General features: G+C 58.9%; 94 protein-coding genes and 1 non-coding gene across 95 annotated transcripts; 49 read left to right on the top strand and 46 right to left on the bottom strand.

Annotated features, from left to right (window-relative positions):
• Nucleotides 1-1,558: 1,558 nt before the first annotated feature.
• Nucleotides 1,559-1,641, top strand: BXZ73DRAFT_t155. The gene has a single exon. It is a non-coding gene; the product is annotated as a tRNA-Lys (tRNA).
• A 422-nt stretch (nt 1,642-2,063) lies between these two features.
• BXZ73DRAFT_104276 (uncharacterized protein) lies at nt 2,064-3,769 on the top strand (the record flags this gene model as incomplete). Its single annotated transcript, XM_048015828.1, has 8 exons — nt 2,064-2,416; nt 2,475-2,800; nt 2,848-3,039; nt 3,095-3,142; nt 3,191-3,472; nt 3,528-3,555; nt 3,621-3,678; nt 3,734-3,769. The coding sequence occupies 8 exons, from the start codon at nt 2,064-2,066 to the stop codon at nt 3,767-3,769; spliced, it is 1,323 nt and encodes a 440-aa protein (XP_047874982.1).
• Nucleotides 3,770-4,175: 406 nt separating this feature from the next.
• BXZ73DRAFT_51493 (natural resistance-associated macrophage protein) lies at nt 4,176-6,536 on the bottom strand (the record flags this gene model as incomplete). Its single annotated transcript, XM_048020636.1, has 9 exons — nt 4,176-4,757; nt 4,829-4,941; nt 5,022-5,134; nt 5,196-5,520; nt 5,575-5,701; nt 5,754-6,046; nt 6,105-6,141; nt 6,193-6,292; nt 6,370-6,536. 9 exons carry the CDS (start codon nt 6,534-6,536, stop codon nt 4,176-4,178), a joined length of 1,857 nt encoding a protein of 618 aa, XP_047874981.1.
• Nucleotides 6,537-6,869: 333 nt separating this feature from the next.
• BXZ73DRAFT_20396 (MED6-domain-containing protein) lies at nt 6,870-8,030 on the top strand (the record flags this gene model as incomplete). Its single annotated transcript, XM_048017600.1, has 5 exons — nt 6,870-6,917; nt 6,970-7,112; nt 7,161-7,252; nt 7,309-7,391; nt 7,452-8,030. Coding segments are annotated over 5 exons (945 nt in total), but the record flags the coding sequence as incomplete, so codon positions are not given.
• Nucleotides 8,031-8,556: 526 nt separating this feature from the next.
• On the bottom strand, nt 8,557-9,600 carry BXZ73DRAFT_91705 (Adaptor protein complex sigma subunit; the record flags this gene model as incomplete). Its single annotated transcript, XM_048026079.1, has 5 exons — nt 8,557-8,708; nt 8,885-8,960; nt 9,048-9,119; nt 9,235-9,518; nt 9,579-9,600. 5 exons carry the CDS (start codon nt 9,598-9,600, stop codon nt 8,557-8,559), a joined length of 606 nt encoding a protein of 201 aa, XP_047874979.1.
• Nucleotides 9,601-12,865: 3,265 nt separating this feature from the next.
• BXZ73DRAFT_104272 (uncharacterized protein) lies at nt 12,866-14,593 on the bottom strand (the record flags this gene model as incomplete). Its single annotated transcript, XM_048015827.1, has 8 exons — nt 12,866-12,901; nt 12,957-13,014; nt 13,080-13,107; nt 13,179-13,460; nt 13,509-13,556; nt 13,612-13,803; nt 13,857-14,179; nt 14,241-14,593. 8 exons carry the CDS (start codon nt 14,591-14,593, stop codon nt 12,866-12,868), a joined length of 1,320 nt encoding a protein of 439 aa, XP_047874978.1.
• A 965-nt stretch (nt 14,594-15,558) lies between these two features.
• BXZ73DRAFT_79807 (uncharacterized protein) lies at nt 15,559-16,453 on the top strand (the record flags this gene model as incomplete). The annotated part of the gene is made up of 3 exons (XM_048023161.1): nt 15,559-15,687; nt 15,747-15,854; nt 15,908-16,453. The coding sequence occupies 3 exons, from the start codon at nt 15,559-15,561 to the stop codon at nt 16,451-16,453; spliced, it is 783 nt and encodes a 260-aa protein (XP_047874977.1).
• A 5,827-nt stretch (nt 16,454-22,280) lies between these two features.
• On the bottom strand, nt 22,281-25,074 carry BXZ73DRAFT_51580 (class III chitinase; the record flags this gene model as incomplete). The annotated part of the gene is made up of 17 exons (XM_048020659.1): nt 22,281-22,423; nt 22,491-22,540; nt 22,775-22,916; nt 23,017-23,074; nt 23,141-23,153; nt 23,224-23,362; nt 23,425-23,457; nt 23,528-23,679; nt 23,746-23,765; nt 23,829-23,869; nt 23,940-24,037; nt 24,096-24,185; nt 24,252-24,496; nt 24,553-24,636; nt 24,711-24,789; nt 24,892-24,899; nt 24,964-25,074. 17 exons carry the CDS (start codon nt 25,072-25,074, stop codon nt 22,281-22,283), a joined length of 1,506 nt encoding a protein of 501 aa, XP_047874976.1.
• A 502-nt stretch (nt 25,075-25,576) lies between these two features.
• Nucleotides 25,577-26,994, bottom strand: BXZ73DRAFT_91702 (Pkinase-domain-containing protein; the record flags this gene model as incomplete). Its single annotated transcript, XM_048026078.1, has 8 exons — nt 25,577-25,626; nt 25,683-25,831; nt 25,888-26,036; nt 26,092-26,256; nt 26,309-26,392; nt 26,451-26,720; nt 26,800-26,852; nt 26,913-26,994. 8 exons carry the CDS (start codon nt 26,992-26,994, stop codon nt 25,577-25,579), a joined length of 1,002 nt encoding a protein of 333 aa, XP_047874975.1.
• A 2,461-nt stretch (nt 26,995-29,455) lies between these two features.
• Nucleotides 29,456-31,268, top strand: BXZ73DRAFT_51495 (uncharacterized protein; the record flags this gene model as incomplete). Its single annotated transcript, XM_048020637.1, has 6 exons — nt 29,456-29,638; nt 29,668-29,778; nt 29,828-29,908; nt 29,967-30,543; nt 30,609-30,948; nt 31,010-31,268. The coding sequence occupies 6 exons, from the start codon at nt 29,456-29,458 to the stop codon at nt 31,266-31,268; spliced, it is 1,551 nt and encodes a 516-aa protein (XP_047874974.1).
• Nucleotides 31,269-33,004: 1,736 nt separating this feature from the next.
• On the top strand, nt 33,005-35,857 carry BXZ73DRAFT_104268 (major facilitator superfamily domain-containing protein; the record flags this gene model as incomplete). The annotated part of the gene is made up of 16 exons (XM_048015826.1): nt 33,005-33,294; nt 33,393-33,429; nt 33,484-33,630; nt 33,689-33,751; nt 33,811-33,997; nt 34,054-34,086; nt 34,140-34,269; nt 34,335-34,399; nt 34,458-34,586; nt 34,641-34,717; nt 34,768-34,849; nt 34,912-35,010; nt 35,080-35,273; nt 35,332-35,481; nt 35,543-35,587; nt 35,645-35,857. The coding sequence occupies 16 exons, from the start codon at nt 33,005-33,007 to the stop codon at nt 35,855-35,857; spliced, it is 1,941 nt and encodes a 646-aa protein (XP_047874973.1).
• Nucleotides 35,858-39,793: 3,936 nt separating this feature from the next.
• Nucleotides 39,794-41,475, top strand: BXZ73DRAFT_104267 (kinase-like protein; the record flags this gene model as incomplete). The annotated part of the gene is made up of 4 exons (XM_048015825.1): nt 39,794-40,032; nt 40,103-40,121; nt 40,189-40,920; nt 41,050-41,475. 4 exons carry the CDS (start codon nt 39,794-39,796, stop codon nt 41,473-41,475), a joined length of 1,416 nt encoding a protein of 471 aa, XP_047874972.1.
• A 2,418-nt stretch (nt 41,476-43,893) lies between these two features.
• Nucleotides 43,894-46,550, bottom strand: BXZ73DRAFT_91698 (uncharacterized protein; the record flags this gene model as incomplete). The annotated part of the gene is made up of 7 exons (XM_048026077.1): nt 43,894-44,007; nt 44,057-44,251; nt 44,356-44,868; nt 44,928-44,948; nt 45,021-46,274; nt 46,308-46,429; nt 46,496-46,550. 7 exons carry the CDS (start codon nt 46,548-46,550, stop codon nt 43,894-43,896), a joined length of 2,274 nt encoding a protein of 757 aa, XP_047874971.1.
• Nucleotides 46,551-51,337: 4,787 nt separating this feature from the next.
• BXZ73DRAFT_91697 (ARM repeat-containing protein) lies at nt 51,338-58,940 on the bottom strand (the record flags this gene model as incomplete). Its single annotated transcript, XM_048026076.1, has 36 exons — nt 51,338-51,433; nt 51,570-51,643; nt 51,693-51,855; nt 51,909-52,118; nt 52,176-52,329; nt 52,377-52,449; nt 52,512-52,630; nt 52,682-52,803; nt 52,863-52,981; nt 53,029-53,125; nt 53,177-53,298; nt 53,347-53,466; nt 53,515-53,771; nt 53,822-53,992; nt 54,045-54,181; nt 54,448-54,549; nt 54,604-54,661; nt 54,716-54,852; nt 54,903-54,979; nt 55,015-55,118; nt 55,172-55,545; nt 55,599-55,756; nt 55,783-55,854; nt 55,908-56,082; nt 56,132-56,175; nt 56,224-56,523; nt 56,562-56,671; nt 56,700-56,860; nt 56,911-57,243; nt 57,297-57,380; nt 57,431-57,624; nt 57,681-57,762; nt 57,871-58,167; nt 58,223-58,334; nt 58,387-58,641; nt 58,702-58,940. The coding sequence occupies 36 exons, from the start codon at nt 58,938-58,940 to the stop codon at nt 51,338-51,340; spliced, it is 5,502 nt and encodes a 1,833-aa protein (XP_047874970.1).
• A 378-nt stretch (nt 58,941-59,318) lies between these two features.
• On the top strand, nt 59,319-60,369 carry BXZ73DRAFT_91696 (chalcone-flavanone isomerase-domain-containing protein; the record flags this gene model as incomplete). Its single annotated transcript, XM_048026075.1, has 5 exons — nt 59,319-59,556; nt 59,610-59,779; nt 59,831-59,903; nt 59,956-60,275; nt 60,328-60,369. 5 exons carry the CDS (start codon nt 59,319-59,321, stop codon nt 60,367-60,369), a joined length of 843 nt encoding a protein of 280 aa, XP_047874969.1.
• An 822-nt stretch (nt 60,370-61,191) lies between these two features.
• On the top strand, nt 61,192-62,551 carry BXZ73DRAFT_51533 (TIM21-domain-containing protein; the record flags this gene model as incomplete). The annotated part of the gene is made up of 5 exons (XM_048020646.1): nt 61,192-61,501; nt 61,563-61,723; nt 61,777-62,307; nt 62,361-62,409; nt 62,463-62,551. 5 exons carry the CDS (start codon nt 61,192-61,194, stop codon nt 62,549-62,551), a joined length of 1,140 nt encoding a protein of 379 aa, XP_047874968.1.
• A 184-nt stretch (nt 62,552-62,735) lies between these two features.
• Nucleotides 62,736-63,313, bottom strand: BXZ73DRAFT_51437 (putative VMA7-H+-ATPase V1 domain 14 kDa subunit, vacuolar; the record flags this gene model as incomplete). Its single annotated transcript, XM_048020629.1, has 5 exons — nt 62,736-62,788; nt 62,845-62,932; nt 62,993-63,075; nt 63,142-63,223; nt 63,269-63,313. The coding sequence occupies 5 exons, from the start codon at nt 63,311-63,313 to the stop codon at nt 62,736-62,738; spliced, it is 351 nt and encodes a 116-aa protein (XP_047874967.1).
• Nucleotides 63,314-63,548: 235 nt separating this feature from the next.
• On the top strand, nt 63,549-66,586 carry BXZ73DRAFT_91693 (SGT1 protein-domain-containing protein; the record flags this gene model as incomplete). Its single annotated transcript, XM_048026074.1, has 10 exons — nt 63,549-63,874; nt 63,926-64,013; nt 64,078-64,301; nt 64,364-64,505; nt 64,556-64,693; nt 64,716-64,733; nt 64,788-65,086; nt 65,142-65,409; nt 65,535-66,087; nt 66,165-66,586. 10 exons carry the CDS (start codon nt 63,549-63,551, stop codon nt 66,584-66,586), a joined length of 2,478 nt encoding a protein of 825 aa, XP_047874966.1.
• Nucleotides 66,587-66,829: 243 nt separating this feature from the next.
• BXZ73DRAFT_79799 (uncharacterized protein) lies at nt 66,830-68,332 on the bottom strand (the record flags this gene model as incomplete). The annotated part of the gene is made up of 6 exons (XM_048023160.1): nt 66,830-66,835; nt 66,885-67,045; nt 67,099-67,222; nt 67,267-67,415; nt 67,468-67,679; nt 67,761-68,332. 6 exons carry the CDS (start codon nt 68,330-68,332, stop codon nt 66,830-66,832), a joined length of 1,224 nt encoding a protein of 407 aa, XP_047874965.1.
• Nucleotides 68,333-69,249: 917 nt separating this feature from the next.
• BXZ73DRAFT_104259 (uncharacterized protein) lies at nt 69,250-70,614 on the top strand (the record flags this gene model as incomplete). The annotated part of the gene is made up of 5 exons (XM_048015824.1): nt 69,250-69,635; nt 69,694-69,753; nt 70,108-70,187; nt 70,237-70,435; nt 70,494-70,614. The coding sequence occupies 5 exons, from the start codon at nt 69,250-69,252 to the stop codon at nt 70,612-70,614; spliced, it is 846 nt and encodes a 281-aa protein (XP_047874964.1).
• Nucleotides 70,615-71,043: 429 nt separating this feature from the next.
• BXZ73DRAFT_79797 (uncharacterized protein) lies at nt 71,044-73,238 on the bottom strand (the record flags this gene model as incomplete). The annotated part of the gene is made up of 4 exons (XM_048023159.1): nt 71,044-71,357; nt 71,409-72,472; nt 72,527-72,729; nt 72,765-73,238. The coding sequence occupies 4 exons, from the start codon at nt 73,236-73,238 to the stop codon at nt 71,044-71,046; spliced, it is 2,055 nt and encodes a 684-aa protein (XP_047874963.1).
• A 400-nt stretch (nt 73,239-73,638) lies between these two features.
• On the bottom strand, nt 73,639-74,702 carry BXZ73DRAFT_51513 (Translin; the record flags this gene model as incomplete). Its single annotated transcript, XM_048020642.1, has 5 exons — nt 73,639-73,814; nt 73,864-73,947; nt 74,006-74,153; nt 74,216-74,542; nt 74,595-74,702. 5 exons carry the CDS (start codon nt 74,700-74,702, stop codon nt 73,639-73,641), a joined length of 843 nt encoding a protein of 280 aa, XP_047874962.1.
• A 390-nt stretch (nt 74,703-75,092) lies between these two features.
• On the top strand, nt 75,093-76,093 carry BXZ73DRAFT_51527 (uncharacterized protein; the record flags this gene model as incomplete). The annotated part of the gene is made up of 4 exons (XM_048020645.1): nt 75,093-75,277; nt 75,334-75,361; nt 75,446-75,780; nt 75,838-76,093. 4 exons carry the CDS (start codon nt 75,093-75,095, stop codon nt 76,091-76,093), a joined length of 804 nt encoding a protein of 267 aa, XP_047874961.1.
• A 198-nt stretch (nt 76,094-76,291) lies between these two features.
• On the bottom strand, nt 76,292-84,751 carry BXZ73DRAFT_91690 (uncharacterized protein; the record flags this gene model as incomplete). The annotated part of the gene is made up of 48 exons (XM_048026073.1): nt 76,292-76,311; nt 76,338-76,476; nt 76,527-76,721; nt 76,774-76,828; nt 76,886-76,941; nt 76,999-77,057; nt 77,112-77,151; nt 77,207-77,334; nt 77,392-77,416; nt 77,472-77,559; nt 77,609-77,802; nt 77,857-78,126; nt 78,181-78,422; nt 78,472-78,716; nt 78,768-78,970; nt 79,026-79,031; nt 79,083-79,244; nt 79,292-79,476; nt 79,533-79,572; nt 79,624-79,682; nt 79,808-79,922; nt 79,972-80,005; nt 80,111-80,227; nt 80,278-80,379; nt 80,412-80,415; nt 80,525-80,718; nt 80,768-80,872; nt 80,920-80,959; nt 81,007-81,112; nt 81,166-81,224; nt 81,279-81,402; nt 81,429-81,452; nt 81,506-81,518; nt 81,580-81,610; nt 81,660-81,965; nt 82,017-82,169; nt 82,190-82,340; nt 82,393-82,410; nt 82,472-82,603; nt 82,656-82,856; nt 82,909-82,949; nt 83,006-83,048; nt 83,104-83,393; nt 83,447-83,548; nt 83,610-83,961; nt 84,011-84,128; nt 84,187-84,429; nt 84,483-84,751. 48 exons carry the CDS (start codon nt 84,749-84,751, stop codon nt 76,292-76,294), a joined length of 5,898 nt encoding a protein of 1,965 aa, XP_047874960.1.
• Nucleotides 84,752-85,120: 369 nt separating this feature from the next.
• Nucleotides 85,121-86,222, bottom strand: BXZ73DRAFT_51535 (uncharacterized protein; the record flags this gene model as incomplete). Its single annotated transcript, XM_048020648.1, has 3 exons — nt 85,121-85,804; nt 85,853-86,036; nt 86,089-86,222. 3 exons carry the CDS (start codon nt 86,220-86,222, stop codon nt 85,121-85,123), a joined length of 1,002 nt encoding a protein of 333 aa, XP_047874959.1.
• A 383-nt stretch (nt 86,223-86,605) lies between these two features.
• On the top strand, nt 86,606-91,603 carry BXZ73DRAFT_91688 (uncharacterized protein; the record flags this gene model as incomplete). Its single annotated transcript, XM_048026072.1, has 13 exons — nt 86,606-86,984; nt 87,033-87,404; nt 87,460-87,590; nt 87,641-88,822; nt 88,871-89,952; nt 89,977-90,034; nt 90,059-90,174; nt 90,228-90,292; nt 90,363-90,496; nt 90,557-90,862; nt 90,890-91,033; nt 91,061-91,333; nt 91,361-91,603. The coding sequence occupies 13 exons, from the start codon at nt 86,606-86,608 to the stop codon at nt 91,601-91,603; spliced, it is 4,485 nt and encodes a 1,494-aa protein (XP_047874958.1).
• Nucleotides 91,604-91,886: 283 nt separating this feature from the next.
• BXZ73DRAFT_104252 (succinate-CoA ligase) lies at nt 91,887-93,579 on the bottom strand (the record flags this gene model as incomplete). Its single annotated transcript, XM_048015823.1, has 9 exons — nt 91,887-91,971; nt 92,025-92,228; nt 92,281-92,520; nt 92,576-92,925; nt 92,982-93,072; nt 93,134-93,233; nt 93,284-93,356; nt 93,423-93,491; nt 93,541-93,579. 9 exons carry the CDS (start codon nt 93,577-93,579, stop codon nt 91,887-91,889), a joined length of 1,251 nt encoding a protein of 416 aa, XP_047874957.1.
• Nucleotides 93,580-94,098: 519 nt separating this feature from the next.
• BXZ73DRAFT_51534 (uncharacterized protein) lies at nt 94,099-94,923 on the top strand (the record flags this gene model as incomplete). The annotated part of the gene is made up of 5 exons (XM_048020647.1): nt 94,099-94,300; nt 94,354-94,613; nt 94,669-94,710; nt 94,772-94,795; nt 94,849-94,923. The coding sequence occupies 5 exons, from the start codon at nt 94,099-94,101 to the stop codon at nt 94,921-94,923; spliced, it is 603 nt and encodes a 200-aa protein (XP_047874956.1).
• Nucleotides 94,924-95,191: 268 nt separating this feature from the next.
• BXZ73DRAFT_91685 (histone deacetylase) lies at nt 95,192-97,487 on the top strand (the record flags this gene model as incomplete). Its single annotated transcript, XM_048026071.1, has 13 exons — nt 95,192-95,242; nt 95,304-95,356; nt 95,410-95,485; nt 95,548-95,665; nt 95,727-95,801; nt 95,856-95,963; nt 96,015-96,045; nt 96,103-96,244; nt 96,296-96,388; nt 96,442-96,550; nt 96,603-96,743; nt 96,802-96,969; nt 97,036-97,487. The coding sequence occupies 13 exons, from the start codon at nt 95,192-95,194 to the stop codon at nt 97,485-97,487; spliced, it is 1,617 nt and encodes a 538-aa protein (XP_047874955.1).
• Nucleotides 97,488-97,787: 300 nt separating this feature from the next.
• BXZ73DRAFT_51577 (thioesterase-like superfamily-domain-containing protein) lies at nt 97,788-100,686 on the top strand (the record flags this gene model as incomplete). Its single annotated transcript, XM_048020658.1, has 13 exons — nt 97,788-97,905; nt 97,960-98,256; nt 98,306-98,485; nt 98,534-98,877; nt 99,272-99,437; nt 99,550-99,854; nt 99,909-100,037; nt 100,089-100,120; nt 100,174-100,246; nt 100,303-100,334; nt 100,390-100,426; nt 100,479-100,526; nt 100,582-100,686. The coding sequence occupies 13 exons, from the start codon at nt 97,788-97,790 to the stop codon at nt 100,684-100,686; spliced, it is 1,866 nt and encodes a 621-aa protein (XP_047874954.1).
• Nucleotides 100,687-100,993: 307 nt separating this feature from the next.
• BXZ73DRAFT_17437 (40S ribosomal protein S27) lies at nt 100,994-101,367 on the bottom strand (the record flags this gene model as incomplete). The annotated part of the gene is made up of 3 exons (XM_048017549.1): nt 100,994-101,015; nt 101,073-101,187; nt 101,247-101,367. Coding segments are annotated over 3 exons (258 nt in total), but the record flags the coding sequence as incomplete, so codon positions are not given.
• Nucleotides 101,368-104,118: 2,751 nt separating this feature from the next.
• Nucleotides 104,119-105,164, top strand: BXZ73DRAFT_91683 (uncharacterized protein; the record flags this gene model as incomplete). The annotated part of the gene is made up of 2 exons (XM_048026070.1): nt 104,119-104,736; nt 104,772-105,164. 2 exons carry the CDS (start codon nt 104,119-104,121, stop codon nt 105,162-105,164), a joined length of 1,011 nt encoding a protein of 336 aa, XP_047874952.1.
• A 1,246-nt stretch (nt 105,165-106,410) lies between these two features.
• Nucleotides 106,411-106,720, top strand: BXZ73DRAFT_104246 (uncharacterized protein; the record flags this gene model as incomplete). Its single annotated transcript, XM_048015822.1, has 2 exons — nt 106,411-106,622; nt 106,702-106,720. The coding sequence occupies 2 exons, from the start codon at nt 106,411-106,413 to the stop codon at nt 106,718-106,720; spliced, it is 231 nt and encodes a 76-aa protein (XP_047874951.1).
• Nucleotides 106,721-107,766: 1,046 nt separating this feature from the next.
• BXZ73DRAFT_91682 (biotin synthase) lies at nt 107,767-109,364 on the top strand (the record flags this gene model as incomplete). The annotated part of the gene is made up of 9 exons (XM_048026069.1): nt 107,767-108,001; nt 108,079-108,099; nt 108,162-108,232; nt 108,259-108,431; nt 108,520-108,574; nt 108,636-108,778; nt 108,831-108,906; nt 108,963-109,136; nt 109,158-109,364. The coding sequence occupies 9 exons, from the start codon at nt 107,767-107,769 to the stop codon at nt 109,362-109,364; spliced, it is 1,155 nt and encodes a 384-aa protein (XP_047874950.1).
• Nucleotides 109,365-111,047: 1,683 nt separating this feature from the next.
• Nucleotides 111,048-111,799, top strand: BXZ73DRAFT_21737 (uncharacterized protein; the record flags this gene model as incomplete). The annotated part of the gene is made up of 5 exons (XM_048017630.1): nt 111,048-111,106; nt 111,170-111,231; nt 111,294-111,382; nt 111,450-111,608; nt 111,674-111,799. Coding segments are annotated over 5 exons (495 nt in total), but the record flags the coding sequence as incomplete, so codon positions are not given.
• Nucleotides 111,800-112,133: 334 nt separating this feature from the next.
• BXZ73DRAFT_91681 (breast carcinoma amplified sequence 2) lies at nt 112,134-113,016 on the bottom strand (the record flags this gene model as incomplete). Its single annotated transcript, XM_048026068.1, has 4 exons — nt 112,134-112,312; nt 112,342-112,499; nt 112,589-112,758; nt 112,828-113,016. 4 exons carry the CDS (start codon nt 113,014-113,016, stop codon nt 112,134-112,136), a joined length of 696 nt encoding a protein of 231 aa, XP_047874948.1.
• Nucleotides 113,017-113,204: 188 nt separating this feature from the next.
• Nucleotides 113,205-114,283, top strand: BXZ73DRAFT_91680 (F420H2 dehydrogenase; the record flags this gene model as incomplete). The annotated part of the gene is made up of 6 exons (XM_048026067.1): nt 113,205-113,322; nt 113,442-113,578; nt 113,632-113,867; nt 113,919-113,941; nt 113,992-114,109; nt 114,169-114,283. 6 exons carry the CDS (start codon nt 113,205-113,207, stop codon nt 114,281-114,283), a joined length of 747 nt encoding a protein of 248 aa, XP_047874947.1.
• A 153-nt stretch (nt 114,284-114,436) lies between these two features.
• BXZ73DRAFT_91679 (maintenance of telomere capping protein 1) lies at nt 114,437-116,048 on the bottom strand (the record flags this gene model as incomplete). The annotated part of the gene is made up of 5 exons (XM_048026066.1): nt 114,437-114,868; nt 114,920-115,048; nt 115,102-115,259; nt 115,315-115,885; nt 115,956-116,048. 5 exons carry the CDS (start codon nt 116,046-116,048, stop codon nt 114,437-114,439), a joined length of 1,383 nt encoding a protein of 460 aa, XP_047874946.1.
• Nucleotides 116,049-116,351: 303 nt separating this feature from the next.
• BXZ73DRAFT_104240 (uncharacterized protein) lies at nt 116,352-120,134 on the top strand (the record flags this gene model as incomplete). The annotated part of the gene is made up of 18 exons (XM_048015821.1): nt 116,352-116,415; nt 116,480-116,517; nt 116,568-116,582; nt 116,643-116,671; nt 116,716-116,843; nt 116,893-117,083; nt 117,140-117,205; nt 117,262-117,327; nt 117,377-118,089; nt 118,142-118,159; nt 118,207-118,284; nt 118,335-118,641; nt 118,697-118,732; nt 119,130-119,316; nt 119,390-119,439; nt 119,535-119,563; nt 119,622-119,979; nt 120,051-120,134. The coding sequence occupies 18 exons, from the start codon at nt 116,352-116,354 to the stop codon at nt 120,132-120,134; spliced, it is 2,457 nt and encodes an 818-aa protein (XP_047874945.1).
• Nucleotides 120,135-120,481: 347 nt separating this feature from the next.
• On the top strand, nt 120,482-121,238 carry BXZ73DRAFT_51449 (peroxisomal membrane protein 4; the record flags this gene model as incomplete). Its single annotated transcript, XM_048020631.1, has 3 exons — nt 120,482-120,627; nt 120,678-120,879; nt 120,966-121,238. 3 exons carry the CDS (start codon nt 120,482-120,484, stop codon nt 121,236-121,238), a joined length of 621 nt encoding a protein of 206 aa, XP_047874944.1.
• A 1,810-nt stretch (nt 121,239-123,048) lies between these two features.
• BXZ73DRAFT_51584 (ras protein) lies at nt 123,049-123,915 on the bottom strand (the record flags this gene model as incomplete). Its single annotated transcript, XM_048020660.1, has 5 exons — nt 123,049-123,412; nt 123,466-123,499; nt 123,555-123,665; nt 123,777-123,798; nt 123,850-123,915. The coding sequence occupies 5 exons, from the start codon at nt 123,913-123,915 to the stop codon at nt 123,049-123,051; spliced, it is 597 nt and encodes a 198-aa protein (XP_047874943.1).
• Nucleotides 123,916-131,109: 7,194 nt separating this feature from the next.
• BXZ73DRAFT_51501 (uncharacterized protein) lies at nt 131,110-131,382 on the bottom strand (the record flags this gene model as incomplete). Its single annotated transcript, XM_048020641.1, has 1 exon — nt 131,110-131,382. The coding sequence occupies one exon, from the start codon at nt 131,380-131,382 to the stop codon at nt 131,110-131,112; it is 273 nt and encodes a 90-aa protein (XP_047874942.1).
• A 2,268-nt stretch (nt 131,383-133,650) lies between these two features.
• Nucleotides 133,651-134,271, bottom strand: BXZ73DRAFT_79784 (yippee-like protein; the record flags this gene model as incomplete). Its single annotated transcript, XM_048023158.1, has 3 exons — nt 133,651-133,731; nt 133,793-133,901; nt 134,051-134,271. The coding sequence occupies 3 exons, from the start codon at nt 134,269-134,271 to the stop codon at nt 133,651-133,653; spliced, it is 411 nt and encodes a 136-aa protein (XP_047874941.1).
• Nucleotides 134,272-136,978: 2,707 nt separating this feature from the next.
• BXZ73DRAFT_104235 (kinase-like domain-containing protein) lies at nt 136,979-138,369 on the top strand (the record flags this gene model as incomplete). Its single annotated transcript, XM_048015820.1, has 5 exons — nt 136,979-137,273; nt 137,396-137,554; nt 137,605-137,646; nt 137,715-138,216; nt 138,267-138,369. 5 exons carry the CDS (start codon nt 136,979-136,981, stop codon nt 138,367-138,369), a joined length of 1,101 nt encoding a protein of 366 aa, XP_047874940.1.
• Nucleotides 138,370-139,784: 1,415 nt separating this feature from the next.
• BXZ73DRAFT_51546 (cysteine proteinase) lies at nt 139,785-141,310 on the top strand (the record flags this gene model as incomplete). The annotated part of the gene is made up of 9 exons (XM_048020651.1): nt 139,785-139,830; nt 139,887-139,916; nt 139,969-140,025; nt 140,078-140,148; nt 140,202-140,260; nt 140,315-140,747; nt 140,808-140,948; nt 141,001-141,087; nt 141,140-141,310. The coding sequence occupies 9 exons, from the start codon at nt 139,785-139,787 to the stop codon at nt 141,308-141,310; spliced, it is 1,095 nt and encodes a 364-aa protein (XP_047874939.1).
• Nucleotides 141,311-141,487: 177 nt separating this feature from the next.
• Nucleotides 141,488-142,133, bottom strand: BXZ73DRAFT_91674 (uncharacterized protein; the record flags this gene model as incomplete). The annotated part of the gene is made up of 4 exons (XM_048026065.1): nt 141,488-141,643; nt 141,707-141,763; nt 141,828-142,041; nt 142,123-142,133. The coding sequence occupies 4 exons, from the start codon at nt 142,131-142,133 to the stop codon at nt 141,488-141,490; spliced, it is 438 nt and encodes a 145-aa protein (XP_047874938.1).
• Nucleotides 142,134-142,661: 528 nt separating this feature from the next.
• BXZ73DRAFT_104232 (uncharacterized protein) lies at nt 142,662-143,240 on the top strand (the record flags this gene model as incomplete). Its single annotated transcript, XM_048015819.1, has 2 exons — nt 142,662-142,667; nt 142,737-143,240. The coding sequence occupies 2 exons, from the start codon at nt 142,662-142,664 to the stop codon at nt 143,238-143,240; spliced, it is 510 nt and encodes a 169-aa protein (XP_047874937.1).
• A 62-nt stretch (nt 143,241-143,302) lies between these two features.
• On the top strand, nt 143,303-147,739 carry BXZ73DRAFT_104231 (Six-hairpin glycosidase-like protein; the record flags this gene model as incomplete). Its single annotated transcript, XM_048015818.1, has 9 exons — nt 143,303-143,376; nt 143,427-143,440; nt 143,496-143,761; nt 143,815-144,576; nt 144,629-144,791; nt 145,506-146,073; nt 146,126-146,139; nt 146,195-147,285; nt 147,413-147,739. The coding sequence occupies 9 exons, from the start codon at nt 143,303-143,305 to the stop codon at nt 147,737-147,739; spliced, it is 3,279 nt and encodes a 1,092-aa protein (XP_047874936.1).
• Nucleotides 147,740-149,492: 1,753 nt separating this feature from the next.
• BXZ73DRAFT_51602 (uncharacterized protein) lies at nt 149,493-151,129 on the bottom strand (the record flags this gene model as incomplete). The annotated part of the gene is made up of 7 exons (XM_048020663.1): nt 149,493-149,593; nt 149,651-149,737; nt 149,791-149,860; nt 149,924-150,407; nt 150,460-150,528; nt 150,580-150,758; nt 150,815-151,129. The coding sequence occupies 7 exons, from the start codon at nt 151,127-151,129 to the stop codon at nt 149,493-149,495; spliced, it is 1,305 nt and encodes a 434-aa protein (XP_047874935.1).
• Nucleotides 151,130-151,763: 634 nt separating this feature from the next.
• BXZ73DRAFT_51499 (uncharacterized protein) lies at nt 151,764-153,465 on the bottom strand (the record flags this gene model as incomplete). Its single annotated transcript, XM_048020640.1, has 10 exons — nt 151,764-151,813; nt 151,876-152,170; nt 152,224-152,285; nt 152,334-152,388; nt 152,444-152,472; nt 152,523-152,644; nt 152,704-152,795; nt 152,858-153,000; nt 153,190-153,334; nt 153,427-153,465. 10 exons carry the CDS (start codon nt 153,463-153,465, stop codon nt 151,764-151,766), a joined length of 1,032 nt encoding a protein of 343 aa, XP_047874934.1.
• A 451-nt stretch (nt 153,466-153,916) lies between these two features.
• BXZ73DRAFT_91671 (CBS-domain-containing protein) lies at nt 153,917-156,551 on the bottom strand (the record flags this gene model as incomplete). Its single annotated transcript, XM_048026064.1, has 6 exons — nt 153,917-154,849; nt 154,909-155,003; nt 155,058-155,586; nt 155,646-155,780; nt 155,836-156,117; nt 156,339-156,551. The coding sequence occupies 6 exons, from the start codon at nt 156,549-156,551 to the stop codon at nt 153,917-153,919; spliced, it is 2,187 nt and encodes a 728-aa protein (XP_047874933.1).
• A 298-nt stretch (nt 156,552-156,849) lies between these two features.
• Nucleotides 156,850-157,208, bottom strand: BXZ73DRAFT_104227 (uncharacterized protein; the record flags this gene model as incomplete). Its single annotated transcript, XM_048015817.1, has 2 exons — nt 156,850-156,950; nt 157,004-157,208. The coding sequence occupies 2 exons, from the start codon at nt 157,206-157,208 to the stop codon at nt 156,850-156,852; spliced, it is 306 nt and encodes a 101-aa protein (XP_047874932.1).
• Nucleotides 157,209-157,462: 254 nt separating this feature from the next.
• Nucleotides 157,463-158,612, bottom strand: BXZ73DRAFT_91669 (uncharacterized protein; the record flags this gene model as incomplete). The annotated part of the gene is made up of 8 exons (XM_048026063.1): nt 157,463-157,788; nt 157,843-158,001; nt 158,054-158,108; nt 158,158-158,205; nt 158,259-158,271; nt 158,328-158,370; nt 158,430-158,532; nt 158,598-158,612. 8 exons carry the CDS (start codon nt 158,610-158,612, stop codon nt 157,463-157,465), a joined length of 762 nt encoding a protein of 253 aa, XP_047874931.1.
• Nucleotides 158,613-159,032: 420 nt separating this feature from the next.
• On the bottom strand, nt 159,033-160,983 carry BXZ73DRAFT_51497 (DEAD-domain-containing protein; the record flags this gene model as incomplete). The annotated part of the gene is made up of 6 exons (XM_048020638.1): nt 159,033-159,485; nt 159,542-159,862; nt 159,917-160,218; nt 160,271-160,388; nt 160,444-160,643; nt 160,704-160,983. The coding sequence occupies 6 exons, from the start codon at nt 160,981-160,983 to the stop codon at nt 159,033-159,035; spliced, it is 1,674 nt and encodes a 557-aa protein (XP_047874930.1).
• A 185-nt stretch (nt 160,984-161,168) lies between these two features.
• BXZ73DRAFT_91667 (peptidyl-tRNA hydrolase PTH2-domain-containing protein) lies at nt 161,169-162,160 on the top strand (the record flags this gene model as incomplete). Its single annotated transcript, XM_048026062.1, has 8 exons — nt 161,169-161,199; nt 161,371-161,459; nt 161,513-161,565; nt 161,680-161,728; nt 161,777-161,802; nt 161,852-161,953; nt 162,002-162,054; nt 162,111-162,160. The coding sequence occupies 8 exons, from the start codon at nt 161,169-161,171 to the stop codon at nt 162,158-162,160; spliced, it is 453 nt and encodes a 150-aa protein (XP_047874929.1).
• Nucleotides 162,161-162,488: 328 nt separating this feature from the next.
• Nucleotides 162,489-163,470, top strand: BXZ73DRAFT_51573 (uncharacterized protein; the record flags this gene model as incomplete). The annotated part of the gene is made up of 7 exons (XM_048020655.1): nt 162,489-162,617; nt 162,668-162,758; nt 162,817-162,943; nt 162,998-163,010; nt 163,068-163,193; nt 163,250-163,347; nt 163,401-163,470. 7 exons carry the CDS (start codon nt 162,489-162,491, stop codon nt 163,468-163,470), a joined length of 654 nt encoding a protein of 217 aa, XP_047874928.1.
• A 222-nt stretch (nt 163,471-163,692) lies between these two features.
• BXZ73DRAFT_91665 (WD40 repeat-like protein) lies at nt 163,693-166,630 on the bottom strand (the record flags this gene model as incomplete). The annotated part of the gene is made up of 5 exons (XM_048026061.1): nt 163,693-164,811; nt 164,861-165,665; nt 165,719-166,104; nt 166,164-166,331; nt 166,382-166,630. The coding sequence occupies 5 exons, from the start codon at nt 166,628-166,630 to the stop codon at nt 163,693-163,695; spliced, it is 2,727 nt and encodes a 908-aa protein (XP_047874927.1).
• Nucleotides 166,631-166,917: 287 nt separating this feature from the next.
• Nucleotides 166,918-167,324, top strand: BXZ73DRAFT_51454 (Tim10/DDP family zinc finger-domain-containing protein; the record flags this gene model as incomplete). Its single annotated transcript, XM_048020632.1, has 3 exons — nt 166,918-166,997; nt 167,049-167,087; nt 167,144-167,324. 3 exons carry the CDS (start codon nt 166,918-166,920, stop codon nt 167,322-167,324), a joined length of 300 nt encoding a protein of 99 aa, XP_047874926.1.
• A 197-nt stretch (nt 167,325-167,521) lies between these two features.
• BXZ73DRAFT_91663 (At2g23090 like protein) lies at nt 167,522-167,913 on the bottom strand (the record flags this gene model as incomplete). Its single annotated transcript, XM_048026060.1, has 4 exons — nt 167,522-167,591; nt 167,645-167,667; nt 167,723-167,845; nt 167,905-167,913. 4 exons carry the CDS (start codon nt 167,911-167,913, stop codon nt 167,522-167,524), a joined length of 225 nt encoding a protein of 74 aa, XP_047874925.1.
• Nucleotides 167,914-168,313: 400 nt separating this feature from the next.
• Nucleotides 168,314-169,883, top strand: BXZ73DRAFT_51618 (pyridoxal phosphate-dependent transferase; the record flags this gene model as incomplete). The annotated part of the gene is made up of 7 exons (XM_048020666.1): nt 168,314-168,382; nt 168,436-168,482; nt 168,597-168,830; nt 168,884-168,948; nt 169,003-169,281; nt 169,334-169,566; nt 169,620-169,883. The coding sequence occupies 7 exons, from the start codon at nt 168,314-168,316 to the stop codon at nt 169,881-169,883; spliced, it is 1,191 nt and encodes a 396-aa protein (XP_047874924.1).
• Nucleotides 169,884-170,020: 137 nt separating this feature from the next.
• On the bottom strand, nt 170,021-175,149 carry BXZ73DRAFT_51629 (Urb2/Npa2 family-domain-containing protein; the record flags this gene model as incomplete). Its single annotated transcript, XM_048020668.1, has 15 exons — nt 170,021-170,716; nt 170,773-170,903; nt 170,956-171,132; nt 171,188-171,394; nt 171,445-171,611; nt 171,665-171,817; nt 171,874-171,980; nt 172,034-172,368; nt 172,417-172,574; nt 172,626-172,825; nt 172,878-173,636; nt 173,693-173,805; nt 173,869-174,409; nt 174,470-174,892; nt 174,949-175,149. The coding sequence occupies 15 exons, from the start codon at nt 175,147-175,149 to the stop codon at nt 170,021-170,023; spliced, it is 4,368 nt and encodes a 1,455-aa protein (XP_047874923.1).
• Nucleotides 175,150-175,729: 580 nt separating this feature from the next.
• Nucleotides 175,730-176,284, top strand: BXZ73DRAFT_51483 (uncharacterized protein; the record flags this gene model as incomplete). Its single annotated transcript, XM_048020635.1, has 3 exons — nt 175,730-175,846; nt 175,913-176,179; nt 176,243-176,284. The coding sequence occupies 3 exons, from the start codon at nt 175,730-175,732 to the stop codon at nt 176,282-176,284; spliced, it is 426 nt and encodes a 141-aa protein (XP_047874922.1).
• Nucleotides 176,285-177,282: 998 nt separating this feature from the next.
• Nucleotides 177,283-179,004, top strand: BXZ73DRAFT_51599 (uncharacterized protein; the record flags this gene model as incomplete). Its single annotated transcript, XM_048020662.1, has 6 exons — nt 177,283-177,387; nt 177,450-177,871; nt 177,925-178,274; nt 178,330-178,474; nt 178,527-178,770; nt 178,831-179,004. 6 exons carry the CDS (start codon nt 177,283-177,285, stop codon nt 179,002-179,004), a joined length of 1,440 nt encoding a protein of 479 aa, XP_047874921.1.
• Nucleotides 179,005-179,439: 435 nt separating this feature from the next.
• Nucleotides 179,440-182,992, top strand: BXZ73DRAFT_91658 (uncharacterized protein; the record flags this gene model as incomplete). The annotated part of the gene is made up of 11 exons (XM_048026059.1): nt 179,440-179,715; nt 179,736-179,780; nt 179,868-180,164; nt 180,238-180,519; nt 180,572-180,781; nt 180,835-181,059; nt 181,115-181,573; nt 181,627-181,827; nt 181,881-182,265; nt 182,316-182,515; nt 182,567-182,992. The coding sequence occupies 11 exons, from the start codon at nt 179,440-179,442 to the stop codon at nt 182,990-182,992; spliced, it is 3,006 nt and encodes a 1,001-aa protein (XP_047874920.1).
• A 947-nt stretch (nt 182,993-183,939) lies between these two features.
• Nucleotides 183,940-185,590, bottom strand: BXZ73DRAFT_51592 (ATPase V1 complex subunit C; the record flags this gene model as incomplete). The annotated part of the gene is made up of 9 exons (XM_048020661.1): nt 183,940-184,137; nt 184,203-184,340; nt 184,391-184,484; nt 184,532-184,624; nt 184,678-184,746; nt 184,815-184,913; nt 184,973-185,064; nt 185,127-185,378; nt 185,441-185,590. 9 exons carry the CDS (start codon nt 185,588-185,590, stop codon nt 183,940-183,942), a joined length of 1,185 nt encoding a protein of 394 aa, XP_047874919.1.
• Nucleotides 185,591-186,027: 437 nt separating this feature from the next.
• BXZ73DRAFT_51613 (Rhodanese-like protein) lies at nt 186,028-187,294 on the top strand (the record flags this gene model as incomplete). Its single annotated transcript, XM_048020665.1, has 6 exons — nt 186,028-186,292; nt 186,350-186,386; nt 186,445-186,641; nt 186,694-186,781; nt 186,836-187,172; nt 187,235-187,294. 6 exons carry the CDS (start codon nt 186,028-186,030, stop codon nt 187,292-187,294), a joined length of 984 nt encoding a protein of 327 aa, XP_047874918.1.
• Nucleotides 187,295-188,096: 802 nt separating this feature from the next.
• On the bottom strand, nt 188,097-189,152 carry BXZ73DRAFT_91655 (thioredoxin-like protein; the record flags this gene model as incomplete). The annotated part of the gene is made up of 4 exons (XM_048026058.1): nt 188,097-188,573; nt 188,628-188,753; nt 188,811-188,840; nt 189,150-189,152. The coding sequence occupies 4 exons, from the start codon at nt 189,150-189,152 to the stop codon at nt 188,097-188,099; spliced, it is 636 nt and encodes a 211-aa protein (XP_047874917.1).
• Nucleotides 189,153-190,022: 870 nt separating this feature from the next.
• BXZ73DRAFT_51623 (uncharacterized protein) lies at nt 190,023-191,015 on the bottom strand (the record flags this gene model as incomplete). Its single annotated transcript, XM_048020667.1, has 3 exons — nt 190,023-190,370; nt 190,428-190,666; nt 190,736-191,015. Coding segments are annotated over 3 exons (867 nt in total), but the record flags the coding sequence as incomplete, so codon positions are not given.
• Nucleotides 191,016-193,853: 2,838 nt separating this feature from the next.
• BXZ73DRAFT_104214 (uncharacterized protein) lies at nt 193,854-194,890 on the top strand (the record flags this gene model as incomplete). The annotated part of the gene is made up of 5 exons (XM_048015816.1): nt 193,854-193,859; nt 193,912-193,981; nt 194,032-194,399; nt 194,456-194,551; nt 194,612-194,890. The coding sequence occupies 5 exons, from the start codon at nt 193,854-193,856 to the stop codon at nt 194,888-194,890; spliced, it is 819 nt and encodes a 272-aa protein (XP_047874915.1).
• Nucleotides 194,891-195,399: 509 nt separating this feature from the next.
• BXZ73DRAFT_51520 (uncharacterized protein) lies at nt 195,400-196,017 on the bottom strand (the record flags this gene model as incomplete). The annotated part of the gene is made up of 3 exons (XM_048020643.1): nt 195,400-195,544; nt 195,605-195,761; nt 195,924-196,017. 3 exons carry the CDS (start codon nt 196,015-196,017, stop codon nt 195,400-195,402), a joined length of 396 nt encoding a protein of 131 aa, XP_047874914.1.
• A 1,588-nt stretch (nt 196,018-197,605) lies between these two features.
• BXZ73DRAFT_79770 (uncharacterized protein) lies at nt 197,606-198,459 on the bottom strand (the record flags this gene model as incomplete). The annotated part of the gene is made up of 4 exons (XM_048023157.1): nt 197,606-197,845; nt 197,924-198,144; nt 198,195-198,287; nt 198,339-198,459. 4 exons carry the CDS (start codon nt 198,457-198,459, stop codon nt 197,606-197,608), a joined length of 675 nt encoding a protein of 224 aa, XP_047874913.1.
• A 353-nt stretch (nt 198,460-198,812) lies between these two features.
• BXZ73DRAFT_91652 (Ctr copper transporter) lies at nt 198,813-199,362 on the bottom strand (the record flags this gene model as incomplete). Its single annotated transcript, XM_048026057.1, has 3 exons — nt 198,813-198,909; nt 198,965-199,141; nt 199,193-199,362. 3 exons carry the CDS (start codon nt 199,360-199,362, stop codon nt 198,813-198,815), a joined length of 444 nt encoding a protein of 147 aa, XP_047874912.1.
• Nucleotides 199,363-199,748: 386 nt separating this feature from the next.
• BXZ73DRAFT_91651 (endoplasmic reticulum protein) lies at nt 199,749-200,845 on the top strand (the record flags this gene model as incomplete). The annotated part of the gene is made up of 4 exons (XM_048026056.1): nt 199,749-199,871; nt 200,370-200,441; nt 200,497-200,732; nt 200,782-200,845. The coding sequence occupies 4 exons, from the start codon at nt 199,749-199,751 to the stop codon at nt 200,843-200,845; spliced, it is 495 nt and encodes a 164-aa protein (XP_047874911.1).
• Nucleotides 200,846-201,351: 506 nt separating this feature from the next.
• Nucleotides 201,352-201,789, top strand: BXZ73DRAFT_104209 (uncharacterized protein; the record flags this gene model as incomplete). The annotated part of the gene is made up of 3 exons (XM_048015815.1): nt 201,352-201,426; nt 201,491-201,585; nt 201,633-201,789. The coding sequence occupies 3 exons, from the start codon at nt 201,352-201,354 to the stop codon at nt 201,787-201,789; spliced, it is 327 nt and encodes a 108-aa protein (XP_047874910.1).
• Nucleotides 201,790-202,083: 294 nt separating this feature from the next.
• Nucleotides 202,084-202,636, bottom strand: BXZ73DRAFT_104208 (uncharacterized protein; the record flags this gene model as incomplete). Its single annotated transcript, XM_048015814.1, has 2 exons — nt 202,084-202,144; nt 202,203-202,636. The coding sequence occupies 2 exons, from the start codon at nt 202,634-202,636 to the stop codon at nt 202,084-202,086; spliced, it is 495 nt and encodes a 164-aa protein (XP_047874909.1).
• Nucleotides 202,637-203,033: 397 nt separating this feature from the next.
• BXZ73DRAFT_91649 (uncharacterized protein) lies at nt 203,034-208,655 on the top strand (the record flags this gene model as incomplete). The annotated part of the gene is made up of 16 exons (XM_048026055.1): nt 203,034-203,253; nt 203,300-203,592; nt 203,660-203,754; nt 203,807-203,857; nt 203,906-203,992; nt 204,044-204,168; nt 204,225-204,389; nt 204,439-204,680; nt 204,732-205,085; nt 205,501-205,561; nt 205,859-206,749; nt 206,787-207,166; nt 207,217-207,547; nt 207,598-207,903; nt 207,954-208,291; nt 208,341-208,655. 16 exons carry the CDS (start codon nt 203,034-203,036, stop codon nt 208,653-208,655), a joined length of 4,254 nt encoding a protein of 1,417 aa, XP_047874908.1.
• A 745-nt stretch (nt 208,656-209,400) lies between these two features.
• Nucleotides 209,401-210,555, bottom strand: BXZ73DRAFT_22923 (uncharacterized protein; the record flags this gene model as incomplete). Its single annotated transcript, XM_048017663.1, has 5 exons — nt 209,401-209,841; nt 209,906-209,988; nt 210,038-210,115; nt 210,167-210,407; nt 210,478-210,555. Coding segments are annotated over 5 exons (921 nt in total), but the record flags the coding sequence as incomplete, so codon positions are not given.
• Nucleotides 210,556-210,823: 268 nt separating this feature from the next.
• On the top strand, nt 210,824-215,509 carry BXZ73DRAFT_91647 (P-loop containing nucleoside triphosphate hydrolase protein; the record flags this gene model as incomplete). Its single annotated transcript, XM_048026054.1, has 15 exons — nt 210,824-210,924; nt 211,030-211,212; nt 211,236-211,527; nt 211,649-211,829; nt 211,878-212,035; nt 212,252-212,533; nt 212,591-212,770; nt 212,821-213,222; nt 213,277-213,405; nt 213,454-213,944; nt 213,983-214,316; nt 214,394-214,580; nt 214,652-214,908; nt 215,027-215,139; nt 215,179-215,509. The coding sequence occupies 15 exons, from the start codon at nt 210,824-210,826 to the stop codon at nt 215,507-215,509; spliced, it is 3,621 nt and encodes a 1,206-aa protein (XP_047874906.1).
• A 1,609-nt stretch (nt 215,510-217,118) lies between these two features.
• On the top strand, nt 217,119-217,863 carry BXZ73DRAFT_91646 (uncharacterized protein; the record flags this gene model as incomplete). Its single annotated transcript, XM_048026053.1, has 4 exons — nt 217,119-217,193; nt 217,241-217,339; nt 217,409-217,697; nt 217,811-217,863. 4 exons carry the CDS (start codon nt 217,119-217,121, stop codon nt 217,861-217,863), a joined length of 516 nt encoding a protein of 171 aa, XP_047874905.1.
• An 825-nt stretch (nt 217,864-218,688) lies between these two features.
• On the bottom strand, nt 218,689-219,766 carry BXZ73DRAFT_51558 (P-loop containing nucleoside triphosphate hydrolase protein; the record flags this gene model as incomplete). The annotated part of the gene is made up of 3 exons (XM_048020653.1): nt 218,689-218,976; nt 219,051-219,547; nt 219,619-219,766. 3 exons carry the CDS (start codon nt 219,764-219,766, stop codon nt 218,689-218,691), a joined length of 933 nt encoding a protein of 310 aa, XP_047874904.1.
• Nucleotides 219,767-220,495: 729 nt separating this feature from the next.
• On the top strand, nt 220,496-221,139 carry BXZ73DRAFT_24354 (uncharacterized protein; the record flags this gene model as incomplete). Its single annotated transcript, XM_048017690.1, has 3 exons — nt 220,496-220,590; nt 220,651-220,879; nt 220,939-221,139. Coding segments are annotated over 3 exons (525 nt in total), but the record flags the coding sequence as incomplete, so codon positions are not given.
• Nucleotides 221,140-221,650: 511 nt separating this feature from the next.
• BXZ73DRAFT_91643 (uncharacterized protein) lies at nt 221,651-222,504 on the bottom strand (the record flags this gene model as incomplete). Its single annotated transcript, XM_048026052.1, has 2 exons — nt 221,651-222,260; nt 222,311-222,504. The coding sequence occupies 2 exons, from the start codon at nt 222,502-222,504 to the stop codon at nt 221,651-221,653; spliced, it is 804 nt and encodes a 267-aa protein (XP_047874902.1).
• Nucleotides 222,505-224,764: 2,260 nt separating this feature from the next.
• BXZ73DRAFT_51524 (uncharacterized protein) lies at nt 224,765-225,574 on the bottom strand (the record flags this gene model as incomplete). Its single annotated transcript, XM_048020644.1, has 2 exons — nt 224,765-225,151; nt 225,251-225,574. Coding segments are annotated over 2 exons (711 nt in total), but the record flags the coding sequence as incomplete, so codon positions are not given.
• A 1,888-nt stretch (nt 225,575-227,462) lies between these two features.
• Nucleotides 227,463-229,342, top strand: BXZ73DRAFT_51498 (glycoside hydrolase; the record flags this gene model as incomplete). Its single annotated transcript, XM_048020639.1, has 11 exons — nt 227,463-227,652; nt 227,717-227,734; nt 227,790-227,902; nt 227,956-227,981; nt 228,032-228,272; nt 228,327-228,368; nt 228,421-228,487; nt 228,548-228,670; nt 228,730-228,797; nt 228,851-228,990; nt 229,057-229,342. The coding sequence occupies 11 exons, from the start codon at nt 227,463-227,465 to the stop codon at nt 229,340-229,342; spliced, it is 1,314 nt and encodes a 437-aa protein (XP_047874900.1).
• Nucleotides 229,343-229,910: 568 nt separating this feature from the next.
• Nucleotides 229,911-230,894, bottom strand: BXZ73DRAFT_104197 (histidinol-phosphatase; the record flags this gene model as incomplete). The annotated part of the gene is made up of 3 exons (XM_048015813.1): nt 229,911-230,075; nt 230,131-230,688; nt 230,736-230,894. The coding sequence occupies 3 exons, from the start codon at nt 230,892-230,894 to the stop codon at nt 229,911-229,913; spliced, it is 882 nt and encodes a 293-aa protein (XP_047874899.1).
• Nucleotides 230,895-231,390: 496 nt separating this feature from the next.
• BXZ73DRAFT_51574 (ubiquitin-conjugating enzyme/RWD-like protein) lies at nt 231,391-231,953 on the top strand (the record flags this gene model as incomplete). The annotated part of the gene is made up of 2 exons (XM_048020656.1): nt 231,391-231,520; nt 231,580-231,953. Coding segments are annotated over 2 exons (504 nt in total), but the record flags the coding sequence as incomplete, so codon positions are not given.
• An 818-nt stretch (nt 231,954-232,771) lies between these two features.
• On the top strand, nt 232,772-233,969 carry BXZ73DRAFT_51542 (uncharacterized protein; the record flags this gene model as incomplete). Its single annotated transcript, XM_048020650.1, has 5 exons — nt 232,772-232,973; nt 233,030-233,202; nt 233,258-233,349; nt 233,403-233,806; nt 233,869-233,969. The coding sequence occupies 5 exons, from the start codon at nt 232,772-232,774 to the stop codon at nt 233,967-233,969; spliced, it is 972 nt and encodes a 323-aa protein (XP_047874897.1).
• Nucleotides 233,970-234,668: 699 nt separating this feature from the next.
• On the top strand, nt 234,669-236,551 carry BXZ73DRAFT_51576 (glycoside hydrolase; the record flags this gene model as incomplete). The annotated part of the gene is made up of 11 exons (XM_048020657.1): nt 234,669-234,858; nt 234,927-234,944; nt 234,998-235,110; nt 235,165-235,190; nt 235,254-235,494; nt 235,562-235,603; nt 235,664-235,730; nt 235,782-235,904; nt 235,964-236,031; nt 236,082-236,227; nt 236,284-236,551. 11 exons carry the CDS (start codon nt 234,669-234,671, stop codon nt 236,549-236,551), a joined length of 1,302 nt encoding a protein of 433 aa, XP_047874896.1.
• Nucleotides 236,552-240,291: 3,740 nt separating this feature from the next.
• Nucleotides 240,292-241,227, bottom strand: BXZ73DRAFT_51466 (uncharacterized protein; the record flags this gene model as incomplete). The annotated part of the gene is made up of 1 exon (XM_048020634.1): nt 240,292-241,227. One exon carries the CDS (start codon nt 241,225-241,227, stop codon nt 240,292-240,294), a length of 936 nt encoding a protein of 311 aa, XP_047874895.1.
• Nucleotides 241,228-241,555: 328 nt separating this feature from the next.
• Nucleotides 241,556-244,371, top strand: BXZ73DRAFT_51554 (uncharacterized protein; the record flags this gene model as incomplete). The annotated part of the gene is made up of 6 exons (XM_048020652.1): nt 241,556-241,620; nt 241,674-241,801; nt 241,849-242,319; nt 242,375-243,666; nt 243,733-243,960; nt 244,024-244,371. The coding sequence occupies 6 exons, from the start codon at nt 241,556-241,558 to the stop codon at nt 244,369-244,371; spliced, it is 2,532 nt and encodes an 843-aa protein (XP_047874894.1).
• Nucleotides 244,372-246,853: 2,482 nt separating this feature from the next.
• On the bottom strand, nt 246,854-247,171 carry BXZ73DRAFT_104190 (uncharacterized protein; the record flags this gene model as incomplete). The annotated part of the gene is made up of 3 exons (XM_048015812.1): nt 246,854-247,018; nt 247,075-247,113; nt 247,163-247,171. 3 exons carry the CDS (start codon nt 247,169-247,171, stop codon nt 246,854-246,856), a joined length of 213 nt encoding a protein of 70 aa, XP_047874893.1.
• A 1,386-nt stretch (nt 247,172-248,557) lies between these two features.
• BXZ73DRAFT_21439 (uncharacterized protein) lies at nt 248,558-250,079 on the bottom strand (the record flags this gene model as incomplete). The annotated part of the gene is made up of 3 exons (XM_048017624.1): nt 248,558-248,637; nt 248,791-248,979; nt 249,101-250,079. Coding segments are annotated over 3 exons (1,248 nt in total), but the record flags the coding sequence as incomplete, so codon positions are not given.
• Nucleotides 250,080-250,509: 430 nt separating this feature from the next.
• On the top strand, nt 250,510-252,631 carry BXZ73DRAFT_51444 (PXA domain-containing protein; the record flags this gene model as incomplete). The annotated part of the gene is made up of 4 exons (XM_048020630.1): nt 250,510-251,269; nt 251,609-251,786; nt 251,853-252,406; nt 252,462-252,631. 4 exons carry the CDS (start codon nt 250,510-250,512, stop codon nt 252,629-252,631), a joined length of 1,662 nt encoding a protein of 553 aa, XP_047874891.1.
• Nucleotides 252,632-253,679: 1,048 nt separating this feature from the next.
• On the bottom strand, nt 253,680-254,570 carry BXZ73DRAFT_51603 (6-phosphogluconolactonase; the record flags this gene model as incomplete). The annotated part of the gene is made up of 2 exons (XM_048020664.1): nt 253,680-254,256; nt 254,365-254,570. The coding sequence occupies 2 exons, from the start codon at nt 254,568-254,570 to the stop codon at nt 253,680-253,682; spliced, it is 783 nt and encodes a 260-aa protein (XP_047874890.1).
• A 253-nt stretch (nt 254,571-254,823) lies between these two features.
• On the top strand, nt 254,824-255,568 carry BXZ73DRAFT_91636 (diadenosine hydrolase; the record flags this gene model as incomplete). The annotated part of the gene is made up of 4 exons (XM_048026051.1): nt 254,824-254,926; nt 255,025-255,134; nt 255,294-255,386; nt 255,452-255,568. The coding sequence occupies 4 exons, from the start codon at nt 254,824-254,826 to the stop codon at nt 255,566-255,568; spliced, it is 423 nt and encodes a 140-aa protein (XP_047874889.1).
• Between the last annotated feature and the right edge of the window lie 1,545 nt (nt 255,569-257,113).

Here is a 257,113-nt window from a genome sequence, read left to right as displayed (position 1 = left end):
CAATCGGTTCGTGCGTAGCTTAGGCTGAAAGTCCGTCTTTAAGTCAAGTCACCCCGGTGGCTACTCACTCACCACGCATTCACCATCACCCATCACGCTGGCCCGCTAGCTCCCCGTCTCCCATAGCCATCTCTCGCCCAAGGACACCCTCTGTAAGGTTGTGTGCTGGCCACGCATCAGGTGAGCACTCTTTCTTTCTGCGCATTTTCTCCTCCCTTCCGTCCACTCTCACGCACCCGCCTTGCCTGCGTCGCTCGTCTGTGTTGCCCACATCTCACATCTGGCCCCCAGGTCCCCACAGCGCCCTCGCCTCGCGCTCATGTCGCCCACGACGCCCCTGCATCATGCCCACGTCAACATTGGTGCCGCTCGTTGTGCCCCTGCGTCGCCCGCCTCCCCCACGTCCGCCACTTCGCCCGCTTTACTTGTGTCAACCCCGCTTTGCCTGTGTCGTGTCCACGTCGCATCCGCATCTTGTTCCCGTGTCATCATGTCGCTGTTGTCACTCCCCCCGCGTCGCCCGCTTTGCCACCTCACCTGCATCGCATACGTGTCAAAGTCAGCGTTGCCCTCGCGTTGCCCATGTCTCGCCCCCACGTTCGTCTCGCCCCCGCGTCGTGCGTGCGTTGCCCACATCTCCCAACTCTCACCTGCGTCACGCCCGCATCTCCCGTATGGCCCCCGCGTCGCCTACGTCCCGGCCGCATCGTCCGCGTCCTGGCCGCGTCGTTCACGTCCCGGCCGAGCCGTCCATCTCGCCCACTGTATTCCTCTCACCCGCGTTCCCCGTGTTGTACCTGCGTCTTGTCGCTACATCGCCGTGGTCTCCTCACCGTGTTGCCACCTTGCCCGCGTCTCGCTGACACGACGCATCCGACTCACCCACCTCGCCCGCGTCAGCGTCGCCCACCCCGTCCGTGTCGCCTACGTCCCCGACACCTGTTCCTTTTGCATCGTCCACCTTGCTTGCCTCACCCACATCTCCCACATTGCTATACCTTTGTTCTCAATGTACTTAGATCACATTAGATGCAAATATATTTCATTTTCCTGCTGTTCTATTCTGCTGTGAATGATCGATAAAATAGTCATCTTAGTGCTAATAAGCTTTTCACCCACAGTGAGAGGGCTAAAAGTGATCTAATGAGAGACAATTTAGAACAAAGAAGAGCCATTTTCCATGAGAGCACTCATTTGCATGAAATTAGACCTACCAGAGAGTGAATTAGGCTGGTTAGATCTAATTAGCAAGTGAGGGTTTTCCAGATGTTGCTGATGCAATATGGCCAAGCTGAGAGGCTTAAAAGTGCCAGCCAGTATCGCGAGTCAACGCTGAGAGCTCCCAATGTTGAAGACGTCGAACTTGGATTAGCCATAAAACAGGCTTAAAACACGTTACGGGACAATTGAGTGGTGATGTTTCAAAAACAGAGAGAGAGAGAGCGGTTCGGCGTCTCTCTTTAGGGGGAGATAAGTACCCTGGGGAAAGACAAGCCGGGGTCGGAAGTGTCTCAGTCACGGCTTGATCAAGTTTGTATCATTTAAATCTCTTCATAACGCCCGCCTAGCTCAATCGGATAGAGCGTCAGACTCTTAAGGCGGGTGATCTGAAGGCTGCGAGTTCGACCCTCGCGGTGGGCTAGTATCTTTTGCTCCGCATCATTGTAAATTCTATATGTGGAAGTTACGACGCAAACGGCCAGATGGTCGAGCCCAGTTGCAACGTACATACGCACACCGGAACTTTCCTCGAGCTTCCGCCCACGACATGCGCCCGTGCCGCAGCGTCCTCAAGTCGCACCACACGGTCCGCTCGTCTGAATCTGATCTGCGCGCTGCGACGTGGATGGATTTGCTCCCTCTGCGGGCAGAGCACCGCGCAGTCCCGCAACTCGAGCTCGACAGCGAGTCCCGACCAGCAGCAGCACCCTCGCAGCCCGGGATCAGTGTGCGATCGCGAGTCACGTGCCAGCATCATGCGCAGGAACTTGGGCGCCCATCTCGAGAAGCATCGTCGCTCCCTCCGACCCAGCTCGATGCGAACCACTTACTGGACATCCAACATGGCTGCCAACTTCTCCAACCTTCCTGAAGACGTGCTTCACGATATCCTCCTCTGTATGTGTGACTTCCACGACCTCGGCGCCACAATCCGCGTCTCCAAGAACGTGTACGACGTCTTCAACTCCCGCAAACATCTCGTCGTCCGCGCTGTTTTGCAGAACGTAGCAGGCCCGGCCTGGGTCCAGGCGGCTCGCTTCGCCCACATCAGGCTTTATGGACCTTTCACAGACGACCCACCACTCCCCGAAGAGAGTTACTTTGAAGACTTGGACTGGGCGCCGTCGCGCGATATCTTGGATCGCATGGAATATGCTCAAGAAGTGCGCCGCCTGCAAGCTTTTTATAGCCAACGGTACGTCCATTCGGGACTACACACAGGCTCCGTCCGCTGACTGTCGGCTCGCGCCCAGGAACAAGGATCGCAAGTCCCTGCAGAGCGTGCTAGATCTCACGGAAGCAATGAAGTTTGACAGAGCTCTGTATCGCCTGTGGCTCTATGTCGATCTCTATGAAGATTTTGTCGACCTATGCGACGACGAATCCGAATCCGAATCCGATGATGATGATGACGACGACGGCTACGACGGCCGCACGCATAAACGGGCCCGTCTCCGAGTCACACAACTCCTCCAGAAGCTGTCCACCGAAGAGCTGCTGGAAGCCATCCACATCAGCTCATTTCTTCAAGAAACGAAGCGCTGGCTCGGCGTCATGCACGCAAACTACAAATACCGTGGTAAGATGGTCCCGCACGTTACGTCTCTCCTGCTGACGAGTTTGCAGCAACCCTCCCAGAGGACGTGCTTGCAGGCGTCCAGACAGCGTTGGAGGTCAGCATCGACATAGGCTTCCCTGCTTTCACCAGTCTCGCGAGCCCCTTGCTTGCCTCCCGGAAGGTCAAGAAGGAGACCATAGACGAGTGTGAAACTTCGCCGACGATCATCCTGGCCACCGTCCCAGGTAGCAAGGATACTTGTGCGTGCATGGCCTCAATCCTTTGAACGTGTTTTTTGACTGACTTTTGGTGCAGGCACCCGTTGTGGGGCCTCAGGCGGTACCAGGCTCATAGGCTCTCCAAGTGCGTGTGCCGGCGTCTCAGCCCCGTCTCCTCTGACACGTTTTCCAGACGCCTGGATTTTCGCGGGAGAGTGCAGGCTGCAAGATCGCAAGCTCCTCCCGGGGCTTCTGATGAGGAACCCTTGGGAGTGCGACGCGATGTATGGCCACCTGTGGCATGGGAACGGAGGCAAGGTCGTCGACGAGGCCGCGCTCTTTCATGAGATGGTCAACCTCGACATGGGCCCGGACGCGGAGTCGTGGTCGAAGGACGGGTGGTACTGCCTCGATTGCATGCGCGAGCTCCATCGACAGCGCTTCATGCAATGGTGGAAGGTCACCAAGGCGAAGAGTACGTGATGCATTTGACTCTGCTGACCGAATGCTGACTTAGTGCCTTCGTTCAGATGGTGCCCCTGTGCTAGATGACTGTTGGTGCGTCGTTTTTGTTCGGGCGATGACTGCGCCGGATGGTCACTCAACATCTCCCGGTGACACAGGTACGGCTACAATTGCCGCACGATGATTCACCAGCAAGCACATGCGACGAAGCTAAACGTACGCATATCTCCTCATCGTTCACAAGGGCAAATCTGACGACGATCCTTCGCAGCACTTGTGCACTCCCACGCGGGGAAATGGTGCATAATAAGGTGACAGCTGTGCTCGCAAGGCCTTTGACTCGGGGTCTCTGGAGTCTGGAGTCTGTCAGGGAACACTGTCTCTGTTAAGCGTCCTGTTTTCTTGGCTGTTGAGTGGCATTGTCGGTGATAGATCCTTGCAACATGTGGCTCTGAATCACTCCGGCACGACGACGACTGGACCGACGATGCTCAATCCTGACGTCGGCGCAGCACGTTGGGACTTGGAGATTAGTGGACTTTCACTTCATTGATCGTGCTCAAACCTGTTTGAATGTTTGAATAGCAATCCATGATGATGTGCATCCTTCTCGCGGAATGGACATTATCCCGAACTATGTGCTCTCTGTCAGAAGTCCGAAGCTAGAAGTACAGTGTATCGTTAAATATACAGTCCTATCCCCACCAACCCCGTCACGAGGTTCGGCCCATCGCCAACATCACGATCGCGTACATGTTCGCCGCGAGGATGACGAGGAAGATGAGGTACGCTAGCGATGTAACTATCCCGCCATTCGCGAAGGAGACGTACTGCTCCTCGTCGAACGAAGACGCCTCGGAATCCGAGTCCTGCAGCCTGCGCTCCTGCTTTTCCACGACTACAGCCACCATCCGCCCTCCGTGCTTCTCATCGTCGCCCAGCGGACCGGGTGTCAGCTGCACCTCGTCGACGCTGAGTGGCAGTGACGGCGGCGGCGCGGGGCTCGGCAGTGCGCTGTCGGGCTCGGACGCAGCGGACGCGGACACGTCGTCCGCCTGCGACGTCACGGCGGAAGCACTCGGGGTCGCCGGGTCCGCGGCCGGCTTGCGGACGGACATCACGGACTTGGACGACGTGAGCCAGATGAGCGGCGCCGCGACAAAGGGAAGCACGATCGCGAGCGCGACCTGCGACGCGACGAGCAGGGTGTCGATGCCCGGCCGACCCACGGCGATGGCGACGACGACGGACGGGATCAGGCCGATGAGCCGCGTGATTATGCGGCGGAGGAACGGCTGGCGACGACGAACCGTCGGAGGGGTGAGCGTTGCGGTTCATTGCATCCTGAGATGCAGATGGTACGTACGGATATTCTCCACTCGATGAACCCTTCCGACACGAGCTGGCCCGCGAGGGTCGCCGTGATGCTCGCCGTTTGGCCGGCGCAGAGGAGCGCCAGAGCGAAAATGAAGGCGGCGACTGGGTAGAGGGTTGATAGCATCAGTTCAACTCGCTCTCCGCCTTACGTGAGTCGAACCGTTTGGATCAAACCAACGCACCCTTGCCAATGTTCGCACTGATCAAATCATGGGCGTCGAACAGTCCGGCCGGGACGGCTTTCTGGGACGAATCATCGTCCTTGAAGAAGACGGTGGCTGCAATAACGAGGATGCTGGAACGGAGAAGCTTCAGGAACCGAACCTTCGCCGGTGGGCTCGGAGGGTTTCGCTCACGCTGAATTTATTGGCACGGCAACAGCCAACAGACTGACGATCACATCCACAAGGCCATGAGTGAGGTGGGCCTGGATGAAACTGAGGTCGTTGTTCTCTCGGCCATACTTGTCCCGGTAATCCATAGCTGCCGCTCGGCGCTCGGCACGCGTGATCGTGAACAATGACTTGAACCATGCAGATAGTTTGCCGCGGATGCCCGGGGCCTCCGGCGTCGACTGAGGGTTGGGGAGCACTAGCTCTGGCCCAATTCTGTCCTGGGTGGCGAGGTATGACCCCAAAAAAAGGGCGTGTGGCATGACGGTTGCTCCGAGAATGCCGACGGCTGAAGCAGCAACGGATGAGTCTCACCCTCAGGAATAGATACGCAGTCCGTTACCTGTGTAGAGTGCATCTGGGTGGGTCTCGAACAGAGCCTTGGATGGAATGTAGCCCATGAACGCCTGGGACCACACCGGATCCACTCGGACGAGTAGGACGAGGAAACAGACGAAAACCGCAGCGACCTGTGAATGACCGTGAATAACATATAGGTGGGAGAATGTAGCCTACACTCACAAGGGTCATGACGGCATATTCAAAAGTTTTGACGGGCCGGCCACTGCCTCGCGAAGGATCTCCAATGAGAAGGAAGACGAGCACGTCGGAAGCCGTAATAAGCACCGAGACCCAAAGGGGAATTGACGGAAATATGAGGCTGATGCCGATGGCAGACCCAATAAGTTCCGCTATGTCTGTGCTCACGATGGCAATTTCAGAGAGAACGTAGAGCGGGTATAGGACGCCATATCGGATAAGGTACTTGTGCCGTGGCCGGTCATAGAGGAGCACCCGGCAGTGGGATGCGAGGTCTGACGCGGACATCAGCGTCACGACACAGCCGGACCGCTTGAGTCTAGCTGCGCATACCTAGGCCTGTGACGCAGCCCAGTTTATATGCAAGAGACTGAGACAAATACGTCAGTGCGCAGCCAAGGAGGACGGGATGGAGGCTCACTTGAAGCACCATCGCACCGAGGCCGGCCATGAGGACGATGAAGAGCATCGGCCTGTAGCCAAATAGAGACCCCGCCTGGAGGTCTACGCTCCAGTTTCCTCTGGAAACACAATCTTAGCATGGCGTCACGCGGGCGGACACGGGCGTCGGGTATGAGGCGAACTCTAAGAGACTCACGGATCGAAGTAGGCGACAGAGCAGATTATGCCAACTCCGACATGCTTGGTGAGATGGTGGACGACAAGGCGCGCTGTGTAGGCTGCCCGCGCCGACCAGGAGGGCGCACTCCTAAGGGACGCAGTGCGGTAGACGGCGTCGCGCTCTGGGTGGTCGAGGAGGGACATCGAGGAGGAAGGAGGCGGGAGGGAGGAGCTCCGGCATGGCGAGAGCAGTACTTGTCGGCACCAGGACAGTGGTAGGAACAGGAGAGCGGTAGCGGGCGTATTATAGCTCGGTTCTCACTGCACTCGCCCGGGCCTCGTCACTGGGAAAGTCGCCGTTCGGTGTGGGACGAATGAGCCCGTGCGCCGTTGCCGCCCTTCCCGAGCCCGCGGCCCGCCCTGCGCCCGCGAGCCACTCGCCTGGCCCCATCCTCCGCTTTCTCCAACCATCACCTCTCCCTCTCGCCGCCGCGCAACGCTGCGATACCGCGCGCACGCAATGGACGTGGACTCCACCCGGACGACGGCAGCCAGCTCTACTTCATCTGGCACGAATGGATCCAGGTATCTTTCGCTGCACATCCGCCTTGGCGCATGATTCACACCCGCTGTCCAGGCACATGGCCCTCTCACCGCCGAGTCTGCGTTCGAGTACTTCACCAACTCCCAGTTCTACGACAAGCAGAGCAACAACCAGGTCCTGCGCATGCAGACCATGCACACCGGGCAGCTGTTGGAGAACGAGGCTGAGGAGCTCAGGTGCGCCGCTACGCCCGCGATCCCATGACGCGTCTTACACCTTCCCAGGCGATTCACGGGCATTGAGTTTGCGCTCACCCATGCGGAGCCACCCTCGCTGTTTATAATCCACAAGCGCGAACGTCTCTCACCCGACGAAGGTGAGTGAGCAGGTGAGTCTTCTCGCCCTCCCCGTCTGAGCTCCCCGATCGGGCAGTCCGGCCATTGGCCGTGTATTTCATCCTGAACAACCGCATATATCAAGCCCCAGACGTGTACTCCCTCGTCTCAATCAGGCTGGTGAGCCCACGCCAATCCTGCTCGGCCTGCGCACCCCCGCCCATTACGTGACCCGCCCAGCTCGCCTCCCTGCATGCCCTTCAAAGTTCTCTGGACGTCCTCCGCGCGCACCGCCCCGCATACACGCCCCGGACAGGATTTGTCTGGCCGATCGTCGAACCCTCGTCCGGGGACGGTGCAGGGAAGAAGCGGGCCCAAGACGGCGAAGCGGCTCTTGAAACACCAGAGCACGAGAGCGTGCCCGGCGCGCGAGGGCTTGCTTCTTCTGCTTCTGCTTCTGCTTCTGCGTCTGGTGGAGCCAAACGGCAACAGAACAGCATGTTGCTCTTGCACGCAATAACCACGACGAACACCCATGCCCAACAATCGTTCCAGCTCCCGGCAGTCCCATCCGAAGACACCGTCCCAGAAACGCCTGCGCCGGCTCCCAGAGCACGATCGTCCGTCACTCCGGCACCTGCTGCCGGACTCGCTGCCGCAGGGGCTCCGTCCGTGGCCCCCACACCACAAGAGCCAACAAAAGGTCCGCCCGGAGGAGGCAAGAAGAAGAAGAAACGTGAGTTGCGCCACCGCGTGCCCGCTCATTCCCATTTCAACGCACCCTCCTCGCGGCGCAGGGACGGCGACGCTTCCACCACCACCAGCCTAAGGGGTCGCCGTACACGATCAGGTTCGCACGTACGACTGTATGCTCGTCAAAAGCAGCGCGCCACACATCCCACCCCGTCGTGCAGGTACGCAAGTACAACCAATGGTCGCCCTGTCATCGTAGAACTAGTGTACCGTCTATGGAAGTGCCCGCGCACATCGTCCTTCATTGTGCACATCTTCACACGCTCGAAAGACAATCTCGTGCGCAGCGCCCAGCGGCGCACACGCAGCCCCTGCCCTGGGAACCGACACTCTGCCGCCAAGTGCACTCCCCGCGCACGCCGACGCCGACGCCGCGGTTGGATAGCCGGAGGCTCCAAATCGGGCGCGCGTTGCGTCGTCGAAACCGTCCGTCACGACGCGAACCCTCGGTCTCGGGGCCCCGCACAGCGCCGCGCGTGCGCGACGCTCCCCCCGCCGCGGGGGCCGGGCGCGTGGGGCCACTGCTACCGGGACCGAGCGGGACAAGTGGCAACAGGATCGGGTAGCGGACGATGGGCGGCGCTCGCACCCTTTACCGCGCGCCGACGCCAGTGAGCCTGCCGGCGAGCCAGTTGAGCGGGGTCTGGAGGCCGGCGCTGCGCGAGCCGACCGCGCCGCCGCCGCCGAGGGAGAGCGGGTTCGCGGAGGCGAAGGACTCCTTGCGGGCCTTTGCGGCGTCTTGGACTGCGTTTTGCGGTTTCGGGAAGGACGGGGCGCAGGGGAGCGGTTGCGGTGTGGTGCGAGGGGGCGTCAGGTCAGCTCGGCGGGTTCAGGGGCATGCACGGAGGAAGCGGGGATGCAGGGAAGCAACGGGTGGAGGCTGGAAGCGAGGGAAGAAGGCGACAGGGGACCGGACGTACCGGCGCGGTCTATCTCGTTCACGTTCGTTTCGAGCACGAGCCCGCCTTGGATGACCTCGGCGAGGATGTGGTGTGCCTACGGGGAGGTGGGATGTGTGAGCGTGCGGGCGTGCGGGCGGGAAAGAGGGCAGCCGCGCGGGATCAGGGAAGGCGAAACACGGACCTCGTCAAAGTGGAAGACCAGATCGAGCTCACAGACGTTCTCGAACGCGCCGTCGAGGGACTCCACGAACACCTGGGCGGACACGGCAGTTTGCGGCGATGTTGCCGGCCGACGGGTGACGGCACCAGCAGGAATGGGACAAGGTTGGCAACTTGGCACGAGGAGAGTGGGAAAGGACGTGACGCACCTGGATGAGGTCGAGGATGCCGAGCTCGCTCTCTGCGCCATCGACGACGAAGACGAAGTAGAGAGTCGCGTAGCTGCGGTAGACGACGCGAAGCTTCTGCGCTGCGGCGTTCGTCTTCGGGTCCTTGGGCTTGAGGAAGGTGTCGAGTTCCGGAGCATCGAGGAAGTTGCAGAGCCCGGCCGGTCGTTGCGAGACCAGAGAGTAGATCTTCTCGACAAGTGCTTGCGGGGCCTGATGTATCGGGGTGTAGAACTTGGTCAAACGCGGCACGCCTGACGTGTTGACTGGGGCCAAGCCAGGTGAGCCAGCAATCAATGGAGAATAGAGGATGAGGAGGTCCTCACAGATCAACACCGCATGTATCATTACTCTTGCTATCCACGCACACACTAAAAAGCCTGGGTAGCGGAATGACAGAAACAAGAAAGTCTTGGGCAGTCAGAGTGTGCAGATGAAGGGGATCTGAGAGCAGCTTGGCCGTTCAACGTGCGTCGATGCAGCGGGAACGGCGGCCCGGAACCTGACATCATACTAAGACACTTTCCGAGAGTGAAGGAATATAGTACCGACAGTATAGATGGTTCTACTTTCATTGTCAATTAATGAGCTGACTAGGAATTCTGCTGCATAATTCAAGAAAGGCATCGATATTTGCTACACGAAACGCGCCCTTCTCCCAAAAAAAACCGAAATCAGCGGAACTCAATATCCTATTGGCACTCATTCTGCTTTCCGACGGGATTTGAGCGATAAATATTTTGGGCGGTCCGTAGGCACATCCTATCCTACGCTTTCGTTTTCCTCTCGGGCGGGTCGACAAAAATGTTGCGGATATACAATCGAGTTGGTGCAACAAGATGATGATGATGATGATGATGATGAGTTCATGGCAGAGCCTCTAAGTACCTTCGTAATTTGGTGCAACAAGAGGAGGACTCGCGTTGACTCGCGTGCATGCATCTTTCCCAAGCCGATCGTGAGACGGTAACAGTCATACCCATATCGGAACAAGCGAGCCAGACTGAGAAGAAACCGGGTACTCGAGGGTGTATGCATCGACGGTCTCCCTCGTTATAATATACAGAAGTGTGCTTTGTGAAATATTTTTCTCGGACGAAGGGTTGTACCACCCACCCTCTTCTTGCTTCCATGACCAACAGTCCACAACGCGCGCTCTTCGTAGAGCGCACGAAGGCAGTCGAGACAGTACCAACCTTGCTGAGGTCTCCCAATAAAAGTCAATGTCACTTTGAAAGATGGTAGCCGAGTCCGCGTCCTCGCGTTTGCCATCGAGCACAGGGCTTTTGACAGCCTTCTATGCATCTGGGAAGTCTTCCGAGAAGGGGGTCACAGCGATCCCTCAGGATAGTCTCTGCGCGTGGTCCTCACTGTAGAATGAGTCGTCGGTTGAGTGGCCAACGGTATCTAGGTTCGCGACTGAGCCGAATCTCTAGACGTTGAAAGGGGAACGCATGATCATTCCTTCCTATTTTCGTATACATCGCAGTTGTCCTCATAGTGGCCCTCGCGGTCGCTTTCATCTAAAGACACCGCAAACGCGTTAGGGTATTTACACATAGATCTTCGTACGACTCACCTCTGTCCCGCTCTAACGACCACCAGATCATGAACCGCTCCTCGTAGAGCTTTAGTAGACATTTGACGCAGTACCACCCATTCTTCGCCCATGTCGACTGGTATCGAGCCATGTCGCAGAACATGTTGACTTCAACGTTTTGCACGTTGTCATTAAGCGCATGGTCGATGATCGTTGTGCATCCGCGACTATAATCTGGCAGAAGACAGGGGAGAAGGTCGAAGTGCTTCCCCACCCGTGAGCATCTATATATCTGTGACGAGGCTAAAGCGTGTTTGTGAGGGCGAGTCGACGAAGGTGTCGACGAAGGAGACTGGCACACAGCTCACTCGGGACCATCCCCTTGGAGAAGGTGCCTACCCGTAATACTGGTCAGCACGGCGTAAGGATGAGTGAGGCCACGAACTCACAGAGCTTTCGCATATTCGACGCCGTGCTCAGGATCGCACTAATAGAAAGGCTCGGATCACAGAGGTCTTTGATGATCCTCTTCTTGGCAACACCGGCGATGAGAGCTCCGTCTACGAGGCCCCACGCCATGCATAACCTGGAAGACCTTCGACACGACCCAGGGCTACCTTCTTCTTCATGGCCACGATCTTCGGGTTCGTCAAGAACAGCGGCGGGAAGGTGTCTCCTGCATACTCGCATGGCTGTTGGTCAGTTCAAGGGCAAAAAAAACACGGGTTGCAGTCCCACTCACTCGCAATGGGCACAGCTTTCGGACGCCAGAGGAACGCTAGGGTAAGGATTCGTCTCCATCATCTCCTGGACCGACAGCGCGCTCAGAAGGCGTGCTCTCATACTAGCACTGGTTTCCTGCTATTCCTGCTCTTCGAGGGGTTTGTTCGCCGCCTTGTCCTCGTCCTGTTCGCCCTCCCTCGTCCTCGTCCTCAAAGTCCTTCTCAGCATCGCGCATATACGCCGAACGGACCCGTCTCGAGCATCTCCGCACAAAGCCAGATGCGGTAGAACACCCGGTGAAACCGAAGCGTCTCCACGGGATCGAGCCGGCCGTCCTCGTACCTGGGTAGGAGCGGACGCGGGGTGAGCACGGGAAAAGCCCTCAAACGAGATCAGGAGGGGTGGCGACGCACCTCACCTCCCGCGCATCCGCCGCGTGGACGACAGCCAATACGTCCCACAGCTTGCGTTCGGGGACCCAATCTCAGCTCGATCGGCGAAGCGTCGCGCCTCGGAGTCGGGGAGCGCCACGCGCGGACGTCGCCGTGCCGTCCTAGCCGAACAGTGAGGTGGTGGTGGACGAGGCGGACGGCGGGCGCGAACGCGGGGTGGACGGGCGGCATGCAGCGCCGCGCGCACGTTAGTCCGCTTGTGGACCGTAAAGACCTGGGGTGTCCGTTTACAGACACGGATGACGGTGGCAACGGGGGAAAATCCGGGGGCGTGTGTGAGGATCTTGTGGATGAGGCTCCAGAATCGGAGGGTGGAGTAATTTGCAGGCATCATTGTCGTGGTCCGTGCAGTGGGAAAGGGGAACCGCGAGGTGAGTAGCCCGTCTACGGGACCGCTGTGGCGGATCGCCGGCGTGGGCCCGCGCCGGCGAAGCCTTCGGACTGGCCTCGGTACCAACGAGATGATGGTGGTCTTGTGGAAGGCGCTATGGTCGAAGACACACTCGTATCATGCACGTGATCGTGTCGGGATCGAATTCATTGAAGTGCTCAAGCGTGAACTTTGGCACAGAGTCGTCGAATTATCGTCAATAGATTAGACGACCCAGTTCACTTATATTGGGGCAAGCACTCCAGCACGGTACACACTAAGCTAAAAACAGTGCAATGCAAAAGCCCACCTAGCTCCGAGCCTGGATGTGCTGTGTCAACGTATTAGGGATCGAGCCTCGCCCGTTTGTCATATTTAAAAGTGTCAGTCAAAAATACATTTGCAAGGATCTGTGACTAATAGTGCCCATCAACAGTAAGAAAACAGAGCGCGTGACAGAGACATGGTTGTTCAACAGACTCCAGACTCCAGAGACCACTAGTCGAAGTCCTTGCGATTACAGCCCTCTTATGCACCATTTCCCCGCGTGGGAGTGCACAAGTGCTGTGAAGGATCGTCGTCAGATTCGCCCTTGTGAACGATGAGGAGATATGCGTACGTTTAGCTTCGTCGCATGCGCTTCTCTGTGGGTCATCGTGCGGCAATTGTAGCCGTACCTATATCGCCAAAAGATGTTGAGCGACTATCCAGCGCAATCATCGCCCGAACGAAAATAACGCACCAGCAATCATCAAGCACAGGGGCACCATCTGAACGAAGGTACAAAGTCAGCATTCGGCGGTGGTGAGCGGCGGTCAGCGGAGTCGGATCCATCACGCACTCTTCTCCTTGGTGACCTTCCACCATTGCATGAAGCGCTGCCGATAGAGCTCGCAAAAGCACTCGCGGCAGTACCACCCGTCCTTCGACCACGACTCCGCGTCCGGGCCCATGTCGAGGTCGACCATCTCATGAAAGAGCGCGGCCTCGTCGACGGCCTTGCCTCCGTTCTCATGCCACAGGTGGCCATACATCGCGTCGCACTCCCACTGGTTGCTCATCAGAAGCCCCGGGAGGAGCTTGCGATCTTGCAGCCTGCACTCTCCCGCGATAATCCAGGCGTCTGGAAAACGTGTCAGAGGAGACGGGGCTGAGACGCCGGCACACGTACTTGGAGAGCCTATGAGCCTGGTACCCTCTAGGGCCTCACAACGGGTACCTGCACCAAAATTCAGTCGAAAACGCGTTCAAAGACTTGGGGGCCATGCACGCACAAGTATCCTTGCGGCCAGCGACGGTGGACAGGATGGTTGTTGGCGAAGTTTCATACTCGTCTATCGTCTCCTTCTTGACCTTCCGGGAGGAGAGCAAGGGTCTCACAAGACTGGTGAAATCAGGGACGTCCGAGTGACTGCTGACCCGCACCGCTGCCTGGATGCCGGCAAGCACGCCCTCAGGGAGGGTTCCTGTAAACTCGTCAGCAGGAGAGACGTAACGTGCGGCGGACCGTCCATCTTACGACGGTATTTGTAGTTTGCGTGTACGACGCCGAGCCAGCCCACCGTCTCTTGGAGATATGAGCCGATATGGATGGCTTCCAGTAATTCTTCGGTGGGCAAACTCTGGAAAAGTTGTGTGACTTGGGCATGCGCCTGTTTGTGCTTACGGTTGTCGTAGCCGTCGTCGTCGTCGTCGTCATCATCCTCATCGAACCCGCCGCGGTATAGGTCGATGAAATCTTCATAGAGAGCGGCCCAGAGCCACAAGCGATACAGAGCTCTGTCAAACCTCATTGCTTCCACGGAATCTAACATGCTCTGCAGGGACTTGCGATCCTTGTTTCTGGGGGGGCCGACAGTCAGCTCGACGGACGGTGCCTCTATGCAGTCCCGAATGGACGTACCGTTGGCTATAGAACGCTTGCAGGTAGCGCACTTCTTGAGTATATTTCATGCGACGCAAAATATCGCGCGATGGCGCCCAGTCCAAGTCTTCAAAGTAACTCTCTTCGGGGAGTGGTGGGTCGTCTGTGAAAGGTCCATAAAGCCTGATGTGGGCGAAGCGGGCTGCCTGGACCCATGCCGGGCCTGCTACGTTCTGCAAAACAGCGCGGACGACGAGACGTTTGCGGGAGTTGAAGACGTCGTACACGTTCTTGGAGACGCGGATTGTGGCGCCGAGGTCGTGGAAGTCACACATACAGAGGAGGGTGTCGTGAAGCACGTCGTCAGGAAGGTTGGAGAAGTTCGCAGCCATGTTGGATGACCAGTAGGTGGCTGGGTCTCGGTGGTGGGTATGAGCGAGAGGGAGGCCGTTATATGGCACGAAGTGAGGGAGTCACGATGACGCCCCTAATGTCGCTCCCTGAGCGGATACAGCCACGGGCGCCAGAGGCGGTCCTGCGCCGCGAGATGATACGAGGCACGTGACTTGATACCTGCGTGGACAGATCTGGACAGATCGGGGACCGGCCCGCAAGGATGCTGCGCTCGCTGCCAAGCTCGGGAAAGCAGGTCGGAGCGGGGAGATCAGAATGAGACAGGCGGGCCGTGTGGTGGGCCTCGAGGAGGGAGCGGCAGGGGCGGAGGTGGTCGAGGAAAGGCCGGGTGGAGAGTGGGCAGCAGCGACTTGGCTTGTGCTTGGCAGTAACGGAGCTATATCTGGGCGGGCTGGTTGAATGATGTGTTCTATTGCGGGCGGAGAAAGCTGGGCGAAGGACGGCGGGCGGGTCCGGGAGGCGCGCTCCGGACAGCAGACGACGCAGCGGGCGCGGCGGTGGCGAAGAGGGGCTGGAGGAGCAAGGCCTGCAAAAATAGGCGGACGACAAGCCTCCGTCTGCCAAATCCGGCGTGCCAAGCCAACCCCCCAGGAATAGCCACACCGCCCATGCTTATTTCGGGGACCCGCCACGGTCCACTCCTCCTCCTCCTCCTCCTCCTACCTCCTCCTAGCACTTTGCTCTCCTGCCCACGCCCACCGTGCACCGCCCGTCTGCGCGCCCTCGCGAACGGCATGGGTCGCTCGCGGGCAGGGCGAGGAGTGCACGAGACGCGGGACAGGCAGGGTGGGACGGGTTCCGAGCAAAGCTTGGCACGCTAATTTTACTTACTCTCCAGACGGAGGGCAAAGATAGTGCTCAGACTTGGCTTCGCTCAAATACGCTCCCTGCGCCCAGTCTCGTCACCAAGCCCGACCCCTCCTCAGCCTGCCCCACTCGACCCATGGCCACCCTCCCGTCCCCGCCACCACACGCCCTCTCGCCCGAGCCCGCCTACTCCCGCCTCCCGCACCCGCACCCAGACCTCACCATGAAGGCTCTCCTGGCCTCCTCCCTCCGAGTCCTCGACCAGGTACGCGCCGGCCCGCCCGCGCCTGCACCGCTCTCCCGCTCACGCACCTGGACCCACAGCCGCCCCCGCCCACCCTCCGCGAGATCCTCGAGGCATACAAAGCCCGCGGCGACGGTGACCGCGACATGCTCCTCGCCATGCTCAACGCAAAGAGTGCAGAGGACCAGGTGAGCTGCCCCCAACCTCTACGCTCCCCTGCACGTGCTCACCCTCCTCCCAGCGACTCGCGTCTCACGCCACCCTCCACCGCACCCTGCTCGACTTCTACCACGCCCCGCCTCTCCACCCCGTCCCGCCTATGCTTGCCATGCAGCTCTCGGACGGCCCCCACTCCGCCGCGTCCTCCGCGTACCCGCACCCGCACCACTTCCCGTCCCCTCCGGCGTCCTACCACCACTCCCCGCCCGCGCTGCACGACGACCCCGCGCACGTGCGCCGCCACCACTCGCGCTCGCCCTCCGCCGCGCTCGACCCCCGCCCCTCGTCCTCTTCCATCGGCCAGGCCCCACGAAAACGCCGCCGCACGTCCCAGTCGCCCCCGCCCCGCACGCGCGCTTCGCCTCCGCCCTACGCGCGTCACCACCACTCACACGACACGCTCCCTCCACTGCCATACTCACCGACATCGTCCGGGGGCTCGCCACGGTCGCGCGAGTCGATGGCGATCAACTCCCTCCTGCTCACGTCGCATTCGCGCGATGAGGACGGGCCAGTGCGGCACACGAGCTCCGAACGGAGCACGTCGATGGGTTCGCGAGATCGATGATCGTCGGCCGCTCGAGTTTGTGTCCTTTCGGGTCTTCTGTCGTCGCTGCACGATGGCCAGTTGTACGATACCGTATCTTAGCACCCCTCTAGTCGCTCTCGCCCGCCCTGTTCTCGGGCTGTATTTGCCCGCCGTCGTCTCCGTCTGTCGGTCGGTCGTGTGTTGTCTGTCAAGGTCTCTGTCCATCTCCTGTATCACCCCGCGCGCAGCGCTCTCTGTATCATACGCAGTGCCCGTCGAGGCCCCGCGGCCTCGACCGAGTAACCTAATCCTCCGCGTCCCTTTGGGCACGCCCGCGAATTTACGTGTGCCCAGCTGTGGATCAGCGCAGCGTCCGCGTGCCGTCGTACGTGTCGCCGTGGACGTCGCGCGCCGCCAAGTTGCAAACGTCGTGCCCATCGATGGGCCGCGGCGGTCGGCAGGGCTATAATTATCGGCCTCCAAGAGCTCTCGCGCGCCCGACAACCGTGGGCGAGGCCGCCGCGCCGTCTCTTGGCGTGATTCCCACCGCGGCCGGCACCTTGGCGGCGCGGACCCCCGGCCGAGGCCTTGGCGCGCGACGCGCAGAGCTTGCGGGGGTTGGCTTGGGAGTCGGGAACGCTCTGATCTTCGACGGGCCTGATAGGCTAAAAGCGAAAGGCTCTGCGTGTGCGGCGGCGGGCCAAAGAAAGACGAGGTGGCAGCTGTGTCTGACAGACTCCGACGGCGTCGAAACGTGGGGGGACGCGTCGGGCCTTCGAAGCTTCGAGCTTCAGGCCCATCAGGCCCGGAGGCGGCGCCGGTGCGCAGCGCGGCTGGAAGGACGAGGACGAGGACGAGGATGAGCGCGGACCACACACGCCTCGGGCTTGTCTGGTCGGGCCCTGGCTGCTCCTTGGTGTCTGGAGTCCGACTCTGGATGGCGGCCGCTGGCTGGACGGAGGAGATGGGCGCACGAAGACGCGCGTTCGGTCCCGGGACGCAGCGGGGCGGGGCGTGCTGTTCCGATGTGCGCGGAATGAAAACAACGACGAACGCTTGTGAACACGGTCCGACGAGCAGACACTCAGACGAGCGTGGTGCCGGAGACGCCCGGGATCCGGGCCGGTGTGGCCGGGGCAAGCGCAGTCACCGCCGCAGTCGTTGGACGACCTTGGTTCTCGACATCCTCCAACGCATCTTGACACAACGTGGCTGGGCACAACGAGATCCACCGCAGCAGCGTATTCCGTGTTCACATGCTCTCGAGCTTCTTGAACCGTGATTTCCAGAGACTGTTGGCTGCGGACAGCTGCGTCGAAGCTGCGTCGGCGATTGTACTGCAGGAATCAACGCAGACCTTGCGAAGCATATGGAGAAGAGACACAAGTACCTCTGCGCCGCAGCCGAAGACCACACCCAGATACGATGCATACAGTGAGTTCGTGCTGCGGCATCGGGTCCGCTACTACTGTGCCAATGGTGTATTTTGACTGTCGCTGACTCGCCCACGCACGCAGTTCTGCGCCGTCGCACATTTTGAAACGTCTGTCATGGTGAGCGCATGCCTGTGGCGAGCGAATGACGGCCGGTGTCTTACCTTCTCCCGCGCCAGAGACGTTGGTCAGCGCGAACGCCCTGCGTGCCAGAGTCGAACTCGGTGAGTCGAGCCGAACCATATACATCGCTGCCTGCTCACCCCAAGGCGTTCCGGAGCGAACAGACCCGTTTCGTGGCAATGACATGTCCATCCACGCTGGTTCAAACCACACCCGTGGACGGACGGATAACTTCCGCACGGTATGCTTCGACGACAGCAGTCTCGGGTCTCCACTCCGCTCTCGGCCGCCTCATGTCTTCGGACCGCCTGACAGTCACCGGTGGTTCTCAAGCCGCAACAAATCCTCAGAGCCTCCGTCTCACCGTTCCCTTCACAATGGAGCGAGAACCCTTGAAGACCCTTCGCCGTCTTGTGGCGTTGCCGTGAGGCACATACACGTGAACCTTGCTGCTTGGGGCGCGGCGCGCGTGCATCGAATGCATTTTGCGTTGGATGCATTCAACACCCTGGATCCAGGTTTTCTCCAGACCGTTCCCGTCCCCCCTGTTCCCTGGGGTCGGCACGAGTTCTATCCCATCCCACGGTGTAGTGGGTTCATTCCCGTCCACCCTCCGCCGCCCGAGCTCACACGTCCCGCCTCGTTTTCACGGTAGCCCGACGGCGAATACACTCCTCCAGACGCCACGCGCGGGCGCACCAAGCGACCATCTCCGCCTCCCCGATAATCACCATCTATGAAGGCGCGATCCAGACACCGGCCTTCCTGGATAGAACGGACATGAGCCCCCGATGCCGCTCCCCCGTCGCGCGGAAGGCAGCCCAGCCGCATTCCTAGTACCACTCGCCACAGGGTCGCCAAACCTTCGCCAGCCGTCCGGACACGCGACGCGCGGATCCTCGAACGCGATCCCCCAATCGCCGGCACGAGCGGGACGCCCATCTTTTTTACCCCCTCCCTAATTCCCGAAAGAAGAGATCGCGGCCCGCCGCGCTACGCTCGTCCGTGTGTGTGCGCGCGCGATCCGTGCACCGTGCGCGGCGCGTGCGCCAGGGTCTGTCTGTCCGTCCGTCTGTGGACGCAGACCTCGTCCAGTACTGATCCCGACGAGGACCCTGCCGCGTGCCTCCCCGAGAGCCCGCAGACTGCGCATTCCCTCCGACGCGACGCCTTCCATCGAACGGCGCTGTGTGGGCGCGGGCGCGATGCACGCCCGCGGGCTCGCGCGGGACGCCCTTTCATCCCCGTACCTCCCTGGTGACGGGGCGCATCGAATCACCACGTCTCCGAGGACCGCTCGCAGGTCGGCGTCGTGATTGAGGGGCACGAAGCCCGCCGGGGCGTCATGGTTCTATGGATGGTAAGCAGACCTTGCACGTACATGTGCGCAACGCTTTGTAGTTTTGCGGCGTTATCATGTTCTAATTTGTAGGTGGAGTGATCCGTGGATCCGATTGATCAATTGACAGGCTTAGCTCGATTTTCGACGGCGATAGCATCGCAAGCGGCGTGCCATACTCAAGAGTCGCCAGCACATTCTCATCGAGACCTGTTGAGATGGACCGGGTAGACTTCGATCCGTCAAGACGAGCTCATCCGGAACAACTCGATGACGACCACGCGCAGCGGGGCGTAGATTCCAGAGACGGTTGTCGCTCCATTCCCACAGGAGTCCGTAACTCTGAACGCGAGGAGCTGGAAACCACAGCCGTCACGTGGGAACGACTCACCCACTACATATCCCTGTTTTCGAATCTGGACCCGAGGCACTTTCGGCGCAGAAAACGCGCCCCCAAGTGATCTCAGGACCCGCGGCTAAGTTGTCGAACGTAGGCTCAGGTTCAGCGGGGACCACGCGGTCTTCTCGGGGTAGCATCTAAGTACATGTAAACGCATCAGCAGGGGGTACCCATAGTCTTGATGTAGACGGACTTGGGACGTCATGGAAAACACAGTCATGTATAGGAAAGTGGTAGGACGCTTGGTCGAAAATATGGTGTTCATCAAAGACCGCATGCGCCTCGCTCCACTGTGCGTTGGCAATGAATACCATCGTCGAGATTCCCAGATGTTCTAAGCAATGTTAAGCATCCATGTTCAAGGATATGTTCAGCGTGCTCGCGCGTCGTGTGGGCTCGTCGGTTACAGCAGCAAAGGGTATTTGGCAGACGGCTCGCGAGGCGTCGGATATTGGATATCGGCATTGGGTCGTCCACGGTTAATGGTCTTTGCCGTAGATGAATCGAAATTGGAGGGACTATCCGGATTTTGAACATAGGTAGGATATATGAAGGACTGAGAGAATACAATGTGAGCGGAATAACAATTTACGAGTAGCGAGTGGACAGAATGGTGCAAGCACCGTGACCACGCTTCATCTTGCTGAGTGGACGGGCGTACTTGCATAGCGGTGCAATCTTCCATGTGTGATGATTGAAATGAAAAATAGGGCGCCATAGCGAGGAGGAGAACAAGGACTCGTGGAGGCAGCGGTTCAAGTTACAAAGCCAAGGCGCGTTTAGCCTCGCTCCCCCTCGAGGGGATGACCGTACACAAGCGCGGCGCACAACAATGCGGCCACCGCCGTGGCTCCGGAAGTTATAGCGTCCACAAAGTGCGGGCTTACCGACGTTTTGGGCCGTCACCTCCAGGTGCTCGACATCATAGAGAGGATAGATTAGCTAGGGAGAGCAATTTTCAGTAATTGCTTTCATCGGCAAATGTCTAACGCACTCGCGCCTCGCAAACCTCGACTCGACGCAAGGTTCTTCGCCTGTAACAATATGACCGCATCTGCTGACGAAAGCGAATTGCAAAGCATGATCGCGGAAGTCGGATATGTATTGCGGAAGGACGTTCACGTTCGCGGACGCCCCACAATGAGACAAGCCAATAGGAGCAGCAAAACCGAGACAAACCCACCAGGTTACGCGATGACGTGTCTTGAAGAGCCCCTAGATGTCGCAACCAGCACAATACCTGTGTGACACCATGCACCGCACCTGCACTCAGTGCGCGGGATACAAAAGCTCAGTGACCCAAAAAAACTTCATGCTTGAGTCGACCTAGATGGGAAACACAAAGAGCTTTGACTGTTTGGAGTCGGACATGCCGTGGGCTGCAGCACCGCGAGGGTTGGGATTAGGAGAGTGCTGAGGATGTTGAGACGATGTGCAGGTACCGCGGGTTGGCACTCGCCTCTGGCACTGATCGTTCGGGACGGCTGCGGATGACGTCAACACTGTCTCGCCGCCCACCATCCAGCATGCGGCATTCCAGGAGCGGTTTGCGCATCGATGTGTAGGAAACCATCAATTGCGGGCCTAATATTAAGGGCCTTGCAAGTGTCTGGACCTGGCCAAGTTCGGGCTACGCGGCGCGCGCGGCCTCTTTCCTCGTGGCACTTTTCAATGCGTTTTGCTTTACGTTCTTGTCTTGATCAATTGCACGGACAGCGGTACGACCCGATGCGCGCGGGATGTTTGTAGTCTCCCCCGAATCATAACTCCTCCGAAGCGTTCATGTTCGAGCGCGCTCCGCGTGTCGCTCGTCCAGGATTTATGGTTGTATGAACCATCTACTAGTATTGATCCCGACTGAATCTCAAATGCCCTCCAGGGACTATATGTGCGGCGCCCGCCGCCTTCGCCCCGACCCAGTTCCATCGAAAGGCGTACGCGTGTCAGGGCGACCGGGGCACACGCGGGACGCCCTTCATTCCCGTATCTCCTCTCACTGAAAGCCGCTCCTTCCATCGGGTCGGCGTCGGCAGATATCAGACTCGACTGGAAGCCCGCGGCACTTTGTGCCATGTAAGTACACACCGGCGCCGGGTACAAGCTCGAGACCACCCGCGACGACACTTAAGGGTTCACGTGCCGTCTTCCGTCCTTCCGATTTCTGCGCTGTATGTAGGGTATCATTGACATTGCAAGATTCCGGACGCTCTATCACCTCCACCGTTCCGCCCGTGCGCATCATCGTACACCCGCGCCCGACGATACTCCTCCTACATACATACATGCGGTCGTGAGGGTCGTAATCGTAGAATACATGATACATGACATGATAAATCATCGGAGAGCCTCGACCTATAGATAGACGACGGATAGATAGGACTCCCCTGCCACGCGCCGCTCAGATACGCATATGTGGACGCGTGCGCGCGCGGCCGCCCAGAGCGAGAGCGTGGAATGCTGGGCGTCGATAATAAACATGCGGCTCTACCGCGTGCCGGTGGCGTCGGGGAGACGGGGAAGGCGACGATAGGACCTTGCGTCACCGATCCCCGTGTTCTTGCGCCAGGACGCTCAGAGGCGGAAGAAGCGAGACGACTTGAGCGGCCGTGCGGTCGCGGAGTCGGTCTTGCTGGTGGCCTCGGCGCTGGCGCTAGCGCTCTGCTCCTTGCCCGAGGTCTTGCACGCGCCGGAGTCGGTCCAGACGTCGCTCGTGCCTGCGGAGAATGACGGACACCCGGGAGGTGAGCAGGGGAGTGTCGGCAAATAGGGAGGGGAGCTTACTGCTCGGCGTCTCGTCCTGCGTCCACCACTTCGCCGTCCACAGGTGGCCGCTGTGAGAGAACACAACAGGGGACGGTAGCAAAAGGGGCAACGAGAACAGACGCGGGAAAATTCCGAACGAGGCAGCAGGAGCGAAATGACCGAGAACCAAAGTGTACGAAAGGGCGCGAAGGCGAAGGCGAAGGCGAAGGCGAAGGCGAAGGTGAAGGTGAAAGGCGAAGGCGGGGTCGGGGGCGCGTCAACAGGCTTGCCGGCGAGTCGAGCCGCGGGGGACGATGACGCACTTGTAGGTCACCTGCTGGCCGCCGTTGTACGCGATCGAGGAGTCCCAGGCGGCGACACCCGCGCAGTTGCCGGTGCCCGACGTCGGCGCGCTCCCCGCGCTGGTGGTTGTGCTCGAGGGCGCGTTTCCTGCGCAGGCGCTGACTGTCCGAGTCGCGGACCGGGCGGAAATGAAACAAGAATTAAAACAACAGACATTGCGATCAGAACGGGGAAGTCGGTGGGAGAGGAAATGAAGACGCACTAGGCTGCCAGTCGCCGTTCATGTCCGCCTTGGGCGCACCGGAGGCATACCACTTCGCCTGGGAATCCATGGCGGCAAATCAGCGAGTGAACCCCCGGGGGGTATGCGAACGCGGGAGGCTTACCTGCCATATGTAACTGTGCACAGGAACATCGACCAAAATGAGCTCGTCTGCAGGACCAGCAAGAATTTTTCTTGTTCACGCACCCGTTGTAAGAGACCTGGCTCCCACCAGGGTAGGTGCCGCTAGCCGACCAGGCCACCGCAGAGCATGCAGGGAACTCGAAGCCAGTGCCCCCGGCGGCGACTAGCGCACTCTTGGCTGCCGCGTCGTACCGGTTGTTCGCTGACAAAGCCAGCTCTTCAGCCCCCGACGCTAACTCGTTTCGTGTACCGGGCGGTGCTCACCATACGCCTGCGAGGCATCCCACATCATAACCCCTGAAGAAAAAAGAAAGTTGAGCCACACGAGCGTCCAACGACGGGCTTCAGGGCCGTGCGGGCTACTGACCTCCGAAAGAGGGGAACCGGTCCCGGGTCTTCGCGAGGATCGTGGCCAGGGTCGACGGATCCACGTATCCGGAGCCCGCGGCGGTTGATGACGCGGGCGCGCCGACGTAGACCTTGACGTTCGGGTTTGGACTGCTCCTCGCCCAGATGTCCCTGGGGCGATGCGCGCACAGCCTGAGACAAATCCGCCGGGCCAAGTGAAAGAGAGCAACTCCTCACCAGAGACCAAAATTAAAGCCCTAGTACGGACGGCGATTGAGCGGACATGTGACGGATGTTTCAGAAGGCTGGGAAGCACTTACGTTCGAGCTGTTGTAAACGTTCAGTCCGCAGGGGTTGTTGTCTGGGCGAGCGTGCGAAGCCAAGCTGTGAGGATCGCCCGCAGATTGGTAAAGGCTCCGGGAGAGACGTACAGAACTGGACGTAAACGGCGTCGAAGGCGACGGAGTTTAGGGTGCTGCCGAGAGATGCGTCGGGGTATACGCATTGGGGAGCACCGGTGATGTAGTATCTGTCGCACGACATATCAGAGGCCGGATTACACACGATGATGGACCCAAGAAACGTACTTCTTGCTAGCAGAGCTGAAGTAAGAGCGGAGACGGTTCACAAACGCGACGTAACCCGTGGTGCCGCCTCCCTCGATGTCGAGGTCGACGCTGGAAAACAAAATGGAAACATACGTCAGCGAACCCATGCTTTGATCGCCGGGTGAACCCACGCACCCGTCGAGAACGGCGTCGGCAAACGGACGGGTGGAGCTCGAGCCACCGAGGAAGTCGTTCCAGATGGTGTCGGCGAAGCTCTCGGCCTGACTGTCGGACTGAAAGCCGACGGAGGCGCCCCCGCCACCGAGGGAGAGGGTGACGGCCTTGCCCTTGCTCTGGCACGTCTTGACGTCGGAAGCGACCGAGGCGCAGTTCACGAGCCCAGTGCCGGCGAACGTCGCGTTGTCCTTCGGGTTGCAGATCTACGCGGGAGTGAGCGAAACGTTCTCATCGAGCATGGAACATAGAAACGACCGACGTTGGCAAGGTCGAGCACCGGGGCACCGCCTGTCCCGAAGAAGGTGCTGATGAACGCAACGGGGATGACGTCTATCGAGTCATCCTGCAGGTACGAGAGTGCGAAAAAAGCGTGAGCGGGCTGGCACGCGAGGAAGGCGGGACGGAGCCCCGACGGACCTGGCAGTAGAACGAGAGCGTCTTCTGGTAGTTCGCGACGTCCGAGTGTGTGGCCCCGTACGAGTTCTGACCCCAATATCTGGAGGCGACGCAGCGGAAGACGTGAGCGAGTGAATGCGACCCTCACCCCCGGGCCGGCACGTGCCCGGGAGTGGGGACAAGGAAGAGTTCCATGACTGACATCGCCACCTGGTACAAAGTCCGGCGATCAGTACTCCACGGAGCCAGGCACAGCAAGGGCGGGCACACGCACATTGTCGAATCGGCTGCCGTCGAAGGCGGAGGCGAGCCGCGCACTCGCGAGCCCGAATGCAAGTGCGGCGGCGGCACAAAGGGGGCGTGGCGGGAAGCTGAAGGCGGCCATGGCGCGTGGGTGTGCGATATCTGAGAGGATCAGCAAGAGCTCTGCAGAGGTCCAGCAATGCATGCTCGCAGCCTGCGAGGCTTATAATCCTGTTGCAGGCCGAGAGCACGCCGACGGAAGCCATCTGGGTCGGACAAGGTTCATCACGGGTCCGTCGAGCAGGCTGGAAAGCATGCGGCCGCCTCGACGAACAGCGTGCGTGCGCGGCGAGGAAGGGCGAGTACTAGAGCGCGGTCCGCGATAGAACGGCGGGCGACGCATGGCCCGTCTGATCCCGCGTACACCATGCGTGATACACACTTAAGGCTCCCTCGGACCCGCCTTCCCTCCTCCACGTGCTCCCGCCGCCTCTCCATCGGATAAGACTGGCGGGCTATGAATGGAGCTCGCACCCACCTTGCATCCCCGACACCCCCAGGACGCCGCCGAATCGCAGCCAGAGTCCGCAGATTTGGATACAGCAAGCGCAACATCGGTCGCTAGCAACGAAGACAGGACAGAGCTACGACGCACTTCCTCCGTTCTCCTGCACCGTCGCGTTCCGCACCGGATCTGGCGCGCAAGAAGTCAGTCATATGAACGCGTCCTCGTGCCAGTGAACGCCCTACCGAAGTACGGGTGGCCTTGCGCCTCGCGCGCAGTCAGACGTTCCTGGTGGTCGTAGCGCAGGAGCCGATCCAGCAGGTCAATCGCCTCGTTCGAGATATACCGTTGGTTCTCTGACGTCGTGAACCGCGCCCACGCCTTCTTCGGGTAGCTGAAATCCGCGTCAGCATACATCCATGCACAATATATGCGTTGTACGGCACTTACTTGCCAAGGAGGTCGTCGTATTGCGGGTCAAGCGCGATGTCGTACTTGTCTATGTACTGATACAATCCCTCGGTGCCCAGCACCTTGGTGATCTTGACGAGTTGATCATAGTTGTCGTGGCCGTGGAAGAATGGCTCCTTCCTGAAAATCTGTAGTACAGGACTGAATGCTGCGTATTATGACGACTTCCACCCGAAAACGCACCATAGACGCGAACATACAGCCATAGCTCCACATGTCCAAGCTGTAATCGTACTCCTGGAAGTCCACCAACAATTCTGGACCCTTGAAGTAACGCGACGCCACTCGGACATTGTACGCCGTCTTTGGGTGGTAAAACTCGGCCAGACCCCAGTCGATCAGGCGCAACTTCGCCAAGTATGAGTATCGCGAGGCAGCCACGCGTGAAGGGAGCACCCACCTTCCGCCTTTCATGGTCTATCATTACATTGTGCGGCTTCACATCACGGTGCATTATGCCCTTGGAGTGGCAGTAGTCCAGGGCCTGGCCGAAACCGAGTGAGGAAGGGGGCTAGGTGGGGGAAAACACGACTGTGGCGCACCTTGAGCAGTTCATACATGTAGAAACGAACATCGTAATCGGTGAAACGGGGGTATAGGAGCTTGAAGTCGACATTATGGACGTATTCTGTGATGAGAGAGGGGATTTTGGACGAAGGGTCTCGGACGACGTCCAGGAGGGCGACGATATTGGGGCCACCAGCGAGGTTTTGGAGGATCTTGATCTCACGCTTTATCTTCTTCTTCTTCACGGGCTTGAGCACCTTGATGATACACTTTTCCTCGCTCAAGATGTTGATGCCCTCGAACACCTAGGCACGCTCGAAATTGACGGCGCTGATCGTTTGAGACTTGGAATGTGACTCACCTCGGAATACTTTCCCCGCCCACCTTCCTCACAATCTCGTAGTGGTCCTGGGAACCCCATTGCACTTGAAGGTTATCTTTATGCAGAGTCACACATGAGACCGAATCCGCAAACAGACAAGGGGAAAGGCACGGACCGTACTCGTACCATGACGGCCCAAGCCGGCTGTTGACGTCGGGATAAATCCGCGCGACGGATTTAGTTGTAGGCCGTCCCATGTGTGGGGGTGCGCAGAGAGGTACACAAAACAACAGAAGCTGGAAGACGAGATGAGGACGGCGCGGGGCCGGTGGATGTGCGAGATCAGTCCTTGCGCACGGCGCATGGGCAGCGAAGCTTTCTTTCGCACGGCGCTTCCGAGTCTGCCCAGACTCCAGTCCGCCAAGTGACCTAAGCGCTCTTGGGTGCGACGCTGCGCTCTGCACCCGCCTCCTCGTCTTCCGCCTTCCGCATGCCCCATAGCGACCCCCGCCGTCCGCGCGCTGGCCAGGAGGCCTCGAGTACCTCGCCGCGCCGCGGTACCACCGCTCCGTCCCGCCCGAGCTCCGTGGGCTGCTCGCGCCCCGTCCCACGTCGAACCCGCCCGGGCACGCTGCTCCCTAGAAGCCGGCGGCGGTCGTAATTCAAGTGATCACCGCGCCCTCGCACCCCGCCCGAGGACAGCGTGGCCTTTTTGCGGCGAAGAAGATCCCGCCGCGGACGCTCGTGGTCGATTACATTGGCGAGGTGCACTGCGACGACCGCCCAGGGTCAGACTACGACCTTTCGTTATACCGAACGCCAGATCGGGTCAGCGTGGGCGTTGACGCGCAGTTCGCGGGGAACGAGGCGCGGTTCGTCAACGACTACCGCGGGGTGACGCAGAAGCCGAACGCGGTTTTCCAGGAGCGCAGGACCGAAGCCGGCGAACTACGGATGAGCGTATGGAGCGGAAGCGAGCCCATCAAGAAGGGAGACGAGATTCTCGTCTCTTATGGCAAGTCGTGGTGGCGAGAGAGGCTGAGAGAGCACGGCGGTGGGGACAACGCTGAGCCGGCTGTGGGATGTGATTGAGTGACGCGACAATCTACATATCCGTGAGTGCTGCCATCCGACTTCCGCGTTGCTCAGACCCGCTTACTGAGTGCACACGGTGTATCACGTAGGTGCTCTTGTGCGGACTGTGTGCGTTCGCAAAAACGTTCTCGTTACAGCATGCCGGGAAGTCTGCGAACGATGCTCTCCAGCTACAAATTTTCCTGTTCGGCTTTGGTCATAATCAGGAACTCAGCGCTGATATCTTCGCGAAAACAGTCATTACGCGGAGGTTGATCTCGATGTGCTCCTATCGAGCCCCTGCCTCAGCATCATCTCACAGGTCAATGCGTACCACGCTTCAATTGACCAAGGGGTACGTAGCTGAAGATTGTGATTTCCTGGGTACGGCAAGCTGACCCGGTTCTCGAAACACAGAGCCTCCGAGTCCGGGAGACGGTTACGTACGGCCTCGGGATCAGATGTCGACACGAAAGTTGTATTCTCTCCCACCAACGATCGAAGGGGCGCCTCGTGCTCAGTCGAGCCACCCTTCTGTCGATAGTCTGCCGGGCCAGAGTCTTGGTGGAGGACAACGTGGTCGGTTGCTGGATCGCTTCTGTCTAGGTTCGCTCTCAGCGGCATGGGAAGAACGAGTGCGCTTCTACCGCGGCCCTCTTCGAAAGGACCTCCCGCGTGAGTGTGTTACACGAACGTTACCTCATCGCTCCGCTCCTATCTCCATGATTCGAGGAGAAGGGGTTCCGCCGCCGTACCTGCGCCCGGTTGTTTTGGAACAAACACACGTTTTGACATCGCGTGAGGATGATCTGACCTTCTCTCGGACAAATAGGCCACGGCGACCGAGGAATATGCGGCTGGGAGCCGTCTGTGTTTACGCTTTGGGTTAGCGTTGGCTGCTGGTCTCGACCACCGCACCCTTTACTCGCTAATAGCGGCGGCGCAGCTGCGGACGAGCGATGGAGACCGGGGGTGCACCGTGCTTGCGACATATGCATTGACGCTGCACCACAGGACTGGAGCCTAGTGTCAGGGATTGGGGTGAGGATGTGTGAAACATTATCTCGATGCGACTAGCCAGTTGGCAGCGCCGGAGGCCCACCTCCGACCGCCGTGGTGTCCAGAACGGTGATGGAGGCCTTCGCGCACGGGCAGCAAGTGCGAGCGAAGGGCCATCAGAACGCCGAGCGATGAGCGGGCTAGGCGAATGGATGTCGCTCGCCCAGTTTGGGCTCATGTGCTCGTGCGGGCGAGGTACGACGCGGATCGAGGGGGCAAACGTATCGTAGTGGCGGCCTAGCATGGTACCTTCCCCAGGCCCGGGCACAGATGCCTCTGGACCTCCCGTGGTCACTGCCAATCAATCATGAACGCGGGGGACCGTCGGCGCCGTGTGCAAAGTCGAACTGGGGACCCGCTTCCTGGCTGAGCATAGTCTATCCTGGTCAGTCCTTGTCCAAGGTCGAACATGCTCGCCTGCCTAATCCGCGTCCCTCGGCGCCCTTCACGAATCCTCCAGAAATTCCGAGGCGCCTGTGCCGCTCACGTGATCCCAAAAATCGGTCCGCTGCACGTCAGAGCCGCTGGCGGCCAGGCCGGCGTCGTCGCGCTGGGCCAGCTCTATTCTATCCTCCACCATCCTTAATGCCTCCACGACTCTCTACTCACAACCTTCTCTCTCTTTACTCCATCAATGGCGCCCGTGCATCTCAGGTAGCACGCGCCCGCTCTTTCTCCACCCGCGTCCAGTCGCCTCCGTCGTGTCTTGGGAAACGGAAGACGTGTTCGTTCAGCAGGGGGGGTCCTTCGGTATGTTTGATTCGTGTGGTCCCAGTCACTTCTTCTTATGTGTGCAGAGGACATTCCACGCATCTTCGGTGCGGGCAGCTACTCCTAAAGACCCGTACCAGGTGCTGGGTGTGAACAAGGGCGCGAGCGCGGCAGAAATTAAGAAGACCTACTTTGCGGTCCGTTCACCTCTTTGACAATTCCATACTACTACTGACCCTCTCGCAGCTCGCTCGCAAGTACCACCCCGACACGAACCCAAGCAAGGACGCGCAAGATAAGTTCGTGGAGATCCAGTCTGCTTATGACGTGAGTCCTCCGTCCGAACCCTGTCCCGCGTGTCCATCAGCCCACTCTGCCTACTCAGATCCTTAAAGACGACAAGAAACGAGCCGAGTACGACAAGTACGGCGCCACGTCCCAGCAGCCCGGCTTCGACGCGAATGCCTACGAGAACGCACGTTCGTTCGGCGGCGGCTTTGGTTTCGGCGGTGGCTTCCAGGACTTCTCGGGGGCGTTCGGCGGGCGGGCGGGCAGACGCTCCGGCAACGACCTCTTCGACTCGCTCTTTGGTGCGTTTGCCAACGCGCAGGGCGGCGGCGGTCAGGGCTTCGTCCGTGGCAGCGACATCGAGACCACTGTCGGAGTCAGCTTCATGGAGGCTTGCAAGGGCACGACGCGCACGCTCAACGTCACCCCCATCGTCAACTGCGAGCCCTGCCAAGGCTCTGGGCTCAAGCCGGGCGCGTCGCGCTCGAAGTGCGGAGACTGCCACGGCTCCGGCGTGCGCGAGTTCGTGGTCAGCAGCGGCTTCCGGATGCAGAGCGCATGTCCGTCGTGCCAGGGCACAGGCGCTGTGGTCCCTCCGGGGAGCAGCTGCAGCAGCTGCGGGAGCGTAGGTCAGGTCCGGGTTAAGAAAACGGTGGAAGTGGACGTCCCTGCGGGTGCGTGTATCAACATGTTGCTCCTCTTGCTCGTTGCTCACTCGCGATGTCGGCCCTCACAACAGGTGTGGAAGACGGTATGTCCGTCAAAGTCCCTGGCGGCGGCGACGCACCGTTGGGCGGCGTTGGCCGTTCAGGCGATCTCATCGTCCGTATCAACGTCGCATCGTCGAAGACCTTCAGACGCCAAGGAGCCAATCTGTACCATGACGTGAAGATCCCTGTGCACACCGCGTTCCTGGGAGGCCGGGTCCGCGTGCCGACACTCGACGGGGAGGTAGACGTTCGCATCCCCGCGGGAACGCAACCTGGCGAACAGATGGTGCTCAAAGGTCACGGTATCGCATCGGTCGTGCGGAAGAGCAAGGGCGATATGTTCGTGACGTTTGCGGTTCAGATCCCAAGGTCCGTCGGTCAACCACCCCTCCGGCGCGCGACACATTACGCTGATCATGTTTCTGCACAGAACACTCACGGCGCGGCAGCGTGAGATCCTTGAGCAATACGCCGATGACGTGGAGGGTCGGGTACCGTCTAAACCTTCACGTCAAGAACCACGTCAAGAGCCCCTGCGAAGTACGTCTACCGATGGAGCGAAACCAGACCACCGGGCCTCGACCGACTCGGAGACTCCTGCAAACGGTACGGATACTTCTTCCTCTACACACCCCGGCGGCTGGCTATCTCGTGCATTGGATGGACTGAGAAGGCTCATCGGCTCTTGATTTCCATGCGACGCTCGAACTATACATGTCGGCGGATGCTCCGACCACGCACCACTCTACGCCCGCTATCAGACCTGGACGAGGACGAGACCGACCGTCATAAGAAGCGGGACCAGGAGAAGAAAATGAAGGCGACGGCGTAGAAGCCCTGAGCCCTGTTTTTGGCTCTGGTCCCGAGAGGGGGGAGCCGCGAGAGGATATCTGTATATCGCATAGACTACGTTTCCACGGAGCTAATTACGAGCACATACACCACTGATCAGGTCATCCAGCTCATTGGCGCGGAGAGCCATGTGCAAGCTCGAGGGCACGCGGGGGGTGTCGGATTATTATGTTCATAACCGACGGGCGGTATGAACTCTGGCCGTTCTGGGGTGCGGGCGGGGTGCGCGGATCGCGGGCTGACTCGTATGCTCTGGACTTGGAGGAGGAAAGTTCTACGCGGGAGAGGAAGGAAGGCGCTCCGTGCGAGTGGTAGACGGTGTGGGGTGTTCTGATTTCCAAGGCGGGTTTGGAGGCCTGGCGCAGGCATCGTGCCCTGCTTCCTCTCGCCATGCCCAAGCGATCACCAATATGCCTCCCCCTGGGGAACCGATAGGCTCCTCGCGCGCGAGTCCGCCGATAATGCAGGCCAGGTTCCTCCGCCGCCGCCCGCGCGCCGCCAGGCCCTGGACAGTGAACCCCCCCTGGAATCCAGCCTGCCTCTCGTCCTCTGCACCCAGACGTGCGAAGACGCGGCCCTGGCCTTCGTTACGCGCGACCAGCCTCACGAGCCCACCGGGGACGTCGCAGCACCCGCCCGACCGCGATGGCCATGGCCAGGCACACGTACGGGAGCGCGTGCCGCTCGAACCGGGGTGGGTGCCCGTGACAGGCAGCCGCGAGCCCGCCCGATCTCTCTCTCTCTCTCTCTCGCACGCGTGGAGAGCTGGGAGGAAGAGCCTCCGCGCGCGCGGAGGCGGCGGGGCGGAGGCCCAGGGCCGCGGCGGGGCGTCGGTTCTGATTTGCCGCGAGCGAGCGCGAACGCGAGGGCGCCTGAGGGCGCGCGAGATCGCATCTGCGCACGCTGCTAGCGAGATCTCGCGAGGATCACGTAAAGGCTGCAGGGCCCACGGAGGCTCGGGGAACCCAGGACGAGGGGCGAGCTCGCGGGCAGCAGCCAATTGCTTTGTGGCCGCGCGTCCCACCCGCGCGCGCTGTCGCGGACGGCTTGGAAGCCGGGCAGAGTCGATCCTGGAGCGCGCGCAGCTGCACCCCCCCGCGCGCGCCCCAGGCCTTTGGCATCGTTGCCCCCTTCGCGCCGTGCGTTCCTGGGGCCCAGATCCAGTTCGACGGACGGCTTGTCGAAGCCTACCAGGATCTGCCTTCCTCGCCCTACCTTACCGCATCGCCGGGGTACAGAGCGTCGGAAACGATCTAGCGCGTCCTGGTCGCCTCCGACTGCCGTTCACACAAGTATTTTTCCGTCTCGCGCACACCCCATCCGGGGACGGTTCGCGCGTCGCGCGGGGCGCGGTGCGAGGGGCGTCCGTCTGTGGGTGTGTGCCCCGTCCGTGCGCATTACATAGTGCACACGTCAACGACGAGCGGCGCGGCCGTGCGTATAAGAGTCGCGCGCGCGGGCTCGCAAGGACAGTCGTCCAGAGCAGCAGTCAGCAGTCAGCCTCCGCCGCGACGCATCCCCGCGCACCCCCCTGCACCCGACCGCGCCCGCCTCTCTCTCTCTCACCCACACCATGGCGCACACACCCGGCTCGTACCTGCCCCGGCACTCGGACGACAAGGACAGCGTGCTGTCCGGAGAGTCTCCGACACCGTCGGTGTCGGACGGCTCTTCCCCGCACGCGTCCAAAGCCAACCTCTCCTACGTCTTGTCGCGCTCGAGCAACGCGACCTGCCACCCGCTCGCGGCGCACGCCGCCGCGGGCGCACGTCCGTGCGGGTCGAGCACGACGCTCGTCGCGTACGACGCGCGCAAGGCCGCCCCACAGCTGTCGACGACGCGGCTGGTGCTCACGCACGTCGGGTGCGTAGCGTTTCGCGCATTCAGTCGCGCGCCGCGGATCCCGCGCCCGCGCGCGACGGGCAGCCCGATGCGGACGCTGACGGGACCGGGGCTTGCAGGGCGGCGCTAACGCTCTTCCTGGCGACGACGGACACGGTGCGTGCGAGCTCCGGGCGACGGCCAGCGGGGCGCGGCTGACCGGGCCGACAGACGATCGTGTCGACGGCACTGCCGACGATCACGAACGAGTTCAACGCGACCCAGGCGGAGTACACCTGGGTCTCGGTCACGTACATGCTCACCCAGACAGCGTTCCAACCCCTCTACGGGAAACTTTCCGACCTCATTGGGCGCACGGTGAGCACGGACAACTGGTTGACGCGCGCGCACCGTCTCACAGTCCCGGGTCGTCTAGACTGTGCTGTACGGCAGCATTTTCATCTTCGCGCTCGGCTCTGCGCTGTGCGGGCTCGCTCAGGTGCGCACGGTGCCCGTGGCTGCCCTCTGCGCTCGCTGACGGGGACGATCGTGGAGCAGAACATGGAATGGTTAATTCTCGCGCGCGCGCTCGCTGGTGTCGGCGGCGGAGGCATCGTCTCCCTGGTCTGGACCATTACGTCAGAGATCGTCGACGTCCGGAAGCAGGCCAAGTGGTCGCAGGCGCTGAGCGTGACTTGGGCGTGCTCCGCCGTCGCTGGGCCCCTCCTCGGCGGTCTCTTCAGCAGTGCGCCCGCCCTCCTCCCCGCCCGTGTGCTCTGAGCTCACCCGCACCCCGCGCAGACGACCACGGCACGCTCAACTGGCGATGGGCCTGTGAGTCCGCCCGTGCACGCGCCCATGTCCGCCGCTGATTGCCTTCGCCGCAGTCTACATGAACCTCCCGATCTGCCTCGCCGCGGCGATCCTGCTCTGGCTTTGCCTCCGCAACGTCTACGTCGGGCGGTCGGCGGAGCTCTCCTGGAGCCATTTCCTCCGCACGTTCGACTTCCTCGGCCTGTACGTCCCTCTCCGCTCCATCGCCCGCCCACAGCTGACCCGACCCTGCACCGCGCCCGCTCCAGCGTGCTCTTCATGGGCGGCAGCACCTGCATCGTGATCGGCTTCAATTTCGCAACCCAGAACGGCTGTCAGTGCTTCCCGCCTGTGATCGCCTCCCCGCGGGCTGACCGGACCTTCCTCCGCAGGGGCTAGCGCCGGCACGCTCTCCCTCGTCGTCCTCGGTCTCGTCGTCCTTCTCCTGGGAGTCCTCCACGAAGTCCGCACCGGCCGCGATGCGCTCTTCCCCCCGATCGCGTTCAAGTGTCGTACGATCGGTCCGTCTCCCCGCTCCCCGCTCGAAGCTCCGGCCCTCGCTCACGTCGTTACAGTGATCACGCTCGCCGTCACCTTCCTCCACAACCTCGCCTTCACCGCCGGCACCTTCTACCTCGCCGTCTACTTCCAGGTGCGTCCCTCGGTCCCGCACCGCGCATCTTCAGCTGATCCGACTCTCAGGCCGTGCACGGGCTGCGTCCCTTCGACGCCGGGCTCGCGATGCTGCCCTACACCCTCGGCTCGTCTCTTGCGTCGATGCCGAGTGAGTCGGCCTCAATCCAGCTCACACGTTCTTACTCAATCATGACGCGCCTTCCCTCGCAGCGGCATGGCTCATCGGCTTCTGGCAGCGACGACGGAGCGACACCGTCTGCCAGCAGTACGTGATCGCGGCAGGGCTCGCGCTCGGCGCTCTGGGCTTCGGTGAGCATCCAAGTCCCCGCCCCTCCGCGCCCCCCTGCGTTTCTCACCGCGCCCTTCATGATCCGCCAGGGCTGATGACCCTCATGTCTGAGACGAGCTCGCCGGTCGTAAACGCGGCCTTCCCACTGATTGCCGGCATTGGCATCGGCATGCTCTTCCACGCACCCTACCAGGTCTTCACCCGCGCCATCAGCCGCCAGGACGTCGCCTCGGGGACGAGCGCGTTCTTCCTCGTCCGCTTCACCGGGGCCACCGTCGGCCTGGTGGGTGCCTCGCTCCCGCTGTTCGTGTACGGGGCTCACCCCACTTTTCTCTTCGCAGGCCATCGCGGGCACGGTGTTCAACGGCCGCCTCGCGCTCACGCTCCCCGCCGGCGTCGAGTCGACGACCATTCTGGAGAACATCGACATCCTTCGCCCGGACCCGGCTCTGTGGCCGCAGGTCGTCGTTGCGCTCGCCGGTGCGATCAAGGTACGCTCCTGCCCCCCTCCCCGCTTCCTGAAGCTGACTTGATCTGTGTGCGCAACAACAGGCGATCTGGATTGTCTGCGGCCCATGTCTCGGCGGCGCGCTCCTCGTACGTACTGCGTCCCTCCCGGCGACGGCGTGCTGACCCCCCGCGGCCCTGCCCCAGATCTCGTTGTTCTCACGTAAGGTCGTCGTCGACGAGCCCTGCCGTCCGTCGGCTGCGCCAGCCTCGCCGTGCGCATCACAGTCCGGCGACGCGGACGTCGAAAAGCAGACGCAGGTGCGCGTGGCGGACGCGGTGGCCCCGGCAGCAGCGGCGCTCGCTCTTCCCGCGTGCGCGCTCACGAGGAACACGGGAGCGCAGAGCGCAGCCGTCTGACGGTCTCGCGCCCTCGCTGCTTCGCTCTCCCCGTCTTCCCCTTCCCTCCCTCCTTCTCTTCGAACTCGCGCACAAGCCCCCCTCCCAGGTCGCGTCCCTGCGCAGTGGGGGGCGAGTGTGAAAAGAGCGCGGCCGGAAGGGGCTAGCGCGCCTCGAGGCGGGCGGCCCCTTAGCGCGGCCGTCTTCTGCGCGACCCCGGACGCGCACGCCCTCTCCCGCGCCGACCTGGACCGACGCTCGAGCGAAAGTGCGCCGGCGCCCGGACCCCCCCCTTTCGCATCTCTTCTCTCGTCTTCCCCCGTCGCTGTCGCTTTGCTCTCGCTCTCGCACCCCGTCCTCTATCTCCCCGCACGGCTCCCACATGAACGCAGATCAGCCCTGGCTGGACCGGACCCTTGTCGCTTCTCCTTCTCTCTCCCCTCCCGGACCCTCTCGCGAAGACATCCATGCCCGTCCTATACCATGCCCTCAGGACCCAGGACTTGCGTTCCCCACCTATCTTTATTGATTCCGAACCCGCTGGGTGCGAGCCCCACCCCGCGCCCCGCGCGCCGAAAATTAGAGTTCTCGTCCGCGCCTGTAGCCTGTATACGTAGCACGCATCCGTCGTCACATCCGTAGCTAGCCGTGTCTCGAGCCCGGTACGAGTAGTCAGTAGCCAACAACAAGTAGCTAGTAGCCAAAAGCCCCCCAGCGTATCCCATCCGTATACCCAGCTCAACCCCCGTTTGTGTGTGTGCGGCGCTCGAACAAGGTCCGAGATAGAGTTAGAAGTGAGGGTTTCGCAGACTCGGGCCAGACTCCGGCAGACCCGATTTGTGACTTTCACAAATGAACGAGCGAAACTCACTCACTCACCCACTCACTCGTGCACAATCTGCCGACCGACCGACGGGAAGCAACGAGGGACTGCTTCGCTCGGGCATGCGCACGGCCCGATCGCACACCGTCGACTCGCCCGACGCGAAAATCCCCGAACCGACAATCCCGAGAACCGCCGCCGGGGAAGGGGCGCGGGCGCTTATAGCATCCCGCGGCGGACGGAAGCAACGCGCGTATATGTACGGTTCGCGGGATTTCCTCGTCGATTTGCGTTGGCGACGGAGTGACGAGTCGCCGCGCTGGTCGCAGATCCTGTCAGTTTGCAGCGGTGCGGCGCGGGGGACCACGACGTGTCGTGTGGACGGGGACGCGGCGACCAGGTTTAGCATGTGAACGGCGCGCGACGCGACGGTGTGGGGGCGCGCGCCCCTCGATCGTATAGCGCGTACGCGAAACATACGTCTTGATCGCGCAGGGCGTGGGTGCGCAACACCAGGCAACACCGTCAGGCCAGTTCCTGGGAGACGATGCGCGGTGGTGCGACTAGCGACTCTAGTGAGCGGCACGCGTTCGAATGGCAGATGCGGATGGGCGAGCACCTGCGATCATCTTTTTTTTAATTCTCGGATCGTCGTGCGAGTTCATTTCGAGGACGCGGGAGTGCCTCGCGGACGCCGATCTGATGGGGCGGGGGGCGGGAGCTGTGGGACTAGTACTGGGTGATCGATCCGCGCTGCCGCTGCGATCGGGCGCGTGAGATTGGGGTGGAAGGGGCGCGCGATTCAGGCGGTGATGGCGCGCGAGTCCACGACGGGTACGCGGGGCGGCGGCGGATCATCCTCTGCGTTATGCGCAAGTTATGCGCCCTTTCGTCTTTTTCGTTCCTGTCTACCGGGCGCGCGGGAGACGTCGACACGGCAGGGGCGCGGGGCCCGTACGACCAGGTGGTGATTGCGCGTGAGGGGGGGGGCGGTCCCGCATGCACGCCTTCCGCCACGTACGACCGCAGCGCGTCCGAGCAGAAGCCTCCGCCAGCCTTCTTGCGCGGGTGCGCGGGGTGCGTCAGGGGGCTCGTCATTTCGACCGTGTTCGCATCCGGGTCGTGGGTTCAATCGGGGCGCCGGTCGCAGAGAGTCGGACGGCACATGACGGGGACGGCGGTGGCGGGACGAAGAGGAGCCCGCCGCGGGTCGCGGATAGGAAGAAGGGAAGGTGGTGCGGTGTGGTGTCGCGAAGAGCTTCCTGCGTCCTGGACGGGGCCATGCGCCCCGGAGTGCGCGCCCGGTGAGGTCGAGGCCTTGCACCTGGGGCGGGAGCGGGCCGTCCTTGGGGGTCGAGAGGAGGAGATGGTGTCCGTGAGGGCCGCGTGATGGTGAATTAGGCCAGTTGGGATGCGGAAGACATCGCGTCCCCTCGTCCGGCACGCAGGGCCGCGGAAGATGCTGGTAGGTGCAGCGCGCGTTAAGCCCAACCCGGCCTTGGACCCTGCTAGCGTCGGGGACGAACTAGGGGGGCGTGCTGCCGCGAGCGAGTGCGTGCGCCACGCCGTCGCTTCGCAGGCACAGGCGGGGGCGGTGGGGAGTAGACCGGGAGGCACGGTCTGCACGGCGATGATGGGCGGAGGAGGGGCCGTGGGCCGCCGGGCCTGGGTCGCGGGCAGGCGGGAGGAGGAGCGGGGTGGAAGAACCGATTCGATTCGCCGAGATTGAGAGTGCATCGAGATTGGCATGGGCCGATAAGGTTCGAACAAGGATGGGCTGCGCCTGCCTTCTCCGCCTCGCTCCTCCTCTGCCCCTTCGGCGCGCGCAGCCCACACCGCCGTCGGCTGCTCGTCCCACCGTCCCGCGCCACCCTCGTTCGGGCCCTTTGCGAACCCGCCGCGGGAACGCGCTCGCGCCCACGTCCTCCGTCGCCCCTCCACGCGCCCCCTCGGCGCTCGTCGGGGCTGTCGGTCGAAGCCCAGCGCCGTAAGCCGTGACCTAGGCGATATCCCATGCGCCCCCGATGCGCCATGTGGGCGAGATGACGTGGGTGCGAGCATCCCAGCCCCCCCCCTTCCGAGAGGGCCACAGCCAGGTCCAGACGGTGAGGCACCGGCCGTAGCAGCCATGCGTTGGGCCCGACGACAGGCCGAGTGCTCGCGAGCAGAGCTAGCGGTCGCCGAGAGGGTTCTGGGCTCGGGCAAAGCTTGGACAAAAGTCGTATGAACGTACAGGGGTCGCTTCCGTTTACGACATTGGGCATGCTAGCGCGAACGCCGTTCACGACTTGACGTGGGAAGCGAGGGAGTGTCCTCCACGGGGAGAGCGGGTCAGCCATTGTGCGGACGTCTTCCCAGCGAGCTTCCAAGGTTACACAAGTGTAAACTTTGTCTGCGCAGAATCAGATGCGGCTCGGCCAGGAGGGGTCTCGGAGACAGTAAGGTGGATTATTGCCTACAGGGGCCGGAAGCGCGGAGCTCAAGCCTCAAGATGGACTACAGGCTGGACAGATGGAGGTCGGCGCAGAAGAGCAAGGGCTGAGCGACCAAAATGAATTCTGGCGACTTCCAGACGGAGCAGGGGTTGATGAAAGAAGACACGCCAGCCTCGAGGCCAGGAGAACGAAGCGGTTGATGACGGAGCAGTGGGGATACCAAGGGCATTGGAGGGGGAAAGGCCCAGGTGACCGTGGCGTGGAGAGTCATGCTGGCATGCGGTTGGGGGCCAGCGTCGAAGTGCTGTCAATTTCCACAGGACTTGGCGGGCGGGTGAGAGCTCACGAGCGTACTTGGGCTGGGTGAATGCCCTTGGAGGCCGCGGTAATCGCCCAACAGGCTCGTGGCCGCACCGGTGGCCGATGGCGATAGGCGCCTATGGCATTCCCACGAGTCATAGGTGGGGGGCCCTGCCTTTGTCGCCCCACCCTTCCTCGCTCGTGTGACCTCTTTCTCGTCCTCTGCCATCATCCTCGCGCCCCGTATTCCGCCCCTGCCGTGGCCCAAGCTCCTGGTATACCACCAACGTCCCATTATTTACGCATGTTTCCCTCTAAAGCCCGTTCAAGGACCTCCTTCTTCGCAAAGCTTCTCAACACACTTCGCGAAGCAACTTTCCCCGCCCCGCTCAATCTCTCATGCCTCCCACACTCGGCCCAGAGCTCGCCGAGTCCCCGCTCTCTCGGCCGTATTCCACCCAAGGCGTCTCTCTAAGCCGGTCCTCGACCAGCTCCTCCCGAACCTTCCCCGATAACGCCTCGATCGGCAGTTCTCCTGCCTACTCGTCCTCTTCGCTCTCCATCCCCTTCGAAGACGGCGAGGTAGATGTTGTCAGAGTAGAGGGTCTGCGCCACGCCACATACAAGCTAGAGGCCCGGTGAGTCTCGTTTGCCCTGCTAGTCATGGCCCCGTCAGGGCCCGCTGGCGAACTGATCATGCGCGGACAGAATGGACTTATCTGCCCCGGTCTGCCCCCATGCCCCCGACAATCGTCCATGTATGCTGACCAGTGCGCTTTCATCTCATCTTTCAGGCGATACAAGACCCCTTCCTTCGCGAGGACCTGCTGAAAGTCCTCCGCACCCTCCGCGCGTCCTCATGGTCCGAGCCGAACGTCACCCCGGAGCAGGTTAGCATCCAGAAGGTCTCAGGCTCCCTCACCAATGCCGTTTTCTTTGTCTCCTGCCCCTCGCAACCGAGATTGCGCACCATGCTGCTCCGCATATACGGACCCTCCTCCGGTACGCTCATCAACCGCTCGCGCGAACTGCACATCCTCCACGTGTTGTCCTCTAAGTACCACATCGGCCCTCGTGTTTATGGCACATTCGAAAACGGCCGCGTGGAGGAATATTTCGATGCCGTGGCACTGACGGCGGCCGACCTGCGCGACCCTGAAGTGAGCTCGTGCATCAGCGCCCGCATGGCGGAGCTGCACGGCGTGGACGTTGACGCGGTCGAGTTCGACGCGCAATCATCAGATGGCGCCGAAGACCGTGGAGTGCAGCTCGGGGTGAATAAGAACGTCCCAGCGTGGCTGGCGTTTGCACGCGAGGTTCTCTCGTTACCCTCTGCCCCAGCCGAGATTCGCGAGGGGCTCGACCTGGACAGGTTCGAGCGCGAGTGGGAGCTGTACACGCGCTGGCTGGATCAGAAGGAAATGACAGACGGCCTCAGCAGGCGAGTGTTCTCCCACAATGACACCCAGTACGGCAACCTGTTGCGCATGCGGACGCTCAAGGAAGGCCAGCCGGCCCATCGTCAGGTAAGCCCGCGTTTTTGCGTCGTGTGGGGGACGAACCATGCTGATTGTCTTCCTTTCCATTGACGCGGCGCCCTCGACGCTCGCGAAATCAATTTTTGCCGAACAACCCATGTGGCTCGCGCTGTCCAGATCATCGTCGTGGACTTCGAATACGCCTCTCCGAACCCAGCGGCGTTTGATATTGCCAATCACTTCCACGAGTGGACGACGAACTACCACGGACCAAACCCACACTTGCTCGACCCTGCGCGCTATCCCTCTCTCGATGAACGCCGGAACTTCTACCGCGCGTACCTCACCCACTCGGCCCCGCAGTCGGATGCGCGGTCCCCGGCGGTGGAGGAGGTGGACCATCAGGCGGTGCAGAAGCTGGAAGACCAGGTCCGGGTATGGAGCCCGGCGTCTCATGCAATGTGGACAGTTTGGGGCGTTGTGCAGGCGCGCGAGTTTATCGAAGGCCAGGACGGCGAGCCCGAGTTCAACTACCTCGGATATGCGGTCTGCCGCATGGAGGGCTTCCGTCGAGAGCTCCGCGCACTCAGCGTCGTGTCGTAACGCTGTCTCTCACAACCCCGCGGCCCTTCTTTCCCTTCCCCCATCCGCCGAATGAGCCGCGCCTTATCCTCCTTTACCACCTGCTCCCGGCGCTGGTCGCGCGATACACGCGCTGTGTTGCGTGACCTCCGTTGTCACCACCCCTCCCACCTTTTTTCCTTCACAATTCCGCCCCAAGGCCTCGCTGCCGCGACGCTCGCTCGGTGGCGCCCCGATCACCGCTAGCGCCCGCAACGCGTCATCGCTGTTATCCCACTACACAACCACCCACGCCCACCATTCACCAACTACCTCTACACCCGCCCTACCCGGTATCGCTTCTGCCTTCAATATGGCTGGCGTTGTCAATCTTTCTCCCGCACCCACGATGCTCGGCACGCTCGCACCCTTCGTGTTCGCCGAGGGCCCCACGGCCCCGATGTGGCCCTGGCTGCAGATCGGCGCTCGACCGAGTGCGTCCTGCCCGTGGCCCACCCGATCCCACACCAAGGCACTGAACACCTGTGTGGGCGCGAGGGCGCTGGCGCTAGCGGCTCTCGTCAGCCTTCCCTCGCGGCGTCGGAGCCTCGAACGCGAACCCGCGAACCGCGCACCTTGGTTCGCCCGGTCGCTTCTCCTGGTGTGCGCGATACGGCTGATGGAGCAGAAGACTGGCACCGAGGCCAGGAGGCATCATTGCGCGGATCCACACCGTCGGTCGCCTGCCGTCTGGGAGGTCACCAGCCCGCGACGGCCGGCCTCGTTCTGGCGTTCGTCGCGGCGGAAATCTTTTTGCGCGCGTTCTGTCGTTCCATCGGCCTGTCTTTTCGTGTTCTCTGATGGACGACAGCACGATGTGGACGCGCTGCGCACGAAACACCGAGGGGGCTGTAGTCCGTCTTCCAGGCTTCGAAGCTTCAACTCTCGACACCCAGGGCCCAACACAGCGCGTCCGATGCTTCGCCGCTCGCCGCCCCACCTTCCTAGGTTGCGCGGGCCTTCAGGCGGCCGCCCCGGCGTCCTTCGCTCCGTCCGGAAATCCGCTTTCCCCCTCGACTCCCCCTCTCCCTCGTGTTTGTCGTCGTATCATCGCCCCACGGTATTTTTTCGCTCTTCGCGCTCCCTCTGTCTATAGAGGGCCCACGGCTCCCTGAATCCGGCGCCGCGGCTCCTCCATTCGTGTCACCATCCACCCTTCCGTTCATGTTCTGTCCCTGTCTCCCACCCCTGTTACCTCGTGTCGTGCCCCGCGCTAGCATAGTAGTCACCACACTAGTTCCACTCCGGCACCCCCGGCACCCAGACAGCGCCCCGTCGCCCCTCGGCTGTTGTCTACCGTACCTCACCGTATAACCGTATCGGCTGCCCCACAAAGCCTGGTATATAGACGCTGCTCCATGATTTCCGGGCCAACTCGTCCCGTGTGACGCTGAAATATACCCATTCGACGCTTTGAGTTCAACCTCACGTCCTCGCATGATGGCTCTGCAGCCGCACACCGGGGCGACCATCTTTCTAGTGCCACATTGAAGCCGAGAGAAAGGCAATTAAGGTTTTCTCTTGCCCATAGAAACCCACAGAAATGCCTTTTCTGACTGCACGTGGATTTTAAACCTTATAAACGGCTCCCAGAAAAATGGTGGCCCCGCCGCGCTGCATGGGCGGCACACGACACACAGCAACCGCCCGGAAAATAGCAATAACGCACACGACGTGTACGCTTCAGCGCCGTGCTGGTCGTCAACGGTGCATGAGATCAATAGGGCCTCGGACCCAATCGCTTCACACGGGCACGCGGCGCAAGCACGGTCGAGTATGGAACGCACGCACGAAGAGGGCGTGGGACGAGGGGGAGGCATAAGCGTGATGTATTAATGTCATAAGATATTGTGCAGACCACAACGATGGGATGGTTGGATGGACGGACGACGAGCAAACTGGGAGGGCGTGGGAGGAGGGTGACGGGAAGTATGAGGCGAGGGGGGAGGGGGAAGGGGATGCGGAGAATGGGGTGAGGGAGACGTGAGTGAGCTATCCGGGTGTCAAGAGAGAGAATAAGTCAAACTTGCGTCGACGAGATGAGCGGAGGACGAGGCTGAGCAACGGACGAGACAGGGGGTGTTTGGACAGAGGAGAGGGAGAGGGGAGAAAACAAAGAAGACTGTACAGAACATAAGCAAGGATAAGAAACGAGTAACGAGTTACAGGGACGCGCATGTCGTGAATGTTATTTCGTTGCTTTGGGGTACTTGTTGGATTGTGATGGCCGGATCGCAAACGTGAAGGGGTGGACAAACGTACAGGGGGAAAGAGATATGAGAGACGATAGAGACGAGAGGAGAGCAGGACGGATAGCGGCATGTCATGTCCTAGACCACATCTAGAGGCAGCTTGCTGGAAGCCGGAGAGGCTGAAACACATCGAGACGTGGGCCACGCTCTACGCCCAGTTTTTCTCCGCGAGCCGCGCCTGGTTGACGTTGTAGTCCGCCCAGGGCGAGTTGTCTTCAGCTCCCCGCCGGGAATGGACGACAACGGGTACGCGGTCAAATGACTCGCCGCGCGGGTCGCGCTCCCCAGTTGCCCGCAGAGCCGGAGCGCACGTGGCCGTTGATCCGGGACACCCGCTGAGGCTCTGGCGACGCGTTCTGCGAGTGCGTCGGCGGCTGGCTCTGCACCGGCGTCGCCGAGTTGGCTGTCGTCGGCGTGTTCGCAAGCGACGAGAGGTCCAGACCCATCTCGCTGCCGTTGAACGAATGGCGCACATTCGGGTTCACGGCCGTCTTCGGGCCACCACGCTGAAAACAAAGTTCAATCAGCGCTTGTTCCACTTCCCACACATGTCGCGCGCGCAATTTCGCATGGCGGCGCGACACGGCACGGCATGAAAGCGAAGACATACCTGGGAGCCGACAATGTCCAGCCTCGAGCTGGCGTGACGCCCAAAGTCAGGGCCAGCGGTCACAGGACCAGGTGAACGGGCGATGGGCTCGTCGTTGGCGGACATGAGGATGCCGTTGTGCACGTTCGCGAACGTGGGGTATGCCGACTTGTTCTGCTTCGCAAGCGGTACGTCGGACACGTTGGTGTTCACGCGCAGAGCCTCTGGCCTGCCGCCGCCGCCACCAGAATTGACGGGCATACCCTGGAATCCGGCTGAAGGCGGAGTCGTGCTCGTGCTGCCAGAGTTGGAGTGCATGGTGGTTTCCTGCGAGCGCTTCGCTGTGATGCGGGCGAGGAGCGAAGTCGACACCTCGTTCGGGTCACTGTTCGTTGACGAAGAGCGTTCACGCCCGCTGAGGTTGCCTGGTGGGATAGCGCCATCGGCACCCGGAGGTCCGCCGTTCGCGGGCAGCTCGGTGTGGATGAAGCAGCACCGCTTGCCGTACGGGCACGAGCCAGAAACCCAGAACGTCTACGCAGTGTGTCCAACATTAGTTTAGATCTGTGCGCTGGACTCGTAAGAACACTGACCCTGCAGATCTCCGTCTTGTACTAGAAAAATAGGAGCGTGAGCACATGCCACAAGGGTGGTGAGACGCCGGGCGCCAAAATGAAGTTACGGACTTTAGGGTGTCGCTGTACCTTGCGCAGCTCGTCTTCACCGTGCGCAAACTGGCACTTTTGGCCGTACCGACAAGAGCCCTTCTCCTCCCAGCTCCTGCAGAGCTCCGTCTTGTACAGCCCGAGTTTGCGGTTGTTCGCGCTAGGACCGTTGCCCGTCGCTGTTCCCGAGTGAGAACCGCCCGTGTGGTGGATCGCTATGCCCTGCGGACCCATTGGGACGCCATACGGGCCCGTGTACTGCGCCTGGAGCTGAGCCATCATCTGGGCAGCCATCTCTGGCGAGGGGTAGGGCTCGGCGCCGGGGCCGCCGTAGAACTGGTTCTGGAACATATTCAGTGCGGGGGGCGCCATTGTGGGCGGGTACATCTGTCCGGCAGCGAACACATTGTTCAGCAGCGCGATGGTGGCAGGGTCACGAAGGGAAGCAGGGTCCGAAGCAGAATGCTGGTGAGTACGCTGGAAGACGCCAGACTGCTGCTGAAGACGTGCCATGGTAGGGTTGTCGAGAGGGGGCGTGGGCAGCATCATGCTGTACAGATCCTGCTGCGGGTTCGCCAAGGGCATCCCTCCGGGATGCACGGGGGCCGGGTAGCCCCCAAAGTTGGTCGGGCTGGGAACGACCGGAGCGATCGCGGGGTTAAAGCCAGCACGAGGAGGCGGCTGGCGGTAAGGGACGTTGGTGGCGACATTGGGCGGCCTGCCATGAACGAACGCTGGCGGAGCACCATTGGGCGGCATGGGAGCGCCATGAGGTCCGTTGAACAGGCGCTGCTGCCCTTGGGCGTCTCCCGAGAGGTCTTCCTGCGAACGCGTGAGAGAATTGGCCTCTGGCAGGCGCGGTACGGAGCCGTTGTGAGACGCCAGAAGGGAAGGATACGTGGGCTGCTCCTGCTGGGCTTGCCTCTCGGGGGTGCCATGGGGGGAGGACCATGCATCGGTGTTTCCGGGACTTCCACCCGCCTGTTGCAGGCGAACGAGATCAGTACTTGACAGACCGCCGCTGTACGAGTGTGGGCGGTTCCGGGATTCGCCAACGGCGCCTACTTTGAGTGGGGTGACAGGAGGGGCGCGTAGGTTTTGGCTTCCCGACGACATCGCGGAGCCTTGGGAACCAGTGGTGTCGGCAGAGGACTCGCGAGAGTGCGAGACGAGGCCTATGGAGTTCTGGGCTGATGTGTGAGCTCGGTGGGACGAGGACGGGCTTGCGGGTCCAAGCCCGGGGGGGAAATATCCCCAGAGACGGAAGCGCAGACGCTGAGTTGCGCAGTCAACAAAAAAGAGACTGACCTGGGCCTCGGCACCATCGCCACCAATCTGGAGCTTGCTGAGATCGTCTGCGAGCTCCCAGTCGCCACTGTCGACGATGGCGCCGTTGGAGTCGAGGCGCCAGTGGCCGGGGCCGTTTGTGTCTGGATGGGAGACGGGCTTGAGCTGGGAGCAAAGGGGAGAAAAGTAAACGAAGGATGGATACGGACCCTTGGTGATAGTGGGGTTGGGGGTGCGACGAGCAGTCATTGTAGACGGCAGCATGTATGGGGGGCGAGGCCGAGGGACTGGTTTTTTGATGATTGGGACGCCAAAGTGGAGAGGAGAAAAGTGCGGTGGGACGATGTATGTGGTCGTGACTGTTTCGTACATGATGGGCGCCAGGACGAGAGTCAGGAGGGGAGGGAGGAAAGGAGGGTGAGGAGATTATAAGAAGGCGGAAGGGGCGTGTGCTTACGAATTAAGAATAACCTGGGAGACGGGGGGAGGTTAGATGTTGGTGGGTAAACAGGGTCGTCGGGGCTTGATTTGCGTGAGCGATTGAAGACGTGGATCGTGCGCCGCGGGGGTGTAGTCAAGGGCTGCAGCCTTGGGTCGGACCGCGGGAGAGCGGAAAGACAGCAAGGTGGCAGGATAGGAAGAGGGGAAAGGTATAAACAAGTGGAAAAGCGGCGTCGGGGGTCGTGATGGATTGGGGAGATGGTGGATAGATAGAGTGAAAGGGATGCGGATGGCGGGGAGATGCTGGGATCGCCGAGACGAGAGAGGAGAATGGGCGGGTGGTGGGAGGAGCGGAAGGGGAGGCGAGGCGGGAGGGCCTTGCGCCAGCCTTACGGAAGAAGCTCAGGGTCTGATTGCAACGCAATTGCAACGTGCCCGACCCTCCGCCTCTGCGTCCGCCTGCCGCTCTCCCCTCCGCCGCCTCGCCTGGCTGCATAAATGCGCTGCACACGCACTGAGCTCGTGTTCTCCCATCGATTGCCCGCCGCCCCGCCCCCAGCTGCAGAGGCCGTCTGCAGATCGCGCCCCCCACCGGCCACGTGGGGCAGTGTCGCGCGTCCCGCCACCGCCGGCCTGTGCAGCGAGTGAGCGAGCGAGGGCGGCGTCCGCACCGCGCGTCATCCCCTCAGCTCTCCTCTCGCGCGCCTCGCCTCCTCCTGGTGATAACAATGATTGCCTTTTCCGCGCATCGCCCCACCCACCGCGGTCCGTGCTCTGACCTCCGCCACCGCCAGCACCGCGAAACCAGACGGCGCCTGGTCACGCGTCCTTCCTCCACCTTACGTCCGCCCACGTGCCGGTTCTATCGACCACAGCTCCGTCGAGCGCCGTGCGAGCGCCGTCGTCATCCTGCCTCGCTTCCGTCGTGCGCTGATGCGAGTCTGTCCTTCACGTCGCCCCCGCATTCTCCCCCTGCCCATTCGTCCCCGCTCGCCGCGCGGGGTGGCCATCACCCCCTCTGTTTATCCGCTTGCCGCACCCCGAATATGCCTCCGCGAGCCTTTACTCCCCCCCCTCACGCGCATGCTCCGGTCCAGCCCTGTGTTCTAAGGGGCTCCATCTTTCGTGCTCTCTTCACAAGTTGTGCATGCATCTCCGCAGCACCAGCTGCCCCGCAGTTTGCCTCTGCGCCAGACTTGAACAGGGCCACTCCGCCACCGCCAGATTTGCGCGGCGCGGTCGGACGTCGCCGCCGCCTCGAGTCCGCCTCGTGCACGTCTATCTTCCCACCCGCCGAGGCTTCTCGAGACCTTATCGATCCATCGCGAGCGATGAGTGGAGCGGAGTCGTGTCAAAGCCCCGACGCTAGCTGGCCACCCCTTCGCGGAGTTGTGATTCCATGTCCGATTGGGGCTTGCTCAGACTCATACAGCAAGACGCTTACCCCGGTGAGCCCCCTTCCAGATCGCCCAAACTCCATGCCCAGTCTGTCGGCATGCTATTCAGATTTACAGCTGTTTTCGTAACGATAGGCCTTCGGCTAGCCGTCTACCAGTTTCGCACGCAGCATCTCCGATCAAAACTTTGTCGCGTACGCGCTGTCGGAGACTGGAACAGACGTTGCCGAGATTTGCCGAGTCGCATCTGCAGGCGCACGCGAAGCTCCGCTGGAACAGGCTGATTTATGCGAGGGCCATCGCTATGACAGAAAACAGCTGTACACAGAGTCCGACCTCGCACATGGGGGAATTCAGCTCTCAAAATCGACTAGCAAACCCGACCCTTCCCAACGGTTTCGAGTTTCATCCTCAATTGCCGGGCCCAGACCCCGGCATTTAGATCCGCCTCGAGCTCGACTCGCAAACGGCGAGCACGCCGTTCGATAAAATTTACACAAACACGGCTCGTTGCAGGACGTACGTGAACCCGTTCTTCTTCACCGCCCGCGACCCTGCACCCGCAGGTCGATGGTACGAGCTCCGGCCCGCTCCTTCGCCATCTGTGGATCCCGCGGCGCTCAGTTCGCGGCTGGCGCGGAAACCACTCTTCTCCTCCGCGACCAGCGGAAGCACCCACCAGCGTCGAGGGCCCTGCGGTAAGACATGTACATCCATGTTCCATTCGGCCAATCTGACTCCTCGGCTGCGAAGGCAGCCCGGCGCATCAAGACTGTCAGAGCAGCCTGATCAAGGACCGTCCGATTCACCGCGCACGGGATGTTTTACGAGACGGGTGCTGGCCATTGCGAGGACCACGTGCGCACGGAGCGGCGGATGATCCGAGCGCACATGTATACGTAGCGGTCGGATCTGCTCGTGCGTGAACCACGTCTCTCGCTGACTCGAATCGACTGAAGGCGTGTGACGGCTGGAGTCGTCTCCGCGGCACCAAGACATAGCACCCAGCGAACACGATTTTCAGTTGCGTCGCTCATATCACGCGCCTGCAGATCCCGGGTAGATCCCGGCTCTCAGGCTCACCTTGTGTGTGTGCCCCTTAGAGCCTTCGCGGTGCTGTACAGCACATGGTTCTGCCACCCGCGGGGCGCCGGAGCACGGGACAATGAGGCCTTTCGTAGACTTGTTCACCTTCTCGGGCGGCGGTTCGACTCGCTAGAGCAGCGGCGGAGTGCTGCAGACGTCCTCCGAGCGGCGCTCCCCCGCAGACCGCGAAGCGGCGGGTAGGACGTACGGGCACGGCGGTAAAGGTGCCCTCAAACTCTGCTTGCACCGTTCACCCGCAACGCGGAGGCCCGACGGTGCTGCAGAGTACACACCTGCATCCCCGTGAGCCGAGCAGGGCGCACCCCCGCGCCCCGATCCACGTCATAACGCGCGCGCTGCACACTCACGCATCCTCGACGCCCCAACGCCCACACGTCCCGCGGCCGTCTCGCTGACGTCGGTGCGCTCGATTGGACACACCGGGGAACCGGCGCCGCGCGCCCGCGGGGTGCTGTCAGATAGCGGACCAAGGTTGGCTCAAGCTCGGACGACGTACGTGGACGCCCTGCGCGCGCGCGCGCGACCCTGGCGCGGGTTGCGTAACGGCCCCGCTGAAAGGCAAGCTTCGAGACGGGGAGGGCGCGCTTTATTCTAATTTCTGGCAGTCCAGCGCGCGACGACGGGCCTGGGCACTTGTTATTGTCCCTCGGAACCCCGTCGTCGGCGAGCTTCGCAAGACCGCCGTGCGCGCGCACGCATCGGTGGACGCACGTCGTTGACACGCGCGGGCTCGGGTTCGGGTTCCGGAAGTCCAGCGCGCACACGCGCGCTCGCTCACCAGGCCTCCTCCTCCCGCGACGGCTGCTCGTGCTAGGCGCTCAGCGCCCAGCCGCTACCCCGCCCGCGCGCCTGCTCGCTCAAGGAATAAACGACGGACCAAAAACGACCGCACGCATCGCGCAAGTCCGGGACTCCAGCCCCGTCAGCGCGCGCGCGTCATCGGGCCCGACTTGTGGGCCGCGTCGACGCGGAATCCGCGTCTCGACGCCCGCACTGGCCGCGCGCCCCCCGCCCCTGGTACTTCTAGCTTGGGCTCCTGCGCGAGTGCGTGCCACAGCGGCGGGCATCAGGGCGGCGGCAGAGGGTTTTGAGCTGGACGCGGCCTGAGATGGATCCAGGAGCGCGATCGGGTCGCGATTCTAATGGACCTCGGCGGTTGCGGACGGACGCAGTCCGCGGTCCGGTATGCGCGGCGACCCTGAGAGACACGACACGACCTGGCGCGGGCCCACGCCGGTTTGAGTCTTTCGCGACAGTACGGTACGAGTGCACTCGTGCGCCTGGACTCCGCGCGCGCGCGCGGAGGGGGACACGATGGGTGGCACTGGCACGGCCACGCGGGCGAGGCGGGATCAGCTGTTCCTCAACGTCCGCCGCTTCACGGTCGTTTCTCGTGAAACGGCGCACGTCAGCAACGCTTGCGAATCTCACTCCCTTCCGCGCCCGCTCACAGATCTCACGTGTATGAGATGAGCGGGAGTGGGGACAGGGGGCGTCCCCGCGGAGTTGAGTCGCGCACTAGTACTAAGGGACAGGGTTCAATATCCCTCGCGCAGTTTAGGTTGGGCTCGCATCGATAAGTCTGAATCAGTGAGAACAAGATGCACGTTTTGCGCGCCCCGCGGTGGGGCAGGACACGAGAACGAGCATAATGCGCTCGTGAGGACACGGGCACGCCGCAGCGCAGATCTTGTGCCGTCATTCCGGTCAGGGGCCGCGGAGCACGAAAATCCACGAACGGGCGTCGAGACTCGAAGATTGAAGAGGACCGGATGATAAGGCGGGGCTTTGGTGAAGCCATGCCACTGCAGCGAGGACTTCCCGATGCTCCATACACACATCACACGGGCTCGGCATCCGAGAGCCTGCAGAGCGGCGTGCGATGACGGCACAGCAAAACCCTACTGCCGGGAAGCAGTGACGACCGCTTCGTGAGAGTTGAATTCGTGGATGAAATATGATACATAGCGTGCGCGTGAGTACTGCGGAGAGTTGGTACATGGGAGGCTGGACAGCGCTGGTACAGAGCGGACGATAGCATCGGGTTACGCGTCTGTCGGATCGAGATGTTAGGCTCGGAAGCATTAAGTTCCGGCTAGAAGCCCGTCAAGAGAACGCACAGTATGATGTTCCGACAAGCATGGTGGATAGACTCTGCAACTGGTCCTCGTTGAACGCGAGCTGATCCTTGTGCCATGTGTCCTACACAAGGTCGGTCAGAAGCTGCCAGGAACCGGTACGAGTTCTCCGGAGGCCATACCTGATGCGTCTACAAAGAACACGGGACGGAACAAAAATGAGATACTCGTGCTGTTGTAAGAGTTACGTAGAGGCTTACCTTCTTAAACTCTGATGCACACTTTCGGATGGTTGTGGAGATCGGCACCGGGTCCGTCGCATGATTTGCCAGGACTTTAGAACCAGATTAGCTGTAAGCATTTGGGTGACAGCACGATCCTACCTTCAGTTAAAGGAGGCAACCAAGGTTCGACCGAATAGGGAAAGCTCTCGATCAAAGCGCACACACCCAAAATGGCCGAGTGAAGTGATCGGAGAGCATCGGCGTAGGCTGGGTCTCGTCTGTTGGGCAGCTTCGTCCGCCGCAAGGTGTTGATGAATCGATCCTAATCGGTGAAAGGTTAGTTGATAATCATTACAGCACAATTGCCTCTTTCACCTTCAACGGAACTATGCTCTGCCGTTGTGAGCACCTCACAACCCCTGAAAGCATCTTGGACGCCATCTCTCGGACCTCGATGTTTTCATCCGACAGACAGTCCAGAAGAACGCCCATAAGCCGCGACACAAGCCCACTCGACATGCTCAGCAAATTGCGGTAGAAGAACACAATGAGAGTAGGGAGCGCGTTGACTCGGATGCGCCAAGACTGAGATGCGATTGGTCAGATTCTGACAGAGTCAACGGGTCATAGAAAGTCACTGACTATCGAAGACTTGATCGCATTGATGAAGTTGTCCGCGATCACACCCACGTACTCGGGAGGAGGGGTTACCGCGGAGAGGACATAGAGGACCGCAGAGCTGTATGTTTGCAGCTCGGAGCTGTCGTTGAGCTCCGACATCCGAATGATCTCGGGGCTACATATGACTTAGTTTTGCGGTCACTTTCAATGGTCATGACTTACAGCATGGCAATGATGTAACGGAAAATCAAGGGTGCTTGGGGACCATGTGCAAAGTCCCATACCCATTGGAGCACTGGTGTGTCCGGCGCGTAGTCATCAGAAAGGCTCAGAAGATATGCTCGCACAAATACGCACAAGTCAGGCCAACCTTGTCGTACTGAGACTGGCTCACGCGAGGCGGTGGCAATCTCTCCTCTTTCCATGTCGGGAGCTGCGATACGATCTGAGAGACGCGATCGAGGTAGCGCGCATCCCTATGGTCGGAGTCAGCGCCATGAAAGGGCGAATCGGGGGAGATAGCTTACCGGACGAATAAGGGATCGGGTTGGCTAGCACATGCTGCGATGAAGTCGGATGCTGAAGGGTAATTTGGTCGCCATTGGATGTTAATGATAGCATAGATGTTCTGAGCAATTTGAGATCGAATCTGGTAGAGTCGTTTTCACACACGGCAGTCTTCAGGTGGTGGTGAGAGTCTGGACTGACCTCCGCATATCCGGTGTTTGCATTATCCAAGAACAGATTAACATACTGATCGGCCAGGGGAAGGAACCGTAGATCAAGACAATCGACGAGGATGTTGAAGATGGACAACGACTTGCTCACTACCTAACTGTGAGATCTCATTATGCAGAAACAAAAAACTACTTACTGGCGAAGGCGGAGTCGCCGTGAAAATCCAGGGGAAGCGACAGTATCCACTTGACAAGAGGCTCTGTTCGCCGAGGGTCTCTGTCTACCAGTTGCTCCTACAATAAGTCAGATTAAAGGGGAACTCCCCGAAATGTGAGACTTCATACACTGAACAAGTTCTCCCAAAACGAAACAGTGTCTGGCTTCATCTGCGCATAGATCTTGTTCAGCCTGGATGCGATCCATGTCCAGAATGCGTCGGTGTGCTGCTTTGGCCAATGCTTGGACCCTGCCCGGAATCAGCATGACGTCACAGGGAAAGACACCAGTACAGTACCTCTCGACAGCCCAGCTAACAGCTCCGCACCCGAACGTTGCTTGTAGCGGTCTGTGTCGGCGAGAAGGGGGTCGACTGTGTCGAGTATCGTTTGCAGCTTCTCGTGCTCGAACATCTTGGCTGCATCGTGGTCAACACACGCGCCCCCGGACAAGGCGTAGAACGTACCGATGGACTTCATGAAAGTGACGTTCTCCGCTCTGAGTTCTGGGGTGGTGCCGTTCTTCATTGACTCCTGGCCCCAAAGAAGGGCTAGCACGGTGAAGAAGTTGTCCTGGTCCATCACCTCGCTCATAGCACGGAGGATGGGTCTGGAGGCTTCCTCCCACACGAAGGCAGAAGGACCCTCAGGGACCGCTTGGTAGGCTTTCACGGTCGGAGTCCACACAATGAAGCCCGTGCCAAATTTGTCCACGAGGACATCGCTGTTTAGAGATGGTCAGACGCCGCCGAAACTGTTAAAACAAAAACCTACCCGGCTTGCCCGGCCGGATATCCGGGCTGTCCGTGACGCCGCAAGAACTCGACAGGGTCCCCAACAGGTATGTCCCGGCGCAACGGGTTCCGCCACTCATCCAACCACAGCTGCTCGCTCGACTCAGAGAACGTACGGATCTTGATATGGGCGCAAAGCTTCACGACGGCCCTGGTGAGACAACTGGTCAGTGGTGCGTAACAAAGAAACGCATGTCACCTACTTTTGGGCGGTGACTCGGATGGTGGAATGAGGGCTAATACACTGCTTGAGGAAGAAGGCAGCCAGTGCGGGAGGTGGCGTGGCATCTCTCCGCAACAGGCCGTACAAGAAGCGGATCGCAAATTGGACGTATCGCCACTGCGATTGTTGAGTATCAGAAAAAATGAAGGTGACGATGGAGCTCACATGTGTTGTCGGTCGCTCAGCAACGCCAAGGATTATGTTGACCTGATACAGAGGTGAGCGGCAAGACCAAATTCTTGATGAACGTACGGACCGTTTCTTCATAGCGCTGGTTCTTGATGTCGACTCGTGCCTTGCATTTCCCCAGAGCGGCTGCAAGGATCGCTTGATTGACAATAGGTCAGAGAACTCTCGCTTGACGTCCTCCAAAGCTGCAGCACGCCGGGAATGTCCTCGGTGAAAGCATCTGTATGGCATGACTCCTCGTTGAGGTAGGCAAGCGCGTCCTGAGCAACGCTTCCGACAAGCTTCTGAACCGATGGCTGCACAAGTTAAGGCTTTAGTCTGGTTCATGATACATGACTTGTCGAAACTACCTTCTCTTGGTGCTGGCATTCCAGCAACGACACCAGGTACTGTCCATGGAGTGGATATCTGGCCGACGAGAAATCAGCCCGTGAACTAAGAGCGTGCAAATGGGTATCGGACTCACCCGCAAGAGCATACGCAGCCGTCCCCTTGTTCCACATCACGTATAGCGCACCCTTCATGCGATCCGGGTCGGCTTTCTTCTCGAGCGCACGGAAGAGGTATGGGAGGGTGAACCTCGTTGATCGCACGAAGTACTAGATGGACGGTCAGTATGTAATATTCCCCATAAACGCGGCATACGCACACCACATGCGTTGTGAAGGATGGCCTGAGCGTGCCGGCGCACACGGGTGTACGGAGACAGCGACAGCTCATCAAGTCCTGGAGAAGCTCGTCATCCAGCGCATCCCTGCGACGGTACAACGCGTGCATGTAGAGCCGGCCGGCATTGTACACCTGCGCCCGTTTCAAGAAGACGACGCGACCATTGTCCTTCTGCTTGGGCCATGCACGTATTGCGCTGAGGAAAGCGTCAGTGCCTAGTGAATATAATTCATGACGCGATAAACTCACTCGCGCGCCTGCCGATAGGACTTGGTCAGACTCTCGAAATTGCTCCTGGTCATCGCGTATTCGAGCAAGTAGACGTCGATGGCGCGTGACACTCCAATGACGGCGTCAATGTGATCTTCACCCTGGGTCTGATTCCTGAGCAAGTTCGATGCACGGTGAATCAGCTTCCCGTAGTGTGTGCGGTGTGCCATCGCGCGCTTGTACTGCGGGTCGCTAGAGTCGGAGAGGGTGAAGCCCGCCTTGACCTCAAGAGGGGCGACGAGGAGCTCGGGAATCTCGATCTCATCGTTCAGACAAGGATTCACGACGTCCTTCTCGCCCATCAGGAGGAAGGTTGGCAAACTGCCCCAAAGGGAGCGTGCAGCGTGAGGTATCTGGAGCAGAAGGCACATGAGCTCAGTGTATGCGACCGGGGTGCGATCGCGACGGACCGGCAGAAGTCGTTGCGAGCAACACTGTCCCACTTGCTGACGGTCTCAAGAAGACCCTCCACCTTGTCAAGAGCCGGAGCCGCGACCTTGTCCATGACCTCGAGGACGAACTCAATTTCCTCCTTGTTGGAACTGCAACCAGGTAAGCAACATTCTAAGCCGAAGAAACATAACATCTACCATGCCAGGTTACGTCGACCTCCTCGGTTTCATACGTCTTGCCCCACTGAGTAGTGAGATTCTGGTTGAACTCTACGGGACGAACATGAGTGACCGGGTCAGTCCCACTATACTGTGAAACATACCTGGCGAATCCCACTCGTCGGGGTTGGCGAACCGGGAGTTTTGGGTGTAAATAATGCCAGCAGAGTGCACGACGCGGTTGATCAGACGACCCGTTCCGGTGTACCCGCGCTCACTCTTTGTCTTCTCGACGAGTAGATTGATGAGACTGAGCATCTGGTCCTTGTACTTGAGAATCTATGGGGCTGTCAGCCTCAAGCCTGTGCACCAAGTGAAATGCGCTCACAGTGCTCCCGCCATAACCAAAGCAACCCCGAAGGATGGATAGATCTATGGCTTGTCAGAAGAAGGGGTTTTGGAGGACACCAGGCAACTTACTCCAGTGCAAGGTCGTATCCGACGGGACCGCCTCGTGCGTAGACGTGGTGCGAATGCTCGACGCGCCGTGCTTCAGCTCCTCCTGGATCTGCATCGCGCAGAACGGCAGAAACTTGTCGGCCGTCTTCTCCGGGCGAGCGCGGGCGAGACACGACACGAGCTGTCCGAACGCCCGGACCGCGTTCGACTTCGCGTTGGTGCTGGCGTAGTCAAAGACGAGCTTCAAGACGAGGTCGAAGAGCGCGTCCGAGAGGTGCATGCAGACAGTGTCCAGGGCGCCCTTAATGGCCTTGAGGACGCCTCTTCCATCTTGCCTCCGGTCGTGCCCTTCTTGCCACCTTCTTCGGGCAAGTTCTCGAACAGGGCTAGGACCCGGCGGAAGAGCGAGGTGACCCAGTCGGCGAACCCGGAGGTGCTCTCGCGAGTGAGCGCGCGCTCTTCCTCTCGGCTCAGGGTGGGGATCAAAGGGAGTCGACACCTTCAGGGAACTGGGCGAATCGAGGTCCATCATATCTTCTGCTGGGGCATCGCTGGAGAGGTCAACGCCGACTTGGTGCATCGAGACGTCGGCGATCTTAATATGCTGTACCACTGAAGAGATGAACATCGTGGCGCATATCGTCTTGACAGGATCGTTCTGGGGAAGAATATAAATAGAGTGTTCCAGCCGGATCAAAGGAAGCTTACCAGGTCGATTCCAGGGATGCACAACTCCAACAGGGGCACAACATGCTTTTGGCCGCCTAGATAGAGGCGTTCAGTTACCAACGGTAGGGATACCGCAGATAGCATAGTCATCACAGCTGTGGTACGATGAGTTTCATTGATGACTTCAAGGCCACTGTAAGCTCTCTCCAAGAGCTCAGGCATGATGAGATTGGGCTCCAAGAGAGCCATCGAGCGCATTGCAGCCTGGGAGTAGCTAATGGTGAATGGGTCTTTCGAGAACATGGAGAGCAGCACCGGAGTGCGCAGTGTGAGAATGAAATTGCGCCGAATTTCGGGAGTAAGACGCCTGGTCTGCAGAAGACTGAGTTAGGTCTATTATGGCTGTTTTGGAGCGATAAACGTACAACAGGCGTCTTGCAGTTGGGTAGCTGTTCGTCTTTCCACCTCTTCGAGAACTCAGCCATGAGACGTTGAACGAAATGGGTGAGCTAGACTATTGTTCAATGACAGCAAATAGAAATGTAACGATCTGACGAACGTTCAAGCTCCAGATCCCATAGTTGGACGGGTGGAAGAAGGACTCGACACTCGTGACAAGCTTGTCGAGCGAGTCCAGCGCCCGTGAGCCCGCCATATAACCTTCGGAAGAAGACGATCCAGGAGTGCTGGCTGTGTCGGACCGAATAGGGCCGTCAAGAGATAACGAGTAGACGATTAGCTTCGCAAGTGCACCTGTCAATGCGCCACCAATACGTCAGGGACCTCTGATAGATTCAGGCGTGGCTTACTGCTTCTATTAATCAGTTTCTTGATCCGCAGAGACTGCTTGTCGGCCATTGTGTCCGCGTGTCCGGCAGTCGTGCTCGCCCCCTGGTCGGCAGCATAAATTTCGACACGTACAGCGGCATTTCTACTTTCCGACTCACTCGTGTGGCACCCACAGGAACGTCTGGAATAATTGGGCGCGTCAGAACGTACTGAGACGCCTTGAATAAATGACGCACTCATAGAGCCCAAAGCTTTCGCTGTAAGGAATATCCACTCAGCCTCGGACCACATTCCTACCGTTTTCCACTCGGCGGCTGCTTCTGGTCCCATGTCTCCGCACTCGCCGACGATATGCTCCTCGGCAAGGTCTCCGCAGAGCTCGATGAACCTGTCGTCTATCACAGATGAGTTGAAGGCCTCCCAAAGCTTGAATACTAGTGGAAGGTAAAGGTGGGGGTGCGTTGGTGGTAGGAATGACGTCACTACCGGCACCATAGTCAAGATGTTCTGCATAGGCATTGTGAGTTGACGGGTATTGCGAGTGGCGGGAGAAACAACGCACGTCTTTGGTGAGCATGGGCAAGAAGGTAGCAATCATGTCAGGGATCTCGTTAGCAAGGTAGTACCGCTTGCATTGCTCCGCGACGAACAGCAGGATGTTCACCACATTTCGTCTACGGTACATGTGAGGGGACGAATTGGTCATGACGATGATATGCCACATACGAGGAGTCGTGCATCCTCTTCTTCGGCCATAGTTCCTTCTGCAGCACCCTCCAGATCGGCCGCCAGGGCAGTTGGAGGTCGTTTGCGTCGAGTTTGCGACGGCTGTCTGGCTTGTTGCAGATGAGGCGTGAAAGCATATCCGCCCAGCTGCGCATGACGCGCGGCTCAATACCAGGAACGAGGCAGAGTTCATAGTATAGCCGAGTGAGCTTTGCGCGAGTGGACTTGGGCATCGGGTAGCGCATGAGAAGCCAGCTGCGAGCATGGACGCACTCAATCACGCGACACGGAATCCTGTGTGAACGAGAGGCGTACCATTGAAGCATTCCGTCCCAGGTCGTCAGCACGAGCCAGTTCTTCGTCTCCGCGCAAACGCAGATGCGGCCAACGATGACCTCGAGCTTAGCCTGCATCTCCTCCGGCCCTTCGCACTCGTACGGCAGTGCATCGAGGTAGGTTTGAAGAGAGGCGCGCTGCTTCTCGAGAGCATCTGGGGTGGTAGTGCCGAACTCCGAAGCGGGCGAGTCCGGGACAGAGATGTCGTCTTCGTCCATCCCGAGGAGGCTGGCGAAGTGAGAGGTGGAGATGGCACCAAGGTTTGGGGCCTGGGATGAGGGAGTCAGGGAAGGAAGCATATTTCGAGCGAGGTCAAAAGGCGCGAAGGGGGATGTGAGTGCGTACCTACCAAAGGGATTATATGTCTTTGGGAGAGGCTTACGAGGCTCTGGGTGACGCGTACAGGCCCCTGCACAGTCAGGACGGGGACGGTGGCTGAGCGCTGAGAGCGCGCGGAAGGGCGACGCGTCCTCTCAGGCGCACTTAGACGCCCGATATGTCCGTGTTTGCTATCACGTGTATCCCGGGGCGCTTGGAGCGCGTCGAGTGGCCACACCCAGCCCTTGCTCTCACTCTCAACTCAACAGACTCTCCCTATGAGCTGGCTTCACCCAACCCTTCTGCGTAGCGCACAGCGCGGCTGTCGCTCCTTTGCTGCCTCTGCTCCGTCTCGTCTGTCCCACCAGCCCAACTCCGCTTTCAGGACTTTGGTTCAACGTCGATCCCATACAACTGCTTTGTTCTGGGGAACTGCTATTGCGGCGGCAGCTGCTTTGACGTTATCGTCTACTATCTATCTTGATGCGCCCCCTGGACCTGGAGAGGACACTCGTGGTCTGTAAGGACACCATGCAGAGTACGTTCACGTCGGCTCACTTGCTCTGCAGTTGATCCCGCGAGTAAGATCGCGTTCCCCACGAAGCTCGTGGTCCAGTCGAAGACACCCCTGCTGCAGTTCTCTCTGATAGGTGTAGGCGTTCGGACCGTGTCTTTCCTGGGGATCCAGGTCTACTCCATTGGCTTTTACACGGACCTGGCGAATCCTAAGCTCAAGGAGGCAAGACAAATCATATACCGTCAGAGAATACCCCTTTGAATGTCTTTACAGATGCCTCATGACGCGTCGCCGGAAGAGAAAATTCGATTCATTGTGGACAATGGCGCATGTCTCTTGCGAATCAGTATGTTTCCCACAGAACTCGGTGAAGTCTAGCATGCTGAACACGTCGACAGTACCCACCCGCTCTACTTCGTACGGGCATCTCCGCGATGGGTTTATGCGGGCAATGGTAGCACGACAGAACCTCCTCAAAGGACGGGAGGAGCTGTCCAAGGACGAGGAATTTGCCATCCAGACCCCACTCCGGCGACTAAAGTCGATGTTCCCGAACACCCCTCTTGCCAAGCACTCTCCTTTGGACATTCTTATCACCTCCCCGTCGTCAAAAGAACAACGCACGCTGGTGGTGCGTGACATGGGTGACGTCCAGAGCGACTGGCTGGCGCGTAACTTCGTCTTAGCATACTTCGAAGGAGATGGCATCAGCCCACCAGTAAGTTATGACATTTCCTGTAGGTTCTTTTATGGGCTGAACTCCTTTGCAGCTCAAGAAGTCTGTGATCGAGTATGTACAGATCCACTTCTAAGGTCCCTGTGTTGGGTCTTTTTGGGGAGTTGTAGACTGCTATGTTTTTCTTCATCAAAGCTGGTTCCAAAATTGATGACGCGCGGACATCGACAGAGTCGCATCTTCCGACGTATCTTCAGGCTTCCAGTGGCGGACGCCACCCTGGCCTCCGCCATCCTCAATTCGCGCGCGCATGCCCCTCTGCCTTGTTTGCTCTTGCCCGGGATTGCTATGCTCGCTATTCTTCAGCACTTTCTTACGGCTCTAAGCCGAGGTTTGCGCCTTCCTCCACCACAGCTATAATAATGCACACCGGACGCCAACAAACACTCCCTTTCGACTCGTGCCCGACCTCAGATGCTCCCAGATCCGCACACTTGGTACGGCAGCGAAACCTGGTGTAGATGTACTATATACTGTGTCACGAATGACGGTGATACAAGGCTAAAGCCGATACTCGCGATCAATCTCTAGTATCTACAAGGATATAGGAGCTGTTTTAGCACTTCCCCCCAGACGCGGCGCACTCGAGGAATTCCCGCGCGATACACTTTTGCAACGAGCTGTAATATAGAATTTATCTGTACTCTGATTGAGATCGAGACTACGTGACCACAGTCCTCATTCTCAACGTCAACGCGGTGAGCCCGGTGCTGACGCGACGCGACGCGTCGCGTTTGCCGCCTGCAAATTACACGCGCGTTGACGCACGTGGCGCTTCCCCGCGTCCGAATCCGAATCGGCGTCCGTGAGGAAGCCCGTTGCAAATCCCTTCCTCCTCCTTCTCGCACCCTTTCTCTCCCACATCTACTCGCCTCTCCACTCGCCGTATGCGCTCATGATGAGAATCTCTACCTGGAGTGTAATCCACCAGGCCCGGCGGGCGTGCTCGGTCAACCCCTCCTCTCGCGTCTGCACCGTCATCCTCGGAACGCACACACGCACGTATGCGACCCACGCGAACCTCAACCCAGGTGCGAGCAGCAACAAGCCCACGGCGTCGTCACTCCTCGCAAACGCGCTCGATCAGACTCAGCGCTCGTCGCGCCGGGAAGACTCAGCCGGGCCGTTCTCGCTGGGGATCACCCCTCCTCGACCTGGAGAACTGAAGCCGGAGAAGAAGTGGTCGGAGCTGAATGCGGCGGGCAAAGGTGCGTTCGATGTCTTGCTTGTGGGGATAGCCTATTTTTAATGAGCTTGTGATGCGTACAGTCGTTCGGACGACTGCGCGAACGACGAACATGCTCGTCATCCTTGCTGGGGCCGGGTTCACGCTCGTGCTCGGCTACGCGCTCACCTCCGAAATGTTCTCCTCCAACTCGCCCACGGTGCTTTACAACAGAGCGTGCAAGCTCATAAACGCGTCTCCGCAGGTAACCGTTCATATGCCTACAATTTCGTCGCGTGTATCTAATGCCGTGTGCAGGTGCATCACCACCTTGGAGAGTCCCTCGTCTTCCACAACCATCCGCCCTCTGTCGCCCGTCCCCGTCACCGCAACCATTACGTCTCATCCCAGATCTTCGTCGACTCCACTAGCCGTGAGCATATGCTCCTGAACTTCTACGTCCAAGGGCACGCATCAGGCTCGTCGGCCGCAGCTTACGGTGACGAAGGCTTCTTCTCGCGCATATCACACAAGGCGCAGGATGCGGTCATCACGCTGCGCGAGATGTCGACGGAGGACATGGTGTCCACCGCTTCAGCGAAATCGCAGCAGGTCGTGGACTTGGGAAGGAGCATGTTCAGGTTCTTGACCGGTTCAGAAGACGCACAGCCCTCGCCGCAAGCCGTGCCCACCGCTGAGCACAGTAAACTGAAGGAGGAAGGCGGATGGATGTCGTCGATGGCTGGGATGTTCTCTGGTATCAAGGGTTCGACGAGGGCAGCAGGGTCGTCGAGAGATCGCGGCAGCCCTGCGTACACCGAAGGTGAAGTGCATGCTGACCTTGTCATGGTGCGTGCTCATCAGGGCTAGTCCTCGGTTTATATCACTAACGGTCTCCGTAGAACGATCGGGGATATTACGAGTTCAGGTACCTGCTCATCGACATGCCCAGTGAGTTTCGATCACGTATACAACCGACCACACGCTCATTGACAAATCCATAGATTCAAACACCAGGAACCCTCAGCGAGTGTTTATCGAACGAGGAGAGGGCGTACGGGAGACAGAGTCGATAGTACGCTGGCATCGGTAGGCGCGTCGTCGTCTGTAGGGACCTGTTGCTGGGACTTCTCCTGCCATGGTAGTCTCTCAGCATGTCATTCACATCCCACTGCAGTGCGCATAGGGGTATCATCGTTGTACATGTACCGGACGCTAATTACTATACATATGCAAAATGTCCGAGAGCGACAGCTGGGAGCGAAGACGTATACCGCTCATTCGCCAAACAACTTCTGCACGCGCTTGAGGACCGAGTCTTTGCTGGGATCTGAAGCATGATATTCGTTGGGAGGTGGTACGCGTGAAGCCCAAAGGTAAACGCACCATATGGGTGATCCTTGGAGGGGATTTCGAGCAGGGCGGGGAACGCGGCCTGGTACTTGTCGACCATGGGACGAATCTTCTCCGCCACCTAAAGCAGAGACGGCAGGAGTGTGCACTTGCACGGCATATATTTCACTGTAGTACGTACGTGTTGGTTTATCAACAGAATGGCAATGTCTTTCCTCGACGTGAAGTCCTCGAAAGCGGCCTCGATGACCGGGATTTGGGTCTCTGCGCATGAACCGCGCAGCGCTGGTCTCAACAATCCTTCGGTGAGATATGAAGTACGAGACGCACTTGAATCCACAATCAGGAAGTTCTTCTTCTGGTCCCGACCGACATTGCCTATGCCGGCTAGAAGGAGACCAGTCACGGAGTCCTACAGAACTCAGCAGACATACAAATGGCAGAAGCGAGCACGTACCTCATCACCGATTACCGCCAGATACGTCCGCTCTGCCTGGGCCATGGTCGAACGCAACGGAGGTGGGAGGAGGGGTTGTGTCGTCGAGGTCGACCCCGTCGGCAGTCTCGGTGCGCCCACCCGTCCAGTAAAGGCAGGTCCGTCTCACCACGTGACCGATCTATGACGCGTTTGGGGATCTCGATGAGATTCCCCGCTTGTTTCTCTCTGGCCGTGATCCAGACACAGATATCGCGCCTTTCCCAGCTTTGCATCTGGCTTGCTGTCTGCTCGAACACTCATGCTCTCAGTAAACGACATCTTCAACCGGCCGCCTTCCATCTCTGAGGACGCCCTTCAGTACACACTCTACCTTCCTCCAGACCAGACCGATCGAGTTTCCGCCACCGCCCTTGCAGCGCTGCTCACAGAACATGCCGAAATTCTGCTTCCTAGTCACATCTGGCACAGAGACGCGTTCGAGCTCAAGGTTGCGGCCGACCCCGAGGGAAACCAGGACGTATGGGTTCTCGAGGGCCGGATGAGAGTGGGGGACTGCATCGACGACGAATGGTGCACGGTATGGCTCCTGAGGGAGCTCAGCAAACAGTGGGATCTTGTTGTCAGGTGAGTCTCCGATCAACTTCCTGCATGGCCGGTGTCTGAGACGTATCGCAGCATCTTTGACTCGGACGGCGAATTTCTGCTCATTGAGGCGGCGGAAGAGCTACCGTCGTGGGTGACCCCGACGAATGCTGAGAACAGGGTGAGTATGCCCCCTGCGACTCCCCAGCTCGCGCTGAGAGAACTATTTAGGTCTGGATCCATAGCTCCGCCTTCATCTTGTGCCTCTTTCACACGTCTCCCCACCGTCTGGCAAAACGCGCCGTAAAAAGTACGACTCTCGCGAGGACAGCGACGAAGAGAACGGTGTGGATGGAAAGGAGTCAGATTCTATCACTGCGGCCGATGCGATACGACTCGTCCGCGACCCGCTGGTGGATACATTCGCGCCGGAGAATGTACAAGCAGCCGTCTGGAAGCGCATCGCGGGGTGAGTACTGCTCACAAGTCCATGAAAAGCAAGTATAACAATTGATTTATGGCTCATTCCAGGTACCCTGCAGCCTCGCGCCAACACATGCACGTCGCCAAGGCGTGCCTCCCCGTGGATGTAGCAAAAGCCCTCACAGTTAACCCGTTACTGGTGCAAAAGGCGGTCGAAGCGTTCTACACTCGTGATGGACTCCAACTCAGGGTATGCGTTCCATGTGCCGATACTTCTCATCCATACCTAATTCCTCTCAGGCGGCGCAGAAGATGTCGCGATTTTCTCCAGAGCCAGCTGTCCTCGCGTCCGTCAAGATGTCGCGTACGGCTTATGCCCAGCTCCAAGGACAGAAGTTTCATCCCCCGAAGGTCTTTGGCCGGTGGCAGAGCGAGAGGGTCTCAAGAATGGCGATGGAAGGACGTTGGTATGAAAATAGTAAGGGCCTCCCCTTCCTAGATGTCCCTGCATTTCGACTGAACATGCCTCCAGGCTTGCGGCTTCGAGATGCTATTCCAGGAGAGCAAGAGCCGAAAGGAGGCGATGTCCACGAACCTTGACGGTACCTCCTCATCGGTACGTCACAGCCAGCGAGACCCGACAGAGCAGTATCCTGACGATCCCGCAGGCGGACGCACTCAAAGACAACCTGCGCCGAAACCCGGAATACACCCAGTACATCCAACGCCTGCAGTCGCCGGCTACTTCAAGGACGAAGCGGAAGGCTCTCAGCTCTGGACCACTCTGGAAACCCAGGCCGCTGCAGCCTTCGTGGCCGCGCGCCGTGACGAGTAGATTGTTCATCTTACGTGCTTTGGAGATACAGCTCACGCCTCGATCCACTAGCGATGCGACGCGCCCCTCCTTCGCGACTACCGTCCAATCAGCACTCAACGACCACACCGACGACCGCGGCTTCACGTCCGAGGCAGAAGACCCCGACGACTGGCTCAATGTCGACGCCTCCGACTTCGACACGATGCTCGAGAAGACCATGGGCGTCGACAAGGGCAAAGGCAGGGCGAGGGCCGACGGCATGGATGTTGACGGCGCGGACGCCGAGGACCGCGTCGCGAAAGCCCAAGCTGAACGCCTCCGGGACCTGGCCAAAAAGGTGGAGGATTTCGTCGAACGCAAGGGCGACCTCGACGGCGCCCGCTTCGCAGAGTGAGTTGCGCCCCCTGAACCCGCTCTGGCCCACGCGTCTCTCATCACCCAACTAGCGAAGCGTCGTCAGAGGACGGAGACAGTGACGACGACGACGAAGGTTTCCTCGGCGGTGACGACGGTGACGGCGACGGCGACGGCGACGAGTCCGACATGGACGAAGACGAGCCCTCCGCGCGTATGGCTGCTCGGACTCTCACAGACGAACAGCGTGCCGCACGCCAAGCCGCGATGGACAAACTGGTTCCCGCGCTCGACCCTTCAGAATATGGTGCAATGCCCGCTTCATTCCACAGCAACTCTCAACGCGTCGCACCAGTCACCCTCAAAACCGAAGTGCACGATGCACTTGATACGAATGCCTCGCCCATCACACAAAACCGCCCAGTCAGGCCTCCCATTCTCCCACGCGACCACTTTGATGGCGTCGACTCCGACGACGAAACGGATGAGGAAGTGCCGGCAGATGAGGAGGAAGACGAGGAAGGACGGCCTCAGATCGTCGGTGAAATCGAAATAGACATGACGGAAGAGACGGACGAATTCATTGAGTTCGCTCGTCAGGCTCTTGGTGTCTCGGATGATCAGTGGGACTCCATATTGAAGGAGAGAGATGAACGAGGCGGTGAGCGTCATTCTCCATTGCATTATGGTGTACACTGACACCTTGTAGCGTTTGTGCCCAATCGGGTCACTGTCGAGGGCAGGAGCGAAACATTCCAAAGGAGTTACGCTCCGCCGCCCCACACACCGAGGTGCCGCAGTCCGACGCTGCTAATCCTCTGGACTCATTCGAAGCGGTAATGAAGGCTGTGGATGCCGAATTGGCCCGATCGCAGGGACGACCACGCGCTGAGCAGAATGCCTGCCGATCCTCCGGATCCCGAGGCAAAAGCAAAGTGACAGAGTCAAACGAGGATGACATCGACATCGAAGCGGCGATGCAAGCCGAGGTTGACGAGCTGTTAGAACCCGCGGATGACGACGAGAGCGCCGGGGCCGACTACACGCTGATCAAAAACTTCCTCGAAAGCTTCAAGAGTCAAGGTGGCCTCTCGGGTCCTGTGGGCGCATTGGCCGGCAGACTGCAGCGAGGTTGGACTTTTCCGAGAGATGAGAGCTAGTGGGAAGAGTTTGGGTCGCTGCGCAAACTGTGTATGTCATGCCCGAGATGCATGGATTAACGAATGTGGGTATATAGGCTGTAGAATATGCTGATCCCAATGGTACCGATCACGATACACCATGTCATCCTCTGCGACAAACCCTCTACTTCCTGTCCTGGTAGTACTTGTAGCCAGCAGGGCCACCGACGGCGTCACCGGTGACGCTGTAGCCACCGTCACCCGCCAGGTCTGTAATAGAGGTCAGCGCTGCATATTTGGAGGAAGGACAGTGCGTACTAGAGCCAGCGCCTCCTACGGCGGCGGGGTTGTTCGTGATCATCCCTGCTTCGTTGTAGACAGTACCGCCGGCGGCATTGCCGGAGTAACCGGTGTAGGCATTACCGCCAGGGCCGTACCCGTACCCCTTACCGCCGTAGGCGTCACCAGAGTAAGTACCACCTGCGGCACCACCGGTGTCTGCCGACCGTGCGTCAGCTTCACATCGCGCACTACAGGTGGGCGGTACGTACTGGCGCCGGTGTTGGTGAGGGTGTCCTCCGAGCTGACCTTGTTGGCAATGTAACCGCCGTTGACATCGTCGGTCGAACCAGAGTAGGCGGAACCACCCGCGGCGTACTTGTCCTCCGCACGCTTCTTGAGGCCGTAAGGGCCGTTCACTGATCGTGGCCATCGTTGACGTAGGGCCTGTCCTCCTCGCTGTAGCGGTCGCCGTAGCCGTCGTTGTGGCGGTTGTTGTAGTAGTAGTTGCCGCTGTCGTACTCCTTGTAGTCGGCATCACCGCCAACAGCGGTACCGCTCTCGGAGAAGCCACCGGTGCCACCAATATCTAGGTGACGGAGTGAGATGGAGACATCAAAACGCGCAGCCGAGGGACTCACTGCTGCCCGCGGCGTTGGTGTTGGCAACTGCCACGCCGTCGCCGACCTGCTGGTTGTACTTGTTGTGGTTGTAGCGGTCGTAGCGGTCGTCATAGCCGAAGTCGCCGTCGTTCGTGTTCACAATCGAACCACCCTCGGCGGTGCCGGAGTTACCGGTGTAGGCGTCGCCACCGGGTCCCTTGCCGTAGCCGTTACCACCGAAGGCGAAACCGCTGTAAGACCGGTCCGCGTCACCGCCAACGTCTGAAATAGTCGTTAGTGTCTGTCCCAATTGTAGCGAGCCATGCACTTACTGGACGCTGCGGCGTTGGTGAAGGCGGTCGTAGCTATCGACGTTGTTGATGGCGCTACCACCGTCGACCTTGCCCGAAGAACCAGAGTACGCGTCACCACCGGCCTTGTAGCTGTCGTACTGGTACTGAGAGTCGTAGTCGGCACGCCTCGCGCGCTGCCTATCCGTGGGAGCCGCCTTCGCCACAGGCCGCTGCTGGTTCTGTGCCGGGTTGGTGCCCTTGCCAGCACCCTGACCCTGACCCTGAGCCGAAGGGACACCGGGTACGCCTTTGTTCTGACGGAATGCCTGGGTGCGCGCGAGGGGCTCGTCGATGTCGGTGTGGGCCGCCTTGCTTGGCTGGGCGGCGGGGGCGCCGGGAGCGGCGGGAGCGGCGCCACCAGCGAGACCGGTGACCGTGTCAGCGACGGTGCCGATGGGCTCGGGGAGGCCGCGGATCTGGTGGGTCTTCGCGGCGGCCTCGGTCTGGCGGAGGGCCTGGTCGAGCTGGGGCGACGTGGGCGCACCAGAGACGAGGGAAGGGCTGACCGCGGCGGCGGCGATGAGAGAAAAGGCGATGACCGGGCTGCGCATCTTGGTGCTGGTGGTAGGGGTGGTAGGACGCTTGAGGAACGATTAGACGAACCAAGACTAGACGAGAAAAGAGAGACTGAGGAAGTGGGATGGAGAGACACAGCACGTCCCGACACCTTATATATGCGCCGGGCTGGTTTCAGACCCCGCTGCGTCTTCTCGAAAGGAGGGCAGGGATCGGGACGGCCTTCGACACCTGCCTCAATTGGATGGAGAATTCCTGAATCGGCAGCACCGACGCGACCACCACGAAGGGCGCACTTGGTATGACAGCATAGAGAGACAACATGACGTCGTTTGTCCTGTGTCCATATATGGTGCCCGGAGGCTCGTGCGCTGTGCTGAATGTCAATCATCTGGAGCATGACAAACATGTCGGGCCGGCTTACGGGATTATCTGGCTGGGAATGGGCCGCGATGTCGAACGGCTTACAGGATTCAGGAAGCCATAGCCGACTGCCAACATGAGCCCTGCCACCAGCTATCTGCATTGACGCCGGACGATCCTGAAGGAACTTTCGTGTCTACGCCAGCGTTTTCCGCGAACTCATCGCGGCGGTATTTTGAATGAGCTGCCAAGCGGTGGTGTGGCTAGCGCAGTTGAAAGAGCTTGAACTGGGTGCGACGTGTGGGTTTCGAAAGTTGGCGTTTTAAGACGCGCCATGTGACTGTGGGAATGAGCCCACGAGCACCTTCAACTTGCAGCGCCACATGCATACGACTTGTACATGTTTTGCTCCAGACCACGAACTGCAGGTTCCGTCGTGACTCGCCTTCGCCACCTCTCGCTGGTGTTTGCGGTCACACTGTGCCCAAATCGAACGGCTCATCGTGAATCAATAGTTTCTCAGGCTGGCTTGACTACTACTACCCATTTTCGCCTTCCCGAGCCCTCTCCATCCCCTCGGGATAGCACGATGCCTCGTGCCTGGTCTCAAGACGAATTCTCCGAACTCCCTGATATTGTCGATTTTGGAAGGATACCCTCTAATATTGCGCTTGGTGCCCTAGTGATGGTCGTGCCGGACACCAACGACCCATTCGGGGAATTCGACACTTACAACGAACTTGACTCGTTTGCTGGCATTGACCTCGACTCCGTACCAGCCCTCGGTCCTGCACAACCTCACTCTCCACCGACACCACCTCCATCCATGCCCGAGGTTCCAGCCGAGCAGGCGGTTGCCCCAACGCAGGTCGCCTCGCAGCCGTCAACCCAATACTCGTTCACGAGTCTATCCGGCTCGATCTGGCTAGAGTTGGATCGACGAGAGAAGAGTTGTGGCGGCTCCCAAACGTACAGGTAAGTGCGGGTTGGTTCAAGTCTGCCACTTTGTAAAAACATTGACTTCGCCATGTAGCGTCGCCTGCCCAAACGAACCAACCCGAGCCCTCAACGTCAACGCCACCGGTCGTGCCAGGTACGCTCTTATAGTTTAGATGCTCGATACTCGTCCGTGTCACTCACGCTGATATTAATCCTGAAGTAAATGATCCCCCTAATCCCAACTCTCTGAAGCGGACGCGAACAATTACGGGTGACATCAACCCACACGCTGCGAAGAGAGTGTCCGGAGAATGGTCACTGTGTGTGGGTCTATCAGTCAAGGAAGTACTGGAAGGTCTTCAGGGCGGATTCACCTGCGACGTGTACGTGTTTCTCGTCATAAGAGTCTGCATCTATGTGCTTACAGTCACTCAGATGTCACGATATCATGCAAGTGTCTCGTTCACAGCACCGCTACCCTCCACCCGCTGACCACCTCGCACTACAGGGCAGAGCCGCATTCCTGCATACCCTGCGGTCACTCGTACTGTGGTGCTTGCATTCTTAACTGGATCGAGCACTTTGTAAGTATTATGGCGTCTTCTATTTATGAGTTCACTCGCTAATGTCGACATAGGACCAACTCACGCCCGATTCTCGCAAGGAACCCACCTGCCCGGTTGCGTCGCCACCCTCCTCAAGGGCACCCTCATCGCTCCCAACTTCTCTTTCCGGAACGTAATCGAAAGCCACATCTCCGCCCTTTCAGATGCAGGCAAGGCGGAGTGGAACCCGGAAACGGGAGCTGAATACCAACGATGGTCAGATCGTAAGACGTAAGTGACTCTTCCGTCAGTTGACTTTTGAGTACATAGTGCTCACTTCGTCGCGTAGAGAATGGTCGACGCACAAGGCTGTGCTCACGAGATTCCGAGGAATCCGACGTTCACTCACTCTTGACCTGCAACCGTCTCCATCCCCGCTCAGCTCGCTGAGCCTAGAGGAAGGCTATTAGGCGAGTAAGGGATGCAATGCCTGACAAACCTGGGGTCGTTCTTGGTGCATGACTTCTTCCCATACCCGGCAGCATAGTGCCGATGCTCTGTATTTGTAGTGTTGCTAGGTGTATCGCCGCCGCGTAAGCGCCTGCACATACTCTGTTATTTGCTCAATCTTGTAACCATAGCAGCTAGCTAATACATGCGGCATTTCACATGATCATGTCTCGTGCACCAACTCGTGTCGTTGTGGTCAAAGAAACATATCATTGATGTACATCCGGGGCGTATGCGTGAAGTTCGTAAGACTACAGTGATCCAGCGATACAAGTGAAACCTCCAATCTAACACAACGATGAGTGTATCTAGATAACCTTACACAAGTCTCAAACTTGCAGAGGGGGAATGGTGTGTTCTTAAGTTGGGGTCAAGGGGTACTCTCCGCCTTACAACACGAAGGAGACCTCGAGGAGACCACTGGCCGTGGCATCGGATATCGTGACAAGGTAAGTGTCGTCTCCCGCAGATACAATCTCCGGCGTTGGTAAGGGCGTGCCGTCGAGCGTCGCGCCGAGTTTTGTCGTGATGGCACCCTGCCACAAGAACATCGCCGACGTGGACACGTCAGCAGCGACCTCGGCTGTTACCGTGACCCGTGAATGGGACTCTTCATGCTTGGGAGGAGCGAACGACGAGGTATGAGTGAGCTGTGGTGCGGTAATGGGTTCTGTTGATGCAACAGGCGCGCCCCGGGTTTCTCCTGGGCAACCAATCAATTCAACTGTTTACGAAAGACTGCGAGTGGACTCACCTGAACTTTCAACAACCTTCTTGCGGGCTTCGGGCTTCGGCTCGCCTCGTGCTTGCGAAGGATCGCTCTCGGGTATCCCAGTGGAGTCCCGCGACCTGGAGCTCGCAGTTTGCACCAGTAGAAATCCGAGGACGCCAGAGATCCGGCGTGGAATGCCTTCGCCGATAAGACGCATGGTGATGGCCTTGAAGAAGCAGCTCCAGAACCAGGCGACGACATTGAAAATGGTGTGGATATATGAGCGTATGATGCGCCCGGGAAGCGCGCGGATGAGCGACAGAGATGGCCGCCGGCGGTGCGAAAAACGACGTTCGGAAGTGAGCTGTGGTCGGGAGGGCACAAACGGCGTGGGTGTCGGCGAATGGACCTTGGAAGGTGTAGGTGGCAGCTCCGACGCAAGCATCGCTGGCGATGACCTGGTCGGTGGCGAGGGAGGCGGTGTGGGCAGTGGGTGGTTGGCGCGGTCTTCAACCATGGCGTTGATGCGCTTGTATGCGCTGAGCGGGGCGAGATAACACATCGTGTTCCTGTTCTGCACGATTAGGACAGGAGACGCTAAGAGTTCGCCTCCGGAGCCGTCGACGAGAACCGAGCCCCGGCCTTCAGATGATGTACGGACAACCCTGGCCTGGTGCTGCGCAGGAGAGTATAGTGCGAGCACTTCAGCCTCCGGAGGTTGCGATATTAGCGGCTGCAGCCAAGCGAAGGGTACAGCACAAGGCCCTGTCACTTCCGCGAGAGGCATCACCAGGACGTGGAAAGGCGGAGAGTCGGCTGCCATAGGACTTGCGAAGATGGCAACCTCGTCGCGCACGAAAAACACTCCGCGACGACGAGCTGCAAGGTCGAGTAGGACCCCCGCCGCATTCTTCAACGATGAAAAGGAGAGCGACCCAGCCGCATCCACGGATATGGTTCCATCGGGTGAGATGGACACGGACGCGGGGCAGCTCGCAGCAATGACCAAAGGTTCTGGGACGCTCACGCCGCGCTTGTACGACTTCGGCGAAAGCACCACCGCGCTACCGACACTAGTTTCGGTGTTCATAGTCTGTGCGGGAAACCTACGTATAATCAATTCTCAGCACTCGCACGAAGAGTAGCAAGAATACACATACTTGTTCGATGTCCAGGTCCAGCGCGTCCAGTCTGTCGGCGTGTTCAGCTGAGCGACTACACGCTCTCCTACGGTTTCCACATGGTGAATGTCGGCATCCGATTGTTGCCATCCCTCGCCGAAGGTCACTCCAGACAGGCCGCGTTCAAAGACCACAACCCCGTTTCCTCCGAACTCCCCAAGCCAATGGACCCGGCCTGACGGCTGCACCAGGCGATACGTGAAGGAGAACCGCGCACCGACCCACTCTTGAAGCGGCAGCTGTATGCGGAGATAGACGGAGTCTTCTTCGCTGTTGGCTTCGCGGAGGGCGTCCTCTGTCCAGAGCGAGAGGTTGCCGAGAGTGTCCCCACCTCGCTCCCCTCCGGCCTAGCCCATGGTCCGAAGGCGATTGCGCCCCACTCTCCACGCGCGCGGCCCTCAAAGGGAATGTCGGACCAGAGCTCAACCCGGGTTCCGTCGGCCTTGGCTTGTTGGCGGGACTTGGGGGAGTCGAACGCAGCTCTGAAAACGAGAGTCGGCGTCTGTCCTGCACAGCCGTCCTTAGACACCACAGCGACTTTGACGGCGGTAGTCTGTCCGAGCGCGGGGCAGAAGGTGAGTTGCATGGTTGCGAAGGGATCCGCCGGCGGGGGGGTCGGTGTCGCGGGGGTCGCCTGGGGCTCAAGAGCCGCAGGAAGAGGGGCGGAAGGGGTTGCCTGAGAGCCAGCCATGGGGGAATGAAGGTCGCCGAAATAGTGGGCTCCGCTGCCTGGCGGACACAACGAGGCTGAGAGAAGGCGCAGCTGGGCGCATCCAACGGCCGACCTGTCCTGAAGACGTCACGGACAGTCACAGACGCCCGCCAAATCTAGCCCGCCCCGGGATCGCTTGGGATCTGGTATGATTCGGAGCACAGTGCGAAGTAAACGTGAGGCCAATATTGCCTGGCTATAGATGGTGGTCAAACCTCTCTTCACCACCAAGACTGGATCAGAGATCCAGTTGCCTGACGAGCACTTATATATCGGACCTGACCTGAATTGATCACATGAATCGGCCAAGTACCTGCCCCAGCGGTCTTCCCGTTTTATGGTACAAAGTACACTACATGCTTTCGGAAACGGATATCATTCACCTGTGATAGACTTCCATAGAAGACTCGCTAGGTCTCCAGTGTTTGTGGTCCACCCCGCGCTCACCGAGATCTCTTGCGTCAGAAGCCTGCGACACCATTTGTCTGACGAGGTCCTCCAGCATCTCCGGCGGTAAATCGTACTCCGACGTCCGTACTGCGATTGCATATGTGGCTGTGTATTCCATCAGTGTCTACACATGGAATGCAATTCCATTGCGTACCGTTTTCGATTTTTTCCAGGGACTGGTTTGTCACGAATTGTTTCTTGCGCAGCTCTTTGAACTGTGGCGTGAACACTTCGAAATCTGTGTATGAGTTGGGGTTAATATGTCACCCAGACGTGCCAATAAGACGGAAGTTCACCTGCTTTACAACTGCGGACAAATTCACAGACTTCGCTGGCTCTCTGACGCCCTCCCCGCTGTGATATAGACGCGATGGCATGCCGCATCAATTCACCTGTCAAATCAGAGAGCCCAAGAAGATAGTCCTCGAGTGGCAAAGGGAAGTACTGCGCGGATGCGGGATGAAAGTTGATCAGTCTCGACGTTCGCGACAGAGGAGCACACTCACAGGGTTGCGGTCGTCGTCGGATAGATAGTTTTGGACCTCACGGTACGAAATCAACGTTCCGTGCTCAAGATAATGGGCAAAACTCAGAGCCTCGACAAGCTCCTGCAGGCCAGGAGAGACGTTTCTGTGATAGCGTGAGAAGCGCTCGCCATCGAGGTGTGGGCGCATGTCAGCGAAAAGCTTTCTGATTTCTTCCAGCTTGGGTCGCGCGCGGGAAGCGGCACGGCAGCCAAGCACGCGATTGTCACGCTCCACCGCATCTTCGGTCATGGTACGGTGGAGTAGGAAGATGAGCTTTTTGGAGAGGTTGGTCACATCTCGACTAGCCTGTGGAAAGGTTAGCGGTTGAAATAAAGTGACGTGAGACTGGGACGCTTACCTTGATGAGGGTCTCCCGAAGATCGTTATGTTCGTCGAGCTCCTCTCTGAAGTGATCGAACGCAGAGAGCACCGCGTCTCGGGAATGGATGGTGGAGGATGGGGGCATGCTGTTACGTTATGGCACAGGCGGCGATCCGGCGATTCCTGCGGTGCGTGCGGTGCGGTGCGGTGCGAACGGAAGACAGTACGGGCAACGAGGATCAAATTGCGGGGCGACGTCGGAGGCCAATGACAAGTGAGGGAGTAGTGACTGTGGCTAGAGGAGGAATTTAAGATGGGCAATGCACTGGTGCCGCCGGCGTAGCGCCCGGCCAAGCGGCCACTGGTCGGCGGAGAGCCCGGACGGCAAGGCACGGCCAATGGAACGAACGCTCGGCCGGGAGTAGACGCCTGCAGGCTCTGGTTGTCATATCTGCTCTGTTGCGCGGTCAGTCCTCCGCTCGTCTGCGTTCTCCCTTCTCCCTCCCTCCTTTCCCTTGGTGGCAACTTTTCCACCATGACCTTCGCCCCAAAATCCGGCTGCCCAATGTGCAGCATCGTCTCTTCTGCAACCTCCGCTCCCGCATCCCCCTCCGCCTCCTCGCGGCAGGCCGAGATCCTCTGGAAAGATGACAACTTCACCGTTTACCGCGAGAGCGCAAATCCTGTCTCAAGCAAAGGGCATGTCATTATTGTATTCAAGTGCGTTCCCCCGGTGCTCGCGCGTGTCCTTTTCCTTACGCCGTCTCGCTGCTCAGTTTACACGTGCCGTCAATATACACCCTGGTATGCACCCATCTTCAGCCCGCCGCATCCATCTTGCGGTCCTCCTACCTCAGCGGCTGTTGTAGGCTCATTCCCAATGTGTAGTCCTCAAGTGACCTCCCCATCCTTGTTACCCTTCGCGACATAGCACACCGCACACTCAACTCTATCCAAGCGCCCTCCTCGCCCTCCGCTTCGCCCATTGCCTCCGCCGGCTCACAACAAGCCATCTCTGACAACGCCTCCCAGCTGACGAGTACGCGCGACTCGTTCCGGATTGGCTTCATCAACTCCCCGTTCAAAGACAACAAGATCCCTGTCACTGACCACCTGCACGCGCACGCATACATTCTCCCTGCGGACCGTTTAGGCTGGTGGCGAGGCATTGCGTACAGTTCCGTCGCTTGGTACGAGGTCGATGACTTGATTGCGGAGATTCGGTAAGCCCCAGTTTCCCCCTCCATACCCATCGCGAAGCGCTCATATGCCATGTGCAGGGAAGAAACTTCGAACAATCGTGTGCGCTCCGGCATGAACCCGAGACCAATCGACCGCGTCCCTGGTGCAGGCATGCGGAGAGGAACCGCCGACGGTATCGAGACGACGGACGCACCGCTAGGGGTCGCGGACGTCGAACAGGGCGAGTCCGTGGGTAGCCCTATGCTCCTGCCACCCACACCATCAACCGGTGGAACGGTGACACAGGAGCGACCATCATTCAGTGATTCTTCGATACCCCATCTGACGGTGTAGGACATCCGCCACAGACGCGTTTATTTGTATCTTCATCATAATTCTCATCACGGTCCACTGGCATTGCGAGAACATGGGCGCACACATGTATTTAAGGACCGTAGGCACTCTCGGTAGGCTACACAAATGATACACAAATATTGCAAGAGTTGTCCTATAGATGGGATCCGAGAGCATCCGTGCATTACGCGTCTGTGATCAATACGATGAGTTGCAGCCTGCACGACAGAAGCAGCAGGCGCACAGTACGACGATCCGGACAGCAGGGTAGAGAGCGCAGCGAGTTGTTCTTCCGTGAACTTCTTCGAGTCTTCGTGCCAAGTGTCCTGATGGGTCTTCCGGAACGTGCTCGCGCACTTGCGGACCGTGGTGGATATGGGGATCTAGGAGAACATGGGAAGTGCGTAACGCGCAAGGAATGATGGGCACTCACAGGGTCGTATGTATGCTCAGCAAGGATGTTGGTCAGGAGCTCTGGCATCCAGCGCTCGATGGTGTATGGATAGCTTTCCACAAGAGCACAGACGCCCAGAATCGCCGCATGCAATTGACGAATGGCGGTGTTGTATGCAGGCGACTTCCTATCAGCTGGGAGCTTGCTATTTTTGATCAAGCGCACAAAGCGATCCTGAGTGCGCAGCTTGAGAACACCACTCTCGATGAAAATACGAAGCGCGTACCTTTAGGGTGATGATACTTTTGCGTGGCGATAGGCGGAGAATGCCTGAGAGTGTCCTGTAGGCCGTTGTTAGAATTGGGTGCACAGTGCACGAGGTATGGAAGAGCACGCACGTTGCTGCCATCTCACGCACTTCCACGACCTCGTCGTCCAAGCATCGACAAATGACCTTTCAGACGTACTAAGTCAGTAAAGATGTATGTAGTAACGGGATCGCAGCACATACCTCGACCATCTCGATTATTTTGATGTCGCTGATAAGGCAGGACTGTCGGAAGTAGAAGACTGGGCGCAACTATTCAGTTGCACAAAAATGCACACGAGGAACGGCGCTCAAACCTTGCACAAGCGGAAGGATCTTCAGGCGCACTTTCCATGACTGTCGTTCAACGTGATCAGTACGTGGACTTGGAAAGACGGCGATCCCAACGTACGGGAAAAGTCTGAATGGCGTTGAACAGTTCGTCGAGGATGGGGTTGATGAACTGACGTGGAACAATCACTCCGCACATGCGGACCATGAGAAGCTTTGCGCGATACGCAAGTTCATCGTTGTCATTGACTAATTGCTATCAGCCACCGCAGTACGGCAAGACGAGTATCCGTTCAAAGGACGCACCTTCTGTGAAATGGATGAGTTCGGGCTGGATAGTAATTATGTCAGTATCTAGTGGTCAAAGCAGTTAACATGCATAGTACCAGGAGGGGAAGTATGCAGTCGAAAGCGGAGATAGCGTTCGTGTCGTGAATGAGCTGGAAGAGCCATTTGCAAATGAGCACTCCAACACTGAAAACATTTATGAGATTTTTTCTTTCACTGCAGCATGAGGCCTTACCGGTCGTAGGTGGACTGGAACGCCCGAACGCCGGGCAATCGCTCCTGCCGCCAGACAGGGAATTGCTGTACCAACTCCGTGACACGCTCCTCGTGGAATGTCCCACGAATTCCCATGATATCACCCACAGAGGGGATGGTCCGGCACTCCTTGACGAATACTTCGGGTGTCAACATGGACGGATTGGGACGCCACTGCGATCAAGTCAATATCACAGCACGCGCCAGATGATAAGAGACGCAACGAACCATGATCTTGCCGCAGAAGGCCATGATCTCGCTAATATACGCAAGCACCTCCTCATGTTCGCACTTGAGTTGGGCCCAACAGCGCTTCAAGGTATCGTCGACCCACGCCGTGAATTTCATGCCAAGCTGCTCGTACAGCGCTCGGAAGAAGCAGAGCACCTGCACCGCCTCGAAGGTTGTTTCGCCGTTGAAGTCGACAGTGTTGAATTCTTCCATGATGTGGTCTACAAGAGGTTGCAGTCGACGCGGATCCTTATTGTAGAAGACGTGCTGGGCAGGACCTTTTAAGGATGGATTCATCGCTATCATTCAACGAGCACATACTTCGAAAAAGGAAGACCAGACTGCCAGCGTGTCGTTGGTTTTTTGGCTGAAGATCGTCCTGATGTGAGGAGTGAACCACATCCAAAACTTGAGCTGGGCGTCCGTTGGCCAGTGCTTTGAACCACCAATCATTCCTGCAATGAATTCTGCTGCCGCTCGTTGCTTGTTCTTGTCCTTGTTCGCGAGCAGCTCCTCAACTATCGGTTGGAGGACAGTGAAGGGCTCGTCATCCAGGAGTTGGACTGCGAAAAAGCATGAGCAAAATGCTTGTCCTTGAATGAGTAGACTCACAAATGGACTTCACAGTACACAAGTTGTCCTGAACCACAACATCGGAGTTGTTCTCAGCCGAGTAGTGGGTGGAAAGCTTCTTCCAAAACGCGGAGTCCTTCGCCGCACTACGGATAGCTGCGACGACATGCTCGCTATTAGGTTCCCACGGCTGGAACGTGGACTTCGTTTGGTGCGGAACCAGGAAACAGTCAATCGTGCTGCTCCATGCGATCCACCCAGAACCAAGCTTGTCTCGTAGCAATCTGCGAGTGTTACGTGAGCTGAGTGGCGTTCCTAAAGCGATATCCACTCACGGCTCGGTTCGACCTCGGTCCAAATCCAAGGGAACCCTGTACTCTGAAAGCTTGACTTCTGAGAATTCACGCGATGGATCCTCCACGCGAACCTTCCTTCGTAGCGGGTTGTGGTTTTGCTCGAGAGCTATGTCTGCTGGATCCTGGGCCAGAGCGCGGAGCTTGATGAATCTAGAGACTTTCATGACCCCTCGTTGAGCATACTAGGAATTAGGCGATTAGCTGCGTATTGAGCGACGACATGAATGTGAGCCCTACGTAGCGCTGAAAATCCTATCAGATCAATATGTCTGCGAAAAATGCAAAAAGGCATACCATGCTGGCATTCGAATCATAAGAGTTCTTGAGGAAATACTCAACATGCTCTGTCTTCATAGGAGCGTCTCGTCGAATCAGGGAGCGGAGACATCGTACGGCTACAATCGCGTATCTCCAATGCGTGTCAGGGTTGTTGGCAATCTTGAGCACGGTGTCGGTCTATACCGGTGTAAGCGATAGGAAGAGTGGGTGTAGTGAATACGCACAGTGAGTAGAACTGCCTCGTTGTGGATGGCAAGACGGTTGGCGCGTTGTGTCTCGCATCTGGTCAGGACATCATCCGCTATCTCCGCATACGTCACCATGGCTCGAAGATGGTGCGTTGCTTTGATCAAGGCGCGATTGTCGATATTGTACACCACTTGACTGGGCTCCCCGAAGTTCGCAAGGCCTGTTGAATTACGCTTGAGACAAGCTTCTGTGATATCACATTAACGTGAGACCCACTGGTTTCCGCCAAGGACGCGACACAATCCTGAATGGATGACTACAATCTGGTCAGCATGACACGATGTGTAGAAGAGAGGTCACCCCAAACCTTCTCATTGTGCTGACAAGCGAAGAGGTTCTTGACAAACTCCGTCGACAGCGTTGGTTCTGCAGGGAGTTCACACGACGGAAGGACATGAAGAAGGCGAGACCTTACCACCACTGGCATATTTGGCTACGGCGAGCGCATAAATACGGATGCAAAAAAGTGGAACTTCGATATGTTTGCGCACCGAAGACAGAAAGGTTGAGGGTCCACAGAGCTCCCTTCATGCGATCGTCATCTGTTCCAGGCTCGAGCGATTGGTACAACGTGGGAAGACACCGGCGCCGTACGCCATCGAAGCTCTGGAGATTCATGTAAGCAGTCAGAAAACTCAGAGCAGCAGTGACTGACGTTGCAAAGGCTTTCCAGAAGAGCCTGACTCGACCTGAAGATAGCCTGAGTCATCGCTCCGTGTCGTGACAACGAAAACTTACTCTCGGACTATGAAGAACATCAGCGCCGATCAAAAATTGGCGTATGGAGACTTGACATACCAGTAGCGTAATGCCACATCGACCACTGCGTGACGTCGTCGATGAGACTGTCCTCCAGCATACCCCTTCGACGTTCAATCGAATTCCATCGAAGTCGAGCAGCATGATATAACCTACACAACCATATGAAGCAGCGTAGTCCATACGTCACGACGAAACTCACCTCGCTCGCCTCACATACAGGGCGCGCGGCCAGACCTTCTGTCCAGCATAGTGACGCGCAATGTTTAGCTCGCTTTGGTACCGATCGGCTTGCAGATAGTAACTGTTCCAGACGTGAGCAGTGCTCAAAATCACATCGCTGTCCATTCACCTATCTCGACTGTCTCCATATTCAAGGAGGAAAGTACGGATCGATCGGAGCTGGTTGTATGCGTTGGGGTCGTCTCCACAGAAGTTATGCATTCAACGTACCAAGCCGTGCACCGCGTCCACAGTGTTCTCTTCGCCTTGCTGCCGCAGTGACACAGATGCTTTGTGAAGAAACTCGCCAAACTTGCGTCGCAGACCTGTAATGTACTGGTGTCGAGGATCGTTTGGATCAGATAGAGCAAAACCTGCGTTGAGTGGCTCGACACAAGCAATCATCTCGGGAATCTCGTGACTGAAGTATCTGTAAGACAATGGGCGGAGAGTGGAACATGATCACATACAGGATGTCGCTGGAGTCCAAGGCTGATTGCTGCTCTTCGGGCGTAATGAATTCTTTTGCGAGCGTAGGGATACCAGCGAACGCGTTCCGCACGAAGCTCAGATGTCTAGCAACTCTCAGCTTAGAACAACGTCAAGCTTTGCGAGACATTACCTGCAGAAATCGTTGCGCCATACACCGTCGCGGACGACGCCTATCGCGAGCTCAATGAGATATCCAACAGATTGGACATCAACTTACCTGACTCGAGCAACTTGTGCAACGTGTCGAGGATAGGCTCGATAAACTCCCTGAAGATCCGCAGTACGAAGTCTACCTCTTCAGCATTGGGCACATGCCAAGTCAGCTGGAACGCGCGTTAAATCACAACCTCCTACGAGACACGATAATCACACGTACTCGGACATCCTCTGGCTTATACAGCTTGCCCCAATACTTGTGATGGTTCGACTTGAAGTCTGAGAAAAATTGAGCCAAAGCACCAGTACATGAACAACCTTCCAACCACGGACCAGGCGAGTCCCACTCCGCGGGGTTCACGAACTTATTCTCGAGAGGATAAGTGTGACTTAGCGTCAAAAGCATGCTTGAAAGTAGCTTGCCGCTTGACGAGTAGCCACGCTTGGAAAACGTCTTCTCATGTAAGATTTGAGCAGCGACACTAGCTGGTCACAATACTTCAGAGTCTGTCGGCAAATACGTGAGTGATGAATCTTTGTTTGAACGGTTCTATGCTTACTGCTCGGCCATCACTAGGATCAGTTTGGTTGAAACATTTAGTGCGGACAGGTGCTGGATCAGCTTAGCACTTACTTATACATAGCGCCTCTTAGGATTGCGAGATCTGAAAGGAAAATGAGTCGCGTGATGTCACGCCGAGGACTGCAACTCACTCCAGTGAAGTGTGGTGTCCGAGGGGAGAGGAGTGGATCCTGACGACGTGATCCTCAACGAACTCGCACCATGGTCTAGTTCCGTCCTAATGCTACGATCACAGAATGGCAGGAATCGTGCCAAAGTCTTCTCCGGATTGGCGTTGGCAACACATTCCACCAGCTGGTGGATGGCCCGAACGGCGTTCGACCTGACGTTCTGAGTCGCGTAGTCCAGTACGAGACCAAGCACCATGTCGTAGAGCGGCTCTGATAGATGGACACATATCTGGCTGAACGCGCCTGACACCGCGTCCACTAGTTGCACTGTAGATGATGTTCAGCAGGTGAGCCAGCCATGATCAGTGAATGACCCACCTTCGGTGGCGCCGCCAGCGGTTCCGTTCGGTCCCTCCTCCGGCAGATTCTCAAAGAGGACGATAACTCGCTGTAGGAAAGCGGCCACCCAGTCCGCGAATGTCGCCGACGTATCCCTCAAGATGGCGTCTTCCTCGGCGTTGGAAAGTTCGTCTCGGAACCAGCTTCCACACCATCCGGAAAGGGCTCTACTTCAATGGAAAGGCCGTTGAGAGTATCCGGGGAGTGGTCCACGCCATTGCTGATAATAGTGTCGGGGCTCAATGTTAGCTGTCCAAACTTGATGTATTGTGCGATCTCGGAAATGAATGCAGTAGTGCAGAACTGAACTTCCATTGAGCAAAAATTCGATCGAACTCCACATTTTGGCACATACCGTTTTCGGCGGGTCATTCTTGATACGATCAATGTCTGGTTGTGAGTCCCGGATTAGGAGACGGGGGATAGTAACTCACCAGATCAATCCCAGGAAGTAGAAGCTCCAGAATAGGGAAGAGATGTTTTGCACCAGGGTAGTAAACATCGCGGCATACAAGTGCGGGAGCAACAGCACCAAGGGCCTTGATGACGGCTGTAGTCCGATGGGTCTTGGAGCCGGTTAGATGAGCGGAGTGGTTGATAGATATCATAAAGTCGTACCTCGACCAAGGCCTCTAGGGCGGGAACGGCACGCTTCAGGATGGGATGAAGAATGAGGTCTGGTTCCATGACGCTCATGGACTTGAGACAGCTCTGGATGTTGGAAACCGTGGTGCTGTCTTGCGAGAACATCGCCAGAAGCGTGACAGTCCTGAGAGATTTGACTAACTCATGTCTGATCTCAGGGGTGAGACGACGATGCTATATACACCGTATCAGCATTCGTAGGCTCGCAACCAGGAAGGATGATTACTGTAGGTGTCTTGCAGTCAGGCAGTTGCTCCTCGTGCCAGCCTGTCGGCGAAGGTGTAAAAATGACATGTAATGCCGCGCGGAATATATTGACTCACGCTTGTTGAAATCGTAGACTATGTACTTGATGAATGCGCTAAGCTTGTATGGAAGTTATTCATTGAGCTGGAAGATATGGCGAAGAGTTGAGTCTTACATCGGTCGTCCAGCTCCCAGAGTTTGTGGGATGAAAGAAGCCTTCGGTTGAAGCAATCAACTTCGCCAGAGAGTCGAGAGCCTTGCAACCCCCAAGATATGTCTTCGCCTTGAGGTGACTGCCTTTCCCAAGCGGAGCGGAGAGATAATCGCCGAGGCCACCAATTTGTTGAGGGAGCGGCGTGCTGGTCCCGGACGCAAGCGGTGTGAAAAAAGGTGTTGGGGCATTTGACGCGGGACTGGGCATAGAATCCGGTGCCATTGAATACACGATGATTCGTGCCAACGAGGCTACGCAGGCTCATAAGCATGGCATCATACGCGTATCGAAGAAGAAATCATACGAATGCGCCAGCTTGGCTTTGGAAGCCGGTTCATCTCAAACGTCGCTTGACCATCAGCGTTTGGGCCAGTGGTAAGAGAGCCGGAGTCGGCCAGTGGGATTTCTGTTCAGTGAGGACATTCGATCAAAGCTCAAATAATGGAGGTTCTGCCAGAGTCACGCACCCATCGACGCCATGCATTTGGCCATGATAAGGCTCCAGTCGGCATCCGAGAAGATGCCAACGTCGGAATACAGGCCTGACCACCTCCACTTCGTTTCGAGGTCTTCGCGCGACCAACCGGGTCGGCCCTCCCCTTCTGACCGCTCGTCGTCCGGGATATCCTCAATTCTCTGAGGATTACTCACGGATGAGTCGACGTGCATCTCTGCCAGTCGCGCGAAGAACTGCAGCATTCGGTCGTCGAACATATACGAATTCACGGACTCCCATATGCGAAAGAGCATGGGAAGATACGACTGGGGGTGCGAGAGCGGCAAGAACGTCAACATGTAATACTGCGACGCTAAGAGGCTCTGCGAAGTATGTCAGAAGTGTGCGGGTGCGCGTCGAGTGATCACTCACGTTTAGGCTAGTGCAATTCATGGAGGGGAGGAAAGTAGACAGCATCTCATCAACGGCAGCGGGGTGGAAGAAGCGGCGAACAGTATCAGCAATATACCCCATGTACCACGAAGTTTGGCTGCATCCCAGCGAAATTAGGGCTAGGGTGTGCGCATGGTAAGAGCAGAGGAACCCACCTAATCTCGAACTGACGCCTGGTGAGAAACAAGTCCTTGCTCAAGATCTTGTATATGGGCATCCACGGAAGCCTCAAGTCGTTTACGGAGAGCTTCTTCTTCGAACGAGAAAGCACTTGGAGCCCTTCGGAGCAAGCGGCAATGATATGAATGGACATGCCAGGTGTTGTGCACACATGGAAGTATATCTTGATGAGAGCTATGCGCTTCCCCTTCGGTATGGGATACTTGAGCATCGACCAGCTGCGCAGTGGGCCGTCAGCCTGAGAGGGAAACCATAAGAGAATGGCGCTCACTACGTTAACATACTATCCCACTGTAAGAGCCCGGGATCATAGTCCTTCGCTTCGACGCATTGCGAAAGCCGCAGCAATATGAAGTCAAGCATTTTCTGCATGCGCGAGTTGGACTCAATGGAGTAGGGTATGGACCGGGCATAGTTCCTGAGCTTTAGCGTGTAGTGGTCTGTCGCATACATGACGTCGTCCGGGATTGGCGGAGAAGCATCTGAGGGTGGCGGCCCGGTGTCCTGCAGGATGAGACGGGAGATGTCGGGAGCGTCCATGGCGTGTATGCGGGAAGCAGAGAGGAGGGTAGTTTGTAGGACGAGTCTCGCACAGAGCTTGCGAGGCCAGTACGGTCAGGGTTTAAAGACGACCCGTCAGTGGCGCTACGCGGACGCTCGATCAGTGTACGCGCCACTGGAGAAGACGCGCGTTGGGCCTCTCAAAAGTAGGCAGACGTATGTGGACAGTAGACTTACATATCCCCGATACACCAAAATGCAGCGTTCAATGTACTTCCCTTTTCACGCGCGCAGAACTTCACGGAACCTGGTTAAACGAGAGTGCTCCGTCTACATTACATAACGACTCAAGACATACATCGCCGGCCAGCCTGAAGTCAACCGCAAATTCGCGTAAGTCGTACACCTCTAGGATACACCCGTGGCGGTCAAAGACGCGGCTTCCTGCAGTTCCTGTATCGCTTTTCTCCTCACCAAATCCCAAACCCCGCCCCTCTGTGTCCTCACCTCACCCAGCCCTTCCCGAATCTCCTCCAGCCGCTCTCCGTATTCTCGTCCGTCATCTTGGAGCTCGCGGAGAGTCGCCAACGATTTCTCTAGAGCGTCCATTTGCATGTCCATGCGCGTCCGAGAATGTTCGAATATCGGTGGTTGCTGGTCTGTAGATAGGAAAAGCTTGTTGACTGCGGGGGTAAGGTCAGGTGCCCGCGCAAACCGGTTGTCCGACTCGTGCGGATCTCCGTCCTCGTCTTCGCGTTTGGGAATCACAGAGCCTCGAGTGTCCTCGTCTTCCTGCGGGGACTCATTCATCACCTGCCACAATCTACCCAACGCCCTCCGTAGCGTGCTTTCGCCTTCGATCAACGTGTTGGTCGAGTCCTCGAGTTCATCAAAAACACGAGAACGGAAAGAGTGCGTAGTAGCCTTGTCCATCACGAACGAGGTATAGGACAGGTGCTGGGTGTTCGGATGAGGGTACGGAGCGGTAAGGGGAGGAGACGGGGACCGAAGGTGAGAAAGGGTCAAGGGCCCGTCTTGCTCTTCTTCTGTTGCAAGCATTTGTTTGAGACGCTTTCTTGCCCGGTCTTCAGACTGCAGACGGTCATGAAGGGGCTTGTGGGTAGAACAATGAAAACGTACCTCCCAGTCCTCCATCCATGGTCCCCAGGCCGTCATTTTGCCTCTGCGTACCCACTTGGCGTGATTGAGAGTTTTAGAACCCCAGTTTCCCCCATATGTGGAGGCAGGAAGGTCGCCATCTTCCGTCTTGACGGCATGCGGATAGTAGTAGGAGTCGGTATCACAGGAAGGGAGGCTCATAAAACTGACGAGAGACATGGATAGCCATTCATAGCACACACAGCGGCGAAACTCACCTTGGATCCCAGTACTTATCTTCGTCCAGATGCGTGAAGGAACGTTTCACGCCGTTCGTTAGTGGGGCGATCGGCTGCCCGCCCGCCAGAGAGTGCGAGGGTGCGATGTCATGTGTGAGGACCTCGGAGGCCATTAGCTGCGTTGGGGTATTCTAGCACAGGTGGAGGACAGGTGCGCGTGTGAGACGGCGGATGCGTGGCAAGTCTTTATGAGAAGAAAGGCGGAGGTAAGGGAGGACGAGTCCGTCGACTGCAGTGGTGAAGTCCGGCGCGTCTAAACGCTGGCGGACGGCGAATGCCGGCGGGCAACGATTGGACAAGAGAGGACCTGGATTGAGCAGTGGCCAGGACTGAAGCCATCGCCGTCCTCTGCGAGCCCTCCGCTAGTAGGCCACCTACTCCCCTCTGGCCGCTCACGCATCTTCATACGCTCTCCGGCCGGCGTTCCTGTACACTTTCCCTACTCCCACTTCATCCTTGCACAGGCTGCCCGCACTCTGCGTCTGGAGACGCGTCTATGGCCAGTACCGAGTCCGCTCAGGATCCCCCGAAGGAAGAAGTCAGTCGCGATGCCGCCTTCGCGGAAACCAAGTCAAGTGATGTGCCCGGAATTAGCGGAACGGGCGACACCCCCGGAGCGGCCAAGGGCTTAGCAGAACGCTCTCGAGACCCCAGTCCGTCCTCCTCAGTGGCCTCTGGACTTTCTTTTTCCAGGGGTGGTACGCATGGGTCTCCTTCTGTGAGCTCCTCAAATGCGCCCCCTTTGAGCATGCCGCATCCCAAGAAATTCAGTCATGTCAATATCAACAAAAAGTTCTTGGAGAAGACCTCTTCTGCTTCTACCCCTCCCCACGCCTCATCGGCTTCCCCAGTGCCAAGGGCCACGAACGCGACTCGTGCGTATTTTGGTTTTTTCTGGGACAGTGTGCTTATGCGTCCCGTAGAGAAACCTGCGTCGCAAACCACCACCCCTCATCCTCGACTTGTAACCGCGAAATTGACGGCAACGCCGCAGCCCAGCAGCGCAGGATGGTCGCGTCCTCCTTCAGCCGTTTCTTCTACCGCTCCGACTCCTTTACCGACGCAAGGATCAAGGTTGACAACAGGTCCGACGACTACCTCTGGTGTTGCGCCAGTCCCTCCCCCCGGCGGTAAAGTCATCCACCCACTGTTGCGTAGTAATCAAGATGTCCTATCGGCGAAGAGGGACTTGTCATCGAAGCCTGTTTGGGGAAATACAAGAGGCAATGGCTCTTCAGCTTCAGGTCCGGATGGCGTTGAGTCTGAATTCCCCACCGCCGCTGAAGTTGCCCAAGGTGCGTGTTTCATTTTGATGTACTACCGCAGCAAATGTGGAGAAGTTTGCATTAGGCCGTACAAAGAAGCCTATAGACAACAAAGACTCACAAGACTCGACGACTGCCCAGAAGCAGGCCTCTGTGACGGCAGAGGATACATTCCGTGGAGTACATCTGGATCCAAACGCCCACCATTGGGATGAGGTCAGTGCATACAATTCATTTGTCTACGATGTCTCATGCGAGTGCGATAGATGGAAGAAGACGATGACAACTTTTTGGATGGTGTGATCGAGTTCGGTGATGGACGCCAGTATACAGTTCAACCCACAGGAGCCACCCGTCCGACTACACCTCCAAGAGGCCATTCGTCATTACCGCCACTTCAGACAGACGCACCGTCTTCGCAAGGAGTCACAGACCAGCCTGTGAGTAAGGAAGAGCGTTTCGCAGACGACTTCGACAGAAGTTGGCCTCGCTCTCACCCAGGAGTCATCCGAGTTCCCAGCAGCTCTCGTGACCATCGATCCAACGGCAGCGTTGTATCTCCATCGTCAACTTCAGCGCAGTCCCCACAGGATGCGTCAAGGGTGCTCTTCAATGAGCGCTCTAACCGTCTCGAGCCGTATTCTCAGGCAAGACACTCCCCACAGGGACCTCCCTCGCATCCCACCCGCAGAGGTAGCAGATCAGAGCACCCTATCTTACCGTCTGAAATCCGACGGGATGCGCCTCCACACACGCAACCACAGGGCGTGCAGCTACTTCAGAAGACGCAGAATGGTGCACCACACTCTGACATCTCTCGTACACCTGGCGACCATTCTTTGTCTCCAGACAACTCTCGATTCCGTGATCGGCCACCACGACGGGATCTACCCTGGCAAACCGATGGTTCATCCACGCATGATTCCAGTCGTCCAGGATCATTTGGTTCACACCCCTCTGGTCGTCCGACTCGAGACATATCCTCTGACGATCGACGCCGCTCAACAATGGGTCCGCCGCCTCTTCCGTTGGGTGATGATCATCGCCGACAGCTTCCCCCCCACTTCTCTGCTCCTGGGGCAAGACATGTACCTCCGCCACGCCAAGAATCTGAGCTCTCTCTTCGTTCCCCCCTCCCTTCATTCACTTCCGTGCCTCTTCCAGCGGAGCCTCCGTCGCCATCTGCAAGTACCCAGGTGGCGCGATCGCCAGTTGTGCCTTCTCCCTTACTTCCGGTAGCAGACGAAGAAGAGGTTCGCAAAGCCGCGATGCATAGTGCGGCTGAACGCGCACGATTGAGACGCCAACAGGAGGAGGAAGAGCGGCAGAAGGCACAGGAACGAGCGAAGAAGAAGGCACAGGAGATTGAGGAGCGGATGAAATCACTAGATGAGCAGGCTCAGGAGCGTGAAAAGGAGGAAGCCGAGAAGCGGAAGACAGAAGTCCAGGTGCGTTGAGCGACGTGTGTGCCAGACAATGCGACTGACGCTTGGCAGGTTCTCGGAATCATCGAGGAAGCTGTGTCGTCTGCATCACTTTCTGGCAAGAACTCTGACGGGGACAGCGGAGCTCAGCGTCATCATCCGCCCATGGGTCGGACACCATCATCGACAGGTACAAGTCGCACATTTCCACCGCGTAGGACATCCCTCAATGCGCCTGCGGCAGCTCCAAGCCCGTCATCGGATGGAGACACTTGGCGTCGCAAGCAGCCTCTACCTCCGGTCCAGCCTCCAGTGCCCCAACCACAGGCACCGGCACCACCTGTCATGTCCCCCAGTGTGCTCGCACACACCGATCTAGGAGTAAAGGAAGGCGAGGATGTTGACGTCGTGGATTTCGCGGACCTCGGCAAGCTAGTGGAATCTCAGACCTCGCCGGAACCGCTTACCACCAACCACCATGTTCGTCCCCCAAGAGCTGTAGCCGCTGATTTCTTCGAGCCTCCCGCATCGCAACGCCCTCCCCCTCCTTCATCAAAGGCTGACGAAGGCCCTTGGAGAAGACGTCCTTCACTAGGCCAGGTATCCGCTTCGCTTCCCGAGAAGCCTGCGTTGCCGCCAGGAGACGATACGCAATCCCCCGTGGACAGTCCTCATCGTCCAGGAGCTCGGAGGCCCTCTGTGACGTATGCTCCTGGGGAAGAACACCATCGCAGGGTGTCAGGTCAGTTTCAGAACGGCACTGTCAAAGTTCCACTCGGCCAGCACTATCGGGAGGCTCCCATGGCCGCCTTGGACGACACGATGGCTCGCATCAAGGGTGCTTTGGACGGCGCTCGCACACATCCATCCGCGGAGGCTCCCAAAGAAGCTCTGAAGCCTGCGAAGTGGCTCCCTCCTGCTCTCCGTCAGAAATCTGCCCAGGATCTCCCGCAGCCCACGGAGGTGTTCGACGTAACGGTCACCCAGCCTCCGAAGTCGCCGAAACCGGCATGGAACGCCTTTATTGTCAAGGCTCCTCCCGTGACACGCCCAGTTGCCCCGCCCCTGAAAACTGGACTGGTTTGGCCTCGAGGGCAACGGTTCATGCGGTTGGAGCCCTGCACATGGGACCAGCTCAACCGTCGTGACATTACGTCCAACGAGCTTGTTTTCAACAGACCCAAGTACTCCCAGGGCCAGCCGAAGTACTTTGTGTCAATACCTCGGCGTCCTCCCGTCCGTCGCACCCCTCCCAGCCAGACACCTTCCTCCCCCGTCGTAAACTTGCCTACCACACCTCCGCGGCTGCGCACTGCGAACACCAAGGAAACTACAGGTCCAAGCTGGCGAAAAGCGCCCACCTCTCCTTCGGCGTCGTGGCGACCCGCTCCTGCTTCCAAGGGCACTTCGGAAGATGGTCTCGATACAGTGAGCCGGTCGCCCCCTCCGGAGACACCTTCGTCGAAGATCAGCCTCAACGGGACCGAACCTCAAGTGGGCTCTGAAACGTTGTCGAAAGTGCCCGTGATACCATTGTATCAAACTGTCAAAGCGGACTCTGCAGTGGGCCAATTCGCGGCTAGCAGCGAGGCGCAAGGTGGATCGAAGCTTGGGCTGGAAATGCTACCTCCACCCGCTGTGCCTTCTGTTCTTGAAGTTTCTCCGGCTGATTCAAAAGTGGAGAAACACACACCTGTTGTACGTACCCGACCTCGAAATTTTTCTGTCACTCGTACTCATCATTATTTTCTGCTACAGAACAGTGTGGCTACTCCGACTCAGTCACAGACGTCCTTGTGGTCCAAGTCGCCGCGAGCTTTTGCATTGAAGGAGTCACCGTCAAGAGCACCGGATCCAGAGCACCTCAAGGCCGTTTGGTCGACTACACCCGAGAAGGCTCAGAACCAGCCAATCAACTCGTTGAAGAGCATTGCAGACGACCTTACGGGCGTCCCGTTTATCATCCAGGACGTTAAGACGGGCGAAGGAGCGACTCCACCGCCCCCAGGTTCCGGGCCTTGGACGAGAATGTCGGCATACGAAGTCACTCGTGCCTTCCAACAAGTGCCCACCTCTTCTTCCTCTACACAGCGGCCAACAGCACCTTCGGTCGGTGCCTCGGCCTTAACAGTTTCAAATACGAACGGATCTGCCCCTCGCCCTCCAGAGTTCTCCTTCTCTCCGCCTCCGATGGGACCGAACGTCCGTTCTATGTATCCCGGCTACTCCCCTATGGTGACCCATGCCCCAATGTACACCCAGTCGAGCCCAATCCCCCGCCCTATGGTCATCAACGGCGCCGCGCCGCCCTACCCGCACGCACAACCCGTTTGGGTACCCGCCATACCCGGACCCGGACCTCCGCTTCCCCAATCCGCGGGACTCATGCGCTCGCCCTACCCAACACAGCTCATGCCGTACCCCTCCGCGGGCGGCGCTATGCCCATGTACGCCTCGCACATGCCCGGCATGCAGAACCACGCCCACCCCCCTCCACAAAACGGCGTCCAAGGCCGCCCGCCAGGCATGCCGCTCGTGAGCCCGGTGATGCAACCGATGCAGCCCGCGATGCCCTCAATATACGCCGGAAGCCCCGTGCTCGTGCCCACGCCTCCCGTGATGGCCCCTGGCCAGTATCCGGGGCAGGTGAACCGCGCGCCGCCGATGCGCTCGCCGTATGAGCAAAATACGCCGCAGCTACCGCCACCACACATGGCGCCCCAGATGCGCCTTGGGCAGCCGCCGGCGAACGGCTTCCACCCACCCCCGATGCCTTCCAACTACGCTGGGCGGTCACCTTGGTAATTGGGGGAGCTTGCCTTTGCTATCGACGCTCGACCGGGGGACAAGGACGCGCGCACGCGCGGGACATTAGGCATTTGTTGTACCGCACACTCCACCGCCAGAGACGAGTCTTTGCTACACCGTATTCTACTTGTTCTGATTTGTTGTCTTTGAGTACTTTTCGTCTAATTATACCGTGCCCGGGATCGCGCGTTGCCGCTCAATCTCCGGTCATAATTATCTGCTCATTGAATACATCTAGTCGAACAGCCCGGTCCAGTAGAGTAGTCTACGAGAGATCAAATTAGACAGCATACTTGACGGCGTTGTGTGCCGCCTCGTCGAGGTCGTCGAATGCAATGATCTTGAGGCCGGAGGTACGTATCATCCTGGAAATCTACTGTCAGCCATCGCGGAAGGAGAGATATGATACAACACGTACTCCTTCGCCTCGGCTTCCTTGGTACCCTTCAGACGGACGATGAGAGGAACGGTCAGGGAGAGCTCCTTCGCGGCATTGATGACGCCCTCCGCGATGTAGTCGCAGCGCATGATACCACCGAAGATGTTGATGAAGATGCTCTTAACCTTCGGGTCGGCGAGCAGGATCTCAAACGCCTTCTTGACAGTCTCGGGGGTGGCGCCTCTGTAATACGCTTGTGAGCGCGGCTACTAGGGCAAAAGAAGTAACCTCTCACCCTCCAACGTCAAGGAAGTTCGCGGGGTTACCGCCGTGAAGGGCGAGGACGTCCATGGTGGCCATAGCGAGACCGGCACCGTTGACAAGGCACCCAATGCTACCGTCGAGCTTGATGAAGTTGAGGTCGTATTTCTGCGCCTCAACCTCAGAAGGCTCCTCCTGGGTGATGTCGCGAAGCGAGAAAACATCACTTTGGCGGAAGCTCGCGTTGTCGTCGAAGCCGAACTTGGCGTCCATACTTCACCGCGCGGATGAGGACATGGGCACGTAGGGAGAACTGCGTGGCGACATACCAAAGAACATGGCCGTCAGCGGTCTCGCCCATGGGGTTGATCTCAATCTGGGTGGCGTCCTTGTCCTTGAAGATCTTGTAGAGGTTGATGAAGATATCCGCAGCTTCACCCTGCGCACCCTCACCCTTGAAGCCCAGCTTCTTCGCAATGCCCAGCGCCTGCTCCTTGCTGAGGCCCTTGTCGAAGTCAATGGGGGTCGTGATGATCGCGCTGGGGTCTTTCGCCGCAACCTCCTCGATGTTCATACCGCCCTGAGCAGACGCGACGAGTACGGGACCACCCGCACCACGATCGTTTAGGACCGCGACGTAGTACTCGTGCGAGGGATCACGACGCTCGGCGAGCATGACCTAAACGAGCCACGTGCGTCAGCCTAGCGGCGCTGGGGGAGACAACGAAGGCGTACAGCGTTGCAGACGCGACCGGCAGCACCGGTCTGCTTGGTGATGAGCTTCGCGCCGAGCATCTTGCTCGCGAAGTCCTTAGCTTGCTCAGGCCTACGCGCGGGACGCCGAACTCAGATGACGACGCTCAGAAGGGAAGCGTGGCGAGACTCACAACTGCACGATGTGCACACCACCCTGAAGACCATTGTCGAAGTGGCCCTTGCCACGACCACCCGCGAGAACCTGCGCCTTGATAACGCATCCTGTTGAGCCTGGGGAACGGTCAAAGTGGTGAACGCGCTAGAAAGCGGAGGGCACGCACTGAACTGCTTCGCGACCTCGAACGCCTCCTCTGGTGTCTTCGCAGCAATGCTCTTGGGGGTGGGTATACCGTACTAGCCGATGAACGCGTCGTGTGTGAGCGCAAGGCGAGAAGGAGTGCGCGAGCAGAACGAGCATACCGAGTTGAGCAAGTTGACTGATTGGTATTCGTGGATGGAGAGGAAGCGCCTCTGACCCGCAGACGCGACCTGGGGTGGAAGTCAGTCGCGCGCAGAGCGAGACAGCGGGGCGACGTACGCGGGCCAAAGAGCCGGCTTTCCTGAGCGATGCGAGCATGAGGGGCGGGAGGGGGGGTCTGAGTGCTGGCAGCGCGAGGGCGGTGAAGTTAACGTCGTGATTCCGCGGTGCTTAGTCAGCAGCCCACCGGCATTCGTGCGCGCGGAACGCCGTCAGGATCTCCACCCAGGACGACGACGACGAAGGGCCTGGCGGTGGCCTTTCGGTCTCTTCGCCGCACAGGGCCGCACCGTGCGGCCGTGATTGCGGAGCAGTTCTGGGAAACGAAATCCTCGCTTTGAGTTCGGGCAGCTTATGTATGGGCCGCTCGAAATTGTGCGGAGGAACACCTCTCCCCCCTCCCATGTAGTTCTTATCACCGCAATGGATCTTCTCGCCCCATCTGCTGATCCTGCTTGTCCTCTTCCTCGATTCCGCCATGTTTCCTGCTCCCGAGTCCGACACGCCTCGTGGGATCGGGCCCAGATCCAGCCTCGCAGCTGACGCACCTGCACTCCGCATGCACTCCGTCTCCATGCCTGGCCACAGTGGTGGAGTTCCTCTCGCCTTCCGACATCCATGTCTTCCCCCACCGCATCTCCTCACTCGGCTGCCGTTTCTCATCTTGATGTCGCCTCTAAAGATGAGCCCGTCGCGCTAGGCCGTTTGCTCGAAGTCTCTACTGCGATCTTGCGTCAAGCCGTCGACCTCGTGGACAACAGCTTGACATCCGACGAGCAGCTCACGACGCACTCCAACTACATTCCAGGCTCTACAATCGGTGTGTGTTATCTATCTTCGTGTGCATGCGCCCATTCAGCGGAAACTATCCAGGGAAGCATCTCAGGCACGCAAGAGATCATTTCGCCCTCCTACTAGATGTGATCTCCGAGCCCGCCCCTCATGTCTTGAATTACGACAAAAGGTCGCGAAACACCCCCATGGAGACCAGTCGGACCGCAGCTCGAGAGACTTTGAATGATTGTATCGCAAGGCTGCAGGAGGTGGTACCGCAGGCGAGGATGGGGCAACCAATCACCCTCCATGCTGTTACTCCTTACCCGCAGGTCATGGGAACCACATTTGGCAGAGAGGTACGCTATTTTAGGCTTTTGGCAGTTGAACACGTACTGAGCTCTCTCTCTCTAGCTTTGGTTCGCGGGGCTTCATGCCATTCATCATTGGAGTATGGTGAGTTGTTTACGTAGGGGATCAACAGTAAAGTTTGGCAGCCTTATGAACACCTACGTAGGTGCGAGTGATTGCAGGAGAACTTGTGAATGGAGATTTTCTGCGTATATGTTCCCTGTATGTTCATTTGCTTTACAGGGCATCCAGATGGAGGAGTCGTTTGGTTTCGCGCCCTCAACATTGGTACATATGGAGTCGAAGGCGAAAATATGAACGAGTGGTGCCGCCAACTGTCTGCAGCTAGACCTCATGTCACCGTTGCTTTTGCTGTCCGTTAGGTTTCTGTCGTCACTGTGTAGTCCTGTTGTCTAGATGTCATTGAGTGAACGGATGGCAGATGGTGCCGAAGGCGCCCTAAACTGATCGGGCGGGAGTACTATCGCAAGCTGTACATGTGGCGCGGGGGCGGAGATTTCGCAGCTTGATCCCGTACCGACTCCGAGTGTCCGCCTCCTCAAAATACCCTTGCCTAGTCTCAGCCATGCCTCCGGAAATGACCCCAATAGACGGGGAGGGGCAGAAGAAGCGCGTGGCACGTGTTGCCTCATCCAAGTGCTTAGGTGTATTGGATGCTAACTTAGACACCACTATAGTGTTACTTCTTCGACTCGGACATCGGTGGCTTCCACTATGGCCCCGGACATCCGTTAGTCGCGTATCTGCACCATTTTTCTCGTTGACTGAGGTGTTGTCACGCAGGATGAAACCCACACGTATACGGATGTGCCATTCACTGGTCATGAACTATGGCCTATACAAACGCATGGAGATCTTCGTACGCACCCTCGCCGGCTCAACATGCACACATAGACTCACACCTGCCTCGGATTCATGTAGCGCGCGAAACCCGCCACTAAGCGCGAAATGACGCAGTTCCATTCCGATGAATATGTCGACTTCCTCAGCAAGATCTCACCGTCAAACATGAACTCTTTCATCAAAGAGCAGCACAAATGTGACCACTCATCTTTGCGCTATTCTGGTTTCAGTACTGACATATGTTCTCTGCGTCTTAGACAACGTCGGTGATGATTGTCCTGTGTTTGATGGTCTCTTCGACTATTGTGCAATCTCGGCCGGCGGTTCTATGGGTGAGCTGAAGAACCTACCTGTGCGCTCTGATGTGGCATTGACAGATCATATAGAGGGTGCTGCGCGTCTAAGTAGAGACAAATGCGATATTGCGGTGAATTGGGCCGGTGGACTACATCATGCTAAGAAGAGTGAAGCAAGCGGCTTTTGTTATGTCAACGGTATGCTCTTTACTTCTCGCGTCGGAGCTTACGAGGTGACCTGCCCGACAGACATAGTCCTTGGAATTCTCGAGCTCTTGAGGTAACTATATGCGCGTGTCGCTATCATCATTCAACCTCTGACACAGTTTGTGCCAAGGTATCACACTCGCGTTCTGTACATTGATATCGACGTGCACCATGGCGATGGGGTGGAGGAAGCGTTCTACACGACAGATCGTGTGATGACCGTCAGCTTCCACAAGTACGGCGAGTATTTCCCCGGCACTGGTGAGCTGCGTGTGGGTACCACTCTTCTGAACACGGCGAAAAGCTACTGAAGCTGGTCACAGGACGTTGGTATCGGCAAAGGGAAACACTACGCTCTCAACTTTCCCCTCCGAGATGGTATCACCAATGAGAACTACAAGAACACGTTCGAACCTGTGAGTAGCTGTGCCATTTGCGCGCGAGTAGACACCGATTTTGCACCATCCAGGTCATTCGGGGTGTTATGGAGTCGTTTGACCCCGGGGCGGTTGTGCTCCAATGCGGTACCGATTCGTTATCTGGTGACAAATTGGGATGCTTCAATCTTTCTATGAGAGGTAGTGTTCATCCCTTCACCTTGGCTGTCACTCAACTCACGCGTCCACTTAGGACATGCGAACTGCGTGCAATTTGTGAAGTCGTTCAACAAGCCGCTGCTGCTGCTAGGGGGCGGGGGTTACACCATGCGAAACGTCAGTCGTGCTTGGGCATATGAAACCGGTCTCGCCGCTGGTGTAGAGCTAGGAAAAGGTGCGGTCGGAGCCGCTCGGATCCTCTCGTGCCACTGATAGACAGGGTTTTGCGACAGAGATTCCGATGAACGAGTACTATGAATACTTCGGTCCAGACTACGAGCTGGACGTGAAATCATCCAATATGGACGATCTGAACTCTCCAGAATACCTGGAACGCGTCCGGGGCATTGTTCTGGACCACCTGCGTCAGATCGGTGGGCCTCCCAGCGTCCAAATGACAGGTACGCTTTTCGCTCGCTCATCTCCGTCTTGATCGCCTCGCCTCTAATATCAGCGTGGGCGCCCAGACATCCCTCGTCTGCCAGTCGACGACATGGTCGAGGACGATCCCGACGAGGATATGGTCGACCCGAATCAGCGCCGTCCGATGCGGCTCCTCGACTCCCGGAGGCAGGCCGACGGCGAGCTGTCAGACTCGGACGACGAGGGCGAGGGTGGCCGGCGCAATCACGCGAGCAACAAGGACGCTGACTCTGCCCCTGCGACCGGGCGGCGGTTCGGCGCCGCCGTCGGGATCATGAGCACGGGCACCACGCACGGCGTCGGTCCCAGCGGTGCGCCGTCTGCGCCTGCTGCGGGGGCTGCCGCACCGACGAGCGCGGGGCCTGCCGAGCAGTCGGACATGGACGTCGACGACGGGGTCCCTCTGGCCCAGATCGCGGCGAAAGCAAAGGCCACAGCCCAGGCCGCGATGAACAAGACGAATGGAAGCGCGGCGGGGGCCTCGGCGGAGTCCTGATCATGCGCTCACGGACAAAATAGCTATCGAGTTACCGCCTTGAGTGTTGTAATCCTGTCGTTCGCTATCATCTTGTGATACTGTTTTCTCGTTGCGTACGGAATACATTGGGCCATATATCTGTATTCACTCCGCCGAATGCGCTGTTCCGACTTCGGGCGGCGACTTGGGAGTTGTCACGTGCGAACACCTGACTCACGACGCGTCGTGCGTGTGGTCAGCCTCTCGGATCTCCACCTCCTCCTTACCCCACCACTACATACCCGCATCTTTACCACCTGCACAAACTCGACGTCTGCCATGTCTGACCAGCCTGTTGCGTCAAGCTCGCGCTGCACTACGCCGCCTCCCAATCCGCCAAGTAATATCAGCCTCACACCAGAACAGGTTAAGCGGATAGAGCTCAATAGGCTGAAGGGTGAGCACAGCAATGAATCTTCGGGACACCACGCCCTTACGAATGGACTTCCAGCCAAGGCGAGGCAGCGCGAGCGTGAAGAGCAAGCTTCGTCGTCGTCGTCCGTCAATGCGAATGGCAAGCGACCGCTCGGCGTCATACCTGCGACGTCCACTTCTCCCACCGGTCCCAAAGCCCCTGCTAAGCTGAAGAGAGACTCGCGCTTCGGCAAATACTTCGAGTATGATCTTTCGAAGATGGTCAACTCGAAGGGTGGTTTCCTAGTCGAGGATGGCAAGGAAGTAGACGAGGAGTTGTTGACGAAGGAGAAGGAGAGGGAGCGACAGAGAGCAGTGCAGAACGCAGAACCTCGTATGTACCCCACTCCACTGCATTGCGCCCACGTCTGACAGCATCCCAGCAATGTGGCTTGACCCGGAGCTTAACCCACGGTGTAAAGAATGCAACACCATGGATATTGATCAGACTTTCCGCAAGGTCTTCGGCTGTCTCGTATGCAACAAGTGCAAGAACGAGAAGCCCGAGAAGTACAGCCTCCTGACCAAGACAGAATGCAAAGAGGACTATCTCTTGACTGACCGTAAGTCTATGTTGCCCAGTCCGGAAGCCTAGCTCACGTCGTCGACAGCGGAATTACGAGACCAAGAGGTCATGCCGCATCTTCTGAAGGCGAATCCACACAAGTCCACGTTCGCCAACATGATGCTCTTCCTCCGATACCAAGTCGAGGAGTTCGCGTGGAAGAAGTGGGGCTCGCCTGAGGCCCTCGACGCCGAATGGCAGAAACGCGTGAACGAGAAGAAAAAGAAAAAGAACAAAAAGTTCGAGAATGGCCTGAAGGAGCTGCGGCGGAGAACGAGAGAGACGGTGTGGCAGAAGCGAAAGGACCAGGAGCACAAGCATATGTATGGTCCTACAGAGAAGGGGTCGGACGGTGTTAGTAGACAGATTTGCCATATGTGCGGGTTCTCGGTAGACATCGAGGAGTTCTAGATTAATTGGTGTCATGTGTTTTCCTTGCGTCCCTCCACTCGCGCTGCGGCTTGCTCAGCGTTCAGTCTTGCCTACAATTCTGTCGCGACGATCACCATACAATATGGCCGAGACCGAGGTCCGTTCACGGCGTCGTCCGGGACCGGTAGTCCCAATAGCCGGGTGCTAGTTCAGCGGCCACTACCTCCACGGTCATAAGGTTGCGTCACAGACCATTAACCTAGCACGTCCCCGCATTCTGCTGCTACTCTCAAGCTCCGGCAATCCTCTAGCTTTCGGTTCTTCACCTGGGTTCTCGTACATCCCACCGGCTACCCTACGGTCCAACTCTCGCCCAGTCGGCATGGCTCTCAACATATACGGGATGGCAGAGCAAATCACGGACGCCTTGGAGGTGGAACAGCTGGATGTGAGTCTATTCAGGTCCAAGACCTTGCGCCTGCCCGCGAACGCGCGCGGAGTCTTCGGAGGACAGGTCATTTCTCAAGCACTCGTCTCCGCGACGCAGTGCGTAGACTCCGCGTACAGTCTGCACGTACGTCCTCCTTTCTTCGCGCTGCATCCCACACCCTTGACCAAACCCCCCACCTTCGCCAGTCGCTCCATGTAAGCGCGTTTGAGCCTTCGCGACCACATGGCCTTCCGCTCAAGCGTCCCAGTGCTACTTCCTCCTCAGCGCGTCCGAGACCGTCCCCATCCTCTACCATGTCGACCGCATCCGCGATGGCCGCTCCTACGTCACGCGCGGCGTGCGCGCCGTCCAACGTGGCCGGACGGTCTTCATGATGCTCTGCTCCTTCCACCTCCCGGAGCCGCGGCAGCCCGTCTTCCGGTGGCCCATGCCGGCGGACGTGCCCCCGCCCGACCAGTGCGAGAGCGCGGAGACAATGTACGAGAAGCAGCTGGCGGAAGCGACCACGGAGAAGACCAAAGCCTTCATCCGCTCTATGCTCGCGGTAGGCGTACTCGGGTGCTATGTGCCGCGTCCTTTATGCTGACTTCGCGCGCAGGAACGCGCTCGCAGTCCCATCGAGGTCAGGCTGGCGGGGGTCAGGAACGAGGGTCTGCCGATGTACATGTACTGGCATAAGATCAAGGACCGGGAAACCTCCATGAAGTATGACCCGGCCTTCCAGAAGGTACATCCGCGTCACTGCTTTGTGTCGCTGCTCGACTCACCTGGCCTGTAGTGCATTCTGAGCTATATATCCGACGCGATGTTGTGAGTGAACCTCTGCACGAGCTCTGATGGTTCCTCGCTGACTTCGAGTGCAGCCTCGGAGGCGGGCGTCGCGCATTGGCTTATGTGAACGAAGGTGGCAAGGGCCCTACGAAACCTACCATGCAGGTGTGGACATCCGTGTATGCTTCATACAAGGCATCTCTAACAAGTGTACCGCTCAGACATCTCTGGACCACAACATCAGCTTTTACGAGTGAGGACGATTTTCACAAGTGGTCGCCGAGTGCTTGAGTGCTTACTTGCTGCAGCGATAATCTGGACTGTGGCGACTGGCTACTCTATGTGGTATGTCGCAATCAACCCCTGGCCTTTTCTTCCCGGCTGAAAACCACGTCAGATCGTTAGTGAAGTGGCTTATAGTGGTCGGACCAACGTGCATGGTCGTGTAAGTGGCACATCCACTCATCGTCGCAAAGTACCCGACATTGACAGTGTCACAGATGTACAGCCCATCGGGTTCGCTGATCGCAGTGTGCAATCAGGAGGGTCTCTTGCGAGTCGACCCCAATGAGCTTACGAAGGCGAAGCCTGGTGCGAAGCTTTGACAAAGGTGCTTGACACGGCATGTGGATTGCATACTGGTGACATACAACATACTGTACCAAGATAAGAATAGTACTCCACGGCATGACGATCCGACCACACAGTTGCTGAAGCCGAACGCTCATACACTCGCGCGAGGGTGGGAGATGCGGGGAATATGTGGGGCGATAGATTGCGTTAGAATACACTACCCGCATTTGCGTGCTTTTCAAGCGTGACAGAGAGCGTGGCGAGACATCGAGCAACCGTGAAGGCTATGCTGCGTGGAGAGCGAGTAGGACAACGGAAGCAGAAACTAAAGGGAACCCCTTAGTTCTTCCGACGGTACGAGCTCCCTGCAAGAGTGGGCGTATCAGCATAGGAACGGCGATGTCACGACGAAGCGAACGTACCCTCCGTCAGTCTTGCCTTACCACCAGTGGGCTGGCAAAGAACGCTGCCGCACGCGGCGCACAGGACAACAGTCTGGGCGTGCGAGAAGACGGTTGTGATGGCAAAGCAACCTGGGGATTTGGGGTCGCATGAGGGGATGGAACGTATCGGCGGAGCACAATCCACGCACCCGGGCACTTGACGTCCATGAAGTAGGAGTTGGGGGACTGCACAAGACGCTTGAGCTTGTGGCTGCGCTTCTCGTGCTCCGCGGAGGGGTTGAGGAGGTCGATGGCGAGAGGCTGGAGGGCGCGGGAGAGGGGCGGGAGATCAGCACTCCATCCTCGACGTGTACACAGCGCAAGACTACGCGATGTTATGCTCACCATTTTGACGAGGAAAGAGGGGCTTTGATGGACTTGAAATCAGCGACGGAGGGAGGATGCCTTTTGCGCGACGCGGAGGTCGACTTGCGTGGATGGAGGGACAAAATAAGGTTCAGTCGGCAGCGCCGGAATAGCTGTCGGGGCTTCAAATTTTCATGCCTGGGTGGCTGAATGGGCGTCTATGGCCCACGGCGGCCCCGCGGCACGACTCACGACTGCTGCCAGCCAACCCACGTCGTCCTCACAGTCATACCTAGTCTCGTTCCCACGACCCTCTGTTCCAGAGGGTCTGGTGCATTTCGTCTCGCTTAGGGGGGTCCGTGACGCGGGTCACCAGTTGATGGATTGGTCAGCTTAGTCATTTGAAGGATCTCGATCGTTCTGTAACGCTGCTGCAAGAGGACTGCTGGACACCTCCCCCCAGACCCCGGGGTTCTGGACTTTGCGATGCTGAGCACTTTTTGTCTTGAGGATATAATGACAGCTATGCTCAGTGTCATTGTCCCTTCCAAGAACAAACATGATACTCATATATTATATGTAGATGTCTGCTACAAAGCCAAGTTGGTACAGTGGCATGAATGCCTAGCATGTGGTTTTTATTTGGTTGGGTGCAGGGTTCTATTCCCTGTGTAGCCATTTTTGCACTTTTAAGTTTTGCCTCCCACAACATCCCATTGTGGTGTTGTGAGGGGCACCCGCTAAATCTAATTACTATTTGCAGTAGAATAAAATGCTTGTAGAACAAACACCCAGGTTGGGCACGGCTTCGTAGATGTGGGGTGCAAAAATGGATAGTGACGGGATTGAACCCTGGCACCAAAAAAGCGCACACCAATGTCAATACCACTGTGCCACCCAGCCTTTGCTCAGTATCTCCCTCTGTAGTATATAACTACAGTGTTTACTCTGGAAGCGATGACCCCCGCCAGAAGTTAGTGCTGGTGGACAATGCAAGTGGGGAAGTTGTCGGGGAGCTGCTGAACTGGGTGAGCATCAAGGAGGACCGCTCCGCGTGAGTGCACCTATCATAGACGAGGACAGCCAGTCTGCGCGGGTGATGCTAGGGCTGCCCGAGAACGTCTATGACACGTACACAGGCCTCGCCGACTTCGGCGAGTTGACCTTGTACCCTCCCATTCAAAGCCCTCCAATCTCACGCTCAACGGCCACAACACGCAGCCAAAACTCTTGAAGGCCGCCATTCTTGGCGGAATCTGACCGCACTTCGCGCGCGTGCGCCTCCCCAAGTCCACGATTAAGTTCGACAGCGTTCAGGCCGCGGGCACAGTGCGCGTGCATGGACCGCGCGGAGGGGACGGACGCGCGAGAGCTCAGATAGACGCGCAGAGCTCTCGCTCTGGCGCTGCGTCACAGCTGGTCACCCTCATGCCGGATCCGGACGTCGGGGGAAATCGGAGTGACGCTAAAAGTCACGGACCGACATCCCGAGCCCGAAGTGCACCAGACGTTCTACAAGCACTCCCAACGCGCGCCTGCCCCGTCCCCGTGAGAAATTTCAACTTTTGCATGGTTCTCATTCAGTCCCGATTCAGTATTCCCTCCATCCTCCATCACAATCCCATTCCCAATTCGGTATCCCCTCCCATTTCTATTATATAATCACTGCGTAGGGGCAGGCGCGCGTTGGGTGTGCTTGTAGAGCGTCTGGAGCCGAGACTAAGTCATACCGACAAACCGCAGGCAGAGTCACCGAGAGTCGAGGGAGGAAGTGAGTGCTCTCGCCTCGGGCCAGTTGCTGCCGGCCCCCGGTGCTGGCTGTGTCTTTACATGCTTGGCGAGGAGACATGGGGTTGTGAAGGGGCCTACCCGCCGATATGGGACGTGCCCATATGTCCACTGCGGCGAGCGGTTGGCCAAGCGGACGCGCTGCGTCCGTGTCTTCGCGGTCAGGGGATATCGGAAGCTGGGAATAGAAGGACGAGCGTGACGAGCGTGCGGTGAGTTATTGTGTATGGGTTATGCAAACATTGCGCATCAGCTTCGGACGGGTGGCGCAAATAGACGGAGCGGAGGACAATGAGCTCGGGCTGTCCAGGACGTAAATGCGGAGGTGGGCACACCCACGGGTCTGGGGCCGGCCTCGCCCCGCAATTGTTCTCCATCGAGCGCGAGCGCCTGGCCACGTGCGGTGTGAAACGCGCGACCGCTGGGGCCTTGTCCCCGGTTTAGGCAACTGTTGAGGATCGCTTTTGTTGCCTCTCGGCCTTTTGTTCTTCGCTTCGCTACCCTTCACTCCCCATTGTCCTCCAGAGCGCCCTCTATGCCCGCCCCATACTATAAGACTCCCGTTCAATCTGGCTTAGTGTTTCCTCACCCCGGACTTGGTTCCACCAGCCTCTCTCACATTCCCTTCCGGACCAGCTCTTGTTAGGTGAGTTCCATCCGAGCCTCCCTCCCCTCTGCCAACTCTAATTGGTCTGCCCTTCAGACTCTCCCTTCGGTCGTTCTCCACTCGGACTCAACTGCTACACGCCCCACGACCACGTTCATCGTCCCATCAGCATCCTCTCGATCTCCTTCGCGTCTCATTCAGCGAGCACACCTCCGCATTCCTATCGCAGGTCGATCACAGCTCTCACGACTCATTGCATCCATCGCATCTCTCCACCAGCAACTATCTCCAATCCTTTAATCCCCACATCCTTTATCGACATGGCCGCTTCCAACGTTGCTTTTGGCTCCCTCTCCGCCGCCCTCGCTCAGGCCATCGCCTACCTCACTCGTCCCCTCGCTACTCGCTTCTCCCCTCTCACCGTGGTCAAGCTGCAGCACGCGCTCGAGGCCAACCTCACTGCGCACTTCGCTCCCTCGTGGAACCCCGCCGAGCCCCTCCGCGGCTCTGGCCGTCGCTGCCTTAGCCTCACGCCCTCCGGCCTCCCTCCCCGCACCCTCTACAACGCTTGCAAGGCGGCCGGCGTTGAGTGGTCCGAGTGGATCGCCCTTCTCGGCAACATCGAGTTCGACCTCTTCGTCGACCCCGGTTGCGTCTCCATTCGCTTCGGCAGCTGGGGCACCGGCAGGGTCGGCAAGTTCTTCACCGTCTGGTCTGAGGACACCGTCAGCAAGGCCGAGCAGAAGGAGAACGTGGCTATCAAGGAGGCGCGCCTTGAGGCCGAGCTCCGCGCTCAGGCTGCCGCCCGCGCCGCGCCGATCCCGGTCTGCAAGCCGATGAAGACCTACGCGCAGCAGCTGCTCGAGTTCGACCAGGATGACGAGGAGCTCTTCGCGCTCATCGCTGACGAGATCCGCGAGCCGACCTGGCTCACTCCCGTCCTCTGCGAGTTCCCCGCCGTCCCAGCCCCGAGCGTTCATCCACGTCCTCGCCCATGTCCACGATCTCTTCGCATTCCCGCTCGAGCTCCTTCAGCTCCGGCTCCGGCTTCTCCTTCTCCTCCGTAGACTCCGCCTCGTCCTACACTTCCTCGTCCACGGTCTCGCAATCGTCCTGCGCGGCTTCCCCCGCGGACGAGCGTCCCCAGGTCAAGCTCTCCCGCCGCGAGCGCGCCCGCCAGGCGCGCGTCTTCGTCGACGCGACCAAGACGGCGGTGACCAACTACGACGGCGGCAAGACCACCGTCCTCACCGGCGGCGTCATGCTCGGCGGTGGCGCGAAGCCCAAAGCCGTCCCCACCGCGGCCGCGGCGCCCAAGAAGGCGAGCCTCACCGGCGGCTGGCGCTCCTTCGCCCCCCGCGCCTAAGCGCGCTTTTTCTACATCCATTTCGGCTTCGAATCTTGCTCTGGACGAGATCCACGACCGCGCCATGCCTCAGCCATGCCGCGAACACGTTCCTCACGAAAACCCCACGAAAAGCATCAAGGTCGCTCGCACGCATCATTCGCGCATACCCTATCCTATACCTCCCCGGCGCCACGCGCCCTATTCGCCCTCCCGCTCTGTTTCCATCCATTGCTGGTCGAATGTGTAGCATGAACTCTCCGCTGTGTCGAACACTGGACACTAGGCATATCTATATCGCTAGCCTTTTGTAATATCCCCCCTTTCTACCTTCACCTGTCTCCATATTCCCTGGTCCGGCATCTGCTGTATATTCGTATTTCTGTGTAGCTCTGCTATCCGTCGTCGCTGTAGTCCTAACAAGGCTGGTTTTGGAACCCCACTATCCTTCATCTTGTCCGCCTCTCAATGTTTCCACTGCGACCGCGCTGCAACAACTCAGTGCACCGCCTCATACACAAAATGGTCCTCGCGCGCGCGCAAGGTGACGTCTGCGGTGCACGGTGGGGCCCTCAGGCCGCGGGCCTCGGTGCGCTAACACTGCAGCCCTGGGCCATCCGGTCAAGAGGAGCTCACTTCACAGTCCGATACCGCCGTGCTGACAGGTCGCACGGGGGCCACCCAAGTGGTGAAATGGCGTACGCAACGTACGTCCGTCGTCGACGGGCGACGCTCCGCTTCCGGTAGCAGTCGGAGCAGGATAGCCCCCGCCGGCGCATCGATGGCACTCGACCATTCAGACAGTTGGGGCATGGCCGCGAGGCGATCGGTCCACAGCCCACTGCACCGATACACTGGTGGACTGGATTCTTGCTCCGCGATATTGCTGGGGCACGCGGGCCCAATTGCGAAGGCGGGAGGGCGGGCTGCGAGAGCCTCGTGGGGACCCCATACTCCACCGCAGGCAGAAAGCTGGAGGAGGACGTGGGTGAGCTAGTGCGCACCTGGGAGCCCCAAGACGCCCCCGGGCGACCCACCCGAACATGAGAAGCTGCCGGGTGCGGAGGATGACGACATATATGCGCCTCGATTGCTCGCGGTGGTGTTTCCACGTGGATACGAGGGAGTTGGTGGCTAATGCCATCATCCTCCCTCCCCCGCCGGTGCTCTACTATATATGCCTCCGTTCCCCTGTCTCTCGTCCTCATAACGCCCTGCCATGCGATCGCCTCCCACTGCGCACCTACTACTTCATCCTAGCAGCACCATGACCGCGCTTTACGACCCACAATCCGTCGAGGCCCGCAAGGCCCGCTACTCTCGCGAGCTTGCGGCGTACACTCTACGCCAGTGGGACATGGCCCAGCAGGCGGGCAACGAGGGGACGCCACCGCTCGGCGAGCCCGCCGACGCGCGGAGGACGGTCGCGGTCGACTTCGGCGCCTCGCGACTCGGACAGGACCGCGAGGCTGCGTCAGGGTACGTGCTCGCTTCTCGCCATGGTCTTGGCCATCCCTGACGCAGCTTGTAGGTATTCATGCTCACGACTATGCGCAAGGCCCGCACCGGCAGGCTAGCGGGGAAGAACCACCATTGCGGCAGGAAAGGCTTGAGAGAGTATCGTAAGCAACCCCACGCCTCAATGTGAACGTAACTGACCTATTTTATCCAGAGGCGAATGTCCTTGTTGAGCGCAACCCTTGGAAGTTCCCGAGTTTTCATCCATTTATATCGCGTTATTTTCACCCTCACGAACGTTAGACGGGTCTCCACATCTGTATTATATTAGTAGGCACACTTTGTACATATACCATCGCTTCTGCGCTGCTTGAAGAACCCGAGCTTCGTTTCTCAGCGCGATCATGCACCGAGTGACATCATCAGCGAGCCATCGCCGTGTGGAGTCTAGAGCTACGGCTCTCCTTCGGCCAACGACAATTTATTATGAGCGTCACATAGCCTACATGCATGCGAAGTATACTTACCACTCCACTGTCGTTTCCTTCCATCACGGATGCATGGGATGGGCGTCATGGCCGGAGCAAATTTGCGCCCGACCTGCGCGGCGTGTTGAGATTATCGAAGCTACCGGTCGAACACACGTCCGAAATTGCATTCACCGTTTCCGTAGGCAGAGAGAAGAGAGCGCATTGACCGCTAGGCGGAGGGGGACGCACGCCGGAATGCCCAATGGCTCCAATGACGTCTGTGCGGCTCGGGGACATGGCACTGCGTGATCGTCAAGTCGGAACCATGAATCGACGACGAAAGAGAACGAACCTGGAATGTGCAGCGTCCATGAAGATGACGGTCTCGAAGAGTCGAAGGCTGCTGCTGCGAGAAGCTGGGGAAAGAAATCAATCGGACGCGGCTCACTCGCCCCCAAGGCGCCAAGAGCCAAGACCCCGGGCGCAGGTGTCGATCGCTGTGCACGTGATCGGCGCGATCGGGAGATAGCGACGACGCGGCGCAATCCCCAAGCCTTTGCGCACCCTGTCCGTCGCTTTTCCGTCCGCCCACTCAATCCCCACCTCGTCCCCGACGCTCCTGCACAAAACCCCGCGCGAGTCCGAGCGCGACCTCTCCTTCCCGCTACCCCGCCATCCATCGCCTCTCAGTCGTCATGCTCCGCGCAGGTCCCTCGCAGGCGAGACAACTCTCGACCCGCCTCCACCGCGCCCTCGCGACCCACGCCGTCGCGCCGTCGCCGCCCCCAACTCGGCACACTTGGAAGCGGGGCGAGATCCAGGGCATATTCGACACGCCCCTCATGGAGCTCGTGTTTCGCGCCGCCTCCGTGCACAGGCAGTACCACGATCCGAGCAAGATCCAGCTCTGCACGCTCATGAACATCAAGAGTGAGTCTGGGCCCGCTCTCCTCCCCCTGCGTCGTCGCTTTGGGACTCATTGCGATTTGCCTCACACTCCGCGCCAGCCGGAGGCTGCTCTGAGGACTGTAGGTCGCCCCGCCCAGGTCCGCACCACGTCCCCCGTCTTAACCCCGGCGTCCGCCCGTAGGTTCGTACTGTTCGCAGTCGTCGCGCTACTCGACCCCGACCGTCGCATCGCGCCTGCTCGACATCGAACCCGTGCTTGAGGCGCGCGCAAAGCCAAGGCGAACGGGAGCACGCGCTTCTGCATGGGTGCCGCCTGGCGCGACCTCTCGGGCCGTAAACGCGGCTTCGAGCGGATTCTCACCATGGTTAGCGAGATCCGCGGGATGGGCATGGAGGTCTGCACCACGCTCGGGATGCTTTCGCCTGAACAGGCGCGTCAGCTGAAACAAGCGTAAGCATCGCCCTGGCCTGTGTTCTTTTCAAAGCTTGGGTGACTGACACCTGCTTCCCTCGCGCGCCGCCGCCCTGGCGCTCCGCAGTGGCCTGACCGCATACAACCACAACCTGGACACCTCGCGCGAGTTCTATCCGGAGGTGCATCGGCTCATCTTTGACCCGTGGTGTCTCCCGTGTCTGACTGGAAGGCGGTCTCTAGGTCATCACCACGCGTTCGTACGATGAGCGGCTGGACACCATTTCTGCTGTCCGAGACGCGGGCATCAGTGTATGCTCCGGGGGGATTCTTGGCTTGGGAGAAACCGATAAGGACCGCGTCGCGCTCATTTGGGAGATGTCCAAGTGCGTGACCGAGTGTGGTGGACGAAATGGGCGCTAATGGCCGGCGTTACAGGATGCCAGAGCACCCGGAGTCTTTCCCGGTAAACGCGCTGGTTCCCATCGAGGGGACGCCGCTGGAGAAGAACGAGGCACGTAGGGGCATGTTGGTCCTCGTGAGCGATGCTAACAATGGGTCGTCACACAGCCCGTGCCATACCATACCATTCTTCGGACGATTTCGACCGCCCGGATCGTCCTGCCGGGCACGATCATCCGTCTGGCCGCTGGACGGCAGACGCTGGACGAGACACAACAGGCCATGTGTTTCATGGCTGGCGCCAACGCGGTGTTCACTGGGAGCAGATGCTCACGACGCCTTGTGAGTACGGCATATCGTCAGGGTTGGGGTGACGCTGAGGATGTGCGGACCGAAACAGGCTCGCCATGGGACGAGGACAAGGCGCTGATGGGCCGCTGGGGATTGGAGGGCATGGGCAGCTTTGAGCAGGTGGGCGTGGCGCGGAAGGAAGGAGCGCGCCTGGAGATACGCGGGGAGGAGGAAACCGCGTCCTCGGAGCCTTCCAAGGAAGCCCAGACTAGCGTCTGACGGCGGCCGGTTGGTTAGGGCGACTGCGGCGGGGGCGCCAGATGCGGCCATGAACCTCATCAATGAACAGTGGTGGCAGACACGGGGCAGAAAGCCACGCCGCCCAGAGAGCACGGCGGCGAGGGAGCGGGACCGTGCCCAGCGGGGATGGGGTGTACGAGTAGCGTACGTGTTAGGATAAATTAGACAACGGACGGGAGATTTGCGTAGAGATCTGGGCTAGCTCCATCTCGATTGGATCCCGCGACGTCTGTCCCGGCTCCGTTCTCGGTCGTTCGTGCTCGTCCAAACCACTTGGCCCACAGGCGCCCACCGTCCCAATCGGGCGACGGACGCTGTGTGACGGCGGCGGGCCCGCGGGTGCCAGCGAGCGACGGCTTTGCTCTGCGTTCTGTGCCTGCATCTCGACGCCATGCTCTCCCCTCGCTTTGTCCGTCGAGGCCGCCCCATCCCCGACTCGAAATTTGCGTGCCGAGGCCCGGAGAGGCGGGGCGGGGCGGGGGTGCTCACGAGGAGGAAATTTCCTGGATCTGGGCCGCCGAAGGGACGGTGACTGGGAGCCAACGGAGCCCGTGAAAGAAGGGAGTACGGCCGCGTTCGCGCCCCGAGCCGCAGCCCTGGGCCTGCCTCCTCGCCTCCTCGTCTCATCGCCTCCCGGGCTCGTGCGTCCGCCGAGGAGCTTCGACCACGATTGCGACGACCTCGGAGGCTGGCCGAGCGGCGCCTCCGTGGCGAGACGGGTCCAAATTCGAGTGAGTGTCCTCGATCGCGCTCCCGATCTCGCCGCTGGCTGAGGACGCCCCCAGGGCCGCGCGGGCCACCCTCGCTTGCCCTGCCCCCCTCGGGCCTCGTCGCTGCCGGCGGGAGGCTGCCGTCGCGCAAACCGCAAAAATTAAGCGAGCACAGCCTTCGCGGACGGCCGTTCGTGGCCAGTGCGGGGCGGAGGAGAAGGGCGTCGGACGGGCACGCACCTCCCCCCCAGCGAGGCGCCGCGACGGCGGCACATTGTTCAACGCGCCCTCATCACGCCCGGGCCATCGCGGACAGCCTACGTCGAGAAGGCCCGAGCGGTCACGTCCATCGGACGCAGCTGTCGCCCCGAGCTCCTCCCGTCCGCGCGGGCGGCTCGCGGCGGACCCACCGCGACGGAGGACGGGCAGCTCTTCGGCCCACCCGCCCGCCCCCAGCCACCTCCCCGCGCCGGCGGCAGCGGGGCACATGCCTTTGCGCGCGTTTTCGTCTCCAACGCCTGCCCGAGCGAGGTGCAGTGATTATAAGCGCGGCGCTTCGTTCCCCAGCGGTCTACAACCCCCACCCCCCAATGGCGCTCGACCTGCACGCCCCATGTCTGTTTCAGCACCCCTCCTGGCGCCCCTACCCATGCCTTCCACCTCCGACCATTCAGCCTGGTCTCCGACGCCCCCCGCTCCGCCCGCTGGGCCCAGTGCGCCCGCCCCCGTTCCGCCGAGACCGCCCGGCACTTCCCTCCAGACAAGCAAGTCTCTCTCCCGCTTCCTTTCCCAAGCTCCCCCAGGCACCGCCGCTGACTCCGTCCCTCATCAGATATGTCGCCGCCCAGGCCCAGTTCGTCTACTACGGCATCGTCTCCCGCCTCCCCATGGTCGCGTACGTCTCCCAGCACGCCTCTCCTCGCTGCACCGCTCACCGTCCCCTTCGTCCAGACGGGTCACCCTGACCGACTACAGAGGCAATATAATCTACGACACCTACGTCCAGCCCACGTAAGCCTCTTTCCTCCGTTCCATAGTCCTCGCTCGCGCTGACCACCTCTCCCGCTCACCCAGCCAACCCGTAGCGGACTATCGCACGGCAGAGACCGGGCTCCGGCGAGAACACCTCGAGCACGGTACGCCCCCGTCTCCTGCGGCGAGCAGAACCCCGTGCCGACCTCACGCCTCCTCCGACCAGCGCCCCAGATCCTGGACGTCCGGCACCAAGTCGCGACGCTCCTCCAGGACAAGATCCTCGTCGGCTACGCGCTCTGGGAGCTCCTCTCCGTCCGTCCTTCCTCTCCTCTCTCTCTCCAGCCGCCTCTCGACGCTCACGCCCGGCTCGCTCTCGCAGGTCATGCGCCTCGCGCACCCCGCGATCAGCACGCGGGACACGGCGCTCTTCATGTCCTTCCGCCGCTCGCTGGGCTATAAGCCGCGGCACGTCGTCCCCCTCCCCGAGCTCGTCAAGCGGTTCATGGGCCACGACATCGGCCTCCACGGCGACGTTCCGGTGAGTGTCCCGGGCCCGGCGCCGTGTCGCCACCTCGGAGCGCGCTCACTTTCCGGCTGGAGCAGGTTGAGCGGGCGCGGGCCGCGCTCGACCTCTTCCGCTCGTGCGAGACGACGTGGGAGGGGATGATTGCGACGGGGGCGTGGCCCTGCGCTCTTCCACCCGACGACTACCGGGCGCACTTCACCTGACGGGGGCCGAGGGCAGGACGCGGCGGGGCGTGGATGGGCCGACGCCCGACTCGGCCGTGGGCGGGACCGCGCCAGGGTGGGGCGGAGCGAGGCTGGCCCCAGGACGGCGCGGGAGGTGGAAGGAGAGGAGAAGCAGGACCGCTTCCCTAACTTTGTCGACGCCCGTCCGAGGACGGCTGTGCCACCAGGCGGGAAGCGCGGGCGACGTCACGGCGGCCCGTCCTGCTGGATTCACATTATCGCTCATACATCGCTCGCTTCTCCGGTCGCAAAGATGCCCGGTCGGGCGTGCATTCGATCTCTCCTACACACCGCGCGGCGGCACCTCGACAAGCTAGACCGCGGCAGCGAGCTCGACCTCGCGGCGGTTGAGGCGGTCGATCTCGACCTCGAGCGCGACGTTGGCGAGCTCGATCTGGAGGATGCTCGAGATGAGCTCCGTCCACCGCGTCTCGAGCGACGTCAGCTGCGCCCCGAGACGCGTCTGGGACCAGCCGCGGCGTGTCAGCGAGCCTGTTCCCCGCACGGCGCCCGCAGCCTACTCGCCTGCGCGTTTCGTCGGTCCCGGTTGACCTCCACCGTCAGGTTCTTGAGCTCCTCGAGCGCCTTCTCGATGTCCTTCGCCGCCGCCTCGTTCAAGTAGTTGTGCACCTTCCACGCGTTCGGCCCGTACTGCTGCACCAGCGCCAGGTTCGTGTGTCTGCCCCATTTCACGTCAGCGTCAGAGGCCCCGCGCGGAGACCACCTCGTCCCCCGCCATGACGCCTGGACGGGGACCGGAGCACGTACCGGAGCCGTTGGTGCTCGAGCTGCGCGCGCGCGTTCCGCAGCGCCTCCTGCCACTGCTCCTCGTTGTCCGGCTTCGTGGGCCCGGGCAGCTGGTACCGCGTCGTGTCCAGCGGCGGCAGCAGCCGGTGGTTCGACACCCGCTCCAGCTCGGCCTGCAGCATCGGCCTCCCCTGCGCACGCGAGCCTCGTCAGCGATCCCCTCAGCGCCCACACCGGTCGCGGGAAACGTGCGCACGAACAGCGAACAGCGTCGGCTCCGGCGGCACCTTGGGGTGCAGCGCCTGCGGCGGCCGGCCCTCCCTCGCGAGCTCCCTCTCCACCTTCTCCTTCAGAATCGGGTACTGCTCCAGCTCGTTGTCGTAATACGGCAGCGAGTCAAAGATGATCTGCTGCCCCTCCCCGTCCTGCGCCGCGGCCACCGTCGTCATTTTTTTCCGAGTAAAGAGATGGAGGTCCAAAGAAGCAGTCGTGGTTGGAGGCGAAGGCACGCTCGCCCTAGGCGCCCGCGCACTCCCAGCAGAGGCGAGCGACGGGCGTCAGCGCGTGCAGGCACGGGAGAGGGCCTCCTGCAGCCGCCGACGCCCGCTCGTTCCGCCCACCGTCCATGTCGACCACGATGTCCCTCCGGCTGGCTCGTCCCTCGAGCCAGCTCCTCCGCCGCGCCGCCGCGCGCCCCGCATCCGCCGCGGTCGTCCACGCCGCCCGCGCCCTCCACACCTCCAAGCCGTCGCAAGGTGTGCCCTCCTCGTCACTCTGATACCGTCTCCGCAGACCGCCGACGTCCTCCTCCTCCCTCCCCCTCGCCGAACTCCGCACTGGCGACCTATCAGCCTCGACGGCGCCGTTCGCCGAGCCCACGTCGCCCAACCGACGCTGACCAAGTACGCGGCGCAGACCGAGCAGCTGCACGCCTACGGCGCGTACCTCACCCAGTGCCTCCCCAAGTTCATCCAGCAGTTCTCCGTCCTCAAGGACGAGCTCACGCTCTACGTCGCCCCTCGGGCGTGCTCCCCACGCTCACCTTCCTCCGCGACCACGCCCAGTGCCAGTACAAGGCCTGCATGGACGTCTCCGGCGCGGACTACCCCGAGCGCGAGAAGCGGTTCGAGGTCGTCTACCACCTCCTCAGCGTCAAGCACAACTCCCGCATCCGCCTCAAGACGTACGCGACCGAGGTCGACCCCGTCCCCTCCGCCGTCTCCGTCTTCCGCGGCGCGGACTGGTACGAGCGCGAGATCTGGGACCTCTACGGCGTTTTCTTCAAGGACCACCCCGACCTGTGCGTCTTCCTTCCTTCGTCTCCTCCGTCTGCTGACGTCGTGTCGTATAGCCGCCGTATCCTCACTGATTACGGTATGTTCCTCCTCCGTCAAAGGCGTTCACCGCCCTTACGCGCAGCTTAGGTTTCGAGGGCCACCCACTCCGCAAGGACTTCCCGTTGACGGGATACACCGAGGTGCGGTACGACGAGGAGCGCAAGCGCGTCGTGTACGAGCCTCTGCAGCTCACCCAGGCATTCCGGTACGTCTCCTTCCCTCCCCTCATCCTGCAAACCCAACGCAAACGCGCCTCGTCACCAGGAATTTCGACTCCCTCTCGCCATGGGAGCAGGTCGGCGACGGCACCACTCCGAAAAGGCCGGACGAGTTCAAGCCCGTGCCCCCTCCGCCGCCCGCGCCCGAGGAGAAGAAGTAGATGTGGGCGCAGAGGTGGACGTAGTACACGAGGCTGGGATGCTAGTATATTACATACAATCTCAGGTTCCATGCTTTGCGTCCGCCGCCCGTCGCGCGCCGTGCGACCTCGTACACCGTCCGTACGTGGCTCCGGGTTCCGACAGCAGTCCGTTCAAGCGGCCACCTTCTCCGACTCGTCCACCACGACGACCTCGGGCTCGGCGGCCTTCTTCCCGTCCCAGCCCATGCGCGCTCCGATGTACTCCTGGCCGATGACCTCGACTCCGATCCTGATCGCCTCCACGACGAGGTCCTCGACCCAGTCGTAGTCGTCCCATAGCTCGAGCCACTTCTCAGGAACCGACTGAGTGACGGTAGAGTGGATGAGTTTGTGATCCGGGTCGGAGAGACAGATGAGAAACTGGAGAGTTGACTGAGAAGTGGCTTCAGAGGCTTCCGTTCCGGGCAGTCGAGGAAGGGAATATGTGGTGGTGAAGGGTTGAACACGGAGGTAAACATAGGAGTATGTGGTGGGATTCTGTGTGCTCGACTCGGGGGTGTCTTCAGGCTTCGCGTTGCGCTTCACGAGCTCCTCGAGGTTGGCCTGTAACCTACGTTAGCGTTCCCTAGTCTAACACTGATACAGTGCCCTTACCTGAGCGAGTTTCAGTGCCGCCTCGTAGCCCTCCACCGCGTTCATGTCCCTCTGCTCATTCGTCTCTTTCGGACGAGACTCGTCGCCGCGGTTCACTACGAGGTCACCCCCTTCGACTTGCTCCATGATCTGCAATCCGTGTGATCAGAAAACGAAGCGCAGATACATATATATGAACTGACCCGCGAGAGAGCACGGTACGTCAGTCCTTCGATACCCTCGTATCCTTGCATGTCATGGCTAAGCCAGACCTTGATAACCTCATGTTCCGAGATTGGCGGCGCGACTGCGTTCAAAATGTCCGTCAAGGTGGAAAGCCCCACACGCCTGAAGTCCTGGCCTGCGCAAGATCCCAATGAGCATTCGCACTAGACCCAAGAACGCCGCACACGCACTGATCTTATCCAGCTGCGCGCTCTTCGCGTACTCGAGCACACCCTCCCCCCACTTCCTCGCCTGCTCGTTCTTCGGCAGATTCTTCACCTGCTCGTCCACGACCGTCCTCGCCTGCTGCAGCGCACTGCTCGCCGTCGACCACACGCTCCCCCACCCCCACCCTCCACCCGCGGCCGCGCCCTGCCTCGCCGGCTCGAGCGGGGACGGCTCCGCGCTCGCCGCCCGCGCGACGCTCACCCTCGAGCTCCCCGAGTCCGTGCGCGACCTCGGGACCCCGCCGACGGCGCCGGGGAGGAGCGGGGCGCCGCCGCCGACCTTGACGCGCTCCGTGCTCTTGCGCACCGTCGGCGTGCCCGCGCGGGACAGCGGGCGGTCGTGCAGGCGCGGCGGCTCCGAGCTCTTCTGCGTGATCTCGTCGATGAACGCGAACACCTCCGCCTCGCCCTCCGCGCCCGGACCCGCGCCCGAGGCGGGTGCGGCCGGGGCAGCGCCGGAGCCCGCCGCGGGGGGCGGGGCGAGGCTGTCGAGGTCGTCGAGGAACTGGAGCGCCTCTTGCTGCTTGGACTTGGACTTGGATTGGCGGCCATGTGGACGTGAAGGGAGGAATATGGAAGGGTGGTCGGATTTTTGTGTGGCAGACGAGTGGGTAGGGGAAAGAGGGATGGTGGTGGATGGCAGGCCGTTGGTACCTCGGTGCTGCGAGAATGCCCAAAGCGCCCAATATAGCATCCATGATAACAGGCGCGCCTCCCTTGAACGCGAACAGCTGAGACACCTTGTGTTCGCATCTGCCTCCGCAAGATCTCGAATTCTTGGCTGACTCTCCTCGAGCATCACCCGGTCAGATACGTGCCCACGAATTCCAGTGGCACGTGTAGGTCGCCTCCTGCGCGCGTTTTCTGCTGCACTGCGAACTCCAACGCCACAGCCGCCAAAACACCATTCTATAGTGCTGCGACCTTTCCCACCAGCCTATTACACACGTAACGAGCTCAGCCTCCAGCCATTCATCAATCTACAACTCCTCGACTTCTTGATGGGAAAACGTCGAGAACCTACTCCCGAGTCAAGCTCTGAAGATGGCGCCGCCTACGTAGTGGGTGCGTTTACCATGCCGTTCTTCGCACGACGTTCCGGTCTCACCTCGCGGGCGTTGATTGCCAGAAGTAATCAAAGCGGCCAGGGTGGTGGGCTCCCAATGGGTAAGCGTTTTTGCACACCTCTGGCAGAACTCTTACCCACCTTTGCACAGGAATACCGCGTGAAGGTACTAATGGGGAGCACTAGCCATCTCCCTACACTGACGCCTCTGTTTCATCTGTGCTAGTGGGGTGGTTATTCTTCAGAGGACGAAACGTGCGTAAAGCCCCAACATGTCTACGACGTTCTAACGCCTGCAGATGGGAACCAGAAGAGAACATCAACCAGGACTGCGAGAGGCTCCTCGAAAGTTTTTGGGACAACGTTGGCCGGGACGATGACGACTACAAGGATGGGTTCACGGTTGAGGCCACCCCGACATGGATCAGTCAGTTCCCTTCCGTCGCCTTGGTTGAGATTGCTGACGCTCTCCCTAGAACGAGAGAAGAAGCGTTGGGCCATCGAGAACCCTGAGATTTCACAGCAGGCGGGACCTCCGCCGATTTCACCCGGAGAGGACTCCGAGGCCGAGGCCGAGGCCGAATACAGACCCGAGCCGGAGTCGGAGCCAGAATCCGACCCAGCACCAAAACTGGAGCTCCCTCGTAGGAACAAAGGGAAAGCGAAGGTAAAGCATGCTCAAATTCATGCGGGCAACCCGATGTCTGATCAGAATCGAGGCAGGCTGTGGACATATTTGACTCTCCTTCTCCTCCTCCAAAAAAGACTCACAAGAAGGCCAAAGTCAGGGTCGGTTTTCGTGGATAGCCTCATTCCGAGATGCGAGACTGACAGCGCCCCGTCAGACCGAGAAGGTTGTCCGTGCATCCTCGTCAGATGGTCCATCGAAGCCCAAAAAGCGTCCTAGATCCGTAAGTCAGTTAACCTCTCAGCAAGTAACAGCGCTCTGACGACTAGCAGTCGGACGAATCTTCCGACGACGACAGACCCTTGTCGAAGTTGCAGAAGCAGAAGCAGAAGCAGAAGCAGAAGCAGAAGCAGAAGTCGACGTCGACGCCGATGCCGACGCTTAGGGTCAAGATTCCCGCCCTCAAGCGTCCTTCCCAACAGCCGTCCTCTGACCCATTCGAACGCGCCGGTTCTCTCTTCTCCGAAGACGAAGCAGCTTCATCCCCAGACCCTATCGAACCTCGCTCTGCTGTCGGAGCCCAGTGGCAACCGTCGTCAGCCACGATTCCCACGAAGCGTCCTAGTTTGAAAGAGACCTCTGGCCCACCCCGCAAGCGGCAAGTTATGGCGATACCCATGCCCATCACAGAGACGGTCGGCAACACAGTTAAAGCGCGCATAGCTCAGCGTGTCCCGACGTCAGAACCCCAAAAGGCCCCGAGACCAGTGGAGGTCAAGTCAAGTGACCTGTCCAAGTTGTCGTTCAGGAAGAACAAGCCGGCGGGTCCCGAGGCAGCCTCTCCCCGCAACCCGGTCGTACAGACCTCCACCATCCCGCAGCTGCCCTCGGCCACGGGAAGCGGGTCCGGAAGCGGCGGAGATACTTTCAAAATTCCTCTCCCCCGGCGAAACATGTCGGCTCCCTCAAACATGCCGGCTCCGCTAATCCGGCCAGACCAGATGGCGGAAGCGAACGCCTTTCTTCAAAACATGATGCCTCCTGAGTGAGTAGTGACATCTTTCACGATATTGCACCAAGCTGATCAACGTACGCAGGATGACAGCTCCGATGCAGTGCGTCTACATGCTGTCGTTGGCACTTGATGCTAAAGTTGATTTAGGGAGGACGCACCGAGTCCAACAACTCCAAATATTCCCCGCCCCCTCCAAACCGCGATCAGAACTAAAGGTCTTCCACGGTTTGTCTGCAGTCTCTTCCTGCGCTTCTACTCTCTGACGTCGCGTGCAGCATACAAAAGAAGTGGAAGTGGTCCGGTGGGCTCTACTTGGACGTCAGCCGCGACAAAGCGGAGCACGTGTGCGACATCGAACTCACGAACGTGAGCATTTCCAGGCCTGGAGGGCTGACGCTCGGTCTCTGCATTCCAAAGGATGCCGAGGCTCTGCGTTTCTCAGCATTTCACGAACTGCCGTCCCTGCCAATGATGCTCGGCGCGAGCACTGCTGCGCAGCAATTCGCCGCAGTGGCGCCCATGGCCGACAAGGACAAGGACGCTGTGGCCCAGCTGACCACTTACATGAATACGAATATACTGGTATGCATCCCCCCGGTGGACCAGGGTGCGGCTTGAGCTCACGCATGTCTCGCAGTTCTGCTACGCGCACCTCTTCACCCAAGATGGGCCGGTGGGTCTCTCTTCATGTACCCTGGAGGGCACCGCACACCCCGGAGCATGCTGTACACACCAGGGTTCAACGGAACAGGAGGAGGTCTCGAAGTCGCCCTCGTGCCGTGGCAGCTGACGGCACAGAGTTCAGAGCCGCGAGCTGGAAAGCCAGATTTCGTCCAAGGACACGACCTCGACCCACCGTTCGCCGACTCACTCGCTCGGGCCGGTCGGAACATCGTGTTCAAGCGCCGTTTCTACCAAGCGATTCACAACCTGTCGTTCCCCAAAGCCGTGTACGACTACATACACCAGCCGAACCGGCCGTACTGCATTGGCACGAAGAGTCCGACGGGCCCTCGACAAACCCCGGGTATGAGACGAAGATGCTTAGGCACATCTTGACCTCCCGGCAGGACGTCGGGCACAAGAAAGACGTCCGCACCGTCTTTGTCCACGTCGGCTCCCTGCCGACGCTCCATCTGCTCCCCACCATCGCCGAGCGCAGGGCAAAGAAGGGCGACGCCCTGCGCTTCTTCACGTACGGCACGCACCCGAGCGTGCCGCAAGAGCGCTGGGGTGTGCGCGAGATCTTCCCGCTTGGTGCGTTTCAAACTTCTTTCAGCTAGCCCTTTCCTTTCTCCGTCGCTCTAATGTGCTAACCCCGTTTACGCAGGCGGCGTCGTGACGTTCACGCCTGCGGCCATCATCGAAGGCCACTTCCGAGTATTGGACTTGATCAAGAACATCCGGGAGCACCCATGTGGGTGTGCTACGTGCTGCCGTCCACGGTGGCCATGGTGGCCAAGCTGACCAGCCAGGGCGAGCACCCGTTGCGTCTGTACGACGAGTGCGTCGCCTCGTCCGCCATCCGCACGGCTCGCAGCGTCCGCTGACAGCTTTTGCAGGAAGAAGTTCGTGCACGAGGGCCTGCTGACGGCGATCGAGAAGGGCGACGTCGCGCTGCTGCAGGCCCCGGTGTCGCCGCGCGAGCCGGTGCAGGGCGGGGACCCGGTGCTGCTGTGGACCCGATGGCAGCTGCGGCTCCCGACTGTGGGCGCGCGGGAAATCCTGACGGAATGCCTCCAGGTCGCGGCGGAGCAGTTCGCGGGCACGTCCGAGGCCGACCTCCCGGCAGCACTCGAGAAGGAAATTGCCCGGGACCTGCAGCGGATGCAGACCCAGCCTGTGATGGTCGACTCCTACCGGCGGTTTGTCGCGGTTCGCGGCAAGGGCGACCGCGTTCTGGCCGAAGGCGCGCCCGGGGTGAGTACTTGAGTGCTAGGTCCGGACCCCTGTGAGCGTGTGCTGACTGTGTCTGGGGTCGTGTGCTGCAGTGCGAGTGCGTGCTGGCGACGGAGTTTGAGTTCAGCGACGACTACTTTTCGCCCTCCATACCAACGGAGGAGGGGCGGAAATGATTCACCCGCCTCCTCCTCCTCCTCCACGTAGCCACCGCTCCTATGATCATGTACTAGTACTACCCTGTCCCCTTGGTGCTTACCACCCGAGGTCCCTATGCACCTAGTCTCCCCTAGGCCAACCTTCTAACGCTATGCACCCGCGTTTGCCAAGCCACGTCGCGAGTGCCCATGTGATTCTGCCCACTCTTGACGCCGACTGCAACGGGCCGGGAGGAGGACCGTTGTGGCGAACCGGTGCGGGACCACGCCGAAGCAAGCCACCAGCTCGCCGTCCGACACGGTGCACGTCCGCCGGATCTCTTGCTCTCCGTCATCTCCCGCGACCCACTGCTCGCCCATCCGCCATGTCCGCGATACAAGCCCTCATCACTGACCCGGCCTACCATGACTACCTCTCCATCCTCAAGGGAGCTCGGAATGGCTTCGTCTACGGCGTGAAAGTGCGGTTCCCGCATGCGCTGATCATGGCCATCCTCTTCGGCCGTGGCGAGTGAGTGCCTGCACATCTTGCGCGCGGAGGCCGCTGCTGACTCTGCGCAGCTGGACGACGCGGCTGAAGACGATCTTCAAGGCGACGAAGCAGCACGCGCTCAACCTCGCCAAATTCGTCTCGCTCTACAAGACGCTGCTCGTGCTCCAGAAGAAGGTGAACGGCGGCAAGCAGCGGAGCTCGGACACGTTCATCGCGGGCCTAATCGGCGGCTACGTTGTCTTTGGCGAGCGGAATGCAGTAAACGAGCAGGTACGCCCCCCGCCTCCCGCTCGCTTTCTGTCCGCGTCCCATCCTGAGCCTGTCCGTCTCTGTGCGTACCCCGCCACGTCCCGCAGATCGTGCTGTACGTCTGCTCGCGCGTCGTAGCGTCGTTGCTATCGCGGGCCAAGACCACGTACGGCAAGAGCGCGCCCGCGCCCGGGCGGCCGCTGCCCCCCGACGCGCGGCAGTTCTCGATATTCGCCGCCGTCGTCTGGGGCGCAGTGATGTGGCTCTTCCAGGAGCGGGGGGAGACGGTGCAGCCGGGGATGTTCAACTCGATGACGTACCTCTACCGGGATTCGAACCACTGGCACGATCTCCGGACGCTGTTCTGGCACAACAAGTAGCGCCTCCTGTAGCCCCCTGGCCGTCCGCAGATACCCCTCTAGATAGCCGTCTTGTTTACGCAGCAAGCAATGGACAGAGGCCTCGTGACGGACTCTGAGATCTGCTTCCGGGCCAGTCTCGAGACAAGCCTCGAATAATCGGCCGCTCGTCGATCGCGTCTCTCGAGCCCCACGGGGAACACTTCGTCGCGGCCTCCTCTCCGGCCTCGATCGCGCTACTAGTGTCCGTCGAGAAATCAGACAATTCCTCGGCCGGCCTCGCCGTGCTCGGTCTCTCCCCGGCCTCCTCGCCCGACAGCGAACTCCACGGAGCCCTCGGCCCACGCCGTTGTGTGGCCCACATGCCCGATCTGTCTTCTGCGCGGTCGGCACCGACCCCGCCTGCGCTCCAGCCGCAGCCGCCTGCACACAGGAGGCCTCGCATGCATCTACTTTTTCGCTCGCGCGTCCTTCTTTTATTTCATCCGCGACTGTTTTTGCCTCCCACTCAGGGTTCGCGTCCAGCCGGCGCCTCTCTGGCCCTGGAGATCCTACTTGGCGATTCCCACAAGCCCGTCGACCATCTCGCCTCTACATCCATGACCGACGCGTTCGTCCCCCGGTGTCCATGCCACGTCGACTGCGCGCGGACTTGAACCCACGCCCTTCCGACTCAGCGGCCGAAACTGCGCCGTGCAAGCGCTCATCGCGCCCCGACCCACCGCGCGCGGCCTTTCTCTCCACTCCGCCCCGACTCAAGCTCACCTGAGTGCCCTAAACATATGGAATATCCTCTCCAACCCACATAAAAACAGCGCGACTGTGACGCGCGAACACCGCGGGCCTAAACGACAGCCGAGCTGCATCGGCGATGTGCGTGTCCCATGCGGGGGTGATTCGAATCATTCCGCATCGAATCCGACCAGTCGTCCCACAGGTGGACGCAGAGCACTGCAGGCCTGCCTTGGACAGCTCACTGTGGCCCATCATTCCGTGTCCGCTCCCTGGAGCTCGACGCGCGGACCATGAGCACGTCCGCAAAGCGGTCCTCCTTCCCCGCCAGTGCTTGTTGGGGCTAGACTAGCCTCGATCGTGGAACCCTCGCCACGAAGTCGTCGCCTGCCGCCGCCGTTCGCGCGCGCGGAAGAGGTCCCGTCCGAACGAGTGCACTGGCGGGCCGCGCATCACGCCCAAGTTGAGACCGGCGGTCTTTTAGGTCGCCGGCTTCCGATGGGGAACCGTTGCACCGTCGTGATGGGCGTATTCTTGGGGCACGGCGGAGACGCAAGATGACGAGGCAAGAGGGTGGTGCAGCACGCTGTGTGTGCGCGACTGGAAGGGAGGGCTGCGTGATCGGACGTCCTCGCGCGGACGTCAAGTCTCGCGGGTTGTCTTGACGTGTTCTCCTCGGGAAATGTCAGAAACGTCAGAAGCGACATCCAGAGTGCCTGACGATATTCCACTCAGGCTCGCAGCGATCTATCAGAGTTGGACAACTGCTGCGGTGCGTACACGCCAACGCCTGCCTGCGGCCCAACAGATCGCAAACGCATGCGGACGGGGAGGAAACGGAGCGTCGGTTGTCGTATGTATCGTCTCGTCCGAGAGCACTGACATCCAGAGCACAATGTACAGCCACTTGACGTGAGGGGGGATATATGTACATTGAGAAGTCAATGAGAAGATCGTCGCGGCAGGCCTCTGCAGATGTCCCCCGAGACGGAGCCCGAGGACGTGAAAAAAAACCCTACGAAATGATGCAGTCGTGGTATCATAGAAGGAGGTAAGTAGGCGGGGAGATGGGTCAGTTCTATACAGTCCTCGTGATGCCCTACAATACGATACACCTTCGTCGCCTGTTCTCCCTCTCCGGTGCACGTACGACGGGGTTCGGGACGCCTTGTTCCTGCTGCTTGGTCTGGCGAAGTAGCCGGACAAGGTTCATGAACAGCTGCTCCACGTTGTGCGCCGTTTTTGCTGAGGTCTCTAGGAACTGGCAGCCAAACTGCCGCGCCAGCGCCGCGCCCTCCTCTCTCGAGACCTCCCGCTCGTACTGTTTGTCGCACTTGTTGCCGACAAGCATGAAAACCGGTTTCTGTCGCTTGACTTTCAACATCGCCTGCCGGAACACATCGAGCCGATCAAACGTCGCCCTCGACGCAATCGAATAGACCAGGATAAAGCCCTGGCCCTCTCTGCGGGTGACGGTCGAATCGGACGGACGCCGAGAGGGGAGGCAGGCACGCACCTGACCCATTGGTCTCGAAGAGTCGCGTACTCCTCTGCAGATACGGGTGATGAGCGGCAGATGGCGCACGCGATGCCGGCACGACTCACCTTGTCCCGCGGTATCGATCACCTCAACAAAGCACATCCGGTTGTCGACAACCAGCTGTTTGCGATACGCATCTTCTATCGTGGGATCATACGTCTCGGGGGTTGTGAGCGCTTTCCCGGCGGGACAGACGGGGGAGAGGCACATACCTCTGTATGTGGGTATCCGAGGATGGCGGGGTCACGTTCAGAGCGCGCTTAAAACGGGACCGGGGGCGGGCTTACCAACGAAGCAGTTGAGCGTGAACTGGGGGTGCGGTGAGCATCGGGGGCGGGCAGCAGGGTCGGTGGGACGTACCTGGACAGCCAGAGCGGTCTTTCCAACACTACCATCACCAAGAACGGCTACTCTCCAGCTATCCATGTCTGCTGGCAAAGGGTTTGAGCACGGAGGCGGACGGGGGGGAGGGGCGGGGAGGAGGACAGACCTCAGAAGGCGGGAAAGGAGAGTGTAGATTGTGGAGATCTGGGGAGGAGGTCAGGGCGGGTGAGGGGGCGAGCAGAGAGGGACGGGCCTCGAGAGCGAATGATCGGGGCGGGAGGTCGTGAAGGGGAGCGAGAGAGACGGGGAGAAGGAGAGGGTAGCAGATAATAAGCAGAGATTCGTCGTGCAAGTTCGTGCAGGTCGTGAAGAGGAGCCGGGGGCAGGAGCCTTGACGGAGAGTGGTGGACGTCGACAGAGTACAGAACGGTCCTTGCACGCGCGGAGGAGCGCCCCCGGGTATTTCTACTCAATCACCAAGCCCACACAGCCAGCCGCGCCCCTTTTGTCCGGATCCCGCCCGCGTAATTCGTCGAGCCTCCCCCATCTGGCCGGTCTGCGGCGGCAAACCGGCCCACGTCGAGTGCCCCACTTTGGTCCCCCTCCGAGCCCCCTCCGACGCCGGCCACTGTTGCCCGGCCGCCGTCTGCCCCGGCGCGGGCCGTCCACGAGGCACCGGCCATCGCCGACGCTCCGCTGCTGCCCAGGCACGGCGAGCGAGCTCTCAGCTCTCCGTCTGCCTCTCCCATCTCCGCCAGACCAGCCGGCCATCGCTCCAGCTGCAGCCCCGTCTCGCGTACGTAACATTGTTCGTCCCGTTCTTTCTTTCTCTTAACTTGCCCCTCCGTCCCCAACGGCACGAAACAAGCTCGATGTCATTCTAGCTCTCCATTTATCTTTTCCGCAGTTTATTGTACCACGGCCCTGAAGCCGGTCGTGTGCCTGCAGCCGGGCATTGTGTATGCGGTTAACCTTCTCGCCTTGAGGTCGACATCGTGCACTCGACGCATGCGCAATCGGGGAAGACGGCTTTTATTTGAAAGCCGCCGCCCATGCCGCCTTCATACAAACTTAGCGCAAGCCTCGCCGCGCGTTCATTAACGTCAACTCCTTCTCTGTGTGCGACGCGCCCGCGCATCGTGGCCCATCCCAGCCAGCGAATCGCACTCAATCGCCCGGGGCGCCCGAGACAACAAGACGCGTCGATTTCGGGCGACGTCCGTCCCCGGATATGTTCTTTGTTGCTCTGCCCCGAGGCGCACGAGGCTCGAGCGTCCAGCACGAGGCGCGCCATGCGCCTCGCAACGATGGGTGCTGGTCTCGGAGACGCGGGAAAACACCTGCGTTCGCATGATGGGCGACATATCCGACCGGAAGAGCACCGTTGGGCGTCGAGCGTGGGCGGTGTGTGCGAGCTGCTGACCTCCGAACGCGGAGCCTGCGCACCCTCGGCCGACCTCCGCACACATACGGGGCGGCTCGCCGGATGCGGCTCAGGCGATGGGAGCTCAGTTGGTCAGGCGCTGCGAGGAGAGTGGAGGGCCGTGGAGGCGGCAGTTGGGAGCAGTGGGCTCGATGGGGGGCGGATGAGACCGGACAAGGGGAGAGTCGCGGTTTATGTAAGACGGGGAGGACGGTCGTAGGCAGTGTGGATGGTGAGCGCGGCGGGGGACGTACACGACTCGCAACAGCCCCCGCCTCGGGCCGATCACGCGCACGGGAGAGCATGCCGGCCCAGAGCGAGCATCCCCGTCCTTTGTCTGCCACGGCGACTTGGGCGCCGTCTCGTGCGCTCATACGATCGCGCAGATAGAAGGTCTGCGAGGACGCTCGCGCTTAGGACCACAAAGCTCCGGGTTCGTCGTGGAAATCCCTGCCTGGAAGCGTACTCATGCACTCATCCTCCAGGCGCGCTGCGGGCCAAGTGCGAGCCCTGTCGGACATTACTCGACACCCCCTCGCCGCCTTTGCACCTCTGCCCAGCCCGATGGCCTGCACCTTGCAGCATTGATCGTAGGCCGCGTCTTGCCGAAAGGAAATGGATCGGGACCAAAGTGTCGGGCAGTAAGCGCAATCCCCAGCAGCCGCAAGAGGGCTAGGCGGTGGCCGCAGCTTCCGTAAGCCGGTCGCTGTTGCCCCCGAACCACCATCTTCTGCCCCGTTGTAGGACCTTGTAGGCCACGTCTCCTCCACACTGGCCACACATGTCCTGCTGGCGCCCCGGAGCGACATGCGTGCGCTCGCCACCAGTCGCCCGTGGCCACGTCTCGCCCGACAGGTACGTACTCTTTACGCTCGCTGGGTGCCTCCAACCTTCTTCGTTCCACATCCCATTCACGGGTGATCTCCTGCAGCTCTTTGCCCCCGAGCGTCTCACCGAGGCGAGTCCTTTACGAGTGCTCTCAGGCTTCCCAGTCCGGCCCCGGCTTCCCAGGCCTAGCTCCAGTGCGTTCTCCCCGAAGTGTTCCCTGGGATAGTGAAAGTATTCCTGCCGATGGGCATTCCCATGAAAGGTGGCAGTGCTTTCTTACTGAAGCGAGCACCTTGTGGTTGATCTTCTCAACGTGCATGCCCCCAGGTTCTGCGGCTGTACATCGTGTCTCCCTTCCTCGACATTTGGGTGCTGTCCGCCCCCATCAGGCGCCACATGACCAGTCTCGTTCTCAAACTCAGATAGGACGATTGGGTCATAAAGGCTTCAATTCCGACAGAATCGTGCCGCCCCGCCGTCTTCGACCCAGGCGGACTCGTCCTTTATTCCACAACAGGCATCTGGAATGTTCCCCGACGCTCTTATGTCGCCCCTCCACGGAGATTCCCCAGAGATAACCGGGGAAACCGGCACTCGACCGCCAGCCGTCTCACAAACCCACACCCGCCCCTGCGTCGCCGAGTGTCACCGGACTCGGCGGTATTACCTTGATCCTCTACTTGCGGAACAGTTGCAGGACCGTTTCCGCGTGTTCTGGGAGTCTCGATGGGAGAAGAACATTCGCTTTGGTCTCATGTGTCCTCTCGGAGCTCACGGCGGTCTTGTAAGTTGCTCCGCGAGCTTCCTCTTGCCCCGCTCACCGCCCCCCAAGGTTATGGGGTGCGTCTACCGCGGGCTCGTGCCCTCTGCCCGCAACCCTACTTGAACCCAACAGCGCCCGTGTGGGAGCCCTCCGTTCTGAATCGCCTTCCTGTCCAATCTCTCGAGGGAGTTTTTTCTACTCGGTTCAGCAGCCGGTACGCACTTTCGAGTTTCCCGGGTATGCCGCCGGCTGACGGCGGTTGCGGATCCGCCACAGTCTCGCCAAGTTTGGCGACGTCACCCTCGGTGTCGACGTTCCTGGCGCAGCCCTGCGGGCAGCAACACTGGGCGGATCAGTCCGTCCGCTTGACAGGTAAGGCGGATCTCTGTCGCCGTCCCGTCTACAAATGCTCTCTGCGGTCCGACAGCGTTGGAACATGAGGGCACCGCGCTGCGATTGGTCTCACGCTAGCGAGGCAGACGACGACCAGGGACATATGACGTGTCGATGTTAGTTTTGATATGTGGCCGGGTGGCAGATACTTCCGTCCATCCGTCTCGTAGTCGCGCTGTTGTATCAACATCGGCCTGTGCTCGACGCCACGCGCGCACGCATACGCGAATGGTTGCGTGCTTTGTTCACCCGCCCAGATGCAGTTTATCGTCTAAACAGTGCATAAAATATCCTCCCGTCCATTCTGATCCTCCTCGTGTTCTTTCCGGGTGGTATAAGCGCTGCATCGGTCGCCTGCTTTTGGGTGGTGCATCGTACGTTGATCATCCACAAAATGACGTCATAGGCCGTATGCCGTGCGCTATGTCGCTGTGTCCGTCTGTCGCTCGTCCACCGCATTCCATCGACTCCCGTCTCCAGTCTTTTCCTCCATCTCAGCCCATTGCCTGATAGAATCGACAGCAACGCATCTTCTGACTAACTTTCCTCCCTTACCGTGCCAGCCCCCTGACCTAACTCGCTATCGGTCCCCGATCAGCGCTTTCCCACGTCCTTCGGATTGCCAGCTGCTTTGGGAGTCCGCCGTCGCGCTTCCTTTGATAGATCAACCGGTGGCGGTCGTCCTTTGGTCAGCTTACGGCACTTTCCCCCAGGCGCGCCCACAACGCAACTAGCTAAATCCTTTGCTTCCCCAGGTACAACAGCTTCAATCTATTCCGGCGTTTCCGCGCAGCCCGTGGCAGGATTTACCAGAGATTACAGAACGCCTCGAGTGCCAGCACATCGGCGTTCTAGCGACAGTTTTCTACGAGGTTTTCCATGCGACGATAGGCGCCTACTTAAAGCAAACTTCTATTCAGGCTGCGTTGCGTCTACGACGGTGACCCAATCTCAGTGGTCACCTAGACCAGGGCCCTGTATGCTATGGAGTATGTGCGCTGCGCTGCGCAGTCAGGCAGAAAGTTCTAGTGCATCGTGTACGGCACGCAGCCTCGGCAAAGGTCGACGGTGTCGCAGCTCAAGGTCAGCTTTTGAGACTGCTGTGACTGCCCCGGTGGTTGTTACTCACCCAATGCTTCCCTCAGAATTCCTCCCCTGACTCAAGACGGCACACGTCGTGATGGACGGATGGGCTTTCCGGACGTCCCGCTCAGCTAAAACGACGTCGGCTCCAGCCGTCAAAGTGAGGCACGCCTCGCGAGTCGTCTGCCCGTTCAACTCATGTTCGTCGAGGTACACGTACGGGCCCTTCGTAACACCGCCACACCAGGTCACCGCCAGAGAGGAAGCTCGCGCCGGCCTCAGGCCGCTCCATCCAGGCCCCCTTGAACGCGTCCGAGACCTCCTGGTCCTCGCTTTGACCACCGGTTGGCCGGCCGACTGGCCGCCCCGATCCCTAAAAGCCGCGCGCGGCGGACACCCCCAAAATCCCATCAAGCCTCCCGCGCACCCGGTCGTGGGCGAAAGCCCGGATCAGCGCAGGCTGCCCTGGCCAGGCACGTCCTCACGGCTCCCCGCCTTTTCCCGTGCGCGGCGGTCCCGGAGCGCGACTCGCAAACGCCCATGGCACTCGCCCCCAGGCACGCGCATAAGTAAGTACGAGCTGTACGACCGCCCGCCCCTCCTCCCCCTCCTCCTCGGGCGACATCCAGCTCAGGGGACCATCGTGGGCGACGCCGCGGGCCGGTGCCTGGCGGCCGTCACAAATGCGCGGCTCCCCACCTCGGGAACGCGCGGCCTGCGCGCGACTCTGGACTCTCTCAGATCTCATGATCAGGCCCCCCTCCCTGCGAGCGGACGCGAGCAGGCAAAGATGATGTCTCTCCAGAGGCATTTAAGCTTTCGCCCGCCCCTGGTGCTCCGGAGTCCGGCAGCGGACCGCCGAGGACAGGAACGGGTTGCTTACGGCCGTCGACCGTGCCAGCGTCCGCCTCCAGAGCGGTGAAGGCCACCGGAGCTACGTAAGTCGCCCCGCCCTCCGCCCGCCTCCCGCGTCAGCACCCCCGCAAGCATCGGCGCGGCGCCCGCCCAGCACATACCAATTCGCGCTCGCTACTGCGCCACCCACTCGCAGAGCTGTCAACGCCGAAGGCCGTGCCTCGAGTGTCCGATATGGCCCTAGGACACACGCAACCCTTGCTCGCGGCGTCTCGCAATAGCGTTTGTGGACGTTCATGCGCCCGCTTCCCCCCTGGCTGTGGGACCGCGGGGCCACTTCTCTTCTTCGCCTGATCATCTCTCCGCCCTTCGCGGGCAGCCACCAACATCCAACCTTGCCCCGCACGTCCGTGGCTTCATGCACGCCACAGACGTCTCGTCCCGCTGCACGCCGCGCGGAACCAACGTGCCCTCACGCGCCCGCCGTCGCACGCTGGGATCCCGGACATATAAAGGTGCGCGCATGCCTCCTGGGACCCTCAGCGCGCGCCGCCAAGTTCCGAGCTCGCCCTCTCAAGCATCTTCCAAACGTCCGTCAGCGCCATCTCCTTCCCTCTGATCCTTTCCCCTCCAGCTTCCCCACCCCTCCTTGGCCGCTCCAGACCCCGACCGTTCTTGTACCGCAGCTCCAAGCTCAAAGTTTGCTCGGCCCTCAGCAGTACCTCCGGATCCCGAGCTACCTGCCTTACAACCTACCCGTTTCGGATCTATGTATCGAGCGGCGTTCACGAGCTAGTTCTGGAAAGCAAATGCCGCACGCGCCCCCATCCGGTCCCGGTCGCCGTCCCCGCGAACGCTTCTGGTCGTCCCGGCCGCGCACGGCCCGGGCGCACGCACGTACATTCTTGGCCGGCTGGCCCCTGGCACGCGCACTTCACCACGCGCACCGTGCTGCGCTGGAGTTCGTCATCCCGCTGCGTTCGCGACCACCACAGGTCTAGGTCCACGCCCCTCGGTCTTCGATGGCCACTGTACAGGCCGCTGGGCATGTCCTCCGCCCCTCCGCCTTACCACAAATAGAAACTGGCGGTTCGCGCTGAGGCTGCCCCTCAAGGTCTCATGCCGGACGGGCATACAAAGCTTTCGCGAGGGCTGATCGAGACCAATGGTCTCTACATGATTCCGATCGCAATATGTCGATTCCGACCGCAATATGTCAGCTATTGTACTAGACTGTAAGTTCCGGCGCCGTGAAGACTCTACAGGTTATGCACCTTACTCCACCCGACCGCTCTCAACGTTCTCGAAGCGCCTGCGCTCACAGGCCGCATTCGTCCCGGATACTTGATACCATAACCAGCGAGGTGGGACCCCAGTTGACCATTTAGCCCGCTCGTCACGCGAACAGGACATCCAGAGAACCTGCATTCTGTACACGAACGTACATATACATGCGGCTCAAGATACAAGGGTCGTGAAGTAGGCATTATCGCAGAACCATCGTTCCCAGGTAGTACGTAGGGCCCACGTCGCGATGAACGACGGCGTGCGCATCCGCGGCGAGGGAGGGAGTGAAGCTTATGCATATACAAAGGAAGAAGGCAATAAAGACGTCTTAAACCGTACTTTCTATTTTACAGTCCGTGTTTTGCAGGAGAAGCCGCGGCAACCGCGACAGGAGGGAGTAGTAATGCACAGGGCAAGAGGGCCCGAGGGGTATGGGGGGACAGACAGGACTTCACACGGCACGACATTACAATGACTGTGGGAGACGAGGCGGGCCGCGAAAGTCAATGACGTTGAACCACGTGAAGACGGAATGGGGGACGCGCACCTCTATGCAACCACCTCTAAACCTCCCAAGAGACCAGCCGAGAAAGTCTGAGAGGCCGACGGAAACCGAGAATCGAACCCGGAGCAAGCTGCGGGTGGGGCGCGGGAGCGCATCGCCTCACTCCTGCCGGCTGAGCTCGGCCTGAGTGAGGTTGAGGACGAAGGCGGACTTGAAGTTGGCCGGGGGCTCGATGATTTTAACCGGTTTCCGCTGGGCCGAGGTCGGCGAGACGGCAAGCGAGGGAAACGGCCGGAGCGGACGCGACGTGGGGAAGGAGTGCGTGCGTAGAGCGTTCGGGTGGGCATGTGTGGACGCAGCGAGCGGGGAGGATATGCGCGGCCGCGAGGTGGCAGCGGGTGGCGTGTAGGAGGAGACGGCGACGGCGGTCATGACGGCTAGGGAGGGGCGGGGCGGGATTAGAGAGAGGGCTCGCAGAGTTTTGTAGAGCGGACTTACTCATTGCGTTTCGAGGATTGATGCGCGGGTGTGGTCGGGATGTGGTCGTGACCTTTTGAGAGAGGGACAGTGCGCGGGAAGGACGCGGGGTAGAGAGAGTTTGCGAGGTGCGGGGTAGAGAATGTGGGGGCGGTGTGCTGGGGTATATAAGGGCACGAAGGAAAGCGGGTCCACGCAGCAAAGGAGCCGGAGGAGGATCCCCAACGAATTGGGCGGCATGTCCAGCCTACCAATTCCGGCTTCTCGCGACGCGTCCCGGCCTTCCGGGCGCTAAGGACGCGTTCCCCAACGTCCGCTCGCGTCCACTCTGTGCGCCGCCTCGACGTCATCTCTTCTTCTCAACTGCCCTCTTGCTCGAGCCTGCGCCGCCCGCTCCTCCTCCAGACAGCGTGCTCCTCGGCGCACAGCTGGATGTTGTGGCAGCGACACCAACCCCAGGCTGATAGAGCGCGCAGGCGTCGCCATGTGTCATCAAGGTGATGCGCTCTGTCTTCCCCAACGCTCCCCGGTTGCCTCCCGCGTTGTCCTCTCCGTGCGGAACGGCGCGGAGCCGTCTGACGGACCTTTCGCCCGACGCGCGTTATCTCGGACACTGCTCCCTCTCCTTCCACCCCACTCTCCCTATCGCGCGCGCCCTTCATTCCGGGCCTGGGGCCAGTCCTCGACTGAGAACCCCACAGCCCAGCCCCGTACATGCGATTGGATGGCGAACGGGCGGAGGACGTCGCGGGAGGCCGCTACCGCCCGCGTATGTGTCCTCCAGCGTCCCCGCAGATTAGTTATGCCCCCTGCCCAAATTTGCGAACCCCACGAATTCTCAAAGCATCCGTCGCCCGTCGCCCGCCTCCACCAGTGCGCCACGTTTCGGCCGTTTTCCCCCGCCCCCCGACACACTCCGCCCACGCGTCCGCCACGTCCCTCTGCGCGTCCATACTTTACGTTCGCCTGCTCCGGTTTCGCGGGGCCCAGTTCCTTAGATACCCACTCACCTGCCTTCGCTCCCTGGCACGTCCCCACTCGATCCACAAGCAATGTCACGCACGTTCACAGGGTTGATGATCATTCCGACGCGCTCGTCTTCTCTCGCAATCTGTACATAATTAAAGTTGACGGCGAACCTATTTCCGACCGGACGAGCGATACCTCGAGCTCAATGCATGGCCTCCCGCCACGCGCTCGGTACGAACGGACGGCGTTGCCGCGAGATGGCGCACCTGGCGGCAACGCGTGAGGAGACGGCGGAGGGAAGATATACCGCTACGTCATCGGTGGGCGCCTTCCTTTTCCGGCGTTTGAGTTCGTCCCTCAGGGCGCTGCACCCTGAGTTCGAGCTCGGGCTAGTCATCGCCTTCGCGCGACAGGGCCGCAGACGTGTTCAGCTGACCAGGATCGACAAGCATACGACTGCGTTATTCCTACTATCTGCTACGTACAAGCTATGTACATATCTGACACTGCTCTTCAACTTCGGACAGACAGATACTCTTCTGTGCCTGTCGTCGCGCTACATGTACAGCTGCACTATGTACGGGGTGTGAGCGTAGGAGCGGGAGAGAGAGAGGACGAAAGATGACATCGAAACCGGCGAATGGGGCTTATTAACGATCAGGAGACGGGAGAACGACAAGATAGGCCAAGAACCTCTACGATCCACAGAGCGTCCCTAAGGGGCGACGCTCCGTGAACCACTCTGGAAGGGCTAGAGACGTGGGGCGAGGGCAGTAGCTGGGTGCGGCGTAGGTATAGGAGCTTCTACTACCCTGGCTTGCCTCGACGGGAGACTGCTTCGCGCAGCCTGGTATATGCATCCACGGAACCATCGACGTCGCCCTCTCTCCGGTGCTGCCACTGACTAGCAGCCCGGACGATTCGGACGACGTCTGGACGACGTGGGTATGCGTGCCCGGCACTTGGGCACGTGCGAGAGGTGTTGCGGTTCGTCGTGGCGCTGGATGTTCAGCGCGCTGCCGAAGGCGATTACGGTGGAGGATGGGCAATGAGGGAGGACGATATGGGGTATCGGGGCGGACGAGCGCGAGGAGGCGGGGGTAAGGCCGAGATCGAGACCGCAGTGACCGACAATCGACAACCGAGGAGGCCATGCGTGCCAGGAACCAGACGAGAAGAAAGGACGTGGAAGTGGCGAGTGCTCGCGTCCCTCTCGTCCGACCCTCAGGGCGCAGGCTGGGCGTCGCCGGTCGATCACTGCACATCCACGAGCAGATTGCGCTCGAGGATGTACTTGCCCTCCTTGTACTTCTGCGACGCCTCGTAAGCGTAGTCCTGCCAGAATGGACGATGATGTTAGCATGCCGTCATGCGATCGCCCCTCGTTCGCACATACATATTTCCACCCGAGCACGGTCTCGCACTTGACGCAATAGATATCGCGTACGGTGTGATTTCCCGTCGTCATTTGCCTGTCGCTGGGTTCACCCTCGACAACGTTCACACTGCGCAGGTGGCGTGGCGATACGTGGCAGGGTTGAGTATTGCGAGGGTTACAGCCGTGCACATGGTGGAATCCGACGAGCACAGGAAATGCGAGAGAGCGCATGAGCTCACAACAGCGCCACTGACGGCAAACGAGAGGGGCACTCACACTGTGTCAAAGAGGTACGCTCTCCCCGTGCTGGCCGTTGAATGCCTACAAGGGTAGAAACCATGAGCGCTCCGCCCAGGGGGAAGGCGAGGCGGGGTGCTCGGGTATGAAAGGGAACGTACGCGAGATATCATTGTGTGGATGGTAGCCAGGTGCGTCTTGCAGCCCGAACATCCGTAGATGCGGTTGCCAGAAAGGTAGCGGCGGTAGCTCATGCCCATCTTGACTCGAGTGGAGAAGAGATTCGGGGGAGACCGGTGAGGTACGGCTTAGGCGGTGGTGCGCTTTATGTATGGGACGATTGAGACAAGTCCGCGGTGCTCTCGAGTGCGCTCGTGGATGCTCGGAACGATGCGGCGAAATAGGACGAAACCTGTGGGCTCGAGTGCGCGGTGCACGGAGATGGACGTACTCGGATTGGTGAAGCAGGGACTGGGGCGCTCGGGTCGGCGAGTGTGCGGTCGGGCTGGCCTAGCGGATGGCGACCGACGGCTGGAGGAGGGCGGGGGTGGTGGTGAAGAGTGGTGAGATGCGAAAGGGCTATATAGCAGGGGGACGTGTGAAGGGAGAGGTGATAAGCACGGGCAGAGCGGTCGAGGGCAACAGGCGAGAACCCAGATTTGGGCTCCGAGGACTGCAGTCAGGAGACGGGCAGCGTCTCTCTCAGGTCGCCTCTGTTCTCCCGGCCGCCAGCCCTCACCGTATGTTCTACACACTCCTCGTCCGCCGTCGCCGGTGCGCCCGACTGTCCTCCAAGGAACGTCCGCCGTGCGCGTTGCATGTGCGCCCCCTGCGAAGGCCCCTCGTGCACCTATCGCCCCGGCTTCCCAAATTCGCCGCGGCGTGCATTCCGTGCGTATCAAGATGGTGTCCTTTTTCGCGCTGATCGAATCGCCCTCCGAGCCCACGACGCGAACGGCGTGTCAGTCAGCGCACGCTCTCGAGAGCGCAGCGGAGCCACACGTACTCACTCCTCCCCAGGCGCGCGCGCAGAGCCCGAGGCAACGTAACATAGCACGCCACGCATCGCAAACACCTGTTCATCGTCGCGCGAACTGTCGTGGTGCGTGCTTCCGGCCTGGCCCGTTAATTATACCCTCTTCTCGCGCGAGCGCACATGTCCCCGTTTCCCGAATCCAACGGCGCGCGGATGCGGTACCCCCGCACGCCCGCACGCTCCGCGCAACTGCGACGTCGGTCAGAAAATTGACCACAGCAACGCCAATGTGATATCCGGTGAATCGCTCTCTCTCCGCCACCCAGGCATCGCGCTGATTCCAATTGACCCTCTCTGTCCTCTCCAGGACGTTCCATATCATTCTACCTGCGCCCGGCACCGTGCCGTGCGTTCGCGACGTCGGGCCCGCCGTCTTTTCGGTGGGACGCACGCTGTGCCCGAGGGAGCCGCGTGCGTAAATACGCATTAACGCCATCGCACCTCACGCCCGCGCGAGAACGTCCGCGGCGGCGCATTGTCCGGTGGTGCCTTGCTGATCAACGGTGGGACGGCGGTTCGACGTTTGTGCGAGATCGCGAGCGCGGTCGTACGATTGCGCGGTCGCTCCGGGCCCGCCGGAGAGGACGATTGATATGTAGTCTTTCACAGTGAACTGGGCTCCGTGAGGTTTTCGTCATGCGCTCGTCAAGACTGAAAAGGCTTATACTGCGCGAGTATCTCGTGGCGCTTCGTTGGAGTCTCTGTGGGTCTTTTCTTCTCCTTCGCCGCAAAGGGATTCAGATGACCCATGCTCTCGCCGGGTTAGGTCCCATAGTGCGCTCTTCCGAAGGCCACAGAGTCTCACCGTGAAGACCCCGAGATGCACAAAGGTATGCGCAGACCGCATACCGTTATGTACCTCAGCGTCACATAAGTGAGACTGTGCCAAGACTCCTGGACAGACGGTGAGCCCCCCGACGGAGCAGAACTCAAGCGCACACGAGCCACCCCGATCTCCGCGGTTCTTCTACCGCGCATGCCAAGGCCGCGATTCGACCGTCGAGCCTTCGATTCTCACGCGGTTTGTTTATCAGGCCAGTCTGTGTCAGAAGGGAGCGGAGCCCCCACACGACAGCGGGAACAAGCACGGGATTTTCCCTCTGCGCCGCAGCATAGCGGTTCGTAGTCAGTCGTTTCCATACACTAGCTTACAGAGGGTGGCGTCCTCACCGCAGATGACCGTTCTAGTGCCTCCGGCACTCGGGTACTTCGGGTTGTCCAAGGCGATCAGCCCGCTTCCGTGCAATGCCATCCAAGCATGGACCTCTCGGAAGCCACTCCTAGAAAACGCAGGTCGGTGGAAACCGCGGTTTCTGGGTGCTGCGCAGTCGGCGGACCGCGCAGAAATATCGCCTGAGGAGTTACGGATGTCGGGGCGTAAAAGCAGCGGAAGCAACACCTGAGCGAAATTTTGACAGGCCTTCCGAAGCGGCAGCGGGCTCGGGCTCGAAAATTCAGATAAGGCATTGTGATCCAGGCCGGAAATGACGGTTGTGGTCGACGTTGGGAATCATGGTGTGACCCATGTGAGTGGTCAGGATATAGGTGGGCCTCAATCGAGAAGACTCACTCCCATCTTCCTTGTCTTGAGCCACTAACCGCTTTGTCTTGGAAGGGCGCGGCTCAAGTGTTCAAATGCCACCATGTGGGCGAAGTAGAGGAGTTCGGATGAGCGGGCTCAATTGCAACACGACCTGGATATCCGGCGAGGAGGTCGGATAGTGAAGGTGAGCATCCATGCCCGTAGGTGAGGGAGTCCAGGATTCCCCTGTCGACTGATTCCGCATAAAAGCTGGTAGAGGCGCGTCGTTGGTCCGGCGTCTCTTCACATACTCGTCCCTGGCGAACGTTACTGACCACCCTCGCTGCAGCCTTTAGACGCCAACCTCTTGCTTTCCACCGACCACCCTCCCGTCGTATCGACGCCCACAATGGCGTCCGCTTCGAAGCTGCTCCCCATGCTCGAGAGTGGCACGATCCTGAGAGACCGGTACTGCATCACGACGCGGTTCGGTTCGGGATCCTTCGGTGCTGTATACGGCGCGGAGCACACAACGGACCGCGAGGAAACCAAGTTCGCCGTCAAGGTTATAGGCATTCCCCGCGGCGAAGACGGCCAGCTCAAACTCAAGCGGATTCACGCGGAACTCAACAACCATAGCCGAGTCTCTGACGTCTCCAACGTCATCAACGTCTACGAGACTTGGGTAGACCTCGATGTGGGGTGTGCGTTCATTGTCATGGATCTCTGCCCCTCCGGGGACCTTTACGACCGCATTCACGAGGGAACCTACAAGAACGAAGAAAAGCTTCGGGAGGCATTTCTCGGCATCATCGACCAATGGAAGACTGCCAGGACAAGGGCGTTTATCACCGCGACCTCAAGCCCGAGAATATCCTTGTGAACGCGAACGGCACTGAGGTCTATCTCACGGATTTTGGACTATCAACCACTATCGACGTCACTCGTGAGCACGGCAGAGGAACTCGCAGTCACATGAGTCCCGGTAAGTCTTCTCCCTTCCATACCAAAACATCGATGCTCATCGCCTCTTAGAGTGCCACGGCCGCCTCACGAACTTTGCGCCCTACCCCGCGAGTACCAGCGATATATGGTCACTCGGCATGATACTTATTGACATGGTGACCTCGCGCGCCCTCTGGAAGAACCCGAAGAAGAAGACCGTGACTTCAAGGAGTTCCTGGAGTGTCCTTCTGCATACCTGCTGGACTACCTTCCCATCACCGAAGAGCTCCATGACATCCTCCTGTGGATACTCGAGATAGACCCCGACCAGCGCCCCACGTTAACTCAGCTTCGCACAGCGATCCTCAGGGTCGAACAATTCTATGACCCCGATCACGACCTGTCTGACGAGAACAGGCCGGACTCTGGCGAAAGCGACTCGCCAACCTCTGCGTCCTCCTCACGGAGCCTCCACCATTTCCCTCCCCCATTCCCGGAGTACGTGACTCCCAGCCCTCGCCACCTTCCCGCACCGTTCTCGGCGCGCGCGTCTCGTCGGTCTAGCCGTCCGCCTCCCCCGTCCCCGGAGTACGCGTCCCCGAGCCCGCGCCACCGCCCGGCGCCATTCCAAGGCCCCGTCGAGACGGCCGCCTCCCTCACGCCGCGGGAACACCAACCATTTATCACCCACGTGAACCTCCAGTGCTCCGACAGCACCAGCGAGGACGAGTCGGATTCAAGCCGATGGCCAGGCAGTTCGGTCAAGGGGAACGGAGGAGGAAGGACACTAAGGACAAGATGACGTGGCAGCAGAAGATGATGTTCGCGGGCACAATCGGGCGGAGGAAGTTCTGAAGTTCACATAGCAGATGACACCGTCGGGCTTGCTTTATCTCACATCTCAATGTACACCACGCATTATCGACACGCATCTACAAAATGTACCAATAGATACCACAGCACTGTTTTCTGGACGCCCATGGTTGTGATCGAAGAGGATCGAACTTGTTCATGCTCAGTGGGAGCCACAGCCACCAGAGGGCAGCTAGCCGCCGGAACTCGCCTGCCGGTGGGCAGAGATGCTGACGGGCGCCTCGATGGTGGCCTTGTCCCACTTTCTTCTCAACCTCTTCCTTTTCTTCGCGTCGCGCCCGCCGCCCGACCGCCCTGTCCAGTCTTCGCGCCCTGTGCGCACATACGAGACTGCGCTGTTGACTGGCCTCCGAGCCGCTCGCCTCGAGCCGCGTCATCCCGCTCTCTGCGGGTGGATCTCCATCCTCTGCTCCTCGCTTCCTTCGCGCCCCCATGGCCTCCAACAAGCGACGCGCCGACGACTCTCTTCCCCTACGCGCCGCAAAGCACCGAAAAACCACCGCATACCACCCCGGAGGCGGCAACAGCAGCCCCTCGCAGTACGAAGCTCTCGGCGCGCGCTGGCTCAAGGTTGGTGCAGAGTTTGTAGGGGTCTTTTGCGACACCATGGTCGCTCCATGGAAGGTCATCTCCTCAAGTGTATCCTCAAGTGAGTCCTCCCCCCGCGCGCCGATCGCGTCTCGCCTCATCAACGCCTCTTCCCAGTATTCCGTGGCTCCAGAGAGGATTTGCCGCTATATGACCACCCTCCACCGCAACCCCCACGAGTCACCCACGAGTCAATCCCGTCTCCGCCCCCGTCGGTCTCACCTTCGCCACCACCACCTCCCGCGCGCGCGTCGAAATCCAAGAACCATTCCCTTCCCACTCGCCTGCCCATTGCGACCTTCGCATCGGAGCCTACCATCCACGACCGGCGTCCCGCGCCCTCCACCTCCGCGCCAACGACCAAGGCGGGCATGAATCACATCACGCTGCCGCTCCCTATCGACGGCCCCTCGAAGCAGCGCAAACACCCGACGGTGCAGACGAACGCGGATGCGTCGACGTCCAAGCAGCCGTACCCATCCGCCACGGAGGAGCCGCGAAAGGTGTCTGGGCTCGTCGCTCCGGACACGAAGTCGACCGGGCTCATGTCCCCGCCCTCCACACAGGCGTCCGTGTCGTCCGTCATGTCCACCATCGACCAGACGTACCCGGAGGTCGCCGCTACGCTCCGCGCGAACCCACCGCGGCGGAAGCCGTCGAAGCCGAAGCCGTACATTGAGCGCGACCACATATACGCGAGAGAGGTGGGTGGAGCCTCCGAGAGCGCGTGTCGTGTTGGCGCTCATCACCCGCGGCTCCTCTAGCACAAGGCGCGTGTACAGGAAGAGAAGAAGAGGACACGTGAAGAGATGGAGAGGGATCTACTCGAGCTGTATCAGTTGAAGCGCTCTTCAGGTGCGTGTTCATGCGGGTAGTCCGTAGTCGTTTCCTGAAGAAGTGGCCCATGCTAGGATACGGCTCTGGCATCGAGGACTTCCGAAGTTCGTGTTCTTTGCTCTTAACCAAGCCGCCGACTGATACCCCTTCCCGTAGGTTTCCTCAACTATCAAGCACGGCTGGAAAGGTTGGACAAGACAGGCGCACTCTCACGTACGTTAGCCATCACCATTTCGGTGCACACTTCCCGATACGCCTCTTCTAGCTTCGCCATCACTTGTCGATTTGCATTCCAAGGCGCGACAAGATGAAGGGCGTAGGCATTCTTATCCTGATGTAAGTACATATTACCGACTCCCCAGCTTCCCGGCACTCATGTTTGACTTCAGCATGTCGATCTCGATTTTCTCCAACGAGCCATCCAAAAGGCTCAAGATGCACTCAAAGGGTAGGCACACTAAACTATTCCCTATATGCCATCTGACTCATGGTCTATCCACAGGCCGAAGCCTCCGAAGCCTTTCTCCCCGTCCCTGGACATGCTGCACACCCGCTGGCGAAAGGCGGATCAAGAAATCGAGGAACGCATCCACCCGACCCGCAAGCCCTTACCTGCCTCTCTTCCACCCGCAGAGGATGCTGAAGTCGATGCCCTGTTCCGCCGACAAGGTACCATTGCGAAGTGCGGGCGCGAACAGGTCTCGAATGCAGATATCTTGCGCCTGCGGCCGGCCCAATGGTTGAACGACGAGATCATCAACTTCTACGGCCAAATGATTCTTGCGCGCGCGGAGTCCTCCAAGGAAAACCCTTCGAATAGCAAAGTGAACGGCCGCAATGGACCGATTAACGCACATTATCTCTCGTCGTTCTTCTGGGCGAAGTTGAAGGGGCAGGGATATCAGAAGGGAAGGCTTGCGAAGTGGACCAAGCAGGTGAGTTGCCGCACTGCCTTGCGTCGCTATAGGCGGTTTCCAACGGTGAAGGACGGACAGGTCGACATTTTTTCAAAAGATGTCATCCTCATTCCGGTCAATCACAACAATGCGCACTGGACGGCCGCTGCTATCAACTTCCGAAAGAAACGGATCGAATCGTATGACAGCATGGGCATGGAGCGGGGACAGGTCTTCAAGGTTTGAACCCTCGTTCTCGAGACCAAGAGTATATTTTGATCTCGTGCCATAGATCCTCCGACAGTATCTCGACGACGAACACCGCGATAAGAAAAAGAAGCCGTTTGACTTCACTGGATGGACGGACTACGTTCTCCCTGTGAGTCAGTTGGATCGTCTTCTCCACATACACGCTTATGCTTTGACTGCAGGATACCCCACAACAAGAGAACGGGTATGATTGCGGCGTCTTCACCTGCCAATTCCTTGAATCCCTGTCCCGCGGGGAGGAAACGTTTGACTTCACTCAGAAGAATATGCCCTACCTCAGGCGAAAAATGGTCTGGGAGATCGGCGGCACCAGGCTACGGGAAGAGCCCTAATGTCCCGTATCCCTTACCATCCCATCGCTCTCTTGCTTCGGACATTTGCTTTGTATCTTATTCTTTTGCTCTCTATTCTATCCTGGGCTATAATGGCCACGTGTTCCCACATAAGGGACGGGCCTCCTGTGTTTTGTCCGTTTGGGCAGCGTGCGTGCGTCCGTGTGCAAAATGTGTTCATCGCCGAAACCACCATACGACAATGAAGAACCAGAAGACAACGATGAGGAAAACTATGTACCACAACCAGCGGCAGCCCTGCCTCCCTGCCATGTTGTTCATCCGACGGAATGTACCAGAAAGAATGCCTCCCGTCTCGGCAAATGCATCGTTCTAAAGCACAGGGCAGAGGAGTTGAGGGAGGAGGCTTCCAGCGCATAAGAATAGCGTACGCACCATCTGGCTGAGCTGAATGGTCGAGTCCCGGACTTCGTTCCCAATGCCAATCGTAATCTACCACCCCCGCATCACATTGAGCAACCCACGCCAGGAAGCATTCGAGCAGAAGGGTACGCACGTCTTTCAGCAGCTTCACCTTGGCCGTGAGGCCCTCGAGGTGCTCGTCGTTCTGGCTCTCCAGGTCATCCGCGTACCGTTGGCCCAAAGGCTGGAATGGGCTCGCGGCGTTCGCGGCCGCGCCGCCGTAAGGCGACGACCTCCCTGACGACGGCGGGGTGCTGTAGTCGCCCGTGCCCAGCAGCTGCGAGCGGTCGCGCAAGTTCGTTCTATGCCTGGAGTGCGGGGTGGATGTGGCACCAGCCGCGGTCAGCCACCAGCTCTCCGCCTAACATGGTCAAAGCTGGAGTACATACCTTTGCGACATTTCCGACTTGAAAGTCTGACGGTCAATGGTTCATGAGGTGAACGCGCGAGCGGCGGTTCGGTGGAGAAGGACAGAGGTAAGCACTGGTTGCTGAGCGCTGAGCACTACGTCAAGCTGTGGCGCGACGTGTCCACCTCGCTCGCGCCGTGAGAGGGAGCGCGCAAACAGTCTCTGTCCTCTTTCCGCTCTCTCCACTACTTACTAGTGCCAGCTGGCCACCAACAGTCCTCGCAACACGAAGCAGTCCGCAGTCATAAGTATAGCAAACATTGCAGACCGCAAGACATCAGGCAAACTAACTAGTACCAGTGACCTCTCCCGTGACCTCTCTCAGAACCGATAGATAGGTCTCCGTACCTCCGGCTTTAGGATTATTCCAGCTTGGCACCATGTACGAGCATCGTCGCAACATTTCGCGCACCTGATTCGCGCTCAAAGGCGATATCGTGACTGCATGCGGGCCTGACGCGCGCCGGCGGACCCGTAGAGGACAACAGAAGAAACCAGTGTCCCGCACTTCCTGCTACGATGAAGGTCAGCTGGCCATCACCAACGTAAGTGTAAGCCCCCTTCGTCTGATTCTGAATTCTCTCACCTGAGCAGCCCGGCCGACGGCACCGGTATTTTCTATGTTATAAGGCGACGGGCATTCAAGACGACCTTCTCGCCTCCGCAAGCATGCGCTCTCTTCTCTGTGTGCTCGCCTCTGTGGCGGTCGCGGCCGCTGTCCCTTACCAGGAGTACATTCTTGCCCCTCCTTCCCGCACGGTCCACCCTGTATCCGTCCACAGCCATCACGGATCTCTTTCCTCCTCGAACACGCTCGTCGGCGGCCCCAGCTCAAAGACCAGCATCATCTTGAACGGGTTCAACTCCTCCATCACCTACGACTTTGGCAAGAACATTGGCGGGTGGGTCAACCTCGACGTTTCCTCCCACAAAGGCAGCGTCGGCGTCACTTTCTCGGAGAGTTCCCTGTGGATATCCTCTGAGCACTGCGACGCTACCGCCGATGCGGGCTTCAACGAGACTCTCGTCTTCAACATCACTCACGCGGGCCATTACTCTGCACCGAACGACCAAGAGCGAGTGGCTTCCGCTATATGACCGTCGTCAACCTCGGAAGTGAGAGGGTTCACATCAAAGACCTCTGGGTACACTTCACCCCGATGCCTCATTGGGACGACAATTCGCTACAAAACTACACAGGATGGTTCCACTCTAACGACGAAAAGTTGAACAGGTGGGTAATCATGCGCAACTGTAACCGGCCATTGCTGACCATGCTTGCAGAGTTTGGTATGCAGGTAAAGTCCTCATCTCGGCACCACGGGGCTCGCAAATGGATTGACGAGACTTTAGGTGCATACACGAATCAAATGGTGACCATCGACCCCACACGAGGAGACACACTCATCTACCTCGGAGAAATCACCTCCAACTCCACTGTGACTGAGCCGCTCGACTGGTGGCTGAACACTACGATCACCAAGGGTGCTTCCGCTCTTACTGACGGCGCAAAGCGTGACCGTCTCGTTTGGAGCGGGGACATGGCAATCGCGGTTCCCGGCATCGCCGTCACGACGTCCGACTACATCTCCATCAGCAACGCGCTCGACTCCCTCTACGTGTTACAAAATGCGACCACTGGCCTCCTCCCATACGCCGGGTACCCCTTTAGCGAGCTCGGCATCACATCGTTCACCTACCACCTCTACGCGCTCATCGCTACCACTGGACCGGGGACCGCGCCTACCTGGACGACAAGTGGAACGCGTTCAAGGCTGGCTTGGAGTGGGCGGCCGTGCAGATCGACGGGAGCGGTCTCGCGAACGTCACCGCCTCCGCCGACTGGCTTCGTTTCGGAATGGGCGGACACAACATCGAAGCCAACGCCATCCTGTTCTACACACTCAACCTCGGCGTGACCCTTGCAATGCTTCAAGGCGAAACCGACGTGGCCAGTCGATGGGAGAGCCTCGCGGCCGGGATCCAGACCTCCGCTGTTCCCCTCCTCTGGCAAGAGGATGTAGGGCTGTTCAGGGACAACGAGACGACCACGCTTGCGCCTCAGGACGGCAACGCATGGGCTGTCAAGTCCGGCCTTGTCACAGACCCCGCACAGATCGCGAAGATCTCCTCGTCGCTCGAGGAGCGCTGGACTCCATACGGTGCACCCGCGCCTGAGGCCGCCGACGCGATCTCACCGTTCATCACCGGCTTCGAGCTGGACGTGCACTTCGCCGCGAACCGGACCGCAACCGCGCTGGAGCTCGTGCGATACATGTGGGCGGACTTCATGCTGGACGACCCGCGGATGACGAACAGCACGTTCATCGAGGGATACTCGACCACGGGCGAGTTGCACTACGCCCCATACGTGAACGACCCACGTATCTCGCATGCGCACGGATGGGCGACAGGCCCGACGAGCTCGCTCACGGTATGTTTGCACCCGTTGGAGAAAGGGCTCCAGCTAATGTCACCCCTGGCAGATGTACGTCGCCGGCATCCAGATCTTGAGTGACGCTGGGGCGACGTGGGCGATCGTCCCGCAAGCAGGCGACCTCACCTTCGCCGACGCAGGCTTCCAGACGGCGCGGGGCTTGTTCTCGTCGAAGTGGTCGGTGGAGAACAACACGTTCACGCTGTCGATCAGTACCCCCCTGAGCACGACTGGCACAATCGGGCTTCCTGTCCCAGGGAGCTCAACAAGGGCATCTGTGACGGGTGGAGCGATGCGGGATGCGCAAGTCGAAGCGGACGCCTCAGGGAGGGTGTGGATGGACGGTTTGACGGGTGGTGATCACCACTTTGTCATCGTCGGTCTGTGAGGCCAGTTGTATACCGCGTTGCAAGTAATCATTGGAACAATTCGTTCGCTCGATCCATGGCCAATTCTGGCATTGAGTGTGGATTTTGAGCGAAGTGTCGAAGAGCAGTCATCGGACTGGTGGGCGGGCCGTCTCGCGAGTCGTATGATCTGCCCGGGTGACCGCACGAGCGCTAGGCGCCGGAAACCTGCCTCTCCCCACCGTGCTCATAATCGGACTTCATTCGCACAGGCTCGCGGGACAAAGTGCAGTATGTGTTTTCGTTTCTGTTGGTCACTTCAATGTGCCGGTTTCTTCGTGGAGGAGTGCACTCTTACCACAGAAGTTGGCCAGTGACCATCGGGCCAGGCTTCTCCATCACGTACAACACCACAGGCGTATGGTTGCCATTCAGCTGGCGCTCCTACGCGAAGAGAAGACGCATTCACCGTGCCTCTGATGTCATGATTCCTTCGTCTCTGGTCAGTCTTCCTGCCAATGAGCATATATAAGCCCTCCGACCTCGCTCAGCCCACGGCAAACTGACTGTCCCAATCAGGGATGCTCGCACGACTCATCCTCGTTGCCGCTTTTGCGGCTGGCGTCGCCGCCGTTCCTTACCAAGAATACATCCTCGCTCCGTCATCGCGCACCGTCCGGCCCGTCAGCATCTTCCAGACCGATGGCCCATCGACCACCCCCGAGGCCCTTCTGGACGGTAACATCGGCTCCGGCGGGAATCTTACCCTCAATGCGTTCAATGCCTCCGTCACCTACGACTTTGGCAAGAACATCGCTGGTTGGGTCAGCGTAAACGTCACCTCGTCCTCCGGCAGCGTCGGTTTCACCTACACCGAGAGCTCGCTCTGGGTGTCGTCCTGGGCCTGCGATTCTATCTTCGACCAAGGGCCGGACGAGCCTCTCATTTTCAACGTCACCGCTCCGGGAATATTCTCAGCGCCGAATGAAAAGGAGCGTGGAGGATTCCGTTACCTCACCGTGGTCAACTTCGGCCAGGGCAATCTCACCATCGACGATCTATGGGTGGATTTCTCTGCAATGCCCCACTGGGACGACCTGCAGAACTACACGGGGTGGTTCCATTCTGATGACGAGAAGCTCAATCGGTGAGTCCCCATACCGTCCTACTTCGAACTCTCGTTTGACTAAGTCGATCAGGGTCTGGTATGCAGGTACACATATCCACGCTTCTAGCTTCTCGCCCTCTGTTCTTACTATCCGACGTAGGCGCATACACCGACCAACTGGTTACCATCGCCTCAACGCGCGGTGACGCCATTACTGCCGGAGCGTCCGGGGGCGTACTCAACGCAAATGGCACTGTCACTTGGTTTTTCAACACGACGATTGCTAATGGAACGTCGGTCCTCACCGATGGCGCGAAGCGCGACCGCCTTGTGTGGGCGGGCGACATGTCCATAGCAATCCCCAGCATCGCTGTCTCCACTTACGACCTTCCATCCGTTCTTAACGCTCTCGATTCACTGCTTTCACTCCAAGGCACAGACGGCACGTTCCCGTACGCCGGCATACCGTTTGGCCCTACTCAAGCCATATCCTTCACGTATCACCTCCATGCACTAATCAACCTCTCCAACTACTATCAATGGTCTGGAGACCGGGCATTCCTCGACCGCATCTGGGACGCCTGGAAATTGGGCATGTCATGGGCCACCGCACAGATCGACGATAGCGGACTCGCCGACGTCTCCTCCTCCGAAGACTGGCTGCGGTTCTACATGGGCGGTCACAACATCGAAGCGAACGCCATTCTCTTCCACACCCTCAACCTCGGCGCCGCCCTCGCAGCGGTCGAAGACGACCCTGACACCGCCGCATCCTACACCTCCCTCGCCACCGGCATCCAATCTGCCGCGCAGTCCCTCCTGTGGCAGCCCTCCGTCGGGCTCTTCAAAGACAACGACACCTCGACCACGCTCGCGCCCCAAGACGGCAACGCCTGGGCCGTCTACTCCGGGCTCGTCACCTCTCCCTCCCAAGCGTCCACGATCTCCGCCGCGCTCCAGGCCCGCTGGACCGCCTGGGGCGCGCCCGCGCCCGAGGCCGCCGACGCGGTCTCGCCCTTCGCGTCCGGCTTCGAGCTCGACGCGCACTTCCTCGCGAACCGCACCGCCGCTGCCCTCGCGCTCGTCCGCAGCATGTGGGCGGACGTGATGCTCGACGACCCGCGGATGACGAACAGCACGTTCATCGAGGGCTACTCCGCGACCGGCGAGATCCACTACCCGCCCTACGCGACCGACTCCCGCATCTCCTTCGCCCACGGCTGGGCCTCGGGCCCCACCGGCTCGCTGACCGTACGTCCCTCCCCTCCCCTCGTCCCTCAGCCAGCGCGCGCGAGACGTCCACTGACATCTCCACCTTTTCTCCCCGCGGCGGCGCCTCGTTTCGTCCGCAAAAAAGAAATACGTCGCCGGCATCCAGATCCTCACCGCCGCGGGTGCGACCTGGTCCATCGCGCCTCAACCAGACGACCTCTCCACGGTCGATGCCGCGCTCGCGACGACGCTCGGGCAGTTCTCCGTGCTCTACTTTTCCACCACGACCTCGCTCGTCATCCAAATCAACACGCCCGTGGGGACGACGGGCTCGGTCGGCCTCCCTTTCCCGGGCAACGCCACCAGCGCGACGCTCACCCGCTCGGACGCGGGTGGGGCGCCCCCCGCGACGGTGGACGCGGACGCGTTCGGCCGACACTGGCTGCGGGACGTCGCGGGCGGGGAGTACGAGTTCACTCTGAGCGTTCCGTAGCCCGTGTTCGCTACCAGTTGTGTCGCTTTACTTACGTGTCGAGCTCGGACTTCGGAGCTGAAAGCTTCCGTGCGTCGCCTGCGCCGGCTTCCTGCGTCCGTCGTGTGTATCCGCGCAGTCCCGATCATCGCTTCGATGCGCTCCATTGACCTCCGCTTGACTTCGACGTGCAAGCGAGGCTCCAGTACAGTCAAACCCCTCATAGCGCATACCTATCATAGTGCATACCCCCACATAGTGCATACCTTTGGCCTCTTCCCGAGTTGGTATAGGGGCATAACGCATACCCCCCCGCATACCGCATACTGCATACCTCGGCCGGGGGGTCCATAACGCATACCTGCCATATATAATCAGCATTAGCGCCTCGCATGTATGCCTTGCATGCCGCCCAAATGTGGGATAACCTTAATCCCATGTGCCATTCTAGCAGCCTGGAATAGCCACACGAAACATCGGGACTGACCGGGGCTCACGCACGACTTGATCACACCCCCGGCCACCTTTGCCTGCCTCCGCAATGTATCCCTCTCGCCTTCCTCTAATCCGGCCTTAAGTGCTGTCCTCGAGAAGCAGGTGAAAGAGCGCCGAACGGCCCTTCAAGCTTCTCTTCAAGGTGGGAAAAACATCTCGCAGTCACTGATTACTTTACTCGTATTTAGGCTATGTAGGGGGGGCGAGGTCAGATAACAAACGGGAGGAATGTGCGCGCGAGGAATGCGCGTGTGAGGATCAATGCGCGCGCCAGCCGCCAAAAAGGCGCGCTGCAGAAGGGCGTCGATGGGTCTCCCACGATGAGCGCTTCTCTCATACTGCATACCCCCACATAACGCATACCTCGGGGGCCTTCCCGAGGGGTATGCACTATGAGGGGTTTGACTGTACGCACAGCCGACCCGGAGCTCTCTAAAACCGCGGGGTTCGGTGCAACCCCGCCGAGTCTAGCCGCGTCTTCGGCCGCAAGCCCCCCTGCCAAGTTTGCACACCGCGCCATCGCGTGCAGCCTATTCAAAGCTCATACACGAACGTCACACGCGCAGCTAGGGAGGAAACTCAAGATTGGGCTAGCAATACAATGGGCAGTGCGGTCAACTGCGGGACGTACGCATACGGGGCCGCACCTACACGCTGGCGGGCGCGCAGCAGCCCGGGCCCCAGAGAGATAGATGAAGGATGAAGTGGCGAAAGCAGAGGAGGTGGCAGGCGAAGCCTCGGTGTGTGGAGGTGCGGGCACAAAACGAATCTAGAATATGTGTGTCGTCATAAGTAGAGTAAAAAGTATATGTGAGGCGGAAGGAGCCGGCGCGTGCAGGGACACCTCGGAGTACGTGACCAGAAGTGAAGCAGGCGTCGGGAGCGTGGATGAGGGGCGAGGCGAAGCGGAGACAGCCCGGAAGTTCCAGAGTGGCCAGCAGCATGAAGAACACGGGCGCGGGGGATGGGGGATGAGGGGTGAATATGGTGCAGCCCATGAGCAATCCTGATTTCTCAGGTAGTGGTAACATGGGGCGAAAATGAAGGTGGTCGGGGGGCAATGCTAGTGCAAGACGGATAGCGACAAAGGGAGAGGAGGTTACTATTGCAGAGGTGTAAGTAAGTAGCAGTACCAAGTCCGTGGGGTAGAGCATAGTAGTCAACGGCCGCAGCGACAGTCGAGAGAGGTCGTCATCATCGGGCGTACACCCTGGGCAGAGATGTTACAACTGGGGAGGTCATTCGTACAAGTCCCAAACGAGACAATAGTACACATCGATCAATTGATACTCATCCGGTTTGGGTGAGTGGCCATTGGACCTCGGTGCACGTATTGTGTGTTTGCACGAGACAGACCCTTCTTGTGCTTGTTGCGCTCGACTGGGTGCATTTATCAGAACGATTGTAAGTAAGACCAGCGACAACGAAAAGACGCACTCTGCTCTTTGAGCCCTCGTCCGAAGTTGCTCATCACCAGCACCGCGAAGATTATTGTGACGAGCAACAGAATAATCGCGAAGGCGGCTAAAGAGACGTTGAGTACGTTTCGGCATTCACACCGACCGCGGGCCACTCACAGAATGTGGAGAGCGTCTTCCAGACGTCTCGGTATGCTTCCGTGTCATGGAAACGAACGACCTTCTGGAGCTGCGCAGTTAAGGCACCTCAGCGACCGCTGTGATGATCAAGGCTCTGGAATGTATGACGAACCTTGTACACGAAGTAGAGCATCGCCCCACCACAGCCTGCCATGAACGCGAGCATCATGGGCTTGCTCTCATGCCGGGCTGCCAGATGACCCTCAACGAGCACGATTATGGACAGCGGAAGTGCGGCGCATGTGAGGTAGAACTCGAGGTTGTGGCTACTGAGCACCAGGAAGATGAACTGCACCGAGAAGCCGACCCAGAAGAAGAGGTCAAACTTGACGAGACAGAGGAAGATCTGGTGGTTGGTGAAGATGGTCTTTATCCTGCGGTCGGCGCCGAGGAATTTGTACACCTTCCAGCCGAACTCGGTGTAGATTTTCCAACCGAGGGCGATGTACGCAACCTCTGCGACAGAGATGACGACGGGGATGATGATGGCGAGGGTTTGGATGGAAATGTTGGAGATACCGTCAGCGTCGACAGCTGCCTCATTGATTTCGGATATCTGGATGATGGCGTAGAGGAGGAAAAGGGCGTTGAAGATGCTGCAGAGGGCTTAGCGTGAAACCCCGGCGTGGCGGAGATGGGCTAACATACGCAAGGCTGATGAACTGCAGCGTGTTTCGTGCCCACACTGCATCCAGGGCCATGGCGAACTGGAATACGCTGCGAGGGTGATGAGGGGCAGGGGTGAGCGCTATGCGGGGTGGGACTCACTGAGCGAAGGCGAAGATGCTGAGATAGACCGGCATTCGCTTCTTCACGAGGTCCTGGCTGTTGGCTGAACCTGCTTCATGGAACCGGAGGATGATGTCGCCTTCGATCGCCAAGTCAATGGCGGTCTCGACGAGGACAGTGAGAAGGTAGAGTCGACATGCTAATGAGTCGGGGATGTACTGTGGGCGACGGTGGTTATGGACAATGCCATGGAGCGCAGCAGGCGGGAACGCACCTTGGACCACTTGCTCTCCTTCTCCACGCTGACGGCGGCCTTGTCTTTGGGCAGGGTTGGAGGGTACTCCCAGTCTACAGGATGGCGGGCGAATCCCTCAGCACTCTTGAAGTCTTTCGACGTCTCGTGCGACTGGTTCGAAAGAGTGTATGATGAGGGCTGGCGACCGTGGGTCGCAAGAGCAGAGGGATCTACAGCAAAGGTCCTTGGGTTGCCGTGGCTGTCTGAGAAGTCGTCGAAGGGGATCTTGACGTCTTCGTCGCGGGGAGAGGGAGCGTGAATGGCGTCGGGGTACTGGGGATAGTGGTGGGACATGGTGGAGGGCGGGGGCAGGGCGGGAAAGAGCGACGGGAGTTGGTGTTGCGCGTCCGGCGAGCAGTGAGAACGAACGACGGCGACGGCCAACGGAGAGAGAGCGGAGGTGGACGAGCACTCGCAAGAGGCACTTCGCGGACAGTTAACGTCTGAGCGGGATGAGACCCGGGCTTGCGCTTTGGCACCCCAGCCGCCCTGCTTACCTAACTCGCCTAGTTCCTACGGAGACAAGCGCCCGCTGCCCTGCCCCTGCTCCGGCGCCCCGTCCTCTGCACCCGACTCTAGATCTCCACCGCAGCGTGCACGACCCAGCGCAACCCAGCGACAACACTCGCGCCGGCGCCTCAGAGGCATATCCGACAGACAACCACTCCACTTTCAGGGCATGCGGTGTGTGCCGTCCCTGTGCTTGATGGTTTCTATACCCTCGCTCCGGCCATGCAGCGACACACTCGGACATGTCGGACGGCCTATTGCAGCGTTCACACGCATTGTTAGGTCGCGGGTGGGATAATGCCCGAGGCGTATCCAGCCCAGATTCCAAAGCAATATAGCAGAACAAACAGAGATCAACAACCCGAGAGAACAATGCGAAGCCGATGCGGACGGCTCAAATAGGCCGCAACGGTCACACTCAATCGCTGTCCGTGTCTGTGGAGGACCCCGTCTCGTCGCCCTCCACATCTGCAAACGCGTCGTTAGCTAATGCGCACCTGTCGAAGCACGGAAATGCGCTCGAAACACACCGACGATGTAACCTGCGGCTTCCGGCATTCTAATGATCGGGACCGGTCGTGGCGGACTCGGTATCCGGGGTGCCGGAGCGGCGCGGCCTTTCCCGTTCGCCTGCTTCGACTTCAACGTCGCGCTGCTGATTGCAGGGCTCCGTACGACTGCTGACGTTTGCGTGGATATCGACTGTGCGGGTGACGACAGTCGAGTTGCAGATTCCGGAGAAGACGAGCGTTGCTCTCGATGTAGAGATGACACCGTGGATGAGGCCCGCAGTTTCGAAGGCACCTTGGCCGATGTCGGCAGTAGCTAAGACGTAGTCATGTCAGAATGAGGGATTGAAGTGTCGGAATCATACACACATTGTTGGAAGTGGCCGGGGAATCTGGATCAAGTTTGACACGAGCCGCGGCAGCAGGAGAACCTGAGGACCTGTTAGCCCTTGCATGACTGCACGTAATGGTCTTCAAACCTGTAGTCTTCTGTTTCTTCGACTTCTTTACTGGCGAAACAGAAGGCGATGCGGTCTACGCGGAGCAATGAGCCATAAGATCGACATCGAGACGTATTGACGAAACTTACTCGTTTACCGTTCACATTGAGTATATCATCTAGCGCCAGTGCGTCAAGACAGATTATCCGTTGGGCAAACCGCATGAACTCACCAGCTTTCTTGGCTTTCGACTTGCTCTTCTTCGGTGGGGGCTTAACAAACTCTTCCGGCGAATCTGCATCTCTGCGCCTAACACAGGAGACCCCATCTTGGCGAGCTCGCTCCCAAGCCTTCAAGCACCTTCAATACCCCAGCTCCACACCCGAGCACAGGAAAACACGACACTCACTTCGACTTCACCGACGCATTCCGCGCCGCGCCCCTCCGGTTCCCGATGCCCATGCAGCTGCTCAAGTGCGGCGCGTACCTGTTCGACGCGATCTGCCCACCGCCCGCCCGCCGTCATTTCCCGCCCTGCACACGCGCAAGAGCGCGCCACGCACCTGCCGCTTGCACTCCACGCACTCGAGCAGCACCGGACCGTCTTTGCCATTCGCCGGCGTGTTCGCCCCGTTCGTGGCCGGGCTCGCGCCGTCGCCTTTGGCCTCGGTGTGCGGCGTGGGCACGCGCGAGGAGCCCGCTTTGCCTGGGACGTGCACTGTGCGCGGGCGGAGTGGGGCGCGATGCGAGGGGTGCAACGGGGGATGAGCGTGCGACACGCGGGGCATCGGAGCGGAGGAGAAACGCACCTGCACAACACCTGTATCGTCCCGGCAGCGCATTACGCAAGTTTATGAGCGGTCCCCCTTTCGAGCGATATCGCACGACAGAACACGGAAGGGCGCAGGGAGTCGAAGCGGGAGCACGCACCGCGTGTGGCAGACGTCGCACACCGCCCGCGTCCGCGCGGCCTCCTGGTGCGTCTGCTGGACGACGTCCATGAGGATCTCCTGGAGCATCTCCGTGAAGAACGCCGTGCTCTACGTGCGCATACAGCGGTCCCGGAGCGGGTTCAGCCCATCTGTCAGCCCGACGGCGGGGTCGGCTCGATGGACGGACGGAGCGGACTCACGAGCTCGGCTACAGCATCGTCACGCTCGCGTTTTGGCATGGCCACCTGTATGCGAGTCCGGAATGGGTCTGAGATGCTTACTTGCGCGCGTGGGTGGGTGTACGAGGCCGCGGAATGAGGACAAGGCCGGGGAGGTAGCAGCGGTTACTGGGTGGCGGCAGCGAACGCGTGCCCGATCACGTCAATTCACGCGTCGCGCCACGTGGGAAAGGCACTCCTGGCTTGCAGTGCCGCTGAGCTGGAAAGCTGGATGGCTCCGCATCCACATGTGCATTTTGGTCTAGTCGTCAAGTCTGTCTAGTCGTCGCAGGTCGGAGCGCTCGTGAAGGGAGTGTGAAATGTATGCGGCATGTAGTCTCATGTACGGTAGCAGGCACGGGGCACTGTAGCAATCAATATAAGGTATCCGGAGAGCTCGCTGACCTATTCACTCGAGATGTCCTCACCCGCCCTAGGCGACAACTGCAATTGACTAGCCATATATAGCACTCTACCGAGTCAAACGAGAGATGGTGAACACTCCGAGGATGACCGCAGCCAGCGCACCAATACTGGCAGGCAAGAGCAGATCCTTCGGGATGCCCATGACCATCTCCGGAGTCGCAGGAGGGGGTGGCGGAGCCTGCGCGTAAGGCGGAGGCGTGTGCATATACGCCGTGGGGAGAGGCATCGCGCTGGTCACCACAGTCGGCAGTTCCGTCTTCTCCACTTCCTTCATCTCCTGTGCGGCAGCAGCAGCGACCGCCTCTGCCTGCAGCGCGCTCTTCTTCTCCATGACGTCCGACCAGCCGCGACCGCCCGAGATAAAGAGCACGACGCGATCCGTGTGCGTAGAGCGCGCAATCTTGACCGCGTCGGAGACATCAGTGTCGGAGGTGATGAGCACGATGTCGCCGTCTGCGTCGGTGTAAGAGAGGGTGAAGTCGGTCGGGTCTGGTGGGAGCTCAGACGGGTCGGAGATCTTGTACCCGGTGAAGAAGGGGTCCGTCGCGAGTTTGCCGCTGACGATCTCGCGCAGAGTCTCGATGTTATCGTGGCGGGCCTGGAAGCGGTGCGTACGACCGCTGGGGGTGCGGAACTTGAACACGTAGGTGCCGTCGTCCACAGGCGGGATAGAAGGCGCGGGGCCAACGAGAGAGTGGTTCTCTTCCTTGTGCTTGTAGCCTGTCATCGACTCCTGGTCTTCATCAACCACCGACGCTGAGTCGTTGGGGTGAACCTCAGAGTGAGGAGACTGCGCGAAGTGGGACATGCTGCGAGAGAATCTCCGTGACTGGGCGACGCTGTCGGGGTGGTAGTGGGAGCCTGACAGCATCGACTCCGTGTCTTCGTTCGCGCCGAGAGAGTCGAAGAAACGGCCCCACATGGGACCACCCTCAGCTTCGCCCTCACCTCCGGCCGTTTCGGTGGACACGGCGTTCATCTAATGAAGAGAATGCATGAGATGCAACGCATAAAGACCATCCGTGTATGCGGACGCACCTGCTCAAGCGTAGCATACGTCAGCTTCAGAACGTCCACAATAGCCACCAGTCGCCCGTCGCTCTCCACACAAGGTAAGTTCAAGTAGTGACCAGCTGGTGAACACGCATGTTAGGTACGTTCAACAAGAAGACAGTACAGATACGCACTGTACATCTTCTTGAGCGCATCGTGAATCGTCATTGTAGGCGGCGCGGTGTCGGGATGAGGCGTCATAACGCGGACAACGCTACACCGTCCGGCATCGAGGCCAGCCGCAATGACACGCAAGACGATGTCCTTGCTCGTGAAGATACCCGCGATCTTCGGTGCTCCGACATGCCCTGGAGTTGCCGGCTCCATAACACATACGGCGGTGGTGCGCCGCTCCTTCATCAACTTCGCAACCTCCCTCACGGTAGTCTTCGGGCCCACAGTCGCCGGTTGCGTGCGAGAATCCATGACGGTCGTGAGGTCGGGAAGAGCGGTCTTCTCGCGGAGCGTCTCGACGTAGGAGAGCATGGCCGCAGCCTGGGGGTTGGACGCGATGCCTCCGCCGAGCTCGTTCTGAACACCCGCAAGAGCGGTGTAGAGCTTCTCGGATGCAGAGGAGCTACGCTCGACCTTATCGAGGGCTTCATGGAAGACCTTCGTGATATCGAGGAGACCGACCACATTTCCCTCCTCGTTGCAGACAGGCTGAGCGCGCCACTCGTCAGTTCGCGTCTCTTTCATGCGAGTGAAGAGCTGAGACTGACCAAGTGCCTGAAATGCTTCTGCACCATCAGCTGCAGCGCCTCAGTCGCGCTAGTGGTGTCGCGAGTGACCATAGGGCCCCGCGTCATGATAGTGCTGACCGGGGTCGTATGCGGGTCCAAGCCCTCCGCAGAGACCTGTAGAGCATCCATCGGATCGGTTTCAACACATGAGAGGAGGAAGCGAGCGCACCCTGTAAGCCAAATCCTTCGCAGTGAAGATACCACTCAGGCCCTCGTCATCGTCCACGACGAGCACGCAGTCCGTCCGCTTCGCCGCGCAGAGCTGGCTGGCCTCAGACACGGTGATGTTCTCGGGGACCGTGAGCGCAGGGCTAGGCTTGAGCGCGGCGACGGTACCCTTCTGCACATTGGGCTTGTTCCGGCGGCGTGCGCTGCTCGGCGGCTGCATGTTGTTCGTCGTAGAAATCGTGCGCTTGCGGGCGAGCTCGCCCTCGATCTTCTTCCGGATAGCCTGCACATCGTGCGCGTCAGGAAGATTGGCGATGACAAGGAACGCGGGAGGGATGAATGAGAAACAAAGTCAAACGGCGTGACGCGTGGGGTCGCGTCCACGCTGGTCAGTAGGCACAGTGCCGTACACGTGTAGACCGGTTTTATGTCCATGCGACGACTTTACGAAACTTTCCAAAAGAAAGACGGAGGACTGTGAACCGATGAACAGGTGACACGAACCTCATCTCGTTTGCTCTGCTTCTTCCTGGTGTCGGCCACCGAGCCCGAGAGCGCGGACATGGACGTCGTGGACTGGTGGCGAGGAGAGGGAAAAGGGGAGGGGGAGACCGGACGGTCCGAGGGAAATGAGACGGGCATTGGGGAAGTAGGACGAAGAGCGCCTGCGCCGCGGGGGTGAGAGGGAGAATGGGAGGGAACGGGGATTCGTGACATGGACTCTGCTCAGAGAGCTATCCAACGCCAGACGCCAACTGCCCCCGGCGTCTTCCTCTCCTGCTTTTCCCGAGCGGCTATTCTCGGCCTCCCACGGCCCCGCCCACACTGGTCTCATCTCGGTCCTCAAGTCGAGCCCCTTTCTAGCACACAATTGCGGAGCAACAAAAGCATACAAACGTTGTGATACGGGTACAACACGCGGGTGCATAAACAGAATACCTGAGGAGAATCGAGCGCATGAGCCTCGTCACCGAATAAGCGCGTGCATGACACTTACTGACCACAAGTGTTCATCTCAGGGGATGCGTTTCTTCGACGAGCGACTCCTCCCAGAACCTTCACGGTGCGTGTACCAGTAGTACACTCCACCAATCACCAGAAGTCCGAAGAAGTTTGCTAGGCATGATAGCTTTAGCGGAACACTACTTGCAGAGGATCAAGGTGCTCACCCATAACGAAACCCAATGCTCCTTGGAAGACCTCGGCGGCAAATGCGACAAGGGCCTGAACCAGGTGCAGCACGCTTCCAATCACCTCCTGGAACAGCGCCAGGAAGGCTTGGAAAATGGCGATGATCGAATTCAACAGGTTTCCCCCAATGGCTGTACACGACTGAAGGAGTTTCCCGACGGCAGACGACACTGAGGCGGCCATGGTGGAGGCGATTGCGTGAGGTGGTATGCAGCAGAGGGGTCAGCAGCCTTCTTATCCCTGCAGACGCGTGACGTCATGGGTGACACGAGAGGAGTAGGAGGAGCAAGAGAATTGGATTCGTGAGTACAGTTCTGTGATGTAATGAAACACAACACAGTGCGAGTCGATCTATCATCCTACTCCAAACCTGCGTCCACGCAGAAGTCAAGACGATCGTATTCAGAGAGCAAGGGACACTGCAACTAGAACGCGCCTCACTGCCTCCTAGCACCTCCCGCAGCCGCAGGGTTTGGCGCGACAGTGGACCCCACCCAGCGACCGAGCAAACCCGTGGCCTGCCCGTACACCTGGGCAAGCACGGGAGGCCTGCCTGGGCTGGTGATGAAACCCCGGATGTAGTTGTGGACAATGTCAACTGCCTCGCGCGTGAACTTGGACTGGTACCAGCGCTGGCGGAGGAAGTGGGCATAGAGGATGGGCAGAAGGAAGGACACATTGAACGTGACGACACCGATGGTAAGGCGCGCCATGGTCAACAGTTCAGTGTAAGCGACAGCCTTCATGGCGTTGTCGTAGTTAGCTGGAAATACATCATCAGAACCATGACACAACACAACCGAGCACCGTAACAAACCTTTCACCCATGCCTGAAGCTTTTTGGCGACGGGGTGAGGGGTAGGGGGGCCGCCCGCCGTAGCCGGAGGCCCAGGCGGGAGGAATTGTGGCATGATGGTCGTCCGAACGAACGTCAAGGCATGGAAGAGAGAGAAGATGGAGTAGGGGACGAGAGCGACTGGGCAAGGGAAGGTCAGTATTACGCATGAAATAGTGATGAATGTACATACGAGCGATGGGTCTCGAGGTCCACCAGAAGAACGCCATGATGAAGTATTGTACATTCTGTTGAGCGGTCAGGCAGGTGCGCAAGAGATGGATTTTCTGTGCATACCTCATCGAGCAGCGCACGCCTCAGATAGGCCGCACTGGCACTGGGTGGCTACAACATGGCTTTAGGTCAACTTCATGACGGCCCCGAAAACAGATACGCACCCCCAACGATTTACTGTAAGCGTAGGGTCAGTCTCTGGACCCACAGCGAGAAATGCGAGAGCCACTCACTAGCAGACGATGAAGTAGCTCACGAGTGCACCCGTGAAGCTTGCTGGAAGGAGGATCCATCTGAACACATTCCTTCCGCGCACATATAATCGCGGTACTCACCCTTGTACCACCACCCGGAGACGGTAGTGAACATGATCTTGCCCAGGAAGAATCGGAGGGAGCAGAGCAGGAGCAAGCAGTGGCCTCCGGCCCAGATGTAGTGCTGTTCCATGGCAAGCGGTTAGGAGATCGTCCGGCGCACGACTCCAGAAACGAGAGGCGAGATACCTGAGTGGTGGCCATGGCGGTCTTGAAGGCTGTCTACGAGAGTGGGGCGGGAGGGCGAGAGGGCGGACGTGGATGATGGACAGAGAGGCGGCGCCAGTGACGCACACGAGGTTGGAATTTAGGGCAGGCGCGCGCGACCCGAAGCGCTGCAGCAAGCCCCTCGCGAGGTGGGCTCCCAGCGCGAAGCTGGCCGCGCGACCGCCACGCCGCCGACCTCGGCCTCGCCGCCACCATATCTGCCCCTGCGTCAGCCCAACAAGGCCGCGTGGCACAACGTTGCACTCGCACCGCGCGGGCGCGTCACAAGAAGCAAGCAATGCGAACAGGCGCATACAACAGCGACGTAAAGTATGAAGTGCACCCAGGACCGGAACATACAACAGAGCAGTACGACAAACAGGCAGAAAGCGCGAGGCTTGACCAAGGGAAACGAGGTCATCGACTCCATTGCTGCCCGCTCGCCTTCATCTTTTTCCTCTCCATGCCTTGCCTAAACTTGTCCTTCTCCAGTGCCTTCTTGCCCATGATCTCTTGTCGTCTTGATCGCGACTGCTCATACGCACCCTTTGCCGCACGCGGCTGCTCCTCAGCCTCCTCCTCGCTCCCATCCTTGTCTACCGCGTCTATCTCCTCCCACTCTTCCTCTTCCTCCTCACCCCGTTTCCGCTTGGCGCCCGTTCTCCCTGCGCCGCCCTTACCACCACCGATACTGACATTGACGCGCGGGGGAACCTTGAACCCAAAGGCTTTACCGACCTTGGCGAGATCAAGCTTGTTGACGTCGTAAATCTGCTTGAGGGAATATGACGCATACGCCTGCAGATATGATCGGAAGCCGTCCTTCGCGGAGTTGTACAGGTAGTAGTTCTTCTCAAGCAGATGCTCCAGCTATCCCACGGAATATCAGCACACTTACAATCGACAGTCGCGCAATGAATACACACCTGGGTTTGCACGTTCTGAATCTTGTTTGCAGGGAAGTCGAACTCGTTCAGAGGGACCTTCGCTTCCTTCAAATAGCGCAAGAATCCAAGTTCGGAGGGTAGGAGGAAGAGCAGACTCTTCCCGACCTTTCCTGCACGCGCCGTCCGGCCCACGCGGTGGATATAGTCTCGAGGGTCATCGGGTGGGTCGTACTGGATGATCCAGTCAACGCGGGGAATATCGAGTCCTCGCGCAGCGACGTCCGTGCATAGCAAGATACCGGACTCCGCATTGCAGAACTCGAAGAATGTGGTTGTTCGCTTCTGCTGCTTTTGCTTCCCCTGTGAAACCGAAATATGAGCACCTAGACCGGAATGAGCGCAAGTTAACCATACGTGTAGTTCAAGTACAGGGACGTCAATGTAATTGAGGAGCTCGGAGTGGTACTTGACGGAGTTACAGCTTGAGAAGAAGACGATAACTTTCTTCTTCATGTTTTTCTTCAGGAAAGTGAAGAGCAGGAGGAAGCGGCGGTCGGAGGGGCAGACGACGTAGCCTTGGGAGAGGGTTGCAACAGTACTCGTCTCTTCTGTCTTATCGACATCGACGTAGAGGGGACCGGGACGTAATGACATACGCGCGAGGTCGCTAACTTTTCTTGTCTGCGTAGCAGAGAATAGCATAGACTGACGCCCCTCTAATTGGGATATGAGAGGGGGCGCCGAATGCATGAAGGACGACCGACGTACCACTAGGCAAGACATTGATGATTTTCTTCATCTGTTCTTCGAAACCCACCTCCAGAATCCGATCGGCCTCATCAATAATGAGGCCCTTCAGATTCCGAAAGACGAAACCCTTCGAGCCCTGGACGCACGAACAGTAAGGAGCAAGATGGCTACATAATAGCCAGTGAACGCACCTCGAGATGGTCTATTAGCCGACCAGGAGTCGCAATCAGAAGATTCACACCCTTCTGCAGCTTCGTCTCCTCGTCTCTCCGGTTGGCACCGCCCATGATGATACCGAAGGTTTGTGAATGGTGCGCCATGAGGTCCTTTGCAACACCAAAGATTTGAAGTGCAAGCTCGCGAGTGGGCGAGATGACAATGATACCAGTACCTGTTGAACAAAACGGCGTATGTTTTAGTGGTGTTAAGTGAATGTGTTTGATGTACATACCGTTCCGTGGCTTGAATTTTAGTCGATGGAGGAGTTCCACGGCAGGGATGAGGAAAGCGAGGGTCTTGCCCGAACCTGTTCTCGCTGCACCAAGGACATCCTTCCCGGCAAGAAGAGGAGGTATTGATTTTTCTTGTACCGGCGTCATTGTCTTGAATCCCATCTCTTCTAGGGCCTTCATCGTATTGTCCGACAGCCCGAGTTCAGAGAATGGTTTGCGCTCTAGTATATCTGCCGGAGCGTCTTGAGGCACGGCCGCGGGTGCCTTGACGGTGTCCATGGTCATGAGATGTTGCCACCAGGTTCCAAGTGCAATTCCTGCGGTCGGAGAAGAAGTAGGGAGGCGGTGAGGACAGTGGAGGGAAGTAAGCCTGACGGCAAAGAAGAGAGCACGCGAAAACAGGCGCCGGTCAAAAAGTCGCAGAACGGTTGCGGATTGGCTCACACAAGCGCTTGTGACCCATCATGACTTCGAGTCTATCTACGACGCAGAGCGGTAGGCATTTCACTTCTCTCTAGATCTCGCTGTATTCTGACACGTCTTCAGTAATTTTCGCCGTATCCTTGCTCACGTCGCTGAGCATTGGCTTTGCCCTCGGTAGTCTGCAGTATAATCAAGCCAGCTCAGCAACACAACGCCCCACGAAGTCTGCCAGTGAACAAGCAGCCGAGGAGGATGCAGACAGCGACGAGGAGGATGTGGCAGATGGAGATCTGTCAGCAGTGAAGCCTGGCATGCTGGAGCCTTGCAAGATGGTGGGTAGTTTCTCGCTGCGGACCAATGACCCGTCACCTCACGAGGCTTCCAGGTCCTCATTGTGCGGACAGACTTGGGGATGTCCACTGGGAAGATTGCAGCGCAGTAAGTGTTATTGTGTCGTGTGTGCTTTCTCTTTTTATGTACTTAATGTGCGTACCGTAGATGCGGGTAGGTTGCTCGTCCTCGTACACCGAGGCAAATGCTCATGTCTGGAAGGCACGCGACCCTCGCATGTTACCGAGCGCTAGAGAAGTCCAACCCTGCCGTGAGTCTAACCCATGTGATCCATGTGCTATTCAGTGATTCCTCGTAGCTTTTGAAACACTGGGAGCGGACGGGGTGAGCGATTTTTGGACTCTCATAGCACTTCCAGCTTACGTCCGTGCAGTCAAGCCAAAATCGCGTTGAAGGCCAGATCAGAAGATGAGCTGTTAGAGCTTGAGGCGATCGCAAAGAGCCTCAACCTCGCTGCCCGGTCGATTGTCGATGCGTGAGTTTTTCTTTCTGATGTTTGGACTAGTGCTCAACTGTTACAAAGCGGGAGGACAGAGATTGCTGCAGGCTCGCGCACGGTGCTCGGGATTGGTCCTGGTACGTATCCTCGGGGCTCTGAGCGTGTGCTACTCCCATGTTGATCATATTCATAGGACCTGTCGACCTTGTCAACAAGGTAACTGGGAAATTGCGTCTGCTGTGATGACTAGATTGTGTGTCTGTTTTCCGTCCCACTTGTTGTTTCATCTATTATCTGGATGATGTTTCTAGACGTCTGCAATGCGATGACGCCCTGACCGAAATTTCGAGACCCGTGTGGACTGGATTGTGCGAGCCTGAAAGGCTCATCCCATCAAAGCCAAGCAGTCTGGAAACTTCGGGTGCATAGGGCTGACGTCAGTGTTGACGGCGGTAGACGCTCATGGAAGAGCGGCTCCGCCGAATGGAGTCCATGGGTGGAGTCCCTGTTTAGCCCTTATGTCTCCCGTGCAAATCGTCCTTCCCACCACTACCACCTCTTTCCGCTTCTAATGGCCAGCGTCGCCCTCGCTCGCGCCTACCAACAGTCCTTCGAACATCACCCGTACATCACCCTCGCTTTCACCAACGGCATCCTTAACGCCCTAGGAGACGCTGTCGCACAACTCACGCAGAGATTGGTCCGTGCTTCCGCCATTCATCCGCGTTTCCGTATGCTTACCGTCCACAGACCAATGAACGCCCGGCCAACCGCAGATACAGCGACACTCAATATGACTTGCTCAGAACGGCCCGCTTCTTTGTCTTTGGGTTCGGAATGGGTGAGCAGACCACCTCCCTCAGCATATGGATCCCACAAATTCACACGATGCGTGACAGGCCCATTAATCGGTCGCTGGAACCTCTTGCTCGAACAGCACTTTCCCTTGCGCACACTAGGGGGTTCCAAAGGAAAAGTTAGTCTCAAAGCCCTCGCCCGTCGAGTAGGCGCTGATCAGCTCTTCATGTGAGTATGACTGCGCAATCATCCAAACCGTCGTGTGTTGATCATATTCACTAGGGCACCTATTGGGGTAAGCACCCACGTTGATCTCACTCGAAGACTTGTCTCAATCATAATCGAAATTCAGCTTGGACTCTTCATCGGTTCCATGGGCGCAATGGAGGGACGAGATGCCAACCATATCGCAGGACGGTTCAAAGACATATATAAGCCAGCTCTCATTGCGAACTGGCAGGTATGGCCTCTCGCTCAGGTGCGTCCATCCCTCTCAAGTACTCTGCGTGCCATCCTGATCTCGTACTACTTCAGCTGGTGAACTTCCGCTTCATGCCTCTACCCTATCGAGTGCCGTTCCAGTCCACATGCGGAGTCTTCTGGACGTTGTACTTGTCTCGGCTCAACGCCCAGTGCGTATCCACTCCACTCGTCATCACACCCAAGATTGACTGTTATCCGAAAGGGAGTCTGAAGCTCAAGAGAGGCGAGACGCTATGCAGCGTAATCCCCTCAAACGCATCACCCTGTCGTGATGTCCTTCCTCCCTGTCATTTTCCCAAGTACATTGTCAATCGTTTGCCTCCGGCCGGAGCGCCGTCTGTAGCCTTAGTACAGTATGTCCATCTAGAACCACCCTGTCGAGTCGGGATCTATTTTACTTTGACTTTTGAAACTACTAGGTCACATCATGTACATAGACTCTAGCGTATCAACAACACACGATATAGACTGCGTCGTTGACGCACGACTCCACCTCACGTCGCCCCATACTTCGGCTTGAAGTACGCCGGCGGCAGCTTCGCCAGCACGTCCACCAGCGGCCGCTCGACAACGACCAGCTCGCCCGGTGCGACGAAGTCGACGAGCAGAATCGGCCGGTAATGCGTCACGAGCTTGAAGTTCCGTTGCTGCCCCTGCCCCTGCTGCCCCTCCTCCCCGCCCGCGCCGCTGACCTCGACGCGCCCATCCGGGCCCGCCTCCGCCTTCCGCTTGTTCCGCCTCCGCTTCTCAAACCCGCCCCACCCCACACGCTCCGCGAGCATCACCTTGCACATCCACGTCGCGCCCCAGAACAGCGCCGTCTTCGGCGGGAGCGCGCTCTGGCCCTCCCCTTGCTCGGGCGCCTGCCCCTTGCGCCCCGCCCCGCGCCCGGGGTCGAACGTGACGCCGAGCACGGGGTCGTGCAGCTGCACGAACCGCTGCGGGACGGCGTGGACGAGCGCGCGGGCCCAGCGGGGGAACGTGCGCGCCTCGGCGTTGTACACCTCGAGCGTGTTGTCCGCGAGCCCGAGGACGAGGAGCGCGGGGGAGGTGGGGTCGAACGCGAGCGCGTGCACCGCCTGCGGGAGCGTGGGCAGCGCAGCGTGGTGCTGGACCGCGTCGAGGTTGAAGACGTGCGTCCGCCGGCGGGCGTCGGCGGACGCGAGCCACTGGCCGTCCGCGCTCACCGCGAGCCGGGTGATCGTCGTGTGCACGCGCGTGGAGGCGTCCGAGTCCGAGTCCGACTCAGACCCCGAGTCGTCTGCGGCACCATCTTTGTCGGCCCCTGGAGTGAGCTCAGCGTCTTCGTCGGCCATAGCTACGTCGCCGTCGGGGGTAGATTGGCGTGCGTGCTTGCGGCGTTTGACGAACCTGCCCTTGACGATGTTGTCTCGCATGCGATGTTGCTCGAACTTGCGGAGGACGGTTGGAGACCGCGCACCGTCGCCGAGGTCAATAACGACCAACGTCGCGGACATGGACGTAGCGACAATCAGTTTTGAGGAGTCTGGCGTGAAAGTGAGGGAGGATGCGCCCGTAACCGACTCCGTCAATTGGCCTTGCAGGAGGGAAGAGAAATCCCGCATTCGCCGTGGTCTGAGATCGCCGTTCTGCTGGTTGTCGTTAGACAGATGATAAGCATATGGATGAATGGTAACTCACCTCGTTCAGCAGCTGGAAGAGCTTCGTCTCGTACCAATCTGCAACGGCAATCCACTTGCCGTCGTCCGAGATGGCTGCAGCTGAAATGTTCGTCTGTACGTTGAGGTCCATGTCCAGCACGCGCTCCCAGTTGTCCTCCTTTGCCGAGTCGGGATCCACCTCGTCGGACAAGCTTTCCTCGTTCCTCCGCTTCCTCTTCGGTATCCGCCAAACCGTGACGCCTGCGTCGCGCGTGCACAGAACCAGTCTCGCATCCTTTGCGAGATGCACTGCAGACCCGCTCGCTGGTCCGCTCGAGTACGCCAGTCGCCTATGATACGCATCCACAAAGGTAGCTTGGGTGCTTGTCACTAGCGGGTTGGTGACCTTGCCGGAAAGCGTCGCAGATGGCGATGCAGCTGGGGTGGCGACCACGGACATGTCGAGTCCGCCTGAGACGAGCACCGGCGCGATGTCTTCTGCGAAGTGTCTTTGGTGCGAAGAAGGGAGTGGTGTGTGTGGCGGCCAAATCGCAAGCGCACGAACGTCATGCGAGTGTAACCTGCGTGAAGATGTCTGCACCCATCGCGCCATCCCGCGTGGTGCCAGGGGTGAGGGATCGTTGGTCGTGCGAGAGGTCTTGACGTAGGCGAACTGCGTGACCTTCTGGTCGACTCCAGACGTGTACACGGAAGTGCCGTCTGCGCCAATGGTCAAGCAGAGGACATCTGCGGCGTGTGCCGGGAAGCTCTGGAGCTGGGTGCAAGTTCTTTGGTCCCAGAACTTGACGTGCCCCATGGAGTCGCCTGAGACAATAGTCCCGTCGCTGAGAAAAAGTTCGTCAGCATGAATTGACCGTCGTGTATGAAGATCACGTACCCTACTACACCAATGGCCCACACCAACGTCCGCTCTCCCCGGACTTTGTCTGTCCCCATCCGCTCTAGCACCCGTCCACTGGCAAAGTCCCATTTGCGCAAACTGCTATCAGAGCAGCCAGTGACAAGCCAGGAGTCTGTCCACACGTCATCGTCGTCGTCAGAATCTGAATCCGCGGTAGTGTTGGGTTGCTGAGGGGTGGGAGGGCCCCATGCGATGCTGAGGATGCGGCTCTTCACTCTGTCAAGACGGCGCAAATGGCCGAGCTCCTCATAGAGCAAGGACACCAACCGGACGGATCCATCTTCGCAGCCGAGAGCAAGGATAGTAGAGGCCGGGTTCGACGCAATGGACCAAATGGCTCCTCCTTGAGAGCTCAGGGTGCGCTATAAAGTACGCGCACAGATTGGAAACGCATTCGCGAAAAGAAGGCGGCTGAACATGCCTTAATACACCCTTTTTCAATATCCCACTCTACCAGCTCGCTGCCTCCGCCGGCACTGAAGAGCCGAAGATTTGACCATGAGGGTATGTCTTCTTGTGCGGCTCGCCGAGGGGAGCGGAATGTGAGCGCGAGCGACTCAACTTTTGACGAATATGGTCCGGCCAAAGTCTGTAGTACCTGTGAGAGCCGCACGAAGCGAGAGTGAAAGGGTTGCATACCTTGTGGACTACCCATGCCTGGGAAGCAGGACTGCGAGGATTTGAGCCTGTCCACTCGCAGAGCTCGATGTTCCCGTTCGCACGCCCGATGACCAGTGGACCAAATCCAGGGAACCCTTGTTTTGAGGCGGCCTTCTTGCCCTTGATAGACGGCAGCGGAAGGGGAGGAAAGCAGAGCGCTGTAACCGCGGAAGGGGTGAAGTCGACGAAACGACACCGGTGGACGGCGAGCGTAGAGGACTCTGGCATGGTACGGGCGCGCTCCATGAAGGTGCGCGCAGAATGCGGTCCACGAGAGGGTCAAAGGAGGGTGCGGGAGGGAGAAGAGCAAGTTGCTTCAGTGCTTGCCGCGAGCTCGATCTGCGCGGGGAGGTCACGCGCAAACTTTTCTTTTCCCAATCAGGCAACGGCACTCATGACGCGCGGACGTGCGCGGCGTCTTCGCGTCACTCCTCGTCCACCGACCACGGTCGCTCTCGTCTTCGCCCGGCCTACCCCACCCATCGCCAGCTCCTTCCGTCTCTCTTTTCTCCAAAATGTCTTTCCTCGGACGCGGACCCTCAGCTGGCAGTCCCTCTGGTGTCAACCAGGACCGTGTAGAGCAGGCCACGCAGGAGTGAGTGCCACATTGAGCGCGCGCGTGCCATGCCGCTGACCTTCCCCTCAGACTCGAGCTCATCACCGACATCTTCAACCGTCTCGTCACGTTAGTGCCACGCGCCGAGGCATGCGCGCGCTGGCTTCATGCTAACCCTCTCGCAGGTCATGTCACACCAAGTGCGTCAGCACACGATACACGGAGGGTGATCTCAACAAGGGCGAGAGCGTCTGCATCGACCGCTGTGTCGCCAAGTTCTTCGCCGTCAACAAGAAGGTCGGAGAGAAGATGCAGACATTGGGTGCAGCGGCAGGCGGAGGCGCCCCCGGGGCGTTCAGCATGTAGAGGCAGGAGTGATGCTAGATGCGTGTGGCGGTCGGATGACAGCGCACGCCTATTTGTACCCTTATGTTCATTCTAATCTTACTCACCGACAGACCCTTCGATTCGCAGCCAGGCGGCACATCGCGTGAAGTCGGAAGCAAGACAGGTATAGATCATAAACCAAAAAACACAATGTACAGAAAATGAAGGCGAATGGACTACTGCCCAAAGGTGGGGAAACAGTCCGCCATGCTCTTGCTGTGCTTGTTCGATGCATGCTCTTCCAGCCTACGAAGGATGTGAGAGGGTGTTGGGATGGGTGGCGCGGTAAGTGCACTCACGCAGGCGCACGGGTTGTCAGAAGCTGAGGCAAGGGTCAGAGCGCAGGTGCAACAATGAGTGGGGAAGAAGATACGCACGAAAGTCTGTCGGCACACGGTGCAGATGATGTTCTTTGCCGCCTCGTTGGCCTTTGTCTGGCTCTTGGCCGTGCCACCAGCCTTCGCAGCATTCCTCTCCCGCTTCTGAGCTGCCTTGGCTCCCTGCCATCGCACCCAAGATTTGAGTAGGTCGACGGAGAATGAGATCGAAGGATGCATACGTTTCCCATTGTGCAGGCGGTGGTGGACAAAAGTGTCAAGGCAGAGGCACGAGCAGAGACGAAATAGGTGGACAAGCAGAGGACCACGAGCAGACGGGACCGAAGGACGACAAGGGAAGAACCCACGTGGGAGGCGATAATCTTCTGGCGCCTGCAAGAAATCTTGACATCGGGTCCGGGCCGGGCAGCCGCTGCATGGGACTCTCCATGCAATGGTCTCGCCGAGTCGCTGAGCAAGCTCGCAGTCGGGGCCTGACTCGTTCCCACCTCCCGGATCTTGGTTGGCATTAAATTAGCTCTGAATCCATGTCCTCCCATGACCCTCTTCCACTCCCTCTCTCGTCTCCTCGTCCGTTCAAAGTTCCCGGTCCATAGCCGTCTATCTCCCCTCGCCCCTCGATTCGCAAGCATGGACGCCGCCCGCGCTCAGGTCGCCGACAAAATCAAGCTCGACATCTTGAGCCTGACCCAGGAGGAGGTGAGTCAACGCTGTTGTGCGTACTGCATGTCCCGTGAACGTCGGGCGCGCAGGACAACAAGAGAGGGATCAGGGAGGTCTCGCGCAGCTTCCTCTGTGCGTCATATCTGCAGCCCCTGCTCACATCTTTAATTGACCGTAACATCTTTCTGTCCAGCGGATACCATCACAGGTTGGCCGACTCACTCTGTGTCATCATTCGCAGCCCTCATAGCAATATAGTACCCACCCTGGAGATGTACCTCTATGCCACCCGCGCCTCCGTCGGCGATGACGTCTACCACGAACCCTGCACCAAGGCCCTGGAGGCCCACATGGCCAACATTACCGGCAAAGAGGCGGCCTTGTTTGTCCCCTCTGGCACCATGTCCAATCAGCTCGCCCTGAGGACGCACCTCAAGCAACCTCCTTACGCGGTGTTGTGTGACCACCGCTCACACATTGTCCGGTACGCCGTCACAGAGCCCTTGCCGAGCTGCGGGGATCTCATTCTGACGGCAGGTACGAAGTTGGCGGTCTGGCCCATCATTCCGGCGCTCATGCGCAGATGGTTATCCCTTCGAACGGTAGGTCTGGGTCGACCATGTACCTCGTTACAACCCCCTGACACTTCCTCGCAGGCCACCACATAACTCTCGAAGACGTTAAGGAGCATGCGGTCCTCGGGGAGGAGATTCATACCTGCCCAACAACCGTGATCTCACTCGAGAACACGCTCAACGGCACAATCATGCCTCAAGATGAGATCCTCAGGATCTCTGAGTACGCTCACAGCAATGGCATCAATATGCACCTCGACGGGGCACGGATCTGGCACGTCGCCGCGGAGACCGGCACTCCCCTCGACGAGCTCCTGGCGCCTTTTGACACCGTCAGCCTGTGCTTCAGCAAGGGTCTTGGTGGGTCTGTCGAACACTGCCAGAGTTCTCCATGTCTGACGTTATGCTCCAGGTGCACCTATCGGCTCGTGCTTGGTCGGTAGCAAGCAATTTATCGCTCGTGCACGCTGGTTCAGGAAGATGTTCGGTGGTGGCATGCGCCAGACCGGTTTCATGGCCGGCGCAGCGGCGTACGCCCTCACGCACAACTTCCCGAAACTGATCGACGTCCACGCTCTCACGCGCAAGCTCGAGACCGGTCTTGTTGAGCTCGGCGTGGAGATCATCACTGTGGATACCTGCATGGTGCGGGCTGTTCCCTGCATCCCTCCTTCAAATCAGACTGAGCGGTCTCGTAGGTGTTCTTCGACCCTTCGCCGATTGGTGTCAGCTACGCGGAGATCGTCGAGCGCGCAAGCAGCCTCCCAGACCCCCTCAAGGTCGGCGGCTCACGTCTCGTAGTGCACATCCAGACTTCGCCTGAAGCCGTCGAGGACCTTCTAACCGTCATTCGCGATCTCGCCGCGAATAAGAAGGCGGCCGGCTTCGTCCCCTCTGTGACGAAGACCAACGGCCTTCGGTCTTACAACAACGTCTACGTCCGCGGTATGGCGAAGCACTAAACACTCGACGTAACGCACAGGACAATGGAAGAAGAACATCACCATATGTACTTTTGGATCGCGTGGGCGGGTCATAGAGTAGCTACATAGTACCATAGATCACCGTCAAATAGACCATACCATGGCACCTCCATCCATCACCCCTTCCCGACGTACCGCTGCTTCTCGTACTCCCTCCACAGCGCCTTCATCGCCGCCTTCCCGCCCGCGTCGAGCGCCGCGGCCATCACCGCGTCCCTGCTGTGCTCCCCAAGCATCTCGCACAGCGCACACAAGCCCGGCAGAAGCTCCCGCCGCACCGGCGCGGCGAGCACGCACAGCGGGTCCGCGACCGCGCCCGCGTACGCGGTGAGCACGTACGCCGCGTGCCGCGCGAACGGCCGCGCGAGCGACGCCGGCTGTTGCTGCCCCTGCTGCTGCTCCCGCTGCGGCGCGCGGACGAGCGTCTTCGTCGTGAGCGTCGTGAGCAGGCGTGCGAGGGCCTTGCTCTCTGCCGCGCCGATTGGTGCGGAGGTGGACGAGGCGGAGGTGGACGAGGGTGGAGGCGCGGCGACCCAGCGCGGGAGGCTGTCCATGACGAGTCGGCTCTGCTTCCCCCCGAGCTGGGGGCGGGGGGCGCGCAGGCACGCGACGAGCTGGCGGAGAGATTGGCCAAGGTGGGGGAGGGTCTGGAGGAGGAGGTCGCGGCGCAGGCGGACGAGGGCGCTGAGCGTGTTGACGATGCCGTGGAAGACGGCGAGGTCGGTAGAGGCGTCGTGCGTCTGGGAGCCTGATAGGAGAGCACCGATGAAGGACCAGATGCCGGAGAGGTCAGCTGTGCGGAGGGATGCGGGCTGGCAAGTGCACAGTCGTTAGCATGATGTATACGAAGTCCGTGTGAGGGTCCTACCCGGTCGCTGCATTGCATGAATACGAAGTCCAGAGCTTCGTGGCGGACAGCAGGAATGTCGATGAACCGACGGTCGTCGGCGAAGAGGTTCAAGCACTTCGTTGCGAACGCTTGGCATGTCTTGGAGGTACCTGCAACAAACTTTTAGCTGAGTCACCCTCGGCGCAATTGAAGGAGATTTACCTTCTGGTGCATCGTGCAAAAGAAGAGCAGAGAAATGTACGAGGCTGGACACGTCTTCAGGGCCCAATTTTCCTTGTGTAGGAAGCTCTTCATAGACAACATCCAGCATGGCCGCAAAAGCGGATGTAGGGAGCGCTTTGCAAGCAGTCGCTAGCCTTGTGTCAAGTCCAGATAGGGCTACTCGCAATGTCATCACGGAAATGTCTAGATGAGGTAAAACACGTAGACGTACCTGGAAGTCCGCATATGCGGACCAAAGCGATGTAGGTTACCACAACATACTCGATATGTTCTCCCGTATGCTCTGAGTCCAAGGCGTTAATTTCCCCAAACAAGATGGACACGATCATCGGTGCTAGAGCGACAGTTTGTTGCATATCATTTGAATGCGATAGTAGCCTCTCGGCGAGTTTCCTGCTGATCTGAGGTAATCTATCTGCTATCAAAATGAGTTCCATGGCATGCACGCACGTGAATGGCCCAACCTACCTTCAAGGCCAAGCCAGTGACCAAGAATGCGCACATGAGACCAGACGTCCAGTGAATACTCGTTGAAAGGAATGCTCCCCGTTGAGGTGCCGGAAGAGACCATCGTGGTGAACTTGACCATACTTGTGTGGAGCGCGTGGATCCCATCAACGCACTGGGTTGGTAGTCTGATACTCGGTGGTTACTTTCGTCTTCACATCGTTTCAAGGAACCAACTCACGATGAAGCGGGAACTCCCTGAACGATACTGTCCACAAGCAGCAGAGCCGCCCTTTCGGACATGCTCGGGGTCCTCGAAGTGAATCCTTGAGCATATTTACTCGCAAGAGCAGTGAGGGGCTCCGGAGCTCGTTTCGCTGAGCGCAGAAGAGATCTGAAAATCCAAGGTCGACCTTGCTTCCCGAGAACACAGGACACGCAAAGACTCACCCTTGGTACATGTCAATCAGGTCCTTCGTTACAGAGGTAAGTCCACTGGTGTTATCGGCTACTCCCTGGTCCGAAGCGAGCACGTAAGGCCAGTACACCGAGTCTGCCTGAGAGCTAAAATGAGCTCTAGATTCATACCAAAGGAAGGTGAAATGCTTACGAGGGACTCTATTGTGTCCAAATAGGCCATTGATCGACATAATACCTCTCGCACAACCACCAGCTGAGACTCAGAAACTCGGACTTTCTTTGCATACCGCAGGGTTGACAACAGTGCCGCGTCGGCTGCGAAACCTCGTTTGAGGAAGGCTAAATGCATTGACCGCGGAATGTACTCCAAGGGGGTCAAAGCAAGCACGTTGTATGCGGAGGTGATGCTCTGTATCGCGTCGGCTGGAAGACGCGATGATTTGGCGGATAGAGAGGCAACGGTCTTCGCCAGATCGATCTCGTCAAGGGAGACGGTCTGCTCGTTGAGAACGGTCAGGAAAGAGTCTAATCTGCTCGTTAGCTGATGCTCAACTTCATAGAACCCGTTCGCACCTTGTAGCCTTGACATTTCCCAGAACTGCGCATCGTGAAGGGTAGTGACCAAAATGGAACGAAGGCTCATAGCTTGTGTACCTGCGCTGAACGAGCTCAAGTCGCTACTGATCAGCAATCGACAGAGGCGTTGAAGCTGCGGGATGCTGGCCCAAGCGCTGCAAGAAATATCAATACCGGCGCGTGTTCAACGGGTGTAGTCGACCTACTCAAACTCTGGTAACCAGCGATCTACAAGAAGTTGCAGTGCAGCCACAGCACCTGTCGAGTGTGACTCCAGAAGATGCGCTTTTCCGGACCATGTATTCTCTGCATTCGGTAGGTGTGCAGCCAAGTAGTTGAGCGACTGCTCAAACAGGGAGGAGTGGTCAAAAGTGGAGGTAGTGCAATGGTGCATCAAGGTCCGCAACTAAAAGTGCATAGTCAGTCTTGACTGCTGAACACATCAATAGCTCACTCACTACTTCCACTACCAATTCGGGAATGACGCCCTCATCTTCTACGCAGCTAAGCGTCACCTCGGCAATCTCCTGCTCGAGCGGTGGCTGCGTAGGCAATCCGTGGGTCAAGGCTAGGCTATAGTGCAGCCGCAGCGCTCCGGCCAACACGAGTTGCCACGACCAAGACTCGCGGCGGCCACCCTGCCCAGTTCCGAACCCGTCCGCCAGCGCCCGCCCTACGACCGCAGCGTGCACACCGAGGATGGCCCGCTCTGCCTCCGCGCGTACGTCCTCTGTGAGCGTGTGCAGTGGTATCGCCCGGAGCACCGCGGCTGCGGTCCGTGCGACGAGTACGAACGATACGGCGAGGTGGCCGTCGTCTTCGCCGCTCTCTTCATGGGCGTCCCGGTCCCGGTCCTTCTTGCGCCGCTTGCGCGCACCATCTCCGCTATCGGCTGCGCGCCGCGCCGCGCCGTCGAGAAAGCCGGTGTATGCGTCCTCGAGGCGCTGTGCGACGTATTGGATCGCGCCCAGAACTTGCCCAGGCGTAAGGAAGTTGTGGACTGCGCGGGCGAGCTCGTCGTAGAAGGTAATGCTGGTGAGCGGCCCGTTGCAAGCGATGCGATAGGCCGCTTTAGCACCCCCAGGGATCCGTTGGAGGCGACGAGAGGAGAAGGCTTCACAAACGTGCCCGATGAAGGATGGTATGCTTCGCGTCTTCGAGTCGTACTCTACAAGAAGCTTGAGGAATTGCGTTGCGGAAGGCACATTGCGATGCATCTGGTGTTTGGGAATGTTGGCTCGAGAAGACGGACCATCGTAGCATCAAAGCTCACCGCCACCATCTTCGGTAAAACAAGCGCAAATGAGGGAGACGTAGAGTCGTAGTCGAGTCGTGTAAGAGATGCCAGGAGCTTCACAGCACAATCATTTCGCTGAGCATATTGCTCTGGGTGAAACGGGATATATTTGAGCGCGTACGTAATGACTACAAACGCGAGTATGTACGAACCGTTCCATGAGTCTCCCAACGTTTGCAAGGCAGAGTCTCTCTCCTGTCCAAGCAGTGCCTGTGAATCTTCGTCGGCCGCATTTACCAGGTTGTCCCGTTCTACGACTTCTAGTAGTAGTACTCGACACTCCCACGAAGGCAGATCGTCTACCTTCCGCGCAAAAGAGATACAGTCCGCATACAACGACATGGCGGCACGTTGTACTTGTTCGGCGATATGGCTTGCAGCGTGACTGGATCCTTGGCTGAATATGGCGTTTTTATGCCGCTTGATGCTCTGGACGTAGGAGCCGAAAAGCATAGGAAGACTGCGAAGGACAGCCTCGAAGCAATCGGGGGGCACGGCCATTAAGGCTTCTGACAACGTTGCATCGTGCTTGTGGTCGGCTGCCGCCTGCTTCATCGTCTCTAGCCCAAACATAGTCTCGATGCCGGCATCGTAGATGTCCGCGATCAAGGTCCCCACCTCACCTTCTCGGTGTTGCGACACGAACTGCAGCCAGGAAGACAGGTGTCGCCCGAGAAACAACGTGTACAAATGCTAGCAGAGATGACCTCAGCCGTCCGTCTTCCCCGGGAAGAACACCTTCAGACCACGCACCTTCCGTTTGGCCGCCCAGTTGGCAAGACAGGAGCGATATGAAGAGACGATCGCGGTGAGCGCGCGAGACACGTCTAATGTTTGAGGCAGGTTGAATGGCGAAACTGGCGCGTTCGCGCTCGCGCCGAGCCGAATAACCGCACCAAAGCTCTCAAGCAACGTTTCAGGGTTGAATTTGGGGGCAGCGAGAGGCCAGAGGACCGCGATGCACCGTGCGGCGATTTCAAACCCGAAGACTGCATCCCTGCATCCAGAGTGATATGCCTCAAGGTAGGAGAGGACGATTGGGGAAATGGGGATGCGGTTCAGGAGGGGTACCATCCAGGCTCGGATCGCTCTTCCGTGGTCGCTTGCTCTTGCAGCATGAGGAACACAGAGGACATCAGACAAGAGACCCCAAAAACGAGAGTCGTAGAGCGGATTCTCGGAGCTGGTGTCTGATAAGTCTAGTGAAAGGCCAGGAAAAACGAGAAGGGGACGTACGGTGGCCTCGACTTGTCCTTCAGCATGATAGAAAGTAGCCATTCCACGATCGCCTCCGCTTTGTTTGGCACATACATGGACGTGTTATCCCATGCCTGGCGCGCAATCTCGATCTTCAAGGGACCTCCAGCCTGTGGGGGGTCCGTGGCTGCTTTGAGCGCACGGATGAAGTCCTGCGCATTTTGAGGGCCAGACATGTCGGAGACCGGAGGAAGCGAGTGTCTACTTTCGTGCCAGAAGCGGTAGGCCTTGCTTGCGATATTCGGTGGAGGTTCAGCAGGACATGAGACCGGGGCAGAGGACGAGATGAAAAACACGACCGCGAACGGCGAGAGGCCAGCGGCAGAAGAAAAGCAGGGCACGTGCCCGAGATGTGATCGGGAGGCGCTCGATGGACGTCTCCGAAACCGCCGCGGAGCGGTTGCTTTGCTGAATGGCCCAAGACGCTCACAGATGCCCTCTGCCGGCGAGCCTCTGTTCCCCATTTCTCTTCGGCTGCATCGATTGTACCCTTATATACCTCTCCTTTATCTGTCCCACCCACCGCCATCGACCCGCATGCACCAGCTGTGGTGACTATACTTCTCCCTGCCCACGACTCCGAGACTACCTCTCCAAGGTTTATCCTGCATCCACGAACAGGTCCCGTCATTTCTCACACACAGTTCAGGAGTACTCGTCTTGATACCGCCGCTCCACTTGCTCAACCTCTGTGAGTGCCATCTCTTCAGCCTGCTATGTCAAAGGCGTATCCTCACACTCCCCCTGAACAGTATCATGGGCTCGTATCTATGGCTTGTGTGGTATGAGGCTCCTTCGAAAAATGCGCCCAAACATTGGACGCTTGCTGTGAGCTACGAGGCCAATGACCGTGCATACGCCACTGTGTATGAGGTACGGGTGTATCGCTACATTGCCTACCACTACTGAATAACTGACATGCTGCTCCCATGGGGACAGGCGTGCGTTGATTTCACCGGTCGGTACGACTCCAGGGTGACACGGCGCGTCCCCTTGACCGGTAATCATCCGTCCGGCCCGTATGGCGGCAAAATCTTGCTGGGGCAAGTCAATGACAATGTACTCCGTTCTCTCGAGGCGTATAGCGACACTGCAGTCGAGCTCGTCAACAGTCATAACCGCAAGCGCGGTCCAGGAAGTTCGAGTTGCCACCACTGGGCCATAATCATCGTTCGTAGCCTGGAAGATGCGCTACTGCTCCCCAAAGTTCGTCCTCGCTGCTGTAGCAGGGCAGATTGCCTTGATGTTGACCGGAGTTGCCCGTCACAGGGTGCTCTCACACGAGTGGAAAAGTGCCCTCGTGCGGGATGAGGCCGAGCCCGGCCTTTGTACTACGGCTTGTCGGAAAAAACCTCACGACCATCGCTGCCGGTCAACAAAGTCATTTCCGCATGATCTCTCGGGGTTCTTAGGTCGTCCTTTTATCGGGGTTTGTGTTGCTCTTTCGGTTGGGTATCAAGCAGGGTAACCAGTATTTGTATATCATGACTGCATGCCATATCGGCTGTACTTGTGTATCGCATGCTCCTCGGGATATCTCGTGTGGACTCGGGAACGTTGCTAACCCGCAGTACACACCAACACAAAACCACCGGCACCAGCGACACGTCCAGACGGGGTTGATACGGGACTGGGGGGATGCCGGGATTCCTTTGATACGAGATTCTGCAAAACACACCGTGGCAGGATCACCCGGCGGTTCAGCCTAGCATCGAGCCACCGAATAAGGTAGGCTCATTTAACCTCCAGTGGGGCTCGTGTCACACTGCGATTGATGAGATGTGTCGAGTGAAAGCAGCGATGGCCCGGAGAGTGCACGAGAGACTGGGCCGCTGTTGGACACGAGGAGGCTGCGAGTTGGCAGCGGGCGCAGCCATGTTGCAGGGAGGTTGGGTCCGTAATTGGCATTGGCTGAAAGCTTAGAGCGTCACGGCCATGTTGCCGAGGTGACCCCTCGGCATCCACTGTGACCGGCAAGAAGCGTGAGATGGCGATTGGACCGGCACGCTACGTCATCGCCGGATCGGTCGAAGCGATAAGCCGCTCATTTGCCGCGTCCCGCGGGCTCGCACACTCGGTCTCCTGCCTGTCTGGTCGGAGGCCAGTGGCCGTCCCTTCCCAGTCCTCCTCATCCTCACCCTCCTCCTATTCGGATTGACACGGAGAAAGGCAGATGAATTGTCTGGGGTGTGGCAGCTTATCAAGTCAGCACTGGCAATCTTGACCCGACGCCGAGCGATTTTGTGCCTCAGCAGCCCCGCAAAAGTTCTCAGTACGCTCACTCAGGCTCACTCTCGATCACGTTTATTATGCCCGTTACGACACGAACAGCAAGCACCACGATTGCACCATTGGACGGTATCGATCTCGAACAATGCGCGGCGATGCAGCAGGAGGAGCGGGAGGTGCTAGAAGTGAGCGCTAGCATCGTTCAATGTGCCATAACTGCATGCATTAACAGGGGCCTCACTTGCAGTCGATTTATCCCGCCTGTATATCTTCGGGCGCATCTGGTCAAAATATCAGGCTCGAGGTTCCTGTGGAGTTCTCTGAACCCACACTTGTTACGGTGCAGGACGAAGCGTTAAAGCACGACATGTCGTCCACGCCTCAAGACGTTACGCAGAATGCTCGCCTCCTCTTCCTTTCTACCCTTCCTCCAATTTCACTTGACTTATGTCTACCCCGCACCTATCCATTCATGCCTCCACAAATACGAGCTGTTCATGCCACGCACTCATGGATGGCCACCGAAGGCACGTCATTCCTCGAGCTCCTTGCCGCAAAGTGGTCAGAAGGTGAAGGCGTCCTTTATACCTGGGTGGAATGGATCAGGAGCGGCGAATTTTTGGAGGAGTTGTCATTGACGTCGCTGGACAGTGGCAGGCGTGTCATTCGGTACGCCGTCTTCGTTCCTACCCAGGAGCCTACCCTGCTAAGTGCTCAATCAGCATCTTTCACCCAACTCCCACCCTTCTCCTACCCGCTCTGGAGAAATACAGCACGTCAACCGACGCCGCGCGTTTCTCTCAGAACTCCTACGAGTGTGAAGTGTGTCTGACTTCTATCAAGGGCGCACACTGCATCATGCTCTCCTGCTCTCACGTTTTCTGTCGCTCCTGTCTCGAGGATTTCTGGAAACTCTGCATTAAAGAGGGCGAGGTTGGCCGTGTCGGTTGTCCAGACCCTGGCTGTGTCAAGGAGCATAAGGAGGCCACCGAGGAGGAAGTTCGGCGTATCGTCACCGAGGAGGAGATCCTGCGATGGAAATGGCTCCACATGAAGCGGGATCTAGAGAAAGGTAAGCCTAGTCGGGTCGATTCACACGAGACAATTCATCAGACGTTGGCGGACAGATCCCACCCTCGTTCATTGCCCGATGGCCATGTGCCAGACTCCTGTGCCGCGTCAGGCCAATGTCGAGGAGGACTCGCCCTGGGCCCGCCTGCGGACTTGTTCGAACTGTGGATACTCATTCTGTGCTTACTGCAAGCGGACATGGTATGTTAGCCTCCATATTCTTCCGTCATCATGCGCGCTGACATGGCTACAGGCATGGTCCGGTCGCAAACTGTCCGATCTCGGCCACTAAAGCCATCCTGCTTGAATACATGGCGCTGGAAGATGGATCAAAAGAGAAGAGGGCCATGGAGCTGCGCTACGGCAAGATCCCGTTGCAAAGGCTCGTCACCGACTTCGAGCAAGAACGGGCGTTCTACGAGTGGGTCGAAAAGTCGATGGGAAGACCATGCCCAGGCTGCGAAATGCGCTATGAGAAACACTCAGGGTGCAATCATGTGCGTACCCCCGGAGTGTCTTTATGAAGGGCCGCGACGCTGATCGGAGTCGATCTGTAGATGACATGTGCAAAGTGCGGGCAGCACTTCTGCTATCGGTGCGGGGTCAAGCTCGACCGGAACTCGCCATACCGCCATTTCTCGACACCCGGGCTGCGCTGTTTCTCCAAGTTGTTCGACCTGGAGGACATCAACAACGACTGGCAGCCGGTGGAGGGCTTCGCAGTATTGTAGTAGACACAGCGAATGCCGAGCGATGTTTTCCCGCCTGTCTGTATGCCCCACGATCGATTACGGGGAGAGGGGTGCGCCTGGGGGGCTAAAATTTGGAGGTCTGTATGACAGAGGCTGGCAGCGGGCGGCTGGCGGAGCTGGGTGCAGGCGCCGGGCCAGCGCTGGGTGGCCAGAGGGCCGAGATATTTCATCGACTCCTTTCACTGCTCCTATACGTTTGCTCTCGCTCTTCGTCCTTCTTTCACGACGACGACCGGCCTCCTTCTCTTCTTCGAGGCTGCGCGGGGCCCTCTCTCGGATACCACTTTGTCCATACCCCCTCCGTCTCCATACCCCCCTGTCTCCCTACACCTCATCCGCTCTCCTGCTCGCTCCTGCTGTATTACACTCGCATCGTCTATCCACATTCAAGCGCATCCAAGGACTTGACAGGCTATGGAAATCTACACCACATCTTTCACTTACCCTCGTCGTCTACGACACGCTCATTCCCCCACCAATTCGCTTGACTTCCACCCCCGCTCAGAGCTGCGCCGCGCAAGCTCCTACTCCCAGATCCAACAGCCTCCCAATGGCCTCGCAGACCCCCAAGGCTCCGCGTCCGCCGCCGACTACGATGCGCTCCAGAAGCTCGCCATGCTCGCTATGAGCATCCACGGCGTCCACGTCTCGTTCACGCCCGCCGACCAGGGTCGCTCGTGGAACTTCCAGGTCTCGGGGCATACCCCCAGGTCATGTTAGCTAGGGGCATGCTGCTCAAGGGCTCTCCCATCCAGGTATGCGCCACTCTTTTGCCCCCTTCCCCAGCCACCCGCCCCAACTGGTCACTCATCCCTTCCCCCCGCGCTTGTTGCGAACGCCAGAACCGAGCCTCCATCAGAGTCGCGCGCTCAGAGATCCTCGATTCTCCTTCGTCCAAGCCCGCGCTTAAGCCGGAGGTCCGCCGGCGGTTGGACGACATCGCCTCGCAGACGTACGCGCATATAGCGGTGGTCAACAGTCCGCTCTCGCTCTCCACGCGCACGCTGCCGGATGGGATCACCAGTACCGCGGGGTGGACTGGGCTCGAGTCGGAGAGGGTGTGCGAGCTCGTCATTACAGGGCATGGGGACTCGGTCGACCTTGCGCGTGTGCGTCTGCTGGTCATGCTCGATGAGTTGGTGAGTGTCCCTCCCCCTCCCGTTTCAACCCATGCCACCACAGCACCCCGCTGAACCCTCGTTCAACGAACAGAGCGGACTGCACGCCGAGTTCTGCGAGATTGAGAACACGCTTCACTCTATCATCGCCGGGCGGAAGCGCAATGTGCTGCAGACGATCCAGGAGGAGACGGCTACGAACATCTACTTCCCTTCTCCCCTGCAGGGAGTTGTAGGCCCCGACATGAACCCGTCGCCGCCCAACGGCTCCCCAACGGCCCAGAATAAGGCGAACATGAACACCATCTGGATCACGGGGGAGTTCTTCGGAGTACAACGGGCGCGCGACATGTTGCTACAGATGTCCCTGACGAAGGTGCGCAGCCATCTTGAAGTGTCATCTCTCGGCTAACGCGGGGTGGGAACAGGGGAAGCAGCTCATCTCTCGAGACAGCGCCATCCTCCCTCGCAAGATGGACTGGATGGTAACCGAACGTGCCGAGGACCTGAAGACTTTGATGCACGACAATGCCACCTTCATTCAATTCCCTCCTATCGGTAGCTCCACCAGTTTAATCACGGTTATCGGCGACAACCGAGTCAACGTTCAGCGTACCATCAGGTCTATTATGCAACTGGTACGTTGAGGACGTGCCTTAATCTTGGAACATGCGCTCATGGTTATCCGCAGGCTTGTCAATTCTATGTCGCGTCGTTGTGGCTGCTGCCGGCTCAGTTCAACGCCCTCATGCCTTCCACGAGCTTGAACCCCTCTCAAGTCTCCATGATCCTTAAGCAGGTGTCTTACGCCACCGGCGCGGAGATCGTCTTCAAGGGGATGTGCTTCGAGATGCACGGACTGGAGCACGAGGTTCGCTCGGCGGTAACGATGCTCCTTGAGCTTGACATAGTCAAGGTCAGTCGGGGACGGGGTGTTTCATGTCCGGAACTTATGCTCACTCGACCTGTAGACCTTCCACCATGAGATACGCTTCCAAATCGAGCTTGCCAACGAGCACCGCGAGTTCATCAGCGGCAAGAAGAACGGGAAGATCAACAAGATTATGCAGACCACGAACGTGAAGATCAAGTTTGAGACCTTCAACGAACATAACTTCCTCATCGACATCGCTGGTAGCGACGTGTCAGTTCTCCAGGGGTTGACGCTACTCCAGGAGGAACTCCCCGCAGAGGTCTCGTTCCACGTTCCAGAGTCGTATCACAAGCGCATTATTGGTGTCGGCGGACGCAGCATCCAGCGCATCATGAAGAAGTATGGTGTTTACGTCAAGTTCTCTAACGCCGAAGAGTTCGCGGCTATGGGAGGCTACAATGACAACGAGGACAACGTCATCGCTCGTACGCCTGCTAAGAACGCCATGAACCTCGACAACCTGAAGCAAGCTGTCATGGAACTCGTGAATCCGAAGGTATGTCGGTTGCACTCGGTTCGGAGCCTATTGCTCACGCGTTTGCTGTCCAGGATAAGGACTACATCAACGAGACGGTGTCTATTCCTCGGCGGTATCACCGCACCCTTCTTGGAGAGAAGTCTATCTTTATCCATGACATCGAGGCGAAGACGAACTGCACCATGCGCTTCCCTGACAAGGAGATGGCATCGGATCTCGTCACCATCTTTGGCCCCGAGTCGCAGGTTCAGATCGCTGCCACCATGCTCTTCGTACGTCTGCTCTCTACCATCGCCTGTATTCACTGAACTGACTCCCATCGCAGGATCATGTGCCGTTTGAGGCTGACATGGCCGTACCGCCCCATCCCGACCTGGCCAGGATTTGCCAGTCGCAGGACTTCCTCGGTTTCGTTGACCGCGTGAAGCGCGACCTGCAAGTCGCCATCCTGCCTAACGTCAAGTCCTCCGTCGCAAACGGCTCGATGGGAGAGGCGCTCACGGAGTGCTCGTTCAAGTTCCGGTGCCAACGTAGTAACAGTGACTACCTGGCCACTGCCCGGGAGATGCTTGAACAGTTCCTCATCGAGCACAATGTTCACGTGTACCCATCGGCCACGTCGCGCACTCACCAGCGCGGGGACTCCTTTACCGACGCTTTCCCGCACTTCGACAGCAAGGTCCTTTCGACGGCTCGTACGCGCCACCAAAGTTCGTCCATATTTCCGCTTCTGTGGAATCGTTGCTGACGACAGTGATAGACTCTGCCGACCTGGGCAGACCATCGGAGTCGATGATCGACAGGCGCTTGCGTCTCGCGAGCTCCTCCCCAGATGTCAAGGCGCTGTTCAACAACTCACCGTCGTACTTCTATCATCTCGAGGAGGAAGACGACTTCGACTCGCAGGCGAACTACATGCCGGGAGCATCCAACAGCGATTACTGGCCGCCTATGCCCATCGTAAGCACACACGTTCACCTCCATGTTGTTGCCGTCTGACGGGTCACCAAGGGACCGAGCGTTCCGCATCGCACCCACCACACTGCTGAAGACGCTCTGAAGCGCGGATCTGACTCTTTGCTGGAGTCCAAGCTCAAGGATCACCAGCTATCGAAGCCCCGCGCTCTCACAAATCGCGCGCAATCACTTGACTTGACGTTCTCGCTGACTCGCATCAGCGAGGCCCATCGGGGTTCCGGCCTTTCTCGTCCGGACTCGCCCGACACCACCGGGACAAACGGCACCTCCAGTCCGACTTCGGTCACGGCTCCATTGTTCCCCAGCGTGTACGGTCCTCCTGGTGGGTCTCGCGGAGCGGCCGCCGGTGGGTCAATTATCGGCAACGGGTCCAGCCACGCCATGGGCCGAACGGGTATGAACTACGACGACGATGCCGTCGACGACGTCTCGAGAGTCATCTCGAACCTCGGCCTCTAAGAGACCGTCATGCACGCGCCGCGCGCAAACACATGCTGTAGATGGACGAACATCGTCCGGACGATCGTTTCCCAAAAGCGCGTTTGTGGTCCCAGTAACGGACTCGCCGCAGTGCGCGACGCTGGATGTACATACACCGTGACACTGCCTGCTCCGATCTTCCTCCGTCTTGTTTCCAACGTTCCGTGTCGTGGCCCTGGTCCTCGTCTTCTGGCTCCTCCATTCACGCTCCTCCACGCGCCTCACGTCCCCCACTGCAAAGTCCAGTCCCGTCGTCCGCGCATCACTACTACGTTACTAGCTTCTAGACTTCGAAATCGCCTTCGTCCGCTCCCTCCACGCGTCCTGTGGGCCATCCTCCCCTCTCCCTCCCTCACTCAGTCTCCACTATCTCTTTCCGCGCCTGAATCTCTCCATCGCGCCTCGCCAAGATTTGTCTCCATCTGTCGTGCCCATCTTACTGCTGTGCCAGTTTGTCACCACGTATCTCTCTCCCTCTCTTCCTCGAGTCTCCCGTACTTCGTACCTAACTCCCTCTGCTCGCGTCCATTCCGTTGTAACATAGCAGCAGCAGCTAAAAGATGTGTCGATACGATCCTATCCTATCTAGTCGCTAGTTTAGGGGACTGGGGCTGGTCGGCCGTCCGATTTATTAGTATCCTATCGCACGCAGTGTCGTCGAATCAAAATTGGACATTTATCCCTACTTTCCGTGTGTGGAGATGTAGCTCCGAGAACTGGCACTGTCTCGAACGATCTCTTATGGTCGCCGGTGGGCTCAACGCGAAACAGGGTATGTGATGGGATATAGAGCGGCCGAAATGCACTGAAGTAATACATTATGATTCAAGTCCGTGCAGAGGCCTCCCTCCGGCGCGCGTCCGCGGCGGCGTCGTGCATCGTTATCGGTGCGGTGCGGGTCATGTCGTGCGTTTCGGTGCTGGGGCTCAGAGCACAATCCAGGGGATCTCGAAGAGAACGAAGTCAAAGTACTCCTGCTCGAGCAGCGTCGCGTACTCTCCCCCGAAGTCTTCCGTCGCGCCAGCGCCGCTCGCGGAGCCCTTCGCCGTGCCGGAACGCCGCCCGAGGTAAGCGAACTGCGACTGGAGCGTGGACAACGTGCGTTTCGTCATCTTCGACTCGGGCTGAAAAGATGAGTGCACAGTGAGCTGAACGGGCGAAGCACGGATAGGGAGGGGGAGTGGCTCACCTTGATGAGGAAGCCAACGTAGTGGGCCGGGAGACCGTATCGCAGGACGCTCTCGATGAACAGCTCAAGCACCTTCAGGTGCGCGAGGATCTGGAACGCCTCTGAAAAGTTTGTTCGCGAGACTTGCAGAAGTTCGGTCTGTGGCGAGGGTTGGCATAAGAGCGTAGCAGTGATATAGATGTACTCACCCAGAGTTCCTTCTCTGTAAGATCCGCTTGTTGAAGCTCTTCTCTCTGCCTCGCCATGGCGTCTTCCGAGAACTCGAAATCGCGTACCATAAACCTGTACAGCATAAGTACGAATAGACAGAAACAGTGAATGATGCCCACTTGTCTTCGCGGCACTTTTGCACAAAGTCGTCGTGCACACGCTTAAACACCACCACCGCGTACAAGTTGTACTCGTCGTCTGATGCGATGAGCCTTGACAATCGATGAGCCAAGCTTGCTTTTACGGGTTGTGTTTGAGCACCTACGTCGAAGACCGTGGTACAACCATTGGCGTCAACCGCTCGTACTTAGAGTTCCAATCCTTCACGTTGTTCCTGAGTGAAGCTGTCTAAATGTGTTCTATGCACGTATGGACCAGCCCCCGAAAGTAAACTGGACTCACTTTGGAACGGCGACAATTACTGTCTGAAGGTACTCCGAGTCGCTGATGAAATGCTCGGCCTTGACGACATCCACCAATGATCGTACGGACAAGTTACCGCTTTAAATGGTAATTACAATCAGGACATGCCGACGAGCGGAGCGGCATAACGGGCGTACGTCCTCTTCCGCTGCATCTGTGTTAACGAGCCCTTGGCGAGGTTGTAGCTGTTCAGTTTCTGCTTCATGACATTGTCGATTGACATCATCTCCTGCATAAATGCACGCTTATGAGGACCCTCACGATGCGATCCAGATGTTTGAGAGGACGCACCTTGTTCAGGACCTCAAGCATCTCCCGAACACCCCGGTGCACACCATACCGGCCCTCATTCCATGACCAACCCTTGAAAAGATACGTATCCACCGGCTGCTCATTGACCAGAATGTGTTGAGACATTTTCGAGGAGTCGTTGTTCAAGAGATTGCGGAGGGTGTCTACTGTCTTAGCGACGGTGGCTGTAAAGAAGGCATCCTGCTTGGGGAGCCCCTCGGAGATTGTGACCAGCGATTCCAGTGTACCTGTCTATGGAGAGTTGGTCAGACAATCACACACCGCCATTATAATGCGCGATTTCGGGTGCTGACCTTGAAGGATGGAATGGCAAGCTGTGAGATGTTAAGCGGGAGAACGGCCTTTGAGCTGCCGCTGAGTTTGGTCGTGAGCTCATCAAAAAGGCCTTCGGTGTCGCCGGTTTCGGGCGCGGCAACGAGCCAGGTGCTCTGGTCGGATGGCATGAGTGTAGGAAAGTGGAGAGTGCGCCGCAGAGACGAGCGGAATGGCGAGGGCGGCGAGCAAGCCAAATCCGGCGGCGACGGCTCAATGATCGCATACTTGGTGTTTAGGGTTAGGTGTACACGTGACCTTCGCATCCCGCATCCGGATTCCGCGCATCCATTTGAAACCCGCTCATCCCCGTATTGGGATACGTTCTTAGCTGTGTAGTTACACGCGCATATGTGACTCATAGGGATAGAATGAAAATAATAATAATAATAATAATAAGCTCATCCCCGTATTGAAGTGACTGAGCCCTTGCTTCTCGCCGCAGTCTGAGTCACTGTCGGCTTGCTGGCGACGATCTCACTCCGTCTCTCTCATGCTTGCTCGTCTTCTGACCCGGATCCCTCCCTCGTTCGCAGCCAAAGCCAGTGGTTGCAGATACTACGCGACCATGTTCCGCGACGCCTGTCCTCTCGTGGTCACCCCGGCCCAGCTTCAAGTCATGAGAGATGGAGCCAAGTCTGCGAAGTCTCCTGAGCTCGTAGTCTTGGACGCGTCGTGGCACATGCCCAACAGCCCTCGCAACGCCGACCAGGACTTTAAACGGATACACATTCCGCAGGCACGTTTCCTCAACATTGATCGCGTCGCGTCCTTCCATCCCCTTGGCTTGCCGCATATGATGCCGGACGCCGCGATGTTCCGAGAATTTTGTGGTAAGGCAGCTATTGCTCGTGTATTTTGAAGGATCGTCTAAGCATAGGCACTATCAGGTCAAATGCGGATCACGCCTTCCACACATGTCGTACTGTTTGTGATCCCCGCCCCTCGCGCGGTAGCTTCTTCCTCAGGTGTTTTTCTTCTGCAGGTATGACACGCACGGCGTTTTCTCTTCTCCGAGAGCGTTGTACATGTTCCGGGCCTTTGGACACACTCGGTCCAGTATTTTGGACGGCGGTCTCCCGGGCTGGCTCGCTCACGGGCAAGAGTATGAGCGTGGAGAGCCAGAGAGAATTGAAGAGTCAAGATACCCGCTACCGCAACTAGACGAGCAAGCCGTGAAAGGTAACTCTAGACGTCACGCTCATAGCGTGGTCTAATGCCCTGCAAATCTCAGATTACGACCAGATAGTGGCCAACGTGGAGCGTGATCCTGCCAAAGACCCCGACGCGTTTTACGTTCTCGACGCGAGGTCAAGTGAACGGTACGTACTCCGATATTCTCCACCATGTCGGGCTTTTGCTCACTCTCGAACTAGATTCCTCGGTACATCCCCAGAGCCCCGACCCGGCCTCAGTTCGGGGCACATGCCGCACTCCATCTCGCTTCCCTTCTCCCACTTCATCGAGTCGCATACCATCCCTGACGACATCGCGGCCAAGTACACAAAGGAATTGCCCGCGACGTACACCCGACTGCGTTCCAACCAAAGCCTCCTTTCAGCTCTCGACGAGTCTCTTGGTCCGGAACGCGCCAAGGAAGTCCTGGACGGCAAGCGCCAAGTGGTCGCCAGCTGCGGAAGTGGAATGACTGCCGGTGTCATTTGGCTTGGCCTGAAGATGTTAGGCGTGGAGCAAGTCGGAATCTACGATGAGGTGTGTTGTCCGTCTTGTTCGCGTACCGTCCTTCCTTCACTGATGGTCCCTGCCCCTACTAGTCATGGACCGGCTACGCGATGCGCGTCGGAAGCAAAATTGAAAAGGTGGATTTGTTGTAGCCGACGTCTCACGAGACAAGACTTTCATGATCTACATATGGCTTCATTGCAACGCTCACGTCTACAGTCGTACACACAGGCTCGTAACGGTCGTGATAATTTCGTCGAATGATAGAATACAGTATAGAAACAGGTGTTGCACAGCGCGTGGCATCAAAGGAGGCCGATCCACGATAAGTAACAATATTAACAAACCCATATAAGAACAAGCAAAGCAGGAATCGCCGGGAAGGTACCATCACTGTGCGCCCACAAACGAGTGGTACGGTCGAAGATGTCGGGTGATTACCACGGATCACCGTCGAACTGGGGAGTAAGTGGGTGGTGGGTGAAGTGACAGGCGAAAGTTGCGATCCAGGGAATCACCATCTTTCTTGTGCTTATTCACGATGAGCGAGCGCGCGGTCTCTCTTACCTAAGCAACCTATTGTGAAATGTTGCAAGTCACTTGAACTGCGGTGATTATGACGATCCACCAGGTTCGAACGACACTCGGCTCACGACCGAGTCATTGGTGTTATTCGCATCACTAGCTAGTATTGTACACGGTACTCCGGCATATCCGTCCTATGTGCGGGGCGCAATTGCTGATCCGCAACACTGAACTCCATCTCAATGCGTGTTGAAGCCATGTTGACCCTACGCCAAAGCAGCACTCTAGCCACGTCGCGCGCACGATCATCCACTTGGGCCGCGGCCTCGGGGTGCTTTGGCGGGGGCGCCGCCTCTGCCCCAGGTGGGAGCGGGGATCGCCAGTGGCAGCGCGCCTCGAGGTCACAACCACGTCGGCACCTTGCCGTCCTCACGGCCTCGCCTTCAGGTTCTCAATGTACTCCATCAGGCGGGCGAACCCCGGCTCCTTGAGCGCCGCGAGCGTCTTCTTGCCCTCGCCCGCCGCGAACGTGCCCATCTCGTGCTCGAGCAGGAGCACCATGCGCACGAGGAGCGGCGCGGTCATGATGTCCGCGAACGACCACGTCTCGACCGCGAACCCGGCGGGGGGCAGGCGCGCCTGGACGGCGGCGAAGGCGTCGAGCAGCGTGCGCGGGGGCGCGCCGCCGCCAAAGAAGCCCTTGTAGGCGTCGAGGACGCGGGCCTCGAAGTTGACCGCGAAGAGCAGCGCCCGGGCGCGGAGCGCGGGGTCGGTAGGCACGAGACCGCTGTAGGGAAAGAGGTCGCCAACGAAGAGGACGAGGACGAGGGACTCGGCAGGCTTGGTGCTGTCTGGGGACGGGTCCTCTGGGCTGCCGAAGGAGTGGCCGTAGGCCATGGCTGGGATCTGTGCAGAGTTGGTGGTGAGTCGGGAGGATGTAGCAATCGATGCGCTGCAGACCTTTCCAATAGGGTTAACCTTCTCAAGGAACCAGGCGGGCTTGTTGGCCAAGTCGATGATGACCGAAGAGAACTCGGCTTGGGCCTCCTCAAGGGCCATGTGTACCCGGTGGCAGAAAGGCGATTGCTAGAGTACGAGATTTAGCCTGGTTGCCCAAGGGCACGTGGCGATACTAGTACTGACCTCGCGAGTGTATAACACGATCTGGCTTTGCTGGGGCGACCAACGTCTTCCAGTACGAGTTGCGGGGCTCGGGGTTGTTCGCGCTCGTGTTGCTACCTGACGTGGCACCCAAGTTGAATGCATGCGCTCGAAGCGTGAGCAGCGTGCCCGCAGCTTTACGCCGAACCCGTCGACCTTGTTCGGCTGCAGCTTGAACCTTGCAGCTTGCCCGCCGCGTCGACCTCGTTCTAAAAGCGGTCGCAGGGGAGGCACGGGCGGGCGGTCGAGCTCCAGGGAGACGTGGGCGACATGGGGTCGAGGCTTTTCGTGTTGTCGGGCGACTGGCGGAGACGGACCCACCATGGCGCTGGGGGCTCGCCAGACACGGAGAGTGGGAAGGGGATTGGGCTGGCGTTCTTACCGGTGTGTGCGGAGGCGATGACGCTCCAAAGTGCGATGTTGAGCGTTCGCCGTTGAGCATTGCCACGGTCATCCGATAACATGCCGCTGCAGCCCAGGGCTGAGCTGCGTCTTGTGCAACTTCTGTGCATGCCCACTGCTCGTTGTCGAGCGCTGTGGAGGAATGAGGTGCCCCCTGCAACCAGATTGAATAAAAGTCAGCATTTCTCGTCATGAACAAGAGATGCACTCCGTAGTGCGAGAAATATCTGGCTTGTGTGCCATGATATCGCACCGCCGCTGCGTCACCTGAGGGTAGATGCATGCCGCTTGAGCTGTCTGGAGGACGCTGTTGGCCGCACATGAATCTACCCCCTCTCAACGTGTCCGGCCTCCGCACAGGTACATGCCAAATTACATTGGCACGGGGAGTGGGGTACGGGATGGTGGATGTGCATGATAATGAAAGGCAGCACTCACCGTTGGTCCAAAACCACACTTCCCATCCTAGCAGCGACAGATCCATGACGAGCCTAGTAGTGTTGCATTGAGGTCCAAGGAGGTCGAGAAACCAACACACTTGTAGTGCAGGTTGTGAGGAGGCCGTCTTGATGCGGTTGCTGCCTTCTAGGTACGATGCAGAGATGGATAGGAAGGGGAGCACGAGGAGGAGGAGGAGGTCGCGGTCGCGGTCGTAGTGGTGGTGGTGCGAATCCAAGAGAGGGCGCGCGTCTGATGGCGCTGCGCCCACCGACATCGTGAACGTCAAGATTGTGCATGCACTCGCGGGCTCTCTGTGTATATATCGTATGGACCACACATATAACACACAAACTACGATACAAATTCTGCGCGTGCTAACGGGCCACTACGGTCAATGATTCCGTGCCTCCCTCGATCGGAAACACGACCCACAACGCACTGGACGGTCGACATGTCCACGATGTGCGTCCGCCCGAGATCCTTGTAATAATGAATGTCGAGGCTTGGATGCTTCTCTTCAATCTTGCACATCTTGATGACCCCGAGTAGCAGAGTAGTTGCGGGTACGGGCGGGACGGCTGATGGGATCGCCCCGATATTGACGACAAGAACGTGCTGTAGCTGACCGAAGTACGTCCGCTCCTCCAAATCAATGGGTCGATTCGCAAAGCTCCTGTTCCTGTCAACGTTGAGTTCGTACTATATTAGTGATGTCAGCGACGTGTGTGGGTGAATTATCAACCTGGAAAGACGCACCCGAACCCAAGTCGTATCCCGAGCGTCGTCCTGCTCGACACCGCTCGTGGCGGCCCGCATGGTATCTCCGTCTGGTAGGATTCGCATTTTGGCCCATTCTTGAACCTCGGGCGGCAGTGCGCGGCGGACGTCCGGCTTGATGGCTCTGAACCAAGTGCTGAGGGTATTGACGATTTGTTCTCGCAATCCCGGCACGAGTTTCATTTGGGAGCGCTTCGGGAGCAAAAGGCACGAGTCATCTGACCGTAGAGAAGTGATCAGCAGGCATGATACTCATGATTGTTGGAAGGATTCAAATCCGGACTCACATTCGGGAATGATGACCGCGCCCACTGGGCGCTTCTTCGCCGGCTTCAGGGAGAGGGCTTCATGGGCCCGGTAGAGGTTCATGATATGCGCGAGACGTGCTGAGTCGAGCACGAAACCGTCAAGACTTGCCCAAGGAAAGCGGCGACTCTTGATGGCCGGTAAAAGTGAGCCGCAGTATCGCTCCATTGGGAATGCCCATGCCGTCCAGACGGGTCCGGCTGCACGAATACTATCAGCGATGTGAAGGAGGGCATGAATAGTGAGAGGGCAGGCGGGGAGCCGTTCGGGGGAATATTGATAATAGAGCCTAAATGGCAAGGTTATCGGATGCGCATTATAACGAGAATGAATGGAATTACGCACTCTTCATACTTCAGAACCCAGTTTGCAAACCCTTCACGTAGTTCGTTGATCTCGTCGTGGGTAATCTCGAACTGCAGGCATGTCTTGATGAGGCGGACAAGGTCGATGAAGTGATTGTAGAACTTCGGGTGCTCGAAGCGGCCGCGCAAGAGAACAGGAGCGACATACTGTATCCAGAATGAGCGCGTGTCCGCTGTCCAAGACGTCTTGTCGCTTGCAACGTTGGGTGGTCGTGGCCCAAAGAATGCAGGGATGGTGTCGCCAGAGTTCGCACTAAGTTTGCCGATTTCCTCCCAAGTCTTCACCGAGAACTGATAGTGCTCAGATCCCTCGTCGAGATCCTTGTAGGTGCCCGTCCAAAGATGCATCAGGTTCTTCGTGACGTTCTCCCAGAGGAGATGCATGAAGTCGTATGGGAAGGATGCGGGGAACGAGAGGGAGGACAACGCACTTAAGGCACAGACACCCTTGATGCCGTATGCTTTCGCCAGCTTCTCAGACTGCCTCTCCGTTTCGGCGAACTGAACCTCCTCGGCCTGCAGGATGAAGTCTTCATGTGTGCGAACGGGGAGGGCTCGGGGGTCGTAGTTGGTGTTGGCGTCTGGGTTGTCCGGGACAGAGGGGAGGTGAGAGCGGTCGAGCGGAACGTAGTGAACGGTTGCGCGAGAATTGGGTACACGGACACCCTTGATAGAGCACATTCGGCATGGGGTAATGCCATTATGACCCTTCATCCGCATGACCATAGAGACGGCGGGGATATCACCGAAGACGAGAATAAGGAACGCTCGGAGTGCGAAGAACTCACTCGACAGACAGTCGAACGCTTGCTCTCCAACTGCGAGCCGTAACATCTCCTGAGTGAATGGCCAGAGGAAAGAGTCGAAATCGACAGGCTTCTTGGGGCCTGGAATGACGCCGAGACCGATGACATTGCGGAGGAGGAACCGGACTTCAGGGGGGAGGTTGTAGTTGAATGCGATGAGAGGCCAAGCTGTCTTCGAACGGCGCTTGAATGGTGCAAATCCGTCGGTCGAAAGGCCGAGCGCGATGTCACGAGGATCCTCGAAGAACTTGTGTGAGAGAGTCTTGTTGTCTACGGTGACATTCTTGCCAAGGAGCGCGCGATAAGCTGCGGAATCCATAACGTCTTTGATCTTCGTCGGGTCATGCACGTGAACTTCTGCGCGATGGCGCATGTCCCTTGCCATCTTCTGGTTTGCGTGGTACGCCTTCAAACGCGGGGTGGCCGGAAGGTAGACGAAGACCTTGCGGGGCTTTGTGGTGTTTGGGTAATATCGAGCCGCACCGCAGTACGGGCATGAAGTCTTGTTGGTGTGAGGGCCGGTGAACGCGCAGCAGGAATCAATGCAGCAGTGGTAGATCTCCGGATTGAAACCGGACAGGCGGGCAACGTACTGCTGCGTTTCTTTCCAGGTGCGGACGTTGCTCTTCTTAAATGTGAATGGAAGGCAGCTGAACGTCTCGAGTGACATGTGTTGCTGGACCTTGAGAGTGAAGGGCAGGAGGATCTCGAGCTCTTCTCCGGTGAGCTCGTCTTCATCTGCATTTCCATGTGACATTTTAGTTTAGTATATGTATTGCGCAAAGTATTGAACACACAATATACTCACCGTTGATTGCTCCTTCGCGCAGGAACGATTGCAGAAGCTCATCCCAGATGGATATAGCCTCGTACCGGCTCGCCTCGTCCTCCTCCTCAAAGAGCTGCTGCCAGATTGTGTCGTCCATAAGGTCTTCAAGTGTGTTCTCTAGGTTGGGGGGTGGCGCAGTACTGGTGTCGGGAATCTCATCTTCATCGGGCACGTCCTCAACAGTAGGAGGCCGGTACCGGGTTCGACCTGCCCATACGTTCTCCGCAATGTGTTGGATAGTCTTTTCCGTGAGATCTGCCATATCGGAATCTTCGCGAGAGCCGTCGTCTGCCAGTGGTTCTTCGCGAGAACCATCTTCTGCCAGCGGTTCTTCGTGTAATATGTCTCCATTGGGTTCTGAGTGGAGAGCTGGCGGGATGGGGAGAGTCGTGGTCACCGAGGCTGTCGTGCGAGCTCGCTTCCATGGGTGCATGTCGGCTAATAGGGACCAGTCCTCATCTTCGAGAGAGGTTTGTGTGCGCTTGGGAAGCGTGTCGAGATTGCTCTCAGCAAGTCTGGATGCCTCAAAGAGCACTGGTACTTTTCCTGCCAGATGACGATTAACTGTGGTCGGATGCCACCACTCATTACAGTGCGGGCATAACCGGCGTTCACCGCTGGTTTGAGGTTGCGTAGGAGGAGGCATAGTGATCCAGATATGCAGGAGAGTGGCACACGACAGACGAGAAGATCAAAAGTAAGGGTGGCAGCACCGGCGTCGAGGCGACGCGAGCGGGCTCAACTTTGCCACTCGGCAACCAGAATTGATCATGTATGTAACTAGGCAATGGCGTACACAGCACAGAACTATTGTAGTTCGAACAATGCGGACGCGCAGTGGCCATGTACGATGTAAGCATGTGGCCTGTAACAAAACAGAGTGAGTGGCCGAAGCGGCTGAGGTGCTAATGCCCGACAAACAAGTTGAAATACGCACACCTTATATATACCGTGCGGCGGCTGAGTCGAGGCAACTCAGCACTCTCCGCATCCCCTCCTCCTGCCCCTCGCCACTCATCTTCCGTACATCCATCCAAACCTCGTGTCCCTGTCGACATTCAACCCTCTTCAATCAGCCACCAATTCATCAACGAGAAACATGCCTGTACGTACCATCTGTATCGCCACTGAGGCTTGCTGAAAACACCATAACCCAGGCTCCAACGAAGAAGGATCTGCAAGAGCGCGTGACCGAGCTTCAGCAGCAGATGCGCGACACCAACGAAGGTCAGTCACGGCTCCGCGCATCAAAGATCTGTTACTCACCACCCTGGTAGCACACAGCACCGAGCTGGCTGCTATGCGCGAGGCTCTTCAAGCCGTTCAGAACGAGCTCGCGGCCGCGCGCCAGCAAGTCGTCACTGCCACTGAAGAAGCTGAGGCTGCTCGCCTCGAAGCCGAGGCCGCTCAGCAGGCACGCGCTACCGCTGAGGCAGCGGTTGTCACGCTTCAGCAACAGCTCGCTGCAGCCACAGCTGCGGCCGCTCAAACAAACACGGCCGCACAAGCAAACACAGCCGCTCAGGCCGCGCAAGGTGCTGCTGGAGGACAACCCGGGGCCGGTCCTATGATATCTCCACCACCACCGGGTGTCGGCATTCAGGCGGGTATGCAGCTAGGCGATATGGAGTACCAGGCAATACAGGTATGTCACCTCATCGTCATTGAAAATGCGAAAGAGACTCACTGGCGCCCTAAAAGAGGGACGTCCGCACCCTCGTCACCCGCTCTCAGCTTGACTGGACCCAGGATTTCCGTCGCCAAGACCCAGAGCGCATGGGGATGCTCTTCCGTGCTGTGAGTTCATCAGTAACAGCCATGTCCAAATGAGCAAAGTACTCACCACGGCTTGCGCAGGCCCGCACTGCGCACCCTGTTCTTCGTCGGTACGAGAACAACTGGGCTACAGCGGCTATCGCCCGTCAATACATGCAGAATAAGCGGAAGCACGCGTACCGCAAGGGCTATATCAGCAAGAAGCGCCGCCGCACCTCCACAGATGGTGACGAAGTCGAGGACATTGATGAGGACCCTGTGGATCAGGGTTGCAGTGGCAGCGGTGCTGGAGGTCGGGACGGTGAAGGCGGCCATGGTGGTGCGGGCGGGGCTGCGTCAACGTCTGCCGCTGCCGCTTGAAAGTGCACGTGCGATTATGTAATCCAGTCACCTGTTGACTAGGCCGAGTTTCTGTGTAAAGCCCGCATCCTTCTATCGCAGCGAATCTGAACAGTTTTGTTAGTGACTATGAGCCCTTGTGTGATATATGTGAAGGCACTATGAATTGTGGTAGTAAGCACAATGGTGAAGCATCCTAGTGACATTTCCCTGACGAGATTTTCACCCTCTTCACGAGTTAAAAATGCGTTGTCATTATCTACACCACATATGGGTGGATTCACCATGTCTCAGAAAATGATACCATGGTGATTCAGAGCAGCATCTAGCTCACAATCACCAACTCCGTTCACCCGGGAACCTGGCGCCTTCCAACCAGCGCCAAAGATGCGAACCTCGGGGTTCCTACCATGGCACGAGGTGAATACCACCCAGAACGGCTGGGTGACGTGACGGGTGACTTTCACCAGCGGTGGGGCGCACAGTGCATGTGGGTAGTATCGTAACCTACAATGTCACAGCCGGGCGGCCTACGCGATAGACCGTGTGTCTAGCATGGCTATGAAAGGCGGCATCTGGCCCTGAGGCGGCTCGACCGCCGCGTAAGCAGGCCGTCCCCAATATCGGACCTCGGCGCGTTCCTGCTTGCCTTTCCGCAGGTGCGTGACTTTCCAGCTGTAACGCGGGCCGAGGTGAGTCATCCTGTTCCGTTCGGATTGCGTATGATGGACTCACCCCTCTATCAGGAAGACGTTGTAGCCCTTGGCGGCGGCGTCCCGCAGGAGGCGTTCGCGAGCGAAGACGACGGCGCCGCGGAGGTTCGCGACCTTCTTGAGCTCGAAGAGGTACGTGCCGCACATGGTCGCGTCGTAGACGTTCGCAATCTCCATCTCTGTCAGCATGGCTTGTCAGCATTACTCGCGAGGAGCCGTGTGCGGCACAGCGCTCCGTGGCGCACGACCGCCGCGTCTGCGCCTCGTCGGCCTCAGGCTCGAAGTTCGCAGGTGGGGATCGGGATCTGGAGTGCGGCGCAGAACAGGGGCATGATACACACCGTCGCGCTCGTCTGGGCTGAAAATCGAGATGGGTTCCACGGACTTCTGATCGACGACCTCCCAGGACTCGATCTTGCGGTGGAAGAGCTTCATCGCTGCCTGTGCGCAAAGTGCGCACAAGGGGACGGAGGGGCGGGGATGGCAGGGGGGAAGAGGAGACGGTGCCGGATGCGAGCGGCGAGGCCACTGGCGCGCGCTAGGAGGGTGTCTGGCAGGCAGATAGGGAGGGGGAGGGACGTCCACAAGGTGGGCGATCGGCTGTTGGTCCGGTGGGCGTCTTAGGCAAATTGAGGTTGCTTAGGTGCGCGCCCCGGGGGGTATTATCCTCGAGCGAGCCTGTGGAGACGAGTGGGGAACGGATGCGGAATGAGCAGCGATGACGGCAGGACGGGAGCGGTACATGATATAGATCGACGAGGACGGAGGACAAGACTAAAGACGCGCGGCCCGCGTCGCAGTCAGCACGATCGCTGCATTCGCGTGCGCCCTGACGCGTCATCCGCGTCGATCGCAGCGAGCGCAACGGGGCGAGAACACCGGCCGCAGCGCGCCACGCCGAGGCAGTACGAATTCGAGGCCGAGCCCGGCACCGTCCGCGAGTGGGGTGCCGAGGCCGAGACCCGCGCGCAGGGCGTGGAGGCGCAGAGTGCTCGAGCTTGACTGATCAGGGTGCGGCCTCGGAAAGGGATCAGGCAGAGCGCGGGCAGTGGAAGGCAGTGGACGACAGGCAGCAACACCCCGGGCGCGGGCGCATGTGGTTGGGCGTCCGGGTGTGTCCGGGAGAATCGGATGCCGCCGGCGATGCCCAATCAGGCTGGGCGTTGAGTAGCACACGTTATCACATGGCTCGCTCGGAGTCGCTCAGCAAATTCGCGTGTCGTCCCGGGTCCGTCCGCCGGAGCGCTCCCTTCCACGTCTCACGCAATGCCGCCGGCGTCGGAACTACGTATGACTTGCCGTCGTCCACTCGTCTGAACTGTCCGTGACATTAATTGATGAACACAACATAGCAAACGGCGAGCATGCGGGCGTGGAGCCGGCGGCCCAGTGTGACACTCTACATGTTGCACGTCGGGTCAAAAGCCTCTGAAACGGGGTGCCAAACCTCAAATCTTAGCTGGAATATGGATGACCGAAAACGCAGGGTGAGGCGCGTCGCCTCATTAAACTGCCATGTACAACGTACTGATTACTCGTCACGCACGCAGGCTCCCTCGGCGTCGTCCTCACGCTATACACCTGCAATCTGAGAGGGGACCCTCGGCGTCGTCCTCATGCTATACACCTGCAATCTGAGAGGGGAGGACTGGTCGGGATCACTCACCGGGTGGCCGACGCTTACTTTCAAGTTGGGTCGGGGTACTAATTTTGTTGTTATCTGCGCCTTCACTCAGCGAGCGGTATATAAATGCTTGACCAAAACAAAGACTGCTTGTCACGATGTCGCGCACAACAGCCACTACCGTTTATGAATCCGTGTTACAACAACGACCTTTGGGATAGCTTTCGGAAAATCGCGGTCCATGCAGACATTACGTCGTTACATCTCAGTCGTCACAAATGCAGCAAGGTATTTTGCCAAATCCCGAGATCTTATCCACCCACGACGCCAATACTCCACGCAGAGGAATCGAATCCAAGAGAGCCAAGGGGTTGGCGAGCACGCACCTCACCTCCTCTTTCAGAGGAAGGCGACGGCCGCGCCAACGAGCGCGGCGAGACCAGACATGCCTGCGGCAGCGTTGCGACCCGCCGAGCTACCGGAGGACGTGGGCAACGGCGTCGAGCTCGTGCTGGACATGGACATGGTCTGGCTCCCCGTGAGGGACGACGAGATCTGGGTGGCCCCGTTCTTGGTCGCGTTCTTGCACGAGACGTCGCTCGGGATCTCGAAGGTGTCGGAGAGCGTCAGGTCCGCGCACTGTACACAGCCAGGGGACTCGTCGTCAGCATTCCCCGCGAGCGCGAACCGAGCGACAGCGTGGCGGAGGGCACACACCTGGTAGAGGTTGCCGTCGCCGCCGTCGAAGATGAACTGGAGGGTGACGTTCGCCCCGTTCTTCACGCCCGCGACTCCGGACGCGGAGAGGTCGACGTCGACGCAGAACGCGCCCTCGCCCGAGGTCCCAAAGAAGGGCAGGAACATCTGGAAGTTGCTGCTATTGTCGCGGAAGACGTCGAAGCTGTTCGCGTTCTGGACGGTCGCGACGATACCACCCACTGTGCGCAAGGTTAGGGAGGATCGAATAACTGCGACGCTGAATACTCACGGGTCCACTGCTCGTGGTGGGACTCAATGGAGATGAAGCCACCCTTGCCGGTAGGGAACGACGATCGGTTGGTTGTCGAGTCCGCGTAGCCGTCTGCAGACATTCAATGACACAGGTCAATGATGCCGTGAACTAGGGACATACCACAGAACGTAGGCTCATCGTCGTCAGAGAAGTCGCCGCGGGCCGGAGGGTACTGGAGCACGAAGTGCGCCGACGCGGCGGTCATGAGACAAGACAAGAAAGAGAGGGTCGTGAAGCGCATCTTGAAGCACGAGGAGGAGCTCTGACGAATACCGCGGGTGCCCGGTGAAGAAAATACGTTCTTCGTCTAGCCTTAAAAACTCTCGTCGAGTTGACGAGTACGCCGGATCCGCCGGTTAAAAAGGTTTTTTTCGCTGTTTGGCAGCATTTGTGGATTGGGCGGAGTCGCCCCTAAATCGAACAATTTCTGACGCGATCATGGCTGTCCTGGAAACAGGGGAATATCTTGGGTCGTCGCTTCCGCACTGTCCGCACACACCCGGTCTACGTTGAGTGAAGGCATGCATTGCGAGACGTATACATCATGCCTACATATATCATACACCAGCCTTGCAAGAGGTGCACTAACAGCCTCTAGACGTGAGCTCGTACAGCATTGAAACGCCCAAAGAGCACCTCTCCGATCATCAGGCCCCCAACAATTGCGATGATGAAACCGGCTTGGAATGTCCTGGATAAGAAGTTTTTCATTCAACGGGCCTGGCCTTGGCGTTCGCAACACTCACATCACCGCAAGCATCAGGAGGTAATAAAGCAAAGCTTGGAAGGCGAACAGCGCGCCGCGTGGGATGTCATGAGAAGGGATGAAGGGAGGGTACGTCCTGGTGGCGGAAGGTGGAGCAGCTGCACTGTCGGTGGCAGAGCCTCGAACGTTTGCCTTGGATGACATCAACGCCAAGGCCCTATGCCAGGCGGTCAGAGGCATGTAGAAACGTACTGGCCATAGCGCTTACCGCTTCTTCCACTTCGCCTCCACGATCCCGCGCATCCCATTCACCCATCTCTCGAATACAGCCAGGGCGAGGAGTCCGATGCAAGTGCCGGCGATAGCACCGGGTGTGTTTGGCTCCCAGGACTCGAAGAAGAGGACACTACCTCCAGTGAAATGAAGCCACGGAATCATGCCTTCCATAGCCATGGAGGTCGAGGAGTTTGACGAAGAAGACATGTCCATATGTGACCAGCAAACGATGGACCTGCAGAGGAGGGGGTGATAAGGAGGGAAGGAGCTCGTTGCGAACTGGAGACGGCGAGAGACGCCTGGCCAAACAAAGGCAAGCAAGGGGCCGCAGTCCAGCAGGGCTATTCTGGGAGGCGCAAGTCAGCAGAGCGTTGCCTGCCAACGTACGCCTTACCTGCGTTCAGAGCTGGCTGGAAACCTGGGCCACCGGCGTACGAGGATCGGTTGCACGACGGTAAGGTGATGGCGAGTTATCACCAAGAAGGGATACCTGAAGTGTGGATTCTGGAGCATGGTTCACGCACTGAAGGGTCGTACCATATCCCAAGATGCTGGACCGTCGTGCAATAACAAGAAAACGAACGCCAGCAGGTGCAGCACCCTCGAGTGGTTCGGGAAGAGGGCCCAGGAGCGCCTGTCAGACGAGCTGGGTGAGGACAACGCTCTCACTCGTCTGACAAACAGTTTGGAGATGGATATATCCAGGCCTCAACAAGCCCAGAGGGCATGAAGAGTTGCCGGAGAGAGGGGAGGGGAAAGCAGTGGGGGAACATGGTGGGGGAAGACGTCAAAGACGATCAGCGATGGGGGTCGTTGAGGCAATTCTGCCCAGCGTCTGGGCAATGCTTACCCAAGCATCCGGCCGCGGGCGCGAAACCCGTTCGCGCCATCTCGTCGTGACTTTGGCGCCTGCCACTGCAATTCGGATAAGCATTCGGAATACCGTGTGTACTTATTCCTCCATCTCACAGTCCTCTGTCCTCTCATTCGCCTACGTAGCAAGTTCCCCCCCTGCCCTGTTCGTCATGCTTCGTCTCGCCGCTGCTCGTTTTGCCACTGCCTCCCGCGCGACACCAGCTAGAGCGTGTCAATCTGCTCGTCTCGCATTCCCGCCTGTCCGCAATGTCTCCCAAGATGCGATGGCAAAGAAGAACAAGTTTTTCAACAAGGAAATGGCGGATGGGCTCGCCCCTGTCGTGGACTTTGATACCGTGAAGGCCAGGACATTGGAGCCTAGTCCAGTAAGCTTACACTCCATCCTTTGACACCCGTTCAGGCTAATCCAACATTCACCAGGACTCGTACCTTGTCGACGTTCGCGAACCGGACGAGGTTATCCAGGGATCTATTCCCTCGTCGGTCAACATTCCCCTCACTGTCTTCAGCAACGCGTTGCAAATGGACCCAGAGGCATTCAAACAGCAGTTTGGCTTCGAAAAGCCACGGAAGGACCAAGAAGTCACGTTCTACTGTCGCAGCGGCAAGCGATCCACCACCGCCTCGGACCTCGCGATGAAGGCTGGTTATGCAAAGTATGCCCACATTGATCCGTGACATTTCCCCCTTCTCACTGTCGCTTAGGTCGTTCAACTACACAGGTTCTTGGTTGGAGTGGGTCGAGAAGGAAAAGCAGGGATCGGCTTGAAGGCGATGCATTTTATTACGTCGTTGTACATGCTAGTCTTGTACTCGTCGGCACGGGCACATGGCGTGATTCAGATATCCTGTTGCGTTTAATGTGTGTTGAGTATTCACGTAACCCCTAACCCAGCATTAGGGTTTTATTGTGGACGTGTCTCCACTGCCGCTGGACTGTCTCTGGTTGCTTTCCTTCCATTCACGATTCTCTGAGCACCGCTTCATCTCACTTGCGGAGTCGACATGAGCTTGCGTTATGCTACACGAAATGCCATGCGTTACGTGATTGCGACACGTCGTCTCCCGACTGTCCTCCCAGGCCTGCACAAGACACCCGAGCATGTTCACTGCACACAAGCAGTAATGCCCCGTCGAGGCTATGCCACACCCCCTCCGCAGGTGAAGCACAGGTTCGCTTAGGGCATGGAACTCTCCATTTGACGGAGGGCAAGGCCGCTGACTGTGTCACAGTGATATTCCCATCGAGACGTACCATGAGTATGCGACATCACCATGGACAAGATGTTGGAGTCTTTGGAGGACCTGCTCGACGATTTTGCCGACCCAGAGTACGAAGTGGACTACGGGGTGCGTATGCGCTTGCTTTATGATGCGAGTCCGCGCGCTGAGATTCGCGTATGGTTCTTCACAGAGCGGGGTGCTCACCTTGAAGCTGGGCTGCCACGGCACATACGTGATCAACAAACAGCCCCCGAACAAGCAAATATGGTTGTCATCTCCATTGAGGTATGTGGTTATTGAAGGTGGCTTTACTTGGCTGACCGTGCGTTCAGTGGACCGAAACGATACGACTACGTGCCTGAAGACGACGGCTGGGTCTACTCGCGGGACGCGAGGTCGCTGAACGATTTGCTCAATCAAGAACTGAGCGATATTTTTGGCCGGACAATCGATCTTAGGCTGGCCAATGTATCTACTCAGACGCGCTGAGCGGCGTCGAGCCTTATCGTTACTGCGCCTCATACCGGCGCGTGCTTGCGAGGCCACCATGTAGTCCATGCATTGAAGACACATTGGATAATGGATGGATGTGCGTATCATGTGACGGTCGTGGTGGATAGGGCAATACCAGTATGTAGGGCGTTGTAAACTACGGGTGAGCACGAGTGAATATAAACAACTAATAACTAAACATAGCAGTGCGAAGGACGAGGTTGACATGCGGTGCAACGATGATGGGTACGAGCGTGACGGTGGTATGGAAGGGATGCGCAGCTTGCAGACCTAAGTTTCGCTCTCTTGGTAATATTGTCGTCGCCGGTTGAGGAAAAGCTCTCCGAGAAATCTGCACACGCCGTGTTCGGGAAGCCGCACACAAGTCGGTTCGAGAACGATTGGCGTACCTGTTTCTGCCCTCATACAACTCCGTGACGCGTTGCTCTTCAGTGTGGTTCCTCGTATCGTCCTTCGACGAGATAGAGATGTGGAATGAGGAGAGGGGTTTGTGAGGTTCCCGTGGAACGTTCGGTTGCGAGTAGGCCGGAACAGACGGCCCGAGCTTGGAGAGCGGCTCTAGGGGCTCCAGATGGTGGGTTGGGTTGGACTCGTAGAGGTTATGGAGAGCAGGGTTGTAGGAGGGTGGAAGTGGACTGGAAAAGAGCATCCGATGCCTCTGTTCGGCGTGGAGGTCGTGAAGGAGGGTATTCATGTGCTTGTACTGGCCTGCTTGCTCGAGGCGCTGCGCATGCTCTGACGTCTCCTCGGGCCTGGGGCCGTCTCCGTTATCCTCCTCACCATCGCTCTCTTTCTCCCCCACAGACGGCCTCCCATCGTTCATCGCTGACACTTGAGACGGAGCGACATGCCTTCTGCGCTTGACCACCCTCTCGAAGGAATCGATGGGCGATTCGGACGCTGCGTACGCGTCGGGCGTTGAGGCCAGTGACGACCGTTGACGTTTCAACATGACTGGGGGAACTATGATGGATTCCAGGATGAGAACGGATGCTGAAGGAGGCGGGTGCGGCACTCCAGGCGAATGGTAGTAGGCGAAGGGGAACTGAGCAAGCGCCTGCGGCTTTCAGAAGTACTCATAGACGCGTCTCGGTAAAACGCGACGCACGTATGTAAGCACCAAGCGCGGACCGCAGTTGCTTGGAGCAGTGGCCGCGCGACTCGGTTCTACTCCGTCCATCTCCCCGCCTTTCCTCGCTGCACACTAGGATCGACCCAACATGGACGACACAGACATGATGGCCGCCATGGGCATCACTGGGTTTGGCAAAAAAGCCAAGCAGCGGTCTCTCGACCCAAAACGGTTCGAGAAGAACAAAAGGGACGAGGCAGTGAGTCCATCCGAGCGAATGCGTATATACGTCGTGCTCAATTGGTCTCAAGGGCGGTATTGCGTCCTCGGCTTCTGCCAAGTCCAAGCCGGAGGAGGTCAAACGTCCCGTGCCCAGCTCCTCTGCCACCCCTCGGTCGACCTCGATAGAACCAGAATACGACCCAGACGACGTTGGGCCGCCGCCACCGCCATCCGATGCCGGTGCTCTGGAAGAAGAGCCGGAGTTTGACGTATCTGATGATGAAGCCGAGGACGCCCAATTCCCCGTAACCCACGAACTCCTCCTGAAAGACCACACGAAAGTGGTCTCAGCTCTGGCCATGGACCCGTCTGGTGCACGCATTGTCTCCGGCTCGCATGACTACGACTGCAAGCTCTGGGATTTTGGTGGAATGGACTGGAGGTGTAAGCCATTCAAGACTTGGGAACCTGCCGGCTCTTACTATGTGCGCCCGACCTCTAGCTCATGTTCAAGGGATGGCGGATTAATTTCCGAGGCGTGGAACGCTACAGATACATGACCTCAAGTTCTCGAACGATGGACAACAGTTCTTGGCCATCTCGGGGACGACACAGGCGAAGCTGTATGACAGAGACGGGGAAGAGTTGTGAGTGCATTCCTATCTCTGCTGCGGGTGGGCAGCCTAACCTGACTGGCAGGGCCACATACATCAAGGGTGATCCATACATCCGCGACATGAAGAACACTTCGTATGTACATAAGTACTAGTGTCTTCTCACGTGCTGATATCGGGGCAGTGGGCACGTTGCAGAGCTCACATCATGTGCATGGCATCCTAAAGACCCACAAACATTCATTACTGGTTCCTTGGACTCCACTATTCGGTGAGACGCTATGAACACATAGCAACCATGTTCCATGCTCACGCACTGCAGGATATGGGATGTCGAGAACAAGCGAAAACAGAAGGCGGTCATTGTGGTCAAGTCGAAGGAACGCGGCGCCCGCACGAAAGTGAACTCGTGTGCCTACTCTCACGACGGAAGTCTGATCGGCGGAGGTGCGTACATCCCGACGTAACAGGCCTTCATTCGTTTCTAAATTGGCTTCTTTCAGCTTGCCTGGATGGGGCACTTCACATGTGGCAGACGAAATCAAATTTCGTGCGACCGAGCATGACGATTGAAGGAGCTCACCTCAAGGGGTCAGAAACAGGGTCCTTGCTGTTCTCCGTCGACGGTCAGACCGTTTTGACTCGTGGCGGAGACAACACAGTCAAGCGTGCGTCATGTTCTGCCTCACTCCTCGCTACAGCTCATCACGTAACTAGTGTGGGATTTGAGGTCGTTCAAGAAGCCATTGGTCGTGCGGTCCGGGCTGGAGACCTTGTATCCAAATACGAACGCGATCTTCAGTCCAGACCACAAGTATGTGGTGACTGGATCGGGAGCTTCAACAAAGGGAGGCAAGGGTCATTTGCTGTTCATGAAGAAGGACACGCTGGAGACCGTGAAAGACCTTGAGGTGGATACGACTCCCGTCAAAGTCTTTTGGCATTCGAAGATCAATCAGGTTCGTTTTTGTGGCCGATCAATGCCACCATGTCGCTGACAAGCAGTCTAGGTCGTGACCGGTTTCGCCAACGGGCAGATATGCGTGCTCTATTCACCCGACATGTCGTTGAACGGAGCGAAGCTACTCCTCAACAAGGGACCCCCGCGGAAGGCGACCATCGAAGACATGTCGGATGCCGTCGCGGCGCCGACCATCATCACGCCGCACGCGCTGCCGATGTTCAGAGATAGCGAGATGGGTCGGAGCACGAAGCGAAAACGGGAGAAGGAGCGCATGGACCCACGCAAGAGTCGGCGTCCGGAGCTACCAGTCACTGGACCAGGTCGGGGAGGACGTGTGGGAGCGAGTGCGACGCAACACGTCGTGCAGAATCTCGTCCGCGATACGACGAGAGACGAAGATGTACGTGTTCTCATCCTCTTGCCTTGTTCAGCCCAGGCTTTGTTTCCTGAGGCGAGGTCACACGGCTCGGCCGACACGCCAACATCGGGACGCTTCGCCGTGCATCTATCGGATGGCCTGTGCGGGGCGTGGTGGATGTGCTGGCGGGGACGGGCGATGTGGGGTCGTGCATGCTCATCGCGCAGAACGCTGCGAACGATATCGGATACGGAGGGCCCTGGAATGCTCCAATCAGAGGGGGTGCGCCGGGTGGGCGTTGCCGTTGTGACACGCCAAAGACGCGTTGCTACCCGGATCCGGCCTGGGCGCCCCAATCCGGCGCCGTCTCTGTGCCTCCCCGCCTTCCCATCTTCTCCTCCGCCCACGACGTCCCCCTCCTGCGCAGCGCACTTGGACTGACTGCCATCGCTTCCAGCCTCGGGAGGCCCTGCTCAAGCTCGCTGCAACAGCCGACGAGAACCCGGTCTGGACTGCTGGTGAGTCGCTAAATTTTCAGCCCTGATGGCGCCAGCCGTGTTTGCTCCTGTTTGTCGTCGGCTGTGATGCTGACGTGTGAACTTTGTTTTCAAACTCAGCCTGGCGCGCGAACCAGCCCAAGCCCGTCTTCGCCCCCGCGGACGACGACGACAAGGACAAGGACAAGGCGTAGACCGGCGGGCGCGGTGAGCATGTGTACGCCGACGGCCAGTGGGCGGGCAGGGCGGGAGGAGGGCGACGAATGCGGGATAGGGAGGAAATTGAGGACGCAGGAGATCGAACCTTATTTCGTTGAGCGTATAAAGACCTCTGGCCCGCTTCGGATCTCCTGTCCCCCCAAATCTCACCTGCTCCCTTTGCCCTCCCGTCACTCTGTGTGACCGTCACGCGTCCTTTCCCCCAGACGATGCACGACGCGCTTTCCACGAACCTGAACGGCGTCCATATCGACACGGTCTCTATTCCCAACTCGCCTACTGTTGACTCTGCTGCCACTCCCGTGAACCACTCGCTTGTACCGGACTTGAAGGTCGACGTCGACTTCACCGAGCAGGAGAGCGACGCCCGGCACGAGCCAATTCCCCTGAGGCTCGAAAAGGTGGACAACGCGTCCACAGTCCCTCAGGTTGCCACTCCAGCGGATCCTGGTGCGTGTTTCTTTCTGTTTGACGCGTCTTTTCGCGCTCAAGTCGCCCAAGACTCCATCCCCATCGCGCCCCCCGCTGGCACCCCACCCCCACCCCCTGGCCAGCTCCTAGAGGACGTGAAGATGGCAGAACAAAACGAGCCAGTCAATGGCGAGGACGTGGAGATGTCAGATTCGAGTGGCAATGCGAACGGACTCCCTAACGGACAAACACACGAGTCGCCCGTCGCGACCCCGGTCTCTCCCTCGCTACCTGCTGCTGTATCTTCGAGTGAAACCGCTGTCGACTCCCATGCCGCATCGTCGCCCTACGCTAATATTACCAATGCTAATGACGATGATGATGATGACGATAAGCCACCCCCGGCTAAGAGAGCGAGGAAACACTCCGATGCAGAGAGAGCATCGTTGGCGAACGTAAGCACCTTCGTCCTCCTGTGCGCCGCTATGGGCGTACTAATTTCCCTCTCCTCATCGCATTCTGAAGACCGCCACTCCACCTCCAGTCTCCGTTCCAACGTCGCCGCAGCCGCAGCCGCAAGTTCCTACAGATCGCACTGTCACTGCAGACTCTACAGAACCTGCCAACCTGTCGGTCGCGCAGCATCGTTTCTGCCTATCCACTGTCCGCACTCTCAAACGGATGAAGGACTCAGGGCCGTTCAACCTTCCTGTTGACCCGGTCGCGCTCAATATTCCTCATTACCCTGAAATTATCAAGAAGCCCATGGACTTCTCGACCATTGAGCGAAAACTCAACGCGTCAAACCCGCAGAAGCCTGACACCAACTCCGCCAATCCGCGATACATCAATGCCGACCAGTTTGTCACCGACGTGCGCCTCATCTTCACCAACTGTGCGACGTTCAACGGTCCAGAGCATGCGGTGACAGCGATGGGCAAGCGGGTCGAGGCCGTCTTCGACAAACAGATCAAACAGATGCCTCCTCCGGATGAAGTGAGCACCCTTCATTATGCAGTCTTCGTCGCGATGTTAACGTCATGCAGCCCAAAGCCCCTGCGCCAAAGAAGGTCGCAACCCCTCCTGCGCCTGCCCCACCGCCTCCCGTGAAGAAGCAGATCCGTCGAGCGTCGACCAATACTGTCCCAGTCATACGACGTAATGAGGAAGCTGCCAATGCCGGTCGGCCGAAGCGGGAAATCCATCCACCTCCTCCGAAGGATCTTCCGTACGCCGAGGCACCACGCAAGCCACGGAAAGCGAAGGTGCAGAAGAACGCCGTGGTTGCGGAGCAGATCAAGTTCTGCGAGAAGGTCTGGAGGGATCTGCACCAGAAGCAGCACTACAGCATCGCCCACGCCTTCTACGAGCCTGTCGGTGCGCACGCTCCTCAATGTTTCGCCCTGTGAAGTACTGACACCTTGTAGACCCAGTTGCACTCAACATCCCTGAGTACGCCAGGGTTATCAAGAAGCCGATGGACCTCGCGACGATGAAGAAGAAGCTTGACCAAGGGCAGTACACGACCGCGGAGCAGTTCCGCGGGGACTTCGCCCTCATGATCAAGAACTGCTTCACCTTCAATCCTCCTGGCAACATGGTGCACGAGGCCGGCAAGGCTCTCCAGAATCTCTTCGATGAGAAGTGGAAGAATCTTCCGACACCCAGGCCGACAGAGCCCAGCGATGATGAGGAGGAAGAGGAGGAAGATGAGTCGGATGACGAACGCATGAGTGAGTACCCATCTACGGTCGGTTCCGCCGCAGTGCTCATAGTTTTGCAGAGATGGAAGGCATGATCGCGGATATGGAGAACCAGATCGCGAGCATGAAGAACAACCTCGCATCACTCAAGCGGAACGGCAAAGAGAAGAAGGAGAAGGAGAAGAAGAAAGAGAAGCCCCCTCTCCCTGCTGCGTCAACATCCAAGGCTCCCCCGAAGCAGGCAAAGCCGCCTCCGCCACCCAAGGCGAGCAAGAAGGGGAAGAAGCCTGTGACCGACGACGACGTGCTCACCTTCGAACAAAAGAAGGATCTCAGCGACACTATCTCGAAACTTGACGGCACCAAATTGGAGAAGGTCATCCAGATCATCCACGAGGGTGTGCCAGAGATTCGCGACGTACGTTCTTTGCTACTCGTTGTCTGTTCCCTTGCTGATCCACGCACAGAGTACCGAGGAGATCGAGCTCGAGATTGACCAGCTTCCTGCGGCCGTCCTCACGAAGCTTTACAACTTCGTCATCCGTCCAATGAAACCCCCTGTCAAGCGTCCACGCACGGGCAAGGGGACAGGGACGGGTGGCTTGAAGCGGAAAAGCATGGACGAGGATGTGGAGACGAAGAAGATTCGTGCACTCGAGGAGAAACTGAAGTCGTTCGGTGCGGGCGGAGGCGGTTCCAACGGTGGCGCTATTGCAGAGATGAGCGACCACTCGTCGGCGGAGTCGAGCTCGGACGAGAGCTCAGCGAGCGACTCAGAGTGAGCTTCGAGCTGGCTTGTACCCCTCCTGGACTTTGTATATGTCGTCGTAATCCTTCGTCCCTGGCCGCATCCGCTGGGTTACGCTCTCCGTCGGTGTCAGGCTCTGTATTCCCCGTTGTTCTTCGTCAACTTATACTCTTGTCATGTCATTGTTGTCAGCAGCGTGCATATTAAAATTACAGAACATTGTCATTGTAGCTAGTTAGTAGTACCCTACGTTCGTATTCCATATTCTTGCGATGTCTACTCAAAGGAGTAACTTGCCTGCATGGGCGCGTATACAAGACGTACGGTAAACGCATTCAGAGTCAACGGCGACGGCCAGGTGCTCCTGCACGAAACTTCTGCCAACCTGATCGTGACGGCTCCTGTACTGTAGGTTGAGGTCCAGAGGGAGGGTTGGACGGTGGTGGTGCTGCAGATATGGGAGGAAGAGGAGCACGAATTGGATGAGCAGGCGCGTGCGTAGGTTGCACCACACTCCAGGCCCCTCCGAGACCGGAGTTGGGTGCAGACACCGTTGCCCAGCCTCCTTGGCGACCAGGATCAGGAGCGGGAGGTGGAGCTGCGTGAGAGGGCGGAGGTGGAGGTTGCGAAACCACGCTAGGCGCGGTTGCCCCCACGCTCGTCTCCAGCGAGGTCCAGCCGCCAGTCCGGAAAGCAGGTGCGCTGCTCAAAGGCCGCGCGGCGGGTTCAGGAGGGGAAGGCGGTGCCCCAGGAGCCCACCCGCCACGCCCACCAGAACCTACTGGCTGCGCTTCGCCCGCAGGGATCCAGCCTCCCCGCTTCGGAGGGTCAACAGAAGCAGAAGTGGACACTGTCGCCCATCCACTCTTGAATCCTCCGCCGCCGCCAGCATCGGTGGCGACTGCTGCGGGCTCCGCGGCGAGTGCGACGGGGGGCTTGACCATCTTGACACCAGCGGCCTTGGCGATCTTGCGGAGCTCTTTCTCTTCGCGTTTGCGCTCCTTCTCCTTGCGCTTGTTGACCTCCTCCTCGGTGTTGCGGCTCGCGCGCTGGGCGGCCTGCATGTCGCGGAAGCGGATCTTGTGGTGGTGGGCGTACGAGTTGGTGTGCTCGTCGTATTGCGCGACGTTCTGGAACTGCTTCTCGCATACCTCGCAGTAGAACGGGCGGAGCACACTGAATATTTCGGTCTGCACGGCTTGTCGTTTGGCGACCGCATCCTGTGCAGGGAAGGTGCGCTTGTCGTCGGTGTCTACGCAGTAACAGAGCGAGTGGCTGGCATACCTCGCGCTGTCTCTTCTGCTCTTCCGTCTCCTTCGTCTGACGCTCGGAGTCTAGCTCCCGTCGTTGAGACACAGTTGATTCAACTGCGAACGTGCGTAAGAAGATGTATGCGTATTGGCATCCTAGACGTACTCATGCGGACGTCCTGACTGGCCTTTCCCAGACCTGTCAGGTCGTTTTTGACATAGAAGGGAATCGGCTCGACACGACCTATGGTCGGTGTTTGAAAACTTCGATAGATGCATTGAGCCATTTACGCACCATCGCCAGAAAGACCAAGAGGGGATCCTTCGACCCATCCCATCTTTGCCAGCATGGAGAAGCCAACATTAGTATTCTTGATCTTGGTCTCTACTGTGATGACCTCTGGCTCCGGCCTGGTCTGGTAAAACTCGTCGTACTTGTCCACGTCCATTTTGTCTGGAGGCGGGGACGGAGTGCGAGAGACGAGAGAGATATTGTCGTCGCTTTCATCGTCCTCTTCTCCGCTATCTCTTGATCTCTGGGAGTTTATTGGGAAACAGAGGAGCATGTAGGGTATATTCCAGCGGCGAAGAATGCACAATGAGTACCTTCAATGATGGCTGGGGACGTTGCTCCGGGTGGGTGAGAGGGATAGCGTTCCAACGGGCTATCGAGTCCGCTGACATAGGGAGATGGAGCAAAAGGAGTAGGAATAAGTATGGATAGGCGGGGCAGAAGGAGAGCGAGGTAGGGGATATGTGTGGATGCAGCAGTGGAGAGTAGCTTGAAGTGGCCGCCACCAGCCACCGCTGGCTGTGACTTCGCCAGCGCCTGGGAAATATGTAAGGGTCACATGATGGATGCGGTCGCGTCGCGTCGCGTCTCCAACCGGACGCGTTACCGCAGCACTGCCCGACTCCCTCTCCCCCTCATCAACTCCTCCGGTGTGACCTCATGAGCTCCGATGAATACTTTGAAGACGAACTCGGCGATCTTGACTCTGCCTTCTTGAACGAACTTGACGCGATTGAGGCGACTCATCTACCGGGAACGGCGTCGGCAAAACGGCCGCCTCTCGCGCCCTCCCCCAAGAAGCCTTTCAAACCATCCACCGTCCTGAACCGACCTACGCAACCCTCTCATCATGCTTTCCCTTCGAGAGCTGTTCCTTCCATCAGGCCCCAACCACCCCGCAAGTCGATTCCACAAGACGTTATTGACTTAGGTCACTCCAGTGACTATGGCGAGGATTTGGTTCTGGACGAGACGGACTTCGCGAAAATAGACGAGGCAACCCAACAAGGATTTTCTCCAAGGCTTCTGGAAGTCATACACCTCAACCAGTCGCGGGGCCTTCGAACCCGAGCGCGTTGCTCCGAAGACCTTCCAAGGGCGCGCAACTCAATCTGTTTGGAGAAATTGCTCAGGAACCGGACCCGTCCAAGAACTCTGGAGAGCCCACGCATAGAACGTTTGAGCGCACGCGTTCTACCTTGAGGCAGATGCCCCTGCCCGGCCAAGCGAAGAGAACCAAGCAGTGGGACAGGACCGCATACGCGAAATCCGGCTGGAGAAAACCGAAGGAGAAGGTGCCTACTTCAGGAGATGAGGATGAAGTACCGCTCGAGTTCGAGCAATTTCCTGCACCGGAGGTTCCAGTGGGGTGAGTGCTCTCTTTTGCGCATTCTTGAACGTCTCAAACCATCTCCGCAACTCCGTTTCCAGACCAGTACGTCGCGTGTTCCCCGAGCTTCTCGCGCGTGTTGACCTCTGTTTCAGAGCCCTCAAATGAAATTGCATGCAGACCGACTGGCTGCAAAGACGTGGATATACCCTCTCAACAAGCCTAAGAGAGACTACCAGTACAATATCGTCAAGAACTGTCTGGTCGAGAACACGCTTGTGGCTATTCCGACAGGTCTGGGAAAGACATTCATAGCAGGCGTCGTAATGTTAAATTGTACGTCCCTAGAGTCCCTTCATAGCGTCACCTAACCAAGTCTGTCAGTTTACAATTGGTTCCCAGAAGGCAAAGTTGTGTTTGTGGCGCCCACGAAACCTCTTGTCGCCCAGCAGATTGACGCTTGCCACAAGACTTGTGGTATACCAGGGAACTCGGCGGCTGAGCTGACAGGGAACGTATCGGCCGACAAACGGGCTAGTGCGGTACGTACATGTATTCCCCTCCTCGCATTGTTGCAGGTGGTGACCGTTTTGCAACCAGTGGAGACACAAGCGAGTACTATATGCGACTCCACAGACTCTTCTCAATGACCTTATTAAGGCACTGCGGATGCTCTTGACATCGTCTTGCTTGTTATTGGTAGAGTTATATTTTGATGCGCATGCTGCCTTCACCAATCACTCTGCTTTACAGACGAGGCTCACCGTGGCACTGGTGACTACGCATATGCTCAGGTAGTCCGGTATATGATGCAGCACAATCCGCACTTTCGCATATTGGCCCTCACCGCTACTCCTGGAGGAAAGCCAGAGGCTGTCCAAGCCATCGTGGATGCTCTACACATCAGTCATATTGAGATTCGCAGCGAAGCCGATTCTGACCTGAAGAAGTATCTCCACACGAAGCATGAGCAAGAACACTTGATTCCGATCAATGGAGAAATTGCTGTCCTACGCGACGGGTTAGTCGCGGTGATCAATGTCGGTGTCCATTTGTGCCTTGCTTAACGTCGACGCTCTAACGCAGATCATCTATAGCCTATCCTAAAGAAGGTGCAGGGTGCAGGATTCCTGAGAAATGGTAACACCGCGCCCACCATGTTGCACCCTTTCCGCTGCCAAGCTGTCATGGTCGAGATGCGGACTGCCAAGGCTCCACAGTACGTGGTTGCAGCAGCAGCGCAGCTTGGATGTCTCGCCCGAGCCATGGGATATCTCGTATGTTGGACGTTTTTCCGTCGAGGATCTACTGCTCAACGAATTTGTAGTTGGAGAACAGCGTTCAGATGGCCTATGGCTACATGAAAGACATTAGGGACGACCCAGATAATAACACCAAGAAGGCGTTACGGAAGATGAACGAATTCAGCGACGTGATGAAGAAGTTCGATGATCATGCCCAACGTGGATTGTCCAGCCACCCCAAGATGGATGTGCTCAAGACTGTCCTCATCGATCACTTTGCAAAGCAGCTTCCAGATGAGTCAGACGGGGCTCGACCTGGCACTGGGCATTCTCGAGCCATGGTGTTTGTCTCATTCCGGGAATGCGTAGAGGAGATCGTGGAGTTGTTAAACCAACAATCTCCGATCATCCGGGCCAAAGCGTTCATCGGACAAGGGACTGACAAGCAGGGAAGAAAGGGATATGCTCAGAAGGAGCAATTGCAGGTTGGTATCCGTGATGGCTGGCGAGAAGAATATACTCATCTTCCATCTCGTCAGGTTATCGAGCAGTTCAAGCAGGGCGAGCACAACGTTCTTGTCTCGACCTCGATCGGCGAAGAAGGTCTCGATATCGGCGAAGTTGACGTCATCGTCTGCTATGATGCACAGAAGACACCCATTCGTATGGTATGTGCCGGGTATGTAGGGACGCTGTTGTGACTAACAATCTTGCAGCTCCAACGGATAGGTCGCACGGGCCGTAAAGCATCCGGCACAGTGCATATCCTCCTCGCTCTGGGCCGCGAAGAGCACAATTGGCAGAAGGCCCAATCAAACTATGCCGAAGTACAGCATTTCATCGTACGCGCGTCCGACCTCGAAGTCTACGGCGACGTCGACCGTCTCCTCCCCGCCGATATTGAACCCGAGTGCGTCGAGATGGTAATGGAGATCGAAGAGTATGTCCGCGACGAACGCCCTGTTCGCGGCGCAGGCTCGCCGAAGCCCAAGAAGCGCAAGCGCGACGACCACCCGCTGCGAAATGTGCCTGCCGCGGCCGCGAAGGGATTCGTAAGCGTCCGTGACCTGCTCGTGAAGGGTGTGGCGAAGCGGAGGAAGAAGCTGAAGGAGGTCGACCTCGAGCACGCAGGCGAATCGGACTCGGACGATGCGGAAATCGAGGCGGGGCTGTATGGCCCACAGCGGACAAAATCGGCCCCTACAGCGTCCACGGCGGGGAAGGGGAAGAAGAAGGTCTGGCAAGAAGCGCGACTACGACGGCGAGCTCGAGCAAGTCCGGCAGCTCCGCGACGGGGAAGAAGGCAGGAAAGGTAAAGGCAAGGCCACCCGTCAACGTCGGCACGGAAGATGATTCGGACGACGAGGCCATCGACCGCGGGTTGGACTTGCAGCTGGACAACCTCCATTCCACAGCGCACACTGTGTCAGCACCAGGCTTCCGCTCCGCAAAGGATCTCTTTGAACGCTCGAGTTCGCCCGATATCCCGCTCAACTCCATAATCGACTTGACGGAAGACTCGCTTTCCATCGCACGGACTGAGTCCGCGTCGTCCATCCCCGGGCCCGACGAGGAAGAGGTGGACTGTCGAAGCACAAGAGACCTCAATGCCATCAGACCCCCCAAGTCACAACCACGGAAACGTATCTCTCTCAGTCCCAGTCCGGACATCCCCCTCCTCGAACGAGTAATCCCGCGACCCCAGCTGGCTCCTGCAGCGCTTCTTCAGACGAGTCTGTAGCCGCAGCAGCCGACAACAGTATGGCGTGGCTCATCGCCGACGACGATGACGACCCGTTCGTGCCCATTACTCCGCCAGCCCCGAAATCGCACCACTTGCCCAGTCACCTACGAAGGGCAAAGGCAAAGCCACCGCAACCCTCTCTTCCTCGATTCGAGCCCCCCGCGAGTTAGTTGGAACACGCCCGACTCCACCCCACTCGAGTCCTCTCTGCCTCCGCCGGGCCCTCGCACCCGCGGGTTCCATGGGCCCGCCCGCGCTCCCTTCCCGGCTGGCGATGCAACCCTCACCCGACGCCTCCTCTGACGACGCCCCCTTCTTCGTCTCGGGCCCGCCCCCCGCAACGTTCGCCGTGCGCGCACCCGGCGCGAAGCGCAAACGGCCCATCGCCGATACTTCCATCATCGACCTCTCCTCCTCTCCCACCACTGTCCCAGCGTCGCCGACTCACCCGCCCCTGGGCCCCTCCGCCGCCTGCAGCGCGGCCGCCTCCCTCCGTTTCCCCTCCACCGGCACCCGCCGCGGCCTCGACTCCCGCGCGCCCGAAGCGAAAGAAGCGGCGATTCCGGGACGCCGCGCACGCCGCACGGCACAACCCGTGGATCAACGTCGAGGCCTCGCACTCGGGCGACGAGCTCTCCGCCGGCGCTTCATCAGACCGGTACGACGACGACATGCTCGACGACGAGCCGCTTGACAGCGACGACCGCCGGTTCACCGAGGCTCTGCCCGAGACGCAGGTCGCGCCGGAATACGATCAAGCCGCGGTGTACCGCCGGAGCCTGATGACGCAGGCACCAGGCGCGCCAGCGTTTGCACGTGGACTCGTTCGGAGGGGCGGCGCCCAGTTCTTCGCGGATGGGAGTGGCGGTGGAGGCGCGGGGACGGGTGCGAGGCGGAAACCGCGGTGGAGCTCACCGACGGAGGCGGGTGAGGACGAGGGGCCGGACGAGTACATGCATGGGAGCTTCGTGGTGGACGACGACGCGGAGATCTCTTTCGAAGGCGTACCGTCGGACGATGACTTATAATCCTTGATTCCCTGCAGCGGTTACACATGTCCTATAGCGGAGCGAGGCGAGCTGTACACTATTGCTATACTAACCCACTGAATGCGACGCTTAGAGGGGAGGAGATAAATGAGCCGGGGTGCGTCCGCACGCGCAAAACACATAATTGGGCGGACGGAACAGCAGCAACTCGGCGGTCGGTCGGCGCATGATGGGCAGTCGCATCTATATGTTGGAGCATGGCGGTCCAAGTGCCAAGTGCTCGGAGCGTGAGCGCTCTTCCCGAGCCGCATCTCTTACTCTCTCCATCATGGTCTCCGGGAGCCATTTCTTGTTTTGTCCACGGCTCTCTCCAGGACGGCCCGTGCGGGACGACGAACAGGCATTTATGTGATACCCAAGACCCTGCGAGATACGACCTCTTCAATTGAATTCTGCGGTAGCGAGGTGTACATATGCCGCTGCAGATGCGAGGTACATCTTCATTGTCGTTCGCGTGTCTCATGTATACCTTACTCCGCAGGCGGACTATCTTGCAACGAGTCTCATGATCGTGTTTCCCAGAACTCTAAACCTGCCACACCTGGACCGTGTGGTGCTGCAGCACAGTAGGCGCACATACCGAATGGTATGCCATGGACTCGGCAGCGCCGCAATCCCTTCGTCGCTCTCCTCTCCACCCTATCCTTTCTCTCGATGGCGAATTCGCAAACCCGAAACTCTTCTCCTGATGGTCTTTCGGCTCTCATGGACTATGTCGCGCGGTTGTCGAGCGACGACATTGACGACATCCTCTCCAAGCGCGGGGCTGGAGGGGTGATGAGCGATGAAGAAATAGCCTTTTCTCTCTTCGCAGAAGACGCGCAAGGGATCCTCAACATCCGCCGAGATCGCGGAGGCGACAAGGATGACATCGCAGATGAGCTATATGACATGGAAGAGATGGCGCGGTACGACCGTCTCCTCGCGATCGCTCTTTCAGAAGACAGAGAGCCGCCTCCTCGCCCCCCACCTCGAGGCCGTGTACGCCGCCGAAACCGCGATCGCTCCAGGTATGCAACAAAAACAATCCTGAGTTTAAACGTGCTGACTGCTCATGTTGCAGGGCTCCGTCATCCCACTCTCCTCACGTGATGCCGATGCCTCTCGCAATCGGTGCCCCCGAATCTGACGACCTTTTCGAGGACAGCATGTACGACCTTATGGTGAGAACAAGCCTTTCTGCTTCCGGGGGTCTGGGAATAGGGGAACCCAAATTGCAGGCGACTTCATTCTCTTCGATGATGATCCAGAGTTTGACCACGACTATAATTCGTCATCTGGGTGAGTTCTCTCTGAGCTTGCTTCGATGTTCGGCGGATTGAAAACGCTCTTAGACCACTGAGAACACCCTCTCCCGGGCTTTCCCCGGAAGCGACACAAGTTCTGAGATTATCCTCGACTTCAACTGGAGACCGTTTATCCCCGACTGCGGGTCTTCTACAAGGTCGCCTCACGGCTCCGCCTTCGCGGCGGACACCCGCAGACCAGCACTCCCCAGGCCAGAATGCGTCATATGCGGAGACGCAATCTCCGGGCCTGTGATATCCACCCCGTGCGGCCACTCCCTGACGTCCCCTGCCTCCGCACCATGTTCGAGCGCGCTACGCACGACGAAACGCTCTTCCCCCCAAAGTGCTGCCAGACGCCGCTCGAGGTTTCGGCAGTGCAACATCACCTCCTGCACCCCTCCGCGCGCGCTACGCCGACAAGGGCCGCGAGTTCACGACCGCCGACCGCGTCTACTGCCACATCCCCACCTGCGGCGCCTTCCTCGGCCCGCGCAAAGCCCACGACAGCGCGGCCGTCCCAGTGCGCCTGCCGGTCCGGGCAATGCCCCAGAGTAGTACTAGCAAGGGCAAGAGCCGGACCCTCCTCCAGCCTTCGCTCATAAACGACTACGCCTGCACGGCGTGCGGCGACCACACGTGCAAGAGCTGCAAGACGGCGGCGCACCCGGGCCGCGCGTGCGCCGAGGCGGACCTGCAGCGGGACGTGCTCGCGCTCGGGCGCGCCGAGGGCTGGCAGCGCTGCCCCGCCTGCGGCCACCTCGTCGAGCTCAACGAGGGGTGCTACCACATCACCTGCCGGTGCGCGAAGCAGTTCTGCTACCTGTGCGCGGCGACGTGGAAGGAGTGCGGCTGTCCCCAGTTCCACGACCCGGGCGAGGGTGCGGTCGAGGCTGGTCCGCCGGTCGAGGCTGCCGCTGTGCCGGACGACGAACGCGTCCAGGTCCCTCGGATTCAACTTCGGCCCCATGTGCATGAGGTCGCGGCATTGCAGTCGCTGCATTGCCACAGCTGCGCGTTATGCGCCGGGGGTATCGCGCGCTTTGAAATCTATGGGCCTCATACGAATAGAGGATAGCCGGCAGTGTACTTTTCATGATGGGTAGTCCCCAGTGTTGTACAATACTAGCTAACAGAAACCGTTTGCGATCACTGGAAATGCGTACCCGAGCTCATCATGGTAGATCTCAGTGTGGTTGATGTGCGACCGATTTGTCCTTAAGCTCGTCACCACTTGGCTCGACACCGCACCACTCGGCGAAAGGTACTGTTTTTGTCTTCTTCGTTCAACGCCCTCGAAGGCAAGGTCTTATGGACTGCAGGGAATCCTACCCGAAGGGGCGGGACGTCACCTGGCTGCATCCTCCATTGCGCCCGTTTCTCGACCATGCGCCGGCCTGGCGGCTGTGATTCTTCCAGGACTTACGCATATAAACCGCCAGTGTCGCCTTTGGACGTCAAGCTCGCCTCTGTATACCACAATACCTTGCCTATATATAATTGGTTCAGTGTACAGCCCAGACGAAGCCCATCAACTCCCTGATCCCGTCGTCTCCCCATGGTCAAGCACCCTGACTTCAAAGCTTCAACCCCGGCTCGTCCAGCTTCCTGAGCGTCACCTTGTCGAGCCTCCCCCTCTCTTCCCCGGCCCCTTCCCCTCACCTGCCGTGTCCCTACTCACACCTACTACATAGAGTACACTCTCTAGCTGCCCTTAGCAGGCCCTCTCCAGGCCATCGCGGGCATTGCCTCGACCGAGGCAGAAGGTGAAAACGCAGTGGTTGGTGCACTGTCTGAGCGAATGGCTATGCATTAAGTGTGTGATATTAGAACACTGCACTGTGCATCGTAATCCAACCTAGGCATGTTGGGTCACCGCCGATCGAGGTAATCCCAGACCTTACTCGCCACTTGACTCATCGTCTCCTTCCACTGCTTCCCTCCCGGGGACCCACCCCCGTCCGCCTCGGAGGAGAGCATATACGGCACCCCTCGGTCGCCGACCTGGCTCACGCCCTGCACGAGAGGGAGCTCCCCCAGGACGTCCGCCCCAAACCGGGCGGCGGTCGCACGGAAGGCGGCTGGGGAGCCAAACAGTTCATGCCTGTCCTCGCACGACGGGCAGATGAAGTGGGACTCATTGAGGAGCAGGCCGGTGATCTGCGCGCCCCACGAGCCCAGGAACGGAAGTCAGCCAGAAGGCGCGGGAGCGAGAGCACGCGGAACACACGCACGGGCACGTCGACCTTCCGGAACATGGCGACGCCCTTGCGGACGTCGGTGAGCGCGACGTCCTGCGGCGTGGACACGACGACCGCGCCGTCGACGACGACGAGCTGCGCGAGCGTGAGGGGGACGTCGCCCGTGCCGGGGGGCATGTCGACGACGAGCACGTCGAGGGGCGCGGCGGAGCCCGGGTCGCGCCAGTCGACGTCGAAGAGGAGCTGCTGGACCGCCTTCTGGACCATGAGCCCGCGCCAGACGACCGGCTTCTCGTCCGCGGGGTCGTCAGCGGACGGGCGGGGGAGGAGGAAGCCCATGGACATGCAGGGCAGGCCGTGGTTGACGACAGGGACGAGCGCACCCGCGTCGGTGAGCGCGGGCTCGGGCGCGGACTCAAGGGCCATGAGCTTCGGGATCGAGGGCCCGAAGACGTCGAGGTCGAGGATGCCGACGCGTGGGCGCGCGTTCCCCGGGCGCGGGTGCATCGCGAGGGCGAACGCGAGATTGACTGTCCGGGAGAGGGGCGCAACGTCAACGGGTAAGGCCGGACCGATGGTTAAACCGTGCGGGGTTACGTACCGGCGACGGTGCTCTTGCCGACGCCGCCCTTGCCGCTGGCAACGGCGAGCACGCGGGCGACGTGCGGGAGGGCGCGTTTCTGGGGAGGGCCGCCCCGGCGGGGGATGGTGGGCGGTGGGGGCGCGCCGCGTCTGGGGAGGCCCTGCATTGATCAGTGGTGGCGGCAGCGGGCCAAGGCCCGGGCGGACTCACGAGCGGGTTGTCGTGGCGGCTTGGCGAGGACGAGGAGAGAGGGCGGCGGGAGAGGGCGCGAGGCGGAGTGGCCCAGGGCGGGGTGCGGGGCCGGACGACGGAGAACATAACGCGGGCAGGACAAGACAAGTCGACGAGGCAAGCCACGCGTTGGGGGCGCTGGACGACAGTTGGCGGCGTCGGTTAGGCGTCGGGATCTCGGCCTGGGGCTCGCCTTGCTGGGCGCACGGACCACGGAGGAAAGTGAGTGATGGCTCGGTGTGCTTGCGTTCGAGACACGCGCCGCTTGTGGGTTGCGACGAAAGCGCACAGGCACCGGCGGCCAAGGCTGCAGTGGCAGCGACGGGGCAGGCGAGGACAGGCGCGAGCGCACACCGGCCGAGGGCGGGCGAGACGGTTGCCTCGCCTGCACATGCCAAGCGATCGGCTCGGCCCGCGCGTGCATATCACCCCCGACGGCGCACCTCCTCCTCAGCTTCCTTCCCTCACCATCTCCTCCTCCGCCCCCGACGACTGCCCCGGCCTCTCGCTTCGTCCATCCACTGTCCTTTAGCACACACACTCCCTCTTTGTATCTCGAGCCATGTTCGCCGCTGCCGCTTTCGTCGCCGTCCTCCCTCTTTTCGTCCGCAGTGCGTACCACAACTGCTCTCTCACCGCTCATCCTCACCGACCCATTCCCCCAGCTGCCCTCGCCGCTTCCAGCGACTGCACGCGCACCTACGTCGTCAAGGACGGTGACTGGTGCGACACCATCTCCGCTGCCAACAATGTCTCCACGTACGTCTCCCTTCTTCCCATCCCCATCCGCAGTCCCCTCACGAACCGCATCCCGTACAGCTACCAGCTCGCCGCCGTGAACCCCGACATTGACGACATCTGCGGCAACCTCGCCATTGGCTCCACCCTCTGCCTTGGTACCAAGGCCGAGGACTGCACCTCCACCCACGTCGTCATCGCCGACGACAGCTGCGAGGCTATCCAGGCAGCCTACTCTATCAACTCCACCATGCTCACCCACAACAACCCTCAGATCGACGACGCCTGCGATAACCTCTACATCGGCGAGGTTCGTTCCCCTTCTCACCTCTTGTCCGTTCCCCCCAGTGTTCACCTTCCTCCCTCTAGGTCCTTTGCGTCGCCAACGAGGTCGTCTCTACCGCGGCCACCTCCATCTCCCTTGTCGCCAATGTTGCGTCCACCGCGGCCACCTCCGTCTCCCTTGTCACCAATGCTGCGTCCACCGCGTCCACGACCTCGTCAGCCGCGTCGGTGATGATCACCGTCGTTTCCGACGACGACTCGATCCCCTTCTGCGACGAGCTCTAAGCAGCCCCCCAGTCCTTCCTGGCGAGCGATCTCCCAGCCCCGATGGGCCAGCCCCATTCCGAGTGGGCCGCGTGCGTCCTCCCGCGCCCCCATCCGTCGATGTCCAGCAGATTGTCCTCCCACCGCCTTCGTTTGTTTTACCCTACGACCTCCATACCCCGGCTTGTCGTTTAGCCACGCCTACCTGTTGCCGTTGCTGTGAACTGCGCTCGTGCGGTCATTGTAGATAGTCTTGTTCGTCTACGGGCTGTGCGTGTCGTAATGTTGATGAAACGGTTGGAAACAACGATCCTGTGTGTGGCGTGTCTGGGCTCGAATGTGAGGGTCTCGACCGGGTTGGTACGACGTTTCGCCAAGGGCTTGGAGGTCTTTAATGCAAATGCGATCCGTGCGCGTGTAGGCCAAGTACTCCGGCACACCAGACATGATGCATGCATCCAATTTACGATGAGGTAGAATACAATGTGTTGCGCTCGCCCAAGCCCTTCCAGCGCCCCCACCCGACGTCCCACTACGACTCCTCCAAGAATCCCTGCACGATCAGGTGCTCAATGTCCGCCCGACGCACCAAAAACCGATGCCCCCGCCGGAAGTCGATCGCGCCGAGCTCGGTGTGCACGACCCCGCAGTCGCGCACGACCCGCACCGTCACCTGCAGGTCCTTCGGCGGGTGCGTGATCGGCGCGAGCACGTCCACGTCCTCCGCCGCGCCGGCCCTCTCGCGGCCTGTGCCGTTGCCGCCCCCGCCCGCGGCGAGCGACTCGGTGCGGAGCGTGAGGAGCGACGCCGCGTACGAGCGCAGGAAGTCGACCTCGTGCGGCGAGAGCTTCGAGCGGACGTCTTGCGGCGCCGCGCCTAGTGACGCCGACGCCGCTCCTCCACTTCCTCCACCCCCTCCCCCTCCTCCCGCGTTCGGATTCGCGTCCCCGGCGCCGGCGCTCGCGTTCGCGTTCGGCTGGTTCGGGGCGGCAGCGGGCGGCAGGGCGAGGAGGAGCGGGAGCGCGCCGCCGACGGCCCAGTACAGGTCCTTGAGGAGGTCTATCCGGTGCGCGTGGTACGCGAGCAGGCACCGCTTGTTGCGGAGGATCGCGGTCTGGTAGAGGAGCACGGTCGGCATGTGCCTCTCCCGCGCCGCGCCCCACCGCCGCCGTCGTCCACGGCGGTCTCCTGCGACTCGGACTCGGACTGGGAGGCGGCGGAGGCGAGCGCAGCCTCGATGCGCGCCTCGAGGTCGCGCTGCTCGCGGAGGACGGCGCGGACGAGGACGTCGTTGTACTTGAGCAGGGTGTGCGTCGCGGTCGAGCGCCGGGACTCGGTGAGGAGCTGGGTCGCGAGGTCGCCGAATTGGCTCGCGCCGGGGTTCATCGTGCGCGGCGCGGGGTCCGAGGGGCGGGAGAGGCGAGCGCAGCAGCAGAGCCAGTATACTTTGAATGTTGGGGGGTAGTGCCGAGGTGGGGGCGAGACGGGCACGGCGAGGGAGCGGCGAGTCGAGGCGGATGGACAGAGGCCAAGCAGCCAGTGAGCGCGTCCAGAGAGCGACGAATTCAAGACGTGACGCGTTGACGCGACACGACGCGTGCGGTCACGGAACTGTCACGCCGCGCTCAAGTCGGAGAATAGTATACTGTACCATTTCGTATTAATCGAACGTCACGCGTCACAAGAGCGTCCAAAAGTTCGAAATTTCGGGGGTAGTCACGGCTCACAAGGCCGAAGTTCGAAAGCATCTCGCGGGCGCTTGCCGGCGCCCGCTCGGTTTGGGCGTAAAAGTGCCCAAAACTCGATGATGGGTTCGAAATTTCCGGGCCGTCACGGACGGCCCGGTCGAAGTTCGAATACGCCCGACCGAACCCGCCGTCACGCTCCAAACGGCGGTTCGATCAATTCGAAATGGTACAATACAGTAGATCTTACGTACGAGCTCGTACATACTGTACTACATACTACAAGTGTCGCCACAGTCCTCCCGATGCCCCCTGGTCAGCATTGGAGCCAGAGTGAGGACGAGAGAGTGCAGGAACGCACGACCCTGCCAGGGAGGCGCGTCAACCGGCTACTATGTCGGGAAATCCAAATCGGCATTGCGGCGTCTCGCAATGCGTCGCAAGCGCTACCGGGCTGATTGGTCTCGCGAGGCATCGCAATCCAAGCGAAATAGCTCGCAACGCAGTCGCGCGTCTTTTGTCGTCTTGCAATAAGGCTACCCGAGATCACAATGTGTCAGCCTGCCTGTCAATTGGGTGTTCAGGCTTGCGTCAATTGTCGATTACCGCTTGTGCACCCGTTATAATCCAGTAATCTAATATAATCATTCTGTTCGTTTAACTCCAGTACAGCACAAAGAACTACTAATACAGACGCATGAACAACGAGGTGGAGAGACAGAAATGATGACATAGCATATAGGGTGCCACGCTCATTAATAGACAACTTACTTCACTACGCAGGCACCTAGCGGGCCACAGCAGTGACCGCCGTCAACTGCACTGTGCATGGCGGCCGGATGGCATTCACACGAGAAGTTCACACGAGAAGAGACATGAGCCCTGTTTTGACCGAGAATATATCAGCAAGGCACATGCAGACAGGCAGCATACACATACGTTAATCATTGTCCATGGTCTGACCCGCTCCCCAGTGCCAGCACGACTGTCCGATATCGAACCTGGATATGGAGGGGAAATAATCAGCACAGAAGGGCAGCGAAGGAACACGGCACAAACCTGAATGCGACACCACGCATGTGGAGTGGCGATGGATACAACAAACCGAGAAGGGAGTGGAAGAGGAGGACGAAGGGGGACTGACGTGGTGGAAGCAGAGAGAGGAGCGCTGAAAAGGCGCGCACTCACGAAATCTTCTAAGTCCCTCGTCGTCGGCTCGGGGGTCCGCGATGTCGCAAGGCCTTACAATATGGTCCCACGTGCGGTAAGTCCTTGCAATAACTTCAGACGCCTTGTAATCTCTCGCGAGGCGCTACTGAGCTTGCAATGCCATCGCAAGTCAACCTGAGCGCCTCGCAAGGGCTTGCAATGCAATGCAATCTAATCAAAACCCGCTTACAAGATCTTCGGCTTGCAATGCCGATTTGGATTTCCGGACATAAGCGCGTGATGTGGATCTCACGGATCGGGCACGTCGGGCAGAGAATGGAGAAGTGGCCCTTAGTCCACCCGGAATTCTCGTCCGCGGCAACGCTGATAAGCAGATCTCCCATGGCTGCGACGTACGCCGCTGACCCTGAAAATGAAAGCAGCACATCATGCTACCTGCTTTAGGGGTGAAACTCATGAAGAGAACTCCACAGACATAGGGACAATTGTAGAGAGAGAACTTACACCTGATCCACACGGTGATCACACAGCGATCGCCTGACCATCGCTCGACAGTGCGAAGAATGGACCATATAACAGGAACGGCAACACTTCCACCCAGGGATAGTGAGATGAAGACCGCTTGACGCATATCTGTAATCATTGTTCAATCAATCAATCAATTCAATCTTGGATAGCAAAGGCGGCCGTTGTGCAAGATTTACGCGTGCGTACTACCTATCGTACAAACTTTGACTGTCAAAAAGCGGTCCGCAGGCCCCCTCAGGCCTCAGCAGCCAGCTTATCTACCGTCATGGTCCGGCAGGAGGTCGTGCTGCGACTAGGGCCCGCCGCGCTTGGACGACAGCCGGCGCCGCGACTGGGGCGGCGGGCGGCGGCCCACCGGCGACAACCGCGCCAGGCTCGCCCACCACGCGGTACGACGGGCAGACGCACATCTTCCACGCCATCCCGCACCGGTAGCAGAACTGCTGCGCGCACCGGCAGGTGACGTGGTGGCAGCCGTGGCTGAGCTCGACGAGGTGGCGGCACGCCGGGCAGCGCTGCCAGCCCTTTTCGCGCCCGAGCGCGAGCACGTCCCGCTGGAGGTCCGCCTCGGCGCACGCGCGGCCCGGGTGCGCGGCCGTCTTGCAGCTCGTGCACGTGCGGCCGCCGCACGCGGTGCAGACGTAGTGCCCCTGCGCGGAGCCTGTCGCCGAGGACGAGGAGGGGTCGGAGCCCTTGCCCTTTGCGCTCTGGCTGCTTTGGCCGTGGAACCTGCCGTAGAAAGAAGAGACAGAAGGCCCGGGAGCGGCGGCGGCGGCGGCGGCGTCATGCGCTTTGTGAGGGCCGAGGAAGGCAGAGCAGGTCGGGGTGTGGCAGTACACGCGGTCTGCAGTCGTGACCTCGACCTGCTTGTGAGCGTATCGGGTACGGAGTATGCTTGGGAGGTGGTGCTGTACCGGGGCGAGCTCGATCGGGGTGCGGCAGCATTTCGGAGGGAAGAGAGACTCGTCGTGCGAAGCGCGCTCGAACATGGCACATAGGCAGGCGATGTCGAGGGAGTGGCCACACGACACGGAGACTACCGTTCCGCGGATTGCGTCGCCGCATATGACACATTCCGGCCTAGGAGAGGCTGGTCTAGGGGTGTTCGTGGGGACGGCGGAGGGACATGCAGAAGAGGCATGGGATGAAGTCGGTAGACCATCGTCAACGGTCGTGATCTAGAGCAGAAGAATAAGTGCTTACCTGCCAGAATCGGCAGAGGGATCGCTACGGCGGACACGACTTCGACGTGGAGGACGGGGAGGAGGGTCGCGGCCTTCGGAAAGCGCGGCGGCCATGAGATGGTCGTACCTCGCCATTTCTTCCATATCAAATAGGTCGTCTGCAATCTCATCGACGCTGCCTCCGCGACGGTCTCTGCGGAAGTTGAGAATCCCTAGTGCTTCATCCACAAAGAGAGCCATGGCCATTTCTTCATCGCTGACTTGGCCATCACCTGCATTCTTGGAGAGAAGTTTGTCAATGTCCCCGGTAGATAAGCGGGAAACGTAGTCCATGAGAGCTGAGAGACTGTCGGGAGAAGAGCTTCTGTGGTCAGGATCTGCCATGAGGAGCATTGGGACAGAGGAGAAGCGAGCAAAGGAGAGACCGCCTCGTCCAATTTAATCTGCGTGCTGCAGAGAACGTCATGACGTTCGTCGCAGCACAAAGGGGTCGGTGGGGCAGCGCGAGCACGAGATAGGCATGAATGACAGGAAAACGACGGCGCCGCGTCTGCAGCTGGTGTGTCGGTATGTGTTCGGTGTTCGTCGCCGTGTGAGTATGCGCCCAGAGCGTATGTAGAGGCAGCCGTGGGCGACCAAAGCAAACGGCGAGAGTAAAGATGGATGAACGCACCTCCGGCTAGGGTGAAGTATCGCCGAGGCGCGATTAGCCATCGCCAAGCCCACGTGCCCCTGCATCGTTACTAGACGCGGGTAAATATGACCGTACGTGGGCGATCCGAGAAGCGCCAGTTGATCGCCATTTGATTATTAAGCATGCGGGCTCAAGCGCTCATGAGGGCTGTTTCGAAATCAACTCAGCTTAGCCGACCGAGTGAGGCACCGTACGTCCACGCTCATTCTGTCTTAGTCTCGTTCCCGACCTTTAGAGAGTCTCTCTGAGCACGCCCGCTAAACTTTGCGCGTGCTCAATCCTCTGTCTGCACTCAATGTTTGATATGTTCTCCCTATTCAGGAAGTCTGGAGGGGATGGGGGGATGTTGCGGGGGGCGGTACGGGGATAATTCAAGTAACAGCGGTGATGGGAACTTTGATGAAACAGCGACATTCGAACGGCTGGATCCGAGACTAGCCCTCCCATCGACCGGCTTACACTGCCCTATGTCTGGCCATGTGCTGAGTTCTGGGCACCCTGCTACTTATGATGAGCTCTTGCCGAGAGCAGGGTGCTCAGCCGCGACGCACAACGGCACGGAGACCCTAGTCTCCCCTAGGCCAACCTTACGGAGACCCATCGTCTTGGAGAACTTAGTTACCGCATTCAAGTTGCGCAAGATGAAATGCCCAAATTCGGAATGGAGCGCTGTCTCCGCCAAGACGGGTCAGACCAGGTCAGACTGCTCCCGAGTCGGAGTTCCTGGAGGCAATTGGACGCAGCTTGCGCTTGGGGACGCGAAATCCCACACATAGATGTGTGAGAAGCTATCCTGGCTAAATCTAACATTTCTTGATTATCGGCGTAGGGAATTCGCGTTTGTTCGGACATTAGGCGAGTCTTTGTATGGCGCCCAGCGGCCACTCCCAGCCGTCGGCCAAATTGACGGGCAACACCTTTGGCGCCACGCCCTCAAGTGAAGCTGTCCCCGAGGCGACACCGAACAATATCGCACGTCCGCTTTCAAAGCGTCTCCCACGGTGGTGCTCTCCTCGTCTCAAGGCCGGAACCCGCCCCTTCCTCACACTCGTCCACGTCCTTGCGCCGTGCCTTCTGCCCGTCATGGTGCCCCGGCTCCTCGCTCTTGCTTCGTTCTTTTCTGCATCGTTGGCGCTTCGAAATGGTCTTGCCTTGACTCCTCCAATGGGCTGGAATTCATGGAATTACTTTTCGTGCGGCGTCAACGAGGACATCGTCCTCAGGGCCGCAAAGTCTATGATTTCCTACAACCTTACCCGCCTGGGCTACGAATGTGCGCACCATATATTTCCGATCCTTCGTCTTTTCTCTCATTCAACCCGCGTTCTTCCCCAAAGACGTTCTCGTCGATGACTGTGAGTGCTTGTATGCTGTCATGCTCTCTGGCGCTTAGTCCATACCCCTGTCCAGGCTGGCAAGCGGACACCCGGGATCCCAAAACAGGGGCTCCCGTCGAGGACAAGGGTAGATTTCCCAATGGTATGAAGGACCTAGTCGACAAGGTTCACGCCATGGGTCTCAAGGTGTGCGGCTCTCAGTCAGATATCTGGAGCTTGAGTATTCACAGTCTGTGCAGTTTGGCATATACAGCAGTGCCGGCACGTTAGTCTCGTGGACCACGCATTCAAGAACTGTACTGACACGAAATGCAGATATACATGCGCTGGTCGGTTTGGCTCCCTCGGATATGAGGAAATCGACGCCAAGACGTACGCTGGGTGGGGTGTCGACTACCTCAAGTATGATAACTGCTATAACGAGGGTCGCGCCGGAACCCCTATGATCTCTTACGAACGCTATAACAACATGTCCATGGCACTAAACGCAACAGGAAGACCCATGGTGTACTCTATGTGCAACTGGGGAGAGGATGGTCCTTGGAACTTTGCTATCGTAAGCGTCTATTGTAAATTCGACAACTCGACCCTCCACTGAGCATTTGAATAGGAAATCGCAAACAGCTACCGCATATCTGGAGATATATATCCTGTAAGCACTTTGCCAGTTACACACTCATGCCACGAATTTACGTTACTTCCAGAACTACAATGACTTCGATATCCGATGTCCATGCACGGACGTTCTCGACTGCAAACTTGCGGGCTTCCGTCGGTATCAAGGCGTATTCTATATGAGCATGTTTTGATTTTGATCATTTCTGCGTTTAGACTGCTCGGTGATGAGAATCCTGGACTTCTCTGCACCCATCGGCCAAAAATCAGGGAGTGGTCACTGGAACGACCTCGACATGCTCGAGATCGGCAATGACGACATGACTTTATATGAACAACGTAAGTCGTACGCCGGACCCACAACTACAACTTACACAGCTTCTGGCATCGCATCACAGTCACCCACTTCTCTATGTGGGCGCTCGTCAAGAGCCCGTTGATCCTCGGAAACGACGTCACGAGCATGGTGGGTTGATGGTGTGGATCGATTCCCAGACACACACTAACGACACCGTACAGACACCACAGACGCTCACTATCATCACCAACGACGCCCTCATCGCTATCAACCAGGACGGCAACGGTCCTATCACTCGGCGCTGGAAGAAGCCGGTGAAAGACGGTGAGATCCAGCTCTGGTCCGGCGGCACCGCGAACAAGTCAGTCCTCCCATCGTCCTCTCCTCTCTAAGGAAAGACCTATGCCAATCACATCTCACCCTCCAGCTCCATCATCTTCACCGTCCTCAACACCTCCCCGACGACCCAAACCGTCTACCTCGACTTCGCCGACGTCTTCTACGACCAGGGCCGCTACTACGCCCGGCAAAATTTCAAGCTCTTCGACCTCTGGATGAAAGACGAGACCGACAACTGGGGCGCGCCCGCCGGCCAGGCGCAGTTCAACTTGACCCTCGAGGTCGCGACGCACTCCATCAGGGTCTTCCGCGCGACGCCCGCGCCGCTGGAGAGTGCGGGGAGCGCGAAGCGGGAGTCGGAGAAGCACTTATGACTCCTTGCGCCCGTCCTCGTCGGCGCCGCGCTCCTCGTAGGGGGAGTCGTCTTCTTCTACATGCGGCGAGGATGGGCGGAGGAGAACCTCAAGAAGCAGTGGTATATGCCGCTGAGCACCCTTAGGCAAACCGCTGAGAGGTAGAGTCGCGGAGAGAGCGTGCGGTGGATCGGATTGCCGTGGGACGCAGAGTGTAATCGGAGGACACTGGGAGCCTTCTGCCTTGTCCTGGAAGGCTACTGGATCTGGACACTGCTCAGATGTCCCCGGACGATGACCGCAGTTATCATAAAAGCCAGCGATATTGGCTCTAGTAGTGTTAGTACGCGCGTACAATAAAGATACCCCCCAATGCTTCGTCCAGTGATTGGTCCGTGCTGTCTTCAATCGCTGAATTGTGATGTTCTTTCCGCAGTTCACTACTTCACTTGGGGTTGGCCGGTAGTTCTCTCAAGAGCGGCGGCCAGCTGAATCTACCCTTTAACGCCCCCTCCCACCTACGTTTTGGCTTCGAACTGCTGCCAGAACGAGTGCTCCCACCAGTCGCCCTCCACCCGTCGCGGGACCGTCAGCCGCCCTCCGCATTCCTTTCACCGCAAGCCTCCAACGTCCAGAGCTCCCCGATGCCCTCGCGGCGCGCATATTCCAACAACTTGTGGTAATTCAGGCCGACCGCATGGGGCCCGTGGCTGTCGTCGGACAGGGTGAATCGCCCACCCGCGCCGAGCACGATCTGGATGACCAAAGGTCAAAACCCCCGTCGCACAATACAGAGGACAACGACGCACCTCGACGACGTCTGGAGCGGGGTACGCCGCGTCCCACCCCTTGCGGAACGCAGCCGCGTTGAGCTCGAACAGCGCGCCGTACGAGACTGCGAAGGCGACGTTGCGGCGCACGCGCTCCAAGGCGGCGGGGAAGTCCGCGAAGCGGAGCACGGGGGTGTACAGTCGGCAGAGATCGAGATGGCCGACGACCTCGGGGTGGAAGCGGCGCAAGAGGTCGTGCTGGGCGTCGAGGTACGCGCAGAGGAAGGCGGACGTCGTGGCCGGCTCGGCAGGGGAAGAAGGGTCCGGGGCGAAGCTGGTGAGGGCGCTGGCGAACGTCGGCTGGTCGAAGTCGATGGGGATCCCGGCGACGTGGTGGACGGAGCCGACGATGTACTCGATCTGGTCGGTGTGTTGGGCGAGGAGGGATGCGAGGCCGGAGAGATCGAGTTCAGTGATGGACTCGGTTTCGAGACCGACAAGTAGATTGATTTTGTCCGCATACTTGGCCTTCAGACGATGTGCTTCGGTCAAGAAGGCCTCGAATTGACCGGCGAGAGCATCAAGGGTGAGGTCGGACTGCGAGTGGTTGAGAAAGGAGTCAGGTAGAGAGGGATTGGACTGACCTCCTCGGGGTAGAGATCGTCTGCGCGATAGCGCGGGACGTGCTCGGTCAGCCCGTAGACCACGAAGCCTTGGGCGATCGCTTGAAGGATGACATCTTCGAGGGTTCCAACTGCGTGCTTGCAGAACTGGCCTGAGTGAGAATGATGGCTGACTGGCATCACACTGAGACGGACTGCCGCTCGCGCAGGTCGCAGCCTTGACCAGGATGTCTTGGTCGTGCGCGAGGGAAGCAAAATACCGCGAGGTGTGCCCAACTAGATCGCGATAGTTGGATTTGGAGGACGGGCGGCGATAGGGCACACTGTTCAGACAGAAGAAGACATACGCATAGATTGCACAAACGGACAATTGGCCAACACGGGTCGAGGGGAGCGGGAGCGAAGACAAGGTGCAAGCGGCAGACTGACCAAAGAGTCCGTCGGTGGGGAACGGAGGAAAGCCCGTGGGCTGACAGTGAGGCCGAGCCAGGTCGACAACCAGCGCCACTGTGCCCTTCGCCCTTCCTCTTCTGACTACAACCTTCCCTCTCGTTCATCTCCTCCGCGCGCTCTCTCTCTCTCATCCACTCTCCACACCGTCTCATCCCAACTATCACAACACAATTATGGTGCGTATACCGGATGTCTGCTGCCGCGCATCCACTCACCTGGGACACAGTCGACCAACTGCCGCCGCCGCCTCATTCGGGATTTCAAGAGGCTGTCGACCGAGCCTCCAGAAGGGATCTCGGGGAGCCCCTGCCCAGATAACATCATGCTTTGGAATGCCGTCATCTTCGGACCTGGTGAGTGCTCACTGTCAGTGGCGCTCGAATTCGGAGGAGTGCTGAGTGAGCGACTGCAGGAGATACGCCGTTCGAGGACGGAACGTTTAAGCTGACGTTAACGTTCGACGAGTCGTACCCCAACAAGCCGCCGACAGTCAAGTTCCTGTCGCGGATGTTCCATCCGAACGTGTACGCGAACGGGGAGCTTTGTCTGGACATCCTTCAGAACCGGTGGTCGCCGACATACGATGTAGCGGCGATTCTGACGTCGATCCAGTCGCTGCTGCACGACCCGAACCCGAACAGTCCTGCGAACGCGGAGGCAGCGCAGCTCTACCGGGAGAACATGAAGGAGTATGTTCGGCGAGTGCGCGCGACAGTGGAGGACAGTTGGCTGGACCCCGACGAGCAGGCGGCGATGGACCAGGACCCCGCTGGTGGACAAGCGTAGGGGCTGCAGTCGGACCTCATCCCGGCTTTGGGTATCGTTTGTGGCGGTATGGGCGGAGGGTAGGAGTGGGAAGAGCCTTCGTATGTGGAAGGTCTGCCTCGGGGAGACTAGGGAAGAGCGGGAAGACACGGATCTGTATGGTATTGTACATTGGACATAATCCGACATTGGTATCCTCTTTTCCGCCGGCGAACGCCAGGGGTGGCTAGAATGGACATCACTTGCTCATCCCCTCCAGCAGTCCGGTGGTGCGATAACCAACGACGGTATGAGCAGCTCATGCCACTGAGTCCGTCGTTCGCGGGTGGCGTGCGCAGTGCGGTCGTGTGAGCCACGATATGTAGCCAGGCGATCGAATGTGTCCCTCTCAGGCCTCCTGCGGGCTCGGCCGTCGGCGGCAGCGCAGAGGTCGCTGTCCGCGCGCGGGGCCACTGCTTGCGGGGGCGAGGGCCGAGATAGTCGTGTGCGGGGCGGCCTCAGCCGGTGCCTGATCCGGCAAGGCGCGGAGGCCGGATGAACGAACAGCGCGTTGCCCCGGCCAAGTTCTCCTCATCTCCTCCCTCCTCCTCCGCCTCTTCCTCCTTTCCGCCTCCCCTCCCTCCCGCCTACTCTTTCCTCGCCTCGGCCACCGCACCCAATCACCACTGGGTCCACACCCGACGAACCACGACGGCCACGACACGATGACGCTCCCCGCCAACGATGCTTTCACGCTCGGCCTTGACCACTCCATCGGGCTCACCTCGACCAAAATCCCTTTTGTATCCTCCAACAAGGCCCGCTCACCATCCCTTCCTCCTCGCCGCCAGTCGAAGCAGATGTCCACAGACCGCCCCAGCTCGCGCCAGTCACAAACCCAAGCCACCAACGGTGATGCCCCCAAGCACTCCGTTCGCCATCGCAAGAAGGCCCGCACGCACTCAGCCACCTCCGCAGAGCTCGCGAGGCTCAAGCCCTCCAAGAGTACCCCAAAGCCTGTAGACTGGGAAATTCCCCGGAAGACTCTGCACTCCTCTATCGGTGCGTCTCACCATCTCGTTCTGGCTCGTACTCCAATGTCAAACTACGTCCTCCAGGCTTCTTTACCTGGTACCTCTATGCGGCCCAAGGCAACCCGCGCGTCGTCATATACGCCCTCAGCCTCGCACTTTGCCTCATTGTCCCCCTAGACGTCCTCCGCCTCAATTCCTCTCGCTTCGAGAAGCTCTATGAGCGCGTCGTCGGCTTCCTTATGCGCGAGTCCGAAAAAGTACGCTTGCTTGTCTCCCTCGTCTATCCCTTGTTGACCCGTCTCTGGTCTGCAGAAATCAACCAACGGTGTGATCTGGTACATCACAGGTGTCCTCTTTGTCCTTTCCGTCTATCCTCTGGATATCGCCACCGTCTCCATTCTCATGTGCGTCTCGTCTCACGTCGTATTGAACCTAGCTGACGCCCAGTTCCCTGCAGTCTCTCATGGGCTGACACCGCCGCTTCCACCTTCGGCCGTCTGTGGGGCAGATACACTCCACCTCTTCCCCGTTCCATCTCCCTCATCCCTTTCGTCCCCTTCGCCCGCCTTCCTCTTGCACCCCGCAAGTCCTTCGCCGGTTTCCTCGCCGGTTCCGTCACCGGTGCCGCTATTACCGTCACCTTCTGGGGCTTCTGCTACCCTGTTCACGACGCCCAGCTCAACTTCCATCTCCCTCTCGAGACTCTTGCTCTCGTTCAAGAGGCTGTCCCTGCCACCTCAAGTTTAATTCAGCAGGGCATCAACTGGGTCGAGAGCGTTGATCTTCCGCTTGGCCGTTGGCTTGGGCTGACCACCCTTGGCGTAGTGAGCGGTCTGATATCCGGCACGGCCGAGGCCCTAGGTACGTTCACGTCATGCAACTTCACGTCTTGTGCGATGTTGACTCGCTTCGTTGTTCCGTAGATCTGGGCTCCTTGGATGACAATTTGACCCTTCCCATCATCTCAGGCGGCTGCATCTGGGGCTTCTTTAAGCTCATTGAGTTCTTCAATGGCTTTGCATGAACGTCGTCTCCGGTCGCCAGTATCATTTATCACATCTTCGCCCCGTCTTCCGGCTCCCTACCTTACGAAAAACCCGTTGTCCATTGGAGGCTGTCGCCTCGAACACCCGCGTCTATCTCACCCCACTGTGTAATACCAGAAGTCGAAGACGTGTGGCTCTCTCTAGAGAGGTTACACTACACCACATACTCGACCCACTCCCGGCGGACTGAAGTTTGGCTCGCCTACATACATAGACCATGACCTTCCGTAGCATTCACATGTGTTCCCTGAGAAGTGCACCCATCTACCACCATATATCCCTGTACTCTTCCCGCTTTATCCCATGTGTCTCGTGTTTTGCTGTTGGAACTGCTGTGTCGGTGGCTTGGATAGTCGCGTTGAGGCGCCCGGCGCTAGTGGATCAACTTATGAACTCCACATCCTCCACGCAGTGGGACCGTCAAAGGTGTCAGTCTACTAGACACGCTGCTGAAGCGCTGAACCTGGCCGAAGAAGACACAGAAGCAACCTTGTGACTTGGTGCGGAAGCATCCCGCCGACGCTCCATCCAGTACGCCGTCATCTGACTCTCTCCACTTGACCTCTACCGACTCTTCCATCGCTTCGCGTCTCGTACAGCTCTGGGACGTGCATATAAGAACGTCATGCTCCCTTCCGCCTGTGTCCGACGCCAGTGCGACCGTCCTTTACCTGCCCATGGCGCGCTCGCTGCTTTCACTTGCCCTCGCGCTGCCCGCGGTCCGGGCGATGAACAATGGTCTCGCCAGGACACCGCAGATGGGGTGGAACACATGGAACCACTTTGGGTGCGGGATCAACGAGGACACCATCCTCAGTGCTGCGCAGGCCGTCGTCTCCAACAATCTGACGGCGTTGGGTTATGAATGTGAGTTCTTGCCTCGTCTCTTTATGTGCCCCCAGACCTCAACTCTGGCTCTTTCTCCCCTCGTGCAGACATTCTTGTGGATGATTGTGAGTAGCCTGCATGCATACGGTCGGGTTCCAGACTCAAGCCCTCGCGTCAGGCTGGCAAGCGGACGCTCGAGATGCCAGTACTGGCGCGCCTGTCGCTGACCCAAGCAAGTTCCCCAACGGAATCAAAGATCTAGCCGACAAAGTGCACGATATGGGTCTCAAGGTAAGGATGGCTCTTCATCCTTACATGTTCGCTCTGTCCCTGACCGACATGTAGTTCGGCATCTACAGCAGTGCTGGAACGTAAGCACCAGGTTCCTGCCCACGTTCGTCGGTCGCGTCGACTGAGATGGGTGCTCGGCGCAGCTCCACCTGCGGCGGACGCTTCGGCTCGCTCGGTTTCGAGGAGATCGACGCGCAGACGTACGCGTCCTGGGGCGTCGACTACCTCAAGTACGACAACTGCTACAACGAAGGGCGCGCCGGGACGCCGCTCATCTCGTACGAGCGGTACAACAACATGTCACGCGCGCTGAACGCGACGGGCCGGCCCATTCTGTACTCCATGTGCAACTGGGGCGAAGACGGGCCGTGGAACTTCGCGGTCGTAAGCAGAAGCCGCTCTTCGCGCGCCCGGCTGGCCACTAACGAGCCATCCTCACACACGCGTGCAGGACATCGCGAACAGCTGGCGCATTTCCGGCGACATCTACGATGTGCGTGCATTGCGTGACCCCGGTCCGCTCGTTTCCGGCCCGCTCACTTCGCGCACGCAGAACTACGACCGCTACGATTCACGATGCCCGTGCACGGACATGCTCGATTGCAAGCTCTCTGGCTTCCGTATGACACCCCTCGTTAACTTGCGGTACACGCTCCTGACTCCGCCGATAGACTGCGCAATGACCCGGATTATCGACTTTGCGGCGCCTCTCTTGCAGAAGGCAGGTCCTGGGAAGTGGAACGACCTCGACATGCTCGAAATCGGCAACGGCGGCATGACGTTCGACGAATACGGTGACTGCGCTTTCTGTTGGCCACCCGGGATGGTCTTTTCTCATTCAGCCGGCACCCAGTGACCCACTTCTCGATGTGGGCTCTTGCGAAGAGCCCGCTCATCCTCGGAAATGACGTCACAAGCATGGTCAGGGGATCCTTTGGCCCAAATATACGCACAGCTGACATTCTTCCCAGGATACCGACACGTTGTCGATAATCACCAACGACGCCATCATCGCAGTGAACCAGGACCCGAATGGCTCCCCAGCTAGCCAGATGTGGATCCACGCCGTCGACGGAGGTGGCCAGCTCGAGCTGTGGTCCGGTAGCCTCGTCAACAAGTACGCTTTTTATATCAATATTTTGGCGAACCTCTTCGGGTTTACAATCCCTCCAGCCAGTTTGTATGGGCCGTCATGAACACCTCGCCCTCGAACCAGACCGTCAATGTATCCCTGCTCGATATCTTCACCGATCAGGGCGCGGCCTTCGGCTCCGGCACCTTCACCATGTACGACCTCTGGCAGAAGGACGCAGACGGCGCGTGGGGCGCCAAAGTCGCCGACGTCTCCGGCAGCATGTCCGTGGACGTCGTCACCCACGGCGTGCGCGTCTTCAAGGCCGTCCCTGTCTCGAGCTCGCGGAGGGCTGCAGGAGAGTTATGACTCGTGGAAAAGGGGGCGCCTTAGCGCCCGCTTCCACCGCGTTCGCGGGTGAGTGGTTTGTGAGGCTCGGTGCAGCGCAAAATCGGGATGAAGTGGGAAACACTTGTACAAATGTACATCAGATTCTGGACTCCGATGTTGCTTGTGATCGCCACCAAACTCTTCGGTCCATGGACTCATTGACATTGGCTGCTTGGAACGGTGCATACAGTAAATTGTGGCTAGGAGATCCGCCAAGACACAGTGGGGGCCCGCTACTAGGGGCGAGAAGTCGACTGAGCAGGTAGCCGGTAGCCAGTTTGCGAAGGTAAACCTGCACATGGGCTTTAGGTTGGAACTGGGCAGCCTCGAGAGATATCTTGGCCATGTTCCTTCGAATAAACCGACACGAGTATGTGAGTACCATTTGCGTTGAGCACAAACACCGCGCACTACCAATTCGCAGGCCAATCGAGATGAGACGTAACATCTACATCCTCCACAAAGTCCACAACGAGCTCCCAGATGCGCTCCTCGATTCCATGCAGAGGCAAGACCACCGACGCCGCCACGCACTGCATCAGCAAAAGGTGTTTTTGACGGTAGCGCCCGATAGCACGCGACACTGCCATATCGGGACAGGTCGTCTATTGTCTGCGCAACAAGTGATGGTAGCAGAACGGTAGCAGCTGGTATTCATTCGTCTTTACTATGAGGTTCGATCAAATATTGTGGCCGCAGACAGGATATGATGGATATACTACAGGCACAAGTAGCTTGAACAGAAGGCTGTAGTCGATGATAGTAAACGATCATGCGCTCCTTCAAGGGTGAATCACGGGGCGCGCGGGGTGCATAAGAGGTTCGTATTTAGCTATACGGTCGGCTCGTGAGGACGCGAACACTGCGCGCGGCAGAGAACGCGATGCGCGCGACGATATGCGGACGGACGTCAGCGCGGGCGCCTGTTCCGCTTACGCGCCGCGCGCGGAGTCCTCTGTCCGGCATCGATGGCGAGCCCCATCCTCTGTTCCCTTAATCTTTCTTGACGCCTTTTATCCCTTTCGTTGCTCTATTTACATGCGAGCGCGAGCTCGTGAACTGGAGCAAGGCCTACTCCGCGGACCACCACTACGAGAGTCAGCGGAGCGCTCTGTTTGATGCTCTCATTGTCACGAGCTGCGCGGCAAACTCTCGCACAGGGCACTGGGCGAGGGGTCGAGAGTTAAGTCAAGATATATACATCGCTGGGGCCCGAGACGTACAGAGGTCCGTGTTAGTAGCGACATTCTGAAGTCTAAAAGTTGCTTGCAGTGATTTCTTTGCTAATTGTTGTGACCCAATGCGGCGGCGCCACAGTGGCGTCCCGCTTTGGCCTCTCTATTGTTTCCAGACACGGGCGCGTGTGCTGGGTTGCGCGCCTACTGGGCTTTATCTGCGACCACCATCATCCCCCAAGCGCAATGTGCCACTCACACTCGCGCGCGATGTATCAAGACACGGTCAGTTCTTCCTCACTCATCAGCATAGGCTCGCTCACATACACACTTCTGTCGACATCGACATGGCTTTTAACACCGCACTCACACCGGCGAAAACCTGCGCCCTCAAGACTGCGGGTACAAAGGTACGCTTGAGTACTTACATTGCTTATGGACACGGGTCGGTCACATGTGAGGCCTGATTCCTCAGCCTCGCCGACAGTTTCGACGCGGCGCCGCGCGCTCCCATGCGAGCCAGCGACCCAACACTGACCATTTGCTTGCCACTGGGGATTCAAGGCGATATGGAGGCGGTGCGGCAGCCACCGGCTCCGTGAGAGCACGGTGTACAGGTATGTCTTCAGAACGTCCGAGCGCGGCAGGCGAGCAGGATATCACGGTGTACCGTATGGTCGAACCCGCGCATCCTGGGCTCCTGCTGCTAGATCTGCGCGCGACCGCTTCCGGTAGGCGTTGCTGAACGCGCGCGACGCGTCCGCCCCGAGCAGCCACCCGTTCTGCAGAGGCAGCAGCTCACTGGTTTGTGTTCCTCTTCCTTCTCTACCGAGATCAGTTCTACAGCCGCTCATTCCACCAAGTCCACAGCGGCCTCGACCGACGAGTCACAGTACTCGCACTTCACCTGGGCGATTGCCCCGCGCAAGCAGCGGTCTCGAGTCGGTCCACATGTCTGTCTCCCACGACTACGGTGTCCTCATCGAGGACGAGGGGATCGCCCTCTGTGGGCTCCTCATTATCGACCCTATAGGGTACCCTCAGGTACGTCCTTGATGGAGCGGCATACGTCCGGGAATCACGACTGATTGTGCGTTTGGTGGAGCTGGAAAAGTAAATTACGATCAACGACCTCCCCGTGGGCTGCTCTGTCGAGGGGACGATCCGGCTCGTGAAGGTATTCCAGTTCTCCCGGGACCCGGGTGCGTCTCTTTTCCTCCGCGCTCCCTGTGGCCGTTCCCGCTGACTTCTCCCGCCTCCCTCCCCCTTCCCCGACGCAACCATCCACCTCTCCACGCCCAACCAATTCACCCTTTCGCGCCCATGGCGCCCCCCATGCCCGATCTGTCTATCTTGCCGCGCTCAACCGACCTTTCCGCGCTCTCCACATTGATTTCTCTATCAGGTAAGCAATCCCCAGATACGAGTTTTCTACATTACTGACCACTCCGATAGTACTCACAATAGGGAACACTCCGTCAATTCGGGGAGACGTGCTGGACGAGAGGCTTCAAGCTTGACCACATCGCCGACCATGTAAGTTCTTTGTTCTGCTCATGTTTCCGTTGCGTAGAATACCGGCTGTTTCGTATTTACCCCGAATGGATTATTGTGCGATTGGAATTATACGTGCGCCCCAGTGTGCGACGGAAGGCGATAGTGTTCCGCAGTTATCTGTCATCTCCTCCGCTAAATCTGACACTTTATCGTGAGGTGCTATCATTTCATGCGCCGCAGATGACCGATATATGGTCGCACGCGCACCCAGAAATGATAGCACTGTCCGCGAGGTACGATCATCATTTGATAGTGGAAGAAGCAGACGATAATACACTATGAGTTACTGCAGTACTTGGATGCTCAGCTACCGTCTATTGTCTTCGCTATCACTAACTATGGTACGCTACGAATGCCCTCGTCCACTATCAGACGCTACCGTTTCCGCGCCCATTTTGCTGATGTGCAGATCCCCGACGTGGAAGCCCAACCGTCCGAGGCGCGCACCCGCCGCGCTCCGGCCGCGCAGCGTGGCCTGCAGCTGCCCGAACACGCGTCGCGAAAGCTGGTCCCACGCCTTCGCGTCTTCGCGCACGACCTGCCAGCGGACGCCGAGCTCCTCCAGGTGCGGGCATGGGAGCGGGTCCGCCCGGGTGGGCTCCGGGGCGCTGAGAGCCTGGAGGAGGTCGAATGGCGACGTGCGCGCGGTCACCAGGCGTGTAACGGCGGGAAAGGCCGCGACGAGGCCGCGGAGCGAATTTTCGGGGAAGATGTGGGCGTGCGTCGGGAGATCGGGCACGAGCAGCTCGAGGTCCGTGATCGAGCCGGACACGCCGACGAACGCGGATGCGAGGGCGTCGGCGCCGGCGGTGATGAGGTCGAAGTCGAGGCGGAGGACGCCAGCTGGAGACCAGCCCTTCACCACGCAGCCACTGGAACCAGCTGAGAAGACGACAGAAAGGCGCGCGACGTTGCGGGTGAAGGGAATGAGGAGCGAGGAGACGGAGGGGTACGGGGCGGGGAGGAAGTCTCGGAGGCTGGTCGCCTTCATCTGGACGAGCACACCCAGGGGGGCTCGAGGCGTTGGATGAGGCTATCGCCAGAAAAAGACTGGGTGACGTTGAAAGAGAGGGTCTGGAGGTTAGGTAGCGGTGTGGAGGAGACTTCTCCGGACAGCTGCGAGAGATTCATGCGAATATCAAGAAAAGCGAGGTTGGTGAGGGTGGGAACACTGCGGAGGAGCGACATGAGTGATTGCTGGATGTGCGTCCCGGGAGGGCCGAATGTACACCAGAGGCAAAGGCATCCTTCGATCTGCAGCGTGCAGAGAACGGGTAGCTTCGTGATCCTGAAGACATGGAGGAAGTAGGGTGATATAGCGAGAGTTTGGAGCCGCGGAAAGGCTGTACCAGAAGAATGTCGACGTGAGAGTCGAGACACCGACGGTTCCGGGTCTCGAAAGTTGGATGCGTGATGGCAGGAGAGCGAAGTGAGCTGAAGGAAATCAGACTCAGATAACCGCTGAAAGGTGGGAAACATATTGGTGGAAACGCTGAGCCACAGAGAAGAGATTCGATGTGCATGAGGAGCAAGGATTTCGCGTGTGCTCATAGCGACCTGGTATATACTGAGGCCAATATGCCGGGGGGAAGATAAGCGCAAGAACGTTTCGTCACGCTCGCGGACGCGAGTGCTACGAGGCTCGGTGTCGTCCGTGTGCTCCATCGCGATTCGGCACATGTTCGCCCAGTATTCGGAAGTGCTGAGCAAGAGGACGCGCCATGCGCGGCACACGTGAAGGAGCCGGATGCCGCTGTAGGTCTTGTGGTCCAAATGGCCGAACACCTCCATGAGAACCTCGGGAGGGAGAGACCGGTTGATAAGTGCGGCGGCGTTGTAAGCAGAGAGGAGCGCGCAGCTGTAAGAGGCGTTCTGCTTCGCCCTGTCGAGCACCCAAGCTTGCCAGTGGCGGGTGGGGTACATACTTCGAATTCGCAAAGCAGCCTGGTGATCTGGAGTGAGTCGGATATACGGGTCAGACATGGATGTCGACTGTTGGCACGTGCACGAGAGGTTCTGTCTGAAGGCCTAGGGTTATAGCTGTTTTAGAGCGAGGTGTGCATGGTGCTTGCTGAAACCGAGGGCACCCGGCAGACGCACGACTCCTGGACCCAGCCAGTCCCGTTCGCGGCGCAAGTTTGCGGGAAGCGCCCGAGGGCCACCGCCGAGGGCAAGGAGCGCGTCCGACCACGGCAACAGTCCCATCTTGCCCCCTCCGGCCTTGCTTTGTCCCCCCTCTGGCAGGCCGACCATGCTCTACGACCCGGACACCGCTAACCATCTCAAGCCCTGGCTCATCAGGACACTCGAGCCCATGTCCGTCTGCCTCTTCTCCCTACAATCCACCCCATTGCTGATAAATTCGACAGATGCGACGCTGAACCCGGCGCGCTCGCTGACTACATCCTCGCCCTCCTCAAGCACAACGCGCCGGAGCCGGAGCTCAGGAAGGAGCTTGAGACACAGCTGGAGGAGTTCCTGGAAAATGGTGCGTCGCGTGCAACCTCGGCTCTTTCTGCGACTCACCCGCAATCCACTTCGCAGCGGTCCCCGCCTTCGTCGATACATTGTTCACCGCCCTCCGGTCGAAGTCATACCTCCCCTACTCTGCCGTTCCTTCTTCATCCGACCGACCCGCCCCCAGCACCTCCGCCGATGGCGGCATCCCAATTCCTCTCGACGGTCTCTTTGGACCCTCATCACAGCCATCCGACCGGGGCCGGAAACGCGGTATCGACGGCACCGACTACGACTCGCACGGACCTTCGAAGGGCGCACGACTGAACCATGACGGCCAATCGTCAAGATACGGTCGTGGCGATGGTCGCTCGGCGTGGTCCGGACGTGGCGAGCGCGGGGGGAGGATGAATGTCAGCGGCCGTGCTGACTTCATGGACGGCGGCATGGCGGGGATGGAGATGAACACGGGTATGAACGGGATGGGCATGAACGGGCGCAATGGCCAGAGCTACAGACCCCCAGACCAGCGGCGGGGCATCTGCAGGGACTATCACAGTGAGTCAAATTGCAGGCTCATGCCCCGGCCCCAATCCCTCATCATTTGGCGTAGACAGTGGCTATTGCGCGCGGGGCGCGTTCTGCAAGTACAGTCATGGGGACGATGCCGTCATCCCTGGTCAACTCTTCCCCCTGGGCGGCGGTATGCCGTTCATGGGCATGATGGGCCCAGGAGGGATGCCGTTCCCCATGGGCAACGCCGCCGGTGCTACTTATGACCCTCACGAAAGGATGGACATGCGGCCGATGAATGGGATGGGGGCAGGACGCGGACAAAATCCTCGACCAGCAGTGCTACCCCGTACGGAACAGAGCGATGCGCCAATGGGACGCAACCCCGGTGAGCTGCCTGTCATCCAGGACCTGACGCCGCAAGTACCTATTCAAGACGTCCAACCGCACATCAATGGCGACGGTCCTGGGCGACCTATGGAGCAACTTCAGTCAAATGGCGCCGTTCCTTCCCCTCAGATCCCTGCAACGGACGGGAACACGTCCAATCGCCCGTTACCGGCGAATGGTCGTGGCGGCATGGCGGGGCGTGGACGCGGACGTGGAAGCTTTGGCGGCGATGCACAGAGCTTCCGTCCCGAGCGTCGGAATGACAAGACGCTCGTGGTGGAGAAGATCCCCGAGGACAAGCTGTCACTGGGTGCAGTCAACGACTGGTTCAGCAAGTTCGGCACGGTCACGAACGTCGCTGTCGACGCCCCCAGCTCAAAAGCTCTAGTCAGCTTCAACACCCACGAAGAGGCCTACAAGGCGTGGAAGTCGGAGGAGGCGGTCTTCGGTAACCGATTTGTCAAGGTCTTTTGGCATCGACCTATGGAGGGTCACGGACAAGCTGGCCAGCGGATGCTTGCCGCCTCTGCACCCATCGTCGCGCAACGAACGGGTCCTACAGCCGAAAGCGCTTCTGTTCCTCAGCCACCAGCACCTGCGCCATCGGTCGCGCGCTCCACATCAAATATGTCTTCTGCTGCGGCAGCACTGGCCGCAAAGCAAAAGCTCATCGAGCAACAAATCGAGGAGCAGAAGACACTCATGGCGAAGCTCTCCTCGGCCACCGCAGAAGAGAAGAAGCCCATCATGGCACGCTTGCGGGAGTTGAACAAGGAGATGAAGCCCTCTGCGACGTCTGCACAATCTCCGCCGCCACCAGCATCTTCGTCCACCCCACGGAAAGCCTCGACGCCACATGTCGACGAACGCCAACGAGCAGAGCTCGAGCGGCTAGACAAAGAGCTCGAGACACATCACAGCGAGAATGGGACACCAGGCGCGGAAGGCGAGGAGGAGAGCACGGAGGAGCTCAAGGCGAAGCTTGAGAAGCTCAAAGCGGAGGTACGTCACGACGAGCTTTTCCCGTCTCTTGCGCGTGCCAACACAATCCCCGTTGTATCATCACAGGCCGCCAGTCTCGGCATCCCTGTGTCGGAGCCAGCAGCGGCACCGTACGGTGGTACATCGTACCGGCCGTACCGCGGTCGTGGACGAGGCGCGCGCGGCAGCTACTATCGCGGAGCGATCCGTGGCGGTCCGCCACGGACGAGCATGAAGCTCGACAACCGCCCGAAGAAGCTTCTCGTCAAGGGCGCCCCGGTCGAGTCTCTTCAGGCGGTGCGGGACTGGTACGAGGTAAGCGTCCGTCTGGCACTTCGGAGTACGACGTTTTCCGACGGTGCATAATTTTCTGTCTAGACGACCGGTCAAGTCGACGCCGTGGACGCCCTCGACGGCGGCAATATCCTCGTCTCGTTCCGCACGCGGGCTGCCGCCGAGCAAGGGTTCGCAAAGGGCTCCCAGATCGCTACTGTCGGTGGCGTACAGCTCTCGTGGCACGCCGGCCCCTCTGGCCCCTCCAAGACATCGACGGTCCCGGTCTCTGCATCCGCCGCGACGCTCGCCGACGCTGACAGCCGGGTGTACGGCCGCGAGGCTGCTGAGGGCGTACCCGAGGACGTCAATGAGGACTCGGCGATGCACGCCCCCGATGACATTGAAGTGGGCGGCTGGGGTGTCGACGACGACGGGTTCGGGATGATGTGAACCTGCGCTCGAACGCCTAAAACTTCCCATTCCCCGCCCGCTGAACCGCGCGCGACCTCATGTCTGTTGTCTCTTCTGTCTCGAGCATTCGTGTTTGTATTCGTAGCCTAGTCATACCCGTGCGCGCCATCAATTAATGGACAAATCGGTGGCCCCGCCTTGCGCGAGGGCCGCGGCCACGAGTTAATCCGTCGGAACCCGCATTGCCCGCAAGCAGAGAACACAAGTCTTCACCGCTATCACACTTCAGATATACGCTTGCAGCGAGAACTCGTAGATAATAATTGCTTACTCTAAGGCCGTCTGAAGCTGCCAACTATGGCCTTGTGTCAAGAATATTAAGCACCAGGTGACCATATATATTGCCGTACTGGGGTGCACTTCAACGATATCATCCTATTCAACACGCCGAGAGTTCGGATCCGCTTCTGAGGCCGTTCACGTTCACGCGAAAATGAATTGTGTATCCGATGCTACACGCGCAGTGTGCGGCACTCGTGGATCCAAAGGGAAGTCAGCCCGCACCTACTACAATCCATTTAATGAGTGCTTCAAAGCATGGTCGGAGCTCGGAGTGATCCAAGTTGCCATGAAAAACGCTGCCAGGCACATCCGAGCGACGTGGTCCACCCTATCGATACTCAGAAATCTGGGGAATAAGCCCAGTTGAGGTGGCGAAAGGCTCAGCCGGTCCTACAGCTGCGTGCAGAAAGCTTGTCCAGGCGCTGAAAAACGCGACGCGCGTCGAAAATTAAATCGAAATTGGTCGGAAAATCGCCAGCGGTGATGAGCACGTTTCTTCTCCCTCTCTCCCTCGCTGGCTCGCCCCGATGGCCCTGAAAACTTGAAAATCGCGTCGCGCACGCACTCAGGTACGAGCGGACGCTTTTCCGCGTTCTCAACGACTGAGTTGACGCATCGCGCGGCAGGTTGGGGTGGGGCGGTCATGGTCGACGATCTCGCCTCTGTTAATCACCTCGAAGTGCGTCAAGCCCTGCCGGGATGTGTGTAGGGCGTGGAAGAGGCCTTTACAGGTGAGAATCAACTGGTTTCAACCCCTTCTGCATTGCTCTGGAGACGTCATTTACCCCCGGCGACTGTCACTTTCTTCCGAATCCCCGATGAGTCCGAGCGTGAGCGCACTGTGAATGTATTACTATATCTACCATTCCTTGGGTCCCAGACCTTGGATATGCATGTGTTGTGTGAGCCTTTTGATTCAAAAGTCGCACCCTTGCTCGGAGGGCTGGAGAAGTGTTCGATTGATGGGGTGAAAGGAAGGTATGCATACGTCTACAAGTTACAACCATCATACAGTTCCTTGTGCCTATACGTAGTTCTAATGCGAACGATGCAACTCGCGCATAAGAGATAGACGAGCAGCTCACCGAGACCGGCATCCTCTCATTGCGTGAACTGAGTACTCGCCCGCTGCTGCACCTCCACGGCACCAGCAGTGTTCATCCTCCAAGGTTTTGACAGATGCAGAGACTGGATGGATCACAGAGAGGTGAATCCGTGTCTTGCTCATGTAGCGTGGCCATTTGAAGCACGTCGAGGTGATTAACGGAGGCGAGATCGTCGACCATGACCGCCCCACCCCAACCTGCCGCGCAATGCGTCAACTCAGTCGTTGAGAACGCGGAAAAGCGTCCGCTCGTACCTGAGTGCGCGCGCGACGCGATTTTCAAGTTTTCAGGGCCATCGGGGGAGCCAGCGAGGGAGAGAGGAAAGAAACGTGCTCATCACCGCTGGCGATTTTCCGACCAATTTCGATTTAATTTTCGACGCGCGTCGCGTTTTTCAGCGCCTGGACAAGCTTTCTGCACGCAGCTGTATATATACCCACTCCGAGCCTTAGAGCCTCGGTCACCGAGTCACGCAGACGCACCAGTGATGGTGGGAAATAATTGGATTATCATCGATATCCAGACGGTATAAACCACATGTTAAACCCCGAGAAGTCGACGCACATATGCGAATGCGCACCAAGCGGTATCGGTCTGGAGGAGCCATTCCAGGATTGGTGTCCACCAAGGAAGGGGCGGTGTCCGGTGTCTCCTCCAGGTCGCCTGATCCTGCGGAGATAGCCTCGACCAGTACGCATCACTAGTCACCGACCAGTTTAGCTCCGTCGAGCATTTTGCGTCCAATGTTTCTGCTGAAAGATGGGAGGTGGTATCCCTGACAAAGCAGAGAGCCTCCTCTGCAGTGAATCTCTCGTGGAGTACGTGTGTCGTCATCCGGTCGAACAAAGGTGCAAGAGAGGGCACATGAGCCGCCATAGGCTACACAGAATTTGGTGTTAGTACAAGCGCGATACGCAATGAGAATGACCATACCGCCCAATAACGTCGGAATATGTTTCCCATTGACCCAACGTCATAGGCGAACGGGTTGCAGAACGGGGCTCCCCATATCATGTCATCGGGAGGAAATACTCTGTTGCCGATGAACTCCGACGCTGGTCCACGGCACGTCCTCACGATTCATTGATAGGAAGCTGCATCGATGCGTCGAAGTCGATTAGGGCGAATGTATGCTCAATGTCGCCTTGATTCCGACGCTCGCGCACGTCAGTTTCGAGTGCTTCCGCGTCGTTGTCGAGCCTGAAGTAATCAGCGAGGATGTTGACAGTTATAATGTCCTACACATAACCGTTAACTTTTTCGAACTGACTAGAAGTAGCATGCAAGGACTTACGAGATGAGCGATGCGACGAGCGTGCAGGAATACAAGACTCTGAGCAGCATGTGAGCTCACTTGATGTCAACGTTTGCAAAACACTCACTCTGAGCATGCAATCGATGAACCGCAAGCATTCACGAGGGCTGTCTATGTCATCAATCCAATCTATTTTCCCCCATCTGTAAGGTGTCAGGCAAGGTTGTGCGAAACTTCCATGGGTGTCGTACCTCGGCATGCTCACAATCGAATAGTCGTAGGGGGTGTCCAGTACGGCCAACGGAGGAACGATGCACGGAAATGTCGACGGGTCAGTGTGCTCCACAGCTCCCAGAAGAGATTTACATATGACGTTCTCTTGATCATTTCGGCCAATCGCTTTCAGGATGACATCCCTGCCTGATGAATCTCGAGCAGGAGCAATGCGCCCCTACAATTTGTGTAAGAATGGATGTTGTAGAGGAGCGATGGGGACATACAACTGTTCGAAAGGAGATCTGCTGCCCTGCTGTTCTCGCGACTTTGGCCCAGGGAAGTTTCCCTTGGAGGGGCGATGCATTAGTGGGGGAAAGCCAATATCTGCCCGGAAATTCGTGCAGAACAGGTGGATCTTCAACGTCATACAACTGAAAACCTCTGCCGAGGAGCCAAGCACGGTTGCCCGCCCAAAAGGCCGACCCATCATGCCATTGAACAGGCTATCACATTGCGTTAGAAGATCATGAGAAAACGGTCAGATTGTTCGCATACCATCGGTGCACAGACGTCGTCTTCAGAGTCAGTGACGTTCCGGTGAGTGTTTTTATCGCGGTCGGCCATTATGTACTGTGGCGAAAGGGCAGCGACGGCCTTATGGTGAGAGATCGGACCACGGCAGTTGCAGCAATTGACCAGACAGCCTGCGTTGTTGTCATGAATTCGCTGAAGCGCCAACATGTCACTTGTTCGCATCGCGGCTTGTCACACTGTGACTGTCGATTCCGAGCAAGCAGGCGCTAAATATGGAAAACAAACGGCCGGTCCCTGTCCAGACTGTACCTCGATATTCCAGTGGCCGCCGCGGTGGCGGGTCGGCTGGGCGTTTTGCATGTACTTGGATGAGATTAGAAATATGTAGATCGACAGGCCCGTATGCAGCACGTCTAGAACCGACGACGGGCTCCCGAGACATGGCAAAATAGGTGTCCAGCAACCCTCAAGAATATCCGCCCCTCTACCCAACCCTGCTCTTCCTGCTGCTGTTCTTCCGCAACTTCCCGCTCGCCGGCCGCTGTTTACCCGGCACAGGGGGGCCTACGTCGCCCGAGCGCCCCGACGACACGCTCGCCGTCGATAGCGGCGTCGCGGTTTCCGTGCGGCCTCGTCGCTCCGGCACTTGCGGTTGTGGCGGGTGGAACACCTGCGACTGCCGCTCTGGCGGAAAACTGGGCTGCATCCAAGGCTGCGGCTTCGGTGGGGGCTGCGGGCCTTGTGGCAGGAAGTATCCGTCCACATGCGCGCCGGGGACCTGCTCACGTCCGTACATGGACGGGATGCGCGGTACGGGCGGCATGGGCGAGCGAGGCATGAAGACGGTCTCGACTTCGTGCGCGGGTGGGTACGGCATCGACACGCGCGGCCCACCCGCAGTAAGCTCTCGTGAGGGTGAGCGAGAGTGACGGCGTGATCGCGGAGCGGGTGAGGGTGATCGCGAGCGCGCGGAGGGCGCCGGTCGTGCCGTGTATCCCGGACGACCGAGCGAGGGCGCACGCGAGTGGGAGGCGGGAGAGGCGGATGGCTGCGAGCCGAGGATCTGGCTGGGAGGTTGGGAAGCCGTGCGGCGGTGAGCCACGGCCACCTCGGTTTCTCGCACGGAGGAATGTGAGGACACTCTTGACAGTTGGCTACGAGTCCGGGTCGAGGACGTCGGGGGCCGCGGCGCCGCTGAATGAGGGACAAAGGAAGGGGGTGAACACGAAATGTCAGCTACAGACGTCATGGATTACGGGAGGGAGGCAGGACAACAAAAGGCCCAGAAGGACCGGATAGAGGGCAGAATGCTCACCAGTATAGCTGTGTCGAGGGGCGCCGGTGCCCTGGTTTGTTCGTAGGGTCCCGACTCGCACCGTGGACGGCGGCCGAGTTCCCGCGAGCAGCCACTGATCCGCTACGCTCTTCCTGTCAGAGCCAGCGCTGTGTGTGACACTGTTGCTGAACACGCTCTGCCGATCGCTCATGCTCATGGCGTCGGCCAGGGGATGTTGACCGTGCGGGTACAGTTCGGGCGCAAGAGGAGCGGGGAGGACGATGTTGATGTTGCTATGGATTGAATGTGGGGCTCCGTGGAGGACATTCGGAGCGGAAGTTGAACCGTGGAGGGAGTGCACAGACGAGGAGGCAATGGACATCTGTCGGACGCGCGAACGTGACGTGCGTGGGGGCCGAGGACGCGCGGGTAGAATGCTGGAGAAGTCGTTCGAGGATTCGACCGAGTGGGTCATCTCGGAGGGCGAGGCTACCATAGGCACGTCTGACCCAGATTCGGGGAGGACATCCTGTTCCAAGCTGGCCGTACTCGACATGCTGTTGTGTAGATTGAGGCCCGAAGGCAAATAGGAAGGGGTGGGAGGTGAAAGAGGATGTGGCGAGCCTTCACGGGAGGCATCATCGAGGGCCCAGCTGCTTTCCCTGGTTTGACCGTGGCTAGAGAATTCGGGCGCACCGCGGATGAGAGAAGCGCTACTTCCGCTCGAGAAGCCAGCCCGGGAGTAGATGCGAGGGTGAAGGAGGTCAGGATCGACCCAAGTGGTGGGACGGTCGTTCTTGCGGTCTGCATAAGCGGCAACCTGTTGTTCTCGGTGGCGCGCGAGATCTTGTACTGGCGGAAGGGGTACCTTTCTGCTTGCGGAGGAGCGGCAACAGCGAGCGAGAAGGCGCCAGGCGAAGAGGGCGAAGACGAGGATAAGGACCGCACCCACCACAACGGCTATGATGATGATCGTGGAAGTTGAGGGGCCCCCCGAACCACCATCTCGCTTGAGGAGGATGTAGACATTTGGCATAGTCCTGAACGCGTGTGCTGTAAGCGGGGGACTTGACGGGTGAAAAGGAATGTGGAAAAGAGCGTCGAGGGACGAAGCAGGTGACCGGCGGGATATTAATGCATAAACAAAGGGCGACCGGGCAACCGCGAAGAGCTCGGCGCGACCTGGCGGGGGGTCGAGCGGGGGGTCGAGCGAGCTCCGCCGTAGCCGCAGGGCTGGCGGGCAGTGGGGATGAAGGCAAGAGATGGAAGCGGGCGCTGGGTGCACAGGCTGAGCTGGGCGGAGAGAAGAGTTCAGAGGCGCCGGTCTGTTGCCAAGTCCGTCCAGATCCCTCGGCTCGAGATCAGGCCCCGATCCAGGCGGCCCGCCCCGTCCACACCTCGTCCGACGCCCGACATCCCTCCTCGAGCCTCGCTCGCGCGCGACGGCCATGTCCGCCGTCCAGCCTCCATCGCGCCGCGTCGGTCCCCGCTCCATCCAGTCCTTCTCCTCCTCCACTGCCGACAAGTCCACCGCTCCCAACAGGCCTCCCACAGCCAAGCCTGTCACCCTCGCCAAACGCATCCTCTTCCCCACTCTTCCTGCCGATGCCGACTTGCCTGCTCTCCTGCTCTCTCCCGAGGCCGAGCCTGAACTAAACGCAGAGCTTTATGGCTTTATCGCGCTTGCTCTACGAGCCTTCGTCAACACCTGGTGGTCCAAGATCACGCGTTACGACAAGGAATTCCTCCCAGAGATCGCCCGCATCCTCACCGTAGTGGTCCGTGCCTTTGAGGCCCGTTTGCTTGCCACCGACCTCTCGCCACTCGTCTTCCGCGACCTGCCGACGCTGCTATCCCAGCACTGGATCGACTACCGCAATGCTCAGGCCAAGCTACATACCTCCTATGCTTCGGGAGGCGCGGCTTCCATCGCCCAGCTCTTCCACCAGAGCCAGCCGCATATGGCCGTATCCGCTGAAGGCGTCATCGATCCCGTGTATGTCCGTCAGGCCGTCGACCACATCCTCAAGACATGCTTACCGCCAGAAGACTACGAGCCAGAGACGGAGCGATACATCGTTCGCGAGATCATCCTCAAGGTCCTGGTGGGGAGTGTGTTGCCAAGGGTCACCCAGCCGTGGTTCATCCACAAGATTATACTCGACCAGTTGGGGCCCGAGAAGGCTGCGGGCAAGGTACCAGAGGTGTGTGGTCTCCCCCTCTCGGCGATTCGGCGGCCGTCTGTCGCATTTGTCTTCACGAGCACACGAGGGGACTATATATACGTGCCATGTATAGGGATTGTCAAATGCTCAGTTGTCAGTTCGGCCCAACTGGCTGGAGACTTTATTTCCATCATCAGAGCTCTGTGAGCGCAGACCCAGACCCGTGCAGTATCGCCTTTCATGTCTGGGGGATGCATTTCTTTCACCTATGGAAAAGACACACCATGTGAATCGAATACAAATATGAAGCACTCTACCCCATCCCTACGGTGCTACCCCATGCCAACAACATATGCTGACATCTTCTTCTAGTCTCCCAAAGCGGATCCGACGACGCGACCTCCGTTGGCCCGTCAGTCATCCGCACATTTCTCATTCCAGTCTATCGCCATCGTCGTGCTTTCGGCCGTGCAGGCGGTATCAGGCGTATGCCTCGCCATTCTGCACGCATACAAGCAAGCGCGAGATACCATCAAGAAAGTGAACGAACGGAACGACCCGTATGTTGCGGACATCACGCCCGAGGCCACGATGCAGGAGCCAGAGCCTGCATGGAGTCCCTCAAGAGGCGAAACAGGCTTCTTTGCCACACCTTCCATCCCAGGAACCCTGAACCCCTCACCACGACCACCTCCCCCACAACCGACCCATCTACCATCGCCGACTTCGGAGTCAGGATCATTTTTGCAAGCACCCTCACGAACCTCCAGCACGTCCTCCCATTCCCCTACACCCCCATCTTCGTCTTCTCCCACCTGTGCACCCGCCCCCATCCTGAACTACACCCACCCACCTCTTACCTTCCTGCTCTTGATCCTCAACCCCCCACCTGCATCCGCGAACTCGCCTTCGCCCTACACCACCTACACTACTGCGCGAGCACTGACGCACCTGCTCAGTCTCTTTGCGTCCCTCGCCGCACCGTTCCTCGGCCGGCTACTTCCCTACATCCTCTACACCCACGTCCTCTCCCCTGGAAGGCTCTCAAACATCATCCGGAGCGCGAAGACAGCGATATTTCCTGACGGCTGGCCAGGACCACCTCCCATTGACCCCACGCCTGAGGAGCAGGCCGAGACGCGTGCTGCAGTGCGGCGACGGCTTGCGGACCGTATTCCTAGTGAGATTTAGAGCGTGTTGTTGCGACTCGATTCGAGCTAACCTCTGTCACGCAGGCGCCGTGGGCCCGTTACTTGGTCCAACTCCAGAAGCAAGGCTGGCGACGATCGACGCTGCATTGGCGCCGCTTGACGACGCCGCCTGCAACGCGCACATGGCGATGTTCATCGTCGACCTCGTGCTGTTGACGGTATTCCCCGAGATGGGAGTAAGTGAAGACGTCTAAGCTTGAAGGGACATTGGTATGTTTTTCCGGGGCCGGTTTGGCCGAGCTGTTGTGTCAACTTCCGGGGGATGCTACGAATTGTAACGAACATTAATGTTGACAGTACTACAATACCACGAATGACATACAGGTATGACGGACACCATACATGGAGCCTCGACTTCGCGTGCGCGAAATGCGGGGTGTCCCTCTCAGGCAAGCCGTCGCGAGAGGCGATCATTTGTAGCAATTTCTCAACACACTTGAAGGCGACCAAGTTCGTGTATTTAAAAGGTGACCTGAGGCCAGGCTCCTTTCCAGGCTCCGTCCTACACGCACGTTCAACCTGATATGATAGGCACGTCTCCGCGTAACATATGTCATCGACGGTTTCTGACATATTCATTTTCATTACCCTACATATCAGTCTCGCAGCCCCCTCCACTTCAAACACCAGCCAGTGGCCACATCCCTATCTCCCGGTTCAGTCCGTATACGGCCCGCGTCCTGCTCTCGGATTGGAGCGGGAATGCTAGGTCCGGCTGTGTAGGAGCCTGACCTGAGGCTCGAATGCCTAGATCCAGCAGGAGCCACAAAGAAGGAAAAGACACTCGGAGACGGTCGTCTTTGCCAGATACTCCGTAATTTTACCTTCAGGTGTGGTTGCGAAAAGCGAAGCCTGTGGCACGTCGACGTGCCTGCGTCCTGCCCTGCTGTGCCATCTCCCCCGCGTCACACATGTTGACGTTGGGAAACTTTAAGCTTTAAGAGCCACCTGTTCTTGCTACATCGCTATTATGTCGTTCAAGACCACCCGCATGCGCTGACTGTTGACAAACATATCGTAATCGTAGAAGTGGTACAAAACGTCGCCTTTTGCAACGGCCTTTATTGACAGGGAAAGCCACGGGCTGGGTTCTGCACCACCGGCATTTTCACCTCGCGAAAATGCACCCACAGTGGAACGCCGTACACTTCTGCCCCAGTTATGATACAATCGAAAGACTGCTTCCAGCGTACAACCGCAAAGACCCGTTCCTTTCCCCGGCCCACCCTCTATGCAATCCACTCACATCTTGAACGGCGTCCTTGGGTACTGGACCTTTTCAGCCGCGGCGTCATCGACAAACCAGTACACCTGCCCGGGGTGGACAGGACGGATCCGGCTCGACGGCAGACCAACTTCGGGCTCGTCGAGGATGGTGTGCAGGGTGTCCTGCTTGGCGGCGCCGGTAGCAACGAACGCGATTCGGGCGGCGTGGTTGAGGACGGGGAACGTCAGCGTGATGCGCTTCGTCGGCGGCTTCGGGCTGTCGTCGATGTACGCCACCCAGCGGTCGTCCTCGCTGAGGAGGGCGTGACCGGGAAAGAGGGACACGGTGTGACCGTCGGGGCCGGCACCGAGGAGGACGAGGTCGAAAATGGGGAAGCGCGCGGCGTCCCTCATCGCGAATTCCTGGATGAGCTCCTTCTCGTACACGTCCGCGAGCTCCTCGAGGTCGTCCTCGAGCGAGGGGTCGATGGTGTGGATCGTCGGCTGCGGGCCGCCGGGAGGGAGCTTGCCGAAGATCTCGCGCATGCAGAGCGCGTGGTTCGAGTCTTCGTGGTCGAGCGGGACGACGCGCTCGTCGGCGTAGAAGACGTGCCTGGGCGCACCAAGGTGAGCGTGAGCACGGGACCGTGAGCGGGGGATGCGGATGCGGCGATGGAAGATCTCGATCGCGCTCGGAATGCGAGAAATAAGAGGGACGCACCACTTGTCCCACTTGACGGCGGGATTATCGACAAGCTTGGCTAGCTGCTTGGGCAGCGAGCCGCCGGAGATGGCGACGGTGAAGCGTCCCTTCTTCTCGATGGATTCCTTCTGTGCTTTGAGGATGAAACGCGCGAGGCTCTCCATGAGCTCGGCGCTCGACGGGAAGGAGCAAAGCACGGGCGGGTTCGGTGCGGCGTGCGACATTGTGTGGGTTTTCACGGCTGCGTTCGCGGCGAGGGGGGTAACGGAGAGCAGAGGATGAGAGAGAGACGTGGGCGCAGGAGACAAGATAGGATGCACACCTCAGTCCGTCCGTCCATCCGGAGCCGCGGGTGCACTGAGCCCGCGCTGATGTCATTGGGCCCTCCCTCAGCGATTGCCGCCTCGTCTGGTCCCACCCAGTTTGCCCTCGTCCTCGCCCCCCGCTGCCCTGCCCGGCCGCGCGACGAGACCCGGGATGCCGCCGCTCTACTTCTCCTCCTTTGAGGTCTCCCGCCAGGCGTTCTACCGCGTCCGCCTCGCCGCCGCCATCGTCAACCTCAAGCCCATCGTCCCCGGCCGTGCGTCCGTCTCCCACCCGCTCGCGCTCTGCCGCCGTCTCTGCCTCCGAACGCTCACCAGTAGCCCTCCCACCCTCGCCCGCGCGGCCCGCCTGCAGACGTACTCGTTATCCCCACGCGTCCCGTCCCGCGCCTCGCCGATCTGGAGCATGACGAGCTCGCGTCGCTCATTGCATCGGTGCAGCACGTCGGGCGCGTCATCGAGCGCGTCTTCGCGCGGACGGACTCACCATCGCTTGCCAGGTGCGCGATCCAAGCGGTCTTAACTCCGGACGTGCCGACCTCCCACTCACACACCCCGCTTTCCCCCGTCCCGACCCTCCACGCTCACGGCCCATCATGCAAACCTCGCGTGACGGCAAAACAGGACGGGAAAGCGGCGGGGCAGACCGTCCCGCACGTGCACTTCCACCTCCTCCCGCGCAAGACGGAGGGGGACGCGTTCCCGAACAACGACGACGTATACCCGCGCTCGCCCATGCAGAAGGCGCACTTCCTGGTGCCCTCGCACTACGGCAAGAGCAGTCGGTGCCGCTGCGTGTGGACGCGGACGAGGATCGCAAGCCACGCTCGGCGGAAGACATGGAGACAGAAGCGCGCTGGCTCGCCACGTTCTTCGAGCCGTCCGGCGTAGATGTGTAGAGGGTGGGCCAAGGTAGCGGCAGTGGTTCGTCGGTGTAGGCATGGCGCTCCTGGCAGGCCGGGCATGCGCGGAGCTGGGCATAGAGCGCACAAATGAACATCCATATCTTCAGACCCCAGTACACATGGAAGTCGAGCATCCTGAGCCAACTGAACCAAGCTTCTAGTCCTTGACGAAGCAGCCAAACTCGACCTGGCAGCGTCTTGAGCTTAGCACTGCTTTGAAGCGCCACTCGTCGGTGTTGGCTGGGACATTGCGTTAGGAGTTCGCAGCGGGATTCGAAAACCGCGCAACATGGTTCGCGGACATCTTCAGGAGCCACGGGCCCATTGGTTAATGTGTCGAAACTCAAGAGTGCTCAGTGGACGTTCGGAAGTATGGACAACCTCCACCACGTGATCGCGGCGCATGACGCGCTCAGCCGTCGCGTCGCGGGGCTCGGCAAATCCGTGCTTCTGCCGCCCCCTCTCCTCTGCCCACAACCACTTCCTTGAACTCGCACCTCCAACGCATCTCCGCACCTCTTGCTCGTTGCACCTCTGTGGGCAAGCGTACAACTTATCACCGCTCATAAAGAAGTTGCACGATAAGCTCCAAGTGCGTTCCCATGTTTTCACTACGGGACGCGCCCTAATCAGGCGCGTCGCGTCCACAAGATGAATCCATACGCGCCCCCTCTACCTCCACCACAGCACCCACAAATGGCATCGTCCACTGTTCCCGACGCCGCCGTTTCGACCCATGGCCCGTCCCCTGCAAATCCCATGGCAGCACAAGGCCAGATGCAGGAGTATCCAAACGCCCCCCTTCTATTCCGCCACCTAGAAAACACCTTCTTCCAAACGCTTGACAGAAGCTACGCCCTGACCATGGCGCGCTTCGACCGCGTTGAGATTGTCCTCGGAGGCATCTCGAAGAACACGAACGAGCGGCTCGACCAGACCGCAGCCACCCTGCAGCAGACCAAAGACGCGGTCACCGAGCTGAACACGGCGCGCCGGGATGACAACCAGACGCTCCTCCAAGTGCACGGCAATCTCCTACAGGCGTCCAAGATCTTTTTGGGCAAGGCGGAGCGTCTCGAACAGGTCATGGGCAGCCTTCGGCGACCAACGCAGACGGTGAAGGAGCGCCGACGGTGCTGGAACGGCTCCAGCGGCTCGAACGCAGCATCGCGGAGCTGGTGGAAACCTTAGGAGACCCGGACGCTGCGAAGCCTGTCGTCCTCCACCATGAGGTCGGGATCAACACTTCCCCTGTCGCGCGTCCTATGGCAGACGCCGGAGTGGATGCGATTGATCTCGTCCCCCTCTGGAACACCTGGACGCTGTGGTGCAGTCGGAGCAGCCCTCCATGGTAGATGTCGGGGTGGAAGCGAGGGAAGTCGAATTGCCAAGCCCCGCATATATGCGGTACTCGACTGCGTCTCAGACGGTCTACGGTTCGTCCCCTGACCCGCGTGAGTGCATACGCATTCTATGGCATACTACACTTCGTAATATGGACTATGACTAGCTTCAAAAACGTATGCTACCACCTCAACG

Source organism: Epithele typhae (assembly GCF_022376455.1).
Source record: "Epithele typhae strain CBS 203.58 chromosome Unknown BXZ73scaffold_49, whole genome shotgun sequence".
Lineage (NCBI taxonomy): Eukaryota > Fungi > Basidiomycota > Agaricomycetes > Polyporales > Epitheliaceae > Epithele > Epithele typhae.
Note: the sequence above shows the minus strand (reverse complement) of the source record. Positions and strands in the feature narration are given on the sequence as shown.